The sequence below is a fragment of the Miniopterus natalensis genome, chromosome 4 (genome assembly GCF_054644295.1).
Source record: "Miniopterus natalensis isolate mMinNat1 chromosome 4, mMinNat1.hap1, whole genome shotgun sequence".
Taxonomy (NCBI): Eukaryota; Metazoa; Chordata; class Mammalia; order Chiroptera; family Miniopteridae; genus Miniopterus; species Miniopterus natalensis.
Window position 1 is genome coordinate 78,223,833 of NC_142084.1, and position 255,774 is coordinate 78,479,606.

Genomic DNA, 255,774 nt, shown 5'->3' on the forward strand with positions numbered 1-255,774 from the left:
ACTTACAGTCATGTTCATTCTTTTTCTTATGTGGCCCTAATTATATATGCTTTTATAATAACTAAATAAATCCTCAAACCCAGCTGAGGTTCAGATGGTAAAATTGCTTTTGGGGGTTTCACATACAAGATTGTCTTTTTGTCTGTTTTTGTTGCATACCTTTAAGAAATTCTTTTATCTAATGTGATATATGAATATTTCTTGTCTTGGCTTATTAGAAATAATCTTCTTATATATTTAAGTATATTTATAAGGAAAAGGAAGCTTCTAAAAAGACCTCAGTATTTAACAGTGTACAGTCATTTGCAAGATATTCTAGATAAAAACATGTTTGGTTACCCAATAGCAGTAGCCATGCTTACTACTCAGATTCTCATTTCTGAATGCCATTACCTGCTAAAAGGAACCAGGCCCCCTTGGAGTTATTGCTGATTGTATGCGGAGCAGGAAAAGTGTAAGGTGTTCCTGGAATACCTTTTTAATAATAATAATTAAAAAAAACACCAAAAAACCCAATAAAAGGGAACACTCAAAACTAATGCGATAATGTCAGAAGGACACAGGAGCCAACTTGAATGCACATTCCACTGGTCAAATTTAGGACTATTTGAACATCAAAAAGAATAATCAGTGTAATTGGTTATAACATGTTAAGTAAACTAAACCCATAAAAAATAGAGAAAGGACAGCTCTGTATAAACTTATTTGAGGAATGCCACCTTTTAACTGTACATGAAATGATAGATTTAAAAATATTACCATTTTCTAACCCTTAATGTAATTAAATCAGGCCCATTCAATCGGTAAAAACTGTTAGACGAAAAGAATTAAGGAACTTATTTACATGGTGTCCAAAGATTACAGATACTAATAGCAAAGGAAAGATATACCTTTATAATGGAGAGATCTGGCTGGCTGAATTTCACTACTGGTAGGATAACCTGACATTATATATGTTTCCTGATGGACACATGATCATCTGTGATGTATTCTTGTAAAAAGTGCTTAACAAAAATCTAATTAAATTTCTTATCTAGACTTATCTTCTTGTTTATGAGAAATAGGAATAAAGGAACAAGTTTAATTACACAGTGAGGAAATAGACAAACAGAGTTTGAGACATTGTACAAGAACAACTGGTCTGAACTTTCCAAAAACTAATGTAATAAAAAGTGTATTCTCTTTGATTAAGACAGGAGGCATAACCAAATGCAAGGTGTGACTCTTAAGTGGTTGCTGATTCAGAAAAATTAAAACCATAAAGGACAGCTGGGAGAACACTTGAGGAAATATGAGGATGGAATGGGTGTTAGATAATGTGGTATGTTCAGTTTTCTAGAAGTGATCATATTATTGAGGTATATAAGAAATGCCCTTATTCTAGGAGATGCATGCAAAAGTTTTTGAGTTTAAAAAGTCATATTTGCAGCATATTTTCATATAAATATGTAAAAAATTAGTCAACTGTTGAATCTGTGGAGGATATAGACATGTTCATTTGTCATCTTTTAACATTTTTCTGTATGTTTTAAAATTTGAATAATAAAATATTGAGGCAAAATGATTGGATGAAGTGATGAATATGAAGCTTCCAGTTTGAATTCTTCCTCTATACTCAGTTTCCTGTCTGAGAGTTTATCCTCTAGGGATGTAATCATTGGAAATAGCTTTTGGTTAGTTCTGGATCCGCTTGATTTTTAAAAATATTAAAAATATATATGCCAGGAGTGACGTCAGAGGAATGACCAAGAAGTCATTGAAGTTTCAACAGTCTGAACAGCCATATCTCAAAAAAAGATTCCCTGCTCAATGCACAAGTATGCCTGAGAGATCCATGCATTGAAACATCTAAAGGTGGCCAAGTGAAACAAAAGGGGGAGGGAAAAAGGTAGTGGTGCTGATACAAGCCAGGTGGGGCTTAGCCAGGAGAAGTGAGGGCTCTGGCTGGTGCTGACACCGCCTTCAGCCATGAGGAGCAGAGAGACTTGGAGGGCACTCCAGGAGTGAGCAGCAGTAGCTGTGGCTGAACCGAGACACCCGGGAAGAACACAGCACAGGAGAGCACCCGCAGTTGTCAGGCTGTCTGCAATTCAGACAGTGAAACAAAGCCACAAAACCTGGCAATTCCCCTTAACCTCTCAGAGATCGCCTCCCTTTGCTTTTGGTGTTGGGTTGCAGAGCACATTAACTGCAAGCCAGAGAACAAATACTGCAGAATCACATTTCTCCCTGAGCAAAGGGTACATATACTTTGTAACCAGTCCCAGGGTTGGGTCACAAGGAGGACCCTGGAAGAGGACTGAGGCCACCATTACGGGGAGGGCAAAACAACAAAGAAGCTGGAGGTATCCCCCAGCCCATCCTCATCCTGACACTTGGTGGTTACTCTGACCACAGAGGCTGCTGGAGACTGTGCTGGGATCTCACAGAACTCAAAAGATCTTGTGATTCACTGCCAACTACTGGAAAAGAACAGAAAGACTTCATGTTAATCTGCTAGAGAAGTGCCATTCACATATATGCCTAGGCAGAAGGAATCTATCAAATACCCTGAATAACCAAGGGAGCAAGGGATAGGTGCGGTACACACACTCTAAGGGTGACCCCCAGTGAGTCACTCTATAACTCCCACCCTCTTCTACTGAGTGCGGGAGGAACCTGGGACTTGCTTCTAACCAATAGAATATGGCAAAGGAGATGGACTGTCACTTGATAAGGTTACATTACAGGCATACCTTGTTTAATTGTGCTTTGCTTTATTGTGCTTTGCTTTATTGTGCTTTGCAGATCCCGAGTTTTTTACAATTTGAAGGTAAAACCGTCCACTAGCAAAAAAGATGACTTGCTGAAGGCTCAGATGTTGGTTAATATTTTTAGCAATAAGGCATTTTAAAATTAAGGTATATACATTGTTTTATTAGATATGTTATTGCACACTTAATAGGCTACAGTATAATGTAAACATAACTTTTGTATGCACTGGGAAACCAAAATATTCATGGGACTCCATTTAGTGTAATATTCACTTTATTGAGGTGGTCCAGAGCCAAACCTGCAGTATCTCTAAGGTACGCCTATATATGACAAAGGTGATCATATATGTGTGTGTTACACACACACACACCTCTGGAAAGACTGGAGTGAGAGATTCTTCCATGCTGACTTTGAAGAAGGAAGCTGCCATGTGGTGAGATGGCCACTTGGCAAGGAACTGCAGGCAGCCTCTAGGAGCTGAGAGGTGCTGTTGCTGACAGCCATCAAAAAAACAGGAACCTTCATCCTACATCTAAGGAGATGAATTATGTCAACAAGCTGAATTAGTCTTTCTGATCTTGAGAGTCACCTGCCTGTGCCCCGGCTCTGAGACAAACTCCAGTCAAGCTTTCAGATAACAATGCAGCCCCGTCAGTCCCTTGATTGCAGCCTGTCACCTGACTAGTAGACCCAGCTAGTCTGTGCCCAGAAACTGAGATAATAAATGTGTGTTGTGTGAAGTCACTAAGTTCATGGAAATTTTTTGCACAGCAATAAAAAAGAATACAATGGAACAGAGAATAAAGATCCTTTGGGGAAAGAGAGAAATCTTTGAAGAGTTGTCCTGGGACCCAGCCTGGGAAGGGCAGATTTGGGTAAAATATTCATTTCTTCCTTCATTGATTTGTCAACTACTCGGTAAGGTCTACTGTTATGTGCTGGGCACTAGGTCACAATATAAAGCTTTTGCCTCTCACAGCTCATTTCTTCTTTACCAGGCTGCTGTAGCAGTAACTTTTCCACTCTAGACATGGTTGAAAGGATAGAAGGGGAATTCACAGTTGCCAAGTCCCCATGATTACCTGGGCACAGGGCCAGACACTTTACATACACTGACTCATCAGTCATCACAATGACCATTACAGTCAGGATTAATATGATCATTTTACAGATTAAAACCACTGAGGTCACACAGTGGTAGAGCTGGGATTCTAAGAAATTAAGTCACTTCCTCCTAAGTTGGGGTAGAATTTGGCGTAGGGAAAAACCAGGTCATCTGAGCTCAGGTGGCCTACTTTATCAAGCAGCCTCCTCCTCTTCCTCTTCCCAGAAGCACATTCTTTTTTCTTTTCTTTTTTTAAAATATATCTGTATTGATTTCAGAGAGAGGAAAGGAGATGGGGAGAGAGAGACAGAAACATCAGTGGTGAGTCATTGATTGGCTGCAGCCCGAAACCCCTGGCATGTGCCCTGACTGGGAGTCAAACCCCGATTGCCAGGATCCTAGGTCGATGCTCAACTGCTGAGCCACGCCTGGCTGGGCAAGAAGCACATTCTTGAAAGAGTTAAAATATTATGCATTAAAAATTACAATCTGTAACTTACGGCAATTTTTAAATGAAATGTCGAGTGTATCTTAATTTTTTTAAATAAAAATATAGTTAATATGCAATATTAGATGTTTCAGGTGTACAATAGTTATTCAACATTTATATACTTAATGAAGTGATCACCATGATAAGTCTAATAAACCATCTGACACCACAAAAAGTTAATTATCATATTATTTAGTGTATTCTCTATGCTGTACATTACATCCCTGTGATTTATTTTATAACTGAAAATTTGTACCTCTTATTTTACCCATTTTAAAGAAATTAAGTACATATTTACCATTCTAATTTTGGGTGTGAAAATTGACATTTGTTGCGTTTTAAATTTTCACTAAACATTTAATTTTATCCATTTTAATGTAAGCAAATTTTTGATAAACTGAAACAAAAATACGTAGTATATTTTGCATCTAATTTGAAAGATATATGTTTCTATTAAGTAAAATGTTTTCTGAAACACACCTTTTAAACTTACCATATCTACACTCTACATAAGGCTGAATTAAGATCTTTATAGTTCCTTAGTAATGGGAAGATTGTGTTCTTTCCCCTCCCCCCCAACATCCAACACAGTATATAATGCATAATTTAACAATTTCAAAATAAACTAAATTTGCATGTATACCAAATAAGTTTACTGAAACAAAACTTGCCATTTTTTGTTGTTGTACCCCTTTGGTAGTTAGTATCTTAATCACTTGCATAACCCCTCTATAGAATATTCCAGTGTAGAATATTCCAGTGTTTGTCCCATATTATTGTGTATACCAAGAGTTTATGGGCTAATTTTTTATTTTATTTTATTACTGTGGTCTTTTAATCACTGTGATATTAAATGCTATTAATCTTAAATAGGCCTATGTATGCATTCCTGATAAACAATTCTCTATTTTGCATATTCAAACTGAAAGTTCAGATTATGTCTCTATTTCAAGCCTAATAATGTAACTGATGACTTCCACCTTCATTACAAATGCCAGAAGAGTAAAAGGATTTTAAAGTACAATTACTGTTTTCAAATCGAAAGGATAAAGTGTGAAAACTAATGACTTCAAATCACTTTACTCTCTCACCCTAGGAAAAATTATACAAGGATTAATTATAAAGAAAGGGTTCTTTTTAAGCAGTGGTTCTGAACCTTGGCTGCACATTAGAATTACTGGGGGCTTTCTAAATCTTAATGCCCAGGCCAAATCCCAAACTAATTTAATTGTAATCTCTGGAGGATGGTACACAGGAATCAGAATATTTCAAAGCTTCCAAGGTGATCAAAATGTACAATTGAGGAAGAGAACTACTGCTTTAAAAAAAAAAAATTCTAGCCCTGGCTGGGTAGTTCTGTTGGTTAGAGCATTGTCCCGATACCCAAGCTTGCATGTTCAATTCCTGGTCTGGGCACATACAAGAATCAACCAATGAATGCATAAATGAGTGGAACAGCAGATTGATGTTTCTCTCTCTCTCTCCCCTTTTCCTTTTCTCTCTCTAAAATCAATAAATAAAAATTTAAAGAATAAAAATTTAAAAAATATTCTAGAACATAAATATTTAAATATATGCTCCTTTAAAAATAGCACCATGAGAGGTCATAAACTTATTTCAGTAATGTTCAAAACTGTTTTCTTAAGGCCCTTTTAAAACTGCTTTGTGTCATACCTTCACCAAAAATGGTGTTAACCATTGTCAATTGATGATTGTTGGTGCCGATTTGGCATGCAGTGCAGAAAGAAACCTTATTCTGTGCAAAACAGCTTAATTGTGATACAGCAGGCCTGTGAAAACAGCATGACTGGGAAGCCCTGGAGACAGGCCCCTCTCTGACCAGACAGCTCTTCTCCTCGCTGGTCCACTTTGCCCTTCAGTGTTTTGGTAGTTCAGCTCAGCTAGGGAAACACACTCTCCAGCCTTCACTGGAAAGGGAAAGTGAACTCCCAGAGCCAGAGCGAAGCTGGCTTATATAAACAAGTTCCCACCCCTGGTCCCTGATTGGTCTGTACTTATGCAAATGAGGACTCCAAATCCTCTCAGTTTGATTGGTCCAAAAGGCACTGTCCTGATTGGTAAGAATAGAGTCCCTCTGATTGGTAGGAGCTGTGCAGCTCCAATTGGATGAGGAAAACCTCAGTCCTATAGGTTGAAATAGGATTCCAGAAACTCCTTCATAAGGGTTGGCTCAGATGGCAGAAACACAGTGTAGGCAGGCAGTTCAGTGAAGAGGCAGGCAGTCCAGTGCTGGCTTCTCTCTGAAGGGCAGATTGTGTGAAAGGTCCCTGTGTAGAAATGGCAGCTAGGCTTTGTTTTTTTAAAAAAACTGAGTCCATTTAGCCATCAGGAGCCTCTTAGTAGGTGTCTTCTTTCTCAGGGTTCACACTATGTTAATCACCTATCTTATTAATTTTATTTAGCTGTTAATAGAGGTGAAAAACACAAGCTTTAGAGTTGCATACAAGTCCTCACTGTACCATTTAATAGTTAGTTCTTCCCTCTGATCGTGAATAAGTAGCTTAATCTCCCTGAGGTTAACCTCTCCTTCCATTCCCTCGAATGTTAAATGGGAGGAATAAAGTAGACAACAATGTGCACAACATGATGTCTGGCACATAGGAGGTGATGTATAAATGACTGCACTTACCATTTGAAGCTGGACTAGAAGACATGGAGGCCAGGAATGCATAGAACACACACACAGAAATATTTCTATTTTTTTCTGGCATAGTTTATTTATTTTTATTGTTGAGAGTATTACAGATGTCCCCCTTTTCCTCCCCTTTGCTCCTTCTCCACCCAGTTCCTGGCCCACCCCAGGGCTTCACCACGCTATTGTCTGTGTCTAAGGGCTATGCATATATTCATATAAGTTCTTTGGTTAATCTCTTCCCACCCCCCCTCCCCACTTCCCTCTGAGTTGTCTGTTTTATGCTTTCATGTCTCTGAACCTATTTTGTTTGTCAGTCTATTTTGTTCATTAGATTCTACATATAAGTGAGATCATGTGATATTTGTCTTTCTCTAACTGGCTTATTTCACTTAGCCTAATAATCTCCAGGTCCATCCACACTATCTCAAGGTGTAGAGATCCTTTTATACAGCTGCATAGTATTCCATTGTGTAAATGTACCATAGCTTTTTTTATCCACTCATATACTGATGGGCACTTGAGCTGTTTCTAAATCTTAGCTGTTGTAAATAATACTGGTATGAACATAAGGGTTCATATATTCTTTCTGATTGGTGTTTTGGGTTTTTTAGGATATATTCCCAGAAGTGGGATTGCTGGGTCAAATGGCAGTCCCATTTTTAATTTTTTGAGGAACCACCATACTGTTTTCCACAGTGGCTGCACCAGTCTGCATTCCCACTAGCAGTGTCCTAAGGTCCCTGTTCTCCGCACCCTCACCTTGTTTGCTGATTTATTGATGGTAGCCATTCTGGCAGGTGTGAGGTGATATCTCATTGTGGTTTTAATTTGCATCTCTCTGATGATTAGTGACTTGAGCATTTTTTCATATTCTATTGGCCATCTGTATGTTCTCTTTGGGAAAGTGTCTATTCAGGTCCTCTTCCCATTTTTTAATGGATTTTTTTGTCTTTCTGGTGTTGAGTTGTATGAGTTCTTTGAATATTTTGGAAATTAACCCCTTACCAGATGTATCATTGGCAAATATGTTCTCCCATACAGTGGACTCCCTGTTCATTTTGTTGATGGTATCCTTTGCTGTGCAGAAGCTTTTGAGTTTGATGTAGACCCATTTGTTTATTTTTTCCTTTGTTTCCCTTGCCCTAGGAGATGTAACAGCAAAAATACTGCTACAGAATATGTCTGAGATTTTACTACCTACATTTTCTTCTATGATTTTTATGGTTTTATGACTTAAATTTAGTCTTTTATCCATTTTGAGTTCATTCTTGTGTATGGTGTAAGTTGGTGGTCTAGTTTCATTTTTTTTGGCATGTACCTGTCCAATTTTCCCATCCCCATTTATTGAAGAGACTATCTTTATCCCTTTCGTGTCTCCTTTGTCATAGATTAATTGACCATATAGGTGTGGACTTATTTCTGGGTTCTCTATTTTGTTCCATTGATGTATGTGTCTGTTTTTATGCCAGTACCATGCTGTTTTGATCACTGTAGTCTTTTAGTATAGTTTGATATCAGATAGCTTGATACCTCCAATTTTGTTCTTCTTTCTCAAGATTGTTGTGGCTATTCAGGGTCTTTTTTGGTTCCATATAAATTTTAGAATTATTTGTTCTAGTTCTTTGAAAAATGCCATTGCATTTTAATAGGAATTGTGTTGAATGTTTAGATTGCTTTGGGTAGTATGGGCATTTTAATGACGTTAATTCTTCCTATCCATGAGCATAGTATATGCTTCCATTTATTTGTATCTTCTTCAATTTTTTTTCAATGTCTTCTTTTCTTTTTAAAAAATACATCTTTATTGATTTCAGAGAGAGGAAAGGAGAGGGAGAGAAAGAGATAGAAACATCAATGATGAGAGAGTCATTGATCGAGCCCACAACCCAGGCATGTGCCCTGACCAGGAATCAAACCCTGATCGCCTGGATCCCAGGTCTCGACTCTCAACTGCTGAGCCATGCCCGGTTGGGCTCAATGTCTTATTTTCTGAGTATAGGTCTTTTGCCTCCTTGGTTAAATTTATTCCTAGGTAATCTTTTTTATGCACTTGTAAATGGGATTGTTTTTTTAATTTCTCTTTATGATAGTTTGTTTTTGGTGTATAAAAATGCAACTGATTTCTGAATATTTATTTTGTATCCTGATACTTTACTGAATTTATTGATCAATTCTGATAGGTTTTTTTTGTTGTTGTTGTTTTTAAGTATGTCTTTATTGATTTCGTAGAGGGGATGGGAGAGGGAGAGAGAGAGAGGTAGAAACATCAATGATGGGAGAGTCATTGATTGACTGCCTCCTGCAAGCCCCCCCACTGAGGACTGAGCCCACAACCCACTTATGTGCTCTGAAGGAGAGTTGAACTGGGATCTCCCAGGTCATAGATCATTGCTCAACCACTAAGCCACACTAGTGGGCAGTTCTGATAGTTTTTTGGAGGACTCTTTAGGGTTCTCTCTCTATAGTACCATGCCATCTGCAAATAATCAGTTTTACTTCTTCCTTTCCAATCTGGATGTTTTTTATTTCTTTTCTTGTCTGATATTTGTGGCTAGAACTTCTAATACAATGTTTCATAAAAGTGGTGAAAGTGGACATCCTTTTCTTGCTCCTTATCTTAAGGAAAGAGCTTTTAGGTTTTCACTGTTGAGTGTATTAGCTGTGTGTTTGTTATATAAGGCCTTTACTATGTGATTGTATGTTTCCTCTATTCCCATTTTGCTGAGTTTTTAGCATAAATAGATACTGGATGCTGTCAAATGCTTTTTCTGTATTTATGGATATGATCATATTATTTTTCTCCTTCATTTTGTTTATGTACTGGATCACATAATTGATTTGCAGCTATTAAACCAACCTTGCATCCCAGGAATAAATTCCACTTGATTGTGGTGTATTACCTTTTTAATGTATTGCTGAATTTTGTTTGCTAATATTTTGTTGACAATTTTTGTATCTATGTTCATCAGGGATATTGGCTTTAATTTTTTTGTAGTGTCTTTGTCTGGCTTTGGAATCAGGGTAACCTTGTAAAATGAGCTTGGGAGCCTTCTCTTCTCTTGAACTTTTTGGAATGGTTTGAGAAGGAATAGGTGTTAATTCTTCTTTGAATTTTTTGTAAGTTTCACCTGTGAAACCATATGGTCCAGGACTTTTGTTTGTTGCAAGTTTTTAAATTACAGATTAAATTTTCTTAGTAGTTATTGGTTTGTTCAGATTTTCTGTTTCTTTTTTATTTAGTCTTGGAAGAATCTGTTTCTGGGCATTAATCCATTTCTTCCAGGTTGTTCAATTTGTTGGCATATAATTGTTTTTAGTATTTTCTTATAATCCTTTGTATATATGTAGTGTCAGTTGTTACTTCTCCACTTTCATTTCTGATTTTATTTATTTGGGTCCTCTATCTTTTTACTTGATAAGTCTGGTTAAAATTTTAGCAATTTTGTTTATCTTTCCAAAGTCCCAGCTCTTGCTTTTGTTGATCTTTGGTATTGTTTTTTTAGACTCTATTTTATGTATTTCTTCTCTGATCTTTATCATTACCTTCCTTCTACTCACTTTGTACTTTGTACTTCTTTTTCTAGTTTAGGTGTAAAGGTAGATTGTTTGAGATTCTTCTTATTTCTTGAGTTAGGCCTATGTTGCTATGAATTTTCCTCTTAGAACTGCCTTTGCTGTGTCCCATAGATTTGTCATTGTGTTTTCTTTATCATTTGGGGTCATTGTGTTTTCTTTATCATTTTTCTCAAGGTATTGTTTGATTTTTCCCTTGATCTCGTTGTTAACTCATTAATGGTTTAGTAGCATGTTATTTAGCCTCAATGTGTTTGTGTGTTTTTCAGTTTTCTTCTTGTAGTTGATTTCTAGTTTCTACTATTGGGATCAGAGAATATGCTTGATGTGATTTCAGTCTCCTTAAATGGACTGAGACTTGTTTTGTGGCCTAACATGTGATCTACCTTGGAAAATGTTCCATGTGCACTTGAAAAGAATGTATATTCTGCTACTTTGGGGTATAATATTCTAAAAGTATAAATTAAATCCATTTGGTTTAATGTTTCACTTAAGGCCACTGTTTCCTTGTTGAGTTTATGTCTGGATATTCTGTTTTTTGGAGTCACTGGGTTGCTAAAGTCCCCTACTATGACAGTATTACTGTCAATCACTCCCTTTATGTTCATCAATATTTGCTCTATATATTTAGGTGCTCCTACACTGGGTGTGTTTACAAGGGTTACATACCCTGTTGAGTTGATCCCTTTTATCATTATAAAATGTATAGGTCTTTGTATGATGTACATACATACACATATGTGTATATAAATATATACATATTTCAAACGTCAAATTTTACACATACATATGTGTAGTTTATTGTATATCAATTATACCTTAAAACTATTTTAAAAATTGAGTGTGTACTTTGTATCTTGCTTTTCTATTTAATTTTTCTATTAATTCCTTTATATTTTATTAGTCCACAGTGAAATAAAAATGCCAAAATTTTATCTTTTAGCACATAGTTTGTGAGCATGGTTCTAAGGATTTGCATTGTTGGAAAGATGGTCACTTTAGGAGTCACAATATAAGGTGTCCCAAAAAAATGTTTACACACTTTAACAGCTGATAACTCACTGAAATTTGAAAATGAACTATATGTTAATAAACATACTAAACTAAAGCATTGGTAACTTTCATGTACTGTGGGGCAGTCACACCCTGTCTTGTGTATTTTTATGTGTATTTGAGGTTGGACCATCTTGAGGCAGCCCCCCAGGGAACAGTGTGGAAGTCTCACTCTGACAGGCCAGCACTTCCTGGACCCTGCCTGTCCAGGCTACACTTGGTCATGAATGGATGTGAAAGTTCATACATAGGAGAGTTGAGGTAAGTGAAGATCATCTAGGACATGCATAATTTGGGATGTGCATTAAAATGTTTGGATATAAAATTATGGGAGTATGGATTATGAGTAATATCACAAAAGTAAAGAAACACCTGTATGGGGCCATGAGGTACAGAGGTAATATACTGGCCAGGTGGCCTCTAAGGCTGGGGCAAAAGCCATTGGATATAACCATGGCGTGGCTGCTCTGTGCCTGGGAGTCAGGGACTTACACAGTGCGCAGAGGAGGGAGTGGTGGCCAGAACCTCTGCAGTCACATAATTTAGCTCCTCTTAACCATCTGTCCACAAGTTCAGAAAGCACAGACTGGGTCTTCCTTACCATTCCCTCTGTAACTCAGACGTGTTTTCTAAAAGAACCTCTCTGAGCTATTTGGTATGAATAACCTTTGCAAACGTTTAGCCTCAGCCAGTGCTGCTTACTCAACTGACCTTCCTTCCCCATTCTGAGTTCACACACACTTCCTCTTCTCTGTTATAAAGGACTAACTATACTATGAAAACAGAGTCCCAAAAATTAAATGAACAAGATGAGAAATCTTGTGCATTTCAAAGCCACCTGCAGCCCCTGTCCAAACTAGTGCGATTTCTGCTCCTTTCCTCCTGCACTGGTGCATGTTGTTGGCCTCCCCCTTGGCTGGGGTATCAGGAGAACTCTCCTCCACCCTTCAGTCTTCCTTCTCCCCAACACCTGTTAGTATCAAAGGGGGCCAGAGTGAATGGATTTGTCTTTTATAGGTAGGGTTACCAAACTTAGAAAATCAAAATACAGGATTCTCAGTTAGATTTGAATTTCAGAGAAACAATGAGAAACTTTTTAGTATAAAAACGGAACATACTTATACTAAAAAATTAGTTATTTCTCTGAAGTTCAAGTTTAACTCAACATCTAGTATTTTTTCTGGAGGTCCTAACCACAGCAGAGAAGAACATAGAATCAGGGAAGAGGAGGCGCCTGGAGTCTTCATCTCCTTGCTGAACTAAAGGTTTCCTTGGGAGCTGTGGGCTTAGTCATGTCACCTGGAGAGCTGACTGCATGGGCAACTGGGAGAGGGATGGGTCCCCCTGGGTGCCTCTTGCCCTTTGCAGGGTCCTGGCTCAGTGCCTACTGGTCCCCTTCCCATTTCTTGTTTTTTTGAGGGCACATCCTTCTACCTGCTCAAGTTCAAGCTGGGAATGGGGACAAGTGCCGTTGAGGTAAGAAGCAAACGCAAGCACAATGTGCAAAAACACAGACATTTTGACTTTAATAAGTTATAAAATCAAGGAACCAAATTTTACTATACAGAAAACAAATTTATGGCTTGCTGTGATCAGTAAGATAAAATGTGATTGGAGTTCAGCACCATGATGGTTTTTGTGGTGGCTGCCTGTCAAACAGGAGTACACAGTCATCTGATAGACTTTGCTATTAAGCACCATTTATATATTCCAAACAAAAGAACAAGCAAGAAAAAACACACACCAAGAACCTTAAAATATAAGTGAAATGCTTATATGTGAAATTCCATGGGTTTTCCAAAAGCAGTATATCAGAGAGCCAAGTTCCAAAGTGCTAGCACGAGTCTCCCTGTGAATGGGAGACTCTAAAAAATCAGCTGATATTTCAGAATTGTGGACAGAGGATGTCTGAGTTACATACGGTGTTATGAGACTCGGCTCGAATACCTGCTTGGCCTCCCCTATGAGGCAGGAGCCCTGTACACAGGGATGGATGAACACTGGCTCTGGAAGCTCGGGACTGTTGCTAAGCCTGCTCTCCAACTGTCCCAAGTTCCGTGAAGATTTGCAGTTTCTCAGAGCTGGGTGAACACTGCGTTCCTTGGACAGAGAGACCTCTGAGGACTGTCTAGTTCTGGAGAGCTCTGGATATATGGTCCAAGGCACCAAGGATAGCATGTGTGGACATGGCCATGCTGGTCTACAGCGTCCAGAGGACCTCTCTTTCCCTCTAGCAAAACACAGGTACCCTTGGCAATGTCCCACCTAGGGCCTCTCTCCAAAGACTTCCAGCCCCAAGATATGCAGCCCTGCTTTGCCAGGATCTGGGAGTGGAGCATTCTCATTCTGAGGCCTCCAGGCTGCGTAGACTGAGTAATACCCTCTGGCCAGGGTTAGTCACCCCAAACTTCCTTTACATTCCAAGACAGACCCAAGCAAGAACTGCCTAGTCTTTCAGGCCATGAATAGTGCCAGGGGTTCTACCGCTGAGAGAAAGCAGAGAGACCTATTTCCTAATTATACGGACAGGATTTACTTTATACCAAATCTTATTGAAGAAGAAGTTATACTAGGAGAGATGTTCAAAACGTTTTCTCCAGTTTGGTTTTAGGAGCCAGCAAGCTCCTTTAAAACAGGGACGTGCATGAGCGTGTGTGGGACATGGGGGGCAGAGGTAGGGGGCAGGCTGGTCAGGGGACAGGATGGCTGGGCATCACCCAGTTGGACGGTGAAGCATTATCCCAGATACTGTTCTCACTATGTCCTACACCCTTTTTGTGTCCCTTAGACTACACACACAGACACATCCACACACATGCACAGATTCACACAGACTGCACCTCAAAACTCAATATAAAGGAGCCGTCATGGTGTTATCTTGAGCCTCAGTATTTTTGTCCTTATAATGGGCACTTAAACAAGAAAGAGTTTTCTAAGATCTATGACTGGCAAGAATGAAAAGGCTCTAGAACTTCTGTGGATATGAAAAGCCTAAGAATTAGGCCCAGCAAAGGAGCTAATGTGCCCCCTAGGTCTTATAATTCTGGGAAATTTAAGCTGCATGTTAATATCAAAGCAGGGAGATGTAAAAATTAGCCATTGCTTTCCCAACCACCCCCACTCACTCCCTTCTTATTTATCTCTCATTCACATCTTGCTCACAAACCACCATTCTGCCAAGGTAGAAAGGGTTAGTGTTTTGGAAAGAGCAGAAGATACAGCAGGCTCTCCCCATCCCCCACCCAAAGCCTCCCATCAGAGGACATGCCTTGCAGTTCCCTGCTGAAGCTTCTAAGGGACGAAAGTGGGGGCAGGGCTGGGGAGTTGGGAGGCTCCATAGGGCAAGCCCATCCCCCACAAGCCAGGCTGGTGATCAGAAGCAAACCCAAGCACCCAAAGTAGGTCCCTCCGCATGACCACCTGGTGGCAGCACTCCCAGCCCCCTGGGAGAGTCAGGGCCTTGATCACTCACTGGACTTCCCAGCACAGTGCATGCCTCTCAGCCTTGCCATGCGCTTGGGGAGGAGAGAGCCTCTTTGGGGAGCTGCAGGGCTGAGGCCAGGCTGGCTAGAGGGGACAAGCAAGGCCAGGGTTCATGGAGAGGAGAGAGACCTGGGATTGTACCCCACTGGCTTCTCCTCTCTCAGAAAACGTGACTGGCTGTTTAGATCAATCCTCAAGCCAAAGTTATAGGATTCCCGGTACTTTTCCGGGAAGAAATGGTCAGTGTCACAGCTCAGACATGGCTGAGATATTCTAGTGCAGCTGGTCTAGTGCAAATGGGTCAGTTGTCTTCCCCTAAGTCCTTAGTTGGCAAGGCTGTGTCAGGCCAAGCATGGAGACCAGAGGCTGCAGCCTGGCAGCTCTAGACCCTAACAGACTCCCAGGCCTCCTTAGAATATTTTGGGCTGATCTTTAAAGACTGAGAATTTTCACATGCAAATCTAGACTTCTAGTGAAAAAGCATGCTATGTGGCAGCGGGGCCCAGTTCTCACAGAGGCAGGAATGCTGGAGCTGACCCATAATTGGCAGCTCTCAGGTTGGTCCCGGTCCCCAGCTGGCCACCATACTCATCCTCACCACCTGCCTGGTCATTGAAGGCACTGGAGTTCCCAGCCTCCACCTCAGTGTGCTCATTTTAGTGACTGGTCAGTTAGTAAATAAATCACCATTTCCTAAGAGGCCCCATGTGGTTTGTGTCTAGGCCTGGGGATTAGAAGGAAATGTCCTGTGTTTCCAGAAGGGTTGTCACCACTGAGGAAAGGAAGATGCCCGGTTACTGCGCAGAAACTTGAGGCAAGTGCTTTCTTTCTCCCTCGCTGATAGAGGCTGTAGAACCTCCACATTCCTCGCTACCCCACACCCAACGCCGGTTCAGGACTTAGAACATTCTCGGGCTGGGACACTCAGGCGCTCTCCTCATTGCCACATGCTCACAACTGCGCGCACACACATACACATATTTTTATGCCATTCTCCCTCTGTTCCTTCAAAACTTTTTTGGACTTAGAAATTTTGGCTTCATCTCCATGACACAGGATTTGTCATTCCATGGAATATCTCTATAAGCAAGAAAAAAAAATGCTATTGATGCTACCTTTCCATTTTATTAGAACTATCCGAGCATCTCTTTCTTCCTCATTTCATCAATGAGCTCTTGGATTCTTTGGTTTCTAGTCTTCTCATATGGGCTCGGCCGGCGAGGAATTAGGTTGGGTGGCTGGACCTCGTTGTCAAGGCCATTGATTTTGTAGGGTACATCAACTGCATTGGTTTCGGGGTGATCCTTAGTAGCATTGGTGCTGGAGGCATTGAGAGGCACCTCCAGGGGCGTGCCTGGCAGAGGCTGCACCTCCATGACTAGAGTGGGGACTGGGAGGGTGGGCATGAGCTCTTCAATGTCATTATGCTTCCCGGGCGGTGACCTTTCCCTGTCATCCACATCAGTGAGGTTGTCGTGCAGGTTACAGGACTTGCAGCACAGCTTGTTGTAGCCTGGGATGGAGCAATAGCGAGACAAGACTTCCATCCTACAGAACATTGACTTGTCACCTTGGCAGCGGCCCTCTGAAAGAGAAAAGTGGGACAAATAACCGAAGGACAAGATAAGGGAAACCTTGTGTCCCCACAGGGAGCAGCTTGCTGCAGGAGGCATTTGAAAGAGCCCAGAGAGAGTGCAGAGGCAAGCGAGCTCACACGGAGGATCTGTGTGGTTTCCAGGCCGGAGGAGCGCAGGACCCCTGCCCTGGAATGCAGCACACAAGCTGTGAGCAATGATCCCTTCCTCCAAGCAGGCCCCAGCTGAGTCTAGATTTTTCAGTTCCTCAGAGCTTGAGACAGAAATGAGGCCTGTCTGTTCTCAGGGAGTGGTTCCAAGCTCATTTTAAAGAATGAGACTTAGCCAGATTTTTACACGTAACATCCCTGTGGTAACCCCAATGAAACTGGCTGGTAAAGTTTGGCTCTACAACAACCTATAATCAGTAATTGTAACAAAATTAAACCTAAGAGAGCCAATTCCTAAAACCTGATAGAGCAAACCCCAGAGCCTTGGCTGTGGCCTTACCACACTCCTCACATCTGTTCCCATCCTCACTATACTCCCCAGATGATCTTTATTTCTGAGAAGTGCCTAAAGGGAAATTAAAAGTTACCCAGACTTGTGTGCGCTTTTTTCTGTTTGCCTCAGCGTACCCGAAAGCCTCACGTCCTGCTCCATCCACCCCGTGGGCCTGCTGCACTGAGCTCCTGGCCATTTCCCAAGCAAACGGCTCCATAACTTGATGCCTTCACGTAGGCAAATCCTCCTGCCCCGCATGCCCTGCCCCTTCCCTCCTGCCCAGGGCACTGGTCATCCACAGTCCGGCTTGCATGGAGGCCTGACCCTCTCCTTGGAGGCCGCGTTGTCTCTCCCCACGCGGCTGCCCTCTCCCTAGCCTAGCTCCCACTCAGTCTGCAGCTATACTGAGTCACCCATCCACCTCCTCTTGTCTTCAATCCCCCCCCACGCTCCGTGTACTCCCCAAATTCCCATTCCTCTTCCCTTTTCCCTACCACCTCCTTCCACATACAACACAAAAATTCATTCAATATGAAGGAATGCGTAATATCACAAGGGGTATTTGATCTTGAAAATTCCTGATCACTGACCTCAGTGGGCCCCACTCTGCCTACTGTGTTTCTCTGCTCAGACGCTCTGCTCTCCACAGTGAGGATCCCAACCTTTCCCACACAAAGCTCTGCTGTGCCCTCCCTTCCCCTCTCTCCTTAGTGACCTCATCTCCTACTGAAAGAGAGGAAAGAGGGGAGGAAGGGCAGCCGCGGGATGGAAACCACATCTACGGATCATTCTGTACATCCAGCACTATCTGCGTCCACATCTGAAGCTATGCCAGCCCATCAAAACTTCCTGCCATAGCAGACAAGCAGGCCCCTCCATTCAGGGCCCACGGTTCTGATAGTCACCTGCCGCGTGGCCACTGCTCCAGTCTGTGATGTTCCCTACAGGCTGGTGACCACTTAGTTGGGCAGCAACCCCAAACTCCCCAAGGTCTAGATTCATGGGTGCAACTTCCTACTAGACACCCCCTAATCCCAATAGTCCCCAAGCTGCCTGAGATTCCACTCGTCCAGCCCAAGCCCACGACCTCTCCTGGTACCATCTGTCTCAGAGAATGGCCCTTCAGGTGCACACCCCATCCAGTCATCTCCAAGTCCATCAGTATTTCCTCCTACACCCTCTCAGATATGTTCACACTACCCTCTCTGTCACCTCCACACGCTGACTACACTGTGGTAAGAGCCTCCTTTCTACCTGCTTATCTACAATCAGAATGTTTTTCAACTGGAGATGTGATCATGTCACTGTCCCGAGTGAAGTCCCTGCATTGCCCCTCGTCGTTTTCCGAGTGAATACCTGTCCCTCGCCTCTGGTCTCCCTCAGGCCTTGGACCTCCTGCTGTGTTTGGTGCTCCTTCTGGCCACCAGACCTTTGCTCATACTGGGCCTCCCTCCCTCCTCCAGCTGCTCTCGTCTCATCTCTTCTCAGCTGAAACACATCTTCCTCAGATAAGCATCGCCTGACCTCCCGTAGGAGGTTAAATCCCACCAGAGTGTGGTCTCCGGGTGCCATGGGTCTCCCCTTCCCAGCGCTTCATCCCAGTTGGCAAATTCAGATTTAACTGTCAGATAAAGTGACTAATATGTGACTTGTTCAGTATCCTGAAAGCTCCAAAGGGCAGAGCACCGAGCTGTCGTTGAATGCTCCCTCCATCCCTAGGGCCTAGGACAGCGAACGGAAGGACGCATAAAGGTACAAATGTAAACACTATAAATGTGAATACGAGGAAGTCCAAAACAGGACATTTACGCATTTTGTAATACCAACGTCACAGGCAAGAACACACAGAGGCACCTTCCACCCGAGGTGGAACCAATTTGGGCTCTGAGCTTCTAAGTGGCCAAAATAAGGAGGAAGCATGACCGGCTTCAGGACCCACAGTGCGAAGAAATAAACACAGGTCAGCTGCTCAAGAACAGCTGGGTCTTCCTACCCTTGAGACTGTGCAACGGGCTCAGGACGTGGCGGGAGAAAGGTAGACAGGCGGTCGAGGGCTGTGGGCTGATTCCAGAAATCAAACTCGAAGATCCAGAGACGTGGCTTTCAGGGTTTAAAAACTGATAGATGAAGTCTGACACAGATTCTCAAAACATGAGACAGATGAGATCGGAGCAGTCTTGTTTGAAACTGACGGGTGGGAGGGGCTCAGAGTCCCTTTCCCTTCCTTCCCCCTCCCTGGCCACTGTCCCTTTCTGGCACGTGAGCTGTGTGAAAACCACTGGCCACAGACCTCAGGGAGACCCAAGGGAGCTTTTGATAAGACGAGGTGCAGGCTTTAATAGTCGGGGGGGGTGGCAGGGGCCCAGGACGAGGGTGGAGCCTGGCCTGGCAGCACTGCTGGGAGTGGGGCCACTCCTGCCGCACAGCAGTGCCCTCTCCTGTACTCATAACAAGGTTGATATTAAGCATCTTCCCTCACTTGTTTCCCACTAGGCTGGAATCCTGAGAAGCAGGCATCACATCAGTCTAAGGCAGGGGTTGCCCAACTAGATCCTTGGGCCAAGTCATTCCCTCCACCTGGTTTGGTAAATAAGGTTTTCCTGGAACAGGCATGCCAATCATTTATTATCTACAGCTGCTTTCTCACTGCAGCGGCAGAGCTGAGTAGTTGTAGGGGAGACCACAAGGTCCCCAGTGCCTAAAATACTATCTGGCCCTTTAGGGGAAAAGTTTACTGACTTCTGGTCAGGTGCTTGGCGGTGTCCCCACTGCCTAGATCAGAGCTTGATACTGTTGCTGAGTACATGGACAAATTGGGATGAGCAGTCCATCTCTCTGCCACTAACAGGCTGGTGACAGCTGAGGGCTAGGTGTCCCTGTCCTTCCTTTCTACCTGGTTTACATATTGGACTTCTGGGTCTGATATCCTTTGAACATTAGGCTGCATTGCTTTCAGTTTTAAAAAATTAAAATAAGTCAGTGACTGTATAAATAATTGAGAAAAAGCTACTGGCCAAGCGTTTGGCTATGCCAGTGTCAGCCTAGATAAATTTCAAAATAATCATTACCCACTGCTCTTAAAAGGATGCCAATACAATGGCTGTGTATTTTTAAGTAGCATCATTGAGCAGAGAGCCCTCCGTGACAAAGGTGAAATTATACCACCGAGGGACGAGTGACACGTGCTGAGGGACTGACTTGCCCAGGATCTCTACCAAGATAATCACTTCAGTGTCATAATACTCAGACTTCAGCCAGTCCCAGCAGCAATGCACTGGCAAGACCTAGTGCCTTCCAGTCAACAAACTGTTGAGAGTAAACCCATTTTTCATAATTGAAGTCATCCGTGTGCCATTCCCACCATCTTGGCTGTATCTGAATACCACCTGTGTTATTATTTGCTTAGTAGTTTCCTCCTTTAAATTAACCTTTTTTTAATTTAAATTTTATTTTAGAAGAAAGTTTTATACTACCACTCATGTAAAACTAGTGTGGTAAACAAGGTGACCCTAAACAAGATACAAAGAAAAGTTTTACGTCCTCTTAAGTCAAATTGTAAGTCCTATTTTAATTCCTCAAATTCCAGGGAGATTCTCCCAACTGCAAAGGTCTGAGCTGGAGAGAAATGAGCAAGCGTGAGAGAGGCCAGGTTTCGTGCCAATGAGCCCTTCTCCTGAGGTGGCCGTGAAGGGCAACGAGAATGAGAGCGGGGCTGCTGCATGGCACTCGGGCCACATTTATAAGCAACTGGAATCCCCTTTGTCCCCCACACTTGGGAAAAGGCTGGGGTGGAGGAAGCTTCATTTCCTTTTCTCTGTCAAGCGTAATGCACCATTTCACCTTTCAAAAATTGTGTGACAAATTAAAGAAGTGGGTGGGCGGCATCCCTCATCTGCCCACGCCCTCCATTGCCTGGGTGTCCCCAAGCACATGGCACTCTGGGTGGCCTGCAGCTCTAGCTGGGAGCCCTTGTAGTGGGGATTTCTCCTGATCTGTTCGGAAAGGAGACTGGATGTGGTTCTGTCAGATAGAGTTGTCTTGGTCACCTTGTCTCTCTGGAGCTGGAATTCCTTTCAATGGCCAGAGCTCTGGGCAGGCTGGACTCAGCCACAACTACCATGACCCCCACCCTGCAAACCGACACCTGGGGCTTGGCACTGTGCCCTGAGGCCCATATCCGTGATTTATGGTAACCCCACATCATACTTTCTCACCGTCTCCCTCCTCCCTGCATGGGGCACCTTCACAGGAAAGGGAGATGAGATACCTACCCACTGGCAGGGCACCACTTGGGCACCAGGCGAGAAGGTCCCTGTTAGACCCTGACCTTCTGTCTGATCCTGGTTAGCAAGGTGAATGAACACTCAGGCCCTGTGGTGTCTGAGGGCACACATACTCATGAGTGTCGCAGGCCAGGTGCCCAGAGCCACCACTGCCTTGCCTTTCCCCTGACTCAGACTCTCCTGGGCCAGATGGGCACCACTCCTTTCCTGAACAGAGAGCTGAGAGCTGCTCTGGGAGCCAGGGTGGTGGCCTGATGGTGGCTCAGGGCACAGTGACCTGGACCAGCACTGTCTTGGAGACTGACCTCGCTTGTCCACTCCATGGGCTCTGAGCCCCTTCCTGACTGTAGGAGCGCCAACGAGGAGGTGGGGACACAGACGGTCCTGGAGGTGCTTGTTTAGCACGAATGGTTCCAAACTCAAAATCATAGTGGGGTGTCTTTACTGGGGAGGGGGTATGTCTCAGTGGGAGAGGGACCCTAAGCACCTGTGTTTGGCAGGGGAAAGGGAGCAGTCAAGCCGTCTGAATCAGAAACCAAGGATCTAACGGGACAGAAGGGCATCGCAGCGCTATGCGCCGTCAGCCACGAGAGGACGCGAAGGAGCCAGGCCGCAGCGGGCCGAACCCAAGCACCCGGTTTCACTGAACTTTTATTGAGTTTATTTGTGGGCTGCATGACAGGAAGTCTTTCCAGCGTTAGTAAGAATAAAAGGTCATTTTCACAGTCACTTTGGCACACACTCACGTGGTCTCATAAAAAAAAAAACACCGGAAAAGCAACGACAATGGCACCTATATAATACGTCATAAATACATACAAAACACTAATAAAATATCCCTGATAAACCAAAGTGCATATAGACAGAGAGAACAATGCCCAGGAGCGTATTGCACCTTCCCAGAGTCACTCGTGTCACTCGCATGGCCTAGTCAAAGTTGAAAGTTAACAGTCGTGAGAATTAGTATGCGTTACACACCGAGTATTTACATAACAGTAATTAGTGCCAGGAGGGCTGGTGGCGGTGGCGGGGGCTGCTATTCACAGGTGGGCAGTCCTGGGGGTGTGGTGGGAGTGACGGCGGGAATGCTACACGGGTCACTTGAAGGGCCAAGAGTGTTGCCCTCTGGAATAAGGCAGAGCTGTGGGAGCGCCCGAGAGGGCTCCAGCAACAGTCAGTGCCCACTGGCCAGTGGGTCTCCTTCCCGCACAGGTGGCCTGAGAGTGTCTGGGTCCCTGACAGGCCGAGGGGCACAGGGAGCCAGGCCACCTGCTTGGGAAACCTTATCCTTGGCCAAAGGTGGATAACTCGGATCTCCTCCCCCTAGACCTGCAGTGCCGGCCTCCTACCTGGATCGTGTTCCCCTCTGAAGCTGGAGTTAGCAGCCAATTCTGTTACCTTTCAACTTTAAGGCATTTTCTACATAGTTTTGTCTAAGCAAAAAAGCAATAAAAATTGAGGTAATTCTGTAGTTGTTCATACTGGCAGGTGGCCGCATCCGCATCAGACAGTCTCTCACTCTCTCACCCCTGTAGACGGGATCATGTGCGCATGATGAGAGAAGGCCATCGGAGCTAATGGACAAAGAATGGGAGAGGTGGTGTGTCCCTATGTCCCACTGGAGGGACACATCCCCGGCCTCCTCCGTTTGACCTGAACGCGCCTGGGGAGGCAGGGCATAGGGGCAAGGACTGTGTGAGTTGGACATCAAGGCCACAGAAAGCAGGCCACAGTCGCACGAGTCAGGAGGACACACTCAGCACAGGGTCAGCAGTAGCAGCAGCAGCAGCAGAAGAGGCAGCTGGGAAGCCCCCTGATATAACGCTGGACCCTTAGGGCCGGGCTACCCAGGATGGCAGCACAAAACAGTGGGCCTCGAGACCCCCAGCCTCTGGGTGGTAGGTGCATTTGAAAGGGGATGGGCAGGCTTCCCCTTGACTTCCAACCTGCAGCTCCAGCTTGGAGGGCTGTGGCCCTGCGAGGAGGTCACCAAGTGGTCACATTCACACTTTGGCCTCTGGCCCTTCCAGCACCATGACAGATCTTTGACCCTTTACAAGCCATCACCAACCAGGTCCCAGCCCCCCCCACAAGAGGCCAGTGCCTGGGCCCTGTCTCTGTGAGGCTGGCCCTCCCGGCCAGGCAGCCAAGAGGCTCCGAAGGAGATGGCCGAGCACAGAGGCCCAGGAAAAAACAGATTCAATCGAGAGCACTCAGCAAGAGTCAGGGGAGTTTTCCATAGAAAGAGAGGAGGGGAGCCCACGGCAAGCTCCACAAGGCGCAGGGCATGCACTGGAGGGCAGAGGCAGAGTTATAAACAGGCCGGTTACTTGACGAAGTCTTCTGGACCTGCGAGTCAGGGTCCGGTCGGGACAGCCACTGAACCACATAGCTCTTCTTGGAGGGGTCGGAGATGTTTCCTAGAGGGAAGAGAAGGGGACTGCAGCTGCTGGGGCATTGGCGAGGGCTCCCCCCGCCCCCTGCTCCGTAGACCTGATGTCCCTGGAAAGGGCAACGAGAGGGCATTCAAGGGTTTCCCTCATGACAGATGGGCCTGTGTCTCTCTACCCCTCTCCCATGCATCCCGGGTCTCAGCTATGGAGTAGCTATAGCACACAGGCCCTGCTGGCCTCCTGATCTGTGCACTGCTCCTCCACACCAGGTCTGGCTCCCAGGCTGAGCAGTACACAAACTGCCTGCTCCAGGAACACAGGGACCAAATGAATCTGGATCTACCACCCCTGTCCTGAGCTGGGGAGGGCACACCTGACCCTCCTGAGCTCCCTTCTCCATAGGCAGAACTTGTACTGGGGTCTACATCTTGAGCTGTTTCGGGGATCAAAAGAGGTTACAAGTCCAGCATTTGCCAAGGTGTCTGCATGTAGCCAGTATTCTGGTTGTTCTCTGCGGAAGGCACAGGGCACCTGTCTGGCTGAGCCCCGCTGTGTGGTGACTGTGAGTCTGTTTCCATCTCCTAGACCAACAGGAAGTGTCAGGAAGGCAGGGATGGGCTGAGTCCACTCCATCCTTCATCAGGGCCTGGCCTGGCCTGGAGATGAGCAGTTCCTTACATTCTCCACTATGGAAAGGACCCAGCCCTGGCCTGGGAGGCCTCAACTTCTACTTCAAGGTCAGGGATGCTGAGTCTGGGCCACTTGTGGGAAGAGCATTTGCCTGGACCAACCCCCTGGCCTTGGGGTTTGCACACTGGGGCTCAGGGAACATGTCAGCAGAGGGCTTACCTGGACAGGGGCCCAGCCTGCAGATTCTTGCTGTCTCAGGTCGCTCGTCCTGGCAGATCCCAAAGTTGTCATCCACTGTGCGGCAGAGCACTGGCCGCTCCTGGGTCCCATTGCCACAGGTTACAGAGCACTGCAGGTGGAGAGTCACCAGTTAGGGCCCACCTCCCATGCTGTGGGCCTGGAAGAGCTCTTGCACGCATGTGATCCCATAACACGTGAGAGGTGGTGAGGGGCAGGGGGGGAGTGGGGACTAGAGGCTGACCCAGCCTCACCCCAGCCTCGGGTGGCTGCCTTAGTCTCCTTGGGCTCTGAAGAGGGGACATACATGCTTATGTCTTGGAGTTATTGTGAGTTAAAGAGCGACTATGTACGGCCTGGCATTTCTGAATGCTCTAACTTTAGGAGACCCGAGATCCAGAAAAACCTGCTGTGCACTGAGGACTACTGGGAAAGCTCTGAGTCCAGGAGGCTTTGGCAGAGGACCATCTCCTCTAACCTTCCTCTCACTCCTGCCCCCTCTCAGGGCTCTATACTACCAGCACCCTTGATGGCCCCTCCAGCCCCTGTCCGCCTCTGCCTTCTCCATGGGGAGGAGCCAGCAGGAGCAGTCACGCTGACTCCTGGCTTGGCTCACAACTGGCCCAGCCCTGAACAAGAATAATTCTCAAGTCCTTGCCCTGTGTGTGAGGAGGGGTTGACTCAGCAGACCTGGTTGCTCAAACCCTACCGTCCCAGAAAAGGTCTGTTTGCAAGAGTGGCCCTTGGGCAGCTCCAGAGAACCAAGTCCATGGAATGCTCTGTCTGGTGAGAGTGTTTTTCATGCCTGACTGAGGCTATGAGTTACTGAGTTACTGCACCAACAATGTGATTTCTGTGGGCACCTGCTTTCCTGCTGGGATCTGGAGCTTCAGTAACTGACATCATCACAGACACAGGCACCGTTTGCCTATGTGGCTAATCCCCAGTGAAAACCCTGGACACCCAGGCTTTGGTGGTTTCCTGGATTGTAGTTCTTCATGTGTGTTGCTGCTGCAGGTCATTGCTGGGAGAATTAGGTGCATCCACAGTGAATCCACTGGAAGGGACACCTGGAGGCATGTGCTGGCTTCCTCTGGCCTTTGCCATGCCCTTCTTTTCTCCCCTAATTATACTCTGAGCTCTCCCTATAATAACCCATAACCACAAGGGCACCAACCTCTGAGTCCTGTAATCCTGCTAGTGAATTATGGGCCCCAAGGCGGGTCTTGGCTGTGAGCTGGAGGCACAGTGCTCACATCAGCTCAGACCTGCCCCCAGAACTGCTCCTCAGTCCCTGAGACCATCCTCATTACTCTTTCCAGCCCAAGTCTAAGTTCTTCTTTATCTGTGCCCCTCCTGCCAGCTTGGCTGGCCTTCTAGACTACACATCCGCCTTCAGAGATAAGAACCTGGGCCTTCCGAGTAAACTGGAGCCCATGCTGCCCTCAGCCTCCTGGGATTTCAGGTGCCTATAGCACATGGGAGCCCTGGCCCTGAGCACACACATTCCACTGGGCTTTTGAACAGAGCACTGATTGCATGGTACCACTGGTGCCCTGAGACCTACAGGATGTGGCCCAGGGCATGAACTGAGTCCAGACAAAGGTAGGAAGCCCCAGCAACCTCAGTCCCACCCAAGCTTGGTTTGGGGGTCTAGAACACAGGGTCAGGGGGCCAGGGTACCAGAGGGCCTTCTTACCTGGGACCAGGGTCCGGTCCGCCACCGACCGGGACAGAGCTCACGGTTGCAGGCCCGGCGGCCCTCGGGCCGCGCATCGTTGCAGTGCTTGGCGTGCACAGGGCGGGTGGTGTTGTTGTGTAGCGGCTGCACGCAGCGCACAGAGCGAACCTGCGTGCCTGTCCGCCCACAGCTCTGACTGCACGGCTCCCATTCACCCGTGACCCATCTGCCAGGGCAGAGGGGCACATGTCAGACCCCTTTGGCCTCAGTGGCCAGAAGGCAGGCCTCCTGCTCCCCCAGGCCTTCCTTATTCTCACAAAGATGCCCCCTAGGTTTGCTGTGCTCCTGCCCGAGGTCCTGCAAACAATGAACCCTACACATGTCCACTGCTGGGAGCCCTAGCAGGGGTGGCCATGGGGAGCCCTAGCAGGGCTGGCCATGGACAGCCCAGGCCTGAGGGACCTTGTCAGTCTCTGTCCCTTCTGTGGCTCTGGCTCTGACCTCTGACCTCAGCTTCTGCTGACATCACTGACGCTTCTGGGCAGCAGTGTCAACTCCCTTAGTACCCAACCCCGCATGCTCCCTCCTAGTACCAAACTGTCTTCCCTGCTCAGGGTCCAGACATGCAGCCCTGCCAGACCTTGGGACTGGAGGTCAAGGATGCCGCCACTGCTATGGGCTGTCTTGGAAATACCTCCCACAGGACCAGAAGCTAGCCCTGTATCCTGAGCTTCAATTTCCCTGTCTGAGCATTACCACTCGTCATCTCTAAGATGCACAGTAGTGTCTCATGTTTGCAAGTCTGAAGCAGGGGTGCAGTCTCTTAGATTCCACAAAACATGGTGATTAACAAAGAAATCCATCAAACATCTCGAGGAATATAAGGCTGGGAGCCACACCCCCTGCCTTGGGGGTGGTGCAAATCCCATACCTCCCTCTGTGGGAGCCCTGGGGGTTTGTCCTCTACTCCCTCTAGTGGGACCTGGAGGCTGGGGGCCAGGGGGCTGGGCACCCCCAGGCACTCACATGGGCTGGGAGCACTGCTGTGGGTTGCAAGCCCGGCGGATGGCTTTGGGCTTCGTGAGGGCGTCGCAGAAACTTCGGTGAACCATCTTGAGGTCCAGTCTCCGGCGGCAGCCATACTTGGTGAACTGGGACCCTGAAGATGAGAGCTCGAGGGGGCTCAATGGGCTGATGTGGCCCCTCCATGGGGCTCAAAGGGGCGGATTCACCTGCAGCTTTGGCCAGTTCTTCCCAACTTTCTGATGGGGTGGGGGAAGGGTGGGGCAGTGTGCCCAAGCCAGGTCTTGGAGATATCTAGCCCAGTGTCCTCCCAGCATCCTAGGCCGAGTGACAGTGAGAGGCCAGGGAGAGTGACCACCTTCTCCCTGGTCCCCTGGCTAGTCTCCTGGGGCAAGAGGGAAGGGTTCATTTCCTTTCCCATTGCTTAGCCATTTGCTCCATCTTAAATTAATATGTACCGAGGACCTAGCATGACCCAGGAGTTGGCTAAACATAGGAACAAGTCCTGCAAAGTTTCCTCCCACCACAGTTTAGTGCAGCAGTTCTCAACTGGGCGTGATTTTGCATGAAAGGACATCTGGAAATGTCTGGAACACTTAGCTGTCACGACTGGGGGAGTGTTGCTCAGAATTCTACAATGCACAGGACAGCCCCACAACAATGAATTACAGAGACCAAGGTGTCAGCAGTGCCAAAGTCACAAAACCTCAGCTTAGTGGGCAAGACATAAGAGAATATGTTGGGGCAGCCTGATATAGTCCGGGTATCTGGATGCATCACAGTAAGTAGAGGATGCGGGGTATTGTTTAGTGGGAAGGCAGTGGAGGGGCTCCTGGAGGAGGAGACAGGCTGTGCAAAGGGCCTAAGGCAGGAGCGTGGTGTGTCCAGGAGAAGCACCTAAGGCCAGGGTGACCAGGGCCTAGTGAGCAGTGGGAAAGGTCAGCAAGTTGCCTGGACCTTGGGGGTCATGACGAGAATTGTTTTTTATGCTAAGAGCAGAGGGAGCTGCTGAAGGCTATGATACCAGGGAGAGATATGATCTGATCTGCCCTTTAACAGGTCACTCTGGGGGCAAATGAACACACAGGGCCTGGGAGGGAGCGAGGTGAGTGCCAGGGCTTGGAAGATGGGAACAGCAGATGGGTCCAAGAGCTATGCAGAAGCAAGAATCAACAGGACATGCAGATGAAATCCATCAGGGTTGGGGAGGCTCAACAGGAGGCTGGGGACACCATTACCCGGGCGGAAGCACTGGAAAGGAAAGCCTTCTATCTGTCAGTGCTGGGGAGTGGGTGACCCACCTTCTCAGCCAATACCTTTTAGGCATTTGAGGGAGGTCTGTCCTAGCCACCTGCTCCTGCAGGCTGAGCTATCTTCTCTCTCTGATCTCATTCACCTTCCAGGAGTAGTGTCCACTCTGGACAAATCAGGACTTTCTGTAAACCTGCATGTCCCACCCAACTGTGACTCCTTGATGTCTGAAGCAGGAGGGACCCCTCTGTACCCAGCACTGCCCTGGGAAGGTCTGGGAGGCCTTTCTGAATGAACATAAGGAGGGACCACTGCAGAGAGGGCTCCAGCACAGCCCACGTCTTCCCTGTGCCCTGCTTTGTGATGCCATAGTAACCCATCCAAGTCACCCTTGCAGCAACCTCCTGCCACCCACACTGATGTAGGTTGTGCTGGCATCAACCAAGCCCCACACATGCCCTCTGGCTGCCTTTGGCCTGCTGCCCTGAAGACCTCCTTCCTGCTCACCTTCTGCTCCTTCCCAGGCAGGGCTAGCCCTTGTCACTCAGACACAGCTATCACTGCCTCAGCCTCCCTGGGGCCAATATTCTCAGACCTGGCACATGCCTCTGGCTGGGCAGTCAGCAGGGCACTGGGGGCTCAGGAAGCCCCTCACCCAGAAGACCCTTCCCACTCAGCCTAGGCTTCCTCTGGGGCCCCAACCCAAGAAGCCCCCTCACCTCCGCCGCAGGGCTTGGAGCACAGAGACCATTTCTTCAGGGCCCACTCGTAGCCTACGGAGTCATCTTCTAGGACCTGGTTGTCGTCCACGTTGAGTGAGTCCTCGTGGATCATGTACTTGTACGTCAGCGAGATCCGGGTATCTCCCTGTGGGATGACCTGTGCCCCAGCGAGGCCGTGAATGTGCCTGCCCAACTCTCTACCTCCGCTAAGCCGGTTTAGAAAGGTCAGTTGAGGCACAGTTACAGCCCAGTCTCATTCTCGGTAGGTCATCATGTTCTACAAAGTCCCAGCACTGAACCACTGCTCACAGGGATCACAGATTAGGGTCCTGCGAGGTTCTGGTCATGACATTTTCATCAACCGTCAACATGTAACCTTAGTTTATGCATCTTCTATTTAAAGACCCCTTACTTAATATACGTTGTTAATTCCCTGCCATCTGACTCCTGGCCAGCGCCCTGTAACTCAGGCCTGCAGGAAGCTCCTCTAACAGGCTGCACTGGCTCCATAGGGCACCCACCCTGCAGCTTCTCGCCCCTGGGAACAGCACAAAGTGCTTCAGCATTCCACCTGGGACCATTTTAAACAGTGAAATCATCCCATTAAAGCACAAAAATGTGAAAAAAAATGTGGCACTAAATACATTGTGAAAAGGACATTTGCTTAAAACAAGCAGTGTCACCTGGCTCCACCTCAGCTGGGACATACATGTCAAGGTGACAATTTTTTCACTGCTCTGCACTTGTCTGCAAATGGCAATGAAATCACTTTGAGTTTTGATTTGGGGATTACAGATACATTTTAGCAAGTAGGCGAATTTACCAATACAGAAATCGCAGGTCCTGAGGCCCACGTGCACGTGCACTGGCAGGCAGGTCACCAACAGCATCTGGGGGTGACAGTCCCTGCAGGTGGAGCAAGTGGAGTGCTTCCCTGGGGATGAGGTACTGGGGCCTGGGTGACTACCCCCCACCACTGTGAGCTCACCTTAGCCTTATCTGTAGTATTTTGATTTTTTTATGACAAAATGTATTACTTATGCAATTAAAATTAGTTTTTAAAAAGTGATTACAAAACCAAAACCCCCCCTTTACTCCCATAACCAGGAGCAGCCTGGGGTCTTGAACTCCAGAGACCTGGGGTGCAGTCTTGCTCAGGAACAAAGTCTAGAGTAACCTGGGTGTGGTGGCCTAATATCCTGAGCCCCTTCCATCACTCCCAGGGTGCGGCATGACTTGGATTTGATGGCAGATGTGAAGGAGCATGATGAAAAGTGGCTATAAATCTCATTCAACAAGGAAACCAAAACCCTTACTGGGGAGGGTGCCTGAGGTCACCCTGGGGTGACTTAGGGCTCAGAGGCCCGACTGGCAGCTCTGTGTCTGTTCCTCACTCTGACACACAAATGGAAATCCTTGGTCCAAAGGACAGGCCAGACAGGCTGTTCCAAGTGTGGCAGGAGGCTCCACCCCTTACCCTGTGGCCACTTGCCCCCTGGCCTGGGGACTTACCAGCACAGCGATGGTGCCATGAAGGGGGCCCATGGTCTGCAGTGTCTCCCGGCCATCTTCATCCCGGTACTCCCACTCCACACCCATGGCAATGAACGATTTGGAATTGGGATCTATGTCATTCTCTTCATTTAAAATGAACTTGCCTGTCTCCAAGTTCTTGACAGCTGAAAATGGCAAAAGGGAGCCCCCACCACGATTACCGGGGCAAGACCCAGGCATACTGCGGGGAGGCTGGAGGGGCACACTGGTTTGGGCAGATGCAGGGAATGTCCCTGCCAGACAACCCAAATCACCTGAGAGCCTGGCATTCCCTTTGCCACTCAGCCGGAATTCGTGCCTTTGTGCCAGGCCCAGCCAGGGTCCTTTCCCGGATCTGCCCCTACAGGCCACGGGGGAGCAGGAGCTCTGCTCAGAAGTGGTTCAACAGCTATCAAGGCTACCTCCCCTTGGAGCAGGCACCCAGAGCCCCTGCCTTCCCCGCCTCAACCCCCAGCAGGGCATCTGCTGGACACTCAGGCACAGGGTTGGGGTGGGGGCTTCCTGCCATGAGGTGAGCATATGTCCAGCTGCAAAGCAGAGTCTCCCTACCCCATCTGTAACAGTGGCCCAGCCTAGGGCCCCACCAGTTCTCCACCCCCTGAAGAGGCTTGGTCTGGCTGGAGGACCACTCAGGTCACTGGGCATCTGCAAAGAATGTCTAGGAGCTGAGGATCCAGCTGAACAGGAAGCCCCACACTCCCAGAGTGCGGAAGGAGGCACTGGGGAGCTGCTGGGTGACTAGGGAGCCCACAGACAGGGCACAGAGTGAGGAAATAACTCCCTACACAAGTCTCCTATAACTTGTTGTCCACATCACAGTGTGAGCCTCAGTAGGTGCCACAGGTCCTCCACTTGTCACTAACTCTCCTCTCCTGCAGAGAGAGGGCCTGGGACCTAGAGTCTTTAGCAGTCTTTTTTTGGGGAAACTGACTTTTTAAAAAAATCCTCACCCGAGGATATTTTTTCCATTACTTTTCAGAGAGAGTGGAAGGGGGAGAGAGAGAGAGAGATATCGATTGATTGGTTGCCTCCTGACCAGGGCAGGGGATCGAGCCCGCAACCAAGGGATGTGCCCTCGGCCGGAATCCAACCCAGGACCAGTCCATGGGCTGACACTCTAAACATTGAGCCAAACCGGCTCAGGCAGGAACCGACTTTCATATTTGCCTTCTGTGTAAGGCAAGTAGTACTGGTTTTGCATTTTGGGTAGCAATATAAAGTTTCTTCTTAAAATAAGAATAAAAGGAAAGTGAGTATTAAAAGAAAGTGGTCTTTGTCATGTGTCAGCAGGGATGCTGATGGTGACATCCGGAACCAGTCTGGCCTCCACGGCACAGGGAAGAAGGTGGGCCCCAAATTGGGGAAAGGGACTTATTCAGGATCCTCCCAGCAGCCCCCTACATCACTCTCAGGCCCCATGACTGCCCAGGAGGTTGGGCTCAGATGCCTTTCTGGGGAGGGGGTGAGGATGGGTGGAGCCCCTAAAAGGGGCTCTGGGCAACTTCAGTGTGCAGAGTCCCACCGGCAGGGGGTTCCCACTTGGGAAGGGGCACCCAGAGCTGTTGGAACAGCCAACATTTCAAGAGTGGCCAGAAATCTCTACTCCAGATAGAATCCTAGGGATTTAAAATTACACTAATGGAAAACATGCAAATATACTGTATGAGGCCATCCTCCAGCCCGCCTCAGGCCCTGTGGTTGGTATGTGGGGCTACTCAGGACTCTGCTGCTTGCAGACTTGCCTGCCTTCCAGTGGGTAGTGGGGGCAGTCCCCCTTAGCCTTGAGATGGGGAGTCATCGTTCTGTGGGCTGGGTGTATGTGACACATATCCCTCCACAGCTGCTGCCAGGAGCCCTCTGATCCAAACACGTGGCCTCTCCATCAAGAGGTGAATCCAGAAAAGGTCCACGATGTGGGCTGAGCCAGGGACAGGGAGGTGGGGCCCTCCAGTCAGGCCTCTGACCCCCCAGGGGCTCCGCCCATACCCAGTAGAGCCAGGCTGTGGATCTGCTCCGTTCCTGGGCTGCGGGACTCACCCAGGTGATGGCTGGTAGTGTCTGCTTCCTGGATGAGCAGGTGTCTGGCTCCTGCCGGGATCTCAAACATCTTAATGTAACCTTTGTTGGGATGTGGGGAGACAAAGCCAAGTGAGAGGAGAGGGGTTGCCAGGGTGCAGAAATGCACGGAGGGCCTTGCTCTCGAAGGCAGCTCCAGAGGCCCCAGTGTATCATGGGCCTTGACTGCCCACCCAGAGAGGAAGCAGCCTGCGCTTCGCAATGCAAAGACATCTTGCTGACAGCCAGCTGCGGGCAGGGGCTAAGGGGCAGGGAGAAAGGGACCCACAGCTGCCCCACAGCCCTAGAAGACAGGGGAAGGGTGGCCTCCGCAGACCCCTGCCCTCAAATAGACATCTGAGACCCACCCTGTGCACCTATCTTCTGGCATCCTCTGTCCTGACTCCTCACCTGGGCCCCCACTCTCCCTGTCCCCCACCCACCCTGGAGCCTGGCTCAAGCTGTCCTGAGGTTCTCCCACCTCACCCTTTTAGATCCTTCCCCCAGCCAAGAGTCATGAATCCAGACAGAGCCCCAAGGACAAGTCTGTCCCACTTCCACCCAGGCCCCAGGGCCAGAGGGAGAGGCTCACTCACCCAGCTTCTTAGGTGAGCGAGTGAATGTGCCCTTGACCACTTTGCAGTGGGAGTTGTCCCCTCCACACACACCGCACTTGTCTTCTTGCTTGCTGGAGCCGATTACTCCATCACAACCCACCTTCTGTGAGGGGGAAGGGGGGTTGCAGTTTACACGGAGATCCCCCTCCCCACTAGGGTTCTGGCTTGACCTGTGCCCTCAGGGCATTAGCACCTGTTCCCTGCACATCCCTTCTTAGCTGTTCCCAATGCAAGGGAAAGAGACAGGACTTTGGAGCAAGAGAGACCCTATGTGCCCACCTGAGGAAGAGCCATTTCCCCTCACTCATTCACTCATCTAGACAGTATGACTTCAGAGGGCTCTGCACAGCCTAATGGGGCCACATCCTGAGACTGTCCTAATTCAGCAAGCTGGCCTCAAAATAAACTTTTCTGTCCTGCGGGCTGTAACTTAGATCTGGTCTTTGCCCCTTGTCTCAGGGCCACACAGTGCAATCTCAGCAGCAGCCCCTCCTGGGCTCCCACCCACAGCTTAGGCCTGGATGTCCCAGCCTTCACATTGCCCACAGGAACACAATGTACTCTTTAGTCTGTCTTCAGGTGTCTAGACAGGAGGTGACAAGAATTGGTGGAAATACTTTTGCCTTCATTCTCTTGTGGCAGGATAGTAAGAAGCTAGGGAAATTCCTTGGCAAGTGGAAAAAGGGAAACAGACAAAATAATTAAACAAGGCCAAATGATTTGAGCAATTTACAGCAAGCTAATAAATCACAAGGTTTATCTTCCCTAACCAAAGACAGGAACAAATTGTTTGCACATTCTAGACAGAACAGCCTTGGTCTTGGTCCCTCTTCAATAATGTTTTTTAAAAATAAAATTAGCCTGGCTGGTGTTGCTCAGTGGTTGAGCATCAACCTATGATCCAGGAGATTGAGGTTTGATTCCCAGTCAGGGCACATGCCCTGGTTGTGGGCTTGATCCCCAGTAGGGGTTGTGCAGGAGGCAGCCGATCAATGACTCTCTCATCATGGATGTTTTTATCTCTCCTTCTCCCTCTCTCTCTCCCTTCCTCTCTCTGAAATCAATTAAAAAATATTTTAAAAATAAATAAATAAATAATAAATAAATAAAACTAACCAGAATATAACCCTGACCCCTCTATACACACACATTTTGATGAATAAACATATTGAAGGAAACATCTGAAAAGAAAAGCTAATGAATATTCTGTTAAGACCCTCCCCTGGGATCTCCCCTCAGTTTTCTACTGGCCAAAGAGAGTAAAAGTCTCAAGATCTAGAGGGAAGGTGGGGGGGTGGGTGGGTATGGGGATGGGTGGGGAGAGATTAATCAAAGAATTTATAAGCATATATGCATAACCCATGGACACAGACAATAGTCTGGAGAAGGCCTGGGGGCAGGGGGGAGCACATGCAGGAAGGAGGGGGTCAATGGGGAAAAAAAAGGGACGTCTGTAATACTTTCAACAATAAAGAAAAAAAGCCTCAAGACAAAGGAGTCACAGTGCTCTCGCTAGAGCATGCCCACGCCCTGTATCTCTGCTCCTTTTCTCCTACTAAACTCTAAGGGACCCCACGAGACTTGCAACCAGGGCAGCAGTGGGCAGTGGCAGCTCATCCTGGGCTTACCCTCTGAACCTGTCTTCAAGGCCCCCTTTTTCTCTGACTTTCTCCTGTTTCTTCTTCTACCTTAAGCCTTTCCTTTGTTTCACTGCCCCTAGTTTTAATACACATACTCTCAAAACAACCAGGACTCAAGTTGTGAAATCTTTCCTACATGAAGTCAAGAACCCAAATGCTACTGGTGGGCCTGAGACAGACCCACCCCGGGCCCAGACCCGATCCAGTAACACTCTCAACAAATACTCTCAACACTGCCCACTCCAGTGGCAAAAATTATTCCACACTGAGTGGGGACATTCCTTTGCCCAGGGTCACCTGGTAGAGGCAGTAATAAATTCAGGTTTTTTTACTCTCTAAAGCCCTGGCAGCACACCATTCCCAGGGCCACAGAAACTAGAAAGGAGCAGCCCCTGTAATGTGAATGGCCTGAGGCCACTTTCGTACCAATATGCACACCCACAGCTTTCCTAGCTTAGCAGGGAAAATGACCTCTCCTCTGAGCTGGTCTTTTCCCTGTGCCTGCCCTAAAGTGTGCCATACCACTGCATGTTTTCCTCTTTGCCCTGGTTGCCAGGAAGCTCAAAGCCAATTCTCACCTCAAGATCCTCCTCCTACCACCACCACCTCTGGAGAGAACCTCTACCTCTCCCTTTGCTCTTCAATTTCAGACTTTTGTCTTACAAGGACCTTTGAGGACAGGGGCTCTAAATCATGAAAGGGCTACAGAACAGCGATTCGAGCATCATTTTTGAATGTGTAGATAGAAGTTAACAACTTTTGGTTTTATTGATCTATATGATCATAAGCCTTTTGAATTAATTTTGGCAGTGAACAGGGTGAAAACCAACAATAAAATGAACATGAGGGAAAAAATTAACAAAGGAAGGGAACATGATAAACTGGGGGTGGGGGTTGATATTTCAAAGCATAGAAGTCTGAGCACTTCTTGGCCATGCAGTCTTAGAGGAACTCTGAGTTTGTACCCACATTTGTAGCATGCAGTCAGAGCAGCGCACCCTGTCAGGGATATTGTCAGGGTGAGAGGAGGCAGTCCCTGTAAATAGTCATATGCTGCTTGGCACAGAGCGTGACCTCAGTGAGGGATGGAGGTGATGCTGAGGGGGACACTGGAGAGGAGGAGGAGTGGGCGAAACCCCCGTTCAGGCCAGGGTAGTTGTGATATTGTGATTTATAATAAATACATATTTGGTCTTCATTTCTGGCACAGAAGCTCCTAAACTGCTAGGAATTCCCTGTGCTGAGAGCTTCAGTGGCCTTTTCTTATGCTAATGAGGTGACTTGTGCCACTACGATTAAATTAGTAACTAAAGTATTATTCTACAATAACCTATGATTCTATTTGACCAAATGTTTTTAAACTGTTGACTTGTTTGACGAGCTTTCCAAGATCAGATTCTAAATTAAGTCTTACTGACCTGGGAATAATGCTCCAGAGGCCCCCCGAGCTCCTTAAAGATTTGCTCTCGCTCCTTATAAAAGGGGAATGTTAAACTAATTAGGCTTATTGGTATGTCGAATTACATGGGAAGCACTGTAAAACAGATAATGCAGAACATCTTGTTATATTTATGTAGATATGTTATTAATATGTTATAAAAATTACATAAAATTCTTAAAATTTGAACATGTCCTGGTAAAGTTATGTCTCTTCTCACGCCTTTAAAATATAAACATTCAGGAGCTAACCTGAACCTTGCCCACAGGCACTGAAGAGAGAAAAATAAGTGGTCTTTTAAAAACGCAAACCACTGTACAAGTTACCTTGCCAAAAGTAATTCACAAAAGAGCTGTGGTCATTTATTTATTTTACAAAAAATAATAAGAATGAAACAAAATCACTGTGTGTAGAAAGCAGGACATGTTTTCAGTAGAAGGCATGGAGCAGGGAGATGCACTTCTGTTGATGAAAGGTGAACAAAATGTGTTTTTTGGATAAGAAGGAATATAAAGGACATGGGTATTTTTTCTGGTAAAGAAAGAAAAAGAAATTTTGTCCTAAAATAAAATGATTGTTTAAAGAAAAGGGTGGGATGAAAATAAAAATGTAGATGTATGTTGCAGGTTTGTGGAAGAGGGATCTTGAGAAAGGTTTATATATAGTCAAAGTCTATTACATTCTTTACATGTATGTATGTGAACTAACCAGGTCTTTAACTATGGCCTTTAAAAAAAAAAAAAATCTTTATTGATTTCAGAGAGAGGAAGGGAGAGGGACAGAGAAAGGAACATCAATGATGAGAGTTACTGATCAGTCGCCTCCTGCACGCCCCCATTGGGGATCAAGTCCGCAACCCGGGCATGCATCCTGACTCAGAATCGAACCCCGATCTCCTGGATCCTAGGCCGATGCTCAGCCGCTGAGCCACACTGGCAGGGCAACTATGGCCACTTTTAAGTCTTTTGTCATTTGCAGACAATTACTGTTTTACTCTGATGCTTTGGCAAAAAATATTCCTACCACATGTGTTTCATCCTCAGAGAGACTATAACTTTACAAAAGTAGCACTGAACTGGGAAGAGGTTTGCAGAACTCTAAGGAAAAACCGGATTCCTAAAACTGCTCACAAGAAGACCAAGATCGGCTAGGATTAATAACATGGGAATGAATGAACTGATAAGGGCGATTACAATTTTTATGACTTTTGATATGAAATATTAGTGTTTTTTGATCCTTATTTTCCAAATGTAAGAATTTTTTTTCTCCGAAGCCATCTACAGCAATTTGGCTAGTTAAATCTTTATAAGCAAAATCAAAACATCATTTATCTTTTCCTCCCTACAAATCCCTTCAAAATCTCAGGCATTCTTTCTTTGTTTTTAGAGAGAGAGGAAGGGGGAGAGAGAAACATCGACTTGTTGTTCCATTTTTTTTTTATATTTCATTGGTTGATTCTTTTAAGTGCCCTGACCCGGGATCGACCCTGCACGCCCCCTACTGAGGATTGAGCTGCAACCCGAGCATGTGTCCTGATGGGAATCAAACAGGTGACCTCTTGGTTCATGGGTCAATGCTCAACCACTGAGCAACACTAGCTGGGCTTGAACCCTCTTTTAACGTCATTTCACTTTTAACCTTCCTGGGTCATTGTGTTATGATATTCCCTAATTGACAGCATCCACTTAGATATTATTTTTTGACCTAATATTAGAAAATTTTAAAATAAGAGTCTGACATTCACCTGTAGTGTCAGGAGTCATATCGTTCATCTTACTACTACTCATGTCTTTTGTGTTTTAATTTTTCCTTTCTGTCTCCTCTGCTTTCTAAATTTTTCAATATGAGGATATATAAATGTAAATATATGTTTGTTCTAATTATGTAAAAGTTGTCAGCTTGCTGTTACCATTCCAAATCACCATTAATTAATGAAATACTTAACCTCTTCTTCAATCGTCAATGTCAGGAGTTAAGCTAGTTGCTCACACTAAGATGGTAAATTAGTGCTCTGACTTCTTCGTTATGTTTGCCACCATTTCAGAGCTGCCATTTAAAGCTTTTCTTACTACTAAATGTTTCCCATGCTTACTGCCTGTATCAGTCATATATTTTTTTAAATTTCCTGTGTCTTATGATGTCGAAGGGCTAGCCAGTTCTTAGAGATGGCAAAGGGCTAGTTTGGGAGCCCGCCTTTAAGATGGAAGCCTCCCAGTCTCTCAGCTACCTGCTTTATCTCTCACACATCAGAACAATATTTCTCCTTCCCCAAGTTGTCCCAGGGCCAGGCAGCAGGCAGCTAGAGGGAGCCCTATAACTGAAGCCTGCCACAGTTATTCAAACAGGCTGATCCTAAACTGTTTCCCCTGCCCTGCCTTTCCCACAGGAACCCCAAGGAAAGTTCTGGCTTAGGCTTCTCCTGCCCCTTTCTGCCTCTCAACCAAACCTGGTGCTTCCCCATGTGGCCCTGCAAGGCATGGCATGCCCTTCTCTTGGGAAACATAAGTAATAAATTCTCCTTTCAATGGCATTGGCCTCTCTGTGTCCTCGCTGTCACCTCCATAAATCAGAGCCCCGCAGGTACAGAGGGAACACTGTTGCCTTCATCTCTGAGGATTTGGGTTCACTGTCTGAGCAGGCTGTGTGGCCTGGCCTCCCTGCAAGGGTCAGGCTGAGCCAGCCCCCTCCTACGCCTGCTCCTGAGTCCTACAGGAGCTTCCTTCACCTCAGGCCGTGGTCCTACATGAGCGGAGAGAAGCCCTGAGCATGTCTCGGCTGCCTTGCACCCCCCCTCCTTGTGCTTCCAGCCTCACCTCCTCCTCCAGGGGTGTCTGCATTCTGCCAGGTTCTCTGCCAGAGACCCCTGAGGGGAGTCAGTCTTTATGGCACCTACACTCAGTCCTGTCTACACAAACTACAGAGGCTTCCAGTTGTTGCTAGGGAGTCTGGCGGGGGCAAGTCTGTGTTCAGTTACTACTGTATGCTGAGGTTATCCTGCAGTGGTCTCTTGTGTCAGCCTAAGACTGAAGCCAAAGACATAACAATGACAACAGAAAACACAGCAGGCATTTCTACAAAGAACCAAACCAATGAGGCCATGGGAGGCCACCCCGGTCCGAGTAAGCTATTCAGTGCCCATTGGAGTGTCAGAATGTGGCAGTGCTTCGAAGGGGTCACCCAAGGACTGTGTGTATTGAAATCACCTGGGGAGCTCATAAAAGTCATGCTTTTGGGCCCCAGCCTCAACCTAAGAATTATAATCTCTCAGGAGGAGCCCCAAGTTCCCATGTTGCGCCAAGGCATACTCAGGGCTGAGAGTTTCCAGCACAGAAGTGGGGCAGGCCAACATTTTCTGAGAGTCTGCCCTGCTCCAGGTGCTGTTTCTAACACTCTGCACGAGTCCTCTCAAAACCCCCTGGAAGCAGAGACCCTGAGCTTTCCACGTTGGCGCCAGGGCACTCACCCTGCAGTCCCCTCGCACGCAGAGGCTGAAGGCATCCTTGTAGGAGCATCGCGTCCCATCATGCACCATGCGCTTCATGGACACCACCTCCCCGGTCTCCTTGGACTCGCAGTAGAGGTGGCACCTCTCCTTGGCTGGACGGGAAGAAACGGGGTGTTACGGAAAAGTGCAGGCTGCTCGGCTCAACTTCTTTCCCAAGTCCACTCAAGAGAAATTCCCACGAGGGTCTCCTTAACATTTACCACCCCACCCCCAAATGCGCCTGCCCTGGGCCAGGAAAAGGAAAGGGGTCAGGAGACTGCTACCCTCTTTGTGTTTCTGTCTCAGGGCCTTTGACCCTGGGTGTGGGACTTGGGAAGAGCTTTTCTCAGATGAGCCAGGCTGTTGCTGGAGCAGCCCAGGTCCCAGGCCCCCGAGGCCCTGACACCCAGAGGAAGGCAACTGGCTAGGTGCCTGCTGTCTACTTGAAGACCCTCTTTAGTCAACCTTCTCTAAAACCCCAAATAAGGCTAGATGCCCCTTGATTTAGTCTTGGGTCCCTGGCATCTTCCCTTCTCAGTATTTCTCTCAGAAGTCACTAAAACACTGGGTCATTATTCGATGGCTATCCACCTTGCCCACCAGGCTGCCGCCTGCCGCCTGCCTCCAGGGCGAGGACTGTGTCTGTGCTGGCCCCCTTCCCTGCAGGGCGCTCTGCTGGCATCACACACACAGGATGGGAGATAGTGGGCCATGCGGCAGCCTGCCCTGCCCAGTGCTTGGAAGGGACAAACGCTGTATGTCTAAAATTCCATCATGAGGGAGGGGAACCCAAATGGAATCCAAACAGTTCCTAGGAGCCAATAAATGCCTTTTAACATGTAAAGCAGTTCAAGTAATGTTTTCTGACACTGGACTGAGTCCTGACTGAAATACGAAAAGGCAAGGGGTAGCCTGGTTCCTTGGCAGGGTCCACCCAGCTCTGTCCCCACCTCCATCTCTGCGTGGGTTTAGCAGCACACCCACAGCCTCCTCCCCCGGATGGAGCCTGGCACTCACTGAGCCTCGTGGTCTCCTCTGGGACTATAGTCCTGCCTTGAGCCCCTAGCCTCAGTCCTGGAGTGGGCCCCAGCAGCCACCAGGGTAGGCTCTGCGGGCAGCCCTGCTCACACAGACTCAGTGGCACAAGAAAGCTTGAGCCCCAGCCCATCCACCCTGTCCGGAGCCTCACTCTTCCCTCCACTCAGAGCCTCACCATCCCGGTGCTCGTGAGGCAGCCAGTGGTGCTGGGCGTCACCATGCTCGAAGTACAGGTCCCACTGTCGGCACTGTTCCTCACGGAAGTCAGCCAGGGTGTCAGGACAGTCCTGGGAGTTGCAGAGCTGGAAATCGTAGGCAAGACCTGAACAGGTGCGGCCCCCATTGGCAGGGCTGGAAGAGAAAGCGAAGGACTTGCCGCTTGGTGCTGCCAGGAAGACGCCAGTACTCGGCACTCCACTTGTGGAGTTAGGGGGATCCTTGAGTCTCAGGTGTGATCAGCTCTGCTGACTGAATGGACCCAGCCCTGCCTGTCCTGGCTGCAAGACAATGCAGTCCCTCAGCCTCCCAGGCGCCAGGGCGTCAAGTGTAGAGGGCGGGTAACCCTCCCTTGAGGCCCTGTGGTGTCTCCTCTACATCAGGGTGTGGGCCTGTGCCTGACACAGGGTGGGAACTCAAAATAGCGGAGTCTTGTTGCACAGGTTCTTCCCAAGCGTGGGGCTGGGGAGGACGACAGCACAGCAGGCCTCATGCCTGGGACGCAGGAGGTGGAGCGTGGTTGGTGATGGGAGTCCAGCGGGCATGGGGGCTGCTCCCCAGGCTCTCTCCCCTGGGTAGCTGGGTTCAGGTGGCACGTTGCTGCCCCTGCCCCTTGCCTAACTGCAAACAGCTGCTCCCCTGCTCAGGTTCCCGTCATCCTGTGGATCAAGAAAGCCCTCCTCCTTCTTAATCTTAATTCCTTCTCTCTGTTTCACCTTATGTCCTTGATGCCTTTGACCAAGAAGGGCAGAGTAAGCCAGTGTCTAGAGGAGGGTGCAGGATCTGTAGGGGGATGGCCCTGGGTCAGCAGGTCAAGAGACCAGGTTTTCAGGGCTCCAGGGCCAGCTCTGCCCCCCCAGGCTGTGCAACCTGGGCCACGAGGCTTCCCTCTCTGAGTCTCAGCTTCCTCCCAGGGAGGCTGAAGAGAGGAAGGGGCTGCCTTGCACCCTTTCCTGAACTGGCATATAGCAACAGGGGCCTTACAGGATAAGAAGGGGCCTCAGGGACCACAGCTGTGACCCAGGAGAGCTGGGAAACGCCAGGGCCAACTTACTGTGGATTGTCACACTGACGGGTCCTGAACTTAACACCTGTGCCACAGGTGCGTGAGCAGGAGCCAAATGGACTCCAGGCACCCCAGTTGCCATCTCGTTTGAGGATGTCAGGTGTCAGCCAGATGCAGTGTCCCTTAAAGCAGTGCTGAAAGACAGAAGATCATTCCCTTGACCCATAACCCCCGCCCTCCCTTCAACTTGCTGTGCCTGTGAGGACTGCCTAGTCCTGGAGGCACATGGAAAGGCAGGCCAACTCACTCCTAGAAGCTCTAAGACCTTCAGGAGGCCTAGTGAGGTGTCAGCCCACTTAGCTTCCCCACCACTGCTCTGGCCTCCCACCATCCTCGGCGCCTTGTCCAGCCTACTCCCTTTCCCCAGCCAGAGCCTGCCCCACACCATGTCTCTAGGGTGAAGCCACTGGCACGCCCACACAGGGAAACCTAAAAACCCCCCAAATGCAGCAATACATTAAAAAGATCATACACCATGATCAAGTGGGATTTATTCCTGGAATGCAATGTTAGTTCAATATCCGCAAATCAATTAATATGTTACACCACATAAACAAAACGAAGGATAAAAATCATGTGGTCATATCAATAGATACAGAAGAAGCATGTGACAAAATCCAGCATAGTGATAAAAACTCTCAACAAAGTGAGAACAGAGGGAACGTATCTCAACATAATAAAAAGGCATGTATGACAAGTCCATAGCTAACATCATAGTCAATGGGAAAAAGTGAAAAACATCTTAAAATCAGGAATAAGACAAGGTTGTCCACTTTTACCACTCTTATTCAACATAGTACTGGAAATCCTAGTTATAGCAATCAGACAAGAAGAAGAAATTAAAATCATCCAGATTGTAAAGGAAGAAGTAAAACTGTCATTATCTGCAGATGACATAATACTATATTGAGAGAACCCTAAAAAGCCCACCAAAAAACTACTAGAACTGATAAATGAGTTCAGTAAAATAGGATACAAAATTAATATTCAGAAATTTATTGCAGCCCTGGTCAGTGTGGCTCACTTGGTTGAGAGTTGTCCCATGCACCAAAAGGTTGCTGGTTCAATTCCAGGTCAGGGCCTATGCTCGAGTTGCAGGTCCGATCCCTGGTCAGGGTGCATGCAGGAGGCAGCCGATCACTGTTTTGCTCTCACATCGATGTTTCTCTCTCTCCCTGTCCCTTCCTCTCCAAAAAAAAAAAATTCTTTTAAAAAAAGAAATTGATTGCATTTTTATATACCAATAATGAAATATCAGAAAGAGAAATTATAAAATAATCCCATTTACAACTGCATAAAAAATATCTAGGAATAAATTTAACATAAGAAGTAGAAGACCTGTACTGGAAAAATTATAAGACACTGAAGAAAGAAACCGGAGAAGATACAAAAAATGGAAGCACATACTGTGCTCACATATAGGAAGAATTAACATAATTAAAATGTCCATATTAACCAAAGCAATCTATAGATTCAATGCAATCTTTATAAAAATTCCAACGGCATTTTTCACAGAATTAAAACAAATAATCCAAAAATTTATATGGAACCACAAAAAGACTCCAAATAGCCACAACAATCTTGAGAAAGAAGAACAAAATTGGAGGTATCACACTACCTGATATCAAACTATACTACAAGGCCACAGTAAACAAAACGGCATGGTAATGGTATAAAAACAGATACATAGATCAATGGAACAGAATAGAGAGCCCAGAAATAATCCCACCCCTATATGGTCAATTAATATATAACAAAGGAGGCAAGAATATACCATGGGATAAAGGCAGTCTTTTCAATAAATGGTGTTGGGAAAATTGGACAGGTACAGGCAAAAATGAAACCAGACCACCTTCTTACACCATATACAAGAATAAACTAAAATGGATTAAAGACAAATGTAAGATTCAAAACCATAAAACTCCTAGAGGAAAACATAGGTAGTAAACTTTCCGGCAATGGTTTTTAGCACGAGTAACAAAAGGACAGGCAACAAAAGAAAAATACTGAAATTGGGCTTTATCAAAATGGAAAACTTTTGTGCATTAAATGATACCATCATGAAAGTGAAAAGACAACCCACAGAATGGGAAAAGATATTTGCATACCATATGTATGGTAAACCTGATTAGGAACCCGTATACTTGTTCTTGCATATAAAGAACTCTTATAACTCAATAATAAAAAAATTCAATTAAAAAGTAAGGAAGGAATATGAATAGACATTTACCAAAAAAAGATATATACAAATTGCCATTAAGGACATGAAAAGATTCTTAACATCACAGGTCACTATGGAAATACAAATCAAAACCACAGTGAGATAACACTTTGCATTTTGGGATGGTTATAATACAAACACAGAGAATATCAAGTTTTGGAGAGGATGTGGAGAAGTTGGAATCCTTATATATCGCTAGTTACAATGTAAAACAGTTCAGCTGCTTTGGAAAAAAGCCTGGCAATTTCTCAATGTTAAAGAATAGTTCCCATAAGAGCTAACAATTCCACTCCTAGGTGCATGTCCAAGAAAAAGGACCCATCCGTTCAATAACTTGTACACAATGTTCATAGAAGCATTTCTCATAATATCTGAAAAGTAGAAACAACTCAAATGCCCATCAGCCAATAAATGGATAAATAAAACACAGTATATCTATACAATGGATTATTATTCAACAATAAAAAAAGGAATGAAGTACTGATACATGTTACATGGATGAACCTTGAAAACATTTTGCTAATTGAATTAAGCCAGCACAAAAGGACACACATTGTATGATCCCATTTACACAAAATGCCCAGAAGAGGGGAATCTGTGGAGATTGAAAGTAGGTTTGTGATTGCCTAGTACTGGGGTGAGGGTGGATGAATGGGAGTGACTTCTAATGGGTATAGGGCTTCTTTTTGGAGTGACAAAAATGTTCTAAAATTTTATTGTGATGGTCGTACAATTCTGTGACTATTCTGAAAATCACTGAATTGTACCCTTTAAATGGGTGAATTTAAAAGTGAATCCCATCTTAATAAGCTGTTAGGGAAAAAACCCCAGGAGGTGGGTGGGATTGGTCTGTGTGTTGTAGCTTACCCGCCGTTGCTATCACACTGAGCCTTTCTAAAGGAATATCCAAGTTGGGTCTGTGTTTAAAGTGTCCCATCTACAAGACAAACCCCCAAAGAAAACCCAGACTATTGCAAGTATAAAAGCAGTCATGATCTCAGTTACAGTTGCAGCAGCTTTTCTCCATTGATTTCAGGAGAATGGGCTGCACAGAGCACATATTCTGCAATGGCCGTGGGTGAGTTGGCACAGTGGCCATAGGAGTTTTTCTGGAAGTTATTCTTACACCTGAACAGATGCAGTGATTTAACGATGCATGAGAGATACCTAGAATCACGTAAATGAGACAATAAGTACATCCCAAATCCAATTTCTCCTTGGTCAAAGCCACAAGGCACCTATAGCCACTCACACAGCCAGAAGTGTGTGTGAGTGGGGTATAATGTGACAGGCCGAGAGGGGAGAATGTGCTTGGGATGGCCCACTGGGGAGTGTGCACAATGAAGATCCCAGGCTGTGACCAGAGCCTGAGCGCTGGGTGACCTTGCTGAGGAGCCCGAGGGATGGGTGGAACAAAGAGGGATGGAGAGGGAGAGCTGAGCTCAGCACTGCCTAAGATGATCTGCTGTTTCTCCAACCCAGCCAGACTTCACCCCCTGCTCCCTCCCCACTCCCCTCTCTTTTTGCCCAGATGGCTTTGCTTGCAGGAAAGGGGGAGGTGACTAACTTCTAAATGTAAAATTACACTGCAGTAATAAGTAAGGTATTGAAACTGCAAACACACACAGTGGAGGATTCTGACAGGCCCCCAGGAGTGCCCTCCTTCTTCCTCTCTCCCTTTGGCCCTCCAGCCCCACTCCACACACCAAGAATCCCTGGTTTAGGTCCTTTTCAACCTGTGCTCTTGTGAACTATGGTAGGTTGAGCTGAACCCCTGCTCTGCCTCCTCAATCAGCACAGCTTTGTGTTTTTAATACAAAAATAGCAACTTTATTTACTGGGCTAAATTAACAAAGCGTCCTATAGTTAAAAAGAATGAAGGGCCATGGCTGGGTCAGTGGTTTCTGTGAAGTGGGGTTTTTTGGCCACATCTGCCCATCCTGCTCACCAGAACCCACCACCCCACAGGAGGAGGGAGCCAATCAGAAGAGGGTGTAGGCATCCTTTGACCCACATTCTCCCATCGGCCTGTGCCTGTGGGTGCAGGGCCTGCCTCCTGCTCTGTCCACCTTCTCTCTGCCCAGTGTGCATTGGGAAGGGTGGCCTGGGGTAGGAAGCCATGCTGAGCTATTCGCATCCTCCAGCTCAGAGTGTACTGAGGTCCCCACTGGGGTTATGGCTGCTCACACTCCTGTGGGGTTAGAGGGCTACATGGTTAGTACTGGTATTACTAGGTTTCTGGTGTTTATTACCAATGTCCCACCTCCAACTTCCAACAGCTCATTAAGTCTGGGGGCATAGTTACATCACCTGGGCACCTCTTAAAAATACCAATTCTTAGGTCTTCAAACAAAGCATGCTCGTGAATGTTCACAGCGGCACACTGACAAATGCCAAAAGGTGGAGACATCTCAAATGCCCACTGAGGGACAAACAGTTCAACACAGTGTGGTCCATCCAGACAATGGGACATTACTCAGCCACAAAAAGGGACGAAGCACTGACACAGGCCACTATGCTGAGTGAAAGCAGACACAAAAGGCCACTTAGTATATGATTCCAGTTACATGAAATTCCAGAATAGGAAAATCCATGCAGACTGAGTGTGTATTAGTAGTTGCCAGGGGCTGGACAGAAGAAGGAAATGGATGGTCACTGCTTAATGGGGTCTTCTTTTGGGGTAATGAAAAAGTTCTGGAACTATACAGTGGTGATATAACTAAACACTACTAAATTGCACACGTTAAAGTGCCTAAAATAGCACACTTTGTTATTTAGCACCGTAATTTAAAAAATAACAAAAACAATTCCTGATCCTCACTGCAAACCAAAATCTGCAGGGGTGGGCCTGGGAATCTGTAGCTTTGAAAAACTCCACCATGGACAAAATAAAAGTAAGCAGAATTTAAGACCTACTTGGAGGAGCCTCAGGCCTAGCCTATTTGGGGACTTTTCAGGCCTGGGCTGGAGGACCTGCCCTGGAGTCCACGCCCCTCCCCAGAGGGCAGATGCAGGTATGCACAGCTTCTGTGGGTTGAGCCCTGGGGGGCTGGGACCCAGGCTTAGGCTTATCTGCACAGGCCAGCCCCCTAGCAAGTGACTGGCTGAAGAATAGGTGTGAGGCCTCATTGGAGCCAATGAGAATGAGGCAGGGAGTCAGAAGAGAAAGTACTGGAAGAGAGAGGCCTGTCTTTCTGCCAATTTGCTGGAGGTGGGAAGTTGGCCTGTGGGATGGCAGCTGATGGTAAGCGACTAGAGTGACCTTGAGGGAAAAGTCTGCCCACTAAGGGGCAGATACAGAGGTCCCAGAGGCTAAGCCTGGTGCTGGGCCTGGGGACCAGGCCCCAGACTCCAGTGCTGGCCTCAAAGTGAGGTGACCCAGTCACCCACAGTGTGCTGAGGGTACTGAAGGCAGCCAGAACCCCAAAACTGCTCCTCAGAGGAGCGAGTTCTTTAGTAGGGGGATTGAAGCACAGTGGGGTGCTCTGAGACACCAGGTTTGATCCGAAAAAACAAATAGTGCGTGGGAAGCACAAGGGCAGAAGCTGGGGAATGAGTCACATGTGAGGTTATTAGAAGGAAGGCAGCAAAAGCCTTCAGCCCCACCCCACGGGTCCCGAAGGGCCTGTCCCTGGAGATCTGAGCGTGTCCTGGGGCCTGCCCTCTGCCCTGACTCACCTTGCCAGGTGCACACATGGTCCCATCCAGGGGGGGGCCCTTCTTGGTCTTGCAAAAGTAGGGATTGTCCGGGTGGCTGCACCACAGCTGCTTGCAGGGGTCAAAGGTCCGGAACTGGAAGAGAACACCGGCCACTGGTCAGGGAGCTTCCCACTGTGGGGACCCTGTTCCCCAGAGGCTTCTTGGACAGCTGTGCAGCCAGGCACAGCTTGACTGCCCGTGACACGCCTGTGCGGCCAGTGGGTGCCCTGAACTCCATATGATTCTGAGGCCATTAGAATTTCAAGTGTATAGCCGCTAATTCAAGTTCCTATGGGACACTGGGCCTCCCTGGCCTCCCACCTTGACAGCTGCACTTCCCATGGAGCCTGGACAGACAGCTGGGAGCCAGTGAGCCTGGCGTGAGGGCTGGGTGGGCATCTCTCTGGCCCAGGGGCTGTCACTACAGAGCCCTAAGGGCACACCCTGTCCCCCTACTATGGACACTCCACCTCTTGAATTTCTCCTAAAGCCCTTTCCTCTACTCCAACAGGCCCTGCCCTTGCTCTAGCCTGGTCTTCTGCTCTCTGAACCTCACAGTTACCACTTTCTGGACCTTTCTGCTCCCTATCCTGATAGCCTTTACTCTAGGACATCCCTGAGGGATACAGCTGAAACTCAGACCTGGCCGTGCCACTCCCCCCTTCAAATTTTTCCAGAGCTCTCCATTGCCCACAACGTTTGAAGGCCGTCATGCAAGAGGTTACAAAGCCTCATCAGTACCCAGACCCACCACCTGCTCATTGTGTGGCCTTAGGCAGTTTACCTAACCTCTCTGGGCTTAAATTTCCTCATCTGTAAAGTAGGAATACTTTGCTTACTTCCTACATGGAGGTGAGATGAGCACTGAGTCAGACACTCAATTTTGATGACCAGTGTTGATGCTGATGGCTGTCCTGGCACTCAACCCCGGGGAACAATTGGTTGCTCCTCTGCATGCTGTGTTCCTGCACCTCTAGGCCTTTGTGCATGTGATTCCTGCCTTCTGGAATGCTCTGTCCTCCCACTGGCCTTTATACCTCACTTCTTCCCAGGGAAGCCCTCCTGAATTCTGCAGACCACACAGGGGCCTCGCCAGGCCCCCCACCATGCCTTGCTGATCCCAAGGTCATAGCCCTTGCCAGCTGTGTGCTCCCTGCCCAGGACCAAGTCTAGATGGGGAGCGTGGGCACCGAGTGTGAGTGGGTGCAGAGGGAGATGTTGCTCCCAGGGTGCGGCTCCGACACTCACCGCAGTGCACATCATGTAGCCCAGGCCGAAGTCGAAGCGGCACTGCTCGTTCATGGAGTAGTGCAGCCCGGGAAGCTGGGGCAGTGCCGGCCAGTCGTGGGCGAAGGGGTCATCCCGCAGGCAGTCATAGGAGCTGTGAGAGGACATGTGGGCACTGCAAGCTGCCTGCAGCCGGACTGGCCATCCAGCCTGTGGGGCAGCTGAGGCCCCTTCTGGAGCTGTGATGGTGGCCTATCTGCACACCCTAGCTCTCTGCTGTGCTGCCTCAGTTTCCCTGCTGCATCTCTGTTCCTTGGTGTAAACTGCTCAGGACCTGGTTTGCTCAGATCCCAAGTGCCCATTAAAGGTGCTCCCCAACAGTGGGATCTCCCCACACTGAGCTGCACTGCTCTTTCCCTCTCCCCTCCCCTGTGCCTCAAATTGGAGGGCCCAAGGTCTGGGAGCTCAAGCTGGGCCCGGGCGCACTGGGACATGCCCCCTCCTACAGCTGAACTCAGGGCTTCAGGTTGTCCTTGGAGGGCACGGGGTGGTACTCACTGCAGGTAGCGGCTCAGCTCTTGCTGGCTGCAGCGGGACCAGTGGAAGCGGTGGAAGGCTGCCTGCACCAGGGGTGCCATGATGCTGCCCAGCCGTACCTCGTCGCCGCAGCGGTTGCCCTGCCCGTCATGTTCCATGCCCAGCCTGTTCAGGGAGCCAAGGCAGCCTCACTGGACCCTCTGGCTGCACTGACCTGTCAGCTCTACCCCACCCAAATGCTGGGAGGGCCCCCAATCTCCCTCCACTGAGCCCTTCTGGACCTTTGCTGTTCTGGTCTGCCTTAAGCCAAGTGATACTGAATTTCCACAGTAGAGTCTTAAAGCCAGGGGCACGCTGGGGAGACAGCATCCAGCAGCATGCCCCTCAGTGTCCTGTCGCCAAGGCACGAGGCTGTGACGTGAGAATGCAGTGGAGGCAGGGGCAGTGCAGCCCAGCTCTCCGGGTGCCTTCCCTGCCCATTCCCCGCACAGGCCCAGTGGCCCTGTGAGGCTTCCCATCAGCGTCTGTCCAGCCCCAGGATTCAGGTGGTGCTTAGGGCACCCACGCCCCACCTCTTGCTCTCTGTTCTGGGCAAGCCTCCCTCAAAGCCTCAGTTATTCATCTGTAAAATGGGGTAATCAGGGGAGGCCCCCAGCACCCACTCGGCCCTTTCTTTGCTATGTTTCCTCAACAGAAAGTGGATGTTGGGCCTGTCCTGTGGGGCGCCAGGAAGACAAGCCATCACTTTCTAGAGCTTCTCATATGGGTTTGTCCCTCTCAGGGCTCAGAGAAGTGGGGCCCCTTGAGCCCCAACCTTCCCTAGACAACCAGGACTATGAGGCCACTTACACATGGCCCGTCTCGTGGGCCACCACAAACGCTGAGGAGAAGCCATCCTCGTGGTTCAGGGTGCAACTGCGGACGGGGTGGCACATCCCGGTGACAGGAGCATAGCCTGGGAGGAGACAAAGGGTGGCTCCAGCTCCCAGTGACCCCACCATCCCCAAGTGAGCAGAGTCAACTGCTTCAGGCTGGCATAGCTGAGACTCCCACCCCGGGCAGCAGGCCTCAGTTCTGCCCATCAATTTCCCAAGCCCAGGTCTCACCTGGGAGAACTGTCTGCCACCTCGGCACCCTCTCACCTGCCATTCTCTTTCATACCACCTCCCACCTTCCTAGTTTGCTGGGTGACCTGTAAGACCCCAGCTAGACCCACTTCCACAGGGCACAGAGGGCAGCAGCGAGGGTGGGCTTCAAAGCTGTTCAAGGACAGAGCCAGGCAATGATCACCAAGGTGCCACACTGCCCTGCTGGCCATGCAGACAGGATGTGCCAGGTAGGCTGAGGGCATGCAGCCGTAGATGACAAGGCCCATAGAGCCCTCTGCCAGCTAATCTGTGCTCTGGCTGAGAAGATTTTGAGGCACATTCCTACCAAAGGGGTCCCCTCCTCCAGGGGTCTGAGGGGAGGTGCTACCAGACATGGAGGGCAGGGAGCGGGAAGAGGTGGTGGTAGCAGGGCGCATCCCCCCTGGCACAGATGCACAGTGGCCCTCCAGCTACCCCATCCGGTCAAGCGGCTTTGAAGGACCCACTGAATTCACGGGCAACAGTGAGGAGATGCAGTGCATTTTGCCAATCCAGTGACACTGTGTGGCCCTGTGGAGACCAACAGGAAGCAAGGGCAGGGCTGAGGAACCAGGAGGGTGGGAGGCCTGCGGGGGCCCTGTGGTGGAGCACTGAGCCCTGCAGGCTTGAGCCTGCCTCTGGGTTTCTTCAGACGTCCCAGGGGAGCCTATAGAACCAACTGCATATCTACTGACGCCTAAAACAGCAAAACCAGAAAATGGGGCCTGCCATTTGGCCCTGGGCAAGATAAAGAACTGCAAACAAAGCTGCCTGTGCAAAGTGAGGCCTCTGCTAGGACATCTGGGGGTTTGAGAGGCACATAAAGCCTGGGGCCCCAGCTCTGGGAACCCTGATCGAGCCTCTCTTCCCTCAGGCCCCACAGGAGATCCCAAGGCAATTTGTCTAAAGAAAAGAGTTGAGAAGATGGGAAGAAAGTGTGGTTTTAGATTTGTCTGTACAAGCACAGGAATCTAACCATGGTCTTTCTCCCTTGGAATAAACCAGAAAATCTGTATCTTCAAGTATATTTTGCCCAGAGCAAAACTTGAGAGATCTTCGCTCTGTCCTGTGAATGTAAACCTGGCATAGAAATGTGCCTCCTGCAAGTATTCACCCTACTTAGCATTATGTGGGCCTTTATGATCTGAAGGTTTGAAAACATATCTTTATCTTTTTCTTTACAGTCTTCCCTCTTATTTTATTTAGTTGTTGTTCTCTGTTTCTGGAAATCTTAGATATATATTGTGCCTCCTGAATTGTCTACATCTCTTAACTTTTCTCTCATCTTTTAATCTTTTTTGGATGCTCTTGACTTTTTACTGCAGCTTTTGAATTTTCTATTTTTATTTTACCCATAACATCTTTAATTTCATAAAAGCTCTTTTTTGTACTCTAATTCTTCTTAGCAACCTGTTCTGGGTTTATGGGGGTATTTTCTCAAACATTCTGGGAATATTACTTTTTAAAAAGTTCTTTTTCACTTTCTAAATTATGTTTCCTCTGGAGTCAGTTTTCTGATTTTGTTTTTCAGTGTGGTCCAATATATTTTTTTAAAATATCTGGTATGTAAACCTTGCATAGAAATGTGCCCTTAGCTGTCCTTTCACATTTTTATTTATTTATTTATTTATACTTTTGAGGGGGGGAAAACTAATTTTATTATATGATAATTTTTAAAACAACCCCCCCCCCAAAACATACATATAGACTTTCTTCTAGGGTAGGGTGGGTGGGGTGCTGGCCCCAGATCTTCATGGCTTCCTGTGGAGGGTGCAGGGTGTAAAGATCATCTGCCTGTAAGTCCTTGCTGTGCTTCTCAGCTGTCATCCAGATGAACTGACCCTACATCTCTGTTAGTCACTCCAACCTATTCATCCTTTCACATTTTTAAATGAAAGATGAGGTCACTTAATATAAAAGTTTCCGATTCTATGGGACAGTCTCCTCTCCTACTGAACAGCTCTCCTCCCCATTAGAGCTCTCGCCGGGACAACGAGGCTGACAGAGTGCTCTGTTAGTCGGCTGGCCACCCTGCTGCAGCTCTTGAAGGGGCGCGAGCAGCCCCTCAAAATGAAGAGACACCAACACCCACTAGGAGCCTTGCTCTGTGCTCAGTGGGACTGGAGTCACATTTCCTGTTCCCACCTGTGTCCCTGTGTGGTGCTGAAAGGGAGCCACTCCAGAGCCAGAGATGGTTTATTAACAGAAACGAATCTTCTTGGCCTGACCAGCCTCACTGGAGAGTCTCCCTAATAATGCAAATATGGGCAAGTGGTCAGCAGAGAGGGTGGCCTGTACTTTTGCTTTTATAATGTCCTTAGATTTTGGTTTCAATGCTAGCAGGCCTCATAGAATTGGATGGAAAAATGGTCCTTTTTTCATTGTGAGGGAGTCTGTATATGATTGGTTATGACTCTTCATTAGAATTTAGGAAGAATTCTTAGGTAAAGCTATCAAGTCCAGGAGTAACTTTGAAAGAAGGCTTTTAATTACAAATTCAACATCTTTAATTGACATGAGTATTCAGATTTTCTATTTTTTCTCAAATTGTATGTTTTGTCAAGGACTTTATACCTTTCATCTAAATTTATTGATGCAAAGCTGTTCAAAATGCCTTCTCATTATCTTATCTTTTTAAAGTAAAATTTGTAATGATGTCCTTTTACATTTGTGACTTTAGTAAATTTGAAGTTTTTCTTTTTAAAAATTAGTATTGCTAGGGGCTTTTCTGTTTTAACCCATGTTTTTCAAAGAAGCAAATTTTAGTTTTATTTATTTTCTCTACTGCACTATTGTTTTTAATTTTAACTCTTACCTTTATAATTTCCTTCCTTCTATTTTTGTTGAGTTCAGTTTGATTTTTTTTTCACATTTCTTGAGACAGATGTTTCTATGATTAATTTTTCAGCCCCTTTTTTCGAATAAATGCCCTAAGACTGCAAACATCAATCTAATCATTGTGTTATTTACAGCCACAAGCTTTCATGTCATATTGTCATTACCATTCAGTTTAAAAATATATTCTAATTTCTACTGTTATTCCTTCTTTGAATCATGAATTATTTATGAGTATATTATTTAATTTCCAGACATACATACTTTTTCAAGTTATCTTTCTTTTCCAGTCTGGTCAGGGCACATATTCTGTGTGATTTCGACCTTTTGCATTTTGTTGAGACTACCCTATGGCCCAGCATATTCTGTTTGGGTCTGTTTTCATGGGTGCTCATAAAGATGGGGTATCTCAATTTGTTTGGTGTAGTATTTTACATATATCAATTAGGTCCACTTGTTTAATTCAGATCTTCTGTATCCTTAGTAGGCTTCTTATCTATTGTTCTTTTCATTACTAAGAAAAATACATTAAGATCTTCAACTGTGATTGTAGACTTGCGAATTTCTTCTTTTAGATTTGTCAGTTTTACATAGTTCCGATATTTTAAGTTAAATCTCTAAAGTTTTAATGGATGAAATCTTATTCAGATTTGTTTTTTAAAAACTGGGGGCAACAAACAACTCGGAAACTCTGCCTCAGGTTCCATCTGGTGCCTGGGTGGCCAGCCCGACTCCACCTACTTCACCACCTCTGGTCTTCACCGTTCCCCTTGGGGGATGTGGTTTCCTGGGGGAACTGGTAGAGGCCCTGGTGGTTTTTGAGAACCAGGGGTCACTAGCACTGGCCCATGCTCTTCCTGGGCTCAGGTGGCCATAGCCCCCCTGCCCTGCCCCCCTTCCCTGGCCTGGGCCCAGGCTTCCAGGACCCTTACAGGGCCAGGGGCCGATGGCCAGCCACTCTCCTTTCTGAACACTTGCAGGAGCAGGCTCACCTTGCATCCCTGAGGGCCCGAAGTCCTGCCGTGTGAGGAAGATGGCATGATCGTGGTATTCATCGTGGCCTGTGTCCGGCTTCTGCTGGAGGTAGGCCCAACGGCAGACATTCTCCAGGCTCTGAGAGGGGTTCCCAATCTCGATAAGGCTCATGGACTGCAGGGAAGGAGAGACGGAAGAGGGGTTAGTGTCTTGTGGACTGGCTGGGGGGCTGATCAGGCTGCAGTGTTGACAGACCCCATCCACTGGAGCCTGGTCTAGGTGGCACAATGGCCCCTGCCCAGTCCTCTCAGGATCTGCTTTCCACTTGGCTCCATTCTTGGATCCCCAATGAGTTTCCACGCAAAGTCATTGTGCAGTTTTCAGGTGAGATGTGGAAGCAAAGCTCTGAGGTCATCTAAAGGCCTCAAAGAGTCCATTCAGCCTACTCCATTTACAGGGCGCCCTGCATTCTATCAGGTACCTCTGGTGAGCAGGTGCTGGACAGGAGGCAAATGCCATGCGGACAGCACCCTGAAGAGCTCACAATTTGGGCAATGTCCAGGGTGGGGGGAAAGAACTTCCAATGTGGAGTGCCAGCCCAGAGAAGGGGAGAAAACCCTATGTTTTCACCCTGTTTAAAGACATTTACAGAAAAACGACACCATAGAGGGGAAAAGCTACAGCAGATACAGCAAAGGAGCCCCAATAACAACAGGGGCACAGAGCCGATTCCTTCAGGAGCCACCGAGAAGAGCAGTCAAGTGACGTTTATGTGGTGACACATACCTGATAGCCACGGCTGGCCACGCTTGCACCGTGGCATTGCCATTTAGGTTTCACAATCATCCTGAGAAGAGGAAAACTGAGGCTGGGAGAAGTCAAGTACTTCCCCAGGTTACACAGCTAGAAAGCAGAGTTGAAATCCGAACCCAGGAAGCCTAAAACCAAAGTCTGTATTCAATCCCCTGGCCTAAACTGCTTCCCCAAGAAAACATGCAGCATAGCCTCTCAGACCGGAGGCTACTACAGGTGGCTGCTTCCCTTTCTCTTTCAGTCCTCCTTAGGCGTTTCCATTTTTGCTTTCACCACACACTCCTCATCACCACAGTGCTCCCCCAAACTAAGAGTCCTAGGCATGCTTTTTTCCCTTTTTTAAATTGATTGATTGGAGAGAGATTTGTTTTTCCACTTTATGCATTTATCGGTTGCTTCTTGTATATACCCTGGCCAGATATACCCTTGGCGTATTGGGACAATACTCTAACCAACTGAGCTACTTGGCTAAGGCTGCTTTTTTCCCCTTTAAAGATATATCTGTCTGTAAAGAAGAGAGATACGCATTCTTCGGTGGACATGTGCAGGCATTCTGTTTCTTTTCTCCCATAAATATATCCATCAAGCATAGCCACACATCTCTCCTTGTGCAGATGACGTCTAGGGTATTGTTGAGAAGCCAGGGCGTTTCACAGAAGGAAGAATGATTCCAGGCCAGGGAGGCACTGGTCATTACCAGGAGTCTTGTGACTTATCCAAGTCAGTGACTTACAAGATGGCAGATCAGTTCCCAGGTGCCATGCACACAGCCAGCTGTGCCTGGGAGATGAGATTGTTATAAACAGCTATAATGGGTCTTAATGAAGTAAGTCACAGACAGGAGTGAGAGGTGTGGTGACTAGGACCTGCTGGACAGTGGCAAAGAGGTGGACAGCCCCAAGGAAGCTGGAGAAGGGGAAGGGAGGTGCATTTCCCGGCACCCTCCTGATAGAAGGGAGCATGTGACTGGCTCTCACCAGTACGCTGTGAACAAAGGTGAAGTGTGTCTCCATTTACTTAGTCCCATGAGACCTTCCAGAAGTTTCTCCTCTCTGGCAGGTGAACCAGCAATACTGAGATGGTAGCTGCTCTGTCACCCAGGCCCTGAGTGACAACGGGACCAGAGTTCTCTGTCAACTCACAGTAAACATATAGCGTGAGCAGGAAATAAATCTTTGTTGTAAACTGCTGGAACATGGAGATTATTTCTGCAGCACAACCTCACCCACCTTGGCTGATACAGGAGGGCCTGAGGAATAGAACAGAATCTGTACCCCACTCCAGCCAGACCCTCATAGGTCAGCCAGAGGCCCTGCCAGATGGTAGCTGCCTCCAGAAAACCTCGAGGTCAGAACTCTGAAGGAGGAACCAAGTGAAAGGATTTCCTTTCTAGGGAATGAGCTTTAGGAGGAATGAGAAGGACTCTTGTGGGTGGACTGAATTTGTTGCTAGAGTTTGGGATGTTATGGTTGTACCCTACTAGAATTTAAGATTGCCAGCCCCAAGCCCCAATCAGAGGATTGTCATGTTAGATACGACAAGGCCTCAAGGTCTGGGCAGTTCTAAATGTTATTTCTAAGTGTTACTCTTGTTAAATGTTAAAATGTAGTACTGTATTTTGCAGATGCAGCTGTAAACAGGATGAGCTTGACAAACACTCAACCAGATAAATGTAGATAACTACAAAAAAGAAATCAATGTGTAAATGACCAAACAGTGTATATAGGCACTGGCTAAGCCTCCCTTGGGGGAGACAGAGTTTTGGAAGTGAAGCTGGTCTCCTTTACTTGCTGCAAGAAAATAAAATGACCTTGAGACAACCATGTCTTGGTCTTGAACAGAGCACCCCAAGCGGCGAACCCCTTGAGTTCGGTAACAATCACGAAGGCCAATGATGACCACTTCATCTAGGCTGGCTGCACAGCCCCCTGGATTGCTACTCCTGCTTCACAAGGCCTGTGATGTAGCTCAGCAGCCTTGCTAGGTCCCTTCCAGAGAAAGGTGCCCTGCCTCCTCCAGGGCCATGTGTTCCAGCCCAAATGTCAGATTATTCTCCCTGATGTCCTCACCTGCCCTCTGGGTTCTAAGTTTCACACGTTGAGACTATTCTCGTCTGGTCCCCGCCAATGCTCTGGAGGGCTGCAGTGACCTCTGCCTTTGGTCTTCTGACAGCAGCAGCCCAGTCCGCTCTGTTAATCTGGGTCCAACCACAGGCTCAGGGGGGAGGGCTCAGGCCTGGCCACTCCTGGCTCTGCATCTTCCAGGCACCATGAAGGTTCAGGTGACACCAACCAGAGTGGGCTAAGGAGCTGGAAAGGTGTGAGACTGTGAGCCTGGAGTGGCTGGCCCCTCTCTCACCATGGGAGGAGACCTCACCTGAGGAAGAAGCCCACGCAGAACAGAGCAGGGCCCCTGGCTGGAGCGAGGTTGACTGTTGTCCTCACATGAATACCTGGTTCACCCAGGCCTGAGACCAACCTACCAACAGGTTTGTTTGCTGTCCATCACTATAGAACAAGTTATATCAAAATTCACAGGCTACAAAACCCCCAAGCACTTATTATCTATGGTTTCTATGAGTCAGGAATCTGAAAACAACTGAGATAGGCACCTGTGTCATGAGATGGCAGGCCAGCTGAGGACAGAGACTGTGGCTTCATCTGCAGGCTCTCTTGGGGGAGGACCAGTGCCCATGCGCACTCACATGACTGCTGGCGAGACTCAGTTCCTCAAGAGCTGCTGGACTGAGGAGTCCGCGCCACACCATATGGGCCTCTCCACACACAGCAGCTCACTTCCCTCAATACGAGTGATCAGAGAGACAGAACAGAGCACACATCCAAGACAGAAGCCACAGTCTGTTTACAACTGAATCTGGGTCCTGCCCACACTTGAAGGGAGCAACTTGAATACCAGGAGGCGGGGTCGCCGCAGTTATGCATCTTATTTATGTGTGTCAGGAAATTCCTCCTTGTGAAAGTTGACTTGAGCTGTATTATTGTCACTTGCAGCTGAGAGTCCTGACCTTCCTGCACTTCCTCCTCTGTGGGGACCATGGAAACTTCGGTCAAGGGCATTGGCTGGCAGACAAAGGTGGTGGCTGGTCCAGGTTCCAGCTACATCCCACACCAGTGGGAGAAGAGCTCTGGCCATATCTTTGAGGAGGAGTCAAGTGTCCAGCCTGAAAGACACACCCGTGTCAGGGCCATGGGTGAGGGACAGAGCCACAAGTGGGAGCCAGGCTGAAACACGGAGAAGGAGCAGGCTGGGGACACACAGAGAGGTGTTCCGTGGGTGGGTTTGTGCAAAGTGCTGGGAAGGTGTTGCAAACCCAAATGCCTATAGGGTCAAGGTGGGTGATGTGAGTCAGTGAGGCAGGGGGGTTGTAAGAAAAATAAGTCTCTCTCTTTTTTTCCTTTTGCCAGTTTAAAAGGGGTGAAGATACTGAGCAATATTTTCCTATTATGATTAAGAAAGTGGGGGCGGTAGGGAGGAGCGGAGACTGGAGCAAATCAAGGAGCCCATGCACAGCGGAAGGGGCAGTGACAGCGCCACCGATGGCTGGCATGTGAGAACAGAGGCTAGAGTTGCTAGACTGGACTGCTGAGGCCAACCTTTAAATCTGAATTTTACCAAGAAGCCTACTCATAGTAAATGTTGGCTCAAATGAAAATAAGTTATGTGTACAAAACAAAACACATCTCCCAGGCCACCAGGTTGAGAGCCCTGAAATAAAGGTCCTCAGGAGGGCAGCTCCTCCTTACAACTTTCCATACTGGACTAACACTGGCCAACGCCTCCTCTCTCCCAGATGCTGGGGTCCCCAAGGTCAGCCTGGCTTCCCAGCCCCTCTTGGTAGCCAAAGTCATCTGGCTGCTGCAGCAGGATAATTTATTGAAATATTGATTTGTGTTTCATTCTTGCCTTGTCGTCCTGTTGCCCATTTCAAGAAGGCAGACGGCTACTTATGTTCTCTAGTCCCATAGGGGTTTGTGCTGCAGGGTCCACAGCAGAAGCTGTCTGGGACCAACTCTCTTATTTATTTATTTATTTAATTTTATTTTTAAATATACCTTTATTGATTTCAGAGAGAGGAAAGGAGAGGGAGAGAGAGAGGTAGAAACATCAATGATGAGAGATTCATTGACCAAGCCCACAACCTGGGCATGTGCCCTGACCGGGAATCGAGCCCTGATCGCCTGGATCCTAGGTCGATGCTCAACCGCTGAGCCATTCCCGGCTGGGCTGGGACCAACTCTTGGCTATGGGGTTCTGAGGAGGCTCCCTGAGGGGAAGGGCAGAGAGAAGGGCTTGGAGGGACTGCACTGGGCAGGGGAGCCCTGGGGGCAGATTTCAGAAATTAACAGCCATGCACTGGGTCCTGGGAGCCTGTGGCGTGGATGGATGAATGGGGGACATCTCGAGAGACAGAGGAGGAGGAGGATGCCAGCATTCAGGCACCAAGATGTGGGAGCTGCTAGTACTTCTCATTTCTCTGCTCACATCCCAACTCTCTCAAGGTTTTGGTCACCTCAGATGGGCACAAGGGAACTAGGGCCTGATCCTTGCTGGGTCTGGAGCATTCAGGAAGGTGTGGGAGCCTGGGGCCACCTGCGACCTGACACCGACTTTGTGTCCCTTGAGAGGCGCAGGGCCCATGTACATTTCAGAAACAGCCTTCTGGTCAGTGAGAAGGGAATGGGGCATGGAAGGGGACAGTGGCCACTGAGGTGGATGGGGGCATGTCAGCGGAGTCAGGACTCAGGTGCAAAGAGATGAGAATGAGAGGTGTCAGGGCTGGCAGGTGGGAGGTAAGGAAGTTTTCTGGCAATGGGGCCCATGCAGGAGGCATGTGGGGAGCACCGAAAACTTGCAGGCTAAGTGTGGGGTTGGCAGTGCACAGGGACACAGTCATGGGATGGTCTTTTGGGGCCCAGCTTGCTCGCTCAGGGAGAGCTCAGAAGTTTTATTTTGTGGAGCTCTCCCACTTCTTGGGGTGCAGCTTATAGCTCATCAGTCCAGGTGCTCTGCCCACCCCTGCTCAGAGCTGGCCTGAGACCCAAGTTAGGCCAGTGGAGAAGAGATTCAAAAGGATAAAACTGGCTAAAGTAGCTTTGCCTGGCCTGGTGGCAGCCCCAAAACAAACACCCATGACCTTCTGCCTCCTGCACCCCAGGCCCAAGCTTTCTCGACCTATTTGTCCCACTTCATGGACACTGCCCCCAATCTTCTCGCATGCCTCAAAGGCTCCTCACAGACAGATGTCCTGGCAGAGATGCGGGTGGCCGGGCAGGCCTGAGACCCAGGAGGGAGGTCTAAGTTACATGAGTCCTAGGGCTCTAGTGGGACCTGCCCAGACCTGACCTTCTTCCACTCCTCTGTGTCCCGCCTGCGCCCATGCAGATGGGCCATCCTCTCCGGGGTCATCCCATGCCCTTGCCAGGTATCACAACAAGTCAGCAGTGGCTCTCCTCTGAGCCAGGAGAGGAGACTCATCTATTTCTCCTTCAGAAATGACAGAGAGAGGCTGAAGGATCTGCTTGTATCAATAAGAGAGTCTCACAGCTAACTCCCTGTGGCGTCTGCATTTCTCCCTGCCCAATGGCCTCTGTCTTCTGCGGCCTGCTCGTCTCTACTCTACATGGGCTCCAGGAAATCTCTGTAAGACTGAGCCTATTCCCACTTGTGCTGGGGTGGAGACCATGTGTGAGCTCAGCAAGAGGGTGGCCGCGGAATCACCACAGACCTCACAGACCACCAGCCCTCCCACAGAGGGAGCTGAGGCGTAGCTCTCTAGAGCAAAGTACCTTGGATGTGGCATGTCCGCATCCTGGGCTGGGTGACAGCTGTGGGGTCCCTGGACCAGGGCCACTATGAGCTGATTACCAGGCTCCGAGTTTACACGTATCATCTAATTTAAACCATTCTAATGCCCTAAGGTGCTGTCACTTTCCTGTTTCCTGGATGAGGAACCATGTCTCAGACAACTGAAGTGCCATGCCCCCAAGTCCACCTGCTGAAAGGGGTGGGGGTGGGTGACAGGAAATGCAGGGCAGCCCTGAGGCGGCCACAAGGTGGCACTGCTGCCCAAGAACCGCAGGGCCAGGGCTGGGCTGGCAGAGGAGCCTCAGGACCGCGCTGCAGCTCTGGGCCCAGTAGGCACCCAGCAGTAGGGACTTCAGGAGTTGGAGATAGCTTCTGGGGTCCCGCGCTGGAAAAGTCAATTAAGACCTGCCCCAAATGTTCTGTTGCAATCACTGCTCTCTGACATTTCCATTGTTTGCTCTTGACTGAGCTGAATTATTTATGCTGTTCCCTCCTTCAGTCCAGAAGACTGACAAATCTGCAGTCTCTGTTCCTGAAGCCTCCAGTATCTGCCTAAAGGTCACTAAGGTTGCCCAGCAGTTCACCAGGGCATCTGCAGGTGACAGGTGGGGCTCACCTGGGCAGCATGAGAGCACTGGGATGAGAGACTTGCTCATCCTTTATCTGCTTCGTGTTCTTAGATAAGTTTCCTCACTGTCCTGAGCTTCCCATCTAAAAAATGGGTACAACCCCAGTGCAGAGCCAGCCTCTGAGGAGCTCAGATCTCATCCTGACAGGAATCTTGGAACCACAATACAAGTGAAGCCAGAAAGTGAGCTCCTCGTTTCTCTGCATATCATTAGGACTCCATATCGTTAGGGCATGTTCCAGAAATCCTTCCTCCCCAAGGCTGGGAGCCTATTGCCAGAGAAAGCCAAGCATAGGAGTCTCAGCACAACCCTTCCAGGCTTAGCCACAGCTGGCTTCCTAGGGAAGGGTCCAGCCCAGCATGTTCCCATTCTTCTCTGGACCCTAGCAGGTCCACCTCACCAGGGGCTGGCAATCATCAGGTTGCGGGCTGGGATCCAGATTCTGGGGAGACCAGGGGGCTATCCCAGGGTTGCTCTGAAACCCTTACACTGTCCCTCACACAGGTAAAGAAGCAGAGGTCCAGAGCAGGTGGGAGATGGCCCAGGACACACAGTACAAGGACTGTGGCACTGAGACCTTGGACACTGTGGTTCTTGGCATGCTGAGCCCTCACCCCCAGCACTCTCTTCTCTTGCCTTCCACTAAGAGACTCAGAATTTCTCAGACCTTTCCTCTCCAATGCTGAAAAACTCCTACAAGTGTTCCACACTTCATCTTGACCTGGTCTTTCATGACAAGAAACCCGTTGTTCTCTGATTGCCCCCAAGTCTCTAGTTTCCATTTGCTTTGATTTTCATTATTGTAGGAAATATTGAAAGTGAGAACAGTTCAGTAGCTTTGGTGACTTCTCAAAAAATCAATTGAAAAACAGTTGCTATGCAACCCTCAAGTGCTGTGGATGTTCTGCTCCCTGGCTGATGGCATATTGTATAAAATAAGATTATGTCTTTTCTTCTGCTGTTTTGTGTGTTTTTTTAAGAAATGGAGAAAAATGTTGTTTTAGGAAAAAACTTGAGATAACTCAGAAGCTTCTCATAAGCTGGAAGACAAACAACATGTTGCTAACACAAGTGCTACTGATTTTATCCCCACTGGAGCCCAGGGGTGGGGCCTGGGCTGGGGATGAGTATGGGGGAGCTGGTCTATTTCATATACTAGGATATTTTTTCCATATTGCAAATATTTTTCCTGCTTATAGTTTGTCTTTTAATTGTGTTTTTGACAGAAGTTGTACATTTTAAGTATTCAAATATATTTATCTCCCCTTTACAATTCCTTCTACTGTGTGTATGCTTAAGAAGCCCTTGATGACCAATACTTCTTTCTTGGTTTGTATGATTTAAATAGTTGATGTTTTTTCAACCTGTATTTATATGACATATTTAATTTACTATATGTGAAATTTATATTTATCATATATTTACTTATAACCCTTAACTGTACTATCTATATTTAGCACATGTTATTTATATGAGGGATATTTTGAGAGCTATATATTTTATTCAGTTGATCTGTTAATAGTTATCCAAATACAGTAGGATTTTAAATATTTTCACTTTACAACATGTTCGAAGTAAATCCCTTTTTATTTGATTGGCATTCAAGGCTTTCTCAGCCATTCTGACTGTTTCTAGATGAACCTTAGAATCATTTCATCAAATTTCCAATTATTAATCTGGAAAAATCCACATTTCTTCCCATAAGGAAAAGCATATGTCTCTTCATTTACTTTTATTTTTCCCCTCTCATTAACAATGTGCAATTTTCTTCCCATAGGCCCTGTGTCTATTTTGTTAGGACAATTCCAGGTATTTTATATTTTGGTTACTATGGTAAAGGGAACTTTTCTCTCCCTATTATCCCTACTACCAAGGCATTGTGGGTTCTGACAGAAATTACTAATTTTGTATAATTATCTTATATTTGGCCATGCCACTGAAGTCTTTTATTAACTCAAAAAATTTTACAGTGGATTCCTTTGGGTTTTCCAGGCACATAATTATCAGAGAACAATTGTAATTTTACCTGCTCTTTCCCAACATTGGTTTCATGTCATTTGACATTGTCTAGAATTTCCAGAAGCTCAGTAACAAAGTTATGTGCCTCCTTCTTGTTGCCAATTTTACTGTGACTGCCTCAAGGGCAGCATTTCCAGAAGCAAGTTCTGTAGAAAGTTGACTATATGAGAAAAAGGGTGCCGTTGAGAGGCAGGTTTGAGAAACTCTGTGTTCTGACCCAGCTCTTGGGAGCTTCACTGTGCACATATCCACAGTAAAGTCTCTGAGAAATTCTGCTGTCAGGAATACCTGTTTTACAAGCCTTTTTCAGATATAAGTACCTGACCATGGAACCGCTCTATTTCCTGTGTAAATATCTATGAAAATCCTAAGGATTAGCTATGCATAACACTTTTAGAGACATTAAATTCTTTTCCCACCTTAAAAAAAATTCTGGTTGTCATGTTACCATCTGTTACTAGTTTTCGGATTTTTAAAAAATCAAGAGATACCTTCTCAGCTCCTATTGAGTGGATCTCACCCCTTGCTCTGTCTGGGCCTTCTGTGGCCAAGGCTGTTTCTCAGACGCCCCAACGCGGCGTGCTTCCCTGTGCACCACCCCAAAGCCTTAGAAAACAGCGCCTGCCCCTTCTCTCCAGGCTGCAGTCCCCATGCCAGCCTCTCCCTGGCTGTCCCCACTGGGATGGCACCCAGCACTTCAAACTCAACCATTGTCAGCGGAACTCATCGCCTTCCCCACACCCTGTTTCTCGCCGTTGGCACCACCATCTACTTGGTGGCCCAAGGCAGGGACCCAGTGCTCCTCCACCTTCATCCACTTAGCACCCACATGGCCCTGATTTAGCCCCTGAAGTTCTCATTTGTCTGCCCGCTTTTTTCCATCCCTGTGGCCGTGATCTCAGCACAGCCTCCCATAGTCCCCCTTCAATGGTGCCCATTTCCCTCCTAAGCCAGAGCCCCCACCCATCAGTTGTGCACACAGGAGAAATGCAAATCGGGGTGCATATATCTTTACAAATTAGTATGTGTGCGTGTTTTTGGATAAATGCCCAGAAGTGAGATTGCTGGGTCATACGGTAGTTCTATTTTTAGTTTTTTGAGGAATCTCCATACTGGTTTCAATACTGGCTGCACCAATTTGCACAGTGCACAGGGGTTCCCTCTTCTCCACATCCTCGCCATATTATACTAAGTGAAATAAGTCAGGCAGAAAAAGGTGCTGTATAGTTTCACTTATATGGAATATAAAACACACACACAAATAAACAAGCAAAACAAAAACAGACTCACACAGAGACCAAAGGGATGGTTACCAGAAGGGAGGGGGAGATGAGTGAAAAGGGAAAGGGGAATAGAGTCAGTTTGGTGATAAGTTTCCATGGTGACAGACGATTACTAGAATTAGAGGGGTGATCACATTATAAGGTATAAAAATGTCAAATCACTATATAGTAAACCTGAAACTAATATAACTTTGAAACTATTATAATATTATTTACCAACTGCACTTAAGTTAAAAATAAATAAATACAAATAAAATTTAAAAGCAATGCAAATAGGATTATGCCATTCTCCTGCTTGAAACTGCCCTCCTGAGCAAACCAAACCCGCCGGTGGGACATGCAGCACCCTCGCAATCTGCTCCTCCAGCTTCCTCAGTGTCAACTCCTGCTGGCCCCATCTCTGCATTCTTCCCCACAGGCTGACTCAGCTGCTATCTGTTCCTCCAGCTCATGCTCTTGCACCGCTTCCAGCCTTTAAATGAACTCGAAACATCCCTGTGCTGGTGCTTACCTCTTTCACCTCCTTCCTGTGGCTGAAAAGTCACTTCTCCAGTTGCTCGTTCGGACCTCTGAAGGAAGGGTGGCCTGACCCACCTTCCCCACTGAGGGAGCCCCTGAATCTCCTATTGTAATTGTTCCCTCGACCACACCTCTGCTCTAGAAGCAGCTCCTGAGGTCAGGGACATGTCTGTGACCCAGCACAGCACTTGGCACACAGAAGCCCTTCAAAGAGTATTTGTCAGATGACACTTTGTTATTAGGAAACGAATGTGATTAATTATATGAACAGACTTCCTGAGAGTAAACCATCTCCAAACCCCTGGGGTAAACCCTGCCCATCATGGTGGGTGTTTCTCCTTAAGTGTTATTGATTTTCACATCTACTTGTAGAAGTGACACAGCCTGTGCTTTGTCTTGGACATACTACCTTTGAGTGTAGGAATCACGTTGGTTATACAAATAAACTTGTTGGGTTTCAAAATTTGTAAATATGTACCTGTGTATGTTCTGAAACAGTTTACATGACATTGTATTATCCTTGCTTAACAAGTCCTTGCAAAAGAATGCACTGGCATGAAGAGATGAGCTGACTATTTAGGGGTAATTTTACAAAAACTTTGAAAACAGTGAAGAACTTGAGTTCCCTCCGTGGTTATGGAATTTACTATGAAGATGTTTCTACATTTTTTGGAGTCCCCTTTGCAATCTTCTCATTTCCCCAGGAAAGCCTTGATCTTCCAGGATCTCCAGGTCTCTGACCCAAAGATCCTCAAATTCTCACCTCAGGTTTGACTCTCTTCTGCAAATGTCAGCCTGTGACCACAGAGCCTGCCAGCCTCAGTTAAGGAAAAAGAACCACAAGAAGAAAATGCTTTGGGCGGGGTAAGTGAGCACAGCGAGAGCCAAGGAGTAGCTTTGTTCAGTTGAGTGACCAATACTGCAAAGGAGACGGACGCTTTCTAAGCCAAATGAGAGCCAAAGCTCTGTCAGCACCGGTAAGCAATGAACCATGGGCAATTTCCAGATTGTTCTCTTTAATCAACATGAGAGCAACCTGGGGGAAACAGTCTGCCACCTGGTATACACGCCAGTGAGTGCTTCTTCTCCCCTTTCTACCCCCAGGACCCAAAGTTTCCCATTTTTGTGTGTCCAGTGGCAGAAAGAAGGGGAAGGGGCTATAACTGGGCCCATCTCTCATTCTGAAGACCTGAGAATTCCTCAGACACAGGAGGGTCCTGGTGGAGGGGCCCCGGGCTAGGACAGGAAGGGCTGGAAGGACCAGACCCGGGGAGAGGAAGGAATAGAGGGGAAAGAGAGAACATGTTGATGGCTACTCCACTGGGACAAGGGAAAGTCCCAAAGGACATTCTAAAGACCCCTGCCTGTGAATGGAGGCTGGACTGGATTGCCGGACATGGGCCTGGCCCAGGCTTCCCTTCCCTGCGTCTGTGTGTCTAGAATGCTCCTCCATGAGCCTGCGCACAAGGCTGAGCACCTCTCACAGCTTGAACCTACGAAGGCAGGTGTGCATACCCCTCCCCACTGGTCCCCTAAGGGCTTCACAGTGACCAGGCGGGGGACGGCCCGAGGGGAGCTCTCCCGCAGCTGCCCGGTGCCCACGGCTCCGATGCTTCCTCTTCTGCCCACAGAAGCCCCCAGGTGCAGGTTACATGGTAACACACCCACTTAAGTTTGGCTTCCTCTCTTTTGTTTCTAGATTAAATACGCTAGAGGTTGGCCTTTTCCAAGGCTCTCTTCTTGATTGACTCTATTGTTTTTATTTTCTAATTTCTTGGCATCTGCTTTTCTTGAGCGCTTTCCTTGGTTTTGCTCTCTTTAGGTTGTGGTCTGGGCCCCTGACAAGTGTTTGAACTCACCTCGAGTTCCTTCTCTCCTGCTCATCCTGAAGAGCACCTACGAGCCTGCCTCCCAGCTGCAGTGCACTGTTCTCCTCAGTTCTCCAAATACTCTCAACCGCAGCTCTGACTTTCTTCCCCCTAAGAGCTGTTTTTGATTTTCAAAGGAGTTGGATCTTCCATTTATACACTCTTCTTCTCCCCTGGATTTGGGGCACTGAGTCAGAGCAGAGAGCCCAGACAGTTTTTGCTGTATAAAAGTCACTGACATTTTCTTTATGACCTAAAGTACTTTTGTAATTTTTAAGTGTCCTATGACCCCTCAAAAAGAAAGCAGGCTTCTTTCTGTAGGGCAAGGAAAAAAAGTTATATAACTACTAATTTAACTTTATTCATTGTATCATTTGAAACTTTGATGCCTATTAAAATGTAATGTGCTGAAGGTCTTGGAAAGGTCTGGAATACGGCCGGTTAGGTTTTCACCAACCTCTCCTTGTTCTGATGTAGGCGCTGGTAGATGTTATGCTCCCTGTGGGTCTGTGACTGGTGCTCTTGCTGTGGCTGCTTCCCCCACTTTGGAGAGACACGCTTCCCAGGGTGAGGACAGTGGGTTCGAGTCCCCTGTTCCTGGAATTCACTGCACCAAACGAGCCTTTCACTGTCATTTTGATACTGCGAGCCTTGTAAGTTGTATGCAGTGGAATTTTATTTTTTGAGGCTGAGTCTCTCTGTCTTCAAGTGAAGGAGTCAACAACCCTTCACCTAATGACCACACCCGAGGGGCCTGATCTTACTACAATTTGATTTTCAACACACTGAGTAAGGTCGACCATGCACCCTGGAATTCAATGATCAGGGTTGGAAGCCCAACTTCCCAGGAGTCAAATGCCTTTGGCGACTCACCCGGCACGCCACTGTACCGCGTTAAGCCTCAGTGTGCTTCTCTGTGAAATGGGAACCATCAGAGCTCCCCCTCCCGTCTGTCCTGGCATTGAGTGAGTTAACATGTATGAAGTGCTTCTGAGCTGCCTGGCGCAGGGACTTGCTCAGTCCCAGCTGGTAGGTACCACGGGCACCTCCTTTCCTCACATCTCTCCTTGCAGAGCAGCCCCCCTCAGCTCTCTGGGGTGGGGCTCTCTTTTCAGATGCACAAAACATGCATCGACCTGTGCACATTGCTGGGAAAGGTAGATCCAAGTTTGACAGTGAACAGAGGTTGGGAGGACAAGACGCCCCGTCGGGGCAGAGGCTGAGCAGCATGGGAAGAGGAGGGCACGCTGTTGAAGATATGGGTAGGAGTGGAATGTTAACTGTTTCTCATGCTCTGACATCTGGGGCCTTGCTGACCCCGGGGAACTGCCCTCCCAGGGTGAGCCACGTCCTAGACAGAGTGAACAACTCGCTATGGAGTGTGCTTCTCAAATGCAAACCAAGCAATCCAGAGTCTAGCCCCCCAAGCACCTCCTTCCTCCGGGTCTCACACTCTGGGCCACTATCCCCTGCCCTGACCAATCCAGGGCCAGGTACTACAGGACCAGAAACAGCCCTATGCCCCACAGACTGCTGAAATTATTCAAACTGGTCAATCCTACTCCTGCTGACCCTGCCTCGCCCATTCCTTCCTGTGGAAACCATAGTAAAGGCTCTCACTCCTGTTTTCCCCTCCCTCCCTCTACCTCCTGACTGACCCGGGTACTGACCCGGTGCTTCCCCGTGTGGCCCTGCATGGTGGGGTCTGTGAGTAGTAAACCATCTTTTCCATGGCAGTCGCCTAATGATCTGTCGGCCTCACCACACCAGAATAATAACAAAACCTACCCTTGAAAACGAGGGGTGAGGGTGAAAAGGGAGCAGGAAAGTGGGGGTGGCTCACAAGTTTCTTGTTTCTTACAGGAAGCACTGGGCAGCCAGGAGAGGCAGGGTTGTTTGGGCAGACACAGACACTTTCAAAGACACCCACATCTCACTGGAGGCCCCACCATCCCAAAGCACATGGGGCTCTGGGCTGGGTGCTTGCTCACCTTCCCGTAGCTCAGCAAGATTATCCGCACCAGGACCACATTGATGTGGGCCCCCAAGGACTCATCGTGGTAGATTTCATTGACCTGAAAGACAACCAGGGGGATGTGGTCAGCAGGAATCTCAGGCCAAAGGACCAGCCCTGGCTTTGCAAATGACATCACCATCCAACCAGCCCCCAGGCCAGAACACGTGTACCCCCCACACTCCTTCCTCTTTCCCACAGTTGACACCCAAGCATCACCTCAACTTTGCATCCAGCCGTTTCTTCCTTCTGTGCCACCTGCCTTGCAGCCACCACTTGTCCCTGGATTATGGCCACCCCCTCCTCAGTGCCCTCTCTTGCTAGCACAGGCATTCTCCACCTGGAGCCTGAACAGGACACTGACCTCTCTATTCGCACTAACCTCTAACTGCACATGGCCTTTCCCTCAAAGTTGACGACAGGCTACAAACTCCAGAGGCATGGACAGTTCTGGGACTGTCACCAGTAGAAATCACTTTGTAGTTACTGCTGCTGGTTGTGAAAAGTCATCTACGCTCATCACTATTTGGAAGGGGGGTCAGTGTAGACCCACCACCTAATCTTATTTCAATGTGTTAATAAAAAACAGACATTATTGCCCGGCTGGTGTGGCTCAGTGGTTGAGTGTTGACCCATGAACCAAGAGGTCACTGGTTTGATTCTCAGTCAGAGCACATGCCCACGTTGCGGGCTTGATCCCTGGTAGGGGGCGTGCAGCAGGCAGCCGAGGCAGCCAATCGATGTTTCTCTCTCATAGATGTTTCTATTTCTCTATCTTTCTCCCTTCCTCTCTCTCTCAAAACCAATACAGACATGTTTTTAAAAAAATGTTTAAAAACACACACACCACAAAACCAGACATTACTCTGTGAAAGGTGCTTTTGTAACCATAGTTAACTAAATATTAATAAGAAAGAGAGCAAGGGAAGTCAGACATTGTTAAGAACGGTCATCTGGGGACACTGAGCCTGGCTGCTTCACCAGGAAGCTACAGCTTCACACACACTCCAGGGGACTCCAGCATCGCCCTGTGAAGGATGACCACCCCTCCCTCCCCCGCTGCAGTGCAGACTGCCCGGGAAGCAGAGGAGATAAAGACATGCCCAACGGAGGTCAAATGGCGCAGGGCGAGGTACTTGACCCTAGAGGACGGTCAGGCTACCTGGGACAGGGATCACTGGCTAGGGGGTGGAACCATCAGAATCTGCAAAAGCTTGGGAAGTTGACTGGTTATTTTGAAAAAGCTCAGGTTCCTCCCTGAGAATGCATAATCTCAGATGAAGAAAGAATCTCCCTCTCTCTCTCTTTCCCCCCTCTGACCGGCACTAGGCCTGTTCATTCCTGTTCTCTCCCTCCTGGAACATGCGACCATGCAGGTCTAGTGGCCACTTGGGGCCCGAGGAAGACGGCACAGGCTCCAAAGGACAATGAAGCAGAAGCTCTGAAAGCTGGCCTTTGTCTTGGCCTTGCTGAGGACAAGACTGGACTTTTTCCATGGGGGGATCTCCATCTAGAGACGGGACACTGAAAACCAAGGAGGGGACACTTTTGATTCTGCATCACGAATAAACCCAGCCACGCCACAGTCTCCTGTGAGTGGATCCTGGAAATGCTTTCCTCACTGTCCCGTGGAACTGCCTGATCTCCACCACCATCGCTTTCTGTGCTCTGTTTTGATACCTGTGGTTGCTTTCCTTTGTGTTTTATCACTGGTTTACTCATGGATTTTATTTTTTGCATTTTAAAACATTATTCTGAGCAAGCGTCTGTGGGCTTCACCAGATGTCATGGCACAAGAAAGGTGAGGGGACCCCACTTCCCATAGCACAGCTAGCATGACCTTCTGGAAATGCTGGTTAGGTTATCTGCCGGTTTGGAGCTGACAGAGCTTTTCTTCCCACTGACCCTACCCCAACACTCTCAATAATCTGCCTGGAACGGCCCCTCACTGCCGCCTTTTTTGCTGGCTGAGCAAACCCTCCCCTCCTGGCAACCGAACCTCTGGTCACTTTCTCTCAGAAGGGCCTCCCCAAGTCTGACCTGGTCCTCAGCAAGCACCGGTGTCCATTACTTCTGGAGCTCTTTGTGTCCCCCACAAATGTGAGCTGCACGGTAACCTGTGTTCTCCCCAGCGGCACACAGCAGGTGCTCAGAACCCTGAAAGAATCGATCCACTGAGGCTGTCACTGAGTGGAGGGGCATAAACTAGCTGAACACCCTTCCCTGTGTGCCCTCCAAGCCCAGGGGCTGCTGATGGCCCTCTGTGAGGGCAGAGCGACTCCACTGCCTCAGGCCAGCACTGTGCTGGCTCTGAGCCTCAACTTTTACACTCTCTGTCTGAGCAATGATAATTGCTACCTATAAAAAGTAGAAAGACCCTTTGGGAAATCTGAGAGTTAACAAGGAAAATCAAATATTAATGGATTAAATACTTTCCTGCAGGGAAGGGACGACTGACAGACCTACGGGAGCACAGATGTCGCCAGTACACAAGTCTGGAGAGGGTGGCTTGGCACCCAGCCACCTGCAGCTGACAAGGTGGAGCCCTGGGAGGCTCTTCCGCCTCATCCACACTTTGCCACCCCCTCTGTAAAACAAGTGTAACTGTCCCTACCTCACAGAGCTTCTGAGAATTAAATTTCCATACATGTGAGAAGAAATGACTGAAAATGGTGAAACGCTATATTTGTCACTTCCAGTAGCTCATATTGCCCCGAAGGACCCCTGAGGTCTCAGGGGCAGGGTGCACACCCTTAAAATGCAGGCATCCTTGCTCAGCTTTGAGGGTCAAACTAGATATTTTAACTCTACACCTAGAAAATAGCCCTAAAAGCCAGTTTTTTCTTAAGAGAGAAAGTTTTTTTTGTCCTCAAAGCAGTTGCTTTATCCATCACCAGCAAAACTGGCCAATTTGGCTCCTAGAGTTAGACTGAAAGTTGTGTAAAAACACAGAAGGCAGTGATATAGAGAGGTCCCTCTGCAGCTGGAAGGGCAGGAAGGGGGGTGGGGAGAGGCCAGGCATGACATAAAAACAGCCTTGATATTTGAGGAGATGATGGGAGGAAGAACTTGAACCCCCGCCCCTGCCTGCTGGCTGGGATCTGGGGGACGTGTTTACATTTTGTGGTGGCCTCAGAGAGCAGAAATGGAGGCATGAGAAACTTCAGCAGCAAGAAGCCTGCAAGGGCAGTCAAGCTCCCAGATATGTGTAGGGGATCCAGGGACGGTGAACAGGACAGCTAGGGAACCCAGGTGGGCCTCAGAGAGAGCCCAAGGGTGCTGGTCTGCAGGAGGGGATAGACCTCCTTGCATGGCCGAAGCAGAGAGACTAAACCCTGAGGTGCCTCAAACCAGGTCTGCAGCCTGGAGGGCCACTGCCTGGAGCACAGCACGCAGGGACAGATGTGTGCAGATGCAGGGCAGCAGCACCATGCACACACCCCTACCCAGAGGGAGGAGGGACAGGTGACAAACAGCCTTACTACGGACTGGATGTGTCCCCCAAATTTATATGTTGAAACTCCAACCCCCAATGTAATGGTGTGAATGGCCTCAGGGGCCTTCTCCTACCTTCCCTTCTGGGTCTCTCCTACTACCAGTCCCGTCTGCTATCAACACCCTCACTGCTACTGACCCCAGGGCATTTGCCAATGAGGAGGCCAGGCCACTGGTCAGGCTGGCAGCCAAACCTGCTCCCTTAACCCTACCCACCCTGGTAGGCCTGAACTGTGGGGATCCTTTCACTGATTTCTGCCATAGATAGGAAGCCTCTGCCCCTTCCACATGGGGACATGACTCCTCTTAGGAAGGCAGGGCTTCCGGCCAGCAGTGCCTTGGCCTCATTCTATGATACTCATACCTCCCAGGGGCTGCTGGGCCTTTGGGGTGGCCCCCCTGAGGTCAGGCCCCAGAAGCCCCCTCCCAGAGGACAGGACCCCCATTGTGACCATTGGCCGGGGGAGAGTTCTTGCTCGTTGGTGTGGTGTGACAGAGACCCCAAACTGGCAAAGAGGTTCCCCTTTGGTGCTGGCTCCCTGTCCCCACACTGTGCTGAGTAGAGGGTCCCACTACCCTTATCCTCTGCTGGCTTGAGTGGCCCTGCCCTGATCCCCAGAGCCATGCCAACTTTCCAGGGGGCTGTAAAATTACCAGCTGCCTCCCTCTCCCCACAAGATGCTGCTCAGATGCTACTGAAGCAGGAAGCCTGCGGCGCCCATGTGGGCGTGAGAACCACTGGGAATAATGCATGAAATTCCCAATAAAACACTCACATCCTTAATAGGGACACAGCTACAACATTTCTGCTGACCAAAGAGCTGACAGACATGGCAAAAGGAGCAACTGAAGACAGAGGATGGTCTCCAAACATCTCCCTCACATCCTTCCTCCTCCCTGTACCCCCACCTCACCTCACCTCCCAGACAGGCATGCAAGTGGCAGGGCTACTGAGTGCCTGCCCACCTCCTCTCTTGCTCACAAAGCCCACACACCATTCGTCACAACTCAGTCACCACTTAGAGCAGATCTGCCCTCTTTCCTCTGTCTGAAACCCTCAAGGGCTCCCCAATGCCTCCAGGAACAGGCCCTTGAGGCCCCTTCTAGGTTGGCTTGGCTGGCTTTTCTGTGATCCACATCAGCTACTTTCTTCCAAGAACTCTCAGTCCCAACAGCTCTCCCTTCCTGAAGCCTGGCTGCCTCTCCTGCTGCTTCTGCAAAGGCTCATGCCTAGAATTCCCTCCTTTCTCCTCCAGCCCCTGAATTCTTGAAATATCTGAAGAGCATTTAAAGAAATAAAGTCAAAGTAATAAATGCATTTCAAAGGAGCAGGGCAGTTACTCCCCTGTTTAACCCGCTACCCCCACTCCAACTACAACTGGAAGGTCTTCCCACTGCAACTGGAATGCAGTCAAAACCTTGCTGCCTCTTCTCAGGTTGGCCCAGTCTGCCCTGGGTTCCTTGCACAGGGAGCTCATTCCCATCTCAGGGCCTTTGCACTTGCTGTGCCCTCTGGCTTTTCATGTTCTTTCCCCAGCATAACTGTCCCCTGCTCAAAGCAAGCCCTAAAACACTCACTAAAGTAGTTGCTCCCAGACTTGACTATTATTTGATACAGGAAGCACCTCTCTTCCTTGCTCACTGCTGTGTCCCCAGCAGTGTCAAGCACATATTAGGTGGGCAGTAAAGAGTTTTAAATAAATGAATGAGTAGATAACTGTAGAGAATGTGGACCAGTAGGAAATGGGCAAAATGTGTGACAGCAGTGGGTCCAGGATGCCCTGTAATGACCTAGGCCTCAAGTAAGTGCCCAAGTGCCTCTCCATCCCCACCCTGGCTTCCCTGAGGCCTATGTGCTAGGAGAAGCTATTCTCCTCAGCCTGGACCACAGGGGGCAGGGAGGCTGGCACAATGTCCTTGAGCCCTGTCTGGGAAATTGATCCAGGAATCTTTAAACCTTGGGGGGAAATGTTCAAAGCAGCAGCCCTTCTCTGCATGGAGAGAGGCCAAAGACTCTTGTTTGGGAAAATACATTGTAATGCACCTTTTGCTTCTTAAAAGACACAGCCAAGTTTCTCTTCTGGAATAGGCAATAAGGCGGGACTGGCTCCGCATGCTAATGTAAAAGTTTGCCATCTCTGTGGAAGAGGTCTACCCTGGGCAGCTGTCAGCCCTGGCTCCCTGACCACAGAGCTCTGGACCCAGCCTGGAGTTCATCCAGAAGCAGAGTTTCAGGGAGGGCCCCTCGCAGGGAGACCACAGGCACCCTCCCCTCCCGCACCAGCCTCAGAGCCTGGCGCATGATGTCTACCCCTGAGATGTGATCTCTGTCACCTGTGTCCAACAGGGCACAACGGTGTCATTGAAAACAATGATTTTTCATTCTTCCTGCAAGTCATATTCTTCTGCTGTCCTTCCAACCCTTTCCACCCAAGAAAAGAGAGAGGGGCAATATCATCATGAGAACAAGTGCCACGGTACAGGGGAAGTCCTCAGGGACAGGAACAGGGGAGGAGAAAGCATCCTGGTTGACCAAGGAGGTATGGGGAGGTGGCTGAGCAGAGGCAGGAAGTCAGACCCAGGGTTATGGCCCCCACCTCTGCTGTTGCTCCCCACACACCTTTAGGGTCAAACAGATCCCGAGGGCTATGGGCCCTGCTTCCCACTTGGACCCTAAGATGAGACCACACAGCAAGAGCAGAGTCCACTCCCCATGCGGGGCGCTAAGTAGAGGTGAGAAATGGGATGGGCCCCTGTCCGTGAACAGACCCAATAGCAGCCTGGCTCCCCAGGCCCAGAGGAGGGTGTGTGGGCGTCAGAGGCTCTCAGCTGTGCTGGTTGGGGTGGAGGTAGCTGGCCTGAGACTGGCTGTGGACAGATTGCCATGGCACTGGACCTGAACGTGGACCAGCCAGGGCCCAGCACACCTGAGCAGCCCAGGTAAAGAGCCTGAAGCCAGACCTGCCCACCCCAACCCTCAGCAAAAATGGGGAGGATTCAGGCCAGCCACCCCATTGCCACCAGGGCCCCAGGAATCCCCAAGTGATGAGGCCCTGCCCAGCAGGTGTTCACCCAGAGGAGATGGGGGAAACCATGACAGTTCAGACTGTCACCAGTGCCCTCACACAGGCAGAAAGCTCTAGAGGAATTCAGTGCTCCCAGCAAAATTCAGAAGCCTCTGCGCAATCCTACTTGCAGCTCTCCAGCTCACTGTGCCGACTCTGCTATGAGCACACCCCTCCTAGAATGAAAGCATATAGTGGACACAGTGGGAAATGGTTTGGCCCTTCCGTGCAGCTCCCTTGCCAGCCACTTGGCTGGCTCAGAACAGGCACCCAGACGTGTGGCGCAAGAGGACAAACACAGAGGAGATGGGTGAATGCACTGCTGCAAAGGGAGCCCAGACCACAGGGAGAGGGGCTGAGCTCTTGGAGGCATAGGACTCCCACAGATCCTTTCCAGGCCTGAAGGGCCACAGGGAGCCCATAGGGCCATCTCAGAGCCAGGCTATTGTGGGGAGGGGGCACCAGGACTGCCTGTCCCCACACCAGGCTGCCATGTCCTGAGTATGAGGACATTCTCAGGGGGCTCACTATGCTAATGCAGGATGCTCCTTCCAGGCCTTCCCTGTGCTGTGCCAGCCAATCTTGTTTTCTCATTGGTTAGATTGTTACCCGGCCCCTCCTTCCACTGGACCTGTGCTCCCTGGAAACTGCGTCCTCAGTGCCTAGATCTGGGCTGCTTCCCAAAGCTCCCCACCCACTCACCCCATCTGGCCAGCTTGGTCCCTCAGAGGTCTCCCTTTCCAGAGTCCCTGAGCCTGCCCCACTCCACGCCTCCCATTCGAGGGATCTGCAGAGGGCATGACAGCTTCAGCATGGAATGGCACCAACTCAGCTGTCAAAACCAGCTTGAGGTTCACCTCGGCTGTGACCTGCTCCCCAGCCAAGCAAGTGTGTCCCTATGAGAGCCAAGCTTCTCTGGCCAAAAGCTGGCTGATTGGGCAAATGTCACAGACACAAAGGAATGACTGTAGCATCTCGCTGGTCCGCTCTGACCTTGTGAGACCTGTGCCAGGTACCTCCTCCCGTCGTGAACTGTCATCTCCTACACACTGCCAGGGAGCATTATGACACCTGTTTCACCAGTGAGGAAATGGAGGCTCAGAAAAACTGAGAAACTTGCTCACATGAGCATGAGTGGAAATCGGGACAAAGGCTTTGGAGAGCAATTTGGGAAACTAACTGAAATTACAGCCATGTGCCCTTGTGACCCAGCTTTTCAAACGTCCAGCATCTGTGATGGAGAAAAGCCTTGGGTATAAGAAAGGAAGGACAAGGACACTTAGGCTACTGGGACTTCTTTCCCATGGACAGGTGGAGTTTATTTTTTCCTGGCAGTCTCTGGGACCATTACCACTTTATGGGAATTCATTTACTCACTTATCTGTTCAAAAGATGTTCAATCAACACCTACTATGTGCTGGACCTTTAGCAAGGTACTGAAAATACAAACCAGCTAAGTGGACCCCTGGAACCTCACATTAAACGTGTGGTGCCTTGTGTGAATCCCTAACCCTCCTGAGACACACTGGCAAGGGACCCCAGCAGGGGAGCAGGACCCCAGGGTCATTGGAGTGCACCTCAGCACCGGGTGCAGGAGGAGTGACAGCCCACACCAGCCCAGACCACAGCCCTGGGCTGTGACACATTCTCTGCTTTTCTGGATCAGCTGTCACCTCCTTGCTGGAGTCTGCATGAGACAAGCTCTGCAGCTGCCTCAAGCTGTCACTGAGGAGTGTGGACGCCTCACCCTCCTGGTCCACGGGGACTCTAACACCCGCCTTGACAACCATCAGCTTCTCCAGGGAAGCCACGGACAGGCTGCTCAGAGGCTTCCTTGTCAGCTGTCAGGAGGCCTCCCCCAGGGGACAGGGAGGTGGGGGGAGTAGAGGGAGGTAGAGGCAGAGGCAAGGACAGTCATGCTACACCTCTCAGGACCTTCTCCATCCTCTGTCATCAAAGGGGAGCCCATCGTCGACCTCACCACCACTGGAATGGGATCCATGCAGGCAGGACCCCAGGCTCCCTCACCACTACTTTCCCAGAACCTATATACTGTCTGGCACATAGTAGGCACTCTATAGACATATGCTGAATGAATGAGGGACACAGTGGGTGAGTGAACCTTAGAGAGAACAGGAAGACATCATGGATGGATAAGCCAAGGGGGAAAACCAGAAGAGTCACAGAACCAGATAGAAAGGAGTGGGGTGTGGGTCAGTGTCATCAAATGCCGTTGGGAGGTCAGAGACCACGGTGAGAACACGCTTTAGTGCGGGCTTCTGCAGGGATTCAGGAGTCCTTGCTCGTCAGGCCAGACTAGTGGGGAGAGGATGTCCCCTGGGCCAGGTCCCTGAGGAGGATCTGCCTTTCCACAGGTACAGAAATCCCATCTTCCATGCCCGAGTCACACCACCACCCTCTCTGAGCCTTGGTGATCTTATCCACAGAAGGGAACCTCACAGGGCAGCTGAGGCAATGCAGAGACATCACACAAGTGCCTCCTTGCACAGGGCCAGCACGTGTGAGCTCAGCCTCTTTAGGCCCTGGGCAAAGGCATTTCTGATAATAGAAGGCATAAACCTCAAACTCCTGAAGACAGATGTTTCTCTTTTAAGACCTAAAACCAGCCCTGTCACTCCCCTGTAGTAGTATCGCAGTGGATCCCAGGCCCCTCAGCCTGTCACAGGAGGCTTTGTCAACCTTATGGCAACCTCATGCCTGTCCTCCAGCACCCTACCCTCCAGCAGGGCCCAACTATGCACAATGATGACACTGGGCCTTTGCACATGCCATTCTTCCACCTGCAGCAGCACCAGCACACTTTAAATTCCTCCCCAGGTTAGTCCCTGCCTCTGTGTTAGGGGCACTCTGTTACCCTGTAGTGCCCTATATTGTGTTAATCAGGGTGTAATTACTCGCCCCCTACCCTGCTCCCAATCCTCCTGAGCTGCGAGCTCTCTGAACACAGGGACACAACTGCTCACTGTTGTACCCAGAGTCCCGAATGGGGCCAATTTAGACCAGGGGTTCAGAGCATGACATGAACTAACATGTGGCTGAGGATGGTTCACATTTGTGGGACACTCTCCATGCGCCCAGCACTCTGGTAAGCACTTTTCTGGTGTTTAATTTGAGTCATGCTCACAATAGCCCTGGGAGGTACATAATTGCCTCATCACAGGTCACAGCAAGGCAGGCAATTGCCTCCTTTCTTCTAAGCCAGGGGAACAATCACCCCACTGACTGGTCAGAGTGGCCCACAGTTGTGTTCTGATTCACTTGCGTAGTGTCAGGTCTAAATTCAATTTGCTGACATTAAAAAAATAATTAGATTTCCTATAAAAGTTGGATTTCCAGCTTCTCATGGAAAAAAGAGCTGGCAACACTGGGCCTGCTTATGCCCTCATGACCATAAGTGAGTGGGACACAGGAAGGGATCTCCAGACATGGAGTCTCCAGTCACCCCAATCCCCACCACTCCATATTGCCCACAGCCATCCTGGGCCCTGACTACGCCTCCTGCCTGGCTCCCACCAGCATCTGAGAGTGCTGCCCTTTCACAAGCGGTGTAGCAGCCTCACACACACCCCACTGGCCCTGCCAGCCTATCTCCCAGTGGTATATGGGGACAAACACAAGGAGCAGGAACAGTGCTGGAACGCCCTGTTATGTCCCATGGTACCAGCAGACCCTGGGGTCTGGGGACCTGTGTGTGACAACGGAGCTTCTGCTCCCTGTCCTGTCCTCTCCTCCTGTGTGATGGCCCGGCCCAAACTCAAGTATGTCCCTCCTGTCTAGGAGCTCTGTTTGATTCCCTTCAACTTAAGGGAACCAAGGGTTAGTGTCCAGTTTCAGAGATTTTTTTTTCTTTACCAGGAATCAGAGCCAGAGACACGTGAACAGGACTTGGGGCTGGTTTGGAGCTCTGTGGCTAGTTCATGAGATCTGCCCCTCCCTGGGACCAGCAGCAAACATTCCTGCTCCCCCACCCCCCACTCCCCACTGCCTTCCCCATCATCACCACATGGCCCCAACATTCCTGGAAGCTGGTGAGAAATGGAGCCCATATGCCTCTGATTGTTTGCAAACCCTGGCAAGGCTCTGGTAAGCCCAGGCCAACTTCTGGATTAAATTAGAAGAGAAAAGAGGAAAAAAAAAATCTGAATCCTGGCACAGACAGAAACCATTCATTCGACAAACATTGTTTGAGGACATACTGTACAGAGGACTGTTTCCATGTTCAGAAGAGTCTGAGGATATGGCCTCGGGTCCGAAAGCTCAGAAGGCTCCCCTGTTCTTTGTGGGCCTAAGGAGCATCTTCCCTCAGGAGGAGAAGTGCCTTGGGGGCTTGGGGGTTCTTCCAGACAGAACACAAGCAGTTAACACAGCTGGGAGAGAGAAGCTCTCCTACCCAGAAATCGGCTTCACCTGCTCCGTTGTTTTAAATGGTTATTAAGATCAGCTCATTTGAAAGAATCCTCAAAGTGACCTCACAGGTCCACTGAGTTGGCAAGGCTGAAGTGGGGGTGGAGCTGGGCTGGGGTCTGAGCAGGAGGGGGTGGAGCTTAGCTCAAGGGCAAGGTCCCTGCAATGGCCTTCAGGAAAGGGCTGCTCCAGCTGCAGGGGCTGGGAAGAGCTGAAGAGAACAGAGGGAAGCTAGTCTCCTGGGGCCACCTCTTGCCAGGGACAATGCCAGTCATTATAGCCCTTCAGAATGTTTGGGAGGTTTAAAATTGAGGAAGCCAAGTTGAGGGCAAGGCAGGAACTTTGCCAGGTGGGTAACAGCCAGGTTTAGAATGCAACTGCTTCCAACTTCAAAGCTGGTCCTCATGCTATGCCCAGTGCTCCCTTAACATACACTCCCAAGGGTACTGATGCAATGAGACAAAAATGCAAACTCTGAAGGGCTGGGGCCATAGCTCAAGGTGGACATTAAGCAAGTAGGAGTTTTCTTCAGAGCCTGATAGCAAATATTTCTGTAGCACCACGTAGTGACTACTTTTAGCTTCACTGGCCACACTGTTCCTGTCCCAGTCATTCTACTCCATCACCACAGCACAAAAGCAGCTAAGGCAGTTCATGAATGAGTGGGCGTGGCTGCATTCCAGTAAAAATTTATTTATGAAAGCAGGTGATGGGCCAGGTTTGGCCCTTGGGCAGCAGTTTTGGCAACCCTGTTTTAAAATCTCCAGTGTGTCTTGAAAAATTCACATGAATTTTGCTTTGACTCAGTGATTTGTCCAAGCTTACTTTAATATAACATTGATGTGTTAAAATGCTTGCTGTCCAAAAGAAGTGCCCCTTCGGGGAAGACACCTTAAGTCTGTTCTGTGACTTCAGTGGCCTCCAGCAGCCTCCTGAGAGTATGAGGTCCAAGGAGCAAAGGAGAGTCACAGGCCACCTTCAGGAGTGGCTGCATCCACCACAGTGGTCCACCTTCCATCTACAAGGAGCATAACTTGCCAGCAGCTCATCCTGGCAGCTCGGGGTCTCGGTGGACAGTGAGATCCCAAGCAACACACCCAGGCCTTTGGTTTCTCATGGAAGAGTGGGACTGAAATTAGTGCTTCAGTTAAATGCTATAAAGCCACATATGAAGCACTGATCTTGGGCCCAAAGTTTATATTTCTTGAAGTCTTGGCACAAATAGATTTTACTTTTAAGAATATATATGCAAACAAGTTACTTTAATAATTGCTCAGGTCTTCCCCCAGAGCACTTATCCCTGGCTTTCCATGCACCTGAGCTGGGGGAGAGGAGCCACTGTCTGTGCCTGGTCATCCAAGGTAACTGGACTTGCGACGAGCACAGGAATTGTATCCCAGCAAAGCCTCTCAGGAGGTCAGGAGCACGCTGCCACAGCCCTGAGCTTATAAGCAGAGACCAGCTCAGGTGCTGGCAGAGCAAGTCTGAAAACATGGTCGTTCCCTAAGCACCAGTCAGCAGCAGGTGTGTTCAGGAGTGTTGGCTGCGACCCAGCCTAGGAAGACCAGACACAGCAAGGAGCATGTTTCCAAGGAGCAGAGGTCAAACAGGACAGTGGCTCCTAGTACACAAGGGAGCCAGGCAGAGGGGAGCTCCTGTTCCTCAGGGCTGGGCCTGGTGGAGGCCAGATGAGCCTGTGGAAGGCTGGGAGGAGCAGGAGCAGGATGATAGCAGAAGGAGGCCGGGTGTGCAGAGCCATGTGGGGAGCAGGGAGCCCAAGAGAAGCCTGGCACGGGTATGAAGGCCTGGAGGAGCCAGCAGGGCTGGATGAGCTACACATCAAACAGGTGGTTGAGGCTCTCTGGCGGCCTTCCCCGGGGTCCTAGCCTCTTTGAACAGGCTAAGAGCCTCTGGGCCAAGGGGACCAGGCCTCAGCCTGGGTTCGCCAGCGACCTTGTTTACAGCATGTAAGATCAAAAAATTAGTACAAGGGCACCAGGGAGTGAGGCTGAGGCCCAGCGCACTCTCAGGCACAACTTTCTTCATCTGGGCAGAAGCCAAGGGTGGGGGCAGCTTTGAGCTGAGTTTCTGGATGGGCAGGGATGGGAAAGAGCCATGGAGAATGGGTCCCAAAGAAGGCAGTGCAGGGAATGGGGTGCTGGGGCTGGTGGCAGGGTCCACTGTAGGACTGATAGACCTAGGTTTATGGGTAAGTGGCCAGCCTGTGCTCAGAAGGGCTCCACCCTTGGGGCTTAATGCTCGGCAGCTGCCAGTCTTGAAATTATTTCACCTTGGAATTTGTGTTAAGTAAGTGAAGTTGGATGGGACAGGGAAGCCTTGGCTCAAACGTGGTCTCCCCTCTTAGGTCAGGTTCTTGGCCAACCACTCCCTACCCTGTAACCACTGCTGACCTCTGCTCCTGGCAGGGGCTTAGGTGCAGATGCCCAAAGGATCAGGGTGGGTGCATGTGCCACATGGCATCTCAAGCTGGGGCATGGCTGTGGCCATCCCACCCTGGGCAGGCAGCCCCACACAAGTCTCAGAGGAGGTCATCCTCTCATGCACCCCAATCCAGGTGCTGAGGTGTAAAGACTCTTGGCCATCTGCCCTGGGTTGAGGCACTGGGCCTGTGGAAAGGGGAGATGCCAGGTTCACCATCCTCAGGCCCTCTGGGCAGGGCACAGAGCACTGTGTTCCTCCACTCTAGCCTGGTTGTGGCTCTCAATGTACCACAGCTAAGAAGGATTCAGTGCTCGGAGCTAGGCTTTGGATCCAACGAGCATGAATAGGCGAAATAACAGAGAACATTCTGGCACTGAAAGCTTTGAAATGCACACACACACTGTTGACCAGGGATTGAACTTTTAGAAATTCAGCTTAAGGAAAAAGTAAAGGATGAGTGATTGATTCAATTGTAAGGATGCTCATTGCAGTCAGTGGCCGATCTGACCTCTAATGGGAAAAAAATATGTCATAAATAATCAGTTACATAAAAGTGTGCTGCCGTCACGTGATGCAATAACATGCCACCATTAAAGCAAGGCAGTGGGCAATATGTGGCAGAAAACATCCACACACCTGTGTGAATATATTCTAACTTTCCACTGTAAATAACATATCGTCTGTGTTAAATATAGTATATTTTAATAAACAAAGAATGTCACTTTTCTAGATTTAAGGAGACAAAGAAGGAAAGTGGACCTGGCAGGAAGCGCTTGAATGATTTAGCGGTGTGTGTGTGTGTGTGTGTGTGTGTGTGTGTGTATTACTCTGAACACTGTGAGACCCTTTCTGTGCCCAGGTGAAGTACTCAGCAAACATTTTTAACCCTTCCAACCCTTCTCATCTTCCAGAAAGTCTAAGACAGAAAGGAATGGGTTAATTCCCATTTTCCTATGAAAAAAGAAATAAAATGTCTTGCTCATTAATGCAGGAAGTAAGCAGCACTTCTATTTCCCATTGCCCTTAGGGTCACATCCAAGTGCCTCCTGGCTTGCCTCCAACTTCCTCTCCTACCTGGGCCCTTGCTCCCCACTTTTGCACTTCTGAAAATATGCCAACCTCGTTCTGCCTCAGGGCCTTGAATGATCTCCATGATCATTCAAGTCTCAGCTCCAGTGTCATTTCTCAGCACACCTCCCTGTGCCCTGAGCCCAAGACTATCCTCCTAGCCTTTGCTTCTGTAGGACCAACCACTGTGCTGGGATAAACATGTGTCCAGTGAACACTTGAGACAGGGGAAAAGACACAGCCCAACTACTCTTTCTTACCTCCAGATTTATATCCTAAAATCCATATGTGTGTATTTTTGATAAAATTTGTTTCAATTTAATACTTTTTATATTTCTAATGCTTTTCAAGAAATGAACCAAACCATCCCATTATCCAAAATTGAGGTACAGCTGGGCCACGAGGGTGTAAATGAATAAACTGAAGTTAATTGGTAAAATCAAGCTCATGCAGCAGGAGGTGTGTGTGTGACAGAGGGACCCTCTATACCATGGAAAAGGCAGATTTGTTTCACCAGCCTCAGGAAGAATTCACCAGGGATACTCCCAACTTCAAAGTCCTTGGCGTACTTCTCAAGGATAATTCTAGATGTGCTGTCACTGAATTAAGTATTGTCACCATCATGATAGCAAAACCATATTTTATTTAATAACTGAAAGGCCCATTCACCTCCATTATCTCATTTAATCTTCACAGCAACCCCTGAGATGGAAATTATTGATCCATTTTAAAGATGAGAAAATCAAGGCTCATAAAACAGGCACCCAGCCCTGCTGTTTTCCAATTCCCCAGCTTTGGGCTTCCCTGCTCACGTCTAGCCCCCTGCAAGCTCCTGCATCTTTCCACAAATCTGTCCTTCCCACCAAGGTCCTACACACAGGAAAGACCCTGCTCCTCTCTCCCACCCTAGCTCTCCCAGCTGGGCTCAGCTGAGCTTAGCGCTGCCCCCAGAGCTTGCACTTTGGAGACTGGATGCCCCACATCCTCTGGGTGACCCCAAGCATCCGGCAAGGAGGGGAAGGCTCTCCTCGTCACACAGGGAAGAGGCAGGACTGTGCCCTCTACCGGCCAATCAAGCAGCATCCCCATGCCTTCTGGGGTAGGGTGTGGGGACTGGAATGTGGGGGTACTCCTTAATCTCTCCTGTTGGGTGGCCCCTTGATCTCTCTGCATTGGGTAGACAAGGAGTAAGTGCCTCTTCATACCCTAGAAGGCTTAGGTGGCACACAAACACCCCATTAAATAGCACAGCTTCACAGGGAGAAATGGATCCCCTCTCCAAGCTTCAGTTCCTTTGACTACTTCAGGAGAAGCCTGGACAGTCCCTGTGGAACACACACGATATATATCCCTTTTTAAAATCACTTTACGTTTTACTTTTAGGTTACTTTTATGTAAAGAGAGGTATCTTTGTAAATAATTTTACGTTTTAAAAAGTCAGTTCATTGATAGGAAAATACACAGCCCAGGTACAGTGCCGTATGGCAAAAATCAAGCAAACTGAGACACAAATGGCTGGAGTTTGGGGGAAGATTGCCTCAGTGTGTAAACACCCTTGCCAAGTCAGAAAAACCCCCATCTACAGGTGAGAAAACAGGCTCAGTGTGGTTGACGGGAAGGTCACCTCTTCTCACCTGTGGACCCAGAGAGTTTCCCTGCAGCCACATCACTCGCCCCTAGGTCCACCAGGAAACACAGAAAGCACAGGTGCCCTGGCCCCCCCGCGCCTCCCCCCCCCACTTACAATGTTCATGAGCGTGAGCAGGTACTTCTGCACGTGTTCCTTTCCGTGGAACTGGACCACGGAGTCATCCACGCCCAGCAGAACCTCGATGTTGTAGTCGTCATCAGCAGCATGTCTGCGTGCCCTGCGCCTCGAGCTGTTGACCCGTTCCTCCAGGATGCCCAGGGTACGGCTGAGGCTGTCCAGGCTGCCCAGGGAGGCCCCTGGAAAGACAGAGGACATAGTGTCAGCAGCAACCCGGCTTCACCAGGGACACAGCAGCAGCAGGACAAAACCCCACACAGATACAACTAGGCACCTGCCAGGCACCGGTCTGGCCATCATGTTGTTGAAACTTTCCAGCAAACACGACATTCTTGTCCCACTTTACGAAATCACAATCTGAGCTGCAGAGAGGGCAGTAATGACGTGCCAAGTCAGCTCAGACCCGACAGTATACAAACCAACTCCTTGGCCATCACAGAGCCCTGGTCTGCCACCCGGTGACAATCGGAGAGGCCGGGAAGCTGGGCTGCCAGCCAGAAGTGGGTGTGGGCAGAGCCAGATTCACTCAATCACACAACACTTGAGAAGGGCTGCCCACGTGCCAAAGAGCTGGTGTCCAAGTGTGGCCACCTCTGTTATAACTGGAGAAACCGAGGCCCAGCCCAGGTGGTGTATGTCCCACAGTGTCTCCTCGGGCAGCTGCCTTTCAGAACATCCTGCTCAGTCCTCCACTGAAGCAAGGCCCCTCATCTCTGGGCCAGGTCCACCCATCCCCACTCCACGGTCAAGACCTCCCATCAGCGCCCTTCGCCAGGTGAACTGTGCATGCCCCTAGTCCCAAGCTGAGGAGATGGGTGGGTGGTGGCCTGACTGCACTGTGCAAAGAACCAGGACAAGACCTTCTCATTACAGCTCCCTCATGGTCTTCCTGGCCAGGGTCTCACCTCCAGCCCCCACACATTTGACACCTGGCCCTGGGTGGGGCAGTAGGGCCTAAGGGGCCTCTGATGAGAGGTCCAGAGCCCTGGAGCTCCATCAGGCCCAGGGCCCCAGGATGTTGTCTCACCATCTGGACAGCTGTAGCTGCCATCTCAATTCCCTTCTTTCTCCTTTCCCACTGGGCTCAGATCCCGCCCTGGACTGGTCCCTGACCCCAAGGGCCTGCTTCTCCTTAGCATTCCCTGAGTGTGAGGGGGGGTGGTTCAGAGACTCCTGCCCTTGGAGGGACCTTGGACCTCAGGTCGTCATGACATCAGCAACCCAGGGGGTGCTGTCCAGGTGCTATGGCCCCTGCAGGTGAAGGTGGGGCTGAGAGCCCAGCTCAGCTGTCAATACCCCAAAGACCATCTCTCTCATTTCTTCCAGGAAAGTCTTCTCACTTGGCCCAAAGCCTCATCTTCTGCCTCCTCCATGCAGGGACAGGGACTCCCTGCACGTCTTAGTGCCACATGATGGGGGTTCTGAAAGCAGCATGGCCCTGCCACTGGATCCTGCTCCACCACTTGCCCTACACAGACGTCACCTCACGCAGTACTGACAATGGGCCTTTTTGGTGTGCACTATTACCCCCATTTTATAGACAGGAGGACTGATGGAACCCCCAGCATGGCTGACTCTCAGCCAGGAGCTCTCTCCTTTACATCTGCTGTCTGTTAGCTTTGAGGAGCAAACCTATAACGAGGCCACGGCACAGAGACCAAGCAGAAAACGTGGAGTGCTTGTTATTCCCTGGTGCTCTAGAAAAAGTGGGGTGCAAGAGAAGCAGAGTAGGGAGCAACACAGAGGAGTCAGTCAGGTCAGAGCTGAGCTGCTGCTTGCTTTCTTGTATGTCCTGGGGTTCTTGTGTGCCCCCATCCCCCACTGCCCTGCAGTCCCCTGTGCACTGGGTATATGCACATGCATATGCTCGCAGAGGATGCTGCCCAGGGCAGCTCCAGGGAGGCGGGCATGCGGCATCCCCGTGCAGAGCTGATGCCCCGCTGGGCTTCCTGGAGATGATTCAGGAACATCCTTGTTGCTCCCAGAGGACAGACCGGCTACTTAAATCTGACGGGGCTTTGAGGAATTGCTACTCTATTTTTACACATTTATTTCTTTGCATTTCCAACAAGCAGGGACAGCTCACCTTCAGAACCACCTTGGGAAGCACAAAAATAGTAATTTCCATAAAACTCTTCCCTGGGGAAGAAGCTGGATGTTATCCTCTACCCCGGTGGAGCCAGGGGTCACTGACGGGTGGTCCCTGGGCAAAACCAGCCAAAAAAGGCACTTGTTAGGGCCACGTGGGGTTTTAAAAAAACCTCACTTGGTTGACAGTATTTTAAAATTGGGAAATTTCCTGTTAAACAAAATCTAGAATAGCCAGTTTCTCTGAGGAATTAGGAGATGGGGTCATGGGACAGGTGCAGGTGGGTGATTGTCGGGTTAACACTGGGTTGTGGAGTGACGGTCACACCTGGAGACAGGGCACACAGGGCCCTGTCCCCAGGCCACCTGGACTGCTGCCCTCCTGGCCCCCTAACTCAAGGAATCACACACAGGTCAGTGAATGTTCGTGACATTCCCTGTGGGAGGGCAAGGGGGCTGCCATCGGGCCAGATCTGGCTGTGCCGTACCTTATAGCTGCTTCTGCCAAGCAAGCACAGTTTTTAATTATATGTTATAAGTTCATCAAAAACAATGCTTTCTAAATATGCATTAGGTATGTCAATTTCAACTCAAGCATAATTATTGTTATAATTATTATTTTAGTCATGATTATTTTGGGGGTAAGTTGAATCTTCTAGACCACCCTAATCCCCGAAGGCCTAGCCCCTGTAGAGATGCCCCAAAGTGGAAGTCATGGTGCAGATGAGGAGAGGAAGACAGGACCCCACAGGCCTCCGGGCAAGTGACAACCCTGCTCTGCCATTCAGCCCTTGGAAGCCCTAGTGATGCTCAGGCCTGGAAGGGTATAGGGAGCAGCCCCAAGGTAATCAGGGCTGCCAAGCCTGCGGCCACATAAGCGCTGATGGGACCCAGCAGCCAGGCTGATGCCTCACCTTGTCAATCTTGGATGTCTCCTCGGTTTCCTTATTATAGGCTTGATCCTAAAGCCTAAGCCATGCAGAGACCCCAGCCACACCCTGGTCCCAGCAGGCTATCCCTCAAGCCAAGTCCTGCTGCAAGGAACTTGAGCCAGTGGCAGGCTCCTGCCCAGTCCTGGGTGGGCTACCATGTGATTCCCTGACCCTGGCCTTCGAGGCCGTCCACCTATACTGGGTAGTCTACCTGGTCCAAAGGCCTCTGCTCCTCCTGGTCCCTCGGGGCCTGGGGAGGGCTCTCATCCTAGCTCCCCTCCTCCCCAGGAGCTCCTGCAGCTCACAGCCAACCTGCTAAGCGGTGGCATGAGCTTACCCAGCCCTTTGGCTCCAGCCCTCATTATTGGCCCAGGCCCAGATAACGCGCTGTAAGCGCTGCCCATCTCCTGCCACTCCCCACGTGCATAGCCTCTCCAATGAGAAGTTGCTGGTCCCCCAGGTGGCTGGCCCATGGCAGACAGGGAAGACTGGACCCCTGATCAGAGGCTCCCCTACCTTTTCAGTGGGTAACCACAAGGATTTAAGTTCCTGGCATTCTCTGTTTTGAAAGATCCTTCTGGAAGGCAGCTGGGCCTCTTTTTGCTCATGTCTTAGGAAGCAGGAAGCTTCTAAGAGCTGTCCCTAGTTTTAGTCTCCAGAAATCGAAAAGCGTCCTCAAAGAGTTGATTGACACCGGGGAGAGAACGGGATGAGCGAGCGGAGCTGTGTCCAGGGAATCCAAAGTGTCTGCCTTCCAGGAGACTAAGCAGGTCACAGTGGACAGGCTCATCCACAGCTGCTGGAGCAGAGGGCTCTGGGGTGGGTGTATGGCATATGCACAGCCCTTCACAGTAACGAAGCTATCCCCAGTAGCCATCTGACCCCCACAGCAAGAAAGAGGGGGTCCTTATTACAGTTCCATTTTAGCATCAGGGAACCCCAGCAGCGGAATGATTAAGTGACTAAGACAAGCCACATGGCAGAGGAGAGCCAGGGACCCAGCCGCCTGGGCCCGGGGTTGCACCATTAACATGGCCGAGTGGGCCCGGGGATGATTTGGGAAAATCTAAATTGGTAGAAACAAGCATGTTTAGCCTGCAGAAGAGAAACCCTGGGGTTCTGAGTCTGCAGGGTTCAGGGCGCTTGGTGTTTGCTGACCCCGTGCAAATTGTATGTCCAGGCCTTTACTGCGCTTAGGGTGAACTTTTGGCTGCTGTTGCTGCTCCTGCCCAAATTTAACACCCCTACCAGGCCCAACAGGATTCCCCGCAAAGGGCCCAGAGGGAAGGGGTTCCTCGGTGCTTGGTATAGAACCCCACTGCCTCTTGCACAGGATTCAGGGGCAAGTCTGGCCCTTGTCTGCCTCCCTCACAGAGCCAGCTGCACACCTGTGGGGAAGAGGAGCATACAGCCTTGAGAAGCCACTGCACAGTCACAGGGGAGACTGTTGTCCCCTGTCCATGGAACCACCTCCTTCTCATCCTTCAGGTGTCAGGTGAAAAGTCACCTCTACAGGAAACTTGCCTGTTTCACCCTAAATTAACACAGGCTCTCCCCACCTCCAGTGTCTCCCTGGCGATGCCCCGCTTTCTTCCTTCATAGAACACAACACCATTTGCAGTTTTAGTCTCACCTGTGAATGCATTTCAGCATTAACTGTCTTCCCCCCTTTTTGGATGGAGGCCACCAGGGAGACAAGGGTCATGGGGTCTTGTGTGCCTCAGTTTCTCCAGTGCCCCACAGGTAATTAATTGCAGGGCTCTGAGGAGCCAGGAAGACAGGCAATGGGAGAAAACACAGGGCCCAGCAGGGGAAGTCAGGATGTCTCCTTGGGAGCTGGGAGCTGGGCTGGAAGGAGTAGCAGGTGCAGAAAGGCCACTTGGTGCGGGGAGCAGAAGCTAACCTGAGGTGACTGGCAGAGTAGCAGAAGCCGGCACAAAAGCCAGCTGTAAATTAGCTGCACAGACATAACTAAAACAAAATGATGCAGGAGGAACGAACACAAACGGGGAGATGAGAGAGGTATCATGTATTTGCCGATAAAAAGAAACCAGGTGTAACAATATTTATGAGATAAAATATAATCCAAGGTATTAAAGGGACAAACTGATAAACAATCCATTGTGAAGATATAAAAGGTATGAAACTATGCACCCGACAGAGCTTCAACCTGATACAAGGATAAATAGACAAAGCCAGAGCTCTGTGTGCATTTTAATACATTTATTCCAGAAAACAACAGATCAATTAGATAAAACGTGAGGTGGGGCTGTAGGGGATTTGAATCACTAAAACTAATCAATGTATAAGCCCAGCAACCAGAAAGTGTGCCCTTTTCAAGTACACACGGAACGAGTTCCAAATTTATACATTAGGACAAAAAGAAAACAAGATTTGTGTATTCAGTCACTACCAGAGACAAAATCAGAGAAAAGAAGGAAGGCCCTCAAACCCTAAACAGCAGAAATTAAAAACACAGTTCTAATAAGTCTACACTAAATAGAGAATATAAATTTTAATCATTGGCTCAAGTACAAAACCTGAATAAACCTCAGAAGAAATTGGAAATGTAGTAAAAAAAAAAAAAAGGCCAGAAGGTTTCATGGAAGAGTTTTACCAAACCCACAAGGAATAGATATTTCTCATCTTATACACAACATGTTTCCTGGTATAATAACTTTCATGTACATAGCAACAGGCAGCTGGGAAATTGAATGGAAAAAAGTCCACTCAACTGTAGCAACAAAGTCCACAAAATATCTAGAAATAAACAAAAATAGTGAATGTATAAAGACCAAAGAGTAACACAGCATAGACTAAAATGCTCTAAAAAACACACGTGGAGACACAACACACTCTGCTGGATCACAAGCTGATTCTCTTCCAAATTAATCTATAAATTTAACACAATCTCCATCAAAGAATTGTTGAAACCTAACAAAATAATCCCAAAGTTCAACTGGAAAACAACGTGTAATACAGTAGCCAGAAATATATTAAAAAAGGACCGTAATGAAGGGGTACTTACCTTTCAAACAGAACATATTACAGAATAACATTAATTAGAATATAGTGGCACCATGCCATGAAAGACAGAGCAATGGAACCGAATGGAAAGTCCAGAAACAAAGCCCAAGCATATAAGGGACTTCTGAGTAAAAATGGTGGATTGAACACATATGTCCAATTCAGTTCTTACTTGGAACCCCATTACAACTTTAGTAAAGAGATTTTTTTTTTTTTTTTTTTTAATCACAAGCCTACAAGAAGAGGGAGAGCAGGAGAAGAAAATAACAGAACTGTTAGAAGCTGGAGAGCACATGACCATGCGGTAATAGACTTCACGTATCCAAGAAAGCCGAACCCGAAGCTGGCCATGAGGATGGCCAAGACCCTCCCAGTGTGCACTGCAGAATCCTCCAAAAGCACCAAGTTCTTCTGAAGGTGGGAGTGAAGGGCAGATTGACATAAGTAGGACTAGCTGATAGCTACCTCCCCCCCCCACACACATATCCCGTGCCCCAGTGATAGCCCCAGTAGCTCACACTGGCATTGTTCTGGAAGCTCATTCTCTCTTAAAAAGGTGGAAAAAGAAAGTCTCTGGGCTGCAGGCAGCAGGTGTAGTTGACAGCATAGGTATCATGCTACCAACAGGAAGCCTGAAAGAATGCTGAGACACCAGCCCACTTCCACGAGTCACCCCCACCATGCTGGTCACCAGGCCTTACTCCCCAGGCAGGAGGCTGGGAGGGGTCTTGTCTAGGGAATCTCGCTAACCAAGACCAAAGGGCAAAAAGGCAGTAGCAGTGTCCATGGCTCCCCCAACCTACAAGAGTCACCTCTTCTGCTGCCCAACGTTGCATACGAGCAGCGCACCAAGCGTCACCAACCCTCAGGGGCGAGCCACGGGCACGGAAGACGGAGAGCAAGATACAGCAAAGAACCAAAACGAGGAAGATGGAAGAATCAGAGCGGGACGTGAGACAGCCTGTCATTAGTAAGCTCTAAAGCTGGAAGTATTACATCCATTAAACAAGAACAGGAAAAGGACAATTAAAAGGCTTCTTTGAAAAGAAAAGAGCTTCAGCAGAAACGATAAACTCAGTGGGAAGATTGGGAAGATAAAGCTGAGCAATCTCCCGGAAAGTAAAAAGTAAGACAAAGACTTGAACAATTAGGAAAAAAGATAAGAAAATTAGAAGACCAGACCTGAGCTGTATCATCCATTTAATGGAAGCTCCATAAAGGCAGGAAGGAATTCATGAAATAATTCAGAAAAATTTCCCACAACTGGAAAGTGTTCCCAGACTGAAAGGGCCCTCTATTTTAATATTAAGCTCATTTGATATTAATTTATGTATAAATTTTAAATAGCTGATCAAACAACAAAATAGTAAATAAAGTTAGTAAATGATAAGATGGCAACTGAAAACCGGGTGATTTGGCATAGTGGAAGTGGAACAGGTATGGGCACTGGGGTGAGCTGGCACTGGCACTACCTAATTATGTGCGAGAGCATCTGATAGGCCAGCAATTTCACTTTTGGATCTATGTCCTAAAGACATAGGATGTCTATAGTTTCTCCCAGTCCCCTCCTCAAACCAACCTTGCTTTATGGGCCATTTTCACTCCTCTGGATGGGGTATGCAGAAGGGCATGCTTGTACAGGCTCCTAAGGAGCTGCTGCTCGTCGCAGCATGGCCTGGATAGGTTGATGTAACCTGGGTGTCATCAGTAGGCGAGTGGAGAGGCTAAATTGGGTGGGTGCATGCCACACAGGGTTACGACAAGGTTAAAAGTGTGACACACACGTAGACAAATGGATCTTAGAAACAGTGTCAAGTGCAAAAAGTAAGAAACATAATGAGATGTAATGCAGCACAATTTATGTCAATTAAAAACACACACTCAAGGAGCAACACTGGTTTTGCAAAAATATACACTGACAAAAGGATACCCTTTGACCTCAAAATAGTGTTCACTGTAGGGGAAAGGGGAGGAAAGTGGGTGGTAGAGATGAAGTGGTTTCTTCCTATTTTTTTTATATACTCACCTAAGGATATGTTTTTATTCATTTTAAAGAGAGGAAGGGAAAGGGGGGGAGAGAGAGAGCGAGAGAGGAACATCTATGTGTGAGAGAGAAACATCCATCAGTTTCCTCCCATACATGCCCTGACCAGGGATCTACCAGGGATGGAACCCGCAACCTGGGTATGTGCCCTCACTGGGAATCGAGCCCACAAGTCTTCGGAGCATAGGATGATGCTCCAACCAACTGAGCCACACTGGCCAGGGCAAATGGTTTCTTCTTTTAATGGTGTTGGGCAACTGCTTAGATGGAGAAGGGAATGATCAAATTCTGATCTCATGCCTTAAATGAAAACAAATTCCAGGTACATTGCGGGCCTGGGATGATGAAAAAGAAGTCACAGAAGTGCTAGAAGAAAATTCAGCTAAATGCTCTTTTATGTTCTTGGAGTTGGGCAGGCTTTGGACTCCAAGGCCAATGCTCCTTCTGCTCCTCCTCCCAGCCCCCATGACTGCCCCCTGCCAGTGTGCCATTCTGCAAGACCTCTGATCTGCTGCCTCCCTTGCCATCAGGCATTTGGATGACAACACATCGCTCCCCTTCCGTGTTCAGACATCAAAACTTAAATCCCTATAACCGCCCTGTGCAGAAGGGGAGAGTGAGACTTAGGGAACTAGACTGAGGCCATGATGTTAGTTAGCAAAGGCCCAGGCCCAGCTCTCTTAAAACCTCTGCAGGCCCTTGCAGGGCAGCTGGCCAGGCCCAGGGAGACCAAAGTCCGAGGCACTAGAAGCCTTGAAGAGCATGCTGTATCCCCAGCCAGGGGAAGTCATCTGGAGGAAAGTCATCCCTCCAATCATCAACAGGAGACAATCCCTCTGTGACTACAAATTCCTTTAAAGATGATCATTAAGATAAAATATGTTTATGTAGAAGCATAATCAGGACACAGCAGAAGCCCTGTTTGGAGGCAGGCAGGCTCTGAGGCTGTGGGAAATAGAAAGCAGACTCAGCCCCGCGGGGGCCATCAGCACAGAGCCCCTTTGGTGAGCTTTATTAAAAGAAGCTCATTAGGTTTATTTCATTTAGCCCTTTATAACTTTATTACGGAATTGGAATTAATTTTTGCAAAGCAGGCAGATGCAGCTCATCCAGTGTAGAGGTGGAGGAATGGGGAGTGGGCTCCTTGGGCCACATATGTAACAGCTGTACAGAATCTCAGACAAGAGCTGGGAGGCCATAAACTACCTTGATTCCCAAGCCTGCTTACTTTTCCAGCACGCCAGGGAAGGATATAGGGGCTCTGGAGAAGGGGAAAGAAACCGCCCCAGAGTGTGCCCTCGGTGGTGGACATGGAACACCCTGGCCTACCCAAGACCCACCTGCCCTGTTGAGGTGAATGGAGCCACCTGTAGCTGTGCCACATGGTAATCTGCCCATCCTCTGGCTGCTGATCCTTGATTTTCCTTTGGTGGACCTCACTCCCTACTCCCAGTCTGTATTGTTCAGGGAGAGCCAACCCCTGCCTGCTCCAGGAGTGCCCACTTGGCCTAGGCAGACCAATGAACCCCAATGCCAAGTATTTGTTGGAGTCTCTGGGAAGAAATGTTCTCTTCCTTCTCTACTGTGATACAGCTAAGCTGGTAAAATGTGGGCCAGGACTGCTGGGCACCTCCTTCCCCTGTGAGAAGCAAAGCTGAGAGGTAAAGAGAGCAGATGACACTGTTTAGCCCCAGTCCAGCTGTGGCTGAAGATGATACACCCCTGGACTTTCCAGCTCTCTGAGTCAATTCATTTGGATTTATCCCTTGCAATCATTAGAATCCAAATATGCGTGCACACACATACACACATTCACGTGCACAGACACACACTCACGTGCACTGGCCTATGTTAGACACCATTGTTTGTTCCATAGTTGAGTGCCCTCAGATATTAGCATCAGATGATGCTACTCTATTCTGCCCTGCGCTTGCATCTCCTACCTTTGGAGGGACCCCAGTGCGAGCGGGGGAGAAAGTCCACTGTGATTTAAGGTATGTGGCTGAGGGAAAGGGGCCAGGCTCTGGTTTGCCTCCCACCCCAGACACATCTCTGGGAAGTAAGGGGACCTGCCTGATGCCACGGTAGCCCAGCAGAAGTGTTGAGGCCACTGAGGTTGGGCCCAAGGCAGTGGGGCCATGCTGAATGACCAGGAGCTCTCTCTCACAGCCCCTCCTGGGCTCTGTGCAACAGGGCTCAGAGCCCACGTTCCACAGCCCTCACACAGAGCATCCCAACACCCTACCCCACTGCCTTGCCCTCCCACAGCAGCCAAATGGCCTAGGTTCCTCCCCACCTGCCCACTCTCCCCCACCTTGTGCCACCCACCTGCTGGCTGCTGAAGCCCACCCACCCCCAGGGATGTACAAGAACTCCTTCAGCCACCAGATCCCTGGGGACTCTGAGGGTTGGCAAGGGCAGAGCAGAGCGTACAGGTGAGTGTGGCCCTGCCGAACTCCTGTGCACAGCCAATGCAGGGCAGGTCACTGAGACCAGACTCGGCCTCCAAGGCACTTCTGTGGCCCATCAGCAGGGAAGGTGTGCTGGTGCCCAGTTACCTCCTCACTGCTGCTCCCCAGCATGCAGCAGCCAGATGGCTGGATACAATGGTGAGACTGGCAGATTGTTTAATGCAAATATTTACTGCGCACTTCAGAACAAAACACAGACACCCAATGGTCCTAACAGAAGGTAGGATTCCCTAGAATCTCGTTTTGAAAGTGGGAGAACTGGGAAGCTGGTAAGTGGGTGATGACAGCCAACGTCCATGCACAGCTTTTACCAGTATGTCAGGCGGAGATCCCCATTGCCAGCCCTGAACACACACTGGAGTCCTCGATTTGGACATTCAGCTGCCTCCTGGCACTGATCCCCAGAGGGTCGATGTGGAAGGCCCTCAAGCACCTCACATTCAGGATTAAAGACCCAACATCTCTGCCCAAGCCTACAACTACAGCTACACCACCCACCTTGGGGCCTGGCACTTGTGTCCATGTAGGCCCACACCAGGAGCAGGGCCTGCTTCTCTCCCAACCACAGAGTCGGCTTGCCCCTCACCATAAGGGTCTCTGAACCTGTCCCACCATCCTCTCTGCCTTTGCCCTAGCTCAAGCCCCACCAGAAATCAACTCTTCTGAATCCACATTCCAAGGTATTTCTCTCCAGTTGCCAGCTTCAGTTTCCCCTATTGGCCCTTCATGTTCTCAAATGTTGAGCACCGCATCATACCAAGTGGGCGAGGGCACAGCAGGATTTGGGTCTCGTGTTTTGGGAGGGACCTGATGCCAATAAATGCAGGGGATGTGGGATGCTGCTCAGCCCTGCACAAGGCCCTCCCTTGCCAGGCCACACGGAGATGCACAGATGCTCAGCAGTCTGCCTATGCTCCCAACCCCAGCCCAGGGCTAGACTGTCCCTTGTCCCCCCAAAACTTCCTGCATCCTTACCAACCCCACCCAGAGCCTGGACACACAGAGGTGCTGGGGTCAGGACACATGGCTCCTCTGGGTGAACGCTGGGACTCAGCGTGGCACTGCAACATGGGCCACACTGTCCCACCAAGCCACATTCTCTGAAGGGAGAATTCTAGACACTCAGCAGTAGCAAGACAGGAAGAAGTGCCCCCTATTGACAATAAAGATGACCTTGGCAACATAGGGCGTGGGGCTTTACAGTTTTCCCAGGGAACAGGAATGGACTCCCTCTTATGCAGATGGAGGGATAAGCCCCAGAAGGTCATGCTCCGCCCAGGACCTCCCAGCAGCCAGGGGCAGCAGTAAGGTGTCTGCCTCCAGAACCCAGCGGTGCCTAATGTACCTGACCCTCTGAACCTTGGACAAGATAGGGACCAGCTGCTCTAACATGGATGGAGAAGCAGGAGAGACTCTGGCAGCATTAAGCACCCTGAGCTGCTGGGCACCTGGAAGGGCCTCGTGACTTGTATTGTTGGTGTCTTGCTAGGAACTGGACTTTTCAGGTGCTCTAAATGGCATGTGTGCTGTACCGTAGGAGGGGGACCCCAAGGGTTCAGGGCCACTGTGCACCACGGTGCCCTGCACAGCTCCAGGGGTGGGGTGCCTTTCACATGGCCTCTGCAAGTAAGTGCGTGCTCTGAGGGTGCATGCACAGGCCCTTACACCTCAGACCTTGCTATGGACCTTGCAGGAGGACAGGACGATTCCCAAGGTCCTACACAGGGCAAGTCTAAGGGGCAGAGATCTCTGACAGGACAGATGGCCCACTGCCTACTGCTCATCCTGTTCAGCCTTGCCCAGAGCTGGATCAAGGAGCAGAAGTGACCGGGACTGTCCCTATCCCTTATGCCTGGGGCCAGAAGGACAGTGGGGCAACCTTGGGGGGCTGGAGCCTTTGACTGACAGATGAGGACACCCATGGGACTTTCTTATGTCCCACTGCCTCTGGGATGGGTGGGGGACACCTGGAGGGGTGGACACCTTGGATCAGCCCAGAGAAGAGCTCCACATGGGTGGTGCTCACCCCTTCCCTTGGCCTCTTCCTCAAGTCCCGCCGGGCCCAGGAGCCTGTCAAGTGTCAGACACACACCAGCCCTCCTTCATCCTTTCTGTCTTTCTGTCCTGCAGAGTGTGTGGGGAGCTTCTCTCCTCAGACCCACTTCTCCCAGGGGAAAATCTCAAGGTGCAGATGGGGGACAGCATTGAGAGGCCATGGCCATATCGCCCAGTCCTGAAGATACTGTTTATCTTTCCGTTAGTTCAGTGGGTTCAAAGCCTGGGGGTTGGGAGACCACTGATTAGTCCTGGTGGACCCCACATATCCCTCTCCCATGATGTTTCCTGCTTTAGAAAGATCACAGCCTTCAGCCACTGAGGAAGAGGTAAGGGGACCCCCTACTCCCGAGAGACTGGAGCTGCCATGCTTCCACACGGCCACCGAGGCACACATGCCGTGTTCCCCACACAGCCCCAAGCCTCCTGTCAGACCACGGTGTTGATCAGGCTTAATGTGATCAGGCCCATTTTGAGAAGGGAGGAAATGAAAAATCAGAGCAAATGCCGAACTCTTCTAAATTTAATCCATAAGGCCAGATCACATGGGCCCTTCCTAACAAGGTGAGGTGGTTAGGGGGTGAGAAATGTACATGCCTGGATCCCATGGCCGCCAAGGGCAGCCTTTGCAGAGGAGAGGATGGTGCAGGACCAGCTCATCAGGCCCCTGGCTGCCCTGGACACTGCAAGGGCTGCAGGGGACAGGACGGTAGCCGGTTGGGCAGAGACTATAAGCATCACACCATGCTCTCCTTTAAAAGCCTGGGGTTTCCTTTCCTGGTTTAAAGGCAGATGAGCCCTGGTCAGGGTCTGTGCTCACCAGCTCCCAGACCACAGCACTCCTGCCTGGCCCTGCAAGGGTGCCAGGGCCACCATCATGAATGTTGTGGACTACATGGGACGCCTGGCCACCAGAGGACTCACTCAGAGGCACCTCAGGGGCTGCTGTGGTCTGCTGCTCCCAGCTCCCGCAGTGCCAAGGGGGCAGGAAGGCCCTGCATGCCCCAGCCCCTGCCCACTGCCCACCTTGCCTCCTGGCTTGTCTCATCCCTGAAGCTCTCGCTCCCCCCCCACCCACGCACATGTACACACGCGCGCGCAGCTCCCCGAGGCAGGAACACCCCCCACAGGGCACCCGACCTAGCGACTGCTGTCTGCCTGGCAAGTCCTGCTCCTCCTTTAAAGTCTAGTCCAAACTTCCTCCTGTTTGGGATTGTTCCTGACCACCTGCCTCCCAAGCCCTCCACCAGGCCGAGTTAGTGACTCCTTCCAGGGTTCCCCAAACCTACATTTTCATTTATTTATTCATTTGTTCTTTTATTAGTCAAGTTTTCCAGTACCTACTATCTGCCAGACCCCATAGAGCATAACCTCCATGACAGCGCTCTGGGTCTGTGTCACTGTCACAGACCTGCTGACTTGCTCTTATTTGTTCCCTGACACACACACACACATATACTCCCATGTGCGTGCACAAGCAAACACACACACACATGTGCACAAGCACACACATGCTTACACTCATATACACACATTCACACGTTCACCCACATTCTCACACACACTCATATATACGCACATGTGCTCATTCACACACATACGCACTCAGCGATAAATTCCTGGAAGACTGAGGCCCTTTTTGAGCCTCTCTAAGTGCTCAGACAACTGTGTGGGCCTTGGCAAAAATAAATCAATAAACTGGGGCCCAAACTACCCCTGGGATGCATGGAGACAACTGTTACCCTTATGCTCCTTATGAACAAACCGAGGTTGGGAGGGCAGGGAGAGGCTGCAGGTGTGGAAGCAGCCACAGTGAACAGGTCACTGCCTGGGCATGAGCAGCTGTGGGCAGCACTTGAAGGGAGGTGTGTGCGCCTCCTCCCTGGCCATTGCTTATGGGTGGGGTGGGGGACTGGCGCACGGGCAGCCAAGCCCAGGTGGCTGTGAGGGTAGAGGCAGGTGGGTGCTGCACATTTGCCAGAGCCTGGCTGTGCAGTGGGTGCTTCTGCTACTGACCTTCCCCTCCTCCTGGGAGAGCCGTTGCCATGGCTCCCAGCACATCCTGGCAATCTGCAGACGCCACCTGACAACATAGTGCCGGCCACAGGCCATACATCACCCCAAAGTGGCTCTCACGGGTGTCTCCCTGGTCCTTGTGGACCCCATTGTGCCAGCCACAGGATTCGGTGCGTGCAGGGCCGGTGCATAGTTAGATTGGGTTTGTCTCATGATGACCCCCTTTCTTTGACCCGGACACACCTTGTTTACTATTGAACACAAAAACGGTCTGCATTTTCAAAAAGAAATATGCTTTCTCATTTTTCCTTGTACCATGGGGTCCTCTTGGCTTATCTTTTGTTCTTTACTCTCAACTGAGAAATAGTTTGCTCCCATAAGAAAAGTCATATGGGCCCTATCCTGTTTGTTCAGTGATTAGAGTGTTGGCCCACAGACTGAAGGGTCCCGGGTTTGATTCTGGCCAAGGGCACATACCTCGGCTGCAGGCTTGATCCCCGGCCCTGGTCAGGGCATGTGCAGGAGACAACCAATTGATGTGTCTCTCTCACATCCATGTTGGTTTCTCCCCCCCCCCCCCCCCCTTTCCACTCTCTGAAAAGCAATGGAAAAAAAATATTCTCCAGTGAGGATTAAAAAAAAAAATTAAAGAAAAGTCATATTGAAGTGTCTTCAGGGGCTTATCTCTATAAAGAAGACTGAAATCTGGATTTGCCTGTGAGGTCTCTGATCTTTAGATATCAGAAAGCAATTTTTAAATAATGTGAGCCTTGTGCTTCCCGCTGAAACGAGCCAAAGCCGAGCTCCTGGGTTGGTCTGCTTCAGTGCCACACCCCGCCTGCCTATCCTCCCGACGCCCTCTTCCGACCTGCCTGGGGGCCTGTGCAACGGGCAGGTTCTCAGGAACCAGGGCGAACCTCGCAGTCTGCAGGCCCACAGTGACTCAAATTACAAAAATAAAATAAAAATTGGGGAAATTAGTGCTGAGCTTATAGAAATAAAAAAGGACTATAAGAGAATACTATGAACAGTTGTATGCTAACAAATTAGATAATCTAGATTAAAATAAAAAATTCCTGGAAACAGACAAAATTCCAAAATTTAGTCAAGGATGAATAGAACATTTCAACAGACCTACAACAAGTAAAGAGGCTAGCTAACTCAGCAATCAAAAACTCCCAATAAAGAAAAACCAAGGACCAGATGTCTTCACTAGTAGATTCTATCAATCACACCAATCCTCAAACTCTTCCAAAAAAGTAAAGAGGAGGGGACACTTCTTAGCTCATCCTATGAGGTTAGCATTACGCTGATACCAAAGGTAGACAAAGGCATATTAAGAAAACTATAGATCAATATTGCTTATGAATGTAGGTGCAAAAAACCTCAACAATATACTAGCAAAATAAATTCAGCAGCAGATTAAAAGGACTAGACACAATGAACAAGTAAGATGTATCCCAGATGGTTCAACCTCTGAAAATCAATCAATGTAATATATCACATTAACAGAATGAAGGAAAATAAACCACGTGATCATCTCAACTGATACAGGAAAAGCATTTGGCAAAATCCAACACCCTTCTTGATAAGCAGGACCAAGACTAGGAATAGAAGGGAACTTCCTCAACATGACAAGGCTTTTCTGAAAAACCCATAGCTAATGTCATATTCGATGGTGAAAGACTGAAAGCTTTTCTTCCAAGATCACGAACAAGACAAGGAAGCCTGCTTTTGCCAGTGCTGTTCAACATAATACTGGAATTTCTAGCCAGAGCAATTAGGCAAGAAAAGGGAATAAAAGGCATCAAAGTTGGAAAGGAAACAGTAAAACCTCTTGAAGGAATGAGGAATGAGTGCTAATGAGTACAAGGTTTCCCTTTGGGCTTATGAAAATGTTCAGAGTTGATTGTGATGATGGTTGCCCAACTCTGTGACTATACCATAAGACTGTAGAATTGTGCACTTAGAATGGATAAATTAGAGCATATGAATGATACTTCAATCAACCTATTATAAAGAAAGAAAAAAAGGCCTGTCCCTTGACCTCTGACTCCTCAGAGCCATTCCCAGTCAGGCCAATTCCCAGGTGACACTTGGTGGTAACCCCCCATGACTGCCACACCTTAAGCACCAGCTAACAGGGCCTCTTGGTCCTGCTTTATGGCTGTTGGTGTTGCGGAGTGGAAGGCCCTAGGAGGCCACTGGCTTTGTGGTGTTTCACCAGAGTGAGTCTCCTGGTGAAAGACAAGCACACTCATCCTTAGCTCACTAACTCCCTCACATTGACAGCCTCTGCCAACAGCCACAAAAATCAGTCCCTGGGTGCCTTCCATTCTGCCCTCACAGGTGGCCTCTGCCAGTCGGGCCCTGGCTGACTATTTCCCCAGGGTGAGCGGCAAAGACCTCATCAGCCTGTCCTCTGGTTCATCCCTCATGAGGGCTTAAGAAGCATCTGAAGCTCAAGTAGGAGAAAAAGCCCGCATTCTGCATCAGGCAGGCCAGGGTTTGAGTCTCAGCTCTTCCACTTTCTACTTGTGCCATCTTTGGGCCTCCCACTTCTGATCCATCAGTGGGGCTCTTTCCACCTCTCCAGGCCCTTGTGAGAATGTATGCATGTAAGAATGACATCCATATGACACTGAAAGCAAAGCTCTGAAAAGGCTCAGAGGACGGAGAGGGTTTGAGCTTGCTACCCTAGAAAAGCCGCAGGAATTGTATTTCTGCCAAGGCGGGATGCACTCCAGCAAAGACCCAATGTGGGGATCACTCTCCAGCCAGAAGAAGCAGAGCTCAATGCCCCTTCCACTGCCCCCCTGCCCCCGCTTTCTGGATAAAACCAAAAAGCAGGGGCCTGAGAATATGGGGTCCTCAAGTGAGAGACAGAAACCAGAAGGACACCGCCACATACACAGCAAGAGGCCAGTTCTTGCTCATGAGGACAAGCAACAGGCCTTCTCAGGCGTCACCCTGGAGCCTGAGAAGGGAGAGTGAGAACTCGCAGCGAGCTGCACACAAGACATTCGCAGACCTGGGACTGTTCCGTGATGGTAACCGGCCCGGGCTTGGGGACACCATGCTCAGGACAGTGTGGCACTTCCTCAAAAGGTTAGACACAGAGTTACCACGTGACCCAGCAATTCTTCTAGCTGCAGACACCAGAGTAATGAGAACACACGTCCACACAAAAACAAGTCCGCAGTGCTCAGAGAGAGGTCAGCCCCGGGGGAGGCTCCAGGAGCAAAGCGGCCATGCCCATGCTGCCGCCGCAGTTACAGGGGAGGGGAGCTGTGGAAGAAAAGGCAGGGCTTCTTAGAAACGTGCGCAGGCCCGATTCAGCAGATACACATTTTGTTTGGCCCATGTCACATTTTTTTCATGCAAAAATTTTTTGCAGAATTCCAAATTTCTGACTTCTTTTGAAAATCTGCCACAGCAACAGCCATCAGAACTGCGAGCTTTTCAGTTTCATTGATTTCTGGTATTATTTTGTATTATATTTTCTCTTCTACGTCCATTGGAGAAGTTTGCTTTCTTTTGTCGTCTTAAACTGGAAAATTTGTTTCTTTAATGTGCAGTCTTTTTCTTTTCTAATATAAATTTCCACCTGAGTTTTGGTGTTTAGTGATTTTATTATCATTCACTTTTAAGTATTTTTAAAGTTTCATTTTATTTCTTCTTGGATCCATGAATTACTTAGAAGATTTTTGGTTTTTTAAATTTCCAAATAATAGGGATTTTTATTTGCGGCATTATTAATTTCTAACTTAAAGGCATGATGGTGCAAGAGCAGGATTTGCATCATAACTATTCTTTTAATTTTTGTGAAACTTGCACTAAATTGATAATTTTTTTCATGAGCGTCACATATATGCTTGAGAAGAATGAGGGACCTCTAATTGTCAGATACAAACTTTATCTATGCCCATTGAATCAGGCTCGTTATTTATATTATTTTGAACTTCCCTTTCTTATTGATTTTTTTCGTCTACTTAATCCAACACTAATTGAAAATAAGTGGCTGAAATCTTCCAAAGTGATGATAGATTTGTCAATTTCTCTATTTCTAACAAAGTTTACATCAAATACACTGAGGCTGCTTTACTGAGTGAATGGAACTTTTTAGAACTGCTCTGTCGCCTGGGAAAATGACCTGTTCTCATTAGATGGTGACCCATCTTTCCCTGACAACGCCTGGAGTCCACTGAGTTTGAGGTTGATATAAAAACAGTGGCTGCCTTTGGCTGCCTGGTTTTTCTGTTTCCATACTTTTCCTTTCAACCTTCTCTTGCCTTTATTCTTTGGTTGTATATTTGGTGATAGCACATAGCTGGATTTTGGATTTGGGTTTGCTTTAGTTAATCTACTGTGACAACACCTGTCCACTGGTGAGTTTTTCACCCATTTACACCTATTCTGACTATTGATAAATGTGGACTCATCTCTCCCATCTAACTCTATTATTTCAATTTTAGTTTCATTGTTCTCTTTCTAACTTTTCTTATAAACAATGGCATCTCCTTTTCTCTAACACATCTTCTCATGGCTCTGCTGGCTGGCCTGGCCCCAGCTGCTGCCCATGGACATGTGCACACATGTGCGCACACAGACACGCGTGCCCACACCAGCTTCAGATCTGAACATCGGCACCAGGTTAGTTTCCACAGGGGGTTCTCACGGTTTTGCTTTTTCCTCTGTGGGGATGGGAGTAGGATGGAGACACGTGTTATTTCTCAGATTCCACGCTTTGACTTCTCTAGAGTTGATCAAACCTCCTCCCTGGCTAGCAAGACATCTTGGGGGAACTTCAAGTGTCACACTAGTGTCAACACTGAGCTCATATCAGGAGTGTATAAGAGGCTACCCCTTCAGTGGAAGAATGTACTAGATGTTTTTTACCACAGTCCCCACTGCTCTCTACTGTATTACACCCCTGGGCTTCAAAAAGCAAGTTGCTGCCTATTTTAAGCATGTGACTTGGAGTTGCTGTCATGGAGAAACAGGCACCCAGCAGAGTTGACACCAATCCCATTTCCATATCTGGTGATGGGAGCAGGTGTGTGAGATGCAGCCATTCCTTTAACACAGCCCTACAGAGCCTTCCTTCTGCCACTGAACAATACTTTGCACATTTGTAGGAATATTTTATATTCATGTAATTGGCACCTGGTCCTCTCACACAGAGGGTCCCTGGAACTGCCTGCCCTTCCTTAGAGTCCTTCTGAGGACTGGTCTAGAAAGTGTACATAAGAGGATCTTCAACTAAATGTTTTCTGAAGAAATGAATAAAAGCCCTTCATCCCTGTTTCTGGAGGGGACATAACACCAGTAGAGAAATGGCCATGGTCATAGACAAGTCAGAAGCAGCAGCCAGGAGGCCAGCCCCTACCCCTGCCAGGAGTCTGAAGAGTGGTCAGTGGCACAGGCATGTGGCTCTGGAAGGCACAGCATGGCAGTTGCCCCACAGAATCAGAGCACAGGAAAGAGCCTCAGAGGGAGAAGCCAAGACTTCAGAGTTTGTGTTTGGAGCCAGTACACCCTGGCCTTGATCCTGGAGTCCCCGCATAGCCACTTGGACTTGGGACCCGGCAGCTCACAGTGACGAGCCTCCTGGACCTCACCTTGACCAGGGCAATGCCAGCTGCCTCAGGCCTCTGGGTGCTAGCAGCACTTGTTACTGTTTGTCTCCTTGCCTGTATCTCCCCCCAAACCAGGATTCCTCAGGAACAGAGACCATAACGTGCATGCTCAACGCCCAGCACAGGCCTTGCAAACACTGGTTGGATGGATGGATGGATGGATGGATGGATGGATGGATGGATGGATGGATGGATAGATGAATGAATGAATGAGTTAATGAATGGAATCTGACACTGGAAAGTGAATGCATCATGTACATGGCAACTGAGTCAGGCAACAAAGTCAGGGACAAGGATGGTGGCAGTACTTTCTCTAGGCATTCTAGGGATAGAATTGTTCAAGCTTGTCCACACTTCAGCTCTAGAGAGTGAAGGAGGAGCTGAACGTAACAGCCCAGGTTTCTGTGCCAGACACTTTCCTTCAGGGACCAGCCATGCCAAGGCCAGTCACTAAAGGAAGACAGAGGAAGCCCACATGTAAGGGAGGCATTTAAAACTTAAATTCAGCTGGTTGGCACCCACTCTATACTGGAATGAAGGCCCTTCCCTCCCTGAATTTGGAATCCACAGCAACTCAGAGAGAAGAGGCAGGCCATCACCAGTGCCGGAGAAGGGAGCAGGGGACTGCTCCATGGCTCAGATTCAGGGCTGGGATTGAGCCTGGGGGTGTCTGACCCAAGACTAGAGCACCCCTGACACCTGTGAAAGCCTCCAGGAGGATGGTAGGGAGTGGGTCTAAAGTTGGGGAGAGGGGACAGGGCAGGGCAATGGACTGGATTTAGATCAATCTTAGCCCCTATCTTCCCTCTGTTCCTCGGACTCTTCCCACCATTCAACATCGCGGTTCCCACCCATCTGTCTTCTGTCCTGAGAGCCAGTCAGTGCCTGGCTCAAAGATGCATCAGCAAAGCCCTGAGGAAAGGCCAGCTCCCAAGAATTTGGCACTGGGCTTACCCCACCTCCTTTGGAGGGGCAGCAGGTAGGAAAACCACCATGTTCCCCCAGAGCTGGTCCTTGGCTACTGCTAGAGATACACATGATGCAAATGCTGATTACATAACAGGCCAGGCTCCATCTCTCCTGCGATCAGCATCCATGGGGAGCAGGTGGCTCTGCAGGAGCAGGTGTGGGGCCAGGCTGCCGGGGCCTGGGTGCAGAGTGCAGCCGTGGAACGAATGGGCACACTCAATTTCCACCCCCCAAGCACCAGCCCCCCTGAGCCTCTTTGCACAGATGCGGCAGGTCTGGGAACTGGTTCCAATTCCACCAGCCAATCTGCTGGGCCCTGAGTCTGCTTATACCCTGCACCTAAGCTCTGGCAAGTTGTCTACCAGTTTCTTTTGCTATACCCCAGCCCCCCCACAGCTTGGCCTGTGCCCATGATGGTGAGTGCTCTCTGTGTCTGTCACTTCTTCAGAGCACTGTGGCCCTGGGGCCCCTGCAGGTGGGAGCACAGGTGCCTCTTGCCCAGATCCCAGGTTTCTGGTCTTGTGACCCCTCACTTAGACCACAGGTTCCCAAAGGGGAAGGGCCCCGGGACCCACTGATAAACACCACGGTGTCAGAGGGTCTATGAGCCAAAGCCTAAAGGCAGGACTTGTCAAAGGCTTGTCCAGAGCTTTGCTCAGTTGGAGGAAATGCTTCAGGGTCCCACAGCTCATTCCAGGAAGATGTAAATGTGCCTGCTCTGTACACACATATGCATGTGTGCATGCATGCATGTGTGGGTACAGGTGTATGCACGTGTGAGAGAGACAGAAACAGAGACAGAGAGAGTATGTGTGTGAGCAACTACCCACCGGAGGTCATCTTTGGCCCAGAGTCTTACTACATGGCAACCCAGGCCAGTAAGGGCAGAGTGAGTGGGTGGCCAGATGAGAAACAGTGAGGAGAGGGCCTGTGGATGCCCATGGAGAAGTGTGGTACCTCCTGCTAAATACTACTTGCAGGAACAGGCCCAGAGCTGCTGGGCCTTCTGATGTTTCTGAGAAACTGAGAATTGAAATTTTAATGTGAAACCTCATGACTCTTAACTGTACAGTCACAGTTTCTGCAAAAATGGTGCAAGTCAAATAAAACATGTGTGGGTGGTTGTGAGGACACGGTCTGGGAGCCACTGGGTGAGGCCTGGCTTTAGTCCAACACCTTCACTTTTATACACAGGGAAACTGAGGCCAGAGTAGGGACTAGCAAGCCAGGGTCATGCAGAGACCCTGGCTTCCTCACCCTCTTCTGGGCTGCCATAGGCCTTAAGGAGCACCCACACATTCCAGGCAACAAGGACTCCAAGAGAGGGACATGCGGGCCCTGGCCCCTGGAGTCTCCATCACCAAGTGTCCAAACTGAGCTTTTTGAAATAGCCCAAGATGGGTCCTGCAGGGCTGGCCTCTTCTCAGCATGTGAAGACCCTGTGCCCTTCCCAGTCCAAGTCTCAAGACATGCCCCATTTTGTCCTGAGGCATCACTTAGAAAAAGGATCTGACCAGATCATCTTGCACCTACATTTGACCATTTGCTCCCTAAGCTGCAGGGACCCTGAAGGTGGCAGAGCATGCCAGGGAAGCAGAGCCTCAGGGCTCTGTCACCCGGCGCCAGATGCAACCACCACATGGTCTGCACATCTCAGCCCTGTCCGGCCTGGCCAATGGGGTGGGGCGCCCCAGTGGTTTGTGGGCAGGAGGCCATTTCCAGGGGTCTGGGGGCTGATCCCACCCAAACAGCCACCCTGCCCAGGTTCTGTCTGGAGGCCTGGAAGGAGTCTCCCCCCACACCCCTTCCTGCTAATGCTCTGCAGATGGGCTTCCCCACTGGCTTCCAAGAAAAACATGATGACCGCAGATCTCTCCTCACAAAAACGAAGCTGCCGGAAAGCTCTCTGTGATATTCCCGAAATGAAAATAAAAATTCCTCTGAAGTACATTTCCACTCTAGGGCAGTGCTGGCCACATCCAGAGCCCTGTCTGGCGACTGTGTTCCCGGGCAGTGAAGTCACCTGTGACCCTCTCGCCCCCACTGCCACCAAGGGTCTGCTTGGCCCATACGTGGCTTTAAAAATTTTTGAATTAGCTACTTACATTTGAAAATGAAGAGGTTTTACATAAAATCACAATTTCCGGCTTCTCTTGAGAAATCAAAACCCTCCTGCCACTGACTCCATGTTGGCCTGCACCCCACTGATGTGGCATCAGACACCCTGTGGAGATGTGCCCCTCACTGCCCTCTACGGACACCTGACACTCAGACTTTGGGCAAGGTCACAGGGACACAAGCTCCCACCCTTGGGGGCTCTAATCCATATGGGAGTCCCTCCTGAGCCTGGGCACTGGCACAGGTCCCCATATTGCACACTCTCCAGCCTGTGGCCACCCACAACTGTGGACCTGGGTTGGGCAGGCAAGGTTGAGCAGGCCATCACTGCTCTTGTCCCCAATCTGAGACCCCTGGAGCCCTTGAATCAACAACCTGTACTGAACTTTGGTCGACTCAGCCTTGAGTCCCACTCCCCACAGCCTACTGTGGGCTCGAGCCTGTGGTCTTGGAATCTTGGGTGGCCCTTGGTCCTTCACCCTGTTGGACATCACTTGATCAGACTGGCCTGGTGCCCCAACTCTTTGTTCGGCTAAGGTGACTCCATCACCTGCTAAGCCCACATGTCCCCCCAAGTTTGGCCAGCCCAGCCCCAGCTCATGAACTGTCAAAGCACTGAGAATAAAGAGGGTGATACCAGCCCCTGACACACACCCCAGAGTCCCTGAAGTTGACCAAAGAAAAGCTCCAAGCCCCAGGCAGCATTTCTCTCAGCTGAGAATCTGCAGATGGCCACCTGGTCTTGGACATGCCAGAGGGTTCATCCTGGATCCCTGCCTCTCCACCTCCTCCATGGAAACCAGGCCACTTACAGCAGGGCGCTGCTCCCACCTCTTCCTCTCTCCTAATGAACTGCAATCCACACTTCAGATTTCAACTCCGACTTCCAACTACTGTGCTTACTTGGTGGCATTTTCCACCATTTCTAACTGTGCAGGCATTTGTGGGATTACCAGTTACCATGAGCTGTATAAGGTTGGGGCGCTATGTCTGTCTCGTTCCCAGGGTCTCAAAGCTTGGCCCCATACAGGGGCCTCTGTGGGCAATCAGTGAACAGCTGGTGAAGGAACTGGTAAAACAAGAGTTAAGTGAACAAAGAGTATGGCTTCCAAGGGCACTTTATATTCAAAGACAGTAGTCAGAACGTACTGGGAGCAGCCAGGCTGGTCTTCCCTGGTTTAGGGTGACTGCTGCCCTAGCCTATCTCCCCAGTTCAGCAGGAAAGGCGCCAGAGGGCCATGGCTCCAGCAACATCCCGCCTGCAGGAACCTGAGAATTGCAGCCGGCAGTGTAGGAGCTGTCGCAACAATAAAGGTGGGCTTCAGTGGTAAGCCCTCCAATGCCTACTGGAAGCAACTGCTTCCCCAGGAAGGAGGACCATGTGGCCAGGCTTCCCGGGTAAGCAGTATTCATTATTTCTTTTTATGGATATTGAAGTACTAACTGTGGCCAGGCACGGTACCCAATGCTGGGTATTCCATAGCAAAAGATTTCCTCTGCAGCTAATGCGCTGAGTGACCTGAGACACTTCCTCACACGCTTGCTGGGCCTCAGTTTCTGCATCTAGTTAGTAAGCAGAATCTTGGTGCTCAGGAGGCCCCATGAGTTCCAAGGATGAGTAGCCTACAGGTGGGTCCAAGACCGCCAGCCTCGTCATCCCAAGCTCTGGGCATGGGCAGTAGGCTCTGCACAGGGGGCTGTGCAGCCCTGTGCCCTAGCTTGTTCCTTCCTGCCTCGATAGGGGTTGGTGGCTTCACTTGTGGCTGTATAACTTACTAGCTGTGCACCTGTCCGCACCTTAGTTTCCTCATCTGTAAAGTGGGCACAGTGATAGCACCAACCACGTCCAGGGGGTCCCGACAAGAACCCAAGGGTGGTGTGCCTGCCGTGCTCTGGAGAACACCTGCAGGGGTGAGCTTTCCTTCAGTGCTGCTCTCTCTTCTCCCTGGACTCTCATGACTGCTTGGGCAGCACTGCTCTGGGGCCGAAGATTTCTGCTGCAAGCTGATTAAAGGACACATGGAGGCAGAACACTGTCCTTGTGTAGGCCTTCAGTACACGTGCTGTCCCGGAGCCACAAATGCAGCTCCGGGGACAGGAGAAGAATCACTCACAGACCGGGTTACCGAAAAGCTGGCTTTTGTGCAACAAAAATGAACAAAACTGGAAAGGAAATGGGAACTACAGCCTGAGGAAAGGCTGGTATGAAACGTGACAGAAAGTCAATATCTAAGGCAGATAAAGGGCTTATCCCGATATATGAGATCCCAGGAGATGAATGGGCAAAGGACTTAAACAGGGAGAGGAGATATACAAAGTAATCAAATGCTGGCAGATCATTTATTCTCTTCAGCAATCAAAGAAGCACAAATTAAAGCAAAGAGCAGCACTGCTTCACTGCAGGATCAGCCAAATATCAGCCGGCAAACCCCCTTGCTGGTGAGGATTTGCAGACTCTGGGAGCTTCAGTGCAAAGCTGGGCTGACTCTGGCCCAGAGCTACATTTGTCCTGTGCTGGGATCCCATCACTCTTGCATTCTCCCAGAAGTGCTCCCTCGCAGCTGCTCAGACATGGGGCTCCAGGGTGTCTGGGTTGGCTCAGGCCAAGGCCTGCAGCGTCAGCACCAGAAGAAGAACCCGAGGCCTCCTGCCAGGAGATCCCCAAACCCAAATCCAAGAGAAGCTGCACTAGAGGCAGGACATTACCTCAGTCCCAGGAAGCTCCTCCGTTACCTGACCTCTCACTCTACCCTTTCCCCAGACTTTGCTTTGTTCATGGGTTTACCCCGCTCTGTAGCATCTGCTCATGTGTCTCCCCCAATGGCCAGTGAGCTCCAAAAGACTCCATCTGGCTCATTCCCTGTTGTACCCCCAACCCAATCCAGCCCAAGGCACAGGTAGACATGTAGTAAGAAATGTGTTAAATGAATAAATAATGGAACAAATTAATGAGAGAAGAAAGGTGCTCATTCTGAGCCTGCGTCCCATCTCAGCACTATAGTTATTCTTATTATTCCCCCATTATTGGGGAGTATCACCGGGCACCTGGTTCCTTCCAGCCCAGATCAGCACCATCCTCTACACTGCACAGGACCAGCTTTCAGGCCACCTCCTCCACCAGGTCCCAACCCCAGACTTTTCAGATCCCTGCTGTCCTGCAAGCTCTTCCCTAAGCCCTGACCTGGTCCCAAGTGCACCATCTCCCTGCCTGGACATCCCTTGGGAGGCACTCCAGCTGGACTTCAGTGCCAGGCTCTCCCATCAACTCCAGGCACATTCCCTGAGGCTTTGCCCAAGGCCAGCCCACAGTCCAGGACTGAGCCCAGGCCAATGCAGCCACGTCCAGAGCTCTGGGAGAGACACCTGAACTCAAGAATATACCCACATTCCAAATGTGTGCATGCGTGTGTGCGTGCGAGAGAGAGTGAAACTGAGGGAGAGGAGAGTAAAGCCTGAGAGCGGGAGAAAGTGAGCAGATACCAACATTTCCACTTAATTGTGGCACCTTTTCCCTGCTTAGTGTTCCTTCAGGGCCAAGTGCACAGCGCTGCTTGGTATTAATTTCAAAGAAAAATGGGTCAAGGAAAATTGGAAATTTTCATAGAAAACGCTTCAGGCTTGGATCTGGCTGAAGTGTTTGCTGACCTGCAGAAAATTTTGAGAGGAAACGGGGCCTCTACCTGGTGCAAACTGGCAGAGTTTGAACCTCGGGCCTCAATCCAGTTTCTGCTTCTGAAGAAGGGCCTTTTGTCCCCTTCGAACGTCCTCTGAGCTGTCTCTGCAGCCCCATTCCCCCTGAGGCTGGGACCCAGTAACTTCTCACCTGCCACTGGGGCCCTCTGCATCCCCAGGTGGCCTCTGTGCAGGGACTGGCTGTGGGACACCTGTCCCTCTGACCCATCATATAGACACAGTATGCAGGAAGTCCATGTCTTATTTCATAATTGTCCCCTGGGGATGCCTGGGATGTGGAGGCAGGGCTCATGGGGTCCCCACGGATATGTAGGCCCAGCTGTTCCTGCCCTTACAGGCCAACTGACACATGTGAAACACAAATGCCACAGATGTGTTAAGCTGCCTCTGGAGACAGCAAATCTCTCCCAGAAACATCCCAATCTGCTGTGCTAGGGACCCCCAAAGAGCAGGCACTTGGAGCCCAGGACCAACAAGGCAACCGGGCACACTGCTCTTGCTAATTAAACCCCAGAAGCACCAAAGCACTGCATGGCTTTGCTGCCAAGCTATGTGTTACCTGAAGACATGTGGGGGTACAGCATGCCAACAGAAAGCTCTTTGGGGGACATTCACAACACAAGTCCAAGGGAAAGAAAGATAGAGCATTAGTTAACTGTCTGTGAAGAGAGAGCAAACCAAGTCTGACCCCAAACAACTCCAGGCCTCAGAGAACAGGCAGGGGCCCCTCCCGGCATGAGCCCACGTCACTGCACTGGCATCTCCAACCACTGTCTAGGTGGCCAGCCAAAGAGTGGTAGAGCACTAAGGCCTCTGCCAAGGGTGCACACAGTTCGGAAACACGCCTCCTGGAGCCAGCCAGCAGCCTCAGGTTTCACAATCAGTGCTTCTCCATGGGATTCCTCTGGTCCCAAGCTGCAGGCGCCGGGAGAAATGAGGAGGAACTGAGAGGGCCCAGGGAATCAAACCCTGAGAAACCCAGGCCTTTAGCAGCAACACAGTGAGCTGGCAGTGGCGAGCTGGGCTGGGTAGGGCATGGGCCAAGTCTAGTGCAAGAGCTCCAGTCACCACCTGAGTGGGCCAGACCAGGCCCAGAGCTTCAATGAGAGGCTCAGAAATGCCTGGGTTAAGGACACACAGAGAGGTCCCTGATCTGAGACGCTGGCCAGCCTGGGGCTACGGGTGCAAAGGCAGACAAGGGCTTCTCTCTCTCCTCCTCCAGGACCTTAGATAACGGGTAGGCTGAATCATGGCTCCAGAATGTCCGTGGCCTAATCCCCAGAACCTGTGTTATCTTACATGGCAAAAGCAACTTTGCAGATGTGACTAAGTTAAGAAGGCTGAGAAATTATGCTGATTATCCCAGGGAGGCAACTGTAATCATAAGGGCCCTTATAAGGAGACAGAGGAGGCTTGCCTAGAGAGGAAGAGAAGCCACTGTGACCATGAAGCAGAGATCAGAGTGATGTGGCCATGAGCCAAAGGACACCGGCAGCCACCAGAAGCTGAGAAGGTGAGGAAGGTTCTTCCTTTGAGCTTCCAGAGGAAACCAGCCCTGCTGATACCTTAGTTTAATCCCTTAAGGCCCATTTTGGATTTCAAACCTCGAGAACTATAAAAGAATAAACCTGAGTTGTCCTAAGCCATTAAGTTTGTGGCAACTTGTTACAGGGCCCAACAAACTGATATCAACTCTTCCATCAAGTTAGAGCCTGCTCCTCAACCACCCCCATCAGGCCTCACCCTCAGCTGGGCCTCTCCCTTACACTTCACATCACTGCATCTCTGAAACCTGGTGATCTGTCTGTCCACACAGGGCTCCACTTTCTCCCCACCCCATTGCTCGGGCCTCCCTGCCTCCAGCCTGGACTAGAGCAGCTGGCTAAAATGCAGAACTAGCTGTCAGGCCCCTTTTCTCTAGGGGGCTGTCCACTGCCTGCAGGAAGCCATCTGGGCTCTAACATTTGAGTGGTAGCCCCTGAGAGCTCCCAGCATCAGCTTCAGTCCTCCACTTCCTGGCCTTGCTCACCTACCACAAGCTTCACTCCTGAGGCAGCTCCTCAGAAGCCTGGAAAACCTGCAGCAGGTCAGCAGGGGGAGGAAGAACTGTGGGCTGCTGGGTGAAAACTGTAGTCCTGATACCCTGTCCTCTCTCTCTCATAGGCTTTCCTTGGCAGTGGCAGGGAAGAGCACTCCCCAGGGTGGGCAGCATGCCCACTCTGCCCACCAGGGAGGATGCTGCAGCCTGACGGCAGCGGGCAGAGGCTTGGCACTGGCTGCTTTCCAGGAGGAGTCAGCCAAGGTCACAGGCACTGAGCTGTCTGACTGCTCTTCCTTCAGCCAAGGCTCAGTGTAAGGCGGGGTGGGAGGGCCCAGTGGGCCAGAGGCAGTTCTAGGGGACCAGAACCACCTGCCTAGCAGGAGCTGACAGCCCCTCCTCTGTCCCAAGGCCCAGAAGAGCAGCCCCAGAGGGTAGAGAAGACACTTTGCCTCTGTGTCTCATGAGCACAGGTGGCTAATCGGGGCTGTATTTTATTGGGCCCATACGGCACTTTTCAGAAATTTGAAGCGACATTTGAAAATCAGGAGAGTTCACATAAAACTTTGAAGTCTGGATTCTACTGGCAGTAAGAGGATTGCTGCCCCAGGCTCACACTCCCACCAGGTCACAATCGGAAGCTGAGGCAGGGTCTCTGCTCTGCCCTGCGCCCACGGTGAGGCCAGGCAGAAGCTGTGTGGCACTCCACTCCCACTGCTGTTCCCCTTTAAGCAGAGACATACTCTGTGTCCATGTCTATGTCAAAAGCAGGGAAATGAAAGCCAGGCCAAGGGTAGTACAATTATTCTTTTTGCCCCTGCAGCCATCCTCATTGGCATTGCCTGCTGCACTCGGCAGGCCTCTGAGTTTGCAGTCCTTGTCTTGGGATGGCAAGACTTTCCGCAAAGTCACTGTGTGCCTGACAGAGAAACCAAATGCCCAGCACATGACCCAGGGATCTTTCCCACCCCTGTGGAGACTGTCTCAGAATCCCAAGTTCAAACCCCCTCCCACCCGACAGCCAGGCGTTTGGAGCCAACAGCAAGGCTGACTTCTCTGTGCACTTGGTCTTGAGATCAGCCTAGTCACAGCACAATCCAGTCACAGCACAGCACAGCCTCTCCGGGCCCCACAGCCTGGATGGGGGACATCACCCTGGATGAACTGGGTGGGCCCTAGATGCAATCACATGCATCCTGGTAACAGGGAGACTGACACACACAGAAGAGGAGGAGGTGGTATGCCCACAGAGACAGAGATCAGAGTGACATGGCCATAAGCCAAGGGATGCCAGCAGCCAACAGAAGCTGGAAATGGTGAGGAATGGATTCCTCCACAGGGCCTCTGGAAGGAGAGTGGCCCTGCCAACACCTTGATTTCGACCCAATAATATTCAATTTGAACTTCTGCCCTTCAGAACTGCGAGAGAATAAAATGCTCTTGTTTGAAGCCACCTGGTTGGTGGTGATATGTTGAAGTAGCCTGATACAAGGAGGGGAGTGATGTTCCAGGATCAATAGGCTAAGGCTTCTCTTCCCACACCACCAGCCATGGCTTCCCCTCAACAACCCCAGACAATAAGATTGACAGATGGCAGACAGGGCAGGGCTCAGGCAGGAGCCCAGAACTCAGAGTGGGGCCCTGTGCAAGTGTGTGTGCAGGTGCAAACACACACACACACACACACACATGCACCAGAGGTGCCAATGTTATACAGCACTCCTTCCCCCAACATACTGCCCTGGGGGCACGGGGCTGGCTCTGGGGGAGACAGAGAATGGGACTTGCGGTGCCTGAGAGAGGCCTCTCCCCAAAAGGTCACCCTAGCTCCCTGGCCTCTGAGTTCTGCCCTCCTGCCCTAGCTGGGCTCCCGGGCCCAGCAGAGCTTAGCAGAGAAGCTTCTGCCACACCTGCAAGGCCAGTGAGGAGAGAAAAGTCCTTCCTCTTTCCCTCCCTTTAGGGACCTGAGAATAACAGTGGTGACCCTAAACTGCTAAGTGCACACCCAATGCTGGCCAGAGTCTATGAAGACATGTTAAAACCTTCATTTTCCACCTGTTTCCATGGGCAATCTGAAACCCCGAAACCAACCTCAGATGATGGACACCATTAGTGATAACGACTCTCTGAGACTCAGTGAGGTCCTGAGACACTCCAGGAAACCTGCTGGCTACTCAGGGAAAACAAGACAGTGCATCTCAGCATCCTGGAGGAGCCATGTGAAACATACTCATTCCACCCTACCGCACCCCCAGCCAGACCAGCAGGCCCAGGGCAGGTGCTTCCCCCTCCCCAGGGACCCATCACAGCCACTGCCCATCCACAAATGGCTGGGGACAGGGTTCAAATGTGTTCCAGGAGTTGCTAAGGGGAATGGGGAGTGAGGGTTGGAAGCTTCCTGCCTGCTTCAGCCACAGCTACACTGATATGTCAAGGGTCCCATCAGAATTCACGAGGAGAAAGGGTCCTCTACTGCACATGCACACGCACACGCACACGCACACGCACACGCACACGCACACGCACACGCACACACAGAGGTCCTGGGCTCCATATTCTCTTGCAGGAAAGTGCAAGGAGCAAACATACCCAGCCAAAGACACTGCTTTTCCATTTGTCCCAGCTGTACTGGGCCTTAACTGGGCCTGGGCTGATGGAGAACTGGTCCAGATCATGTGATGTCACCTCAGGCCCTCAGCCCAGGCCCAACATAACATGTATCTGGACCCCTCCAGTGAGTGAGTGGGCCTCAGCCCTAGGCCAAGTGTGAATAATCAGGAACATTCAGGGAGAAATGTGCTTTCCGTGGACCAAGTCACCCACACAGTTATGCTGACACTGGGCAGGGACATCAAGGAAAGGGGGCTTGGATCTAAACCTGTGGCCTAGAACCAACACACACACAGCCCGTGGCTGAGGCCCAGAGCTCAGCCTGGGACAGGCTCCCCTTGCCCCCTTCCAGTACAACCTCAGCCTCCAAACGGTATAATTGGCCTTCCCCAGCATCTTCTAAGCCAATGGTTTCTGGGCTTAGTCTGAGTTTGAAATTTTTTTCTTAAGTTCTGAATTCTAAGCTCTCACCAAAGTAGGTGGATAGGGAAGGGGGAAATGGGAAGATTTAATAGAAGATGCCCAAAGAGCAACAGAATCACAGCTAATGCAGCCAGGCCAGCCAGGCCACAGTGCAGGGCTGCCATGTTCAGGAAGACAAGCACCACATGGAATGTGGGATTGGAAACTTGCTAGGACACCCGGGAGCCCCTCGCCCAGGATGAGCCGGACCCTCAGACCACCAGCAGTGGCCAGCCCAGAAGCCCCAGGTCCAAAGCACAAAGTGCCAAGCCCTCAGCTCTTTGAGATACAGGCTTTTCTAACCCCACTGGACAGATGAGAAGACAGAGGCCAGAGGCCCCAAACTTACCCAAGAGTAGCACGCCATCAAGGAGCAAAGCCAGGGACATGGTGGTCCCTGGTCTGAGGCACTTCCCTTGACCCATTTTTACTCCCAGCCACACCCTATGGGATTACTCTTCATTCCTCCCCCTGCAGAGAAGCCCAGGGGTGGGAAATTCGAAGCAGGAGGGGCTGAGGCTGGGGAAAGCAGGGCAGCCCAGGCATCGCTGTCCACAGCTCAGGCATACAGTGATTTATCACCTGGACGAAGGGACCGCCAGAAGTATTGATCAGCTCTAGAGAGTGCTAGGCTCCCTGAGGGAACAATTCTTTTGCAAAGATATGTGACACCACTCCTTGAAATTAAAATGGTGCCCTGCCAGGCTGCACCCAATTTATCTGTCAAGCTGGGAAGTCAGAGACCTAAGATAAATGAGCCAGGATTGCTTGGGTTGAGGGGAGAGTCTGCAATCACAGCCCAGGTGGGCCAGTCCAGTGGGGCCTCTGGGGCTCACTTAAACATGCAGATGGGCCTCACCCAAGACCTAGGCCTCTGTGCCTGCTGCCGCCTGCCACTAGCCAGGGATCTAGTACCTCAGGCTGAGGTCTGAGTCAATTCCACAGGCGTCAGGCACAGGCAAGGTGGCCTCATCCAGACCCTGGGGCCCTGGAACCTATGAGCCCTGCTAGGACCTGAGTCAGACCCCAACCTGGCCTCACTGTAACCCATGATCTGAGATCCCAAAAATGTTGGAAAGGTTTGAGCCTGGCCTCATGGAAGGCTCTGAGAGGCTTTAGCTGGGAGCTGTCACTATGCCTGCCCAATAGCTCCTTTCACACTCCTGGGCCCAGAGTGCACTGTGGTTCTAAGTTGAAAAACATAAAACCATGCAAATCTGCACAGGCTGTTGAGGTTGCTGGGAGAACTCCTGGGTCTTTGTGGTGAACTCCCCTCTCCTCATGGCTCATGGAACATTCAGGGACTTTCTCTGAAACCAGCCAGGAGGAGTGGTCACCATGGCAGGGGAAATGGGCAGCACACTGGCAGGGGAGGGAGGCTGTCTGGGGGCAGCAGATATCTTCAGAGGCATAGGCTCACAGGCACGGTTCAGGACTTAGGCCTCCTTTGCTCCCTGACACTTGCTGGTCCTTGGGCAGAAGAAGGTGGACCCTAAGGCAGCATTTACTGTTCTCTACGGAGTCCCCAGACCTGCAGGCTTGAGGCCCACATGCACACAGAGCAGAGGCCCCTGCCCTAGCACCCCCACTGTGCTGTGTGGTCAACAAGGGCAGGGTTCAGCCTCGCTTGGGACCAGGCCTGCAGAAAGGGTGCCTGGGTCCCTCAGGGGGTGCATCCAGGGCTTACCATGCAGCCTGCCCACGTGCGGCAGTCTTACCTGTGTCCAGGGCCTGTGCCCCGCCAAGAGAAGGGAGCTTGGGGTTGGATGGCCGGCGATACACCACATGCACACGACCCTGCTCAGCCTCCTTTGCTGCCAGCCCCTTCTCCAGGGGCTCGATAAAGAACTCCTCCTCCTCCAAACGGATCAGGCCAGCCTGCAGGGCAAAGATGAGATGGTTCAGACTCCCAGAGCACAACAGACAGGGTGGGGGGGCAGCAAGGAGGGTCCCAAAGGGCAGTATCTCCCACTTGACAGAGGTAGGTGAGGGACTGGAACCCTGAGCTGGAAAGGTCATGGACAAGGGGCTTAGGGGCACCATCTGCCCAGAGCCTCCACTTCTAGTCACTGAGGCCAGTGCCACTGGACTGTGGTGAGCCCTGTCTGGGGAAGGAACTCTGCCTACGTCATTCCCACCTCCATCTTCCAACTCTCCTCATCTGGGCTTGTAAGGCCAAACTGTTGACAACAGCCTGAAAGAACTGAAGTACGACTATGGTCTCTGTGTGGCCCCAGGAGGACACCAAGATACACCAAATATGGACCAGTGCCACCCACCCCCAAGGAGTCCCAAGTCCAAGACAAAAATCAAAACTGTCAGCCAGGGCTGGATCTGCCCACAGAATTGCTGTTTACTCCAAATAGTATTTTCAAAATTGTGAACCCAACACCCAAAATAATCAGATTTCATGCTTCAAAAATGGAATTCCAGCTTTCCTTGGGAAATGCAGGCTCAAACCACATTGAGCTCCACGTTGCCAGGCAGGGGATGCCATGGATGGAGTGTGCGCCCCTGTGTCCCACTGTGTGTCCCTCTATCCTCATCAGTCACCAGCCCAAACTCTAAAGCAACTGAACTGCTGCCTCCCCCTGTATCTAGTGGCACAAGGCACCAAGTACGCGGTATGTGGCAGCTCTGGGCCTGGGTTGAGGAGAAGCTTGATGGTTTATTGGCTCAGGCTACTAGGGTCTACAACATTAATTACTGTGTCGAACTTGGAGATTGCTATAGGGGGTTCCACAGGGCTGCAAGGCCTGTTTGGGTCCTTAGCGGTGTCTCCAGATCCAGTGGCTAGGGACCAGGGTAAGCAGTAGTGGTGGCCAGACCTGGTGGTGTGACACACTCAGCTGCAGGTGCCTGTGTAGCAGCAGGGACTGGGTTGCTGATAAATATGTAGTGAGGAGGGACAGGGTCAGCAGTAAGAACTGGGAAGGACAGTGGGCACACAAGCAGCCACAGGGCCGTGGCTATCCACAGGTACCCCCATGGTTGCAGGGTCTCACCACATGCACGTGGCAGTGGAGGCTGATGACAGGAGTCAGGTTGGTGGCACATGTGCACAGCTGGAGAGGCTAGCTCTGAGCACTTGCAGGGCGGTGGGGTTCAGCCACGGGGGTCTAAGCTAGCAGTATGCACTCACACAGTCAGAGAGGATAAGGGATGGAGGGACAGGAATTCAGGCATCTGATGTCTGTGAATGTGAAAACCTGTGGGGAGAAAACTTCAGCAACGAAATCTTCAGGTCTCTAGCAGCTGTGATGGCCACTGGTTTCTTTATCAGTGAAAGTTGCTGGGTCCTCTGCAGAGCAGGTCACAGGAAACCACAGTCACTCCCTCTGTGTGTCTGATACTGAAGGTCCATGCCTTTGTTTCCAACCATCTCTATAAATCTCAGCTTTGCCTGTCTCTGGGTGGAGTGAAGCTGAAGCAGATCCTTTGTGTGATGCCCCAAAAGTCTAGGAAAGCTGGTAACTCATCCCGCTCTCCCTTTCCCAGTGAGAACTCTTTCTGGACTGCTCTTGGTGCTGAGCAGTGTCAGCATGGGGGCTGGGACGATGCACACGAAGTGCAGTTGTTCTTCCTTCCCTTTTGTGAGGCTGTTCTCAGGTATTTTGTTCCACTGCATTGCTGAAGTTTCATAAGTGGACTCCTGAGCTCTCCAGAGCTGTTCTGGTTCATAGGTAGCTGTCTAACTGTCGATCTTTATTGAGGGACAGGGTCTTCTGCTCTGCAAACTTGATGACCTCACTCAGGGGCTTTTAAAAGCTTGAATGAGTTGGACTGATTTAAGTATCAGGATATTTTACGTAAATGACCAGATTTCCAAATTCTCTTGAAACATCAGAATTGGTCCATTCAGCTAGCAGTGGCTGGATTTCCCTCTAGGGTGAAGGGATTAAGCAAAGAAAAAAAAGAAAGACTCATGGACAGACAACAGTATGGGGATTGCCAGGGAGGGGGCGGGAGGGAGGTAGAAGATGGCAAAGGGGGCATAAATGGCGATGGGGGGAGACTTGGCTTGGGGGGTGAACAATATACAGGCGATGTATTATAGAATTGTATATCTGAAATCTGTATAATTTTATTAGCCAATGTCACCCCAATAATTTCAATAAAGAGTTAACAGTTAAAGTTTAGGGTGAGTTTTGCTTTCTAATAAGTGTTTTCTGTATTTTTGAGAAGGGCACTATATCAAAACAGACAATTTAGAGAAAAGACCAAGGAAGGGATCAGAGAAGAATAGAGAGAGGGAAATGAAACAAACCAGATCCCCACAAGCGTGCCTTGATGGCCACGGAGGGGCTGGGCCGACGGTTCTCCCACTAAGTGAGGCAGTGCCAGGGCGGCCCCCACAGGAGCTGGCCTCTTCAGCCTGAGAGTCCAGACTGTCCCACACTCAGCCCCTGAGCACCCCAGCATTGGGAAGGCCTCCAGGAAATTATACAGCTAGTCTCAGCCTGGTCGCGACAGGGGTCAGCAGGTCAGGCCCGGCCCCGGGGGCTATGACGGGCCTGCTCATCTGTCACAAAAACTGACACTCGCTCCTGCCACATGTGCCTGCTGACATTTTCCAGGGCATGCTCAGCACAAAGACTGCGTTGGCGAATGTCCCCAGTCACAAATTAACATTCACATAAATAACAGGGCGCTCTCTCCTAAAGAAGAAAAATGACTCTTGTTGCAGGAACATTCACCAAAATAGCAAAAAATGAAATTTTTCTTTCTGAGCTCCCATATCTCACCAGCTGGGCCCCTGCACTGTGGCCTTGAGATGTGAGGCGGAGGAGTGCCCAGAGAATAAAGTCAAAGTTCCTCATTCACGGTCTTAATGACAACCCCTTCCCTGGGCTGGCACCCAGCCCTGGGAGAGCCCAGCCTGCACAGCACGCACACCAGTTGGAACCCAAAACCCCTGTGCTCTGTTCCTAGCAGGCCTCCCTGACTCCCAGAGGCCGTGCACACCCTGCCCTTCCCCCCATCCTCTGATGTGGCTGGGCCAGCATGTCTGAGCTCCACCACACCAGCCCCATCCACACAGAACCTGCAGTTTTGTCACTGGCTGGGGTGGCAGGGGCATTAGTCTATGAGTGTCAGTGTATGCTTTCCCCCTAGATGTGTGTTATTTGGGGTGCTGAGGATGATTATGAGGGGGCTAATACCCCAATAACCAGTGTCATTGGTTGCAGGGTCCTTGGGTCAAGGTGTCACCTGCCAACTGTAAACACAAAGCCCCAGGCCCCACAGACACTGCCACATAGTCACCCCAGAGCCCCAGGAGACACACACTGGTGAGCAAAGTCCCCAGTGTCCTTCCGAGAGGCCCAGAGGCCTGGAGACGCCGCACCTTCCCTTGGCATTCACACAGCTTTACCCTCTTCTGCTAGCTTTGATGCTTCAAGAGGAAGCTGCAAACACATCCACCCACAAGAGGCTGGGCCAGCGCCTCCTCCAGGCCTGTCTTAGCCCACTTGAGCTGCCATAACAAAGTGTCACAGACTAGGGGGTTTCAACAATAGACAATTATTTCCTCACAGTCCTGGAGACTGGAAGTTTGAGATCAAGGAATTGCAGAGTCAGTTCCTTTTGAGGCCTCTGTCCTCAGCTTGTGGAAACCACTTTCTGTGTCCTCACATGGTCGCCCCCTGTACATGTCTATGTCTTAATCTCTTCTTAGAAGGACAGCAGTCACATTGGATTAGGGTCCTACCCTATGACCTCATTTTAAGTTAACCTTTGGAAAGACCCTACTTCAAATACAGTCACATTCAGAGGTACTGAGAGTCCAGACTTGGACATATAATTGGAGAAGGCACAATTCAGCCTAGAATAGCCTCCGTGCTTCCACATCACCTGGATTTGGAGCTGGCTACTGGCAGAGTGCCAGCTGGTCACTGAGCCCAGAACGATAGAGCTGGGTGGGGCTGCTGTGGAGGGAGCACCTCTGGACAGCAGGAAAGAAGGGTACCTTAGGGGCTGGAATTAGGCAGGAGAAAGGTTGTCTCCAATGACATTGCAGCATCAGGGCTGGCATGTGGGACTCCCCATGCTCCTGCCTTCTACAGTGGGGATCCCCACCCTCATGACAGCAATGAGTGCAGACCTGGAAGACAGGAACACTGCACAGCCAGTCAATGAGGAGCAGGAGTGAGGACCTGCCTCCCAATCCAAACCCTTCTCTAGGGACCAACAGGAGCCCTGCTCCAGAGCCCCACTGGGGGCAGCTCCAAGCTGGTGTCATTCCTTCATTCTGAGAACTGGCTACATAACCCAGAGGTCAGCTAGGGCTCTTACCAAGGGGTTCCCCACAGAGAATCCCAGAATTTTCTAGGGATCCCAAAGCTGAGCCTCTACAGTTGCTGGAAAATAGGGGTTATAATTCTACATGGGCAGCACATCCGAAACAGGTTACTGTGCCCTGTCCAGAAACAAAGCCCAGGTCCGGATGCCCAGGAGGCCATGTCCTGTTCCCTACGTGGGATGTTCCTCCAGGAAAGCATGAAAGGCAGGAGAGGAAACACCAGCTCACCCAGAGTCCAGCTGCCTGGCAGGGGGTCAGGATTACTATCCAAGGAGCTGAGGAGCAACTTGACCTGGAGCACCCTTAACCCAGGTCTGTTCAGGGTAGGGGCAGGGCGAGGAAAACCAAGGCCATAGCACAAAGTGGGGATGCCAGGCCATGCTGACAGCTGTGAATGAAACATGTGCTGCCCAGTGGGTGTGTCCCTCAGAGGCATGGCAGAAACAAACTCCCTGATGGGGAAAGTGCAGGCCACCCCGCAGACCACCCCACTGCAAGTCCTGCACTTCCCTGTGCAACACTGGCTCAGCCTCCCTCTCTCTAAGCCTCAGTTTCATCAGAAGCAGAAGGAAATGTTGAGAGGTTAAGACTTGAGGGAGTATGGGGGGAGGGTCCTCTGTGTCTACATGTACTGGGCCCAGGCCTAGAAATTTCCAGGCAAAGAAGCCTGGCTTCCACCTCTTACCATGGGCCTGCCTCTCCTCCCTGGGTCCCTGGGCCACCACCCCTCTCTAAGCATCTCAGGCCTAAGGTGCCCTGCCTTACTTTGGTTTCCTTCAAATCTGGCTTCTTTTCCTGTCTGGATCTCTGGGGCCCTCTGAGGTATCCAGGGCAGGCTGACCGCCGACCGTCCTCTGCCCAGCGGGCAGCCATACCAGGGCCTGAGGCCCTCCACTGCCCCTTCTTGTCCAGATTTCCCTAAACAAAAATCAGGCCACACCATCTGACAAAGGATCATGTATGGTTTATTTTTGGGAAGAGAGAGCTATAAGGGCCAGGTTCTCTGGGCCGTGGCCAGGCTGCTCCACAGGCCTTCAGACACTGCCCCTGTGGTGTCCTCACTTGTCGAGCGTTGATCCAGGATAAGGGGCTGGGCCCCAGCACCAACGACCTTGGAATGGTTATTAATTCCAGAGCTGGGATGGCAGCCCACATGGCCCTGGGCCACTGTATGAGCCTTGGAGCTTAGACAGGGAGCCAGAGCAGCAAGGCCAACAATGACTGACAGCACAGAATGAATGTAGGCTCAGTGGGTCCACAGTCACTGGATATTGCAGGGCATTCCTGTGCCTCCTGGGATCCTGCTTCTTACAGGAGACTGGGCTTCCAAGCATCACACTGGGAGACAGTTCCAGAGTCCCAGGGTGATAAAAGTGACATCAGGCAGATGTCTAGCACCCTGCCATACTCAGAATGCCCCCCACATACCCAGGCACAGCATGGCATCCGTGTATGGCAACACAGTGCACCCACCAAAAGTGCCAAGACTAGGCTCTCAGGGCCACCACTGGAAGCCGGGCAGCTGCTGACCCCATGCACCCCAGGCTGTCCCTGAGAGAGGCTGCTGCTATGCTGGCTCTCACCACCATGGACTACTTCCTTCCTTTAGGGCTCCCCTGGAAGCAATGGACCCTCCCCAGAGGCGGCCTGCCCTACCACCCCATGTGAAATGGAGCTGCCACTGTGGAAAACAGTATGGAGGTTCCTCAAAAATTAAAAACAGAGTTTTCATATGACCCAGCAATTCCATTTTTGGGTATATACCCCAAAGAATTGAAAGTGGGGTTGCAAAGAGATATTTGTACACTTATGTGCACAGTAGCATTATTCACAGTAGCTAAAATGTGGAAGCAACCCAAGTGCCCCTCAGCGAATTCATGGATGATCAAAATGTGGTATATCATACAAAGGAATATCATTCAGCCTTAAAAAGAAAGGAAATTCTGCAATATGCTACAACATGGATGAACCTTGAGAACGTTATGCTTAGTAAGCCAGGCACAAAAGGAGAAATACTGTATAATTCCACTTATATGAGGTACCTAGAGTAGTCAAATTCATAAAGACAGAAAGTATAGTGGAGGCTCCCAGGGACTGGGAGAGGGGGAGGGGAGTTAGTCTTTAATGAGGACAGAGTGTCAGTTGTACAAGATGAAGAGAGTTCTGGGGATGGATGCTGGTGATGGGAATAGATCTGCTACTACTGAACCGTGCACTCAGAAATGGTTAAGAAGGTAAATTTTATGTAAAATGTATTTACCACAATAAAAAAATTTCTTTAATAACATTCAAGATGAAAAAACAAAGGATTTAACTTGAATGTGTTCTCACTTGCTAAATCTGGGATAATTTGAACAATATAATAAAAAATGATAATAATGGATTATAACCCATAGATTCAATAAATATACAGAATCTGTACTGGTATAAATACATAATAGAATAACAAATAAATGGGGCAGCAGGAGAAGCTCTTCCTCTCAGTGGAGTTCAGTTGACAAGTGTAGAAGAAATGATGGAGAGGGAAAACTGCCAAGATAAACATCACAGTAAGAATTATAGCAGATAAGGGTCACCCATGGAATGTAAAATCAGTGGGCAAAACTATGACGAGAAACAGAATGTTTGCATAATCTGAAAGTGTCTCCCCAAGAAATATTTATGATTTAGAAAGGGAAAAACAGTAGGTGTACAGGTAAGGACCCCAGCAGATGAGAAGAGGTTCTTTAAGTGATGAGGGTCATGGCCAAGAGCAAGACCATTCACATCAAAAGCCCTGCTGTGCTGCTGTGGAGCGCACATCACCTCTGTGATACCCCTGCCCCGGGTGCAGACACCACCTGACCTGAGCCAACATGTGGAGGCCATTCCACAGAGTAACTGACCAGTGCTCTTCAAAAGTGCCTGGAACGACAGGCTGAAGAGCTATCTCTGACTGGAGGACACTAAAGAGACATAACAACTAAATGCCACGTGGGAGCCTGCATGGGATCCTGAATCAGAAAAAGGACAGGAGTTGAAAAACGGGCAAAATTCAGATGCAGTCTGGAGTCTAAGGTGGCTCTTCTGATGTCAATCATTGCTCCGGGTTACACAGGATGTTAACATCAGGGAAGCTGAGGGAAGGGCATATAGGAAATCTCTATGTTGTTCTTACAACTTTGCTCTGGATCCAAAGTTATTTTAAGATAAAAAGTTTAAACACACACAATTAAAACTGCACCTCAGGCCACTCTTGGCATCCTCTGGCCAGTTCATTCTTCACTGCTCACTGGTCCCATTGAGCACGTGCTGGCTGCCTCCTCCTGGAATAAACACACTGAAGACAACGGATTTCTCTACGGCAACCCCATGTCCAGGGTCAGCCCTGCATGAGCAGGAGTTCTAGGGGACAGAGTAGCAAGTACAAAGGCCCTGAGGAGGAAGTGAGCCCAGCAAATTCCAGAAACCCCCAGGAAAACAGTGTGGCGGCCAAGGTAGTGCTCTCAGGCAGAGGCCCAGGCCGGACCAGAACCACGTGGGCCCTGTTGCTGCCTTCGGGACACTCTCCAACCCTGCGCACAGCACTGCAGCCCAACAGATGCTCCAGGGCTCCAGGACTCATGCTTGTGAGGTTGTTTGAGGATCCTGGGCAAGCAAGCCACTCCTACTGGCCAAAGGGATATTTCTTTTGTGGACATGCATGGAACTAAGCCACCAGAGCTATGGTGACATGTTGGTTTTGGTGACTCTCACAGCTGACACAGAATGAGTTCATCAGTCTCTGGTCTCTGATGTCCATGGCTGGGTCTTGAGCTTGAGGGGGGGCATGAGCTGGCTCTCATCCATCCATGCTCGAACTGCAGTGTCACCCGCTCTACAGCACTCGGTGCTGGGGTGGATATCAGCAGGACTGCTTTGCCCTGTGCACCCAGAGCAGTGGCCCCACCAACACCCTCAAGGCTCCAGGCTACAAAAGGGTACCCCTCAGCTCTGAGGGCCCTCTTTGAGATGTTGCTCTGCCTTCTCTTGCTTTCAAGAAATGCTGGATGTCATGTTCCTCTAGGCTGGTCTGCTGAGAGATGGTGCAAGTGGGGCCACTCTTCTCTCCCTGCCTGCAGCACATGGCAGTGTGAAGGCAGGGCGAGATCATGTTCTAGGAGTACAGTCTGAGGACTGCAAGGAAGACGTGGCTGGAAAGTGTGTGGCTTTTCACTCACACTGAAAAGTTCCAAATGGTCAACTTAACACAACTGGAGATGAACTATGGTTCACGTTTTTCTGTATACTGTGGGGCAGATCTGCATGATCTGGTGGTCATCGATGAAGCACAGTCACAGCTTTTGAGAGAGCTATGGAAGCCAGCATTCCTGGCAGATGGATAAAGCCGAGTCAGGAGAGACACCACAACCAGCACTAAGTACACAGGATTCAGGAATGCGGAGCAAGAGCTCTACAGTGTATCTACATAAGCAGGTTCCAGAGAGCCAGGCATTATAATAACTGCATTGCTATACATTCCCCACTGTGAGAGATATAGATATGAAATTAGGGATCCTGGACCTGAACAGGAAAAGACGGGGCATGCACACTAAGAAGGATCTTTGCACGCACTGATCCAACAGTTGGTAAACAAATGGGTGAGTGCCCTTCCCCATTCTTGTAATCCTGCCCCATGACACCCCACATGGGCTCATGGATCTTGTAATACATTGTCAATCAGATTGTTTATACAGACAGGCGCCCTATACACCTTAGGGACAGCCCTGCCTCTGGGAACGGTCTAGAAGGATTGTTACTAAGGAGCCCATGTGGGGAAGGGTGGGGATCAGCTCCCTCATGACATGCTCTTCCTGGAATGCACATCTGAGACAGAGCAACAACATGGCCCACTGGAGCCCCCATCCTGACCCAGAGCCCTGACTCTGCCCGAACTGCTTCCCGAGGCTCCAGCGGGTCCTCCAAGGTGCCCCCTTTTCAAGTCTCCATCTCCAGTCCTCTGTAGCTTGCCTTTAATTCCCTTCTGTCTGAGTCACATCAGCCCCACACTGGTGACCTCTGTCCCTGTCCTTCCTAGAGGTGGTCAGGAGGACCATCTACGGGTCTCCTTCCTGTAGCCCCAGGCACCAGGACCTCACCCTTACAGGTGAGAGGCCTGCTGGCTCACACGCTGGGAGTTAAGGGCTCACCCGCAGCCTCCCTCCTTGTTTACAGGGGCTGGGTGTGGGGGAGGCAATCTGGACCTTCATCCTTCTGCTCTCCCAAAATGAGAGGCACGATATTGTGTTGCTTTTTACCAACAGACTCACACTTCAAGAAGTGCCAATCTTCACAAAAGAGGCTGGGATGCTATGTATTCCTCTAAGTCAGCGATTTTCAACCTTTTTCATCTCATGGCACACATCAACTAATGACTGAAGTTCTGCGGCACACCAAAAAATACATATTTTTTGCCGATCTCATAAAAAAAAATTGTTTAATAATTTTGATTCCTTCACAGAGGATGGCTATTGATATGTTGGCTGTTGTCATTTTTTTATTTGACAATCTAAAGGGAAAGAGGTCAGTGCCCCTGACTAAATAGTCAGGTAGTGCATGTTTGACGTTCTTGTGGCACACTGGTGTGCTAAGTCAGCAATTTTCAATGGATGTGCAGCTCTAAGTAATTAGCTGATTCACAAATGAGGAGCCTTTTATTATCAGGTTTTGTTTACAGGTCAGAAATTAGACTTGGAGCAAAAATTGACATCTCAATGTGAAGAGCATTTTCCCTTTTAACTACAATGATTCAGGACCCTGGACTAAGGTATACGGGGAACACTGCCTTCCCTTCCCTGTGGACCGAGAGTGCTGATGCCTGGCAGGCCACAGCCCAGGATATAAGGGGCAGCAGTGCTCCCCGGCTGTAAACCAGAAGGCCCTCGTGGCCTGATAGGACCCAGGCCAGGACATGCTCTGGAATTTGCCTTCCAGAGTGGTCTTTGTTTTGTTATTTGGGTTTTTTTAGGTGTTGGTGTATCCTGAGTTCTCAGCTTAATGCCTGGAACCTGGGTGTGTGATACTGATGTAAGATGGTAGCCTGCAGCCAGATCTGACAGCCCAGAAACACAGCACCCAGCCAATTAATTTCAGCTGATGTCCTTTCCTTAGCAACTCAATCCCACGAACAGGGATGAGATGAGCCTGTGGTTAGATGCGCCATCTAGGATACTGAGCACTATCTCAGCAGGCCCATGCCTGGCTGCTGAGCCCAGCCTGATCTAGGGGCTGCCGAGCAGCCCCAGATGGTCTAATCCATCAGGCATGGCCTCAGCTTGGTCTTGGGTGGGCAGCTGTGGAGTTCAGGAGTGGTGACCCTGAGACCCCACACCTTCAGAACCACAGGCTCTGGGAAGTGGCAGGCTGCCCCAGACCCTGGTCCAGCCCACACCCACAGCATTGCTGCAGGGCCCCAGCAAACCCACAGGGTGGCCTCTGCACAGCATTCCAGCTCCAAGGTAGATTGCCTGCTGGCAAAGTGGAACTGAGCCAGCTTCTAGAGCCTGCAGGAAATGTCAACATTATGCCTGAAAACCCCTCATTTCTCTATCAGGTCGAGTAGATGGGAGTTTTGTGTACACCCAGTACAATAACTCTTTTCCACGCCAAATGTGGAAAAGGCGGTCTAAAGAAGAAAGAACAAAATATCCACATGCAAACATCTGGTGCTGTGACACTTTCTATCTGCCCATTACTGTAGCATCCCGAGCAAGTGGAGCAGGGGTAGGGAGCCTGGAAGGCTCATGCTACACGGCCCATTGGTTTCTGCTCCACAACCAATACCCTCCTGGAGGCTGCTGGTTGAATTGTCACCCTCAAGATGTGACAGTGTATAAGAGCTGAATAAATAGGCTCAGGATTGGGAAGGAAAGCTGGCTTTGAAAAGACACAGAGGCCCACCCAGAGTAGCTTGGCAGTTGAGCATCGACCTATGATCCAGAAGATCCAGGTTCGATTCCTGGTCAGAGCACATGCCCGGGTTGCGGGCTCGATCCCCAGTAGGGGGCGTGCAGGAGGCAGCTGATCATGACTCTTTCATCATTGATGTTTCTATCTCTCTCTCTCTCTCCCTCTCCCTTCCTCTCTCTGAAATCGATATTAAAAAAAAAAAAATTCAAAAAAAAAAAGAAAAAAAGAAAAGACACAGAGAAGGATGTAGCCTCTGCTTCTCTCCTTTCTGACTGACACTTTGTGCTGGTTGCTTTCCAACCCCCTTCACCTCTGTCCTGCCCTGCACCAGAGACTGATGGGGCTGGTAGCCTCTCCCTGGCTCATAGCAAAAGGAGGTGCCAATAGGAAGCCAGAGGCTGCAGAGAGAGAGGCTTTTCCAGGGGTTGTTCCTATGCCCCCCCTGGGTTCCCTTATCCTGCTTGCAGCTCAATAAGACATGCCTTCATTCCACTCCCTACCCATGGAACATCCAAGTGGATCCCCGGGACCCTGACTGATGGGAGTTGCCCACTGAGCAGTGCCCACTTTCATGGTCCTGGGTCATGATTCCATCTGTTAAGTCCTGGATGGGACCTCCTCACTCCAGCCTGATTCTCAACCTGTAGCCCACAGGGTTAGCCTGCTCCCTGCAACCACGACTTAGGCAAACAAAATCCAAGACCTGTCTAGAATATTCTGAGCCCCACCTCCCCTGAGCCACCAGGGACCTTCACACAGTCCCCCCTTCAGCTTCTCTCTGGCTGACTCTGGTTTCCATGGCACCAGAGGCTCATACTTCATTGGCCCTGTTGACACAGAACACTCATTCCCTTCAAAAGCCCTCGTAACAATTACAAAGCTGAGCCAACACCTGAAGACAAAAGCAATTTCAAAAATTCCCCAAGGCTCAGAGCATCTAGATCATACACCATAGTCACAACTCAATGTCTGGCCTGGATGGGGCATCCATACCAAGTCTCCATGGAGACTACTGTTCTCCTTCCCCCTGAGTCTGGCAGCTGCGGAGAGTGCCTAAAGCTCCATGGAGCCCAAAGCACTGGCTGGGAGTTGATGGGTGCCCAGAAGACATACCTGACAAGAGGGTGCAGATGGGCTCTCTGGAACTGAGATAGAACTGGAGATGCCTGGAAATGTTTGAGGGGGTGGGAATGAAGGAAGGGAATGCAGGCCTTGCAGGAAACTGAGTCCGGGCTGGTTAGAGGTGGCGTGGGTGAAGGAAATCTGATTTAACCTTGCTGAAAACATTTGGGTTGTATTAGGAATTAACACCAAAGGAATGACCTAACACCCAACCACTCTAAAGCATTTTAAACTTTCCTCTAAATATGTCAGGTTATTGGAATAAAAAGCACAAATACTTTTTTAAATGACAATGAGAATTCAATGCATCACGACTTTTGGATAGAACAAAGCTGCCACCAGAAGCAAATTCACAGCCTTATATGCTCCATAATTATACAACAGAGTGACAATAAATGAAGTTTGCACTCAAGAAGACATAAAAGAGACCAAAAATGAACCTAAAGCAAATAATAAAAATAGTATGTACAATATGATCCCATTTATGAAGTAACATGTGTATGTAAAAAGATAAACAATGGTCCCCAAAATATCAGGGGTGGCCGATTTCTTTTTACGGCTACTGTAACCCATTACCCCAAACACAGTGTTTCACTGTTCTGCTGGTCAGAAGTCCAATATGGGTGTCACTGGTCTAAAATCTGCGTGTTAGCTGGGCTAAGTTCCTTCCAGAAGCTTTAGGAGAATATGTGTTTCCTGGTCTCTTCCAGCTTCTAGAGGCACTGCATTCCCTGGCTTGTGACCCTTTCTTCCATTTAAAGCCAGCAGTGTAGCATCTTCAAACTTTCTCTTCTGCCTCCCTCATCTACGTTGTAAGGTGCTTGTGATTACCCTGGGGCACTGGATAATCCAGGGTAGTCTCTGTGCCATAAACTCACCTGACTAGAACCTTACTTTTACCTGCAACTTTAATTTCCCCTTGCCAAGTGACAGAATGTGTCCACAGACCCTTGGGACTTGGACTAGGACTCTTTGGGGAGGTGTTTGCCTCCTGCTGCAGTGGTGTCAGTGGTAGAACTTCAGGGTTTTCATTTTCTTCCTTATACTTTTCTACACCACTGGATGTTTTGATTTATAAAAAGCATAGATCTTAGATGCTAAAAAAATAATTTTTAATTGCGAACATAACAGGAAACCCCAAAAAAATAATAATAAAAAATAACAGCATCCTCTTACAGGCCCCACTGATGTTGTGGCACCATTTGTTGTCCTTCTCCCCTGACTCTGCCCACAGGACAGGAAAGGACCCTTTCCCTTCTGTGTCCCCAGCACTGAGCACATGCTTTTCAGCACATTAGACTTAAACTAATGTTTCTCGAACTTCCTTGGTCTGGAGGAATGACGTGAACACTCAAAAATGCACTTTAAAGCCAAGATCCAAATAAACACAATGATATGACTGAAAAGTCCTCATACATAAAACTTAACTCAGAAATGATCTGGGAAAGGCCAGCCAGCAGACAGATACAGCATTAATGCTCAGACTCTAGAGAAAAGCCTTCCTCTGTAAAGAGCCAGAGAGAGAAGCTAAAAGCCAGGGAGGCCCCAGAAAGCACAAGCCCCAAACACTGGCCGAGGCCTCCTGCCTCGGCGAGCACCCAGCTGCTCACCCTGGCCAAAAAGCACAAGCTGGTCCTCCTGCAAGAATGCCCCATTGTGACCTGGGCCAAGGCTCTGAGGGGCCTCACATGCACCTGGCCCTGCACCCTAAGAAGAAACCTTAGAAAGCGGAGGGCACTGCTCAGAGACCCAACTTGGCTACAGAATCCCTGAATCCCCTGGGGGACGAAGACCAGAATTTGAAGTACTGCCAAGCCAGCCATTGAGTTTACTAACTTTTATCTTCCAGTATCCCTCAGCCTGGGTACCAGGCAGTTCAAACCCCAGAAGGAGGCACTAGGCTGCAGACAGGGGAAGAACATAAGGAAAATTCCCCATTTTTATTTATTTCCTTTTTGTTTTCTCCATCCTCTCGGACCCCAGTCAATGACAACTCACGGGCACCTAAAACTCTGAGCGAAAGGAGCCTTACTCTGATTGGAAGAGCTGTGATCCCAGGAAGATTGCAAAAAACCTGTTGCTTTTCCCTCTGCGCCCTCTCATGCAGTTGCAGGAAGCGTGCAACAGAGCTAAACAGAGCCCTGGCAGAGTATGAGGGAGACTCAGAACTGGAAAATACTTGAGAGATAATGGACAGAGTACAGCGTGGGAAACTGATATCATACAGTTGTTTATAATCTCCTGGGCTCACTCTTGAGCAGGGCATGCATAGGCTTTGGGAATGGAGTGATGAGACAGACCAATGCCCGGGTCCCAGCCTGGCCACTGGGGGTGCATAAATAGGACTGATACAAAAAGCACTGCAAAGGCTTTGAAAATGGACCTGACATTGAAACCACAATCTGTAGAAGGCAGACTGGAACTTGCAACCTGAACTCAACTGGGGCAATTATCTGATAAAATAAAAATATCAACCTTGTCCATAGGGTTTAAATAAGCATTTAAACAAGACCTAAAGTCTCACAGCATAGTAGCAAAATGTCCAGGAGACAGTTCAGAATTACTTGGCATATGAAAAAAACAACAACCACACCACAGAAAAATCTCAACTCCCCTGGGAAAAGACAATCAACAATGATCAACACTAAGATGAAACATATGTTGGAATTATAAGATTTTAAAGCAACTACTATAAAAATGCTCCAGAAAGGGCAAAAACTCTTGCAACTAATGGAAAGGTAGTGGCAGCAATAAATAGAAAATATTAAAAAAGAAACAAATGGAAACTTTCAAACTGAAAAATATAATAACCAAAATTTTAAAAACCCCACTGAATATGCTCAATGGCAGAATGAAGATAACAGAGGAGTGAGTCAATGAATGTGAAGATAGATCCATAAAAATTATCCAATTTGAAAGCAGGGAATAAAAAATATTTTTATAATGAAAAGAGCCTTAGAGACCTGTGGGAAAATACCAAGAGATGTAACATTGATGTCATCGGTGTTCCAGAAGGAGAGGAAAAACTTGCAGTGATAAGAAAATAACTGAAGAAATAATAGCTGAAAACTTTCCAAATGTGGTGAAAGATATAAACCTACAAACTAACAGCATAGGAGATCTCAAACAGATAAAATCCAAAGAAATCTACTCCCAAACATGTTATAATCAAACTGAGACAAAAGTTTCAGACAAAATTACAGACAAAAGTAAAGTCTTTAAAGCGGCAAGAGAAGAACAGTGCATTACTTCTAGGGGGGGAAAAAGTGACTCAAATAACTACAGACTTCTCATCAAAATCATGGAGTTCAAAAGAAATGTAAAAACATTTTTAATATGCTCAAAGAAAACAACTACCAACCCAGAATTTTTTAAAAAATTTTTAATGATTGATATTTTTTTTAGACAGAGAGAGGAAGGAAGAGAAAGAGAAAGAGAAACATTGATTTGCTGTTCCATTGTTGTTCCCTTATTTTATGCATTCATTGGTTGCCTCCTGTATGTGCCCTGACTGGGTGTTGAATCCACAACCTTGGTGTATAAGGACAATGCTCCAACCAAATGAGCTACCCAGGGCCCAACCCAGAATTTCATTTCCAGCAAAAATATTCTTCACGAATTATGGAGAAAGAGAAATGCTGTGCTTGCCTCCTCCCATGACCACATCAAAATTACAGCTAAATTATAGAACAACCATCCTTGAGAACCACCTGAGGACTAGCTGAACAGAAATCCTACAACTAAGGATATGAAGAAGAAGCCACATCAAGGCTGATAGGAGGGGAGGAGATGGGAAATGGGCTGGTCCCACATCCACTGTGGCAGTTGAGAATCGGGAGGAATAGCTCAGCTTCAGAAGTTCCCCGTGAAGAGCAAGGGAATCCCAGCCCCACACTGGGCTTCACAGCCTGGAGCACCAGTGCCAGAAACAGAAGTCCCCACAACATCTGGCTGTAAAAATCAGTGCAAATTTTGTCCAGATGAGAAAGCTGCTTGAAATCCAGGCATCCTCTAAATTCAGTAGAGTAGCAGGATACAAAAGTAATATTCAACATCAGTTGCATTTTTATAAACCCATAACAAACTATCAAAAAGAGAAATTAAGAAAACAATTCCATTTACAATTGCATCAAAAAAAATACAACAAAACAGCACCCAAAAAACCTAGGAATAAACTTAACCAGGAGGTAAATGACCTGTACTTGGAAAACTATAAAAAATTGAAGAAGAAAAAAATTAAAGAAAATACAAATAAATGGAAGCATATATATTAAGCTCACAGATTAGAAGAATTAACATAGTTAAAATGTCCATACTACCCAAAGTAGATTCAATGCAATTCCTATAAAAATACCAATGCCATTTTTCACAGAACTAGAATAATACTAAAATTTATATAAAACCACAAAAGACCCCAAATAGCTGCAACAATCTTGAGAAAGAAGAACAAAGTTGTAGGTATCACACTACCTGATATCAAACTATACCACAAGGCCATAGTAATCAAAACAGCATGGTACTGGCATAAAAACAGACATATAGAACAATGGTACAAAATAGAGAGCTCAGAAATAAACCCACACCTATATGGTCAATTACTATTTGACAATGGAGACAAGAATATACAGAGGAGTAAAGACAGACTCTTCAATAAATGGTGTTGGGAAAACTGGACAGATACACAAGGAAAAAATGAAACTAGATCACCTCACACCATATGGTTTATACAAGAATAAACCCAAAATGGATTAAAGACTTAAATATAAGACCCAAAACTGTAAAACTCCTAGAGGAAAACATAGACAGTAAACTCTGACATTGGTCTTGGTAATATTTCTTTTTGGATATGTCTCCTCGGGCAAATAAGAAAAAATAAACAAATGGGACTACACCAAACTAAAAAGTTTTGCACAGCAAAGGAAACCATCAACAGAACAAAACAAAAAGACAACTTACTGAACGGGTGAAGGTATTTGCCAATGATAACATCCAGTGAGGGATTAATATTTAAAATACATAAGGAACTCACAGAACTTAACACCCAAAAGACAAACAATCCAATTTAGAAATGGGCAGAGGACCTGAACAGACATTTCTCCAAAGAGGACATACAGATGGCCAACAGACATGTGAAAAAATGCTCAATGTTACTAGTCAGCAGAGAAATGCAAATTAAAACCACAATGAGGTATTGCCTCACACCTGTCAGAATGGCTACCACCAATAAACCAACAAAGAACAAATTTGGCTAGGATGTGGAGAAAAGGGAACTCTTGTGCACTGTTGGTGGGATTGTAAATTGGTGCAGTGACTATAGAAAACAGTAAAGAGGTTTCTCAAAAAACTAAATAGAAATCTCATATGACCCAGTAATCCCACTTCTGGATATTTATCCAAAGAAATCCAAAACACTAATTCAAAAAGATATATGCATCCCTACGTTCATTGCAGCATTATTTACAATAGCCAAGACAACCTAAGTGCCCATGGATAGACAACTGGATAAAGAAGATATGATACATATATATAATAGAATATTACTTGGCCATAAAAAAATAAAATCTTACCATTTGTGACAACAAGGATGAATCTAGAGAGTATTATGCTAAGTGAAAGAGAAGACCCTGCTGTGAAATTTCCAAGGCTGACCCTGGTGGCCAGGGGCCCATGGTGAGGCCAGTGTGCACATTTAGGACTCCAGCCCTTGACTTTATCTGCTGTGGGATGACGCCGGCCTGAGAGTAAGGAGGACTCAGTGCAGGTGCCCCACCCCAGTCCACCAGGCACAACTGAAGTTGTCTGGGAGCGAGCCAGCTTGACGACTTCAAACACTCGTGCATACACACTCACAAGTATACACACATAATCACACACAGACCTGCACTCAAATACATACACTCCCATGTACACACAGACAAAATACACTGAGACTGCTCACACACACACCATTCCTTCTCTAGGTCACCGTCTCACACATGAGCCAAGTTCACTGCCTTCTGCTGTGAGTGGATACATACAAAAGAAAGTGTAAAAGAAGTGTTTATATTGAGAATTCTGATGCTCTGATTTCTCTCTGGTTTATAAACCACGTGGGTTGCTAACTTGGAGATGGGGAGTTTTCTGACACAGATTGTTTTAGGAATAGGAGAATCTGAAAAGATGTCTGGAGGCTCCAGGGCCACCTGACAAATGACCAAATGACCAAATGACCGCCTGAGGCACTTGCAGAACTCGGTGGCCCAGGAGAGCACAGTTGAAATGCCAGCTGATAGAGAAGCTGCATAGCCCCGTGGGCTGGCGGAAGGTGGGCACGGGATGGCTGCCACTGTTCCCAGAGCAAGGGTACAGATGAGCAAGGGGCTGCAGGGACCTCCTGAAACGTGATAATTAGCCCTGCAGGCCCCACACAATATTTCACCTCATTTTCTTTTCCTAGACAAATACTTTGGTAGGATTCTTTTTTAACTGTAGCCATAGAATAAATTCTCCCAAAATAACATCTGTGTGCACAGATAGGGACGGGGGTAATGTCCCAAGTCCTTCCAGAGAAGTGCCTCCTCCTGAGCAGCCCCAGACCATGTGCATCACTTGGAAGCTTGTTTGAAATGCAGAATCCAGTTGCACCCCAGACCTGAAAAGGAAAACCTGCATTTTTGCAAGTTCCCAGGTGATCTGATGCTCTTTAAAGTCTGGGGTATAGTTTTCTCTGTGTTTGTGTGTGTGTGTGTGTGTGTGTGTGAGAGAGAGAGAGAGAGAGAGAGAGAGAGAGAGAGAGATGAGGGCACCTGAAATCTACTCTTTTAGCCAATTTCCAGTACTCAATGATTAACTACAATGTGCACAGTGCACATTAGGTCTCTAGACATATTCACCCCATATGACTCTAACTTTGTACCTCTGACCATCTTCCCAACCCCTCTGGTTACCACTGTTCTTTCTACTCCCTGCTTCTATAATTTCAACTTTTTAAAGTCTCACATATCAGTGAGATCATGCAGTATTTGTCTTTCTGTGTCTAGCTTATTTCACTGAGCATGATGTCCTCCAGGTTCATCCCTGTTGTCATAAATGGCAGGATATCTTCCATATTTTTAAATCAGGTAATACATATAGGGCGTCCCCCAAAACATATACACACACTTTGAATAATTACAAAGGAAGTGTTTATTAAAATACATTTCATTTTCAAAATTGAGCTATCAGCTGTTAAAGTGTGTATACATTTTTTGGGACACCCGGTACCTACCACAAGTCTTTCTCCACCCAGCCATCCATGGACACTGTAGGAATCATTTCAATATCAAATCATCATGTTGTATATCTTAAATATACACAATTTATATTTTTAAAAAATAAAGGTTAATTTAAAGTAAGCCTGGGAGGTGCTGCTCGAAGCCCTCCGGGGCCCCGCTGCCCTCCAGCTGTGTGACCTGGCTAGTTCAGCTTTCCTGCTCGCTGAGCCTCACTTTCCCCAGCTATAAAGTAAGAGAAATCTCTATCTGGCAAAGGCATTGGGAGGACCAAGGCCAGGAAGCTGGGAAGCCCTCGAGGGCCTTGGTCGGGCCCCCCGGAGACAGTGAGAGGGCCACCACACCACACTGCGGCCACACTGTAAAGTCAGGAAGACCCTGACCAGTCAGGTTGCCTACCCCACTGCACAGTACACGGGGGCACAGCCTCCCAGCTACAGGCTCATTCCTCCAGGTCCTCAGCCCTTCTCCACCACCTCAGGGTATGCCAAGGACTCCGAGGGCAGGACCAAGGCTTGCCATCTACCATCCCAACAACAGGAAACAATTTTCCCAAACCACTCTCCAAACTAGATTATATGAGAGAAAGGTGCGTATGTTCAACAGATGCACATTCGTGTGCATCACCACATTCACACACACACATGCACATCTTACACACAAATTCACATACATGCTCATGCTCACACACACACACTCACACTAGTGTGCATCCTTACATTTACACACACATGCACTCACAAACATGCACACACTCATACACACACACTCATGCACATGCTCTCATTCACACACACACTCTCATGCACTCACACAAGCTTATTGTGCACTTTCACACTCACATACATGCACTCTCACAGTCATACAATCAAAATGCACTCACTTACATATATCCTCACATCCATTCACTCCCCCCATCCCTCACCCCCACACACTCATGCACACATTCACACTCGGATCAGAAGGGGGCATCTGGGCAAAATCACAGTATCAGCTCTGGGACCAAGGGTTCCCAACCAGAACCTGATGGGGCCTCCCCACACTCCACACACGTTGACCCCATGGTCCACAATTCAAGCCTCATGCTCCTTCATCCCCTGGGAAGCTTCTGATGGGATGAAGCCTTAAAGCAGGCAGGGCTGTGCCAGAGCCAGGGCCAGAGAGGGCACTTCCAGGGCCTCCAGCCCCTTCCTGTCCCCTCCCCACCAGGTCAGCCCCTGTCCTTGCCTTGCTCTCCTCCTCTGGGGAAGCACCTCCCGCCAGCCATCTGGGGCTTGGCTGGGCCTCCTCCTGCTGGCTGCCACATCTCATTCAGAGCTGGGCAGGCGCCAACTTTGAGCTAAGGGAGTGCAGGGAGGGAGTGGAAGAGGGGTACAGGACGCTGAGCAGGGACAGGGCTCCTCCCCACCCACATCGTGGCCAGAACAGATGCTGTTTTCCCCTTTCCTTTTGAAACGAGAATAATACATCGACAGTGCTTTGCTCAGAGTCCACTGCCCACCACTCCTGCCTGCTCACCCTTCCGCAGCCCCGGCCATGTCCTTCCTCTCATGGGTGTGTACACTGCTGCATCCCCAGTGGGCTATGCCCCTGTATCACACAGGAGGGAAACGAAGCCAGCAGAGGCCAATGCACCTGCCAGGTCACAGAGCCATTCGGGGTGATCCCAGCCAGAACCTAAACCCCTGGTTTTGGGGGTAGTCCTTCTCCTCCCAGCCCTCATGGCCTCTGTGTACCCAGGTATGTCCTGCCTCAGCCTCAATGCCAGCAGATTCCTCACCCCATGGGCAGGAGCCCCCACTCCTCCCTGTGCCAGGGCCAAGAGCCACAGAACACAGGGACGCCCCCTCAGCGTGGCCCCCGGAACTCTCCCTGCCCTGCTCCTCCCTCTCCAGGAGCCTGATCACAGTCAGCCACACACCTCCTCCTGTCCATGCAGGCCAGGCACCTGGAGGGCATCCTGGCTTCCTCCTCCCTCCCACCAATGTCCCAAAGCCTTGGCATATCCACTTCCCGATTATATCTCACCATCCTCACACCCCCAGCTATCCCTCCTGTCCCTGACTTGTTATAGGCTTCACAGCTCTCTCTCCTATTCCTCCCAGGACCCCTGATTCAGTCCCTTCCCCTAGCACAGCCTTTAGCCCAACCCAGGGAACTCGGGGACATGCACCCTGAGAAGACCAGGGACAAGACTACATACCCTGCTTTCTGGAATGCACTGAGACAAGATCACTGTCTGAGGGTCATGTCAAGGTCCTGGGGCCAGTCACCTGCACTCCTGTTGGTGAAGTGGGGGTGTCCCCAACGTGCATTTGTTTCCCACCATCATGAACCCAGGGAGGCAGAATCCTGGGTCAGGAAATGGGAGGTGTGGTCAATAGATGCACACAGAGGTGAGAGGAAAACCAGCTCCAAGACTTTCTTCCCCACCCGCCTTGTCCCACTCACTAGGTGGGGCATGAGCCACCCGCCCCACATAACTGGCCACAGCCACTTACACTCCCAGGAAAATAAGTGCTCACATCTGAGCAGCACTTGTGCTATAAAAGAAAGACCACACCCAGAAGAGCCTATTACAGAGGAGGAGAATTGAAATAACCATAATTTGTATTCTCAAAGAGGTGAAGAAAACATTGGGAACGGGGAGCAGAAATGAGGAGCTACAAAGCGGAACTGGTTAGGACAAGCATTTGTAACTGGGAAAAGGAGCCAGCTGCTGAACTGAAGAGCCAAACAACAACCACAGATGCTGAGAGACTTGGTCAGAGCTCTCGCTCTGGATGCCTGGGGATGCAGAGAGAAAGCATGAGTAAAAAGTGAAGCCATGTAGATAAAGCCCAGAAGTAGCAAAGAGGGTAGGGGAGAGAAGAAATGTTTGAAGAAATGATGGCCAAGAATTTCCCAAAATTAGATGAAAGAGCCTTGGCCACTGTGACTCAGTTGGTTGGAATGTCATCTGTGCATTGAGAGGTGCCGGGTTCAATCCCCAGTAGGGACGTGTGAAAGAGACAACAGATTCATGTTTCTCTCTCAAATCGATGTTTCTTTCTCCCTCTTTTCCCCCTTCTCTCTCTAAAATCAATAAAAAAATTTGATTCATAGAGAGCTGATCAAAATGTATTTAAGAATAAACCCTCCCCTAGACACATATCACAAAACCCAAGAACAATCAAAGACAAAGAGAAAGTTCTGACAGGTCTCAGAGAGAGCAGATAACTACAAAGAAAGCTCAGATGGCCATCTAACTCCAAGGTCAGGAAACAGCACCAGGAAGGCAGACGAGACAAGAGTACCAGGAAGTCATGTTTGCAAAGAATTCTAGAAAAGGATCTGCCTTGGGGGAAAAGACTGACCATTCCCGAGGCCAGAGTGAACAGTAGCTGGCAACAGAGGACATCTGAGTCCCCACAAGAGGGTGGGCAGCAACAGGAGTCACACCAGAGTAGAACAGACCCAGTGACTCAGCTGGGCAGTACCTTGGGGGATGCTTACACAGCTGGGGTAGGGGCCTTGTGGGGTGCCCTAGCCAATACTGTCGGGGGCTCACACCATTGTGGGCATACCAGGCTCCTGCTTAAGTCCTTTAGGGGGCTCCCTACCCCAGAGAACATCCCTCCCTCTCTGGATGGCATCTCAAACCCTCCTGGTGCGTCTCTCAAGGAAGCCATGTGCTCCCAGACAACAGGGCTGGGCTCAGGCTTGTCTGTGTCTTCACAGTGTGTCCACATAGCCCGGGCAGAGGAAGGATGGAGAAATGTCATTGAGTGAAGGAGTGAGGACAACGGAAGGAGAGAAAAAGAGGACGGGAGGAAAAGGAAGGGAGGGAAGGAAGGCGAGAAGGAAATATGGAAGGAAGAAACCATGAAAGGAAGCAAAGAAAGACATTTCAGCTGATTCTAGGCACCACACAAGTGCTGGAATGCTGGGACACAGGCACAGCCCCAGCCCTGTGGCTGCTGTGATCCCATGGCCTCAGCCTTCCTGCCAGCTTTACCCAGGGCACTTGTGGACCCTGGAGCCAGTCCAAAGCCCACAGCAGGGCCAACTCCTCTGGGCATCCATTTCCCCCAGCACTTTGGTGTCTTTACTCCTGATGGCTTCCTGGTACTTCCTCATAAATCTGTGCTTGGGCTCTGACTAGAGTGGCCCTTGTCCCTGAAGACTGGCTCAGCTGGCAGAGCAGCTGATATCACACTGCGAGGCCAGCCTACTGGGTGGAGCTCTTCAGGCCCTAATTCTATCACTAGTACAACAGGGAAGGAGCATGAAGACCCCAAAAGCCTGTAGCACAGCTTCACATAGAGGTAGAAAGATACAAACAGGTTGGGGTCAAGGGAGGCTATGACTCTGGTCAGCAGGGAACCTTGTACATGGGGAGGAAAGAACTTGGGGACATGTAGGAGCTGAGCATGCATCACTCCCAAGCTCCCCGCTGTTCTCACATCACCCTGCTCCAGGCAAGTGTCCACTGAAAAAATTCCTTCAGCCCAACTGAGGGAAGGGGACAAGATCTCACACCTGACCTGAGCCAAGAGTTCTGTGGCCCTCGAAGGCCACTGGACAGACTGACTAGACACTCACACTGGGGTCTCACCAGGAATGCTGTTGGCAGGCGACACCACATAGGTCCCAAGGATTACAGGAAAAGTTTACTCACTTGACTGTACTAATTATACCTGCATTATGTAAATATACTCAAGAAATTGAAACAGGACAGCATCCCCAGCCCAATCCATACACCATTCCATGCAAACCCCGGGCCTGGACCATGTGTGCTGTGTTGTGTGCCCTGAGGCAGGGGCAGGGCATTGTGGGGCACAAGGCCATGTGCTCATCCCTTCTGGTTCTACCTGTGCCCTCGTCCACCCATGCGCCTGTGGCCCCACCCCACTTCTCAGAACAGCTCTGTCCCACCCGGACATGCAGTTCCCACCTGCGCAGGCAGTGCAGTCCACCTTTGTCCTCTGGACAGACATGGAGGTGCTTTCACATGCTCATCTTGTAGGACATTGGCCTGAACATCATGGCCTGAGGCCCTGTGGCCTAAAGCAGCGAGGAGGGTGCAGTTAAATTTCCATCCACACCCACTCAGACCAACCTCTTCACTGCTGCCCACCCACAGGTGACCAACAGCATCACAGCGTTGAGGTCACTGGTGTTGCCCTAACCGCCAGTGCGGTGTGGAGCAGATGTTTGCTAGGGGAACACCCATCTCAGCACACATCTGGGCCCACTGTGTGGTCAGGACCTGTCAGGGCACCCTGGAAGGTAAGGAAAGTGGGGCAAGCATGCAGGCTGGAGATGGTGCTGGGCCACGGTGAGTGGGGGAGGCAGGTGTCGACTGGACTGGGGGAAGGTTCTAGATTCCCTGGGGATGCAACCCAGGACTGGCACAGAGCTGAGATTTGAATAATGGGCAATGGTGAGACCAAGGCCCTGCCCTCAGCAGGATCCCCTGTAAGCCCTCCCCAGGTCAGGGCAGGCTGAGCCTGGGACAGATGGCTGCCCTGGCTACCAGCAAATGGGCCTCTCTGGCCTACGCGAGGACAGGCTGGCCCTTCTGCTCTTCCAGCCCAGCACCCAGCCCAACAGAAAGATCCTAACGGAGATCCTGGGCCAAGACGTTGCCAGCAGAAAGGGGCATTCATCTCAGAACTTAACTAGCCTCTTCCAATTAGTGAGGGATAAAATGGCAGCACCGACTCTGAAGAACCGCAGTGTGAGACTATTAATTAAATGCAGTGCTGCCGAGCAGCGCGCCGAAGGCCGGGCCCTCATTAAATCAGGCGAGACTGAAGCAGGAGGAGAGGTCGAGCGGGAGCCAGACATGCGATGGGGAGGGAAGGGGCTGAGCGGCTGGGCGAGACAAAGGCACAGGCGGGAGGGCCACGGTGGGCCTGCCAGGGTGACCAGCCCCACTGCAAATGGTGTTTGGAGACTGCTTGCCCAGCCACTTCGAGCCCTTTATCAACAAGGGTGGAAAGTGGGAATAGACCATTCCCACTTGGCAGCGAGTGTTCCAGCCGACACTGGGCCTCCTCCTTTTGAAATCTCCACAGTAAAAACAAGGGCATAGGCCAACAGCTGCCGTTAGCCCCCCCCCCCCCCCCCCCCCCCGTGGCACAGGACAGCTCCAGCCCTGGGCCCAGGTGGGGCAGCACCAAAGCCCCCTTGGCTTACTCTCTTTGAGCCTGAGATGGGGAGGCCAGGCCTCTTAGGGGATAAGGCCTGAAGGGCCACCCAGAGAGGTCAGACCCCAACTCAAAGCATCAGGTCACAGAGCCAGCCCCTGGGCAAAAAAACCCTCTACAACCAGGCATTCAAAGAAAGGGGCGTCACTTGCCATATTGACTTTGTTTTTCTCATGCATATTATTTCTCTTCTGTTTTCCTCTAGTCATGAGAGCTTGTGAAAGATGGCAGGTTGTTCCAACAGCTATGCCCTCGTTACACACAAGTGCCATGTTCACCACATGCATGCACTCACACAAGCATACACACACATTTACATGTGTGTGTACTCCACATGCACAATGTGTGCACTTACACACATGCACTGTGTGCACATGCACACACATGGACTCACATGCACTTTATACACATGTGCACACAGCTTCATGTGCTGTATACACACGTGTGCATGCTATTTATACATGTGTCACAAATGCGCCTCCTTGCACTCGCATGCATACTCACTTGTGAGCTGCTGTTGGCCTCGTTATCTCTTTACTTACTTTCATGGTTCTTACAACTGTCTGAAATGTTTATTTCCATCTCCCCCATGCTAACCTCCCACCTTCATCTAGTAGAGCAGAACTCCTACCCTCTGCTGAGCAGGGCTGACCCTCTTTTCACCAGCAGCCACACACATTTGCAGACCACACAAAGCATGTCCACAGGCTGGATTCAGAGCTCCACCCAGACTGCTCTTGCACACAGACCTGCCTTGGGACTTCTCCCAGAGACACATCTGCCTCTAAGATGCTCCTCCTCTCTGGCCAGCACCCACTCCTCTCACCCTCCCGCCCACCCACCCAAGTCAGAGGCCTGGGGTGTTTCTCCTTGGTCTCGCCCTTGCTCCCAGGCCCATGGACACCTAGCATCCAGTGATCCTGGCCTCATCACATTTCCTGGGTAGATTCTGCTACCTCTGGTCAAAGGCGGTGAGGTAGAATATTAAATGACCCAGAAATATGTCTGTATATACACAGCAAACAAAGGCAGGTCAAAGAGAAAGTATAGTATGGCTCGGCTCGGCTTGTCTTTCAAAGTATGTTTGTGCACATGTGCATATACGTAAAAGACATGTACTGGAATGTTGGCAGGACTATGGGAGTTGCAGTCTCCTTCCTTTGGTTTATTTCTGCATTCGGCTTCATTCAGTGCATAAGCAGACTTGGATTTAGAAAACCACAAAAAGCATTGTAAAGCATTGAAAACCATTCCAGGACTGCTGGTGCAGGGCATCCCAAGTGACAGTACCCAGAACTGCTAGAGAGATAACCTGTAGCTGTGCCCACTACCCATTCCTTCCCCAGATTAGTTCCCACTCAAAACCTCATGGCTGAGGCCCTGGAAGCTCTGAGAAGTGAAGTAACTTGCCCAATGTCAGAGGAGGAGCACAAAGTCTATTTCTCCCTCCATCACCCAGGTCCCCACTACAGGCTGTGATCTGCCCCTCAATTCAGGGCAACCCTGGAGCAACCCTAAACGCTCCAGCAGGCCCTGAAATGAGCTGCAATGTCATATAAGACTCCCAGGAGACACGAGGAGGCTGGTAGCCAATTCTAGATGGGTTGGCAAAGCCACTGCCAGCCACAAAGTCAGGACAGCCTCTGGCTGTCTCTGAAATACAAGAAGCAAGATAAGAGGCCCCTCTGGGAGGGCACCCTACAAGGACCTTGGTAGCTTCTCAGGCAAGTGGGGCCCAGGTCACACAACAATAACCCAAGTGCAGCAGATGAGAGAGCTGGAGATGCTGCAGCTGCTTCCTGTGGGGGCCTAGGAGGGAGCACCAGGGGAGACTTGGTTTCTCACACACAAGTTGAAGGTGTCTCCAAGGAAGGGCATCTGGCAAGGTGTCACCCAGCTGTGGGTGCTCTCCCTCCCAAGTGCCCACATCAGGCCAGGATGACTGGATCCTGCCCCTAGACAGAGATGGACAGCAGGCAGGAGGACCCAAGCCTCCTCCGGCCAAGACTACCCTGGAGCCAGGACCCCAGCCTCCATGCAGCCAAGGACCCCTCACCAGCCCCACAGCTAGCAGGGGCTGCACAGTAAGTGACAGGGGCCCAGTACCCTCCCCAGGCCAGCAACAACCCAGCTGGTAGCAGGGAGCCAGGTCCATGTCTGAGGTAAAGTCCATGGTGGCCTCTGCTGACAGGCCTTTGGCTGTATTCCCTTCTAAGTAGCTGTGAATGGAAATGGCCTGGCAAGAGGAGAAACAATGTGGAGAGGGGGCCCCTAGCAGTCCAGTAGAGGACCCACACCCTCTAGCTGCAGGCTGCCCAAGCTGGGGACACAGAGATGGCTGAGAGAGAAAAAGGAAGGGGACACCACCCCTCAAAATGGGCAGCACGGTGTGGCTAAGAACAGAGCAGGCCAGTCACCACCTTGCTCTAGACCCCTTGTCCCACCACGGCCTCAGCACTCATCAGGGTCTCTCAGGGCACCCACAGCAAAGAGCCTGCCACTGCCCTCAGGGCTCCCTACCTAGAGGGCTCTTAACCTGGGAGCTCCATGCATGGGAGGGAAATCACGTCACCCTAGTAACCACGGAGAGCTGTCATTTTTTCCGAGCTAGATGGAGGCATCCAGCCCAGCAAATGAGCAGCACCTGTGCCAGTCACCACAGACATGACAGGGATTTGCATCTCTCCCTGCCGCTGGTGCGGATGAGACCAAGTGGCATTTACACTTGGCATAACTCAAATGACAGAGGTTGTGACATGTGCTGCTATGTCCTGTTATTTCACGCATTAATTGAAAAGCGCATGAAAAACTTGTACACAAATGTTCCTGGTGGCATTAGTTATAAGAGCCAAAATCTAGAAACAACCAAAATATTCATCAACTAATAAATGGATTTTTTAAACTGTGGTATATCCATACAATGGAATATTATTTGTCCATAAAATGTAATGTTCTGACATATGCTACAACCTAGAGGAACCTCGAAAACATTACATTAACTGAAAAAAGTCAGACACAAATGGGTAAATATTGCGTGATTCCATTTATATAAAATGTCCAGACTAGGTCAATCTTTAGAGACAGAAAATAGTAGATTAGTGGTTACCAAGGGCTGGGCAATGAGTGGTGATAGCCAGCAGGTATGCGGTATCTTTTTGGGGTGATTTTATTCTAAAACTGGGTGATGGTGCACAACTCTGTAAATATACCAAAGCCACTGAATTTTACATTTTAAATGGGTAAAATAGTGGTATGTCAATTATATCTCAATAAAACTGTTACCCAAAAAAGGGCATGATGATGGTAAAAAATTAAAAGCCACATATATTGTTGTATTATAATTTTTTCAATGTTGATAGCTTTACTTTAACAGAATTTGTGTCCTTTGTATTTTTATTATGCATTAGAAACATTACTCTGATAAGGGCCCCACCAGACTGCCAAGAGGGTCCATGTCACAGGAGGGGCGAGGAGGAGGCAGGCCAGCACACAGGGGTTGCAGTGAAGCCGTGTTACGTGCCTTCACGAGGGGGACAAGGAGGGCTTCCTAGGAGAGGGTGGTGACAAGGAGGTGGCCAGGCGCATGGGGTTCCCAGTGCTTCCGACAAAGGCCCAAAGGTCTGCAGGGCCCCTGACTCTGTCTGTGCTGCTCATGCATCACACTGTTGAGTTTTAGGTCCTGGTGAACTCACATCCCCAGAGGGTTTTTAGGTTCAACTGCTAAGACAACCGGTCCCCTCCCAGTCCTGTGACAGGGCTGTTCTCAACATTGGCAGAGCTGGCACTGGACAGGAACATATGGTCTTTCAGAGCTCCGGGCCCACAGGATAAAGGGACAGGGAGAATAAAGTGGGTAAAGGAAGCCAGAAATGCTGACTGGCCAGGAGGGGCCTTGAATGCTGGTCTCAAGGCCTGAGCTGGAAGCATTCAGAAAGGGGGCAAGGCAGGTGGGCCAGAGCAGAAGAAAGGGAGAAGGCAGCAGAGGCCTGGGAGAGAGAGAAGGCAGTGGCGCCCACTGCTCCCCTGACAACGGCAGCCTGGCTTTCCACTGGGCCCCCAGCCATCCCCCTCAAGGTCCCCTACTTCAGACCACAGACTCTACCCCTGGAGCTAGCAGTCATGTGACTAGGTCTGGTTCATGGAAGTCCTGCTCACTGCCCTGGCCACAGTGATTCACTCAAAGATTGACATGTGACCCAGCCTGAGCCAATGGGAACCAGCCTTGAGACTCTTGCTGAAACCCCGAGAAGGAAGGTCTTTCTGCTGGGCTGGCAGTTGGTGCCAGGTGAGCCTGTGGCTTCTCACAGGGAAGAGTCTGCTGAGGCTAGGCCAGGGGAAGGAGGTAGAGATAAATAGGGTGGGAGGCCTTTTGGCCCATGCCAGTTTGCATTGGGTTTCCTTTCCCTTGCAGTGGCAGGAGTCTGGACATAGGGACAGAATCCCGAAGGACAGGGTGGCAGGCACTAGCTGCACAGGTGTTAGTGAAAGGACAGGAGCAAGTCTCCCACTGCCTCTTGGTCACACCCTCCAGATTCACAGCCAAGGGGGACACTAGGGGACAGGCTCCCGCCCAGAGATGATGGAGGAAGGGCTGTGTGCTTCCCCTTCCCTGGCCAGCAGCTCTGGACAGCTCTCCATCCCAAAGACTGCTCCTCTTTTTTTCTTTTTTTAAAGTATTTTTATTGATTTCAGAGAGAGGAAGGGAGAGGGAGAGAGATAGAAACATCAGTGACGAGAGTCATTGATCGGCTGCCTCCTGCATGGCCCCTCCTGGGGACCAAGCCCACAACCCGGGCAAGTGCCCTGACTGGGAATCGAACCGTGATCTCCTGGATCCTAGGTTGATGCTCAACAGCTGAGCCATGCCGGCTGGACTGCTCCTCTGTCTTGCAGAGTCCACTTGCTATCCAGGTCCGCCTCTCCCTTCCCCGGCCTGCCTGCCAACAAGACTCTCTTCTCTCTTTCCAAGCTACAAATCTTTTCCACATCCTGGCTAATTATGTTCAGGTGGGGAGACTCTGGTGGAAGGAACAGCGTGTGTGTGCGCGTGTGCGTGTGCATGTGCGTGCGTGTGTGTGTGTGTGTGCGCGCGTATGTGTCCAACCCCAACCCTTGAATTTGCCCCAGGAATGCTGCCTCAGCGGGAAAGGACAGAGGACCATCGGTTTCAGCCCCCTGTGTCCTGACGGGCTCTCAGTGATGTCAGCAGCTCTTGGCTTTGTCCAGGCAACATCTGTTCTCCTTATTCTGACCCAGGAATTCCATTTCAGAACAGTCATGGTCTCATCTGGCAACACATCTCAGGCCGGTTATGGGCTACCCAGGGCCTGCCATCCCCAGCCCTGCCCCCCACTCCTCTACCCAGCCCCAGCCCAGCCCATGGAGTGATCAACAGTGATTCATATCTGCACTGCACTTCATACATCTCCAGTGACTCTCACACTTGGTCTCCTCGTAGCAGGACCATGAGGGAAATATTACAGTCAAACCTCATTTCTCAAACGTCTCCCAGCTCAAACAATTCGGTTCTCGACCAAGTTGTTCACAGGAAAAAATGTCTCAGTTATGGAACCAAACTTCCCTTTTTGACCTGACAACGCTTTCAGGCTGACACCTCAAGCATGACAAAAAGTGCCTCTCAGGAGACAGACATAGGAGAGAATGCTTTTGTTGCTGGCAAAATTTTCAAACATAAAGAGGCCATCAAGAGAGTGTTAATGTTGCTAAGGGTGTGAAAGAAACAATGATTACGGGCAATTGAAGAGGTTTTAGGAAAACTGTTGTTGATTTAGATAAAAGAAAAGCAGCTGGTGACAGCATTTTGGAGGCAGTGACATATGAAAGAGCAAAGATGCTGCACGCTGACCTGAAAGACACCCCTGGACCGAGTGCTGAAAGTGATTCATTTAAGGCTAGTAGAGGGTGATTTGATAAATTTAAGAAAAGAAGTATTTATTTATAGATTAAACAGTACATTAGACATGTACTGTATATAAGAAAGGTTAAAATGGAATCATTTTGGGGTCTGGAATGGGTTAATTCAACTTACATTATTTCTAATGGGAAAAAATGATTCGGTTTTCGAATAAATTGCTTCTCGAACAGTCTTCTGAAATGAATTAAGTTTGAGAACCGAGGTTCCAATGTACTTCTTAATAAGAAGGGTTATTTGCTACTAAGTGCCAGACATGTACCTTCATTTAATCAACAAAACCCACTAGAGTAGTCACTGCCATCAACTTTCACCTTTCACAGATGAAACATAGGAGGCAACCACCTCAACATAAGAGAAAGTCTCAGGTAGGGACACAGGGACCACGCAGGGAATGAAAGCTTGTGAGGCGGGCCAGGGTGATCACAGGGAGCAGTGGGACCCCTCTGGGGTGTTCTGTCCCTTCTGAGGGGATAGGCCTCAAGGCTCTCCCAGATTCTCAAGGGAAGCTGGGAATCTGAACCTTCATGAGAAATTTGTCAAATACTGGGAGGGCCAAACAAAACCCATGTGTGGGTGGACGTGGAACCTAGCCCACCAGTTTGCAGACTCCACCCTGCACAAGGAAGACACAAGTCCAGAAATGATTTCATTGGTAAGGGGCAAGGCAGGGACTCAAATTCGTCTCTAAAATCCAAATTCAGGTGATACAAATAGATCTATCTGCCTGCCAGCCTTCTCCTAACAGTGTCTCACCGACTGAGCATCATCCTATGCACCTAGAGGTCACTGGTTTGATTCCTGGTCAGGGCACATGCCTGGTTTTCGGGCTCAGTCCCCGGTGAAGGGTGGGCAGGAGGGAGAAGATCAATGTTTCTCTCTCATCAATGTTTCTATCTCTCACCCTTCCACTCTATAAAAAAATCAATAAAAACATTTAAAAATAGATAAATAAATAAAAGTGTCTCACTGAACCATATCCCAGCTGAGACTCAGGGCAGCCTTTAGAAGACAGCGACTTCCACATCCACCCTGCCAACAGCCCTGCACATGCCCAGGTATAGTCCTCTTCCGAGATAAGGAACACCTAGCAGGTCACAGGGCTGAGTGAGGCTCCCTGACCTAACGGAGGCCTGCCAGTCACTGCTACTCACCCCTCACAAAACAGCACACATGCCTGCCCTGTGTCAGCTTCACCTGATGCAACAGAACAGGGAGAGAAAAGCTGCCCCGCCGTGAGTGAGTGAAGACTGGAGAGCCTCTTAGGCCAAGAATTGTCTGCCGGCAGCATTCACAGAGAGAAGCAGGACCTGGTTCTCATTTCCCTTACATGGCGGTGGTCCAGATGCTTGGAACACATGGTGTGGCTCCGACACAAAACCACTAAAATTCAATTTTACACAGTCACCAATGTAGTAAGACACAAAATAAATAAATATTGAAAAAGAAGATACACAAATACTAGGACCTGCAGAAGATAATTATATACTCCAAAAAAGTACCCCCTCCAAATCCACAATAAAGGGGAAAAGTAATAAGTAAGTTCATGAAATGCCTAGATGCAAAATAAATATAGAAACTGGCATATCTGGGAATGCAAACATGGGAAACATCCAAGCGAGAGATTTATTTTAGACGGATTTTTTGCGATCATCCATGGTTTGCATTCGTGCCACTGTGATAACAGATTTTGCTGAAGCAAAGAGGATGGGCAACACTGCAAGCAAATGAGGAGGGACAGGTGGGGCCTGGGTGGGGCTAGGGTTTGCTGGGTCAGTGATGGTTGTCAATGTTTAGCTGCAATTGTGCAAGTGCATATATAATTTGGACTCACATGCTGTTTTTTGCCCTGTTTGCTCTTTGGGAATTAAAGAGTCTAAACCCTGAGTAAATCGTTAATCTGGACCAAGTGGGTTAAAAGTATTCTGAGCAAATGGTCACCTGCTGTATCTAGATTAAGTGTTCCTACCTATCTCTAATAACCTACTGTAAAATATAATGGAAAAGGTCCTATTCGTGATGGCAATAAAATCCTAAAACTCTCAGTAATAAACCTACTGGGATATGTTTTAAAGGGTTTAAATCAATGTTCTTATTTCCCTGAGAAAACCGAACATCAGGAAGCTGTCATTCTCTTATTCAGCAAAGGTTTGCTAAAGCCTGCTGCATCCTGGACACCATTGGGTCATGTCCTATCATCCAAAATAAAGAGCCTCTTATGTTTTGTTTAAGATCGTAAGAAAACAAACCCAAAATCCACTTGGGAAATGGACAAAAATAGCCAAAACATTTTTTGTAAGTCACGATGTGATACATGTCGTATCAAATATGAGAACATAACACTAAACAACAAAAATTAAAAAGCCTACTACTGGTGTAAAATAAAAGGAAAACACAAAACAACAACAGAGAGGCCAGAAAGAAACCAGATCACCTCCGTGAACTTCAGAGATGAGGAACACACAGCCCAAAGTCAGGAGGAAAGGGCAAGTTAGTACACGAATGGTGCTGACACAAAAGAGTGGCAATTTAGAAAAAACTAAATACTTAAAACCAGCACCTACACAGTGCAGGAAACACACTTCACTTGAATAAAAGGAGTTAAATATTTAAAATATCAAATTAAAAAAAAAATCAAAGCATATAATGGAGTAATTCGAAAGGCTCATTATTTTCTAGAGCCTAAGTAAACAGAAGGAACCAACAGGAGAGGCCTGGCAGCAAGGTAAACTGCAACAGGAACTTAGAATATAAATCCACCCAAGCTACCAAATGATTAAGGCCTAGGCCTATGGAGGACCAGTCAGCCGGGGTGGGGGTTGGAGGGCAGCAACCACCGGTTATCACAGAAACTTGACAGGATTGAGTTTCAGCAGCATTAGGATTGTACCCTCTCCATATCATTAGCCCAAAGTGAATGCTCACAATGAAGGCTCCAGCTAGAGTGGCCTCCTGCACCCTTGGGACCCAGGCCCATAGGATCCAGGGGACCCTGCAGGCCCCGAGGAGAGGACTGTGAGGGTCCTGTGCCCCAGTGGCCAGTCGGGACAGGCCAACACTAGAACAGAGCCAGACTACTGTCTGTCTTCCTGGACCATGTCCAGTCCCAATGTATCCACCCAGGCCACCAGAGCCACCCTCCACAACCAGCAGCTTCCCTGCAGCTGCCTCTGGCTTTTGTCCTTATGCTTCAAGTCCTGAGAACCCAGAAGGTCCTCAAAGAGACGAATGCAGCAACGTGACCTTGATGGTGGGGCAAATGCCTGGCACACCCTTCCCGCCCTCCAGTTTTCATCATTCTCCACCCAGCTTTGGCCATCCTCTGCCCTCCACTCCATCCACTTCCAGACACCAAACAAAGGCTGGCTTCATTCACCCGCTGCCCAGGTGCCCTTGTGCAGGACCCTACCTGTACAACCGCCCATGGAAGCCCTGGGGCACAGCACAGCCTGGTCCTACCAGCCTCCCCAGTAAGGACAGTGAACAAGATCCTGGGCACCCCAACATCAAAAATGGCACCCAAAGGCCAGACTGCCTATCTGAGCTGGGGAATACTCTGGTAGGACAGTGGCGCAAGCCTTGATTTGCACCAAGAACTCAGCCCCCACGGAGAGGAGAAACTCCCTTCCCCCTGCAGTAATTAACCCTGCTAGTGTGTGTGTGTGTGTGTGGGGGGGGGTGACATGCACCTCTGAGGGACAGCAAAGGTTTCGTGGGAAGCTCAAGCTGCAGTGGAAGGAGCCCAGGTCTGAGAAAGCAGAATCTCTTGGGGTGAGGCCTAGGCATAGGCATTGCTCAAAGCTGCCCCAACCCCATTGCTGCAGGACGCGGCACAGATTTCCTTTAAGGCGGCAATGGTCTTTGTTTGGGAAAAGATCTTCAGGAAGCCTGTGGAAGTAAAGGTAACAGTGGGACACAGGGGGCCTGTGTGGGCAGGTCCCAGGCCTCAATGAGGGGGCACAGTCTTTGAAAGACTCAGGAGGGGGACTCAGGAGGTCTGCCCCGTGAGAGAGACATGCAGAGAGGAGAACCTGGCTCACTGAGGTGCCAATACCCTCCCACGGCAGACCCTGTGCTATGGAAGCCACCTGAACAGCTACCAGGGCAGCCTCTTCCACCTTCCCAAACAAAGCTCCCCACCCCCCACAAATGCTTCCTGTAAGGGGGTTCAACAGCTGTAAATGGGCACTGGTTTGCATTTGAGGGGCTCTGAGGCCCAGGTCAGAGGGAGACGCAGCCCCTGGGAATTACAAGGCCTTTGGCTTTGGGGGGGAGGGGGGAGGCGTGGTGGTGTGGGGTGTTAGACATATCTAGATTTCAATTAGTTTGCTAATAAAGATGGGATCTCAGAAAAGCAGAATTCAGAGGATATTACCCACCCAAAATCCATTTTAGTCCATGAGCAAGCATTATATTAAACAGAGAAATGCCAGGGTGTTCCCACCAGAGTTGGGCTCAGACACAGACACAGACACGCAAAGTCACTACTGTTACTTAACATTAGCCTGAAGGTTCTAGACAGAGCAGATTGGAAATGAAGCTCCAAAATTATCACCGTCTCAGACAGTACAACTGTATACCTAGAAACCCCAAAGGAATCCACAAAGACATATTGGAATTAATGAGTTCAATCAAGCCACTTGATAAAAGATAATTATATAAAAATCAATAGCCTTCCTGTGTACCAAGCAATAGATGGAAACGATTCAATTCACAATGGCAAAAAGGAAAAAATATCCTTGAAATGACCCCGATTAAAAACAATGGGTAACCTGCATAAAAAATGTATGCTACTTCACTGAGCAGCATCAAAACAGAATTAAATCAATTGAAAAACACCACGTCCCTGGCAAATACTGTAAATTATGTCAATTCCTGCTTTAATTGGTTTCTAAGTTTAATTTAATGTCAATCAAATTCACAAGGGATCTCTTTAATCTGACAAAACAATCCTAAAATTCAATTGGAAGAATAAACAGATGTGACCAGCCAACAATTTTGCAAAAGAGTAACAGCAAAAGGGGCAGGATTCAGCTAGATGTTTCAAAGCAGCTCCGCCCCACAGAAATGGAATGTGAACTTCCTATGTTGCCACGTTAAAAAGAAAAAAAAAAAAACAGGTGAAATTATTTCAGCAATATCTCTTTTTTAACCCAATATATCCAAAATATTATGACTTCAGCCTGTAATCAACACTTTAAAATAATCAATGAAATATTTAATAGCCTTTTTTTCATACTAACTCTTTGAAATCTGGTGTGTATTTTACACCCAGAGCACCTCTCAGTTCAGACTAGCCACATTTCAGGTACTCACTAGCCTCACATACTCATAGCTACCACCACGGCAGATAGCACAACTGTAAAGCAGCTAATACTTTAGATATCAGAGCTTTAAAGCTCTCAAGATAAACACAAGAGAGCTTTAAAGCAGGTACAAGAACAGGCAGACAGAAAAATAAAATTTGTCTGTGATAGCGCTTAACCTGAGGTTTCCTTTGCAACTGACTAGAGATGGTATGTGGCATAATACATTTTATATACACAGTTGACCTTTGAACAACATGGATTTGAACTGTGTGGATCCATGGAGCTTTTTTAATTGACCTTTGCAGTCCAATTGACCTGCGCCGTTCAAACCTGTATCACTCAAAGGTGAACTGGTGGTTGGGAACCTGTGTATGTGGAGAGCCAACTTAAATCATACAAAGATTTTCAACTGCATGGGCAGTGGGTGCCCCAATCCCCATGTGTTCAAGAATCACCTGTAGGCCCTGGTGGGGTAACTCAGTTGGCTAGAGCACTGTCCCGATATGCCAAGATTATGGGTTCAATCCCCCATCAGGGACCATACAAGAACCAACCAATTAATACATAAATAAGCAGAACAACAAATCAATGTTTCTCTCTCTCCCTTTCTCCCTCTCGCTCTAAAATCAATAATTTTTTTTAAAAAGTCAACTGTATACCCCAATTGTTCACAGCTCTTGAGCCACTTTTTATCATACCTCCAGAAGCTCTGTCCCAATCAGACTGTCCACTACTGAGCCTTAGGCCAATCTTGCATGAAACAAAAACATACCTTATTCACCATGTGGTTTCAACCCCTGCTTTCAAAGGAGAAATGCCCTGGTTTCAAAATTGAATCCTTGAATGTTCCGTTCCCACAGTGGGCAAGGGCTCATTCCTCTGATGTGAATGACTGGCCTCTGCCGCTGCTCTGCTTCCCCAGCCTGGAAGTTTTATGTCAGCTCTCAGACAGCCCCAAAATCATTTGTAGCATCATCATCATCATCAAACTGAATGTTCAGGACTCCAAGACACACATATGTCACATTTATCATCTGAACTTGGAATGAAATCAGTGGGTCTTATCTCTGCCAGCAGCTGGCAGCCATCGCAGGGTGGCTGGCACTGCCTGGCATGCACTAACTTGGCCGTGGCATTTCTTACTGCCATCCTTCGCTTGAGTTATGTGCGGGGTCAGCACTTCTTGTGTTGAGACCCTTGCCACTCATATATCTTTAAAAAGTCACACTGTGGATAGCAAAAGGTATGTGCAGGACAGCAAAAAGACAGCAGCAGTGTGTGTGGTTTTGGCATCAGTGAGGAATGTCCCTGGAAGAATGACAGCAAGCCCCTACTTCACTGACGAGAAGAAGACACCCAGATGTGGATGAAGCTGGTCACACACTAAGTAAACAAAGCGAATGAAGTGGGAGAAACAAGCCACAGCTTCCAGCAGCTCCGGGCAGGGTGGCTGGTGCCAACACCTGGCAGGACTGCAGCTAAGGCACCAAGGAAGATTTAATTGGGAGTATCCCCTCTTTCTTGGTACATCCTCTCACTGATGGCATCCTTAGATCCAAAGAAATACAGAAATGCCCAACATTTCCCAAACCCTGGCCTGGGTGAAGGGCTTGTCATGCACCCATCCTTCCAAAATCGTTTGTGGTGGGTGTGGATGGATACCCCCAATACAATCAGTTCAGTGGGAGATGGGGCACTTGTCCAGGTCACCTGCATGCGTGGGGCAGAGCAGACAGTGTGACACTCCAGCCTCCAGCCCACACTAAGTCCACTGCTCCCCGTGCTAATCACTGAAGTGTGCAGGGCCAGGGAGGGCAGCACCAGGTCCACTTGGTCTTTTGGCACTGCCTGGGCCTAAAGTCCTGGATGCCAGAGTTTCCTCTGCCTCCAAGCAGAAGTGCTCCAATCCACAGGCCCTGGAGTAGACACGCAGTGTAATTGAAATTCATGGATGAGCCCAAGGAGCCGGCTCCAGGCTCAGTAATAACTTCTCCATATTAATGACAGCACCGCAGACCCCGTGGACAGCTGACATTTAATATGAAGCATATGCAGCAAAGCCAGAGGCTCCTACCTGGACCCTCCCATTCCAGAGCACTTGCCATGGGCAGTCTAAGGTGCCACCAAGATTCAGAGGACTGAGGTCTTCCTCTCCCCTTAGCACCTCCACTCCACCTCAGCCCCCTCCCCTGCAGGAAACCCCTGCCAAGAACACACACATGCACACTCACACGAAAATGTATGTGCTCACTCAAAAGCACACACATATACACCCACAGACACACCCACGCACATGCACACACTCACACATCCCACATATAGATACGCAAGTACACACACTCAGAAGGCTTCCAGGAGTCAAAGGGGAAAGGTAGGAATGTTTCATAAAATGCATTTCTTCATTTTTGTACTTTTTGTTGGCATGCAAAAAACAAAAGGACAATAAAATACAGTCTTGGAGTCAGACAGACACACGTTCCAATACTGGCTGTGAAGCTTGAAGTGAACTGTTGTGGCTTTGGAGCCTCGGCTTATTCAGCTGTAGAATGGGGATAGCATCAGACATCAGCCGTGGGGTGCTGTGAGGATTAAACAAGGAGATGCGGCATAAGGTGCTCAGCAGGGAGCATGGCGCAGAGTGGGGGCATGTGACCTGTCATAGACTATTATTACTTTTTATGCCAACAGCCTTCTCATTGGGTGTTTAATGAGCATACACGGATGATGTGAGATCAGCACACCTGTCCTATGGCCCAAGAAGTACCAGAAAATTCTTACATAGCAATGGGATGTACAAGAACACTTTGCTAAGCAGTATGTCCTCAGGCATCATGAAAAGGCAAACTTTAACCTTTCCCTGTAAATATTATGAACAACTTCTGTCAAGCAGCTATGAAAGAACCTGGGCACTCTCCGTTTCTCAGTCTCTCCAAAAATAAAGGACACAACGTCTTATGAAGCATGTCTCCATCTCTACCTGACTCCAACAGAATTTGCACATTGGCAGGCCCAGGGTCCCAATCTCACATCATTTGTGGGAGCAGCACCTCTTACACTCTCCATCTATGGGTTTCTGCAAACCCCATGTCCTGATTCTCATGGGAGCATCTGACCTCAGCTTGGCCAGAGTGATACTGAGAACTCAACTGGAATAATCAGAAAAAGATGTCAGCCTGGCACTGCTGAGATCCCTTGACTTGCCATAGAAGGATTCTCTCTGGGAACGCAGGCAACAAACACATAGGAAGGTGGAAGCAAGAGACAGCAAGGGTCCTCATGACCTGGTGGGAGCACCAAGATCAAGCCATGCCTAAAAACTTACCATTATGTGAGCTAATAACTTCCCATTTCTGTTTAAACTAATCTGACTTGAGTTTTCTGTCACTTGTAGCTAAGAGGATCCTGACCAATAGTGACATAAGAATCCCTTCATAATAAATAAGTCAGGAGACTGCTGTCCGTGGTAAATAAAGCTACTACTGCCTTCTTTTAAAACAGAGAAACAAACTCAGGGGACCAGACAAGTAGATGTATGTCCCAATCCAAGGGCAGGGCAAAAGGCCTAAAAAGATCTGTGACTCTTGGGAGAGGCGGATCTTACCTAAGTATCTAAACTTACACTGTGAGACCTCGGCTGCTTGCTGAGCCCTGCTCCATGGTTTTTCCACATGTCTTCCAGGAAAGCTAGTTCCACATGTTCTGAGAGCAGGGTTCCCTGGTCCCATCTGTGTGGGAAGTGCTGAATTCACAGAGTTCAAGAGGTTTCTTCATTACAGAAATTCTCAAAGAGCCCCACGGGCCCCTTGAACCTCCCAAGCTGAACGCAAGGTGCAGAGTTTCCCACACTGGTGGTCCACTGAATCCTATTTGCTCAGAGCAACTGGAGGTGCAGGCCTGCAGAACTCCTTGCAGAAATGGGGCTGCCGAGCCTTGCTTTTGAAAGTGTGGACTGAGGCCTAGGAGCATCAGCCGGGGAGCTCATGAGAAGCTCAGAACCTTGGGGGAAGGGGGATGCAGAGGTGCTCAATCAGAATCTGCATTTTAACAAGATCCTTGGGGATCTGCACCACACCTGCTTGGGCGTGTTTTGCTACCTATGAAGGAAAAGCAAGAGCTGCACAGGAAGGGGCTATGTGAGGCATGTTGGTTCAGGGCCAGGGCTGCTGGGAGGATGCTGTGCACTTAGCCGTGGAAGGCCTGTTGAGGGGGCGTGCACAGGAAGTATAGCTGCTATCACATCTGAGTGTCTTTCACCAGCTACACTTGGAAGAAGGGGCTGGAGAAAATCAAGCCAGACTCAGGTCATCAGGGCCTGAGCCTCAGCTGCCCAGTTGTAAAACAGGCATGAAGACCCTTGTCCTGTAGGGTCACTGTTGAGGACCAGAGGCATGATGCATGAAACCCTTAGCATATGGGCCTACTACTGATGTACAGAGGGACTTTAACAGTTAAGAAATTAATTGGTATAAGATCAGAACAGATACACACAGCAAAAAGAAGAGAAGTCATGATGCAGCCCCACTGTCTCTAGGCCATTTCTCACTGACAGCACTCAAGGCCATTCAGGGAGGCCCCACCCAGCCCCTCCTTCCAACTCCAGTCTTCTTTCCAGCCCTGCAAGCGTGTCCAGTACATCTGCCTGCCCTGACTGGGCCAATGCACACCTGGTACTTCTTCCCTCTGCTAGAATTGCCAACCTGTGTTGCTGCCCACTGGCAAAGCATTCTTCAAGTAGCCCCTAGAAGTGTGCTTTCAGGCCTTAGCCAGAGTGCCCCTCAGCTTGTCAGCTGCCCTGAGCATGTGAGCCTGAGGGGCACCAGGCCAGCCCTATCTCTGACCAGCACAGTGGACAAACACACTAGAGATGCTGGTTGAGCAAATGAATCACTGAACAGATGACTGACACAGTGACAAAGTATCCCTAAAATGCTTCCCATTGGGAATTAACTATACAGGAGTTGGCCCACCAACAGACTGAATCCATGTCACCTCTTCCCAGCCCACTCACCCCATCCTGAAGTCTCCAGCACCCATTTCCTTTAATTTAGGTGATTCACCTCCACAGTTAAATGAGACACACCTGTGAGGCCTGGGACATTTTTCAGAGACAAAGGTACAAAGAGGGCTGCACCATGTTAGCCCAACTCCTCCAAGGACATTGACAATTGCTTGCAATGTGCCCAGGTTCTAACTAAATCCAGCCAAAGGCAGTGATTTTCCAAAGCAACAAGTGACATTTCCTGTGTCTCCATAAAAAGAATACCAGTGGTTGCGGGGCTCTGGAGTAATTACTGGCTCTGCAGCTAACAGGATGAGCTTGACGGGCTCAGGGGCTGCAGGGCTGAGAGAAAGGCCACTCCCTCGGAACAGGAGTCTTCTGAGCTGCAATTAGAGCACAACCTTTGATGGGCGGCCTAGATGACTGGACAGCACAGCCAGCCTGACCACCACACACCCTATCCAAAATAGAAAACTGCAGTGGCTTCTGCTGTGTGCCAGGTCCCTAGGTGGCCGGACAGAGCACCGCCAATGTCAGCCTCCTCCCTGAGCATCGATCCAGGCTTCCTCTGAGGCTCTTATGCCAAGCCATGGTCCCTCTGGACTTCCCGAAATAGGAGAACTTCCCAGGGCTCCAATCACACTTGGTGGCCCAGGCAGCCCCAGGAGGGGACCTCCCCAGCTTCCCTTCTGTCCTTCAGGGGCTGCCCATGGGCCCCAGAGCCTGCATTTCCAAATGCTCCCCTTGGCTCAAAATAGAAAGAGAAAACTGACTTTTCAAATAACCAGCTAAAGTTCAACAGGAAACCACAGCATAAAAATCAGTGGCTCCCGGTTAGTCAGAGGGCAGAGAGATAACTGGGCATTTCAGCACCACTGCCTGTCACCTAGACTGGCACCACCCGCACACACAGAAACAAGGAGACAGACTGCCAGCACATGTGTCCCCATACATACATATCACGCATACTAAAATGCACAGGGTCACACACTCAACTGACATGAATGAGCAGAAACCTAGAGATACATATGTGGACAAGATACACAATGGCACATTCACATGTTCACACAACACAGGTGCACAAGTACCTAGGCACTAGTACACAGTGGCATTCCAAACTCATGTGCACACTCACAGACATATACACACACCTGGGTGCCAAGCCAAGACCTGTGCCCCCAGGCCTAAAGGAGACACATGGCTACTTGATCAGTGCACTGGAGACCCTAGGCCTCCACCTAGATAAATCACCCCTCTCCTGCCAATCAAAATAACTTGCCTTCCAGTCAACCCCTTTAGTCCATGCCTCACATCTCTAAGCAGAGAAGGTCCTCAGTGCAGGCCTTCCCTTCCCAGGCGGCACCCAGGTAACAGGCTTCTGAAGCTCAGACAAGAACCATGGACAGAAAGGGAGGGAGAAGTGCCTACTCACCAGCCCATCGCAGTTGCTGAGTGCCACGGAGGAGGCTTCAGTCAGGCCGGCCACGTCTCCAATGTAGAGGCAGGTCCCAAGCAGGGGTTCCACACGGGTGGCACCGGACTCTCCCTGCCACTCCACCGTGGCCCCAGGCGCCACGAGGCGAGCGTTGGGCTGCAGCCGCAGGTGCAAGTCTCGGCCGAAGACAGTGACATTGTAGAATAGGTGGTGATCAGGGTCCTCCTCACTGCCTCCAGGGAAGCCCTGGGTCTGGACTGGGGCAGCCCTGCGGGCCCGAACCCCGGTCTGGGCGGTCGTCACCGACACCACGTGAGACACCAAGCGGCCCTGGGCGTCTGTTCGCACGGGCACCGCCAGGATGCGCTCTGCTCCGTGCCCCAGGGGTCCTCCTGCAACGGGAAGGGGCATTAGAGCCGCCTGGACTAGGGAGCTCCCAGGCCCAGCTCAGCCCGCATCACCTCCAGCCCCGCCCCCACTGTGAAGGGAAGGGCATTCCTCTAGGCAACCCTCAGAAACTAGCCTGCACGTCCCCGGCGTTCTGCCAGCCGGTAAGGGTCGTTAACGCAGCCACCTCTCCGGAGCCCCGCCGCCGGGGCGGTCCCGCTCTGGGACCCTGCGAGCCGAGAGCTCTGCCCCTTGCCCCGTTCTGGTTGGGGCTCCGTGGACTCCTCACAGTTCCCCGGAGGACGCCGCGTCAGAGCGTCCCCCGCTCGGTGAACCTACCGTCCTTGGCAGGACTTGGGGGCGCTCCGAAGTCACTCCCAGTTGGCCCCCTACTAGTGTGTCTCTACCCTTCAGTGGCCCCCGGGGCGGCGAGGACTCGGCTCCCCGGCATGGGCGGCCTGTCCTCGGTGTCCAGCTCCCTCTGAGCTCGCTGTTGGTCTCCGGTCCCCGGAGGGGTGGGGCAGGGTCCCTCGGATCTTCGTGGATCCCCTTGGAGTCGCCCGAACCAATCCTCAGGGCCCCAGCGCGCTCGGCACTCGGCTCCTCCCGAGCATCCCCGGACGCCAGCCCAGGCGCAGCCCGGCCCTGGCTCCCCCGGACCCGCTGGGGCAGGCTCTGCGAGCTTCGCCGCGGGGCTTTCCGGGCCCTCCGCCGCCACGCTGGGCGTCCGGAGAGCCGCGAGGGCTCCGAAGCTCCCGGCGGCCCGAGGCGCCCGGGTGCGCCGCGGGGGCGCCCCCTGCGCGACCAACCCGGCCCGAAGTTGGCCAACTTGGCCCCGGGCGGGGCGCTCGGAGTTTGCCCAAGTCCAGCTGGAGGCTGCTGGGGAGGGGGCGGCGAGGCGCGCGGGGCGGGGCTGGCCAATGGGGGTCGTGGGGGTGGGGGCGGGCCGCACCTACCTTGGGGGGCGGCGGCGAGCCCGGCGTCCGCGGGCAGCGTCGGCGACAGCAGCAGCAGCAGTAGCAGCAGCGCGAAGCAGAGCAGGCGGCGATCGGCGCCAGCCGGCGAATCCATGGCAGCCGGACCGCAGCCGGGGCCCCGCACTCGCAGCCGGCGCGAAAGTTCCCCGCGCGCTGCCCAGCCCACATCTGGGGGCAGCTGGAGCCGCCCGCAGCTGCAGCACCGCAGGGCGCGGGGCGGAGGAGGCGAGGCGCGCAGGGGAGGCGGGGAGCTCGGAGGAGAGGCGGGGAGAGGGAAGGAGCGTGAGAGGGAGGCGCGCGGGAGGGAGAAGTGGAGCGCAGGGAGGGCGGGGACGGCGGGCGCCTCAGCCTGCGGTGACCCGGCGCTTCGTGGCGCGGCGGCCGCCGCCGCCACCGCCGCTTCACCGCTCACAGCGAAGCAGAGACACCCCGAGGCGGCGGCAGAGTAGCGCCTGGGGAGCCCTGCCGCTGGCCACCCTCGGCTTACCTGGCGCCCTCGTGGCACACAACCTGGGAGTCTGGGAGGAGCGCGGCCATCGGAGTATCCCCACTTGGAGAGTCCTCCTTGGGGCCCCACGTCCCACTGGTCAGCCTTGGGGCGCTAGGGACTGCCTGGCCCTATCTTTGCGCCCTGGAGCAGGACAGAGCTCAGGAATGGGTGGGGGTGGCGGAGGCCTGAGACGGAGACCCCAGAGGCCAGAAGACGCTTTTGTAGAAGGGTGCGCTCACTGCAAGGGCTACCCTTTTAAAGATCAACTTTTATCCTTCCAGGTAGAGGCAAGGTACTCTCAGTCCCCAACTTATCTGCCTGAAGTCTCTGTCCCCCTCCACCTGCCTCCCTGTCCCTCCATTGCAGCCTCGGAGCACAGCCTCCTCCACCCAGATTTGGCCCTTTCCTAGAGCACTAGCAGGTTACAGCCCTCACCTGTCCTGAATCCCATGTGGGCATCTCGCCTCCTGGACTTTGCTCTCCTCCAGGCCCTGCCTAAAATAGCCTTTCTACTTTCTATTCACCTTTTCCAATTCAAAATACCAGGCATACCTCTCCATCCTGGAGCAAGTTTGCTGTCAAAACCCATCGCCAGCTAGACTCCCTCCTCTCCAGCAAGGTTTTGAGCCTGGAGTCACTGTCCTACCCGGCCTGCTGCTCCCAACACAGTGACCTTTCTTCCCAGGTCCTGCCTGGGGACCCCCCGCCCCCAGGCATGTGTCTGTTGGAATATCTCTGCTATGTGATCCCAGATTTCTGCCCCACTTCTCCCGAGGATGGACACCTGTCTCTCTGGATCTTCTCATTCACCCTGCTCCAGGTCTGTGTGCCTAGGGGTCTGGAGTTGGCTCAGGCTGCTCCTTGCCAGCCAGGAGGGCCAGGTGTTATGGGGAAGTGACTTACACAACCTGCTGTAGCTGTGATTTCATCTGTTCTATCACTTTCAGGACCTGGGCTTGAGGGCACTGCAACTTGATGGCCATCTTCACCTTCAGGCTTCCCTATGTGTCACCCTAGGGTGCTGAGGCAGGATCCAGTCCCCAGGCATGGTGAACATCTGTGGCGAACATTAAAAATGGTGACATTTCACATGAGAACTTAGATATCTGACTTTTCTTGAGAAATTGGAACATGTGGCCACACTGGGCCCCCGTTTCTGCTATTAACCCTTAAATTGGACACATGTTCTGCAGCTTGCTGTAGTTCCCCTTCCCTCACCCTCAGTGGGCATTTACTATTGTGACCTCTGAAAACACAGCTGGATCCAGAGAAAGGTGGATAGAAGAGAGATGACTCCAGAGCCAGCCATCCTGGAGGACTTCCTATAAGAAGCAGCATGGGTTGAATTCTGAAGGTTGAGGGGCTCAGCAGCCCAGAGTTGGGTCCAGCAATGTCTTAGAACCCATACCATCCTTCCATTCATTCTTCTTGTGGTTGTCATGCTTTCATGCTCCTCAAAGGATGAATGACACCCAACTAGCAGCCTCACAGACTTCAAGGGTCATGTTCTACAACCTCACTCACTTCCCTGCCAGGTTTATGGCATTACCTCAGTCCTCTTCCCACCACCATCATTATTTCTTTATACAGTACTTCATCCTGTACTTAACTTTTTAAAGGATACTTTTAAGTCATTAAATGAAAAGCCATCATCTCTCCATAAATCAAGAGTACCTGCCAAAAATAAATAAAATGAAAACAAATTTTTAAAATCAAATTCTAGATATTGCTCCCTGCAAAAGGCACTGAGGCTAAAGCTGATTAGCAAGTGCTCGGAAAGCGACGAGGCAGATGAGCTAGAGCAGGGACCTTCCCTTTGATGCAGTGGAGGAGGGAGGGGCGAAAGGAAAAATGAGAAGGAGCTATACTCACTGTGCGATATATGAATTGTTCAGACAGGTCCATGTACAATATTACCGACACACTTTGGAATACCAGTTCTGAGATATTTTTTGGAAAGAAGCTTTGTCTCCCTGACACACCTGCATCACCCCTGGCACCTGTTCCTGCCAACATCATCCCCAGGTTCCTGGGGCTCCATCCAGATAGAGACTCCCAATGAGTGGGAAGTAGACCACTGCCCTTGACCAGCCCATCTTTTAGTCCCCAGAACGACACTCTGCAAGGCTGAGTGGATGAATTGGGTGCACATGCATCAAAATGTATGGTTGTGCCCGACCGGGCGTGGCTCAGCGGTTCAGCATTGACCTAGGATCCAGGCGATCAGGGTTTGATTCCCGGTCAGGGCACATGCCTGAGTTGCAGGCTCAATCAATGACTCTCTCATCATTGATGTTTCTATCTCTCTCCTTTCTTCTCTCTGAAATCAATAAAGATATATTAAAAAAAAAAATGTATGGTTGAATCCTCCATACAAGGGGTCCTTATGGGCTTCTCCCAGCTTTGTGATCACCTGTCCTCAACTAAAAACAAGACACTTCTTCACACCTCCATGGCTCCTATCTCTACTCTTCTTTTCTAGAAAATGTTGCCCCACCCACTTGTGCTTGCCTCTCCCTCTGGTCCTGCTCTTCCTCCTCTAGGTGAAATGTGAGCACAGAAATCCCCAGTGTTTCTTTGCTCATCTACTTATTCATTATAGACTCCAGAGACACAGACCAAAGACTACAGGCCAACTCAGCTCCAATACTTGCTCAGTGTGTGTCATGGGTGTCTGCTTTGAGTTGAACTTGAATATCTTTAGGTCTGGCTTGTACTCTCCTGTTTGACACAGTCCCCACCACTCCTGATTGTCCTAAACCTGCCTATTGCTCAAGTTTGTTAGCCTGGTCCCTGAAGGCCTGGAGTTACAACCCTAATCTAGAAGAGCTACATGTTGAGAGGGAGGAATTAGGACAAATCAGGATGAGCTTGGGTCCTCTTACCACTTAAAAACTTCCCAAGGATGTGAGGTACAGAAAGAGATGGGGACCTTTCATGGTCATCTTGGGTGTCACAAATCACCATGTGTGCCTAAGAGCAGGGACATTAAGAAAAGACAATGTCTCCCTCTCTGCCCTACCAGCTCTCACAGGGAACGGTGCTCTGCCTTATTCTGAAGGGAGGGGCAAGGCTCTCTGCTCCACTTCTGGCTACCAGGCCACATGTGCCAAGATAGATTTCATCAGAGCCATTCCTGCCCCTGGTAGCCACACAGAAACCATAAGTTCTTCTGCCCTTTGACGAGGTCACACTCTTTGGCAGGCCCTGCCCTCACTGCAGGCTACAAGCAGACGGAGGCAGTGAGGTTTCAGTGTCCTCCCTCCAGGCAAGCAAGCTCAGAGCAGTTGGGGGATGGACCTAGACTCTTCCAGCCCCCTGGGGACTTGGATAGAGAGCATAAGGAGCTGTAAGGTTTTAGTGACCTTGTCAAGGGGCCTCTAAAGAGAGCAGCTCTGCCCTCCTCCACTGTTGGCAAACAGCAGGCACAGTGGCCTCATCAGATGCGCTGACAGAGTCCTGGCCAGGAGCGGCCTTGGTAAGCAGTATGTCAGGGGAACGCTGATTGAACAGAATGTGGTAGCCGGACGCCCTTTGGGGAGTGGTTCTTGCTGTTTCTTGAGCATCCCTCCACACATACACACCCTGACAAGGAGCTGTGTCAGGCAAAACAGGAAAAAAGTAGGCGTTTCTAGGCAGCATTTTTTTCATTGCCATATTTCACACAGCGTTGTCCTATGACCCTTAGAATCTGCCTGGAAGTGAAAGACAAAGTACTTGAAGTTTGGAGGCCAGGGGATCCAGGCTCAGTCAACATTCCTACATGGAGACACAAGCTGTAGGTTCAAATTCAATATAAGCAGTAATGACCTGGGGAAGGATGAAAGCTCAGTGCCCACTTGTAAGCGACAGTCCATTTGCACATATGCTCAGCCTAGCAGAGAGGCAGAGGCCAACAAGTTTTCAAGGGGATGTCTGGGCATGGCAGGGAGTGATGTCCTAGGCCCACTTGTATCTGGGTCTAGACCCCTGGGTTCACCTGTGCCTGGCCTCTCACAGAGGTCAGGAGGGCCATTTGGTCCACCTCTCCCCTCTGAGAAAGGCCTCTGGGACTCTTAAGATAACCTTGGCTGCTAATAACACAGCCAGCTTACACTGTAAGAAAATGCACCATCTCACGTACCAGATCTACAAGTGTGACAGCTCCAGAGCTCAATCTGCCACTTATGTCTGTGCCCCTGACCAGGTAGAAGGGTGGCTAAACCACATACAGGCTTTCTGCTCTCTCCTAGAACGGCTGGCTGACTCCCTTAGGGTCTGTGGGCTAAGGCTGGGTCACATGCCCATTGCTGAACCAGCTGCCAACTAGTGTCAGGGGCTGTTACTGAGACAAGCCTGGATGAACTATCTGGGGCGCAATGCATGTTAGGGTTCAGCCCCGTGGCCCCAGCCCCCAGCACCTCATATGCCTATATTTCCAAATGAGAGGATGGCACAGTCCCAGGTTACCCCTGCCTGGTTCCTTACATGATTTTATGTTTACCTCCTATTCCCCGACGACATCACCTGCAAGGCCTGGAGAGTTAACTTCTTTACATATAATCCTGCACTTAGCCTGTGAAAGACACAATCCTATTACATTATGGGGTTTTGTGTTCAAATCCTTTGTAAGCCTGACTGGGTATTCCCTCACTTACAATCCAGGGAACATCAACTGCTAGCCCTGGCCAATGCCTTGCTAGACCCCAGGATCCCTGGCTTCCAGGGCCTTATTCTCTTTAGGTCACCCTCCCTTCCTGTCATATTCCTTCCATCCAGTGCTGCTGTCAGCCAATGATCTTTGGCACCAATTCAAGGCCAACAGGAACCCCCAATTTGGGGTGCAGTGAAGAAGGAAACTTTGTTCAATGCAAAACAGCTCAAATGTCATACAGCACAGCTGTGAAACAGCACAGTTGTGAGGCAGACCTGGGGCCAGGTAGCCCTGGCACCGGCCCCTCTCCAGCTCTGTCCTGTGCCAGTCTGCTCCGGCCTGCACTGGTCTGCTCTGTTCTGTTTCGGGTGAGGCATCTCAGTGGAAAGGGAAAGTGCACTCTGAGCTTAAGGGGAGCTGGCTTATAGGAACAGAAGTCCCTGCCTCTGGTCTCTGATGGGGCTGTCCTCATGCAAATGAGGACTCCAAATCCTCACAGTTTGATTGGTCTAAAAGGCACTGTCTTGATCAGTCAGAATACAGCCTCTCTGGTTGGTCGGAGCTCTGCAACTTCAATTGGGTGGGGAACGCCTCAGTCCTATAGGTTGAAATGGATTTCAGGAACTTCATAAGGACTGGCTCAGGTGGAAGAAACACAGTGCAGGCAGGCAGTTGAGTGCAAGCTTCTCCCTGAAGTACAGTTTGCATGAGAGGCCCAACCCTGCCCAGTTCACAGCATATAGACTCTAGAGTGTGGGTCTTAAAATGGTCGTAGTTGCCGGGCCAGTGTGGCTCAGTTCTCTGAGAGTTGTCCCATGCACCTAGAGGACGCCGGTTCAATTCCCAGTCAGGGCACATGCCTGGGTTGTGGGCTCGATCCCCAGTAGGGGGTGAGAGGAGGCAGCTAATCGATGTTTTTCTATCATCGATGTTCTTCCCCTTCCTCTCTCTCTAAAATCAATTAAAAAAAAAAAAAAGGCCAAAGTTTCTGGCTGGGGCTGGCAGTGTCACTAACCATGGGGTCCTAAGGCTGGGACGCAATGGGAAGAAACTCTGGATGCAGATTTGAAGGCCTTTGGCCATCACTGCAGCCACTGGGGACCCCTCTGCTCCTTCATGGAGTACCAGGAAGCCTCTCCCCCATCCCAGGCCCTAGGCCCCATCACATGACAGGCCCTCTATTCCACATGGTATCTTTGACCGAGCCCAGATGGAAGGTCACTGTTTGCATAATGTTGTTTTCAATTTTTAAGCAGGCAAAAATATCCTTTTTTATAGCAACATAGTAAAGACTTCCCCCAAGCCCTGGATATTGGAAATGGAGATTTTTTAATGTGATTGCAGGTTCTACTGGTTTTCTTTTACTGTTTTTAATCTATCAGACGATGAGTTGGACAGCTGAAGGAGAGTAGAGTCAGGGAATGACCCAGCCCTGGTCTGGGGGTCCAGGTCCTACATTCCTGAATCTTCCCATGGCACAAGAGAGATGTGAGAATTGCAGAGCCAGGGTAGTCCTGGACAGACACAAAGATCTTGACTTCTGAGAGAAGCAGGCGATGGGGACAGTGTGGCTCAAGGTCCATCAGAGGCTCTCTGTCTGCCAGGACCTCCCAACACAGGGTAGCAGGGGAATGGATGCCTCTAAGAAGTTGACCTCCTTTCACTAGAAACTGGGCCTTGGCCTCACTAGACCCTGGACTCCACCTTGCTGAACTCTGAACTTCAGCCTCGCTGAACCCCAGGCTTTGGCCTCACAGGACTGTGGGTGTGGTTCTCATCACTTCAACAGAGCCCTCCGCCCCTGTCTGTAGTCTCTGTGCCATTACCATAAACCAGCCTGACCCTCCCCATCTCAGGGAGTCTTGAGGCTCCTAAGGACATGACTTTTACAGGATGCCAACCCTATCCAGCAAGCTGCTATCCTTCAGGGGGAAAAAAAGACCTCTAGCCTCACTTATAGCAAACTTGGTCTGTTGTGCAACCTCACAGTGCAGAATGTGCACATGCCCAACTTCCCTGCTGTTGTACAATTTTCCAGCTGTTTTTAGGACTGTTTCATCCTTCATCTGGCATATTTCAGAAGTCATCTGTAAAAATTAGGCATATGTAAACACAAAGTTGAGCATATGTATGAAACAACAAATGAGGAAATAAAGGAAAGGAGGTGGGGGACCAGGACTTAGCAAAAAAGCAGATGAAACAAGTATAATCACACTGAATGCCACCTTCTAGAAGCTTGGGAGACAAAATGAATTTGGACTCAGCTTAAATTTAAAGTGAGATGTCTGTCTAGTAAAATTGATTTCAACTTGGTGGTGTTTGGTTGGCCTTTTCTCCAGTAGTTTTATTTCATTTAAAATTTTATTTTATTGTTGACAGTATTATAGATGTCTCCCATTTTCTCCCTTTTTGCCCCCCTCCACCCAACCCCCACCCCAGGCCTTCCCCATGCTATTGCCTGTGTCCATAGATTGTACATATATGCATATATGTTCTTTGGTTAATCTCATCCTGTCCCCTCCCCCTACCACATGCCCCAACACTAAGGTTTGTTATTCTGTTCCATGCATCCATACCTCTGGACCTATTTGTTTGTCAGTTTATTTTGTTCTTTAGATTCCACTTATAAGTGAGATCATGTGATATTTGTCTTTCTCTAACTGGCTTATTTTGCTTAGCATAATAGTCTCCGAGTCCATTATGCTGTTTCAAAGGGTAAGAGATCTTTCTTTTTTACAGCTGCATAGTATTCCATTGTGTAAATGTCCCACAGCTTTTTTATCCACTCATCTACTGATGGGCACTTGGGCTGTTTCCAGATTTTGGCTATTGTAAATAATGCTTCTTTGAACATACGGGTGCATATATTCTTTCTGATTGGTGTTTCAGGATTCTTAGGATATATTCCCAGAAGTGGAATTGCTGGGTCAAATGGCAGAACCAAACTTGTGAGACACATGTTGGTGAGAAGAAAATGGTTTATTCAAGTGCTGGCAACCTAAGCAGATGAGGGACTCTCGTCCCAAAGCTTATCTCAACATCTCAGTGCAGGCAGAGATTTTTATAAGGCGGGAGAGGGAAAGCAGAACAGAGATCAAGGGGAGGGGGTTGAAAAGTTCTCTGTGTGCAGACCAGCACAGTCCATTCTAATAAGGACCTTGAAACCGGTCAAGCGATGCTCTGGTGTGCGTCACCCTGATTTTACAGTTGAAGGTCAGCAAATCTCCCAGAGCTGGGATGACTAAAGGTCAGAGTCTGTATCTTTTGAAGTTAGTTCCTAGAATTATTATATAAACATGCTTGCTATATAAACATTATTATATAAACATGCAGTCACACACTAGCCAGAGTCATCATCCACAGAAACAATGTCAAAAGAATGGTGGACTGGATTATAATTCCCCATTGCTACATCCTCTCCCAACTTCAAGAGGCTGCCAGCATCTGTTGGCTTGTGGTCATATCACTCCAGTCTGTACCTCCACAGTCTCACTGTCGCCTTCTCTTCTGTGTATGTTTGTGTCAAGTCTCCTGTCTCCCTCTTTTAAGGATCCTTGTAGTTGCATTTAAGGTCCATTCAGATAAACCAGGAAAATCTTCTGATCTCAAAGTCTTCAATGTAATCATACCTGCAAAGATCCTTTTGCCAAAGCAGGTCGAATTTACATCTTTGCAATCAACCATCTCTGGCAATGGCATGATAGTTGGCCAAGATCACACCCATAATAGGTTAGATGCAAGTCAGTAAGGCTGGGGTCTTGCGTGCCAAAAGCAGAGGAAAGGCATCCAGGGAGAGACAGTGGCATGGGCAGAGGTGAGAGGAGTGAGCATGCATGGTAAGTTCAAGAAATTACTCTGGGTGTCGGCTCTATTGCCTCCTCAGAGACTAGGAGGGATTTCCCAAGAGCATGAGCATTTCCTCTCTGTTCTATGAACCCAGGCACCACTTTTTCCTAATGAACATGTTTCTTATCAGTGCAGCTGACCCTGTAAAAAAAAGCCTGCTTTGATGAAACCAGTCCTTTAAAATGAAACATTTTATCAGAAGCTATAACATGATCCCCATGAAATTAAACTAAGAAGACAGACATTTTAAATGCTCCAGACACTGGTTTTGATTTTTTAAATTGTCAGTTAAATTAAAGTTGGGCCATGGAGACTCAATGCTCAGGTTGCCTTTGTGGGAAGAAATGTTCTGATAATCCTCCCCCCACTTTCCAGGCCTCTGCCTCCTAAAAGCTCTTGGAGATTGGATGCAATTGTTGCTTGCAGACCCATTTCAGCTCTGGGGCTGGAAATCAGGAGGACACCTGGGGGACCAAAACTCTTCTCTAGATAAGTGGGGTGCCCACTCTGTATCAGAACCTGTCCCGGGACAGGGGAGAGCCTTGCCCAGGCACACAAAAGTTCAAAGGTTGAAAAGAACTAGTGGATCAATCATGATTAAGTGGCAAGTGACAGAAACTGAATTCTGCTAAATTAGGCAAGAAGGAAATTTATTGTTTCACAAAATTAAACATTGGCCTTAGACATCTGAAATGATATCCCCAGAACTGTTTCCCTCTAACTTTCGTGTCTCCCTTCCTTTGGGTCACTCCCTTCTTAGACAAGAAGTCTCCTGAAGGTGCCAAGAAGGCTGCTGAAGCTCCAAGTTCACATCCTCACAACCTTAAGCCCCTAGGGAAAATAGACTGCTGTCCCTAAGATCTCAGATTGAGTCCTAGGTATCTGATGGGCCCAAGCGAGGTTAAATTCCCATCCCTGAACCCATCCCATGCTCAAGATAATGAAATTCACTGACAGGCAGTCCTGGGCCATGTGATCCACCTTTAAAGCCAGGGCTGAGTCAGCTTCACCCCAACTACATGACCCATATGGGAGGGGTATGAGTGGCCACAGAACAGTGAGTGTCCCATAGACCACCCTAACAACTCTGACTCAAAGTGTGCATGTTAAATCACAAAAGAAATTAATTCTTTTAACCTGGATTGTCCAGTTTAATGGCTGCATTAATCAGCTGGGGCTGCCCTGTGAGGGATGCCAGTGGCAGAGCTGTAAACATGTGATGCCATTAACAGACAGTAACAACAGAAGCACACTCTTCTCGCTCTTCCTCCTCCTCTTCCTCCTCCCCCTCCTTCCCTACCTTCTCCTCCTGCTGCTCCTCCTGCCTCTCCTGCTTCTCCTTTTCCTCTTCTTCCTCCTCTTCCTGTTTCTCTTCCTTCTCCTGTTCTTCCTCCTCCTGCTCTTCCTCCTCTTCCTCCTCCATGGCCCAGCTCCATGGCCACGCCCTTTGGAGCCCACCCGTCCCTCAACACTGAGGTCCTTGGCTCACCGGCTGGGGTGAAGTTCATTATTGCTGCAAGCCTGCCACTTTTCAGGGTTATCTACTTCTGACGATTTCAACCACAAATCCCCCAGTGCCTGCTGTGTGCCCTGAGCTGAGTGTTGGGGCATGGAGATAAAAACAGTAGTTTACACTTGTGTTATTTCACCATAACAAAGTAGCAGACCGGGAGACAGGAGGGGAGCGGGTCAGTTTAAACAACAGAAATCACTTTCCTCACAGTTCTGGAGGCCAGAAGACCGAGATCAAGGTGTTGGCAGGGTTGGTTTCATCTGAGGCCCCTCTCCGTGGCTTGTAGATGGCCATCTTCTCATTCTGTTTTCAAATGGTCTTTATTCTGTGAGTGTCCGTGAATCTACTATTCTTACAAGGACACCAGTGACACTGGTTTAGGACCACCCTAATGACCTCATTTTATTTTTTTAATTTATTTTTAAAATTTATCTTTATTGTTGAAAGTATTACAGATATCCCCCCCCTTTTTCCCCCCATTGATCCCTTCCAACCCGCTTCCACCTCCCTCTGCTAGGCCTTTACCACACTATTGTCTATGTCCATGGGTTATGCAAATATGCATATAAGTTCTTTGATTAATCTTTACCCACCCACCCACCCACCTCCACCTTCCCACTGAGATTCATCAGTCTGTTCCATGCTTCTATGTCTCTGGATTAATTTTGTTCTTCAGTCTATTTTGTTTATTAGGTTCTACATATGAGTGAGACCATGTAAAACTGAATCAGGAAGAATCAGAAAACCTGAATAGGGCCCGGCCAGGCACGGCTCAGCGGTTGAGCATCGACCTAGGATCCAGGCGATCGGGGTTCGATTTCCGGTTAGGGCACATGCGCGGGTTGCAGGCTGCAGCCGATCAATAACTCTCTCATCATTGATGTTTCTATCTCTCTCTCTCCCTCTCCTTTCTTCTATCTGAAATAAATAAAGATATATTTTAAAAAAATTATAAAAAAGAGGAAAAAAAGAAAGCCTGAATAGGCTAATAACAACTGATGAAATAGAAGCAATAATAAAAATTAAAAAAAAAAAAAAAAAACTCTCAGCAAACAAAAGCCCTGGTCCAGATGGCTTCACAGGGGAGCTTTCTAATTCTTTAAGTTGTAGGGTTAAATAGTTTACTTAAAATTTTTCTTGCTTTTTGGGGTAGGCCTGTAGTGCTATGAACTTCCCTCTTAGGACTGCTTTTGCTGTGTCCCATAGATTTTGGTTTGCTGTGTGTTCATTTTCATTTGTTTCCAGGAAGTTTTTCATTTCTTTCCTGATCTTATTGGTAACTCATTCATTGTTTAATAACATGCCATTTAGCCTCCATGTGTTTGACTGTTTTTGAGTGTTTTTACTGCAGTTAAGTTCTAATTTCATGCCATTGTGATCTGAGATGCTTGATATGATTTCAATCTTCTTGAACTTGTAGAGACTGATTTTGTGTCCTAACATGTGGTTTATCTTTGAGAATGACCTGTGTGCACTTGAGAGGAATGTATATTCTGCAGCTTTGGGGTGAAATGTCCTGTAAGTATCAATTAAATTCATCTGATCTAGTATGCCATTTAGAGTCACTATTTCTGTGTTGACTTTTTGTCTAGAAGATCTATCCAGTGAAGTCAGTGGGGTGTTCAAGTCCACCACTATGACTGTATTGCTGTTGATCTTCCCCTTAAAGTCCTTAAGGTTATTATTGATAGGTCCTTATTTATTGCCATTTTAATTCTTTATGCCTACGTTTCTCTCTCTATTTCTTCTTATTATTACAGCAGTTTCCCCATTTTAAAAAATATATCTCTATTGATTTCAGAGAGAGGAAGGGAGAGGGAGAGAGAGACAGACAGAAACATCAATGATGAGAGAGCTGTCATTGATCGGCTGCTTCCTACACACCCTCAACCAGAGATTGAGCCTGCAACCTGGGCATATGTCCTGACCGAGAACCAAACCATGATCCTCTGGGTCCTAGGTTGATGTTCAACTGCTGAGCCACTCCCGGCTGAGCACAGCAGTTCCTTTAACATCTTTTGCAATGCTTCTATTTCTAATTACAGCAGTCCCTTTAACATTTCCTGCAGTGCTGGTTTGGTGGTGATAAACTCCTTTAGCTTTTTTTGGTCTGGGAAGCTCTTTATTTCACCATCTATTTTGAATGACAGAATTGCTGGATAGAGTAGTCTTGGTTTCACATCCTTGTTTTGCATTACCTTGAATACTTCATGCCATTCCCTTCTGATCTGTAGAGGTTCTGATGAGAAGTCAGCTGAAAACTTTATGGGAGCTCCTTTGTAGGTAACAGATTGCTTTGCTCTTGCTGCCTTTAAGATTCTCTCTTTGTCTTGAATTTTGGGCATTTTAATTATGATGTGTCTGGTCTTGGGCCTCTTTGGATTCTTTTTGCTTGGGACTCTCTGTGCCTCCTGAACTTGTATGACTTTTTCCTTGACCGGGTTAGGGAAGTTTCCTGCCATTATTTCTTCAAACAGGTTCTCTAACCCTTGCTTACTTTTGACCTCCTCTGGCACCCCTATGATGTGAATATTGTTACATTTCATGTTGTCCCACAGCTCCTTTAGACTGTACTCCTGTTTTATAATTGTTTTTTCTTTTTGGATCTCTGATGAGTGATTTTTTTCTACTCTGTCTTCTAATTCGCTGATCTGAGCCTCAGCTTCCTCTAATCTGCTGTTTATTCCTTCCAATGTACTCTTTATTTCCGCTATGTCATTCTTCATTTCTGCCTGGTCATTTTTCATAGTTTCCATATCTTTTTTCATGCTGTTGAGCATCCTTACAATCAGTGTTCTGAACTCTATATCTGATAGATTGCTTTTCTCCATTTCATTTACCTTTTTCTGGAGACTTCTCTTGTTTTTTAATTTGGGGCTTTTTTTGTCTCCCCATTTTGGCTGCCTGTTTGGGTTTGTATCTATGTATTAGGTAGGTCTGCTAGGACTCTCAGTTTTTTTTGGAAGGTCTCTGGTGCAGGCCAATGTCAGATGCTGTTTTTGGCTGGCCTTGAGTGCCCTGCTTGGAGCTGTCAACAACTCATGGCTTGAGGTCCCCTCTGTTGGGGCTGGGTGCATTTGGACAGGAACAAGATGCACACCAAAGTCTGCTTTTCCAAGGCCTGGGTCCAGAAGCAGATCAGGCAAAGACTCAAAGCACTCTGAGGTCTGCCTCTGCATGCAGGCTGATTAATTTGATACCCTTAATGAGCCTCAGGCTGTAGAAACTCCTCGGGGTAGGGTGAGAAGTTTTCCAGCAGGGTGGAACAATTGCTTCCCCATCAGGCAAAAGCTGCTTGGAAGGGAAATGTCTGCCTCTGCAGTATGAGGGAATGACTCCGCACAGGAATCCAGAGGGATGCCCTCTGAGCTCTGTCTAAAGAGCCCACAACCCTAGATTCTGCTCACACAGCTCCAGTCCACTCTGCCCTCCCTCTGCTGGAGCCCAAGGTGAGTGGCTGCACACGAAACTGTGTGTTGGCTCTTTAAAAGGTTGCCTGCTGTTCTAACTATCTCCCCCTGGCAGACAGAAACCCTGCTGCTTTTCACAGACAGATGTTATGTGGGCAACTTTGTCAGTTCTGGTGCTCCTGGCTGGGAAGCCCAGCCTGGGGTTTAGGCCCCAGAGTCCTCAGTGGAAACACCCCACAGCTGAGATATCCCTCCGGACCTTTAGCTGCTGCCGGTGGGACCCCAGCCAGCCCTCTCACACCTCTGTCCTTCATACCAGTCTCTATGTGGTCTCCACTTTTCATCCTTGGTTATGAGGGTGCTCTCCAGCTTGTTTTCAGTTGCAGTTGATTATTCAGGATGGTTTCTCTATATTTTAGTTGTAATTCCAGTTTCGTCCCAGGAGAGTGTCAGTGCAGCTTCCACTCAGTCCCCTGCCATTTTAATGACCTCATTTTAACTTCACTATCCTTTCAAAGGCCTTATCTCCAAATATTCTGAGGTACCAGGTAGTTAGGACTTCAACATATGAATTGTGTGTGTGTGTGTGTGTGTGTGTGTGTGTCTGACACAGTTCAGCCCATAACACTTGTTCACACTTTTTATGTAGGAGGCAATATTATAAGTGCCTCATCTCCTCATTTAATTATCCTAACAACCCTCTGAGATGCACACTGTTTTTATCATCTTTGTGTTACAGATAAGAAAACTGAGGCTCAGAGAGGTTAGGGCAATTGTCAAAGGTCACCCAGCGTAATGCTATCAGCCTCCCATCACTGCAGCTGCTTCACCTCTTCCTGCTCAGCACCTGTACTCTGTGTGTGCCTGTCACCCCAGAAAAGGTCTCTGGCCACTCTCATGAGGGTAGAAGTGGATTGCTTCCTCCCTGATGCCTGGTACAGAGAAGGTGCTGGATGAGGAGGTGGTGACCAGAGAGGGGGGCATGTTCCAGTCGATGTAGTCCTTGCCTTTCAAGAACTGCAGCACCCCAAAGTGCTTATCTTTCAAAGCTCGGCTTGGAGCTGAGGCCCCCTGGCAGCCAGCCGCAGCTCCCCTGGCCCCAGTCCTGCCCAGACATACGAACCTGCAGAGCCCTTTGGTAAAAATCAATGCTATGGCTGGTGAGCAGCTGGGCCTTGCTTCCCAGGGCTCCACTGTATCCCAGCAACAACACGTGCATCCCCTCATCTGTGGGCTCCTGAGAAGATGCTGCTTTCAGACACCAGAGCCCAGTCATCCCTGGCTCAAGCTACAGAGCCCACTGCCTCCACCTGGAGCTCCTGTGGGCTCACCTCTTGGGCTGGAGACTTACCCCACCTCACCCTGGGAGTGAGACTGAGAAAGGTATTCAAGTCACAGACATCCACCAAGCAGGGCCCTTTCTTTTGGCAGTTAATTCCTAAGATCAGGGCAAATGGTAGGGAGGGCCTGTCTGAAATGTGAGCTGCTAAAATTTGACAGGAGTCTGCAAATAGATACATGAGCAGGATGCTTTATGGAGATGCAGCTACTTGAATTAGGAAGGTATTATCCTCCCGCATAGAGATCAGCTATAGGCCTGAGTGATCACCCAGGCCCAGTGAAGATTCCGGACAGTCCCAGACCTGTCTGATTGTAGCTGCTGTGAGGCATCAGCCTGTGTGGTCGGGTACCAAATTCCAGAGCTCAAGGAGCCTGGCCAGCAGTGAGGCCTTCCTTTGGCGCTCTGCCAGGTGGGGCTGCCAGCCACCAGCCCCTGGGGGAGGAGGTGGGTGGCCGGAGACCACCCTGAGTTCATCTGGCCCTTGCTGTCCTGCCCATCCCGAGTCATATTTTTAATTACCCAGTTTTACAATTTCTTCTGTCTTGTTTGTTTCACTAGCTAATGCTATTTACTTCTGTACTTTTAACTTTTAAAAATCTTTATTGTTCTTTTCCTGTTTTAACTCAGCCTTTTATCGTGGAAACTGTCAACTCATTTCATCAGGCTCATTTGTTTTCCTTTTCTTTTATTACAAGTTATTGTTTGAATTCCAAGAATCTTTGCAATTTGGCTTTTTCTGTGGGCAGCAGTGTCTGTGGAGGAAGGAACCCAGTCTTAGGAGCCTGGCGGTCCCTGACTTAGATATGACTCTGGCTAGGCTGGTTACCTGGCCTCTTAGAGTCCCTTTAGGTCTCTGAGCCTCCTTTTTTTCATATGAAAAAAGATGACTATCATACATATGGGAAGATTCAAACCTGTGTAAGGTTATTATGATAATTTCAAATAACTAATTTAAAGCACCTGGCCTAGGGCCTGCCCGCTGTGGTACACAATCATCAGTGGAGGTTAATACTGACATCAGGAGTCTGGGATTCCTTTGTGTCCTTCACAGTTATGGGATCTGGGAAACTGTGAGAGCAGTCCCAGACACAAGCTGAGGAACTTGGAATTCCATAAGACTGGAACTATTTTTCAGTGACATCATGGAATAGCTGGATCAAGCCTCACCCAAAGCCTGTTATCTCTGGACTTGTCAGTAACATGAGCCGATACATTCCCTTTAGAGCTTAAGCCAGTATAAGTGGAATTTTCTGTCACTTAGAATGTAGATTTCTAGTGGGTCCTGCAGCCCATCCCTGGGCATGGGCCTGAAATCCATACTGCCAACGGGCACCTACTCCATGACTCTTGTCCTGGAGTCATTGGGCAGATGCCTTCTTTGCCACCCTGCCCCACCCCACCCTGGAGTTCAAAAGTAGGCAAGCACCCCCACACCAGCCTGCACACCACTTCCTGCTGAGCCCTTCACCAACTAGGAGCATGTAAAGGTGCTGAGAGAGGACTTTGAAGAAGGGAGATTTGGGGGTTGTTGGAAAAGAGCCATTGCCATGCTCTGAATGAGGGGCTGAGTGTGGGGTGCTATCCAACCTCAAACTTGCACGCCTCCCTGTGAAGCACGCAGGCTGGGCTGTGCATGGTTGTTGCCTCACATAAACTCTGTTGGGCTACAGACTCCAATCTGCTCCCACATTCCTCTCTTGACACTCTTTTGAGCCCTCCCTGTGGAACTGTAGGCACAACTCACTCAGGGATTCTTCCTGCTGCATCATGTATGCTGCAGTTTGCAGCTGCTCTGTGGAACCTGTAACATCCCCGTGGCAGTGACTCCAGAGCTTGTCTCCAGCATTCTGCATCAGAACAATGCCATAAGAAGCATGCAAATCCCCTGAGGCGTCCCTCTGAAAGCTTCCCTAGCATTCCTGGGTCAAAGGGCACACGCACTTAAAAGCTGTGTCATCAATCCCAGAATGACTGTACTTATCCACATTCCAACTGGCTGAGTCTGGACCAGATGTCAGGGCATATTAGAGGCTGTGGTCTTGGTTGAGGGACAGACTGACATGTCAATAGCATGTAAGGGAAAGCTCAAAACAGACCCAGTGTACATGGGGACTTGGTGTACAATACAAGTGGCATCACACAGAAGGGTGGACTCTTTTTATACTTTAATCCTTCTATATAAATTTCACAATGAGCTTGTTGATTTCCAACAATTCCCACAGAAATCTTGATCCAGATTGCATTTAATGCACATATAAATCTGGAGACTCAGAAGACTTGTGACATTAAGATATCCATCTATGCACATGTAATCTCCCCATTTAGTAACATCTCCTTTTATGTCTTTTACTAGAAGTTTCCATTTTTCTACAGAGTGGTCCTCTGCATTTTTTGTTAGGTTGACTTCAGCATGCTTTTTTGCTATTGCAAATGGTGACATTTTTTCAATTTCTTTGTCATTTTTCATAAAGAATTTGTTCTTATAAAGCATTTTATGGTACCTTTTGAATGCCAACATTTTCACAGTACATTTCCTATATAGATGGTTCTTCATTCCATTTTTCAGTAAAGCTAATTTATTTGGTTGCCAGTGCCTCATCATTTGATAAGACCAATAAAGTGTTTGGGTATTAGCCAGCTGTTTTTGGATTGTTTGAAGAGAACCCTGTAAATTTGTGGTCCAGGGATAATTCTGCTGTTGCTTCAATATTTTGAATTTCAGTAGTTTTGTAAGTACTGATTCTCTTAACCATGTATGACAAGGAGTTTTCTGTATTTTATACTCAAAAATTGAATCAATAAAAAAAGAGCTCCATGTTTTAGAAAGGTATTTAGAGGCTTGGTTTTCAGTCTGTTTCTGGTTTATTATAAAGGACACAACTCAGGCAGAGTTAAATGGAAGAGATGCGTAAGGAGAGGTGTGGGGAAAGGGCAGGGCTTCCTCTCTGGGGGCGCCACCTTCCCAGCACTTCTGCGGAGCTCCGTGTCTGACTTTTCAGTTGGTTGTTGCTGATGTAGAGGGAGGTTGCTGGTGTCTGTAGGCTGATCGTGAATACAGAAGCCTTGCTTCAGCTCCTTGGTCATTCTGTTCCTTTCTCTGTTGACTCATTTGAGTTTAATATATGTGTGGTGTTACCCTCAGCATGTACTGAGAATTTAATTTTTTCTTTCCAATCCTGACAGGCTTGGTGCCATTTCCATTCTTTAAAGGGCATTGCCTGAGACCCCAATATGATGTTAAAGTGAGGATGGCGTGGGCTTTATCGCTCAGAACTGCTCACAGTGAGATGTCCAAATTGTCTTCACCTAGTGTCCTGTTGGCTGTAGGCTATTCGAATGTATAACTATTTATACAGGAGTTATAAAGTTAAGGAAGTTTCTGTCTATCCCTAGTTTTCTGATAGTTAAAAAAAATCATATGTAAGCACTGGACTGTGTTTTTCTGAATCCTGTTAGATAATTAAAATCAGCATCCTTAAAAATATAATGTTTAAAAACCGAGTGTGCAAATTTTTCTCATGAACATCTAAAAAAATCTAAGGAAATAAAAAAGACACTGTAAGGCGACCAATCAGGTGAGGAGGTGAGAAACCAGCCTTGACCACTGGCTCCTTCCCAGCCCACTGGGCACCCCTTGGAGAAGTGAGACACCCCTGAATGTGCAGAAAGAGGGGGTGTCTCTTACTGTGTGCTGAGGGCACATAGCTGCCAGGGTGCAGGAGGGCTGTTTACTAATGGCCAAGCTACAGAAACTAGGCCCCCTCACACTGTGCGCGTCGTGACAGGAGAATTGTTGCACCCCACAGGAAAGCTGGCAATGATGTCTTTCATTGAACTAATAAAGACCTTGAGCCAAAATATGCAGAATATGGCCCTGGCCGGTATTGCTCAGTGGTTAGAGCGCTGGCCCCTGCACCTAAGGGTCTCCGGTTTGATTCCCAGTCAAGGGCACGTACTTGGGTTGCAGGTACAATCCCTGCCCTACCTCCCCCCCCCAATCTGGGCAACCAATCAATGTCTCTCCCTCCTTCCCTTCCACTCTCTAAAAATCAATGGAAAAAATATCCTCAGGTGAGGATTTAACAAACAAACCAAAAAGCAGAATATGTATGTACACTGGCGATCCACAGGCAAACCCTAGTAGGGCTTTGTTTTACCAGCTTCGTGTTTTAAACATCTGGAAACCAATTTCCCAGACCAAAATGTGGTCTCTAGTAGCCACAGACACCACCACTCCCTTTTGCTCAGCGTCTATTCTGAGTCATTTGTCACATACCTTTGGAGTATATGAGTGTGCAAATGCCACCTGAACACAATTTAAAGCTCTTTCTGCCTTTATGGGCCCAATGATGGTTGGTCTGATTTGTGCATGGGATCCTCCTGGGGGATAAGCCACATGATCTCCATTTAGGATAGAGGATGTTTCTTCCCTTTCAAAACCCCTACACAGGGTGAGGTGGGAGCTAAACCAGATGATGACCCTGATGTGTGTGAAGACGAGTCCCACTCCTCTTTGAGTTTTTTTTTCAGTAACTTGCTATTGAAGGGTCTTCCTGCCAGAGCCCTTAGGAAAGTGAATAGCTTCTAACTGGGTTCAGACAACCACATCAGAGCCAGCGCTCAGGGAACCTGTTCATTTAATTGCCTGGTCATGGCCATGTGGCTGACCCAGCTCAGTGATTCCCCAGAGGTGCACTGACTCAGATCAAACAGGCTTTATTTATGGACAAGACAGATGACACCAGGACATTTCCTCTCTCTGGGCCTCATCTGGTCCACAGGCCCCTAAATTTCAGTTGGAAAAGTGTCACCAACTGAAACATAAAAACAAGTGAGGTTGGACCTGTGTGAAAAAGACTACACTCTCCACACAGTATATCTTTCCATTTTTGTAAGACACATGGGCAGATAGACTTGGATTCACAAAAATGAGAAAATCAACAGTATAAGTGTGAAGACGAGTGGCAACCATCAGTCTGGACAAATACTGCTATTTGTCAACCCCATGTTGACAGATATGATTTTCGAGAGCAGCGGAAAGATTTGTTTTTAAATGAAATCGTCTGATTTTTTAAATGTCAGTTCCTTAAACAAACAAACAACAACAAAAACACCTCAGGGATGTCTACTTGCAGCCATGATGGAGTAATTGCCATCACACTGGTCCTTCTGCCTTGAACAGATATAATGGGAAAAAATATATCAGGCAAATGTTGTCAGGCATTGGAAAACAGCCAGTTCAGGATTGCAACTCCTGAGAGAAAGAAGCATATCAAGTGAGTCCCATGTGCCCTCTGGCTCTTGACCTAGCGCGATTCCCTGACCACAACAAAAATGGTCCCAGCATACCCAGCAGAGAGAGCACAAATGCTGACTTGAGACATAGGTTAGAGTTTGGGGCTATCAAAGTACCTGAAAGATATGTAGCATAGAGGAGGGAACTGTGTAGAGGGGTATTGCAGATTTCTGGTTAAGAGCTGAGCTGCACAGGTAGAGTGAAAGACTGAAAGATTCAACAGAAAGCAGATGACACACAGTTGAAAGCAGATGTTAAAGGTCACAGTGCTAGGCGTCACTGTTGTTCTGGCCTAGCCAGAATACAGGAAACCTCATTAAGATTTTCATCTGAGACACAATATATATCCCATATCTCATGAGTGAAAACCCGCATTCTAAAGTGGTTCTTAATTGGAAGGGAAAGGTAATTTTGCCCCTTCCCTCCCCACCCCAAAATGGCAAAATTTGAAGACTTTTTTTGCTCTCATGATGGGAACTACTACTGCCATCTAGTGGATAGAGATCAGGTATGCTGCTATACATCCTATAGTACACAAGATAGTCCCCCACAACAAAGAATTTCCAGCCCAAAATGTTAATAGTGTCATGGTTGAGAAATCCATCCCCAGAGTACATGTACTCTAGACCTCTCCATCAGCTGGCAGCCAACCTTCTAGATAGTCCCCAATGATCCTCACCTATTATTATTCATACCCTTGTATGTTCCCCACAAGGAGAAGCCCAAGTGAAGAGAGAGAGAGGCCTCTGTCATAGCCAGCAATAAGCAGAGGTCTGCCAACAAGCACATGCGTGAAATTGAAAGCATATTTTGCAGCCACAGTGGAGCCTTAGGTAACTACATCCCCAAATGGCAGCTTGACGGCAGCCTCATGAAAGACCCTGAGCCTGAACCACCAAATTAAGTCACTCCCAGAATCCTGATCCTCAAAAATGGTCTGATAACAAATCTTGTTCTTTTAAATTGCTAAGTTTGGAGAAATTTGTTACACAGCAGTCGATAACTGAAACAGCACTGCCCTAGCAAAACCTAAAACTAAGCCTTGACAGGATCAAAGAGAGCAACCAGTAAATTCATGGTCTGCAGAACAAAACTCTTTAGAAGAAGAAAAATAAACCATATTCCTTAAAATGTATAATTTACAATATTCAGGGTACAGTAAAAAATTACTAGGCATGCAAAGAAACAACATATATAAAAATGGCTAATATTCAAGAAAAAGAGAAGTAGATAAAAACAGACCCTGAGATGACCCAGATGTTAGAATCAGCATATAAGGGCTTTAGAAGAGCTATTAGAAACATGTTTAGGAATGTAAAAAGAAATGGGTCCTAATGAGTGAACAGAGAAGAAATGTCACCAGGAAAATATAAATTACTAAAAAGACACAAATGGAAATTCTATAACTGAAAAGAAAATACCAGTAATCAAAAATTTACCAGATTGGTTTACAAGCACATTTAAGATAACAAGCAAAAAAGCCAATGAACTAGAGACAGATTCATAAAATCCCCTCCTCTATGCTACCTAACTCTTTATGCTTCAGGTGTTTCAACAGCCCCAAACTCTAACCTATGTCTCAAGTTAGCATTTGTGCTCTCTGCTGGGTATGCTGGGACCATTTTTGTCATGCTCAGGAAATCGTGCTAGTTCAAGAGCCAGAGGGCACATGGGACTCACCTTATGTGCTTCCTTCTCTCAGATTAAAAAAAAAAAAGTTTTAAAACATGAACAGTGTCAGTAATCTGTGGGACAACCTTAAGTAGTCTAAACCTACATCTAATTTAAGTCTCAGATGAAAGCAAAGAGAAATAGGAAACAAATAATTTGGGGAAAGAATAATGATTGAAATTTTCCCAAATGTAGTGAAAACATCAAAGTGTCAATCCAGGAAACTAAATAAACCCCCAGCAGGATTAATACTATGAAAACCACAAATAATCACATTGTAATAAAACTGCTGAAAACCAAAGATTAAGAGAAAACTTTGAAAACAACCAACGCAAAATGACAAGATAAACACAGGCAACACTGACCCAAATGGCAGCTGTCTTATCATTAGAATAGTGGAGACTAGAAGACTACAGAATAACACTGTAAAGAAGACAGAAAAAAAACCCTTGTAATCTAAGAATTTTATATCCAAAAAATATTCTTTAAAAATGTGGGTGAAACAAAGACATTTTAGATTAACAAAAGTTGAAAGAACTAGTTGTCAGCAGACCTGCACTATAAAAAATACCAAAGAAAGGGAAGATAAATGACACTAGATACAGGTACAGATCTACGTGAAGAAAGGGCAAGCACTGAAAATGATAAACATGCAAATTTAAAACACTAGCTTTTCCCTTACTTTTCTCAAATGATACATGCCCATTTTAATAAAAAGGTAATAGCATAAGTTGAGGTTTATAATATACATATAATTAAAATTATGGCAATAGCACAAATGCTGGGGAAGAAAATGAAGTTATACTGTTATTAGTTTCTTGTATTTGTGAGGTGTGAATAGTAATGTGTGAAGTGAAAGAATATTAATTATAAGCAGACTGAGATACATTAAGAACACATACAGTAGCCAGGCCGGCTCAGTGTTTGAGCTTCACCCTATGAACAAGGTCACACACAGCTCGATTCCCGGTCAGGGCAGGTGCCCAGGTTTCAGGCTCCATCCCCAGTAGGGGGCGTGCAGGAGGCAGCCGATCAATGACTCTCTCATCATTGGTGTTTCTCTCCCTCTCCCTTCCTTTCTCTGAAATAAAAAATAATAATATAAAATTTAAAAAAAGAACACATACTGCAGTTCCTAAAACAACTAATAAAAATAAAAAGAGGAATGGCTTAAATGCCAATAGAGGAAATTTAAAAAGTACAACAAAACATTCAATTAATCCAAAAAAAGCTACAAAAGAGGAACAGGAGCACAAAGCAGAAGGGACATATATAAAACAATAACTAGATATTAGACTTAAAACCTACTATATCAATAACTGAGTATAAATGAGCTAAACGCTCTAATTAAAAGCAAATGACTGTCAGGATAGATTTTTTAAAACAGCAATGCCTAACTATGTGAATGTAAAATATAAAGACACAGATAAGTTGGAAGTAAAATGATGGAAAAAGATAAAAATGATAAAAAATAAGAAAGCTGGTACAGTTATATTAAAATAAGACAAAGTAGACCTCAAACACGAGTATTTCCACAGGTAATGGGATACATTTCATAATGACAACACTGTTAACTCAACATATAGTCAAAAAAATCTTAATTTTCTTTGTACCTAATAACTGAGCTTCAAAATTCAGAAAGCAAAAACTGACTACAGGAAAGAAAAAAAACCCAGACAATTCCCTGGTCACAACTGCAGATTTTGTCACCCCTATCTCAGTAATTTACGGAACAAGAAGACAATTAGTAAGGATATAAAGATCTGAACAGCACTGTCTCACTGAACAACTTCAAAACATAGCTTTTGTTTAAGCAGAAATGAATGTTCAGCAAAATAGACTATATGCTGGGGTTATAAAATAAGTCTCAATAAATTGTATAAGATTAAAATATTACAGCGTATGTTCCCGGAGCACAATGGAATTAGGTTAAAAATCAAGAACAATAAGATATGTAGAAAATCCTCCCCAAGTATTCAGAAAACAACATCTTTTAAGTAACTCATATGACAAAGAAGAAATCAGTAAGGAAATTAGAAAGTATTATAATTGAATGATAATGAAAACAAAAAATAACACATTTTATGAAATACAGTTAAAGCGGTGACTAGAAGGAAATGTATCATTGTAAATGTTTATGACAGAAAAAAAGCAGATTAAAAATCAGTAGTTCACATTTACAACTTGGCAATCTAAAAAAGAAGAACGTATTAATCCCACAGTAAGTAAAAGGAAAGAAGTAATAAAGAGCCAAAATCAATAAAATATAAAACAAACAAACAGAGAAAAATAGCAAAGCCAAAAGATAGCTCTTTGAAGATTGATCAAAGGAAAAAAACAGGCAAGACTGATCAGAAAAAGAGAACAAATTGTGAAATATCTGAACGAGAAGGGAAGATACTACTAGAGATCTGATAGATACTGAAAGAATAAGGAAGTATTATAAACAACTTTATGATAATAAACTCAACAGCTGAGATGAAACACACAATTTACCAAAAGTGACACAGAAAAAATAATGGAAATAGCCCTACTTTTCAGTATCCTATTGTTTCATAACGAATCCCAAATTTACTAACTTAAAATAACAAAAACAACAAGCATTTTGTTGTTCCTAAGCGAACTGGCCTAGAGTTTTCAGCAACCGTAATTCCTTCCGCTACCTCCGTTCCTCTCTGCCGTATAATGTGATATTCGCGGTTCCCGGCGCTCGGACGGCCTTGCTCTGCTTACCCCAGTGACCGGCTGAAGATGGAGCCGAGAGCTACAAACGGCGCCACGTCAAAGAGACATACGGGTGGGGGAAAGAATCTGAACTCTCACCGCATACAAAACACAGAAAAATTAAGGGAATGGACAATAAATGTAAACATTAAACTATGAAAAGATATATAAATGGCCAATAAAAACATGAAAAGATGCTTAACATCATTAGTCATTAGGAAAATGCAAATCAAAACACCAAGATACAATCTCACAGCCACTAAGATGCCTCTACAAGAAAAGCAGATAGAGAGGAAGGAAGGAAGGGAGGAAGGAAGGAAGGGAGGAAGGGAGGAAGGGAGGAGGGGAGGAGGGGAGGAGGGGAGGGGGGAGGGGGGAGGCAGGGAGGGAGAAAATAAATAGCAAATGTTGGGGGAGATATAGAAAAACTGGAACCCTGTGCAATGCTGATGGGACTGTAAAATGATTCAGCTGCTGTGGAAAAACAGTATGGTAGTTCCTCAGTTAAGCACAGTTGCCATATGACTCAGCCATTCCATTCTTAGGAGCATACCAAAGAAAATTGAAAACATGTCTGTTTACACAAAAACTTGACATGAATGTTCATAACAGCACTATTCATAATAGACAAAAAATGGAAACAATTCAAAGGTCCAGCAGCTGATGAGTGGATACATAGCATATCCATACAGTGGAATGTTTCTCAGCAGTAAAAAGGAATTAAGTATTCTTACATGCTACAACACGGATGAACTTTGAAAACATTATGCTAAATGAAAGAAGCCAGACATAAAAAGCCACATACCATATGATTTCATTTCTAAGAAATGTCCAGAATAGGCAAATCCATAGAAAAAAAAGTAGATTAGTGGTTACCAAGGGATGAGCAGAGGGGAAAATTGGGACTGACTGCTAATGGGAGGAAAACATTAAAAGAAAAGAAAGGCAGGTTAAAGCAACAATGCTTTATCCTTGTTTAATTAAAAAAACCACACAACTAAACAGTGAAAACAACAAAAACCCAATTACAAAATGGGCTGAAGACCTGAGCAGGTATTTCACCTAAGACAGAGATGTCAGGTAGACCATGAGAAAGGGTTCCGAGCCATCAGCCACTGGGGAGCGCAAACTAAAACCAGAATGAGACATCATTGCATACCTGTTAAAACAGCTATAATAAAAAGTAGTGAGAATACCAGTGCTAGCAAGAACGCAGAGAGATTGGCTCTCCCACCCATGGCTGGGGAGAACGCACAATGGTGCAGCCGCTCTGGAAAATCGTTTGTGGGTCTCTCACAAAACTAAGCAAGTCCTTAGCATACAACCCAGCCCTCGAATTCAGACCCTTATCCCGAAGAAATGAAAACTGATGCTCTCACAAAACCTGTACATAAGATATTCATAGATCCTTTATTCCTAATGACTGCACAAACTCTGGTACTGTACATCCATGCAGGGGAGCACTCAGCAATGAGAAGGAAGGAACTATCCATACAGTTGGCCATCCACTGGAACTCCAGGGAATTATGCCAAGTGGGGAAAAGTCAGTCTCAAAGAGTACATATTACATGGTTCCATTCATACAGCATTCTCAAACTGGCAGAACTACAGGGCTAGAAGACAGATCAGTAGTTGCTATGGGACAGATACAGGGAGGGGATGCGAAAACCAGGAGGTTCATTTGTGATGATGGGATGGATTGTTTTTTAAGCTTTGCTATGCCTGAACACAGGGTAAACACTACTAGGTATCTGGCATTATTATTTCTTTGATAAGGTATTCCCCCCCTCATAATTACAATAAATCTATTTTACCACGTATCTTTGTTTTTCATACACATATCATACATTAAATGATGTAACTAAAAAAAATATTAACTGAAAAACAACATAAAAATTGAGTATTTTATTCTTAGGCAAACTTGGCAATTATTTTAATAAAGGACCGTCTTCCACAGGAACCAGTCTCAATTTGCATAAACTGTGTAGCTTGTAGTCTTTTCTTGGTAATGTTAATACCAAGAATTTTTTGTATGCTACTGACATCTCCCAGTTCTGTCTTTTTAAAAGAAATTTTAAAAATTTATTTATTGGTTTTAGAGAGCGGAGGTGGGGGGGAGAGAAGAGAGAAACGTCGATTTGCTGTTCATTTATTTCTGCATTCATTGGTTGAGTCTTGTATGTGCCCTGACCTGGGATCAAACCCACAAGCTTGGTGTATCGAGATGCTGCTCTAACCAGCTGAGCCACCTGGCCAGGACCAACTCTGTGTCATGATTGTGGTGGTGATTACTGGATGTATACATGACATAAAATTGCATAGAACTACATGCACACACACAAACACATACATACATGCACACACAGAGATAATCGCAAGTTTAAAAATGGTGAGAACTGCCCGGGCGGGCGTGGCTCAGGGGTTGAGCGTCGACCTAGGATCCAGGTGATCGGGGTTCGATTCCCGGTCAGGGCACATGCCCGGGTTGTGGGCTGCAGCCGATCAATGGCTCTCTCATCATTGACGTTTCTGTCTCCCTCTCTCCCTCTCCTTTCCTCTCTCTGAAATCAATAAAGATATATTTAAAAAAAAAAAAAAAAATGGTGAGAACTGAATGAGGTCTGCAGGCTGGTGGACAGTATATACCAATGTTAGTTTCCCCGCTTTGATATTGTACCGCAGTTACATAAGATGTCAACACTGGGGGAAGCTGGGCAAGCCCACAAGGCACTCTTTGATATTTATGTACAATTTCGCAACTTCCTGTGATTATTTCAAAATTAAAATTTTTTAAAAAGTACAGGACAAGACACGCTGAGATAATTCTAACCATGGACTACACATTTGGTGGACCTGTGGGTGACACACCGGTGTCCTCATGTGATTCCTACCTGGTCTGACAAACCAGTAACTCCTATCTGGTTTTAATAACAAGGAGACGTTGTTTTTCTTCCCAGTGTTAACCTAAAAATAAAAAGCCTTTCAAAGTGAGAGGCAACAAGCATTTATTTGAGATCAAAGCATAACTATTTGGGATGCAATGATTCAGGCAGAAGCCCAAACAGTGTTCTGATTTGGAGACAAAAGTGATGGGTATTTATGAGAAACAGAGGGGGAGCAGTTAGTGAACAGAAGGAAGGCATTTCTATTGATCCAGATAACATAACAGTGATGTTAATTCCAAACAATGTTTTTAATTTTCAGCCATGCAGTCGTAGTCATAATATCTGCTTTCTTGTTAGCTTTGCAAGCAGTTCTTTGGGACACAATGTTGCTTAGGCCCAGTCCCAAGGTTATTTTGCCAAAGATTTGAGGCATAAGACATGAAAGGCAGCTCCTCTGGTATGGCAGCTCCAGCCAGCTTCATTTTAAAGTGGCCCCGTTTGTTATTATTTTTGACACCAGTAATCCAAAAATAGCAGCAATAATCCCCACCATCCAGGGGCCTGAAAACCACCTTTAGAAGCAAAGCTCATCCACCTAGTCCTGTTGGAACAAGGAGACAGCTTTGTTCCTCAACAACACAAATGCTAGCTGAGCACCTGCTAGGTGCCGGGAACCGTGCTCACTGAGTGGAAAACAGGCCGAAGAGGAGATGAGATAGAGGCCACTGCAGAGTCCAGGAGAGAGAGGATGGCTTGGCTCAGAAGGTCATAGTAGAGAGGGGGACAAAGGATGGATGTGAGACCCATCTGAGAGGTAAAATAAACAGGACATGGGGGTTGTTTGGATGTGGGCAGTTATGGAGGCAGGTGTCCAGGAGGACTCCCTGGTCTAACCACAAAGCCTCTGTAACAAGGGCAAGGGAAAGAGCCACCACTTCAAGATGAATACTTGCTTGCTTGGTTACCAAGGAGCCCCAAGTCCTTTGCATTCCTTTTTCCTGTCCCGGCTCTATACACTCAGAATCCCTCTTCTCACCCAGCCAGTGTGGCTCAGCGGTTGAGCATCGACCTAGGATCCAGGAGACTGAGGTTCGATTCCCAGTCAGGGCACATGGCCAGGTTGCCGCTCAACCCCCAGTAGGGGGCATGCAGGAGGCAGCCGATCAATGACTCTCATCACGGATGTTTCTATCTCTCTCTCTCCCTTTCCCTTCCTCTCTCTGAAATCAATAAAGATATATTTTTAAAAAATTTTTTAAAAAAAAGAATCCTTTTTCTCAGTGCCTGCTGGAGGTGTTGGTACAGATAATAAGAGCCAAAGAGTTACGCCCCTGGCATGCTCCATCCAGGGCAGGCCTGCTTTGAGCCATGCCTATGCAAAGCCTGGGAACACTGCAGCACTGAGCCCTGGATGGCAGCCCCCATTCAGGTCATAGGAGTGACTTGTGTGGGCCTGTGCCAGGTCTCTAGATGGAGCAACTGGTGGATTTGCTTACCTCAGGGAGACAGGAGGAGAAGCAGATGGGAGAGGGAAAAGCAAGTCCAAGTTTGGGATCCGTTGAGACGTCAGTGGGCAAGTCCAAAGCTCAAGAGAGAGCTGAGGGTCATCACCCTACAGATGGTCTCACAGCTACGCTGACAGCTTTGCCTGGGGATGGTTTAAAGTGAGAAAGAAAAAGAGAAGACTGAGGTTCAGCTTAAGGCTTGCATAAAGGGGGGAGAGGCGGAAAGGGAGACTGAGGAAAAGCAATCAACAGGAGTAGAAAGAAACACAGTAGGATCCTGTGTCTGGGATGCCAAGAGAAGAAAGTGCCAAGTCAATGGCTCTTTGGAGGGTCCGTGAGCTGAAAAATGAGAGCACGGGTGTATCTGAGTTTCAGACCTGCCATCACTTGTCACACATACCCAGAGAAAAGTACATGACATTCAGGCTACTTGATCCATGGACACCTGACCATGCTGACCTGGGCCAAGGACATGGAACATTGTCCTGTGGGTAGGGGGCCACCAGCGTTTAGAAAGTGGCTGCCTACCTTCCAGAAAGGGCACCCTCTCCCTGCATGCCTGGTTACCCTGTGGGCCCCCGGGGCCCTCACCTGCAGTGAGCTTGTGGTAAGGGGGGCCAGATGTTCTTCTGGAGGGTTTTGAGTGTCTCTGCTAAAGCATGACTTTGGGTTGCATCTACTAATACCCATGGCCCCTTGACTTCCATAGGAGAGTCACCAGTGTGACTGCCCCCTGCCCCCAGCTCAGGGTGGACATGGCCAGTGGTCCCAGTTAGGAGATGAGTCTTATAGTTGGGACATTTCCTGAAAATTCTATGCAAGAAGACTTGTCCACCCACTGGGGTGAGTAAGCCAGAGAAGGAGGCAGAGCTCCAGAGATCCCCCATGGGGAGCATGTCCCCGTGGAAGAAGATACAGAGAGAACAAGGGGCTGAGAAGGGTCTAGGGACCAACCCTTGCTGACAGTGTGGGAGCCCTTGTCCCAGCTATTCCTGACTCATTTCCCACCCTTAAGCCTGCTGGGGATGGGTCTCTGAGAATGAACTGATGCGGCCTCACATCCTTCTGTTCAGAGTCCCAATATGCCAGCCAGGCTTTGTCTGTCCTGGTAGCCGCTGTCCATGTCCCCACCCAAGTCCTGTAGATCCAATGCCTGCATTCCCCACCTTGTTCTGAGAACCTGACAGTCCCCAACCCGGCCCCCATCTCACCCACCTTATCGGCCCTTTCCCAACCAAAATTTGGAGAGATCCAGGACAGTGGTATCTCCTCCATGAGGGAATTTTGTCCCCAAGACTCAATTTAGACGCACAAAAGACAAGACCTAATGTGCTAGTTCTTTCCCATGAAATGTCTTGGCCTGCTGACTCAAAAATTAGGCAGAAAACTCTCCAATGAGAATTTGAAGGCACCACCTGTGCTAATTCTCCAGTCCTGAGTGGTCTTCACAGCTCATTAGACCCAATAGGACAGATGTGGCCCCTGACAAACACGCCTGTTTTCCTCAGCCCAGGAAGTGCTTGGCCCTAATGAGTTTTGCTCGGCCATAAATGCACATACTTGGGTTAAGAACAGGGAATTAGCATTTATGGTGGATCCCAGTTGTGTGTTTCTTTTTTAATTGTCACCTGAAGATATGTTTTTATTGATTTTAGAGAGAGAGAAATGGAGAGGGAGAGAGAGAAACATCGATGTGAGACAGAAACATCGATCGGTTGCCGCCTGTACACTCCCCAACTGAGGATCGAACCTGCAACCTGGGCATGTGTCCTGACCAGAAATCGAATCCTTGACCTTTCGGTGTATGGGATAATGCTCCGACCAAATGAGCAAAAGCAGCCAGAGCTGGCTCCCAATTTTTAATAAGGCTAAGCAGGCACTCTTCCAGCTGAGCCAAGAGAAAGGCCACCTGTGGGGGTTGGGGCTGACCAGGACAGGACACCATGCCTTTAGCTTATCCCACACAGTAGCATCCTTTCTGTCCTGCTTCTTCAGCCTCACCTGTCACCCTGCTCCCAGCCTGGCTCCTAGGGAGGCCAGCAACCACCCCAGGGCTATGTGGGCAGAGGTCTCAGCCATCCCTTCCTTCTAGAGCTGCAGGACCGAACAGAGTGTGTGTGGCGGGGGGGAGGTCCAAGGCTGTCTCAGGAAGTGCTCACAGCAGGCAGGGTGGGTGCCATGGAGGGCCCAGGGGGACATTGCTCCTGCTCCTCCACTGGGCAGTGACATCCCCAGGGATGCCCACTTCCAGAACATGCCAGGCTTTCTGGCTGAGGCACCAGAACCTTCCAAGAGCCAAGTCATGGGGCAGGCCCTGCTGCTGAACCCAGGAAAGCTGGATGGCCTTGTTTCCCCACTCCTTCAAGTGTTGGCAGAGCAGGCTGCCACCAGGCATGGCTCCTCCACCCTGGTGTCAGGCCTGGAGCACCCACTAGGAGGCTGCAGGGGAAGCTGCCCAACTTCAGCCTTCTAGCTGGGACCCTCTGGGCCCACCTCAGTCTGCTCTGGGAAAGCTGGGCCTTCAGTTCATTTGTAGGGTGAGTCCTGGGCTCAGGGCAGGCTCTATAAGACATCACTCTGGTGGGCGCCACACTGCTGAGCTGGTGCCACACCTGCCCCGGCCCCACCTCAGCCGCTGCGGCACCCTGCCCTTCTCCTGCCAGCATGCAGGTCAGTACCCACTGCTTGCCCCTGCTCCCCAGCTGGCTCAGAGTCCTGTTCTAGAAGGCAGACCATGTGCCCTGTGTGAGTTAGACCCGGAGCCGGAGTCAGGAGTCTGTGCATGTCTGTCACAGAGCACATAGCTCGTGCCTCTTGCCAGCCTTTGATTCATGGAACTAAGAAAATAAGACATATTTTCATGCAGTTTTGCCACATTTATTAAGGAGAAATGTGTTTAATTGACTGACTCAAACCTACCTTCCCGTCAGCCGGGCAGTGGCTCAGGCTCCACCCATCTGTTCCTTTAAATTGGTTTCAATCTTTCCTGGGTCTGGGTCAAAAACTCTAAACTGCTCAAACAATCAAAGTAACTAGACCACTCGCTTCCAAGTGACTGCTTCCCCAAGAGCCATTTCTTTCCAGTCTCGTTTCAGAGCCCTTCCCCCTCCACCTTGTTTCCATAATCCTGAGGCTCAGGCAATTAAAATAAAATATCCTTATAGTCTCTAGATGTTTACTAGACCAGCTGGTGATGAGCTAGGCAGGATCTTCTCTATTACATAAAGGAAAAGAACAAAGAATTAGAAATATGGACAACATTCAAATGTCTTAATTAGTGCTTCCATCTGTAAAAAATGTTTCTCCATCACTAACAGCTGCCCTCGGGGACCTGTCCTGGGAAGGCCGTGGTCTCTGAAGCCCCATCAGGGGCAGCAGCAGCCACCATGCCCACCATGGTAGCCAGCAGGGCTTCAGATCCACCAAGTGAATCCCAGGACCTGGGGGCATCAGGGGGCATCAGGGGGCAGCAGGGGGCAGCAGGGGGCAGCAGGGGGCAGCAGGGTTCTCCCTGGGCCAGAGCTCTGCGTGGACTCCGGGGAGGGCGGAGAAACGGTCTGTGAGTGGATGCAGTCAGGATGAGGCTGAGCCCTGGGATCCAGAAGGCTCCTCTTGGCTGCAGCCCTTGCCACACAGCCTGAGAGACTGATCCTGCTCCAGAAACCTCTCCAGCTCTGGCCTCTTCCTCACCCTCCCTGAGGCCCATCTGGACTCCCTCTCAGCCACCCGTGAAACCCAAGCACCAGAAAACCGAAAAGATGGATGTGCCTCAGACACTGCCCTTTGGACCACGCTCTGGACCCAGCAGGCTTTCCTTTGCCCCACAGGCCTGGCAGCAAGACTGGGCTCGTGTTGGAGGGGAGCGTGACGGCGGGAGAGGAAGGTACTGAACAGGCCGTAGAGACATCCGCAGTCTCCCCGTGCCCAGCTCCTCAGTGCCGTAATCCCAGCACAGCCTGTGACCCCAGTCCTACCTGGTATGACGCTCCAGGCTAAGCACTCCATTACATCCACCCTCTTTACACATGACAGCGTTAAGGCACAGGGAGGAGAGCAGCTGTCTCAACCAGCCGGCAGGTGGTAGAGCCAAGATTTGAACCCATCTCTTTGATTCCAGAGAGCTCTGCGTCAGGCCCACACCCATGGCTGCCTCCTCCAGCCGGCACCCATCTTTAGCCTCCCAGACTTAGCCTCGGCACCTTGGCTTTTGGGGACACCCTGAACCCATCTCTGTGCCCATCCACCCCCTCTTTGCACAGATCCCACTCCCCCCCCCCAGAGGGTGAGCAGCCCCATTGCTGGAAAAGGGACTCACACACCTGGAAGCTCAGCACCCAGCACTGGCCTGACTCAGAGCACAGGCTCAGGAAATATAGGTGGAACTTAACTGCCAGAAGGTTGGAAACTATCTTAAATTAAAAGACAATAAATGACTTTTTTCACAGCCAGGGAATGAGAGAAAAGAAAGCAAAATTGACATGAGTAGCCTTGGGCTTCCGGCATGTTCAATTTAGTGGTTCAAGAAGTTTCTACTGTTGACACATAATTCTTTCCTATAAGGCATCTTGGTCTAACATTGGACAAATTCCTCTGAATTGAGCTAAGCCAGTTGCTTGCCTTTATGGGTCTTATAAGATATTAGACCCTCGGGGGTTGACTCCCTCAATAGTCATATTTCTGGGACACCTGAGACTTGAAATACCCAAACTTCAATTTGATTCAACAAACTTGTTGACAGGTTTCTACAAGAAGAATTAGACAGTGCTCAAGTCCTGGAAGAACCCATGGGAAAGGAGAACGTAAGTCAGACAGTGAGTTGTGGTCAACACCTGACTAGAAGCACTTAGGTCGCTACGGTGTGAACCAGCAGGGAGGGTGAGGGGAAGGCATTAGCCTTGATCTTCAAGAAAGTCAACAAGGCAGGATATTCAACATAGAGGGAAGAGCATGAGCAAGTGCCAAATGACATGAAACTACTGGCACGTTGAGACCAAAGGGAAGACATCAACGTGGCTGACCCCGCAGGCCAGGCCACGGGGCCTGGAATGTCAAGCTAACAAGCTTGGACCTTTGCCCAAGAGAAACAGGTAGGTACCCTGGAAGGGTTTGGAACAGGAGAGCACTGTGGCTGGAGGGGTGCATCCCACATGCTCTGGGGCAGGAGTAGTGTGGCCTGGATGGAGACGATGGGAGCAGAGTCTCAGGTGCAGGGGCCTAGCCAGGCACCGAGCACAGGAGCTCTACAGGGCAACAGGACCCAGAGCTCAGGAACAGGCATCAGGGGGCCTGCGACGCAGGAGGGTAGAGGTTTTGAGAGCCCTAACTGCCCAGCCAGGATTCCCAGGTCCTGAGCGCTCAAGAAGGATTTGCTTTAAAGGAAAGACGGTTCCAGCAGCCACAACAGTGTCCTAGCCAACATGTCCCAGAGCCACCCACCCAGGTGCCCTTCTGCTGCTCTGCATTATTAAATTATTCCCGGGGAAATTAGGGAGGAGGCATGAATAATTCACAGCAAAGGATGAAGTCAGATCTAATCAACTCTGTCTGCCGGCTTAAACTCTGCAATGACCACCAGCGTGTGTTAGAGCCTGGAATGAGAATCCAGCTCTGAGATTTATGCTCAGAAATTTCAGAGGAAGCTCTGTGGTGAAGTCTGAGATCGTGTTTGCCACTTCCCAGCCTCTCTTGTGGGTCCTCATTATCCTTCAGAGGACAGCTTGGTGGCTGAGGCCACGCCTAGGCACTCTTTAGCAGTGTGATCTCGGCAAGGTGCACAGCTAGGCCAGGCCTCAATTTCTTTGTCTATAAAATGGAGATAGAAATGTAATCTACCTCACAAAGCCGTTTGGTGCATTCAGTGAAATGACACCCAGGCAGCCTCTGGTGCTAGCACCAAGGACAGGGAGGGAGTCTGCATCGCCCCATCCTTTACAAAAACATTGCCTTTCTTGTCCTTTCAACAGTCCATGTTATATTGAGTAAAATGTGTTTATATCTCTATGCATTTATGTGATGGCAGCAATGCATCTTTCTGATAAATGAACTACACATTCATTTAAAACAGGGGTGGGAAACCTTTTTTCTGCCAAGGGCCATTTGGATATTTATAACATCATTAGAGGGCCATACAAAATTATCAACGTAAAAATTAGCCTGTATATTTGGTCAAACATTTAATTAATTCACCCCTAATGTGATGGCTGGAACTGCTTTTCTTTGGCGAGGCCTTGGCAGGGCCAGACCAAATGATTTTGTGGGCCATATATGGCCCCTCGGGCTAGATGTTCCCCACCTCTGATTTAAAAGTTCAAGAGAATGGAGTTTACTATTTTTCCACAAATGCCTGCATAGTTCCATGGGTTTTAAAATGGTAAGTGATGGAGACATAGGTGTTGCCCAAATGCACATCATGAATGCTGACAAGGGCCGACCTCATCAAAGCAAGGTCATGAATGAACTCAGTACTGGTGGCTGGTGGCCTCCGTCTGCTCAGGAAGCATCTCCATCCCCTGTCAACTCCCCCATGGGTGGGGGTTCTCATGAACAGTGGTGCCAGTTGTCTGCACCACTCTGACCACCCAGGATGTCCCCACCAGACCTGCGGCCTGGGCTGTGGTGTGGTGGCTGCTGGCTGCATGTGACAGCCCAATCTGCATGACCACTCCAACAGCTTCCCCAGTTCCCTGCCAAGTGCGCCATGAATCTTCCAGGCATGGTGGGTGTTAGCACTGTACCTGGAACTCCCAGGCCCCACCTCCATGCCCCAGTGGTGGTCCAGGCTCCATGCTTGCAGTCCCTAGGAGGGGTCACCCAGCATCACTGCCAGGTGCAGGGTTACAGCCCTATGTGCAGAAAGACTGAACCCCAAGCAGAGCTGTTTTAAATGGCGAGAACTGGAAGAAGAGTAAAAGATGGGAGTCCAGATGGGAGCCATCTGGAGAGAAGGCATGAAGGTGGGAATGGACAGGCTGACCTAGAACCCACTTGGCCAGAGGTAGGCTCACGTCCCAGTACTGGGATCACATCCCTAGCTGGGATGCCCGCTGGGGCCAGGAAAGCCAGCAGGGAGAGAGAGGCAGCTGGCCGAGGGCTGTGGGAAGCTGTAGAGCACAGGGCCTTCCAATAGGCAGTTTCCCCCCCATCCTTACCCCCCCACCCCATCACCCTACCATCCATGAGCCAGCAGATATCTGCCTGGAGTTGGTTGTAAAATTAGCAATTTCTCCCCATGGCTGATGTCCGGGAAACAGTTCTTCCAGCAAGGTCTGGCATATGTACTGCCTCTTCCCCCCAGGCCCAGGCAATCATGACCCTCAGGGTGGGCCTCGGGGGGGGGGAGGCACCCATTGTCCCCCCTCCCTGAGCTGCAAGGTGGCTCCCAAGCCTCACCTTGCAGGCATCTTGCCCTTCTTGGCTCCCTGATGCACCCTGCCAAGGGTTCAGCTCAGCGGAGGGCAGCCATATTTTCTGACATTTTGCAGAGAAGTGGATGCTTTTATTCTGGAATTCAGAAGAAACCTTATCAGCTGTCTGGAGAAAGCTTCTGTCACCAATGTGAAGCCCCCACTCCCAGGCCCCTGCACACATTGAATCTGTCCTCACAGGTCCCTTGTGTCTGGGGCTGTCCATGTTGACAGGGAAAGTCAGACCTGGCCGCTGCCAGCCATGCAGACTCCCATGGGACATGGGCAGACAGGGACATGGGCCATTCCCTCAGTCCCTCAGTGCTGGCCACAGAGAAAGGAGAAACAGAGAGCAGCCAAGGGGAGTGAAGACCAACAGTCTGCCCAGAGGTTGTGCTGGCAAACAGGGAGTGGTACAAGAGAGTAAGGGAAGATGGTGGGGTGCTTGGCATTTACTGGTACCCAGTAAACAGCTGTGGGCTGCTGCAGATGAGGTCACCCCTGGGTGTACAGCCCAAGGAAATACCTTTTGTGGGGTCTCTATGTGACTCTTTGGGTCACCCAAAGTCAGCATGTCAGCACCATTCTGGCAGCCCAACCTCACATGATCCCATTAAAGGAAAACCACACTGGCCAGCAGGAGCCATCTGCCCCCTAGGCTACCTTTCCAGAACTAGGGCACAGACACAGGGCCTGAAGATAATGACCATCAACCTGAGTCCTGGAGCTCCTTGAGGCACGCGGTCAACTCCACACACTGAGTGCAAGGCCAGACAGTGCCCCGGGGAGAGAAACAGTGCCCAGGGTCCACTCAGGTCCTGTTCAGGCTTGGAGAGTCCCCGACCACCCTGACTGCAGAGACCCCAGGTATGGGACCAGGGAGTCCCTATAGCCCCCCTTCTAGGGCTGAACCAGTACAGGGGATGGGGCAAGGCTGGTCTAGACAAAAGGGAAATTAGAGGAAGGCTGTCCCTGAAGCCAGGACTAGCCACTCCGGGCAAACCTGCAGGGAGAATCACTTCTGCACATCCTAGACACTGGGTCCTTCAGGGTGTAAATGCTTCCCTGGTCCAGGCCATCCCTAACTGCCCTGTTGGGCCTTCTTCAGGCCAGGACAGGGTCAGGCCCCCTTTGTCAGCCCCTGGGCTTTTGCAGAAACCTTCTCCCTGAGACTCTGCCCAGAAACACAGGAGGCTTTCTCTGCAGACCCGCAGACCAGACAGCCTTCATCTCTCAGTGTCAATAAACTCCGCGTCTCCAGGGCAATGACTTTTACTCAGTAAATAATAGGCAGCCTGGGACTGTGGGCATGAGCACCAGCTAGAACTGAAGCCAGCTCTGCCACCTATTGATCTGTCTCCCTCCAAGGCCATGTCACTGCAGAGACGAGTGGATGGAGGGTCTGAAAGGACCCTCGCCCACAAGGACAGAAAGTGCAAGCCATGACTTTTCTCCAGCTGCATGAGGTGGCCCAGAACAGGGGAGAGAGCCAGGCCTCTGGGGTGTAACCTGTGTAGAGGCAACATCTGGTGCAAAAATCCATCCCTGCATGTAGCATGAGCTGTGCCTGCTTCTTAGCAGTTGGGAGGAAGCAGGGAGTCCTAGAGGCAGTGGAGATTCAAGGGTGGATCCAAGGGCAGATCCCAGATGGTGGCTCTGATGGTAGGACCCCTACCCATGGGTGACCAGGGAGTGAACATGTGCTATCCTCTCCCCCAGCTTCCCTTCCTTTGGGATGGCCACTCAACCATTACATGGAAATTCTGCTCATGTCTTTGAATTTGGGGGTACAGAATCCATCTCCCTGGTCCCAAGGGTGGCTGTGTCTCATGTTTGACCCATTTGCATACCCCGCTCCTTTACATTTGACACTGTCCTTCCTGTGTGTGGCAAGGACCCAAGTTTAGTGACCCTTGGGCACTCTAGACTGCTGAGGAGCAGAGAAATGTTTCCCTCACCATCTGTTGACTCTGGGGTTGAGGTAGTTCTGGGCCTGTTGGCAAGGGACAGGATGAGAGTCATAGGGTTTTCCTCACTAGGATACAGATCGCTTGAAAACATCCAAAGTCAAGCCTTATTGCAAAGGGAAGATTCACTCTCCATTATTGGGTTTCTATGAAAAGTTAATATTGCTCCTAGTCATGTGACTTTGACATTTTTTTCCTGGTGAACTAGTAACCGCATTGCTCCTTTGGCGAAGGGAGTTAACGTACCTCTCCCTACTGTGTTAGGCTACAGTGACTTGCTTCACTAAACTGTCATTGAAGGGGACCAGGGCAGAGCGAATTTCTAATGACCCCACCAGCTTTGTCTCCACATGACCTCTACTAGACTTGGTTCCTCTCAGGGGCTAACATCCAAATATCTGCTGGATGGATAAATGAGTGGATAGGTGAATGGAATAATAGATGAATAGATGGACATGTGAGTGAATGGATGGAGAGATGGATGATTGAGACAGACAAGTGGATGGATGGATGGATGGATGGATGGATGGATGGATGGATGGATGGATGGATGGATGGATGGATGGATGGATGGGATGGATGGATGGATAAATAAATGAATATCTCTCAGGAGAAAGCAAACTTTTTGAAGTTAGGTCTGTGCATTTCATTTCCTTGTTTTCACCAACAGTGAATTCAACAAAACAGGCTTTACAATGTTTTTCTTAATAGTAATGGACTCTGTTTGGGCAGCTTACACAGGGTTATTGACTTCAGATCCTACATGTACCATGTAACACTCATAGGAACATCTGGTAAAATCAGTGGGAGTGACTTTGCAATGGCCATCCTCCAAAAGTTACACTTAGAAGCTATTTTCTGAAAGCTGCTGTAAGATGGTTATACCATTTAAAATACATTTTGAACATGTAACTGATTAAAAATATATACATTTATATAATCTTTGAGCAATAATGAGGACATTTAAGCAGGAGAGAAATAGTTGTATTTTCTATTTAGTATGAGCCCGATTCCCTTGGCTCCTGTGCTAAATAGATAGCAACATCCATCACTTTAAGAAAGAAATTTTCATAAATATTTCTATTCATTTTCCCCAAAAAAGAAAAAGCAATTTTTCTCTAACCAACCAATTAAAACAACACAGCATAAAGGTCATCGGGGTCTCATTAGCAATTCGAAATCATTGACTCTTGGAACAAACATGACCCTCAGAAGAGCACTCAGGGACATGTCTATCAACACCCCTAACCTTACACTCAAGAAAATAGAGGCCAGGAGAAGGGAATTGACCAGAGTCACGAAGGGCCTTGTGGACAGATATAGAGAACACAGGCTCCAGTACTGATCTGGAATCTTACATTCAATCAGTAAGCCTTTACACCATGTGCTAAGTGCTTAGAACCAACTCTGCCTTTTTCTCAGGCCTTCTTCTAGCTGCGTCCCTCTTCATGGATGAGGTGTCCACAGAGTCAAGGGGAGGTGCCCACCCAGAGCCCACTCCCTCAGCCTCTAGTGACCTTTTTTGTCTCTTGTTATAGCCTTTGTTTTGAAGTCTATTTTGTCAGATATAAGTATTGCTACCCAAGCTTTTTTTTGTTTTCATTTGCATGATATATTTTTTCCCATCCCTTCGCTTTCAATCTGTGTGTATCTTTTGTTCTGAGATGGGTCTTGTGTAGACAGCATATCATTTGGGTCATGTTTTCTTATCTATTCAGCTACCATATGTCTTTTGATTGGAGCATTTAATCTGTTTACACTTAAGGTTATTTTTTATAGTTACTTATTTATTGCCATTTTTATTCTTCATACCTATGTTTCTCTCTCTCTCAATTTCTTTTTTCTTTCCTCTTCTTAAAGCAGGCCCTTTAGCATTTTTTATAATACTGTTTTGGTAATGAATTCCTTTAGCTTTTTTTGTGTGTGTGTCTGGAAAGCTCTTTATTTTGCTTTCAATTCTAAGTGATAGCCTTGCTGAATAGAGTAGTCTTGGTTGTAGGTCCTTGCTTTTCATTACTTTGAATATTTCATGCCAATCCCTTCTGGCCTGAAGTGTTTCTGTTGAGAAATCAGAAGCTCCTTATGGGAGCTCCTTTGTAGTTAACTAATTGCTTTTCTCCTGCTGCTTTTAAGATTCCAAACAGAGACATTTTATAACATTCATTCATTAACTCATTTAAAAAATAATAAGCTCTTACATGCTTATATAAATAACACCTTTTTATTAAAACTAACTATACTTTCCAAAACAACCCAAAAACTAATGTAATGCAAAGCATGCCATTGTTTGGCAGTTTTGCAAATCTCTTTAATGCCTGGATTAAGAGAAGACAGCTGGGTTCTCATCTCTGTTCTTGCCTTCAGTCTGTTGTGATGTTTTGTTTGGTTGAAGCATATGAAGTAACTCTGGACTCCTGCAAAGATTCATTTAAAAAAGAGAGTAGTATTTTAATAGTTTTTTCAAATAATTATGGATATTATTACTTGATATTACACCAGAACTCTACAAGTAGGAGTTTCTTAAATATTAGTTGGCAGTGCCAGAACTAGGGTGAGTGAGCCCCCCAGGGAAGGAACTCAAGGAGGCACTCATTCTCAGGGGTGTGCCAAACTAATAAGTTACCATGCTACTATTTAATGGCTGCTGGAAAAAGACATAAAATTCCTGTGTCAGAGACAAAATACTTTGTTATTCATAGCATGTGTCCACAACAAGCAATGTGACCATCAGCCTGTTTGCCTCACTTCACTTTGCCTCCCAAGTCCCATGGAGGTGATGCAAAGGGGCTCACAGATGCTACACTCACAGTGGGTTTGTTGCTGAAGGGCCCTGAGCTTGGGGATCCAGCTCTTTTATAGCAAACCTGCTCTTTGTCCTAGAGGAAGCCAGGGCCTCATCCCTCAAGGCCACATACTACAACACTTCTGAGAAATAGCTTGGATAAAAAGAATGTCAGAGTCTGGCACAATCAACAAGACTGGCTGGCCTGGGAGATAGCTATGACAGAGGAATGTCCTTCCCAGCAAAAACATCAGGTATGGTCACTGATTGATTCACTGAGTTATGCAGATCTTCCACACATTTACACATTTCTTTAAATAATATCAAAAAATCATATTCATTAATATCATCAGAAAAGTCTTTAAGTATTGAGAAGCTATTAAACTCACAGTGGCACATACACATTTTCCAAGATTCTAATTTTCAATTGAAAGTTCAAATTTTATCATTGGCCACACTATCAGTTGTTTAGATGTCTTCCAAACTCCTAAGTCTGAGTAACCAGAGTTTTAGTCAATCTTTCAAGCCCAGGGCTATATGATCATACCCCTACTGCTCTCCCCTCACTTCTTTAGCCCCTCTGGGTTTCTTGCTGTACCTTATGAGAGTACATTTCTGCCTCAGGGCCTTTGCACATGATGATCCCTTCTGTCCAGTCTGATCTTCCCCTAGAGTGCTTCCTCCCCTATAGCATTCAGGTATCTATTTTAAAAAGCACCTTCTCAGAGTCCTGCCTTGATTACCTGGCCTCTAGAACACACTCCCACACATTCACTGCATGCCGTTGCCCTACTTTGTTTTCTCCTTTGTGCTTGTATATCATTTCTTAAAATTATATAATTTACTTTCCTGCTTATTTACTATCTGCGCTTCCCCCACTAGCATCACCACTAGAATGCAGCCCCTAGTGGGTGGTCATCCAGCACCTAGGACAGCACCTAGGCTCAAGAAGGATTTGCTAAATTTGTGGAGAACACCTGCTGCAGGGCACCAGATTCAAGGAGACAGAAATACACAACACACACAGTTGCAACTTGAAAGATATTTGCAATTTATTTCATTGATGCAAAAGAGTCAAATGACAACGAACTGTGTAATTCTACAAGAAATTGGTATGCAGAGGGAGAAATCAGTTGATCAGTCAAATAATCAAATACCTATCCACAAAAAAATGGGTAAAGAAATTGTGGAATATAATGGAATACTATGGGAAGAGAAGGGAAAAGAAGGAGAGAGAAAAATATTCTATGTAACGTGGATGAATCTCATTATGCTGAGTGAAAGAAGCCAAACACAAAACAGAAAATACCAAATAATTCCATTTACATAAAGGACAAGCACAGGCAAAACTCTGTTATGAAAGAAATCACACCAGCGGTTACCCCTTAGGATGGAAGAGTGTACAGAGTAGCAAGGGACATGAGGGGGCTGTCTTGAAATGGGATTTTGTTTTAATCAGATATGATAAGGTGACATACACACAGACAACTTCCCTTGAAAGAAAAGTTTACTAGTTACAATTCCCAAGATAAGCGGGCATACCAGGCCACACATGGCCACATGGGGAAGCACCGGGGTCAATCAGGAGGCAGAAGGAGCCAAGGAAAAGCATGGCTGAGGCCATACTATAGTTTCAGAGGGAAGAAATAATAGAGGCAGGAAGGCAAGTTAAAGCAAGTTTAGATAGCTTGAATAATTTCGGCAGGCTCTGGACTATGGCAGTGGTCTCTAGTTGTTTGGTGCCTGGCCCTGGGGTGATTTGGGGAAGGGGGAATTGTCTGGTTTGACAATTAGATAAAGGAAACCATTGGGAGTGCAGCTTTGAATTGGTTGGTTTACATCTAAAAGCTGCACTTGCTGGCAAGTTGTTTTCTGTCTCTAAGAACTAGCTACCCCTGGGAGAGGCAGTCTCTCCTGGCCAGCAAAGCATTTGAAGATGTCAAAGCTTCATAAAATACAGAAAATTAAAAACCATGATTAGTATAGGAGCCTTTTGGAGTTTCACCAGAAAGCTTCTCTACAGATATGTAAAGAATCACTGTAAAAATTTGCTTAATATTAGTGCACTTCATGAACTTTGCTACATTATACTCAGTGTTTGAAAAACACAGAACTCAACTGGAAGAAAACCCAAAGGCAAAGTTCCTCATTAACTTTCAGGAGCCACCACACAGGCCCCTCGCACTATTTTCAGTATCAGGATCTTCATCCTCATGCCCAGACTTCAGTCCCAGGGAGCAGGCTTGGTTCCACCTCCTTCCAGCCCCAGGGCAGCTTGGCACATTCATGCCACCTTCAGCTGCCAGTTTAGAATTTAGCAGATTCTCCCTTTGACCTATCATTTCTCCTGAGCCTTCCTGTAGCAAAGCAAAAAGGAGGGACATGCCCTCCAGAACACCACACCTTCTGAGCCACTGTTCCCCCGACACCTTTCCCTCCGCCTTCCTGAGACACCTGGAGCTCCATCACCGCTTCCTGGAGACTGCCCATTGAGCAGCGTGGGGTTTTATCTTATTACTTGAGATGAGGCTTCTTGAGGCTAGAAATGCTCACTAGGCAGGAACAGCTCTTGGGTAAGTGTGAGAGCAGGAGTGGAGCCAGGATGGCCACGGTCAAGCTGAGCAGTCAGATAGTCACAGGGCAGTGTCTGTGTCCTCCGGGTCACAGTCCAGAACCCTCACCTCTTCTCCTGAGACCAGCACAGAGCCTGTCTGGCACAGAGGAGCTGACAGTAACCTTTGTTGGTGGGTGAGGGGTTAGCGTGGGGGTCATCAGAGTGACAGTTGAGACATGAGGGCCCATTTTCTGGGATGTCACCTCTGAGGTAGCCCAGCTAAGCACTGCTCAGAACTGAGATTCCAGAAAAGAGCTTCTAGGGCACTATAATACAAGATCTGAGTCCTTTCAGCCTGGGAGAAGCTCAACCAAGTGGCCACAGGATTGCTCCTGGTTTGATTTTACAATATTACTATGAACTGCCTTCTTCGGTGGTGGTCAAGCCTTGACCTGGCCAAGGACAGCCTGGGAGAGGAAGGGCAGGCCCAGACGACCCACACAAATGAGTAGCAGATGAGAAGGCCGGCGGCCCCCAACCGGCTCTGGCCCACTGAGGAGAACTCTGGTCCAGGGGCCGGCAGGAGCCCGCCCAGCCAGGCCTTCCTCCGCCCTGAAAGAAAATAGCCTAATAGGCTCTCAGCCAAGAGGAGGCCTGCACTGCCAGATGGGCCTGCTCATTAGGATGGGAGTGTGGTATTTCTTATGCAAATGAGGGCAAATAAATCCATCCAGAAAATGTTAACAACAAACATGAACAAGAGAGTGGACTTTGAGGGTGCTGGCTGAAAGGAGAAAGAGAAGGAGAAGGGCTGGGGAGACCTCCAGCACTAACCTGGGCACTCTCAGTCCAGGTGTTTTGATTTTGCCTGCCCAGGCTGTCCAAGAGGGAAACTGAGGCCCCTGGGGTCACCATGTCCAAGGCTAAACACAAGGGCACCAGGAGTTAGACGGGCACTGGGCCTGGTCCACAAAGGTCAAACCCAGCTCCAGTAGCTCCAGCGATCCTCAGACACAGCTGCAACCAAGAGGCCAAGGAAAGGACCACCAGGGCCAAGTCCACGAGACCATCCTATGGGAGGTAGGGCCTGGCCAGATATCCCGAACATGGCTCTTGCCCCAGGAAAGGAGTTCCTGCTCCATCACTGCCCCACCTGACAACCAGTCCAGACCTAGGGGGTTTCTCAGACTCTTCTTGGCCCTCCTCCCAGTGTCCTGCCCACCACCCAGTCCTGCCAGCTCTGCTCCTTGTTGTCCTCAACAAACCCACCTCTGCTCCATCACTACCACCTCCTCTCTGCCCCAAGCAGCTGGCACGTGCCAGTGAAGGACCTCGTGCCCCACCTACCTCTGCCCAAAATTTACCTTCTCAACTAGGTCTAACCTGACCACTCTTTTTAATACCCAAACCTGCCTCCTCACTCCTTTGCCTTTCTTTGTCCTTCTGGAGCACTGATCATATTCTAGCACCTTAGATTTTACTTTAGTGCCTCCCCCATTAAAATGTGAGCTCCTCGAGGGCAGGATTACTGTCGTTGTTGACCCTGACGTATCCTGACGGCTGTTGTCCATTGCAGGTGCTCAGGACATATTATTTGAATGGGTAAAAATGAAATGTCCCATGACCGTCCCTGTTTTGAACACTAGTCGAAGGTGGCTCAAGATGACTTAACCAAAAAGGTCTTTATTGGCTCATATAACTTAAAAATCTAAGAGTAACTAGTTGCAGGTATGGCTAAATCCACATGAGCAAACGCTGCCCTTATGACTTGTCCACATGAGCAAATGCTGGCTCAGACAGGCTGTTCTTAAGTGTGACCCCAATAGTTTCAGGCCAGCTCCCTTCCCACTCTTTAAAAAGAGCTCCAAAACAAACAAACAAACAAAACAAAACAGTCTCATAGATACAGAGAACATTTTGATGGTTACCAGACGGGAGGGGGGATGGGCTGTGTGAAAAAGGTGAAGGGATTAAGTACAAACTGGTAGTTCCAAAACAGTCATGGAGATGTAAAGCACAGCACGGGGAACACAGTCAGTAATATTGTAATAACTATATGGAGCCAAGTGGGTAGTAGGCTTATCAGGGGGACCACTCCGTAAGTTATATAAATGTCTAACCACTATGCTTCACACCTGAAATGAATATAATATGAGATGTCAACTGTAATTGAAAAATAAAAATAAAGAGTTCCAGAATTAGCTTGCTTGGGGCTGGCTTAAATCAGGTGCAAACCCCCAGCCCTGTCCCGAACCAACTGGCATTCCCAGGGACTGGAACACAGTGACTATCCAGACCTCAAGTGCTGGAGTCAGGCTAAACTGCATGGACTCACGTGGAGGAGTGAGGTCTGTTACCAAAGTAGGGGCCATGGATGCAGGGCAGGCGTGAGCAGCTGTCCACCCAGGCGCCAGGGGTGCAGGAAAGCTCCCCGGCAGCCTGGGGGATCCCAACACTGACAGCGATTGACCTGAGGAGTGACCTGTCTCTCCCAGAAAACCTGAGCTCTCCTCTTGCCACCAGAGTCTACTCAGAGGAGATGTACTGCGAGGAGGTCAACATGTCGAACAAAATACCCCTTTAGCCAGAGTCTGGCCTCGGTTGCAATGTAGCTTCCTATACATTCTCCAGACCCCACCTTCCACCAGCCCCCCCAACGGAAGCCATTAAGTCAGGACTCAGGATGATGGCCACTATCACTATCATCATGTCATATTGTTCTAGAGCTACAAGGCCATAAAATTAGACATAGAACAAAATCCGAAGTTTATAGATTCAGAAACAGTTGGCAATAGTATCGTCATTTGTAGATGATACGATTACAAACCTGGAAAGCTCAAGAGAAGTGACCCAAAGGCATTGGAAATAATAAGATAATTCAGTGAGTTATAAGATTTATACCCAAAACAAAAATGATTTCCTATAATCCTGTAATTTTTTACAGGAAATCGAAATAATACCAGCTAGATTATGTAACAAAACTATTTCATTCACAAAAGAAAAAAATTAACCAGGACTAAGCTCTATGAAAAACTTATTAAATGACGTTAAAAAGACTTGAATAAATAGACATACCTTGTTCTTGAATACAATATTTGTACAAATTTTAAAGATGTTCTATTGGGTTTGATAGCATCCCCCCAAATTTATGTCATTCCTAAAACCTCATAATGTGACTTGATTTGAAAATAGAGTCATTGCAGATATAACTAGTTAAGATGAGGTACTACTGGAATAGGTGGGTCCTTAATCTAAAATGACAGATGTTCTTATAAGAAGAGGGCAAGAGACAGAGAGACACACGGAGAGTGCCATGTAATAATTGAGACAGAGACTGGAGTGATGTGTCCACAAGTCAAGAAACGCCAAGTATTTGCAGCAACACCAGAAGCTAAGAAGAGAAAGACATGGAGCAGATTCCGCCCTAGATCCTGCCAAAAGAAGGTGGCTGCCAACATCTCTACCTTCGACTTCTGGCCTCCAGAACTGTGAGAGGATAATTTTCTATTGTTTTAAGCCACATAGACTGTGGTCATTTGTTACTGCAATCTTTTTTTTTTTTAATATATTTTTATTGATTTCAGAGAGAGGAAGGGGGAGGGAGAGGGAAAGGGAGAGATAGAAACATCCATGACGAGAGAGTCATTGATCAGCTGCCTCCTGCACGCCCCCGACTGGGGATCGAGCCTGCAAACCAGGCATGTGCCCTGACCAGGAATCAAACCAAGATCTCCTGGATCCTAGGTCAATGCTCAACTGCTGAGCCACACCGGGCTGGGCTGTTATTGCAATCTTAAGAATTAACACAGGTGTCAATTCTCTTCCATATTAATTATAAGCTTAATTCAATCAAAATCAAAATCATAACAGGCTTTGAGGTTTGGTTTGGTTTGGCTTTTTTTTTTTTTGGAGGGAAAGAATAGGATAGTATTTTGTTTTATTTTTTCTTCTCATTGTTTTTGGAAAGGGAAGCTATTTAAAAGTTCATCTAGCAGAATGAAAATAAAGTTTTATCCAGGAAATTTGTGAAAAGTAACAGCAGGGCTAGCACTCTCTCCCAGACATGACAAACCCTGTGACATGGCTGCCAAGAGTGAGGGGCAGGGCAGATGAGGGGATTCAGAAACAGTCTAAGCATGGGCAGGGGTTCAATACATGACAGAGGAGAACCATCGAATCAGTGAGCAAACATAGATCATTCAGTGAAAAGAACTGAGAACTGGGAAGCTGATGGGTTAAGATAATACTAACAAAAATTAATGCAGGTCACAGTTGTACTCCTTTCACTAAAATCAAACCCTGATGGATCAAAATTTTAAAGCCTAATATTTCAGAGGTGTCCAACTCAAGATGGTAGGCCATGTTCATATTACATCCCCTACTCCCCAAATAGCTAAGAAATGGCAAGATAAAGCAGATTTTCACATCAAGACCATCCAGCAGTATGGGGGGGGGGGTGATGTTCTTGGTAGACCATACACTTTGAGGAATTTCTGGAAAATAGAAAGCAAATGAGATCTGACTTACAAGAGAAACCAAAGTAGAGGAAGTTTCATGTTGGGGCAAGGCTTTATTTTTCCCACCCAGCCTCTTGGTGCTCCTTTGCAAAGGGGTACCCAACGCCAGGACGTCCCTGAGAATGGGGTGTGTGCCCACAGAGTTACAGTTAGAAGGACTCGCAAGACAAAACTCAACGTTCTAACAAGGAAAGATATTACTGATCAGATAAAATTTTTTATTCGTCTTATAAACCGCCTTTCCCCTGCAAAGATTTTAGAAAACTGAAGCAAACTCAGGAATTCCTGAAATCCAATGGCTGTTATTCGAGAAAACCCATGTATAGGACATATCTGACATGTACAGGACACTGTAAACCAGTATGAAACTCCCTGGCTTGCACCCCTGCCACACCCAGCACCACTTGCCATGCTTTACTCATAGCTCTGTCCAAAAGTGGGAAAAAACAACCAGAATGCAGCCACTGCACAGACACCCCACAAAACACGGATGTGAAAGACTCAGGCAAAGCCCGAATTCCCTTCTCCCTCTCTCCTCCTACACAGATCCTTTCCAGACAGTTCTTGGGGTTTTTGTAAGCCATCCTCCAAAGACCTCCTCCTTCTGCTGAAGTGGAATCACTGAGTCCTGCTGGTGCTCCAGAGCCCAGTGTGTCCTTTGAGATGGTTCCAGAAGGTGTGATAGATTTCCACTTATCACTACCTCGTCCCCTCTCAGGCAGCCTGCAGGAACAGAGTGCCCCGTGGCGGGCACAGAACACGCTGGTCTTCACTGCACAGTTGGGTACTGTGCTTGTTCCTGAGAAATGGAAGGCGACATTGAAGCTAAGCCCTGTGTCCCAGTTCTCCGCAGAGTCTGGAAGCGGCCCCCGTGGGCAGTGTGCTAAGGAAAAAAATAGTCATCACCATGCCGTGGTGGAAGTAGTCCGCACCAAACACATCCATAGGCATCTGAACGCCTTACTATTAAATTTAAAGCAACATTAAAGTTTCACTTTGCACCCACTAAGTTAGCAAAGAATAGGAAAGTTCAACAACAGCACTGGATGCTGGCGAGAACACTGTGAACCCCACACAGCTCACACACGGAGCTATGGGCAGGGCCCTGCCCCAGGAGGCCCAGGGACCCATTAGTGCCCCAATTTCCCTCAGCTACTCAAGTTGTCTGCCACCTGCAACCAGAGTCCTGACTAAAGTGATGCCTGAACACAGAGATGCTTAATCTTTGCAAAATTAGAGAAAACCTCAGCTTATCACATAAGATTTACTTAAAAAAATGCTGACTCATAAGCACAATAGGACAGGGTGTGGCCTTAAAACCATGTAGACTAAGTAGCACACATCAAATCACTATGTTGTATGCCTAAAATTATTATGTTATATATCGATTGTATCTTAATAAAAACAAATTTGAAAACCCTTTTTAATTACCAGAAAAATACACATAAAAAGACAAAATGAATAAAACAGATCCTATAGGGATTTTTTTTTAAAGCCCTAAAAGCTAAATTATGACAGAACTAAAATAAAACATGCCTGTCACATGGGCTAGTGCATGGATTAACACACAGTCAAAACGTTCTCAAAGGCAACACCCACCTATAAGACATGTAACTAAAACAGAGGAACGCCAAAGGATGAGACATAAAAGTATGAACAACTTACATGGGGGAAATGCAGCAAAAAGAACAGAGAGAGGGTTGGATTCAGGTTTAAAAACGTTAATACGAAGAATGACCCTTTGTTATAGTCAAAGGTGCAATTCTCAACATAGGTGTTGAGACCTGTATAACAACAGCATCGATTCTCGTAACGCAAAAGTTGCGGGAGATATAAAGCATAACAGACATTAATATTAAATGTTAGGTTTATTTTACATCTTTTTTTCATGACAATGCAAAGAAACAAAAATAAGAATAAGTAAACAAATGAATGTAAAAGCTTAAGTAAATAATAGTCCCCTTTGTGCATCTTCCCACTAAAAAGAGCCTCCTCGAGGTTTACACACACACACACACACACACAACACAAAGTAGCAATATGGAAAAACACAGGTGACAGCCAGTTAAGGAGGAGAAGAACTCCTTCCAAATATATAAGAAGTCACCACACGTGTGGGCAAGAATGGGACCTCTGGCTGGTCTTTATTCAACCCTCACTCTAGGCCGGGCCTGGTGCTCAGTGACTTCTCTACGTTATCACATTTAATATTCACTATGGCTCTCGGGTCAGTAGATTTTGCAAATGAGGACACTGAGGCATCAACACTTAAGCAGTTTGACCATGACCCCGAGCCACAGCTCTCAAAGGAAAAGCCTTCTCTGAAGGTGGTGAGGGCTCCTCGGAGGAATCATATTTGTTGTTCGGTTTTCCAATTCCATTTAGAGTTTTCCCATTGTCTTTTCCAATTGACACAAAATCAATGAGAAATATGTCAGAGGACTAGCACCCGACTGCCTCCTAGGAAACCTTTCCCATTCCTCTCACCACCCTTGAGCTCACCACTCTGTCCCCTGTCCTGTCCAAGAGAGTGTCCCTGCCTGTGGCTGTGGTGGGAGTCCACCCTTGCCCAGCACCAGGCATGAGGCCAGGCCATACGTGTTGGATTCACTGATAGGTAAATAGCAACAGCACAGGTGGGGACCAAAAGCCACGCTCATTCAAGGACCTCACTTCTTCTGGAGGGCCCTCCAGGGCTCTTTCCTTGGCCCTTCTCCCCACCCCCCAACATGGATCAGGCCTTCTGCATTACTCTCAAATCCAATCCCTCTTTCCCATCCGTGCCTGGCACCCCCTGCCCTGTCCAACCCTGGCTTCAGCCACACACTCTTCGTTATTGATTTGAGAGAGGAAGAGAGACCAAACATTGATGTGAGAGAGAAACATTGATGGGTGGCCTACCATATGCACCCCGACCGGGTATCAAACCCACAACCTAGGTGTGTGCCCTGACCAGGAATTGAACCTGCAACCTTTTGGTGTCTGGGACAATGCTCCAACTGACGGAGCCACCTGGCCAGCGCAATATTTTTACTTGTTAGATGATGTCCTTCGCAACACAAAAGTTCTTAATTGTCCAGTTTATTTTTTCCTTTGCTGCCTGTGCTTTTAGTGTCAATCTGTTTGTGTGCTATGGGTCTATTCAGATTTTCTACTTCTTGACTCAGTTTCAGCAGTTTGCCTCCCAGGAATTTGCTCATTTCATTTAATTTATCTAATTTGCTGGCAAATAGTTGTTCATAGTATTCGTTTATAATCTTTTTTATATCTGTAATGTTGACAGTAATTGCCCCTCTTTTGCCTAGGAAAGTCTTATCCGTCTTCTGAAATCCAGCTATGACTTAGTGAGTTTACCACTTTCCCAGCACACACACGCACGCACACACGCACACCTTCCCCCAGTGGTCTGTGTTCACTGCCTACCTCAGTCATGCTGTAACAGGGCACCTTGTCATTCCATGCCACAGCCTGCTTACTCACATATCAGGAGGCTGTGAGCTCTTCCCAGTCATTTCTGAGTGCCCAGCCTCCAGGGCAAGGCTGGCTGGACTGTCACTGAACTGGTCGAGTCTGCTGGCATCAACGAAGGTGGTGCCCTTGGCTTTCCCTGGCAGAGCCCAGGAGGCAGAGAGTGGGAGTAAAGAAAGCAGAAATGAGAGAAAGTAAGGTGAGAACTGATAAGGGGGCCCCTTTCCAAATGTGAGTGGCCCCCTGAGCCTTCCTATGGAGAAACAGGTTCTTTCTAGACCATGTGAATTAACTGCTAAGGAAGCACAGTGCAGGGAAGGCTCGGAGGGCAACACTACACTATTGGCTACACATAAAGTGCCTTTATGAGGTCCCCTTTCTTTCTCCAGAGCTATTTGGCACTGGGGACTTAACAGATACAGTTTGAAAGTTAAAACCAGTTCCCACTAACGCAGTCCCGAGGGCCTTCGGACACTATCGCCAGACATCTGAGTCTGTAATAAACACCAGGGGGCTGAACAAAGGGCTGGGGAGGTTTTATGGGATCCTTTTGCTAATTAAAATTCACTCTCCAGACAGCTGTGATCTTTGGTGTTTTGCGCACCTAAAAAATATATCTTGACATTTAAGCACACTCACTGGGTTGGTGCTAGCAGCAGTAATGAGCCACAAATTCCAGTCAGAATGGAAATGCTAAATTCTATATTGGGGTTTGATTTGAAGGGCAAGAGAACCCAAACTCCTAAGGTTTGTCATTAATCCGTCAACACCCAGAGGAACCACATCTATCCCTGTCCTTGGAACGATAAGGCCATCAATCCAAGGCCATTGCCCACTCCTGAACTTGGAGGCTGTGATAACAATAAACCACCTTTTTGCTCTGGACTATTTGGAAAGCTGTTGTGGACCAGTTGGCATCTGCAAAGCATGCAGTTCAGAAGTGCACTGGGCCACACCAGGTCAGGAGAACCTTCAGCTCTGCTGGAGGCTCAGCCTCAAGCCCACAACGGCAACCAGCCAGCACCTCTGCCCAGGGTCCCAGGGTCCCTGAATAGAATCCAAAAGTCTAGGGGTAGTGGGGAGATCCTGGATTGCTGCCAGATCTCTTCTCCCAGGCATCCCTCTCCTGGGTCCCTGGCCTTTCAGCCACCCACACAACAGAAAGTTCCTAAGGTCCCTTCCCTGTGCCCTCCCAGGTCCGCAGGGGAGAGCACCCACGGCAGGGGAGGGATGCTCTGCAAGTGATGCTTCTGTCTATGACCACTCCTGATCAAAGTGGCTTTGAAGGGTGTCTGCCACGGCCAGTCCTGCCCTGGAGGTTAGGAAAACCCACCACAGGCCTCTTGGTCGTATTGGGCACACAGGACATGAGGAGCTGAGGTGGTCTTCCCAGGTGGAGAGGCTGCTCAAGGAAACGCTCTCTTTGCACTTTTTCATTCCCTTAGGAAGATCACCAATGAACACAGAGTCAGGGCAGGCCCCGAGACAGGGCAGGAGGTGACAGCAAAGGAGAGGGATGCCGGAATAGGGGTCAGAGACACTGGTAATGCTGGTCTAATTACACTGCTTCCTGCTCTATGCAGTCCCCTGTCACCCACCAGCAAGAGATTTTGTTTTGTTATTAATACAAATTTATTGCCTATTCCCAAAATAAAATTTGTGGTAAAAATATGTGCAGAAGCGTGTGGTGGGAGCATCTCAGCTGGCCACCAAGGTCCATTACCACCCTGGGACCCAGCAGGTGTGTCCAGAGAGGCCGTGTGGGCAGGTGAGTGTTCTGAGAGACCGCACAGGCAGGTGGGGTCAGGGCACCCCAGCTGGGTCAAGGCCACTGCTTTAACTTGGGGAAGGCAGGGTGAGGTGGCTGGTTTTTAGAGTGGTCGCTGCTAGGGAGCTTCCTACACCCTCTATTTAATAATCACTTTAACTCAGGACATTTTGACTCATCCTGGAGGCTGTACAGGGAAATTCTGTGGCGGACGGCTGTGCGGTAGGTCTGGAGCACCAGCCTCAGGCGTCATCTTCTCTCTCCCCTGTTGTCTTCTTTGAGTTGGACCCAAGGCTGTTGAAACTGTGACGTTTAGAAGTCCCTTGCAAACAATTTTCTGGCTTTATTGTTAAGCACTCTATATTTTTTGTTGCTTTGGTAAACTGATTTTTTCCATTGTTTTTTGGAGCATAGAAAGGCAATTGGTTTTTGTTTACTGATCGTGTATCCAGCAAATTGCTAAACTATGTTCTTAATTCCTGTCACCCATCTGTCAACTTGGAGATGGGGTTCTATTTATACAATTATGTCATTGGACAATGATTACTAATTGGTTTTCTTTTTTCTAACCTGATACGGAATTTCTTTTTCTTCTTTGTCTGGGCTGTGTGAGACCTCTGGGGTGATACGGGATGGAAACAGCACTGGGTATCTGGTCTCGTCTCTGCCCGACTGAGGGCTATCTCCATTATCTACCTCTCAAAGGGGAACCCTTGTTATAGATTGTTCGTACATACTCTTCTACTCCTAATTTGCCAAGTTTTCATTCTCTTTAAATCATGAGTGACTTTTGAATTTTACCAAATTGTTTTTCTGCATCTGTTGACAATATTATCTACTGGTTTTTCCCTCTGCCTATTAAGGTGTTGAATTCACTACTAGACTTTATGATGCTAAATCAACATTGAGTTTCTGGAACATTACAATTTTGACACAGACTCTTTCTATTTATATATATATGTTGTTTGGATTCAGTTTGCTGATATTTTACTTAGAAGGCTTCGCATCTGTGTTTAGGTGCAGATTGACCTATACTTTACTTCACTCCTAATTTTCTTGTCTAGTCTTAGTATCTAAGTTATTTTAGTATTATAAAATGAGTTGGAAAGCACTTCCTCTTTTTCCCCGAGAAGACTTTATATAAGACTGAAATGATGATCTGTTTGCTACTAATGGTTTTGTTTCTTTAAATATTCTTGGACTAGTCACTCTGGTTTTTTATTTCTCTTGAGCCAATATTGTTTAATTGTATGTTATAGGTGTTTTTAGATAGTTTGGGATTTAAGGGCATCAAGTCATCCATATTATTTTCTTACTATCATTTTAAACTTTGTTGTATCTTGGGTATATCTTCTTTACATTCCTGACATTTTTGCGTGTATGTGCGCCTTTTTTTTCTATATTGAGCTATATTTCACATACCATAATATTCACCATTTAAAGTGTATAATTCAGAGGTTTTTAGCATATTCAAGGAGTTGTGCAGCCATCACCATTGTCTAATGTTAGAACATTTTGACATCCCTGAAGCCCTACCTGCATGGAAGTCATTCCCCCTTCCCACTACCCCCTTACTGTGGTAATGAGAATGGGACCAGGTGTTAGAGCAGTAGAGTCAGACTGGACCTCAACTCGGCAACCTTGGTACTTGTGTTAGCATAGGTGGTTAGCTAGTCATTAATAAGGAAGGAAACAAAGGGAATCAGACATTGTAGAGTCTAGCGGGCTGGGGAGCTGAATTGGACACTGCTTGCTTCCCTAGGAAATTAAGACTTCATGTACTCCCCAGGGAACTACTGGCCTGTTCCCTGTAGTTAACTGGGGGAAGGAGTAGAACAATAAAGGGGGAGGTAAGCACATGTGCAATAGGAGCCAAAATGGCAACCATAGAGGCCTGTCAGTCTAGCCTGAAAAAGGGAAATACTGTGCATCAGGGGATTGACCCATCAGGAGCCCACGAAAGCTTGGGAAGTTGATTCATTATTTTGAAAAAGCTCCTGGTCCTTCCCAAGCAAGAGATAATATAATCCCAGGGAACATAGCCCTTCACTCTCTCTCACGTGATGACATGTGAGCTGGCCCCCTGTACTTGAGTATCCTCTCTCCACAGCCATGTAGCCATAGCAGCCACATGGCCAATGGCCAGGTAGACTGCAAATGCAGGCTCCAGGTGGGAGCCACTAAGCTACCTGGATGGGGACTGAGACCACTTGCTACTTTAATATGGCACAGAATCTCTGGACATTGTCCCTATTTCTGGCCCTGATTTTCCATGGTGGGTTAGATGGAGATGAGACATAAGAAACCCAGGCACCTTCTATTTTCACACAGATAAATCTTACCACCACAGCTCATCCCCCTTGTGGGTCCCCAAAAATGCTTTTTCTTGTTGCACTGCAAGAACTCCACTTCCACCAGCAACATGAGTTCTGGCTAAGAAAGAATTCAGAGCCAAGACTCAAACTACAGGCAAAAGTTTATTTAGAAAGTCACAGAGGTAGAAGAAGTGAGCTGCAGAAGAAATAAGATCAGTAGCAGAGGCAAAAGAAGGACCCTTAAAGTTTAGGAAAGAGAAAGGTAAAGGTAACGCACCTGGGGAGAAGATGAGGGGACAGGGAAAGGTTTGAACATGCTCTAGGGAGGGAGAGCACACTGGGTCCTCTGTCCTAAGGGCTTTTAAGAGTGGAGATTTTCAGGGAAGTCACAGGGAAGAATCACAATAGAATATTCATCAGCTTTCCAGCTGTGCTCTTTTAGGCTCATAGTCTCCGCTGATTGGTTGGTACCATGGCAGGGGGTCATTAGTCATTGGAGCTGGTCCTGATGTCAGCCATGGTATCACTTGTCTGGTTTTGCTGCTTTCCTGGGCCTGGAGCTACAACACAACTGAGACCTAGATGTTATCCCTAGGGGTTAATGCTTAAGGGAGTGGTCATGCAAAGGCCTGAGTGGGAGTCGAATGAGGCCACTCTTCAGCCCCTTGTTCCTCCTCTAATGGGGTCTACCCCACGACTAGCAACATGCCAGGGGATGAAAGGTCAGGGGAGGTTCCAAACCACATGGCCAGTGATATGAAAGGTCAGGGGGTCTAAACCACATAACCAGCAATATGCTGGGGGGTGGGGAGGTTACTCTGGGGACGAAGTTCTTGTTTTCCCAGTTTTGCCGGTTCCTAAGCACCTGGGCTTTCCACCCTGGCCCATCAGCCTTGCTCTGTTCATATCTTTCTAATTGCCTACCATATTACCACCTGAATTGGCTTTTAGTACGTTGTATGTTTGCGTAGGTTCAAAAGTCAAAATGACATTAAAGTGTATAAAATGGTATAAAAATAAACAGAGAATTCTAACTCCCACCCCCAGCATGTGTATCCATTTGCATTTGTTTTCTGTTTCTTTTTATTCCTTTATGCAAACAAGAGGAAATGTAAATATATGTATTTCTCCTTTTTACCCTTTCCTTACAGAAAGCTAACATAATTTACACACTATCCCACACCTCCCTTTTTTGCTCACTATATCCTACAGCACATCCTCATTCTTTCTGACAGTGGTGGCTCATGTTTATTTCAGCAGGTCCCTCTTGACTGACTGCTTGGCCTCTTTTCCATCTTTTGCGATTACAAGCAATGCCATAGTGCTCCTCTTTGTTCGTAGGTAACGTCAGACCTGTGCATATCTATCTGCGGAATAGGTTCCCAGAGGTGGGATTGCTGAGTCCAAGGATAAATGCATTTCAATTTTTTATAAGCAATTTAATGCCAAGATGCTCTCTATAAGGGTTTTCCACAAGCAAACCTATTTCCTAACAGCTACCCAACTATGTCCTTCAAGTTTTGAATTTTTTACCAATCTGATTTGTAAGAAATGGTGTCAACATCAGTTTAATTTGCATTTCTCTTAAGAGGGAAGTTGAACATCTATTGATGTTTAAGGACTATTTCTATTTCTTTCTCTATGAACTATTTCTTTTCATTGCCAATTTTTTTATTGGGTTCTTGGTCATTTTTATACAAAGAAAAAGCTCTATTTAAATTATCTATTGACCTCAAAAAATTAAAAATTGAACTGCTGTTTGAACCAGTGATCCCATTTCTAGGAATATATCCTAAGAAACCCAAAACACCAATCAGAAAGAACTTATGCACCCCTATGTTCACAGCAGCGCAATTTACAATAGCTAAGATTTGGAAACAGCCCAAGTGCCCATCAGTAGATGAGTGGATAAAAAAGCCGTGGCGCCTGGCCGGGCATCGCTCAGCGGTTGAGCATCGACCTAGGATCCAGGTGATCGGGGTTCGATTCCCGGTCAGGGCACATGCCTGGGTTGCGGGCTAGATCCCTAGTCAGGGGCATGCAGGAGGCAGCCGATCAGTGACTCTCCCATCACTGATGTTTCTATCTCTCTCTCCCTCTCCCTTCCTCTCTCTGAAGTCAATAAAGACATATATATATATAAAAGCCGTGGTACATTTACACTATGGAATACTATACAGCTGTAAAAAAGAAGGATCTCTTACCCTTTGGGACAGCATGGATGGAACTGGAGAGTATTATGCTAAGTGAAATAAACCAGTCCGAGAAAGACAAGTAACACAAGATCTCGCTCATATGTGGAATCTAATGAACAAAATAAAGTGATGAACATAACAGACCCAGAGACATAGAAGCATGGAACAGACTGAGCGATCTCAGAGGGAAGGTGGGGGTGGGGGAGTGGGTGGGGAGAGATTAATCAAAGAATTTAAATGCATATATGCATAACCCATGGACACAGACACTGGTATGGGGAAGGCCTGAGGGTGGGGTGGGTGCAGGGTAGAGGGGATCAATGGGGAGAAAAAAGGGGGCATCTGTAATACTTTCAACAATAAAGATAAATTTTTAAAAATTATCTATTGATATTTGTACTATGATTTATAATAAATATATATATATAATTGGTCTTCATCCCTGTTCCTGGCACACAGCTCCTAAAATCCTTGGAATTTTAGAAGTGTCTTTTGTTACGTCAATAAGGTGACTTTTGGAAGCACCTAAGTACAGGACCTGGTTGCCAGGAGAAGCAATTGTGTGTGTATGTGTGTGTGAAAATAAGTGTACATCTGAGGGTGTGTGAGAACTTCCAGTCCCACCCCTGACCTCTAGGAAGGCGAGAGAATCAGGAGGGTGAATCAATTGCCAATGGTCAATGATTTAATCAATCGTGCCTGTGTAATGAAGCCTTTATAAAACACCCAAAAGGACTTGGGTAAAACTGCTCATGTCTTTTACCCATTTTCTAATTGAATTTTTTACTGTTAAATTTCAGAGTTCTTTACATATCCTAGATAGCAATCCTTTGTCCAATAAATGACACTGGTAATGCTGGTCCAATCCCCCTTGCTGACTGCAGTGCTGGGATGTCAGCTTCTCCTTCATGTTTCTAGTCTGTCCTCTCCCACGGCCCACCCTTCAGATTTCAGAGTTGCCTGGACAGCCCTCCAACAGCATAGGCCTTGCAATAAATCTCTGTCTCTGTCTCATATATATCTATAGCTATATACCTGTGTCTATATTTATATCTATATATGCTGATTCTGAGTATATATATAGGCAGTGTCCTGACTGGTACACTACCTAATACCATTAATTAAAGTCAAACTCATCATTCTCCCTCTGCCTCCACACTGGCGCCCACCCAGGCACCCTCTTAGGTCCTCACCCTGAATTTCCAGGCCTCCCTTGCTGCTGCCCAAGCCAGAGCCCAGGAGTCTGACCTTACCCCTCCCTTCCACTCCTATACCCAGGCCACCTGCCATCCTAGGGTCTCTCGAATCTGTGCCTAGCCCTTCACCCCTTGCCCCTACCAGCCATCTCACTGGACTCTCTGTCCCCATTCCACCTCCCTGTGCAAAAGTCCTCACCGTGGGTGGCACGGCGTTCCCCTGCTCAGCTGGAGGCTCTGCCTGTTCCTCACCACACTTCCTACTCTAGCCGCTGGCCCTTCAGCTGCGGGCCTGGAATGGGCCTCCCTCTCTCCTCTCTGTACTTTTTCTTCAACGTCCCTTCGTCCCAGCCACTTCCCTGTTCAAACCCAGATTACCAGGTTATCACCTGGCAGGCGGCTTGACTCTCTGAACCCCCAACAAATAGCCCCTGGGGGCAAGGGCTGTGTCTTCCTTCACTCAGTTCCTTTTTCTGAGCTGAAAATAGTAAGTGATCAAAAGTATTTGCCCAAAGAGTCATCAAATGAACTGATTTACTCTCCCTTTCTCTTATTCTCTTTTTACTGGTCATGATATAGAACCAAAGAAATGTGTTTCATTCGTTTGGGGAGTCACCAAAGGGAATGCCATTGTCTCTGTTCATGACTTGACTGCAGATGATTAAGACAAAAAATATTTTGCTCCTTTAGAAAATAAAATAAATCTGCTTTGACTCATATAAGGGTTTAAATTAAGTTTTTGTGTACCCGTGGCACTTGATATTAAAATATGTTCCATCCTGTCAGGTGATTCTTTGGTATGTCCAAGAAGAACAGGTGGCCCAGAGCCACTTCTTCAGGGTGTTAAGCAGTTGAGAAGAGCTTTGTTCTGTTCCATGGCCTGGAGGCCCCTGCCCTTCATGCCTTCATAAATGAATTGGATGGAATCCACTCAGAGCATCTTCATTTCCCAGACAGAGTTTTTGTCCCTGACCACAGCCTTTGTCTCCATCCCTTCAAGAAGTTCTTCTGAGCATTAACTCCTCAGATAAAGTGCTGGTTCACCAGACTCACCTAAGGGCAGAAGACAGCCCACGGAGCCCATGGAGTGTCACGTCTGTGAAGCTGGCCAATGCTGACACCACAGGGCTACAAACACAGCAGCCCTAGCCTGTGGACATGGAAATCCGAAGCACTTGCTGAACAAACAAAGGTGACCTTGGACGTGACTTTGACATCTTTCTCCATTTCAGACCTTTAGTTTCCCTCCCATGACTCTGAACTCCTAGTAATCCAGTGGTAAGGTGTCCTCCCTGGGACACTATTGGCAATGATTACACTGACATTTCTGGGCTGCAGCAAGTAGCTACAACACACACAGTTTTCTGGAGTTAATTAAATAAGGAGATTAGGTAAAACAAAGATGGCCAGACCATGAATTCTAACAGCTGGGTGCCAAAGACATCTGTGGAGGGAATCTTGTGGCCTTTTTAGGGGGGCTAGCCTCTCTTTCTGCTGTGGAAGGCATCCTCCCACCACCTTTGGCAGGAAGCTCAGCAGTGGGAGTGGGCCTCACCTTGGAGTTCTAGCCTGGCTCCAGAGAAACCAGCTATCTCCCAGTACTTTTCCACCCTCGCATTCTGCATTCCTGACATTCAGTCACTTAGAGATAAAGTGTGCACTTTTTTCTAAGCACAGAACTTTAAGGTTCTCTAACACAGAGATCAGGCTCATAAAGGGAGTAACAAAAGACATTCTAAAGCTCCAGGAACCAAGAGGAGCAAAGGGGCAGCTGCCAACAGCAGAGCAGGTAAACCTGCCAGCACTGATCCGAGTGAGCCACCTGGCTGCTCTTCCAGTGGGCCCCAGAGCTACTGCCATGGAAACTGCACACAGCACTGTGGCTCCTGTACCCTCAAGGAGTCAGAAGACAGTGTTGGCAAGGCTACTTGGTGAGTGCAAAACAGCTAAGCGAAATCTTGGGAAGCTGGCCTAAGATTTTATGTCAGCCATTCCCTCTTCCCGGTGTCTGGGACAAGGGATTGCCCTATAAGGACAACCTCTTCCTTGAAGGTGGGAAATACTATTGCAAGATTAGAGGCTAAGAAACCTTGGTCAAAGGAACAAGCCTGTTAGTGAGCTTGAAGTGACTCACTGAATGACAATATTTACTACAGTTCTTGAGGGGCAAAACACGCCAAAATTGTGGATGCACATCCCCTTTCCTGTAGCCCTCCCACTTCTGGAAATTAATTTTGCAAATATCTCTGGATATCTGTACACAAATGGCATACATATGAGTAGTCATTGAGGCAGTCCTTGTAATAGCAATGACTGGAACCATCCCAAGTGTCCCTGGACAAGGACTGGATGATGAAATGATACACCAACCCCAGGGACTACTAAGATTGTGGATGGCAACAAGGAGCATCTCTGTGGATAGTATGAAAAGATCTTCAGGATGTACTGGTAAGTACATAGCATGCCATCCTTTTTAGGAAAGGAAAATTAAAATACATATTCATGTATAATTGCATAAGGAACACTAGAACTAGAGACAAGAATCTAATAGAAATGGTTATCTGGAAGGGGTGGGAGTGGAAGGAGTGAATGGGGATAATTTTTCGTATCATTTGATTTTTGAACCCTGCATCTTCCATTTGAAAATTAAACATTTTTTAACAGGATTGTGCCTACATAAACATAAAACATTTTTGAATTCAGTAACTACAAAAACATGGAAAGTTGGGTTCCACTTTGATCTATGGAATCTCTGTATTTGCCTTTTCTCCCCTGTGGGAAGCTTCCTTGAGGAAAATCATTTTGTCCTGTTGATCTTTGTGCCTGTAGGACCAAGCACATAGTAGGCATTCAACAAATATTTATTGGTTAGTTGGCTATTGTTTTGTGGAAACTGACAGCCACTGAAAAAATGCCAACTAAAGAGCCAGTGCATATGGTTAGGACTGTTCACTTTATTTAACGAGAATCACCATAGTGATGAGAGAAATGGTTCTGTGGTTGCTAACGGCAGGAGCCTGAGGCTGTCTGGCCTTCTGAGGCAAAGCTTGGACCATATCTAAATGAGGGGCTCATGACTGGCTTGAACTTTATGCTTTGGGGGATTTTATTGTAAAGTTTTATTCATTTTAACGGCAAATGATGAAAACATTTAAATGTACTTTATCCTTTAGACTGTGCAGCTAAAATATGAGATGTGGTTTTCTTGACATTTTTTCTTTGCTGATTAAAAAAAGGAAATGAAATCTGTTTATATATAATTTGTCACACATGTAATATATCCAACTTTGTAAGCACTCCAAGTCTTCATTAACTCTGCTAAAATATATTTACTTAAGAAATCTCTCAGCCCTAATGTTGTTACTTTCAAACTTCTAAACTTGGTTGCTTTGCTAAAAATGCAGATCAGAGCCAGATGGAAGACCAAGCACCTCTATTTGACCTCCTTCCTAACCAAAATCCCATAAGTGACAGAAAAGAGTTCTTTAATTAGAAGAGGCAAAAAGAAAAAAGAAAAGGGAAAAGAAATCCATAATGGTATGGCAAAACCAAAAAGATCACCATCACTGGACCACAGCATTTGTTCCCAGGCTAAATCTGAGCATATGAATACTTGGTCCAGAGGGGCAATGCCATACCCCAGTGTCCTAAGAAGGACAGGGAACTTCTACATCTCTGAATAATAGAGCTCACTCCACCCCAAGAACCATCAGAGGGAGGTATGAGAAATAGAATAAAAGCCAATAGAAATTCTGAGATATAAAGATGGAGAGAAGGCCGAGAATCTCCAAACATTTGTGAAAAACCAACATCATGATCAAAAGACATCAAACATAGGAGAACTACAACAAAAGGAAACCAAGAGAAAAACCAACAAAGACATTATAATAACTATAATTTCCATCTTTGAAAGATAATAGAAGATATTTTATCCATTAAAAAATAATTGCAAAGAGTAAAATCTGAATAGTAACTTCAAAATCTCAACAGATGGACAAATACCAAAATAGTCACATCTAAGGGGAAATTAGTGACATGGAAGATCAAAACGAGGAATTCTCCAGTGTGAAAGGACAAAGTAATTAAAAATGTGGGTTAAAGGTCATGAGAGGTAGAGTATAGACCCAAAAATTTCAATATCTGTATAATAGCCCCCCCCCGCCCCAAAAAGGAGAATATATGAAATGGGAGTGAGGAAGTACTCAAAGAAATCATGGTTAGGTGAGTGGAAATTCCAGAGCTAAAGAAAGACATCCGCCTTCAGGCTGATAGAGTTCACTGAATACTAAGGAGAGTGAATAAAAAGTAAAATAGAATTTAAAAATCTAGACACAGTGTGGTAAAATTTTAGAATATCAAGGATGAAAGGAAAATCCTACCAGCTTCCAAAGACAGTAAATAGGTTATCACAACAGAATGAAAATCCGCTTGACATTAGACATTGCCATCATCAACATGAATGCTAGAATATATTATAGCAATTTCTCTAATGTTCTAAAGGCGGGGGGAAAAGATCATTTTAAAGCCAGAATCCAATAACTAGCCAAACTAGCATTCAAGTGGGGATGCAAAATAAAGGCATTTTCAAGCATGCGTAGGCTTATACCTCCTATATACTTTCCCCAAAGAATCTAAGAAAATAGAAGATGTAGACTACAATAAATAATGGAGAGGGAAATGGAGTAAAGACTTAGAATTCATGCATTAAGGTTAAAAAAAGATAAGTTTCAATCTGGAATTAAAATCTCAAATAAGCTCATTGAGGTGGGGAACTAGTGGCAAGGTTCATCGGAGCAACAGGAAGGAAGGCAAGTTGTGTTCCAAGTGCACGCTGCTGTCCGACCACAGAGCTGCCACACTTCTGGAAACAACTTAATTTGGGATTTTTAATAAATTGTACCTACTTACTAAATAATTGGACTTGTAAACCAGTTTTGCTTTTTAAAAAAAATTTATCTTTAGAGAGATTCCGAGATGGCGGCAGATTGAGTGGAAGCTGCACTGACACTCTCCCAGGACCAACCTGGAATTACAACTAAAATATAGAAAAACCATCCTGAATAATCAAGTGAAGACGAGCTGGAGAGCACCCTCATAACCAAGGACGAAAACTGGAGACCACGTAGAGACTGGGAGGAAGTGTGGAGACGCGAGGGGCTGGCTGGGAGCCCATAAGCAGCAGCTGACGTTCTGGGGGAATATCTCAGCTGTGGGGGTTCCCACTGAGGACTCTGGGGTCTAAACCCCAAGCTGGGCTTCCCAGCCCAGAGCACCAGGACTGAGAAAGGTGCCCACATAACATCTGGATGTGAAGAGCAGCAGGGTTTCTGTCTGCCCGGGAGAGACACTGGAAATGCAGGCACCCCCTTAAAGGGCCAACACACAAAGTTTCATGCGCAGCCACTCACCTTGGGCTCCGGTGGAGGGAGGGCAGAGTGGACTGGAGCTGTGTGAGGAGAGTCCAGGGGTGCTGACTCTGGAAATAGAACTCAGAGGGCAGTTGTCTGATTCCTGTGCAGAGTCTTTCCCCCATACTGGCCAAGGACATCTTTCTTAGGCACACATTGACCATCCAAGCAGCTTTTGCCTGGAGGGGAAGCAATTGCCCCACCCATTGAAAACCTCTCACCCCACCCTGTGGAGTTTCTACAGCCTGAGGTTCATTAAGAGACTAAATAACAATCAGCTGCCCCACCCTGTGAAGTTTCTACAGGCTGAGCCTCATTAGGAGACTGAATAACCATCAGCCTCTGGGTGCTTTGAGCCTTTGCCTGATTTACTTCTGGATCCAGGGCTTGGAAAAGCAGACCTTGGTGTGCATCTTGGTCCTTTCCAAATGCACCCAGTCCCAGCAGAGGGAACCACAAGCTGTGAAATGTGGAAACCTTCAAACAGGCTATTCAAAGCCAGTCACAAACAACATCTGACATTGGTCTGCACCAGAGACCATCCAAAAGACTGGGAGTCCTAGCAAATCTACCTCATACATAGAAACAAATCCAAACAGGCAGCCAAAATGGGGAGCCAAAAAAGCCCCAAATGAAAGAACAAACGGATTCTCCAGAAGAGCTAAATGAAATGGAGAAAAGCAATCTATCAGATATAGAGTTCAGAATACTGATCATAAGGATGTTCAGTAGCATGGGAAAAGAAATGGAACTATAAAGAAAATTAAGAATGACATATTAGAAATAAAAAATACATTGGAAGGAATGAACAGCAGGTTAGTAGAAGCTGAGGATCGGATCAGCAAATTAGAAGACGATAGAAAAAAATCACTCAGAAGAGTACATACTTTATGATACCTTAATATGAAGTTTAAAACAAGGAAAAAACCTGAATTTTTTGAAATAGAAATCAGAATAGGGGTTGCCTGGGAGGTGGGGATGAGGGTTGGGGGGAGATAGAGAGACTAGAAAGGGACAGGAGAGAATTTTTTAGGGAGATGACAATGTGCTATATCTTGATTGGTGTGTTGCTACACAGATATCAATTTTAACTGTATTAGATATTAACTGCGTGGATTTCAAAGTATTTATTGATTTAAAATAGAATAATAAACCCATTGCCTATTAACATAAATAACATTTTAATGAAAAATAATACCTTTGAAAAACTCAGGGAGAAGGGTGGCATTGGTGTACATTTGCAAATCTCTTCAATGTCTGGCTTAGTAGAAGAGAGTGGGATTCTCTCATCTGCTTCAGCCTTTGACTGTTGCAATGTCACCCATCGTGTAGTCTCTGGAGAATTTAACCGTGTAATAATGGTAGAAAGAGTGAAAAGATGCAAATGACATCTTAATGTTAAGAAAATAGTCTTGGCCACACTTTGAGAAATACTAATACAGAGTATAATCACAACTATATAAAGATAGACAAGTAAAATTTCTGAATAAATATGTCATGATGCCACTTAAGTGGTGTCTCTAATTATTGCAATTTCTGGTCACCAAACTCATGTGTGCATGTGTGTGGTGTGTGTGTGTGAACATGGGGGAGTGCTTCACATGAGTCTTGTGTTTGGTGTGGCATGTTGTATGTACATGTGGTACATGTGTAAATGTATGCATGAAGTATGTGGTGTGTGTATATGTGTTACAGTTGTGTGCATGCATGCAGTGCTGCAGTGCATATGGTGTGAGTGTGCATGTGTTTGTGTTCACTTGAGTCACGTGTGTGATGGGGTATGTTGTGTGTACATGTGTTTCTGTGGGTTGTGTGGAGTATGTGCATGTGTTGCATGTATGTGGTCTTGTGTGCATATGCTTGTGTGGTGCATAAGTGTGCGTGTGTTCAGCTACATGTGGTGTGTATGCATATTTGTATATCTGGGGGGTATATGCATGTGAGGGTGTGCATGGTGTGTGTTTAGGACTTATATTTGGGAGAATGGGATTATTACTTCCCTGCCTTCTGCGTACCTGTGTGGCCCTGTGCAAGGTATTTTCTGTTAAGAAAACATCTATTAAATTGCCCAGCAGCGGACCAGGCAGGTGCCAGTCCTGCAGAGACTCATTCTGTTCTGCCAGCTTCGTGAATCAGGCATTGCTCCCCTGGCGAGGAAGACTCTGGAGGTGGAGTCTCTTGCTCAAGTTTCCACAGCTAGTAAAGGTTGTGTTCAGGCTTCAGACCTGGAACTGCTGATCAGTGAGGAATTTAACATCTTTTACTAATGATTACCTCTAAGTTATAAAAAATCACCTATATGGCATGATAAAAAATGTGTGAGAAAGCAAACAAATTTCTGAATGAAAATAATATGACAGCCTCGTCTGGTCATTCACTCTGCTCCATTACCCTTTTCCACTGGTGTGTGTGCACATATTTAAGCCATGCCCATAATTGGAAAGACATGAACTAGCACCTACTGGGCACCAACTGTATGCCAGGCTGTGTGCAAGATACTTTCACGTTCAAGTATAAACAAAACAAGTACAAATTGGAGTCTGAAAAGGCATATGTACAAAACATAACTCTCAATTTTTCATCACTCAATTTAATTTCTGATTCCAGTTTCTATAAATGTAATTTAGTTCCTTGTCTTGAACCTACTTCTCCTGCCAGCATTTGCCCCATGTCTTGTTTCTACTTGTCTCTGATTCCCCCTCTCCACCATCCCTCTTTAACTCACTTCAGCCAGGCTTTTGCACACCGCTCGGATAAGTGGCTCTTCCCAAGGTCATCCTACCCAGACCTCATGGCCAGTCCTTAGTCATCATCTTACTGCCCTATTTAAGTCACTCTCTCCTCCTTGTAACATTTTCTTCCTTGGGTTCCAGGATAGCATCTCCTGGTCCTCCTTCCGCCCCCCTGGACGTTCCTTCTCTGTCTCCTTTGCTGATTCCTCCCTTTTCCATGACCTCCTTTTCTCCTCTCTCTACCCTGGCTTCCTTGCTGACTTTGCTCACCGCTTCCCACCACTTCCCAGCAAATAGAAGGCCGTACCTGACTGGCTCTGGCCAACGGGCTGTGAGCAGAGGAGACAGGTCACTTCCTAGTAAAGCCTGGCACAGGACTCTCCAGCTGTCTTTTCTCCTGCTGCACCCATGTGAAGAAATCCTCATGTTGACGTGCAGGACCAAAAAAACAAAACAAAAGCAGCCTGAACACGGAGTCACTCTGTGAAAGGCAGATATCCTGGAAATGAACCCTGACTTACATCAGGCTTCATATGACTGAGCAATAAATTTCTGTGTGTCCAGCCACTGGGATTTGAGAGCTATTTGTTATCAAGGCAGATGCTTATCCTATCCTGACTAGTACAGTTACTCATCCAGTCTTACAGTTTATAACACTATTTGTATGCCAACAACTCCCAAATTTATAGTTCCAGCCAAATTTGTCTCCCAGACTCAATATGCAAATATCCAATTGCCTACTCAACATTTCTGCTTTGAATGTAAGACATCTCAAACTTAACATGCCCCAAACTGAATTCCTGATATTACCCCCATAGATTTTTACCCCCATAGCATTTCTCAGTTCAGCTGGTGGCAACTCTACTAACCACTATAGTCCTTCTGCTACCAACCTCCACTGGTACCATCTTGATCCCATCCACCACCACCTGTTGCTAAATAAACAGTTCTGATTAGCTCTCCTGCTTCTACCTGTACAATCTATCCCTAACAGGTTAGCCACAAAGATCCTTGTATAACCTAAGTCAGATCAGTTCATTCCTCTGTCTCAAACCCCTACAATAGATTCCTATTTAAAGCAGAATAAAGTCAAAGTCTTTACTGTGGCCTATAAGACCCTGCATTATCTAAATCTGTTACCCATCAGAACCCCCTACTCACTCTGCAGCAGTCACACCAGCTTCCTTGGCCTTCATCCAACACACCAGGCATACTCCCTTCTTAGGGCCTTTGCACTAGCTGCTTCCTAGGATATTCCTCTTCCAGCTCCTGCAAGGCTCACTCTCTTACCTTGTTTTCTTAAATCTCACCTTCTCGAGAGTTCTACCCTGAACACCTTATTGAAAACGGCAGATCATCCCCGTTCATCACTCCCCGGGCTCCTTATCCTACCCTACTTGTCTCTTTCTTTCTTAGAACTCATCATCTTCAAACAGATTATAGAATCGATTTCTTTATTATGTCTCCTTTCACTAAAATGTAACTTACATGAAATTGTATTGTTCCCAACTGCCTAATTTGGGGCACAGAGAAGGTACTAGAAAATGTATGTTAAATAGAAATGAATACGTAACTCCCCAAACACAATAAAAGATAAAGAAATCACTCATGAAAGTAAAAGCAACATGGAGCCCTGGCCAGTGTGGCTCAGTGGTTGGGGCATCTGCTCATAGACTTAAGGGTTGCGGGTTTGATTCCTGGTCAAGGGCATGTACCTGGGTTGCAGGTTAGATCTCTGGCCCTGGTCAGGATGCATGTGGGAGGGAACCAATTGGTGTGTCCCTCTCACATCAGTAGCAATGTTGGTTTTTTTCTCTCTTTCTCCCTCTCTCTCTTTCTCTCTCTTCCTTTCTCTCTTCCTCTCTCTACCTCTCCCCCTCCCTCTCTCCCTTTCATTCTATCTAAAAATCAATGGAAAAAATATCCTCAGATGAGGATTAACAACAACAAAATAATAAATCAATAAAAGCATCATGGCAAACAAGCAATGAATAATATCTCCAAAACAAAAGAAAGACATTGTAGAGAAAAGTAATACTATGAGATACAATACATGAAAACTTCCCATATCTAAAAAAAAACCTTGAATTTTCTGATTGAAAACGACAAGCTATGTAACAGGTAGAATTAGTTTTAAAGCCACGAATATAGACATTGTGAAATTTTGAACTACAAGGATCAAAAGAAAATCTTACAAGTTTCCAGAAAGAACAGGATAGTCACCAAAGAAAATCACACTTTCACTATATTTCTCAGCAATTCCATCATAAATATGCCATTTCTGGGGAAATTATTCAAGGATATTCTCAACAACAGGGAAATTAAATCAGAATAATGACCTCAAGATAGGAGAAAGCAAAGTACAAGAAGATCATAGATTTAATAAAATATAACCTGCTATATGAAATAATTACCCCAAACTGCCCATTAGGAACTGGGTGCTATCTGATCCACCAAATTACAAATTAGGCATGCCCAGAAGCTTTCAATTATAACATGGAAATGGCATGTATAAGATGGGCCTCAGCAGGTCCAGAAGGCCCACATAAGCTACCTGTAGATCAGATTGCACAGGACCTGCCCCTGCCCCTGTTGGGACCCATGTGGGAAGCAACCAATTGATACGTCTTTCTCACATTGATGTCTCTCTTTCTTTCTTTCTCTCTCTCTCCCTTTCACAAAAATCAATGTTAAAAAAATATCCTCAGGTGAAGATTAACAACGAAAAAGGTTCCATACTATCTGATCCACTCATGACAAATCTATAGGAATAGAGAGCAGAAAATATAAATCAATTTATCTAAAGAGCTACTCAATTTCCTATGGAATTAATGAGTTTATGTTTAATATATACTGTTTTACATGTAATTAAGAATATAACTTTTTTTAACCCTCACCCAAGGAGTGAGGATATTTTTTTTCCATTGATTTTTTTAGAGAGAGTGGAAGGAAGGGGGAGAAAGAGAGAAAGGAGAGAGAGAAACATCAATGTGAGAGAGACACATCGGTTTGTTGCTTCCAATTGGTTGCCTCCCACATGTGCCCTGGGGGCAGGGATTGCCCCTGCAACCCAGGTCCCTGCCCATGACTGGGGAATTGAACCTGTGACCCTCTGGTGTGCAGGCTGATGCTCCAATCACGGAGCCATGTCGGACAGGGCAAGAATGTAATTTTTAACAAAAACTCACCTGTGATGGACATCAGTCTGTCCCTCTGCACATTCTTTGATAGGGTGACCATGAAAACAACAGAAAGTGCCAGAGACTCTACTTCAGTCCTCTTCTATGACAATTTTATTGTTTCAGGGTCTTTCCCTCACCTTACTCTGGCATATTCTCCAGAGCAAAAGTTATTCTAAAGACAGTAAATTAGGAGTATAAATCCCTCTAGAATATTCCTTTCTACACACTTAGCTCCTGAACTAATTATCAACATCAAGTAACTCGGGCCTCAGAAGATTCAAGAGAATAAATCACAGGAGTCCCCTCCAACGTCAGCAAGCTCTCTCTCATGGCTGAGTTGAGGATGGTCTTGCCCCTTTCTCTGTGGAATTCTAGACCCTCAAAACAGAACCTGGATCTTTCCAACTGGGGTCTGAACACCCCAAGTGCCAGCTCCTTGCTTCCCCGCCTGCTCCTTCTTTCACCTCAAGGTAAAATGGATGGGAGACACCAGGCTACATATGCTTAGCATTTATTTAGTGCCTATTTATTATGGGCAAATAATGTGTAAGGTAAGTGTGATAATTCTCTGTCTGGAGACGAGGAAATGAAGGCTAACTGAACGGTGCAGGGCTCTGCAACTGTTAAAAGGTGGGAGGCAGGCTTTGGGCCCTGACAGTAAAGCTTCTGCCCTTCCCATGATGGCTCTCGGGGGCTGTCGTATTTTGCTTTTTGTTTGTTTATTATTCTTATGCAGCAAGACAAACATTTTGAGATGTGAGGGGCATTTTAAAGGACTTCCTACCCGCAGTGGAAATGCAACCCCAGAGCAGGCAGGTACACCCTCCCGCTGAGGACAAACAAGAGGTACATGAAGTCCTACAATAAACCTCTGGGAAGCGAGCAGTGCGTCAGAGCGCACGGTGACACCATGGGAATTAAATAGGAGCACAGGTGTGACAGATCACTCAGCGCCCCGAGGACCCGCAGACACTAAGGTGGGCTGCATTTGGATATGTTCATATGGTTATGCATTTTCAATTAGCTTACATGGGTGTGCGAAATCTTTACAGAAATGCACACCCTCCGGAAGATCACCACCTCATACTCCACAGAGGTTTAGTCCCTAGATAGCCCCAATCAATACGAAGAAAGTCAGTCTCCACAGCAATTTCACACCATTCATAATGAGTTAGTTTTAGCCATTTCTACAAGCACTGATCTTACTTCGCAGTCTCGAAAAACTACCCACGAAAGCAAAGTTTTAACAAACGGTGGTTGAAAGAGCTACTCTAGAATCTCCCATTTCAAACACGATGGTCCCTAAACCAGTTGTGCACAAAAGACACTCAGACTCAGACAGAGCGGGAGAGAGTGAAGACAGGTCTCCTCAGCAAGAAAAGGTTGTTCAGCTCTGGAAGTCCCTCAGCTTTCTCACAACCCTACAGTCTGTGGTGCCCAGGATGGAGTGGACAACATGGGACTCTGCAATGCAGGTTCTCCCACCCACTTGTGAGCTGATGAGTGGGGTGAAAAGGCAATGCTGAGCTGAGTCTTATAGAGTGCAGTGGAAATTTCCAGATGAGAAAGGAGGTGACTAATTATGTTTTTATGTTTACAATGCCTTGCAGAAATAAGAGCATAGCCACTGATTCGTGCCCAAGTGACTGGCATGAAAATGATTATTAATCTAAGAACAGTATCTGATGGCTTTTCTAATTATGTGTTTTTTATTGAGACAAATCAAATTTGGTGATCTGAAAGGGAAACCTTCATTACTTATATATATATATTTTTTTAATATATCTTTATTAATTTCAGAGAGAGGAAAGGCGAGGGAGAGAGAGATAGAAACATCAATGGTGACAGTCATTGATTGAGCCTGCAACCCGGGCATGTGCCCTGACCAGGAATCGAACCCCAATCGCCTGGATCCTAGGTTGATGCTCAACCGCTGAGCCACGCCTGGCCAGGCCATTACTTATATTTTAATTGATTAGTATAGATGCCAAAGGAACCAAATCATAGATGCTTCTGAATTATGACCTCCTATTTATTTCTGAACAAAGATCATGACCGTAAATCTAGTAAAAGTCTCATTATACCAACCACAAATTATATCACATGGACACGATAGGTATTGCCAGTCAACATGGCAAGTTGAGGGCACTGAGAGAAACAAAAGTCCATCACTGCATCACTCGGGTTGTGTGTCCAGATGAAGACGGGTCAATGCTAACTGCCATCATCATCATTTTAAGATAGATAGAGCACAGAAGTGTGAGCATGTACCATCCTGATCAGTGTTAGTCAACGGACACCCCAGAGACAGTAAACTTGAGGAGGGTAATGATGACCAGGCTGACCACTGCCATGCTTGGGAGATCATTTTTTGCGCAGCGCACCTCCCAGTCAGGTTTCAGTCCTTTCTGGAACATTCTCCCAGTCCTTTCCCTTCCTTCCCAATCCTTCTCACAACTGTATTTTTATTGTCATGCAGTTATTTGCTTAATGTCTGCTTTCCTACACTATTCTGGTAGCATCATATGGACTCTCATAAATTTTTACAGTTTTAATGGGGCGTAATTTACATACAACAACATTCACCCATTTTAATACACAGTTTGATGAGTTTTCTTAAATACAGGCAATTATATGACTACCACCATCTCAACCACAATACAGAGCAATCCCATCACCCCTTGAGAACCAAATAATTCTGTTTACACCTTATTTATCACCACCGATCATGCTGCATGGCATGTAGTAAGAGCTCCTTCAGCGTTTGCTGACGGGTCGCTGGAAGGAATGAAAGCAGGAAGGAAGGAAGTGTAAATTACCACCTACTCGGTTTTGTACCAGGAACTATGCTGAGATATATGCATGTCATTATTTCTGTTTTTCTCATAAAAACCTAGTGGCCATATATTGTTATTTCTATTTTACAGATGAGGAGACAGCTTCAGGAAACAGCTGGCCATTCAAGGTCTGAGGGTTAATAAGTGGGGTTTGAATCAAGTTCATGACTACAAAAGTCCTCTTTTTACCATTACTTTCTACTGGTCCCATGTGAAAGAAATAGTGTCTAGAGATGTTTCTTTCTCTCCTGTCATCTTAACCACAGCTGAAATAACAAGAAATGGCAGAAATACGGACAGTCCACATCACACCCACCTCCTCCACAAGAGAACCTTCGAGTTTATTCTAAGCAGAACAAGACCTCTCCTCTCCACCAACTATAACCACATTTAGTATCATTATCATTTATTTGATCATTGAATATATTTATCTCTCCACTGTTAGTTAATTTATTTATCTGTTATGTTAAAATCAACATAGACGGCTTCAAGTCACATTCTCCCAGAGGCTGGGGTTACTGGTATCTACAGCTTTACTACCACCCATAATATAATAACATTAACTAAGAAATATCAGAAAACCTTCTTGAAAGCTCTGTCTGATTAGGTTCAGCTTCCTAAAGCATAAGACCCAAATCTGTATACCAGATGGAAGGTGATCATTCTCACATCAAAGAAGCTGGAGGTCAACACCGCTCATGCCACCTCCGTGAGCATCAGGTACCCTGGTTCCCCGAAAGCTCATCATTTTTAGTGGGCAGCTTTCATCTTCAAGGTTGCTTCAAGGTCAAATATGGCTGGTAGGGTTCCAGCCATCACGTCTACATTGCACACATGAAAATGGAGAAAGGGGGATTGACAAAAATTTCTGCAAGTTTTCTCAGCCTCTCGTTCAGCTCATTTTCTTGCCTCATCTACCAGGGAAACTGGAAAACATAACTCGCAGGCACCTTGCTGTCTGGAGTTACAGGGACTGAGCACAGTGTGAGCGGCGGACAGATATCTGAAGGGGGTCAGGAAGGTGATGACTGGCATAATGCCAAAGGGCCCTGTGTTAGTGTCAGTTATGAGAGTTTCCATCTACAATAAACCAGTATTTCTCAGCACAAAATGGTCAGTTCTCTCTCTCTCTCTCTTTCAATTTTAACATATTTAAGCCTTGCTCTCTGTGCACATTATCCTAGCTGGATGTCAGGGCAGTTCCTAAGACGTCCCACGTCCCACATCTGGCTCTCCATGGGAGAGAGCACATAGCAAAGCAATGCTTAGAATCAGGGAATTTTCTCACTTCATCGCCCAAGCACAAACTCCTGTCTACCTTTGGAGGGACCCTCTCTCCTCCTTCTAACCCTAAACAAAAGTCTTCCTGAAACCCCAGAACATAAAAATGAAACCACCACTGCCATGACCTCACCTGATGCCCCCTCAGACATCTAGAGCTAGAGGCTACAGATGACCAAATCAAAACTTGACGAGGAAAAGTGACTGTCCAAAGGCATCACTGTTCATGGTTGTTTTTAGTACTAGCTTGTATTCACGTGACTCACAGCTCATAAATTAAGACTTACACCCCTTTATGTTCACTGTTTACTAAAAGACTCCTCTGTCCAGCCTTTCCATGTGACAAGTAGAACAGGCAGCTGAAACCATGTAGAGTAGTTACAAAAAAGAATTCTAAGTTACTATTCCACGCGAGTCATTGTTCTGAGTGCTTTGCAAAAACCAACTCATTTTGCACTTATAACAGCCTGTGAAGAGCAATACTAGTACTTTTCTGGTGTATGCTGGGGACCACTGGTCTAAGCTGGAAACAAAAGGGGCAAGTGAGGCACAGAGAGGTTAGATAACCTGCTCAAAGGCACACAGACATGAGAGGTTGAGCTCGGTGCTGAAGCCTGTGCAAAGCCCGCACTCTAACAGTATAACATGCTGTACAAGTTACTCTTCCACTCTGGCTTTATGGTGACCCCCGCCCCCCCCACGCCCTAAGGAGTTAAAAACACAGAGTCCTCATTTCTAATTATTAGTCCATTTCCTCCGGTCCTCTAGCATTTGTCATTAATTGCAAGTACTCCAAGCTCACACGCTACATCAATTACCAGCTAACCCTCAGATACTAATTAAACAAATCATCAGGGATAATTTCCCAGCCAAGGTTTTCCTCTCAATGTCTGGGGAGAAAGAACAGAGACTTTATAGAAAGGAATGGAGAGAATGAGGTCAACTTTAATCTGAGAGATAAACTTAAGAGGGAACATGGCACGAGGATGGCCTGTCACCTAGGAAACTTACCCTCAGAAGTAGCCTCCGTGGCATAAACACATGAGCTCGCTCCACTGTATCAGTGTCTCTGCAGGTACTCTGGGGACCAAGGCTAGAGCAGATCTGCACAGCTCCCCCATCACCCCGACAATCCAGAAGGCACCGAGTCTCTCCGGCGAGTGTGCTGTGATGGGAGGCAGGCTCTTCTAGACTGAGAATAATCTCTCCACGCCTGCTCAGAAGGTGAGACGCAGGTAAGGATAAGGTTCCAGCAGCCTCTTCAGAGCAAACAGGTTATGTCTTTCTGGAATACAAAGAGCATTTCCAACGACTCCATCCCTCAATGTCCCTCTCCAGCTAAGACCATCACAGGCTACTAACAAAGCCTCCATTCCTTAACCAAGCCCTCTGGAAGCCAGGGAACCAGGCAGGTAAGTGGTTAATCCTCAGCTCTAGACAAGCTAAAGTCTGCACCATGCAGCAGAGGTTTGCCAGGCTGTAGCAGTATAAGCACTGACCTATGCTGGAGGCCAAGGGGACATGGAATGGAGGACAGGTGTGACAAGGAACAGTGGCCATGCATGAAGAAGCAGCATGTGTAAAACGGTGTACTTTGAGCTAGAAGACTGCAAGAAACAGAACACGCTATCGCTGCCTCTAGGTAGACCAGCCATTTAATACTCATCAGTGGGGTGGGTGTTGCCCGGGGTGTATGAGGACCCTGAAACCCATTTCTGCTGCTCCTCAGTGTTTCGGACAATGCTGAGTCAGTCAGAAAACCAACAGTACGTCCAGTGGGCTGTGGACAGAGAGGAACAAAGCAAGTAAAGCAAGTAAGTACCAGTCTCCAGAGAAAGTAAGCCTTGAGCTCGATTTTAGCAGCAAGTGAAATGTATAGAGAACAAATAAAGGCAATGGCATGTCAGTGGGGAGCCGGCATGTGCAGGAGGGGGCTGTCTCTGTCTCAGTGACAGGTGGATGTTTACAGAGGTGGGTGTCCTCCCTGTTTGGGTTTATGTCCTTTCTTTGTGGTCCCGGAGACCCGACCCTGCTGTGTTCCAGCTCCTTCTGCTCTCCCTTTCCGCTCCCACCACAACCAGAAAGAACCACTGATGGGCCCAGAACTCTACGTGCCACACAGAAGAAGGAGCTACTTGAGGAATGAGACCCTTAGATTTGTTAACAAAATCAGCAATCATTCCATGAATTAATTGCATTACTCACACATTCTAAGTGCCGTGAATGACACAATGTGTAAGATAGGTGCTTGCTTTTAAAGAAATTACAATTTCCACAAAAAGTAAAATGTAGCATATTGGAAATGAGTAGCAGACGATATAGCACATCATTAAGTTTTCCATTAGGCAAGGCCTTAAGGACTTTTCAGCTTTAAAGGCTGTTTAACAAAGAGTCATGCATGTACATGGGGACTGAGGATGCTTTAGAGGCAGGTGCCCTGGGTCAGTGGTTACAGCATCCGGGGCCTGTAAGGAGGTAACGTTCCCTCTGTGTGAGCCAGCAAGGGGGGCTTGAATGGCTTAGCCCATGGAGTCAGGTCGCAGCACTGGCCTGAAGGCAGAGGGCGCCCTTAACCCTCATGAAGTCTCCGTCTGCCTCACTGTTGAAGCAGCCATGCGATGGCATGCACCTAGTGCCTGGTACACTGACGGGGATGGTGCTCTAATGCTGACTTACTGCCCTTCCATCATGATGTTAGGAACTATTGTTTAATCTCTAAAATTAAAGCATTTTGAAAAATTATACGGCAGTCCCCTTGTGAAGAGGTGATTATTAGTGCTCTTCAAACCCTTTGTATGTGGAGCCTCCAGGGGATGGTCCACAGTGGGGAATCAGAGAGGGCGCTTGATGAAGGAAGCTGCAGTGAACCCCAGGCGCCCCGTGCAGGGAGGGGACCCTCCCTGAGGGAAGATGTAGGCACAGCCGGGCGCACAGTGAGCGTGAGCAGAGCACAGCGAAGGGGCAGAGCACGCACGGTACGTTCAGACCCCGTCAGTGTGCCAGATTACTTCTTGATTTTACGCTGATCAGAAGTTCCATCCAAAGCTAAGCATGTCATCAGGACAGGAGATGCACACAAACCATGAGAAAGCGCTTTTTTCTTTTTGTGATGAAAGAGCCCCTGTTCACATCCGTGAAGGAAAGTGCTGTCATCCCAGCTATGGCCTCAGCTGTTGAACAGGGCCTGCACCTGTCATCTGGGTGGCAGGGTTCGGGCTGAATTTAGATCGAAGGAAGAGGTCTTTGGGGCTAAGCGGCAATAAAAGCCCATGACCTCATTGCCATATTCCCTCTTCATGAGCTTATTTCTAGATTTTCTCTCTTGTTTGTTGGAGCAGATAGCATGCTCCATCAAACGTCAGGCACTGTGGTGGTATGTCTGCATGTATCGCCAGAGCTCTGTACCCCACAGAGAATGATATACACCACAGGGCCATCCACTGTTCACGGCCTGGCCTGCAAGCGAGCCCACGGCACATGACAGTGGTCAGGAGAAACTGCCGAGGAATCCATATGAGAAGAACGCAATCCCTACTCTTACCATGTGACTGTTTAAGGAGATGGGGTCTTACGTTTTAGGTAATGGAAGAACTAAAGATAGCTTTGCTCTTAAGAACTGAGTCTTGGAAAGATGAGTCCATTGTGAAGGATAGGAAAGGACTGGGTGCAGAGCTAGCACGGTTGGATAGGAAAGAGACTGCCTACAGGGAGACGGTTCGTGGGCTCCAAGGGTTCCAGATGGCTGTGCTGGCCCAGGACAGCAGCGGCGAGGGTACAGACAGCCATGGCTAGGACACCGTCGCTGATGAAATGTAGCGAGTGAGGAACAGGACATTATTAGAAATCACCTGAACAGTTGGAGTCAGGGTGACTGATGCAGAGGCAGCCAGAAATTAGAAGGAAGGGGCTGGTTGGAGGATGGAGGAATGGCTGACAGGTGCAATGCCTCTGTTAACAATGTCAAAAGGAGGGCTGGACATCAGTGAGGAATTGTCAGCTGGAGACAGCTCTGGAAGGATTCTGCTAAGGGTTATGTAGCTGACTTGGACATTACTGTGTTCACCCGGAAAAGCAAGCCCACAGCTTGGGGAACACCTCTGTTTGGGGAGTAAGGAGACAGAAGAGGGTCAGGGGAGCGTGGAGGCTGGATCCGAAGCAGAGCTCCATGTGGAAAGGACTGGGTGCAGAGCTAGCACGGCCAGGCCAGGGTGGTGTGCAGGCTTGCTGTGTGTGTGTGTGTGTGTGTGTGTGTGTGTGTGTGTGTGTGTGTGTGTGTGCACGCCCACACATGCCTAGTACACGGAACTGGGAATTACAAAAAGCCTCTCCTTCTCAGTTCCTTCACCCCTTTCCTTCTGGTGACATAACTCTCTTTTTTCAGGCATTCTCTTCTGTCTCGGTCATTCGCACAAATGCTATTCAGCAACTGCTTTTTTGTTGTTGTTACTGTTATTTTTTAAATTTATCTTTATTGTTGAGAGTATTATAGATGTCCCCCCTTTTGTTCCCTAACTGACCGCTCCACCCAGCTTCCGCCCCACCCCAGGCCTTCACCTCACTATTGTCTGTGTCCACCTGCAATGCGTACACGCATATAAATTCTTTGGTTAATCTCTTCCCACCCCCACCCCCTCCAACTGCTTTTTGAAAAGCGAACTGCTGGAGAGAACAGTGGTCCAGAGCCAGACCTCAGCTTTCAGACGTGGCTTAGCTGCTTGCTGCTGTGGTAATAACCTCAGGTAGGCCGGCTAGCCTCCCCACACCGCTCTGATCAACAGTAAAATGGGTGAAAGGCATCTCCTTTACTGAGTCATTAAAGCACTAAGTCGGGTTTCATGTGAAGTTGTTATCACAGCACCAGCTCCCCGCGAGCGCTTAATAATTTGTATTTATTAAATGTAGGCGGTATCGACCCCTCTGTCTTTCTCAGCTCTGTCATGCCTTTTACCTTCCTTCGCTATCCCTGCAACTTTTCCTTTTCTTGTTCAGTTTAGACTCTGAGAAGAAATCATGGAATCAGAAATTTAAGAAAGAGAAATGACATAATTACTATTATTTTCTTTAAAGTGGGCTAGCCTTAGTTTGCCCTGCCCAGCTCACTGCATCAAAACCAGGGTCCTGAGCTCCCACTAGAGACAAAAGAACCTGATTCACTAAGATTTACCCTAGGCATAGTTTTAATAGAACAGTGGGAGCAGTGCAATGATTAGGTGTTCCAAACAAATATTGGGGACTTTCTAGCAAATAGTATGTAGTTTTGAAACAACAGAGGACAAGAGGTAATTTGCACTTATTTACCCATTTAAATCCCAGAGTTTTAGTTGTTTTCAAATAGTATACTAGAGTTCTTCAGAATCTAGGACTTGGGGGGGCGGGTATTGCACCATCCAACCTGAGCAGATCTCCATGAATTTCATAGTTTATGGATAAAGCACCAAATGAGAAACTAAAATGGAATCCTTCACAAATGACGCACAGACAGGATTCACCTTATTTTCAATCCTACATGAAATATATCATCCCCATCATGAACTTGGGCATGTACAGTCCTGGGGAGAGTGTAGGAGGCTGGAGGCTGAAACCAAATCGCTGTCTTTTCCAACTCTGAAAGGAAACAGCTGCTTGGCAAAGAACTTGTAGAGGGAATTCAAACGTCCAGACTGCCCCATAAATGTTAGCATTGGCAGCCATCTGATCCTTCAGGAGCCAACACCAGGGCTGTGTTCCTTACCAGACCAATATCTTTCTCTCTGTGTTCAAATCCTATCCTTTGGGGTCACATTAGGTGCCATGATCAAGTAAGGGGTGGGAGTGATCGCTTCTCCACCCCAGGGACTCAGGATGTTGGATTGTGTTCTCTTTGCTGTCACAGTGAGTGACAGTGCTGCCTGTGTGTGAGTAGTCATGGTAGGAGAGACCAGCATGGCACAGAGGCCCAGGGAGCCAGATGTAAGCCTTAGGAGGTGGGTAGGGTGTGTTCATAGTAATAACCCCCCAACTAATGCTTGCTTTATGCCACCTCTCACCTCTTCCACCTCCAAAATGTAAAGCAAAAAAGTCTAAGAAAGTAGTAAATTCCTTGTAAATGAGTTTGTAGAGACAAGACAAACATTCTAATGGTGCTGGGAGCTATGGCTGACTTGGACCAAATTGAAAGAAAACTGTCCATACGTTATGCTTTCACCAAGGTAGTGTCCCTTTATCATCTCAAAGACTCTATAGTCGAAGTAGGTATTCTTTCCCCTTGTCACAGATGCAGAAATCGAAGTTCAGAAAGATTAAATGGCATAGTCAAGATCACGGAGTAGGAGGGAGGGCAACGTACATACGCAGCTGGTCTGCCTCCTGGCTTTGACTCCCCCACGTCTCGGTGCCTCTACAGAGGTGAGACAATTCCTCTTCTCAAGTGTTATTCATTCTGACGTCCTTGGTTCATCACAGGTGCCAGAATATGCCTCAGCATGAGAACTGACAACCAGAGCTTCTTGGGGGATCATCCCAGGGACTTCATCCTTCTGGGTGTCTCTGACAGGCCATGGCTGGAATTCCCTCTCTTTGTGGTCCTTCTGGTGTCCTATGTTCTTGCCATGTTGGGAAACATTGCCATCATCCTGGTATCCCGGCTGGATCCCCAGCTCCACAGCCCCATGTACATCTTCCTCAGCCACCTCTCCTTCCTAGACCTCTGCTATACCACCACCACGGTCCCTCAGATGCTGGTCAACATGGGCAGCTCCAGGAAGACCATCAGCTACGGTGGCTGCACGGTGCAGTATGCGATCTTCCACTGGTTGGGGTGCACTGAATGCATCGTCTTGGCGGCCATGGCCCTGGACCGCTACGTGGCCATCTGCGAGCCCCTGCGGTACGCCCTGATTATGCACCGCCCTCTGTGTCAGCAGCTCGTGGCCGTGGCCTGGCTAAGTGGCTTTGGCAACTCCCTAGTTCAGGTAGTCTTGACAGTGCAATTGCCTTTCTGTGGGCGGCAGGTGCTAAACAACTTCTTCTGTGAGGTGCCAGCTATGATCAAGCTGTCTTGTGCTGACACAGCTGTGAACGATGCCACACTGGCCGTGCTGGTGGCCTTCTTCGTGCTGGTCCCCCTGGCTCTCATCCTGCTCTCCTACAGCTTCATCGCGCGTGCAGTGCTCAGGATCCCATCCTCCAAGGGACGGCACAAGGCCTTTGGCACCTGCTCCTCCCATCTGGTGGTGGTCTCCCTCTTCTACCTTCCTGCCATCTATATGTACCTGCAGCCCCCTTCCAGCTACTCCCAAGAGCAGGGCAAGTTTATTTCCCTCTTCTACTCCATAATCACTCCCACCCTGAACCCCTTCATCTACACCCTGAGAAATAAGGATGTGAAGGCAGCCCTGAGAAAACTGCTGGCGAGGATGTGGAGGCTCTGCAGAAGATGAGACCTGAGATGCCGCGCTCTCCGTTGGTAACAGGGCACTGGGCAGGTGCCTTGCATGCTCAGGGACCCTTTCATGTAAGGAGCCAATAACCAAACAGTGTAAAATGTTTTTAGAGATTTCAGGATTCCCCCAAATCCCCTGTCCAAAACATCCCACCTCCAGTGTGGTCACAGTGCCTAAGAGTCCACCTCTCCCAACAGTCTTCAATTCTGAGGCCATGCATTTTGAGGAACTGTTTAACGAGAATGGGCATTCACCAAGTACTTGTCAAGTTATTTAACTCCCAAGTTCCCAACTCTTTCCCCTTCGAATCTTCTGATTTTTCTTCTATTTTTTCCTATTTGTCTCTTTCCAATCTCCTCTCTTCCATTCCTATCACTCCTAAGTATACATAATGTGAAAATGAAGCATAATTTCATATTACTTATAATAAACTTGCATTCTTCTCTCTATATTAAAATTCCCATAAATTTTATGTGGCCCTAAAAAAATTCCAAAAATGAAATAGATTGCTTTCCTTTTCCCGTGAACTAAGATGTTTTGAGTTTTGTTTTTTCTGTAGCTCAAGTTTTGTTCTATAGGAGTGTTGCCACCACTGGCCGGGGAGTAAGATAAGCATGTTTACCATGGAGGTCTAAGACGCTGTGTTAGAGTCTATGGGTACAAATACCCGGCAGTTCTAGAGTTTTCCTGGACATGTTCCCCTTTGCTTTCCAAACCCAGGTGTCGTGTGGGTTCATCTCTCCTGTGCAGGATCTAAAAGTTGAGGTACCAGATGTTGAGCTCAAATCCTTCACTCCTGGGGGTAAAATTCTGTACCTGAGATCCCTCCCGACAGTGAAACACTGTGCCTGGAGAATAGCTGTTCCTTAGCAGGACTGTATCTCTGCCTCTCCTACCCTGGGTGCTGCCCCCTGTTGTGGAGGCTCAGTTCATCCAGTTTCCAGGTCCCCTTCAGAGGGAATCATTCCTTGTGTAGCTGTAGATTCATTGTGTCCTTGGGAGAAGGTGAGTTCAGGGTCTTTCTACACCACCATCTTGAACTCCAAAGGCTCAAAATATGTATTTTTGAATCTCCATTTTACACGGATAAGAGAGTGTGATTGGAGAGGTTGTGTTCATCAAGATTACACAACAGTAGGAGACTCATTGGGGGTGTGCCCAGTGCTCCCCTGAGCCAGTTTTCTCAAAAGGGGTCATCAGTGTCCCTTCCTCAGAATCACTTAAAACTGTCGTTTAAAATCCTGCTTTCTGGGTTAATGCTGGAGCAGCAGAGCCATCCAAGGATGAACATGGGGCTCTACTCAGTTAACAATCTCCCTGGCTTGATAACCACTGTGTTGCCTCCGAGGTTCACTGAGAGTGAAGTGAATTGCTCAGGACGTCTCAGGTGCCACTGGAAGATATGTTTGTGAAGATTCTTCAGGAAGTTAAAAATAGAATGGCCATATGGTTCAGCAGTTCCACTTCTGGGTATTTATCCAGAGGGAATGAAAATACTAACTCAAACATATATATACATACACCCTCAAGTTTATTACAGCATAATTTACTATAGCTAAGATATGGAAACAACCTATATGTCCATACATAGATGGATGAATGAATGCAAATGTGATATATATATATATATATATATATATATACACATATATATATCACAAAATGTATACACACTTTAACAGCTGATAGCTCAATTTTTAAAATGAAATGTATTTTAATAAACACTGCCTTTATAATTATCCAAAGTTTGTGTATACATTTTTGGGGATACACACACACACACACACACACACACATATATATATATATATATAAAGATTTCTTTCTTTTTATGGCTGAATAATATTCCATTTTATATATATACATATATTCTATTTAATATAAGACTCTCCTATATGTTAAATTGAATACATATGAATATTACTCATTTATAAAAAGAAATCTTTCATTTTTTTAGAACACGGATGGACCTTGAGAGCATTAAGCTAAATGAAATAAGTCAGACAGAAAAAGATGAGTACCATATAATCTCACTGATGTGTGGAATCTTAAAAAAAGAAGAAGAACTCATAGATACAGAGAACAGATTGGTTGTTACTGAAGGCAAAGGCAGGGGTGGGGTGGGGAAAATGGGTGAAGGGGGTCAAAAAGTACAACTGCCAGTTATAAAATAAATTAATTGTGGGACTGTAATATAGAGCATGGTGACTATAGTAAGTAATACTGTAATGTATATTTAAAAGTTGCTAAGAATAAATCTTAAAAGACACAGATGGTCAATAGACATATGAAAAGATGCTCAGTGTCACTAATCATCAGAGAAATGCAATTTGAAAACCACAATGAGATACCACCTCACACCTGTCAGAATGTCTACCATCAATAAATCAACAGACATCAAGTGTTGGTGAGGATGTGGAGGAAAGGGAGACCTCGTGCACTGTTGGTGGGATTGGAGACTGGTGCAGCCACTATGCAAACAGTATGGAAGGTCCTCAAAAATTTTAAATGGAACTGCCTTATGACCAAGCCATCCAACATCTGGGTATATATCCAAAGAAATCTGAAACACTAATTAGAAAGAATATATGCACCCTCTGTTTACTGTAGCATTATTTACAATAGCCAAGATATGACAGCAACCCCAGTGCCCATCAATAGACAGCAGATAAAAAGGCTTGGTACATACACACAATAGAATATTACTCAGCCATAAAAAAGCATTAGATCTTACCATTTGTGACAGCATGGATGGACCTAGAGGGCATTATGTTGAGTGAAATCAGTCAGAGAGAGACAAATACCATATGATTTCACTTATATGTAGAATCTAAAGAACAAAGTAAATGAACAACCAAAATTAAAAGAGATACAGAGAAAAGACTGATGGTTGCCAGGTGGGAGGGAGGTTGGGGGACTGGGTGAAAAAGGTGAAGGGATTAATAAATATAAATTGGTAGTTACAGAATAGTCAGGGGAATGTAAAGGACAGCATAGGGATCGTCAATATTGTAATAGCTATATATGGTATCAGATGGGTACTGAAAATATCGGGGAGAACATTTTGTGAAGTATATGATTGTCTAATCACTATGCTGTACACCTGAAACCAATACAAAATAATACTGAATGTAAACTGTAATTGAAAAATAAAAAAATTTTCATTACAAGAAGAAAATGATGTAACTATGTGTGGTGACGAATGTGCACTAAACTAATTGTGGTGATCATTTTGCAATATATACAAATATTGAATCAGTATGGTACACTCTTGAAACTAATGTAATGTTACTTGTCAATTATATTTAATTTTAAAATAATCAATTAAAATACAGTGTTGCCCCTCTATCATGATGTGGTTTTTGTTTTTCTGTTTTTTGTCTTTGCACTGGTAAGCAGAAGAAAGAGAAAGTCTAAGCACAGACCTGCCCCCCTTGATGATGTCCAGCCTACCATTTTCTCTCCACCTTTAGAAAAACGTACATGATTGACTTTGCATATGTCCTTATGGACACATACACGTAAAACCATAACAATGGCTACTTGCAGGGACACAGGATTGAAATCAAATGAGAAAATTTGACTTGCCTATATGTACAATTCTGTATGTATGGGTTTTCTACCATAAGCACGCATAAAACTTAAAATAAATTACACATAAGGAATCCTTCCCCTGGATCTCAAAAGTCTCCTCTGACTATCTTTGAGTTTTGTTCATGAAAAAGAAACCACTACATTCTGAACCCAAACACCTGACCAAAGGAAAGCACAAGAATGGAAGCCAGACTGAGGAGAAATCTCTGAAGATCAATAGGATTTATTGAGCTTTCTACTTGCTGAACTGGTTTATAAACAGAAAAGTCTAATTTAAGCACCTCAGAAAGACAGCACAGAAGTCTTTCATGGTGAAACCCATAAATCATCCATCTCTAACAGCTCAGAGCAGGCACAGTTATGTCCCAAGGTGACTGAGAATCGACCACAGAAGGCATTCAGATGTGAGGCTCATTTTCATCTGGGAAGGAGTCCCAGTGGCCTCATCAGTCTCAGATGAATCTTCTTGGAATATGCAGAATTTTTTTTTATCCTCACCCAAGGATATTTTTTCCATTGAGAGAGAGAGAGAAAGAGAGAGAGAGAAACATCTATGTGAGAGAGGCACATTGATTGGATGCCTCCAGCACTAGCCCCACCGAGGGCAGAGAACAAACATACAATCCAGGTACATGCCCTTGACCAGGAATTGAACCCTCTACCCTTTGGTACATGGGCAGATGCTCTAGCCAATTAGCCACACCAGGCAGGGCCTCATTGATATTTTTTATTATAAAGTCAGGGTACTGTTCAATTTCTGCTCTTTATATAATTACTACTTTTCTTTTGTGACTGATTAGCTAACTGTGAAAAGATACTTTCAGACTAGACAAGTATCCTGATCTTCATTTAAATTTCCCTTTAGATTTTAGCATCCACTGCTCTTCATGCCGTTCCCAATCTTTATTATAATGGTTGAAAAGGATGATTTTTTTCCCAACTGCATTTCACTGATGTTTGTATATTAATCTTATATCCAGCAACTTTACTTATTTTTTTTTTATTCCTATTAGTGTGGAAGACTTCATGAATTTTTCCATATTAATAGCTACATGGTGGAGTCTTGACATCTATTTTAGGCAGTCCTATGGGTTACTGAGGGGCAAGATCTTAATCCAGTTTTAACTTCCTAGTGCCCAGAAGTTTTTCTTTCTCTTTCCAGCATAGCTAAGTGTTTTTCACTACATTTTATCTTGCATGTCAAGGTGTTTGTACCAAGGAGGCCATCTGCAATAGCTTACTTCACAGAGATGCGAAAACCAATATCTAGATAGAGTTACTTAAAGTACTGGCCCTAGACAAGATAAAGAGTTTGCAGCTGAATATAAATCACATACCACTTCCTTTATTGAGAAAGTCTTACCATGAAAAAAATTCAGCTTATCTAAAATGCATACTTGGTAATATCATTGATTTACAATTTTGCATAAGTTCCGTATATCAACAGTCCATAGCCCATACTTTGAGTAGAGGTCTGGATGGCTCATTTGACAGAGGAATATCCTGAATAATTCTATGTGGTTCAGAGTTGACCCATGTATAGAGAAGCAATTATCAATATTTATTAATAATGCTATGTGAAGTATGATAGATTAAATACTCCTGGGATGAAATAAATCCCAGATGATTTCTTATCATTAAAGGCAAAAATGCATTTTCTACATAATACTTCTATTTTTGAGTATAGGATTCACCTACTCTAAACCTTCTTTGCATGATTTTCAAAAACTCCTCTCCAACCAGAGCTGACATTTCAACCTTCGGAGTTAGAGTGAAGTGATTTTATTTGCCATTCATTACAACTGAATCATTTGGCAAAGGGATTTTTCAATGCATAAAGCAATTTAATTTATCTTTAGTTGTTTAGATAAATAAATAAAAAGATCTCTAGGCATCCTTTTTAAAATTAAAGAAACAAGAAACAAGCTGGCGGCGTAGGTATCTGCTGCACCCACATCAAAATTACAGCTAAAATACAGAACCACCATCACTGAAATCTGGCTGAAGAGAAGCCCTACAACCAGGGAGCTGAAGCAGTACCGAAAGGGTAGGAGGGGCAGAGACTCAGGCTGATCAGGGCTGAATCAGAGAAGAGGCCGCAGGCCCACACCTGGTGCCATGGGGTAAACCTGGGAGGGAATCTCAGTGGTGGGGGTTTCCCGGAGGAGTGAGGGATCCTAGCTCCACATTGGGTCCCCAGCCCAGGGTTCCAGTGCCTAGAAGAGACGTCCCCACAACTTCGGGCTGTGAAACCACAGGGACTGTGGCTGAGAGTCCCAGAGGCTGCGGGAGCCCCAGCTTTCCTCTTAAAGGGCCCGTGGACAGACTCAGACGTGCTCCCCCTGAGCCCAGCGCCGGGCAGCAGCTTGAAAGGACCTGGGACACTCGGGGAGGAACTAACCTGCCTGAAATTAGGGTGAGAGCTGGAGGGGCAGTTTTCTCCCAGGCGGAAGAGCTGGCAGAAGCCATTGCTCCTTTGGCAAGTCCTCCCCGCACACAGCAGGCAGGCAGGTGCCATATTTGAATCACCAGCACCTGACTCACACCTTTGGCCCCGCCCCGTGATTCCCAGAGGCCCCGCCCCTCCCCATCTGCAGCTCATCCAGGCCATTTTCAGGGGTTTTCTGTGCAAGTGGTCTCTCAAGCTTCATGCTTAGGACTTTCCTAAAATCTCTCAAACAAGCAGCAGCGGGCCCCATACGGTTTGATAAGTGGCCCCAGGCCTGGCACTAGTGGCAGCCTGCATTGGCTCATAGCTTGGCCTCTCCTGGACACCTCCAAGCCCAGCACAAGTAGCAGCCAACTATGGTTTGCTGTGTAGCTCATGCTGGGGGGCCCTGGGCAAGGCACTGGCACAGGCTGACTTTGCACCTCCTGGGAGGCCCCAGAGACAGTGCACCTGGTGGTCAGACTCGACCACGCTGGATTACAACCCTACCACATCCACGAATGACACACTCAAGGGGCACACTTGGTGAACACCAAAGCTCCACTGAAGTAAATCCTGCTCCATAGGGGTGTCTCCAGCACAGCAGCTCTTTGGCTGTAGTTGCAGCTGGTCCTCACAGCCAATTGGCCTGGGGTCAATTCCTTCCAGTGACGCCAACAGCAACCAAGGCTCAACTACAACAGGACAGTGCACACAGCCCACACAGGGGAGCACCTAGAAGGACCAGCTCAGGTGATTGGGGAGGCTGAGCCACTGGACCCTACAGGACACCCACTACACAAAGCCACTCTACCAATTCCAGGAGACATAGCAGCTCTACCTAATACATAGAAACAAACACCAGGAAGCAGCCAAAATATGGAGGCAAAGAAACATGTCACAAAGGAAAGAACAGAAGAAATCTCTGAAAAGGAACTAAATGAAATAGATCCAAGCAAGCTAACAGATACAGAATTCAGAATTTTGTTTATAAAGATGCTCAAGCATATTAGAAAGACTATGATGAAAATAATTGAGAAAATGGATGAAGTCATAAAGTACCAATTTGAAATGAAGGCAACACAAACTGAAATGAAGAATAATTTACAGGGAATCAACAGTAGAGTAGAGGATGCTGAGAATCAAATCAGCAATTTGAAACATGAAGAAACAAAAAACACCCAACCAGAAGAGCAAAAGGAAAAAAGAATCCAGAAATATGAAGATAGCATAAGGAGCCTCTGGGACAACTTCAAGAGGCCGAACATTTGTATTATTGGGGTGCCAGTAGGAGAGGAAAGAAAGCAAGAAATTGAAAACCTATTTGAAAAATTAATGACAGAAAACTTCCCCTACCTGGGGAAAGAAATAGACTTACAAGTCCAGGAAGCACAGAGGGTCCCAAACAAGAGGAACCCAAAGAGGCCCAAAGCAAGACACATCATAATTAAAATGCCAAAGGTTAAAGACAAAGAGAGAATCTTAAAAGCAGCAAGAGAAAAGCAGTTAGTTACCTACAAGGGAGTACCCATATGACTGTCAGCTGATTTCTCAACAGAAACTTTGCAGGCCAGAAGGGAGTGGCAAGAAATATTCAAAGTGATGAAAAACATGGAACTACAACCAAGATTACTCTACCCAGCAAAGCTATCATTTAGAACTGAAGGTCAGATAAGAGCTTCTCAGACAAGGAAAAGCTAAAGGAGTTCATCACCACCAACCCAGCACTACAGGAAATGTTGAATGGTCTTCTTTAACAAGAAGCTAATGAACAAAAGAATCTGATGAACTAAATAGGTCCAGAGACATTGACGCAGGCAACAGAGGGAAGAGGGAAAGGGGGTGGAGGATGGGAAGAGATTAACCAAAGAAGTTATATGCATATATGCATAACCCATGGACACAGACAATGACGGGGTGAAGGCCTGGGGAGGGGGTGGGAATGAGGTGGAGGGGGCCAATTGGGGGGGGGGGAGCCGGAATGGGACACCTGTAATACTTTCAAAAATAAAGATAAATTTAAAAAATAAAAATTAAATTA

The 255,774-nt window shown here is 47.9% G+C and overlaps 2 protein-coding genes across 2 annotated transcripts; one reads left to right on the plus strand and one right to left on the minus strand.

Moving 5' to 3' along the window:
- Window positions 1-15,413: 15,413 nt before the first annotated feature.
- On the minus strand, window positions 15,414-165,573 carry ADAMTS2 (ADAM metallopeptidase with thrombospondin type 1 motif 2). Its single transcript, XM_087816894.1, has 22 exons — window positions 165,350-165,573; window positions 164,004-164,398; window positions 120,256-120,415; window positions 86,352-86,554; window positions 70,090-70,173; window positions 55,159-55,315; window positions 51,054-51,159; window positions 50,226-50,369; window positions 49,689-49,821; window positions 48,420-48,533; window positions 42,509-42,654; window positions 41,414-41,589; window positions 40,180-40,313; window positions 33,618-33,741; window positions 33,004-33,084; window positions 30,925-31,091; window positions 29,410-29,569; window positions 27,443-27,575; window positions 26,435-26,642; window positions 24,718-24,847; window positions 23,806-23,895; window positions 15,414-16,699 (listed from the first exon to the last, which is right to left on the minus strand). Exons 1-22 carry the CDS (start codon window positions 165,462-165,464, stop codon window positions 16,248-16,250), a joined length of 3,612 nt encoding a protein of 1,203 aa, XP_087673020.1. The 5' UTR covers window positions 165,465-165,573; the 3' UTR covers window positions 15,414-16,247.
- Window positions 165,574-246,751: 81,178 nt separating this feature from the next.
- OR2B11 (olfactory receptor family 2 subfamily B member 11) lies at window positions 246,752-247,708 on the plus strand. Its single transcript, XM_016203450.2, has one exon. The coding sequence runs from the start codon at window positions 246,752-246,754 to the stop codon at window positions 247,706-247,708; it is 957 nt and encodes a 318-aa protein (XP_016058936.2).
- Window positions 247,709-255,774: the final 8,066 nt, after the last annotated feature.

Excerpts from the sequence above, each read along its gene's own strand:
- ADAMTS2 (XM_087816894.1), bottom strand. The coding sequence starts at position 165,464 with ATGGATTCGCCGGCTGGCGCCGATCGCCGCCTGCTCTGCTTCGCGCTG. Across the intron at positions 40,314-41,413 it reads GCCTCACGAGCACCGGGATG|CCAAGGAGAGGTGCCACCTC; the intron begins GTGAGGCTCTGA and ends CTTCCCGTCCAG. Across the intron at positions 16,700-23,805 it reads GGTCCAGAAGACTTCGTCAA|AGGGCCGCTGCCAAGGTGAC; the intron begins GTAACCGGCCTG and ends TTTCTCTTTCAG.
- OR2B11 (XM_016203450.2), top strand. The coding sequence starts at position 246,752 with ATGAGAACTGACAACCAGAGCTTCTTGGGGGATCATCCCAGGGACTTC.